Source organism: Suillus plorans (genome assembly GCF_016647745.1).
Source record: "Suillus plorans strain S12 chromosome Unknown HD556scaffold_69, whole genome shotgun sequence".
Classification (NCBI taxonomy): domain Eukaryota; kingdom Fungi; phylum Basidiomycota; class Agaricomycetes; order Boletales; family Suillaceae; genus Suillus; species Suillus plorans.
The window spans coordinates 1-260005 of NW_024537453.1; the positions used below are offsets into that span (position 1 = coordinate 1).

Consider the following 260005-nt stretch of genomic DNA (forward strand, 5'->3'; position numbering starts at 1 on the left):
GTCGATATGCAGTTTGTTCAGGAAGCTCGGTGTTGAACCCGTCAGTAGTACCGAACAATGAGATGGACTGGACGTAGTGCGAGAGTTGGTGCAATTTAGGAATATTGAAATGATCTCGAACTTCGAGTTCGCGCAGGATTTCTTTGTTGGCGTGAAATACCGAAAGGGCGCTCTCCAGATGATCAAGGGTGTCAACTGTGTGTATTCGAAGCTGCGCATAATAAGAAAAATCTAGAATAGCGCGTGCAACCACCAACACTCCACTGGTAAATATTAAAAAATGATTCTGTCAGTGCGAGCCTTGTTAAGCATGTTTGAAGCATACCTTGGTACTGCACCAGCAAGCAACCCTACAAAAACACGCTGCATCTGCTTGTGTTCTGTACCCGTCCATTGTTTCACCGTCGAGATTCCTTTTTGAAGTGCCGAAGACCGGATAATCCGGTATGGCTTTGAAGCGTGCGTCCATTTCAGCTTGACCAACGATATCAAGGCACCATTTAACCAAGTGATCTTTGAAGACCCTTGTGGAGTTGGTGTAGGAGGTCGGGTGTGAAGGCAAGGAAGATGTCTGTGTGTGGAAGGTCAGCCCAAAAAGGATGATAGACGGTGCGTAATCCATAGTCTTTGAATTCAGCTGGATGTTGACCATTTTGTCGCTTCTTCAATATCTCTTTTATCAATGGAGGGTCCCGCATCGGTGTACTCAGTGGATCACCTCTTTCATCCGCCGCAACCAGACATTTTGGGCAACGGTTCTCCTTGCAACATGCACCAGGCATTGTTCAGGGAAATCCGCCACATATGCTGCAAGGATCGGGTAAACTTGGCGGATCATCGAGTCAGCGCATACCATTTCAATGCCATTTTGTCCTGCAGCAATGAGCGGTTGCAGCAGGAGGGACATACAATGGTGGAAGAGCCGGTAACCAGCAAGGGAGCGTGTATCTGATGTAAAGCATTCGAGTTTTTCTGCAGGTAAGTACCCAATCAGGACTGTTGCTCGTGCTGACAGTTGTCGCCTTTTTTCTTTGGCAATGTTGCCGATTGAGAGGTATATAGGCCACGCAGATTTGTCACCTCGGAACTGTGACAAACATGTCTTGTCTGAAGCAAGAATGATAGGTGCTATGGTCGCTCCTTTCGGTAACTGTTTCTGGACGTTGTAGGTCAGTCTTTGCTTAACTTTTTGGATCGCATACTCACTTGCTTTTCCCCCCACCAATCTGCAGTCCACATGTCACCAATCACTCGGTTGAGTCCCGCAGAGTCTGTGTATGCTTGTGCAGGTGCGTACACCATGTGATCCTTGAATTGAGGATTTCCGATCAGGTCTTTGATGCACTCCACAGGATCACGCATCCAAAGCTCGACATCTTCATGCAATGGTTCACCCTTCTCGTCTGTTTGGTTTCCCCGGACACTGATCTTCTTGCAGCTCCAGGCAGCTCCATGCGGAAGTTCATCGACCTTCTGGAGGAACGATCGGTTGTTGTGGAAGGATGGTTGCATTCGGTTTCGTGTCTGTCACACCAGTAAGTCCAATTCTTTCAGCGGTCAATGTGTAACTTACTATCGGCAACTTTAGAAAATCATTGGTTCGGGTCTGGCCCAGACTTTTAACGAGCCACTCTGCGAGTCCCCATTCTTCCCTGGCGACTGAAATCAATCATTTTGCAGAGGAGATGAAGACAACAGGGTACGTACTCATCGCAAAAAGGTGCCCACTCGTCCTCACCCATGCTTTTTTTATACTTCCGATAGCTCTCAAAACCAGTTTCTCCCTCCCGCAGAGTCCGTCCACCATCAGGGCATTCCTTGAAATATCGCCCACTATTTGTTCTCACAGCATCTTCATCAGAAACCTCCTCGATGGTCACCCTCCGACTTTTCAGCGCTGGTGGGTTGCCTTGATCAGCATCGGAGGACTTGGAACGTGAGCGACGAAGCGGCAGGCCAAATGAGCTGCCAACATCATCGTAAGCAAAGTCCACTTGTGGGCCATCTTCATCATAGGTGGCCTCAGTTTCTTCGATCGTTAACTCCCATGCCCTTCTACATTCAGGGCGGCCAGTTATGTGTCTCTTGACACCACCCCTTGTAGGGAACTCCTTACCACAAAATACGCAGCACTGGGGCATGGTTGGTGAATGTTTCGAGTGAGTGTTTCGAGTGAGTGTTTCGATTCTGATTTGTAATGTACCTACTTAAAATAATTTTCATGCGCCCTGGCCTGGACTCAATCTAGGCACACTGAGAACGCAGTCAGTTATGGAGACTAGCTATCCATGTTGGTTTTGTTGATTGGGAGGACGATCGATGGGGTGCAGTGGACGGCTCTCCCAAGAACCCACCTGAACGCAATCCCAATGGTTTTGTTGATTGGAAGGACGATCCATGGGGTGCAGTGGACGGCTCTCCCAAGAACCCACCTGAACGCAATCGCTTATGGAGACTAGCTCCCAGCTCTCCCAAGAAACCACATGAACACAGTCGGTTATGGAGACTAGCTCCCGGCTCTTCCAAGAACCCACCTGAACGCAATCGCTTATGGAGACTAGCTCCGTTGTTTCACCAATATCGGTAGGCTCTCCTCATCACAAGGTTCAAGTTTATTTTCCTGGCACAACTCCATAGCATTTCTGACATGTGCCGTAAATTTTTACCAGATGACTGTACCTTCTAGTTGCCACGCTACACTAGTTTCAAAATACCATGGGCGGCCAGAAGCAATTCTAAAAGTTGCACCCTTCGCCTCCTCACAACGCTTCACTTCTGCATCCCAGCGCTCACTAACGAGTCTTCGCAAGCTCGCTTGTAAGAGGCTAGGAGTGCCAGTGCCTGGTACTAATTCTATTAGTTGCAATTTTTTGGCGTTCTCGCAGGCCTTCACTTCTGCCTCCCAGCGCTCCAAAATGAGCTTGCAAGTATATTTGGGAAACCAGATGGGGCCTGGAGTCTGACGAAATGGAGGGCGCGGGAACATGGGGCCTGTGTCAGGCTCTTCGAGCTTTGGCCTGCAGGCCACTGGTAAGTACATTGCGATAATTGGGAGGGGCAATGGGATAACTGACCTTTTGATCTCGAGTTCCCGTCTTTACGAGCAGCGTCTTTGTGACCGGCAGATGGTGACATTGTGCTGGAGGATTCGTCAGAGTGTGGTGAGTGTTTGAAGCAAGCTTTGTACCGTTTTTTTAACATTGAGGGTATCCATGACAGTGAAAAAATATTGTGACGGTACGCTCAAATCTTTTTATCCTTTCTTTCATTAAACACACAGCTTTTAGCCAAACGAGCCCTGGAATCAACGAACAATCAAGGTTCAATTGTGAGTTGTTTGTATGTTTTATGGTCTTATATATTTTGCTAACGCTAATCACACCTTGTGCTCTAGTGACCATGGCACCTCATACTAAGGCTGCCTCCAAGCAGCAAAAATTTAAGCCCACCTCGTCAATGCCTGCAGCACCGCTGAATGCGCGCACTACCTCGTCAATGCCTGCAGCACCACCGAGTGTGCGCACCGCAAGCGGTCGAGAGCGTTGACCAACTGAAAAAGAATCCTACCGTTGTAAGTACTACTAAAATATTGTATTTTACTCGCTCATGATCCTCTATAGTTTCTGAATCTCAACATATTACCCGTCGTCAAGAAGTCAAGGAACAGAAGTCGGAAAAGCAGAAGAAAAAGGCACTGAAGGCCGCCTATCAAGACCGTCCCGACAACTTTGAGCAAGAGCCTTCGGAGCTGCATAGCGACATCGACAGGCAAGAAGATATGATGGTCTGAGCTTTTTTCTTCTTTCCTAACTTAAACGAGCCACTGACCATACTTTATTCAGTTCTCCGATCACAGCATCAAGACAAAGTTGTCAAACACTAGTGCCCTGAAGTTCAGCGCAGGCAAAATTCCCCCGAGATGGCGCCACAGCAACACCAGCGCACACATAGTGCCTACTAATACTGACCGGAACACGAAAGGAAAAAAGGGTATGTGTTTTCTATCAATATTAGCCTGACTATCCTAATATCCCTCTGTTTGACTTTATCCAGCACCACGAAGCAACTTGAATGCGGCCAATGCCCATCTCAATGATGCTCCAGACGACACTCCTACCTTGGACGCTGATGACGATGACAGGTCTGAGTCAACCGACCTGGATGACGACAACGATGACGACAACACTGGTGAACCATTGCCAATAGCTCGGGGGACCAAGCGACAATTCAACATGTCCTTAGAAGATGTCCTGATAGTCCCGAAGGTCAAGAAAAACTCGGACGGTTCGCGTCAACGTGTCAAAGCCAGCGACTTTGACAACATCTCCAAAGAGATTCTCACAACGGCCTGCTCAATTTTTCGATGTCTGATTGTCACACGAGCCCCGTTTCCTGATTCTGTCGCCGTCGAGACAAATTTGGCCAAAGAGGCCTGGCACGAGGCATGCAAAATTAAAGATATTGATGTCAAAATAACACCTTTAGCAGTCAAAATGGTAAGCAATCTGTTCATACCACGCTCTGGGTCTGATTGATATGAAGCTCTTAAATCGCACATCACATGTGCGAGGTGAACTCAAAACCAAGATGCGCCTGCTGACTAGTTCTTTTTATGGTTTCCGGGCAAGTAATTCCATGCAGGTGATGCAACAGAACCGAGATCGGGCAGAGTCGTTGAAAGCCGATTCAGCCTTTATATTCAAGGTACGCAGATGACAATCTATATTACTGTGTGCTGACATTGGATAATAGGACTGGTCGTCAAAGAAGGGAGTCTACAAAACCGAATTGCTCCAAGAGGGCATCAACCTCATGTGGTTCTCAAATCGGAACGACGAGGGCCTCATCTACCATAAGTACTTCAATCCCTTTCCTGTTAGAGCTCTCGCACTCGTGCTTACAGCGGTGAGCTTATTTTGTATTCAAGTTCTTATGAGGGCACTAACAATGTCTTATTCATAGATCGAATGTTGTATCGACGAGTGGCTGCCAGGCATCAAAGAAGACATCAAGTTCACATCCGCTACATATGGAGCTGTCTACAATAATCATTTGGGCTCACTGCTGCGCTTTGATGAGCGCACTGCACCTTACAAACTTCTCGAGAGAATCTGTACCAATCTGCATGATGTAGGCCGGTATGTTTTGACTTACTATTACTCTAGTATTCTAACATTCATGCTTCGAAGTTTCATGCAGGTGTTGAATCACTCGGTCTGTCATCGGCTAGTACTACATCCCGGGTCCACACTGAGAACAAGGCCTTTGAAGACGCCATTCGAGAGTACCAGCTGGAGGAGCAGGATGACGCAGAGGCTCCGAGTCGTAGCCAGAGTGGTGCACCCTTGGCAGCACTTTCAAGATGTTCCCACATACCGTCAGACCCTATTATTATGTAGCAAATATATAGTCTAAGAGACCCCCTCCTCCAGGAGGCTTCGCCCTAGTTTTCCAAGGATGTGTGGCCATCCCTCGAGAGCATGTAACCAGAGCCTCATCACAGAGGGTAAGCGCAACCTCCTGGTATGTTCCCTGGAGAGCCTCAACATAGCAGCCTCTCCAGATGCTCACTGCCTGCCTCCCCATGTCAGCATCTCCAGATGTCAGCAAGTGTGATAGCGGATGTGTTCTGGAGCCTCTCCGTATCTGTATGTTATCCATACTTCCATACTTCCATATTCCAGTTTGAATGTTTTATTCCATTTCTGCACCCAATCCTCCGTGATCGTGATTGTCTTGAGGAGTCAAACGAGGCCTGATCACATACAAAACATTGCATTGGCTGATACTATGGTAGATACAAAGGACACGGTAGATACGTCAACGTTCGACAGCAAGCACGACAACCAAAAATGACGAAACAACTCAATATATACGCGGCCGAGGAAGTCACCTGAATGCAAAAAATGAGGCCTGCGAGCCTAAGGAGTTCGTCCTCAATCCTCCTGGTCCTTGGGGTACTCGTTAGGATACTCACGCCCATACCCATGCTGGTATCTGCCTTGTGGACCAAAATATGCACTGCTGGGAGGGTGCCAATAAGTCTCGACATAACCGTCGTATCCATCGTGAGAATTGTGGTAGGGAGCATCATGGTAATCACCGTGATACTGAGGCTGAGGACCATGGGGGGGCTGGGGGGCATGAGCCATACGGGAGTCATGGTAATATTCGGGCGGCGGGTAACGAGCAAAGCCTTGTCCATAGCGCGATGGCATTGGACCCCTTGGGCGTGGACCATACATCCCTGGTCTCATGTCTGCATCGTGCGCCCGCGTCATGGAGTGACTCTCGGCATTAAAGTCTCCGTCGGTAGGTGCAGCCGCCATCTCGGATTCGGTACGCCGCTCATGATGGGATCATGGCATCCCCATGACAGGCTCCCTGCGCCCAATGGGTTGGTCGTGAATTGTCGCAGGCTGCAGGGATGGAGGTTGCATGAGAGGCGACTTAGCTGCTGGCCCAAGAGATTCCCCGCCTGCAGGGATGGAGGTCGCACAACAGGCGACTTAGAAGCTGGTGCGAGAGATCCTGCACGCACGATGTTGTCCGGGAATAAGTCTACCGAAGCATGACGAGTTGGCGAGGGAGGCAAGGGACGTGTGGGGAGGCTGTTGGTAGCATCAGCATTGCTCGAGCGAGTCTCTGCTGCAGCTTTGTTGACGGCACTACCGTCAGGAGCATCGACGTCATTATCCACGATGGGATCGACTGCAGTCACAGGATGCTCTAAGGATCGTGTCAGTCAATGGAAATTGTAACAATGTAGTCAACAAATTCATACCTTGAGCTGACGAACCATTAAGCAGACGTTTAGCAGGTTTGGCTACAATATACATCAGTCGCCTTATAGAAGCAAATGCAAGAGGAACAAACATACCTCATACATCTCGAATATGTTCATCACCGGAGGACTCAGCAGTCCCCGACGGTGCTCTCCTCTCAGGCACCTTGGGTTTAGGCCTCACAGGTACCTTACCTTTCATCTTCTTTGCTGAGACTGCCTTCTCTGCAGGCGCAACAGACGGTGACCTCTTTTGGATGCTCGCGAGGCGCCTTCGGATTTCGCCTTCCGCTTCTTGGAGGAAACATCATCTTGGTAATCGGAGTCGAGAACCACTGATTCCTCCAGGTTTTCATCTAGGTCCTCTGAGCCAGACGGAGTATCACTAGATGCCAAGGAAATGACCTCCTTGTCGACCTTCTTCTGGCCCGTCGGGCACTTAACGACTTTGAATTCTCGGGAGGGGGGAGGCTGGGGCGGACAGGTGCAGACACGCTTGGTTCGTCATCGGACTCGTCAGCAAGAGATGTTGTGGAAGCAGGCAGTGCCGATGCTTTCTTTGATGTTTTGCCTTTGACTATGGAAGTAGCTGTGCTCTGCTTCAGGCGCAGAGCACCCAGGCGATCCGATTTGCCATTCACAAAAAGGCGACGTCCTGCAGTATGAACCGAATCTGCTGCAGGAGGCGCGCCCTCCACTACTGGGCACTCAGAAGTGAGGACTTTAGCTGTATAAAAAGATCATTTGTAAGCAGGCGAAGACTGAAATTGAATAAAAACATACCTCGCTTAGCTTCGGCAATTTTTTTGATGCTCATGGTCCCCGCCTTCAAGGCTGCGATGACAATGCCGGTCTCCTTCAGAGTCAGGTTTGCGATACCTTTATTACGGTGGTATGAAAACCACCTGGGAGGAGCATGTCCTCCGGATATCCTTTGATGATCATTGACATACGCGTGAGCTCCGATGGCAGTGTCTTCCACGGAAAAATCTTGTTGGACGTTAGTTTTCCGCCCAGTGCATCTGTCCCTCAGTGTCAGCGAACAAACGACAAATGAAATACACTCAAAATACCAATTTGACGATGCAACTCATCCTTGATCCACTTGATTCCATGCTTGGAAATGTCGAGAGATTCTGAAGGGGGGACTGAAGCCCCGCGTACGTTGGCATCGATCCCAATGCTGTCTTCATCAAAGGCCTCTTCGACGACACCGAGTGATGTCAGGTTACTAATGATTACATGAGAACTTCGTCACCAGGAACGTCGAGACAATACTTACTATACCTGGCTTTCAAGTGACCGATGATAGTATCTTCATCAGCCCTACAGCGCGATTTCCAAAACTAAAATTAAGATAGTGATTAGGTGACGTTTATGTGGCCTACAAATACTCACACCCTCAGCTCCAGGTGTCGTATGGGCTAGGCCCAGCGAGCCGTCTTGATTAACGACTTTTCCGCACGCTACAAAAGCAGCCTCAAAGCCATAGCGAGCTGCTGCAGAGTCCATCTGTCTACCCTCAGTAACACAATAGTAAAACATGACGGAATTATACTCACAAGGCCAGAGATCTTTGTGCCAAATTTGTGGAACTCTTGACCCCGCATAGCAACCGTCTGAGGAATACCCAGGAGCATCGCTGACTGTTCATGAAGCTCGAGGATGTTTTGCCACTTGTCCGGGAATGCTGCCTTGAAGAGTTCATAGCAATTACGGCGCACAGTGGCACCTTGAATCACCGCATTAGAATGACAGAACATCGGCCACAAGATGTAAAACTCACTTGGTGTGCCATGAATCTCGGGGGCCCTCCTGCCGAGCCTCGCAAGCTCGTCCTTGAGGTGGTCCTTGAAGTAACTACTGTAAGCGTTCCAATGGTTGACAGTACTGGTGGAGCGCGCATGGCTCTTGTTCCAAAGTATGACGATCTGATGAGTGGGGATGGCTGTTTTGCTACTTAGATCTTGAATCATACGTTCGAGTTCCACGAATCCCTCTCGGAGCACAGCATTCGCTGTCTGAAATCTTCGCCCCTTCACTGCAGGGACGACATCAGATGTATCGTCCATGGGGAAGTCGAAAGCATCATCCATGGGAAAGCCGTCAGTGTAAGGATGACCCTCCCATTCTGCAGGCCCTGTCGGAGTAGGAGGTGTGATGTAAGTCTGAGGCACAGCAGGTAGCAACGTCGATGAGCCGGCAATGTGGTTGTCATCTCCGCCATTTTCGAAGGAACCCAACATCATACCACTGAAGTCATATTGTTCCAGTGGTAGAAACGAGGGTTTTGTAAAGAAGTTGGGCTGTGGAGGCTGGCCACCATCTGGGCGAGCATTCTCAGATGAATTGATAAGAGGAGCCTCGTAAAACACATCTTGTATAGGAAGCTGCAAAGGCACCGAACGCTCTCGAAGAGCAGGCTGAGGAGGCACCGAACGCTCTCGAAGTGCAGGTGTTACGACTGGGATGAGTCGAGGTATCTCTGTCTGAGTAGACAATCGGCAAAATGCCAGATAGACGTGAGGTATGCTCTCGATTGAGAGATCAAGGGTTCTGGCTAAGGCGAGTGTCGATGACTCCCTTAGAATAGTGGTTCTTAGACAGTAAAGTTGGAGACTTTACTGAAGGACAATGTTCCAGGTAAAACCCAGTAGATTAAAGTAAGGAATACAACAGTAGGTAGGTAGGTTTATATACCAGTGTTCAAGCGGAGCTTGTAGATGCTTTATCAAGATAGAAGCAAGAAGAGGCGGACAGCCCGCTTGGCGAGATAAGAGATAGACATGATAAGAGATAAGCGTGATACGGACGGCCCGTTTAGAAGGAGACAGAGAAATGAGTATAGGGGTCTAAATGTTACTGTAACATTACCCCCTTACTAGGGTTGAAACCACCGGATTCAATCATCCTGGTTAGCATAGTAGATGGGATCGTCAGAATACTCTAAGTCGTCTTCTGGTCCAGCTCTCATGCGTTCCTCCGAATAGAGCATTTCTTCTTCTCTGCATAGTGCTGCGTATGCTTCATCGGCGTTATTCTCCCAGGTTGCGAGTACCTGGTAAAATCCTTCGTCTTTCCAGGTTAGAGAAGTAGGGGGTTTCTCCAGTATAATGCGGGCAATAAAATGAAAGGTGGCCTATGCCCGAGCGTCTTGCAGTATCTGCATACGCGGTTTTCATCGGGATTAGAAGAAGTCGCTCGTAGGGGTGATGGGCCTGGCTTAGGACTTAGTGCTTCATCTGCACTGGTGGCGCGTCTCTTTCCTTTATCTTTACCAGAGCGCCGAGCTCGTGTTCTTTTCCTGGTTACATCGGTTCGTCGCATAGGATGCCTAATGGCTACACTTCGTTGCTCTGCCTCCGCGATTAGCTCAGCAGGAGTGGCAGGTTGAGTTCTTCCCAGCGCTTGCATGGGTACGATTCCATCCGTGAAGGTATGCGTCGATAACGAGTTTGGAATGATAAGTGGGGGATGGATGTGGAGTGAGGCCAATGCGTTGGCCAAATCCTGTTCTTCATGATAGGATAAGAGTTGTTGGTTTGGATCGGCGGCGATGTCCTCGCGGGTAGCAGAGAACGCAGTATAAAGATGGGGGGGGTGTTCAATAGTTTCCACCGTAGGGGCAGGTACGGGGACCGCTTGGTGGTTTTCTTCTCTTAGGGAGGCTAACATGGCTTCCGTTGTCTGCGCGAGATTATTGACCGCAGCCAGTAACTCATTAGGAATGTGAGAAGAGGAAGTAGGAGCAGCGTCTTGGTATGAGGGAGGAGGGGCTCCTCTAGTGGAGCCCATAGGGGAAGGTGGGCGCGCAACCCCTGCGGTTTGTTCTGAGACGATGTGGATGACCGTTCTAATATCGTCTTTAACTTCTTCAGGAATAAGGCGCAGAGCAAAGTTGCGTATGCGCCTTTGCATATGCATGAGACTATGGCGGACTGTGTTGTCTTCAACGAGACGACAGACTCGTTCGATGATCTCAGTGGCTCTAATGATGTTGATGAGGAGGTTGATAGAGTGGGCGTTTCTTCCGAAGAGGACTTTGGTGAGCTCAATGGCATGCTGGGGACAGAGGAGTGCTGCCTCAATGAGGGTGAGGTCTTCAGCTTGGGTGATGTAGGCTTCGTATCGTTCGTCATTGGAGTCGAGGGCGGCGGTTTCGAAGGTGGAGTGGTATGGCAAAGTGTAGGTGGATGCGGGGAAGGGCATATTGGTTACTTGGGTTTCGTTTACAGGGGAATGGTTCGTTCAGTTTAGCTTGTGCCTCTTCTTATATGTTGTTAAAAGCTCTTTCGAACTCCGCAGGTTCTCCTCGGGTATCCATTCGTTGCTTCCGGAAGAGTAGCCTATCCATGATACGAGATAGCGTCTTCGTTTACCCGTGCCTTTATGGCTAAGAATAGCTTCTATTTCATATTCTTCTTCGCCATTGATAATGTCAGGTGGAGGTTCGGTGTAGTTCGGTCCGTGTATCTCCGTTTCGCGATAGGAAGATAGTTCAGAAGCATGGAACGTGGGGTGAACTTTCCACTGGTCTGGGAGTTTTAGAGTAAATGTGATGGGAGATAAGACTGCGGTGATAACGAATGGGCCGTATCGTTTGGGCGCAAGTTTCCTAGAAGGTAAAGATGTCAGGAGATTGGTGGCTGTAAGCCATACCTTATCTCCTATCTTCCATGGTCGGTATTTCCCATGGCGAGATCTTTCTGCCATTCGTTGCATGGCGATGTTATGACAAGCGAGTGCTTCTTCACGTATCTTCTGTAGGTTTCTGAGTCTTTCTTCTGCTGCTGGCGTGTCTGATACTGATAAGATGTGAGGGATCCCACGTGGTTCATAGCCCATCATGAGGAAGAACGGGGACGTGTTCCTGGCATCGTGTTTCCGATGATTGTGGACGAATTCGGCGATAGGAAGATGATTTGACCATTCTAACGGGTTATTCCTGCAATAGATCCGTAGATAGGTTTCCAGTTCTTGGTTAAGACGTTCTGTTTGTCCGTCTGTCTGGGGGTGATAGGCGGTTGATGCGGCGATCTGATATCCGAGAAGTCGGGCAAGTTCTCGAGAGAATTTCGAAATGAACTGCGGTCCTCTGTCTGAGATCACTTTTTCGTGGAGGCCGAATCTTTTGAACACGTTTTTGAGGAATAGTCTGGCCACTCCTTCGGAGGTGATGTTTTTATTGCAAGGTGAAATAATTACCCCCTTCGTAAGCCCATGGTCTACCACGATCATGATAGAGTCAAAACCGCCCGATACAGGTAGGTCGGTGATAAGGTCAACAGAGACTTGGGAGAAGGGGCGAGTGGCGATGGAGGGGATCGGTCGCAACGGCGGAGTAACCGGGTGCGTGTCAGCCTTCATTTGCTGACATAAGGCGCATCCGTCAACGTATTTGCGGATGTAAGTTCCCATGGCGGGCCACCAAAAATCCCGTTTAACGAGTTCTTCCGTCTTGAATCGTCCGGGATGTCCCGCAGTGGGATGATCATGGTGTTTAAATAACACGTCATGTCGTTGGGCTGCTGGCACGTAAGCTCTATTTTTATAAAAGAGGACGCCATTGGTGCACGTCCAGTCTGAGAGGGCGGATTTCATTGGGGGAAGGCATACTCCGTCCAATGCTTCCAGGGCTTTCTGGTAGACGGGATCGTTGGCGGAGTTGCGTGCAATACTTTCTGACAAATCATTGTCAATTAGTCGCACGAACATGGTATCAGGGAGGAGAATGCGATTTTCATTATCGTCTTTTCCAAGTGAATGGTCGGGGCGTCGAGAAAGGGCGTCAGGGGCGGCTAATTTGGTCCCTGCGACGTGATGCAGCTCTAACTGATAATTGGAAAGGGCGAGCTGCCAACGTGCCTGTCGTCGTGTCAGCTTTTGGGCGGAGCGGAAGTATAGGAGGTTCATATGATCCGTGAATACTATCACGGTGTGGGGGCTTCCTTCTAAATAGTGGCGCCATTCAGAGAGTGCTCTGATGACTGCCAGTAGTTCTCTGTCAAAGATTTCGTAGTTCCGTTCTGCGGGGTTGAGAGATTGGGATAGGTAACCGCATGGATGGTACATTCCATTTTCATCAGTCTGCAGCAGTACTGCTCCGGTTGCTGCCAACGATGCATCGGTAGCAATAGCGAATTGGCGAGTTGGATCTGGGTTTCTCAGTACTGGTTGCGATAAAAAGGCGTTTTTAAGGTGGTCAAAGGCGTTCTGACATTTGTTAGTCCAAACAAAAGGGTGGTCTTTCTTCGTGAGGTCGATAAGGGGTCGAGCGATATCCGAGTAGTGAGCAATGAACGTCCGGTAGAAATTGCAGAATCCTAGGAAAGACCGTGTGTCTTTTAGGTTCTCCGGGGTTGGCCAGTGTTTGATTCCGTCTACTTTGGCGGGTTCCATCCCTACTTCTCCTGGTCGGATCATCATTCCCAGATATTCCACTTCTCGTGCATCAAAGGTGCATTTTTCCGGTTTAACGAATAGTTTTTCTTTTCGAAGGATGTCGAGGATTTCGATGGTCCGTGCTTGGTGTTGCTGGAGATCCTTTGAGAAGATCAATAGGTCGTCCATGTATATGACTAGCCATCCTTGGTTTATCTGCTTCTGGCAGAGTTTGGTCATGAATGCTTGGAAAGTTGCGGGGGAATTCGTTAATCCAAAAAACATGACTGTTGGCTCGAACAGTCCTTCTTGAGTGGTAAACGCAGCTTTCCATCGATCTTCTGGGTGGATCCTTACGTTATTGTACCCTGATCTAATGTCGATCTTCGTGAAATACTTAGCGTCATATAGTTGTTCGATGAGGGATTTTGGCAAGGGGAGGGGATATTGATTTCGTACGGTCCAATCGTTGAGATACCGATAATCCTGACAAGGACGTAGTTCTCCGCTCTTTTTTCCTACGAAAAAGAATCCGCTGGCTTGAGGTGACTTGGAGGGGACAATAAAACCTTTTCTAGTGTTTTCTTCGATAAATGTTTTGACAGCTTCTCGTTCTTTTCCTGATAATGGATAGACTTTTGACGTTTTGGGTACAAATCCTGGTTTGAGGTCGATACGATGATCTACTCCGGGTCTTTCCGGCGGGAGTTTGTTAAGACCATCCTTGGCAAAGACGTCTTGATACTGATGGAGGAAGTGGGGGACGAGTTCTTCGAAAGTTTTCTTTTGCTTTTCTATTTCTCCTGCAACCGCGAATTCTTGGGCTTTATTACTTGTTTTTCCAAAGTTTTGTTCTCTTTTTGATGTTCCGTCTTGAACGAGTGGGGTATCGAAGGTCATATCTTTTATGATGCGTACGGTGGATCCATCAGTGGCATACTCGACAAGTACTTCGTCGTCGGCCAATTGATAGTCAAATGGGTCTGCGACTGGAGTTTTGAAGTTTTCTGACCAGACGTCGTCCTTTGTGTCATAGTTAGGTATTTCTTCATCAACTATCGGCTTCCGTAGTTTGGAATTTGTCCAAGTTCAGTTCGTTTCTTTTCTGACTTCTTTTCTTTTTCTGAAAAGCGGTGGGAGTGACTTCTTGCGTCTCTTTCTGTCGATGCTTTTTTCTATGGCGAGCGACCTCTTCGTTGATGGGAGTAATACGGTCTTGGCCTCCCAATCGATCTGAGGTTTTAGTGCAGCAAGCCAGGGAAATCCTAGGAGGATTTTGTCTTGTTTAGCTAACTTTGCCACATTGAACTTTCCGATCATAGTTCGTTGATCGATTTTGATCGTGAGTACGCAATAGCGAGAGATAAGTCCTCCTTGAGCGTCTGATCCATCGGCGGTGATAACAGGGAAGGGTCGTGAAAGTTTATGGGTTTTTATTTTGTGCCTTTTGCAGAAGGTATCGCTGATAAAGGTGCCGGATGCTCCGGAATCGATAACCATGGATGTTTCGACGGTTTGTACGCGTTTATCGGAAAAAATGGATGCAGGAATTCTTAATTCATTTCTGGTTCCGATAGAACGTATTAGTCGTACATGAGTGGGAGTTACTGACGTCGAGGCAGCGTCCCTTTCTAAAAATCCATTTCCACGAAGCGGCGTTCCACTTCAGTGAAATCGCTGTCTTCTTCTTCTTCGACTTCTTTGGCTTTTTCTTTCATAGTCTTCCTTCGGATCGGTGCTTTTCTTTTAGGAATTTCTTCTTCGTTCCTCTCCTTCTTTCTTCTGATAGGGGTCCTGGAGGAGGAAGCGCGACTTTCGACTTCGTCGTCGCTGCTACTTTCTTCTTCTTTGTTTCTTCGGATCTGTCCTCTTTCTCTAGGGTGGAAGGAGGCGTCGTTGGCACGGTGTCCTACTTGGTGACATTTGAAGCATCTTCCTTCTTTAAGGTGCTTCTTTAATTCTGCGTCTGAAAGACGGCTTATGCGGTCGACTTCCATGTCGTCGTTTCTTTTCGGAATGTAATGCCTATTTCCGAAGTTCTTCTTCTTCTGTTGCTGAGGTCTTTCTTTCTTTTTTATGGCTTTCCATCTTTGGAAGGCGTTATCGAGATTAATGCAGGAGTTGACGACAGTGTCGAAGTCATCAAGGGTTTCGCCTGTTTTATACAGGTTGTCTTGAAGCCCGTAGTCTAAGCCTTGTCGAAAGAATTCGATGAGGGGGGCTTGTTCGGTCATTCCTGCCCGGTGTGCGAGGAGTTTGTAATTGGAGATATAGGTATGGAGATCTCCTTTCATCTCCAATCCTCTTATCTTCGTCATGGCAGTTCCGGCGGGGTCCATGGGTTTAAAGGCTTCGTCGAAGTCCTTTTTGAATTTGATCCAGGTACCGTAGCCGATCATTTGTCCAGAGGTGTCTTTCCTCTTGGGGTCTAGGGCTGCTTCCATGAAGTCTTCTGCCCAGGCTGCTGCGTTTCCTTTCGTCATGTAGGATAACACAAGGATGATCTTCTTTTTATCATCAACGTAGACTTTGTCGTTAATGTCGAGGTATGCATGACATTTCATCATGAATCTCTTTGATTCTTCCCTGTCTCCATCGAATTCGGGAGGGGAACCGATCTTTAGTTCTATTTCTTTGTTCTGCGTCGTCATGGTGTTCAAAGGAGGAATGGTTGGTAGCGCTCCTAAGTTCAAGGCTCCGATTAAAGGAGTTAACGAAGTCGTGGTGTCGGTTTCGTTGCAGATGGCAACGGTTCAGGTGATAAAGACTTTAATCTTTTGTTACGACTGGGATGAGTCGAGCTATCTGTGTCTGAATAGACAATCGGCGAAATGCCAGATAGACGGAGGTATGCTCTCGATTGAGAGATCAAGGGTTCTGGCTAAGGCGAGTGTCGATGACTCCCTTAGAATAGTGGTTCTTAGACAGTAAAGTTGGAGACTTTACTGAAGGACGATGTTCCAGGTAAAACCCAGTAGATTAAAGTAAGGAATACAACAGTAGGTAAGTAGGTTTATATACCAGTGTTCAAGCGGAGCTTGTAGATGCTTTATCAAGATAGAAGCAAGAAGAGGCGGACAGCCCGCTTGGCGAGATAAGAGATAGACATGATAAGAGATAAGCGTGATACGGACGGCCCGTTTAGAAGGAGACAGAGAAATGAGTATAGGGGTCTAAATGTTACTGTAACACCTGGCTTCAGACGGCTTTGGCTTTGAAAAACTGCGGGCCAGGCCAAAGCCGTCAATGACGGCTTGGCTTTGGCCTGGCTCGGCCTGAGCCGCGGCCCGAGCACTGAAAACAGAAAAATGGTTCAGACAAGGATGACATACTATTTACACGAAGTCGCTGTCTGATTCTACGAGATCCTCATCTCCCTCCAGAAGAGCGTCCCAACCTTCATCCTCGGCATCACTCAGCTTCTCGGAGTCGTTAGTGTCTGACTCAATATCCAAGTCCTCGAGAGCTTCCTCAGTTGATGATGATGGTCCAGGCTCACGGAAGAGTACGTCGTGGCGGAGGGTGCATTTGACGCATTGAAGTGCCTCAACAATGTCACCCTTGAGACGGTTTCGGCGCTTGCTGATGGTGATACCGCCCTGTGAGAACGCGCACTCACTTGAAACTGACGATGCCATAATTGACAGGTACTGAAAATGATGAGTGTGCTATCTGCTAACACTGTGGCAAGTGAGTTGTGTCGAGCTTGAAAAGAATGTCTGCGACTCACTGTGATTCTTACCACATGAACATGCACACAATGTAAGTGATTGAAAAGCTAAAATGAGACAGAAGTCAGATTTTCGATCGACAATCGTCAAACAGTTTGAGCTTGGGCGCTGCAGGCACAGTTGACTAAGCCGCGGCCTGAGCCGGCGGCTTTGGCTTTTCATTAGCCCAGGCCAGGCCAAAGCCGTCACCAGGCCGTGACTTTGGCTCGGCTCGGCTTGGCCTATTCAGGCCCGGCTTGGCCTGGCCCACGGCCTGAAGCCGGGCCGTGCACATCACTAACCATGCCAGTGTACCCGCATTGAATACTGACGAGCTCACTTTGGGAAAAGGTATGGACGGTGTTATTGTGCTCTGCGTCGTTGCCGTGAGTTTTTTTAAATTTGAAACCATGTTTCTTTTCTGATTGTTTCCAGCTTGAACGTGCCCTCAAGTTTGTCGAAGACAGCATCATCAATGTCGATGAAGTTCTCGCGTCTATGGCCACTGGCAAGTTTTCTGTCAAGCTCCCGGCGAAACGCAACAAGGTAACGGGCAAGATGTCGAGCGGATGTTACAAATTTTCCTTCGCCAATTGGCACGACGAGACGGAAGCATACATGAAGTCGATCGGTAACAGGAACGAGGACTCTAAACTAATCATTATTTCGCGCGCACGAAGGTATATGAAGAAGTCTGCGAGGGGAGATGCCTCGGATGAAGATATGGAGGAGACTCAGAGCATTGACGAGCGCGCCCTCATTTGTAAAGTTTCTCTCTCCACTTAGCGTTATCATTGCTGACTTCTTTTTTTTAAATAGAATACTACCCTAGTACTATGGGCTTTGACACAACGTTTCTTTTCTTTCCCGCTGATGCCAATAACAGACTCGCACATTTTTCCTACCCGTTTTCTACCAGTACTATTACTAATACATTCAAGTTGCTTTGCCGCCTTATATTTCCTTACTTTTTTTCCTGTTTGTTTGCAATGCGCACTTTTTCTTCTGACTACCAGAGGGATAAGTAAGATTAAGACGAGAATCAGAGATTGACATGCCTGATTAAGTTGCCCGCTGATTTTTGCATATTTGTGCTTATTAAGTCATTTAAGTACAAAAAGTGAATCAGTGATTTTGCTGATGTGTTTAAAGAAGCGCGATTCAAACCTTGCTATAATTCGAGTAGGTGACGCATAGAACAGGTGAGTTTACACCCCCGCTTTCTTTCAATCTGACCGGTGGACCCTTATTTCCAAAATCACGCAGTAGTCCGAGCCAACACGACACATCCGCTAGCAAGATCGGCATCGTATAAAGAGTGACATATTTCAGAGTCTTTGTCTCATAACTCGGGTCTCTTATTTCTCCATTCCCTCATTTCGACGTTCACGAGTCTGACAACCTCCATGGCTTCTGCCGCAACTTGCACCGTCACTTCTTCTGACACCGAGCCCACAGAGTTTATTTTACCTGACTTCTTCAGCAATTGCCCTACCCCATGCGACTAAACCCTCACTGTGATCAGGTATCTCGCGCTTGTGCACAATGGCTTGCTAGCGAAGGCCATCTAGTAGAGCCCGATGTTACAAAATATACTACGATATTGCGCCCAGGTTACTTCGTTTCATCTTGTTACCCTGATGCGGATGCTTTCCATCTACAAGTCTGCGCGGACTTCCTGGGCTGGTCATGGAAATTGGATGACTGGCTCGAGATCGAAAGGTTGCTCCATGTCAATGATGCATGGAGAATGCGTGACTGTTGCACATCTGCGTACCGCGATCCTGTCAACTTCCAGACGGAAAGACCTAGTGGAAAGATGTGCAAATCGTATGTCTATTCTCGTGGCGCACACGTTCTAACCATATTACGGTTTTAAGATACTTCAGTCGCTTTAAGAAGACTGGCGGCCCTGGCTGCACAAAGCGCTTTATTCATACAATGGACTTATGGTTTATCTCCGCGGCCAAGGAGGCGGAGAACCGCGTCAAGGGACATATCAATGATGTTGAATCTTACATCGAATTTAGGCGCGACTTGAGCGGCTGCAAGCCTTGCTTTGCCCTTATCGAATTCGCCTGTCAGATTGATCTTCCCGACGAAGTAGTCTCGCATCCAGTCATCATGACGCTGGAGGAGGCTGCCAATGACTTCATTTCTTGGTCAAATGTAATACCTCATTCTGTCGTCGAAGTTGAGGCACTACTGATATCGCTGCTGACAGGATATTTTCTCCTATAACATAGAGCAAGCTCGCAATAGCACCCATAATTTAGTTGCTGTGCTCATCGTCAAACAAGGTCTCGACCTGCAAGGTGCTATTGACTACTCCGCCCAGCTATGCAATATCTCCCTCCAACGCTTCGAAGAAAACCGTGCTGTCCTCCCCTCATGGGGAGAAGAAGTCGACAAGGATGTGGCTAAGTACGTCGAAGGACTGCAGAACTGGATTACCGGTACGCTGCAGTGGTCCTTCGAGTCCGCCCGCTATTTCGGGAAGGATGCGCATATAATCAAGCAGAACAGAATTGTCAAGCTGGTTCCCAAGCGACCATTGTGAAATCCACAGCTATTGTTGTATGTAGGACCGTTTGACTTTGTGCCTGCGATGACTATCATTATAGAAAGTTACTTGTCTATGTCTTGCTTTGTGTGAAGCTGCTTTTTTTCCGCGGAACGCGCATCATGCTTCTCCTTTTTTCTTACTCAAAATGTTTTTGACTTCTGCTGTCGTGTGTATAATATTAAGCACTACTAGTCTGCCTAGTCAGACCAGAATGGAAGGAAGAGTCTTGCTTTCTATATAGAATTGTACACTCACGAATATGTACATATGTACCAATTTTTGTACAATTTTTGTGAATGATGCATTTAAGTTGGCGCGGTTCAGTGTCAGGTCTAGAAGAGCTCTGCAGGATTCTTCACATTGCTGAGATTTATGCACCGTAGAGCTTCGTACGTAAGAGAAGCGACCTGCTTCAAGGCTACAGTTTCGGATGTCAACGTTCCGTCTCAGAATCAGCAGGTGATCCAGGGCGCTGTTGAACGTTGATCATCGATGATGCCCCATCTGTGCATTTGCCACAGATTGTCGCTAAGACTGTGGCATCATAAATTCCAGTGACATCTTCGAGGAATGCATAGTGAGTGCTAGCCCCTATCTCAAAAGTTAACGTTCAACACCTATGCAGGGAATCACTAGAAAACACAACCAGTCTAGTTACCTGTGGCAGTGGCACGTGCACGTCCGATATAGGGTGGTCACCGTGTGCGTTCGGGCTTGGAGTCAAACCATTTCTTTTTACGACTATGATCACTGCATAATACTACTTGCTGCTCGACTTTAACAAGAAACAGAGTGCATTCAGCTATGGATATGCAGATGCCTCGTGAAGGGTTGAGCTATATAGTTCCACCAGGGGTAGCTACATTGATGCGGCTGTGACGCACCTTGACGTCATTTTTAGCCATGTCAAAACCTGTTAAAGGAGCCAAATCAGCTTCGTCTCTTACTCGCACGTCATGGAACCCATTTCATTCAGACTTAACGACCTTCCGACTGAGCTCGCCCTCATCATCTTCAAGCATGCGGCACAACCACCTTTTGCTCAATATGCGCCTTTCACCCGAGATCCATACTCATCCGCCCTTTCACTATGCCAGGTCTCCAAAATTGTCAGGCGCGCTGCGCTGCCTGAAATTTTGCACACAGTATTATTGTCGACAACTCGCGACCTACTCGCTTTCGTACGGGCTCTGCGTATGCAAAAAACATACATTGATCAACAACATGATCTAGCTTTTGATTACGCATCTTGCGTGGACAGGATGTCAATCGGACACTTTCAGGGGCCTCGTTCCTACTTTCCCCTTCCTATGCTCGAGCTTGAAGACGAGTTCGATATCAGTCTGCTCGCTCCAGTCATTCTCGGTGCATCGTCCCTCGCAATCAGCTTTAAGGATATAAATCTTCTTTCAAAATGCCTCAAACATGCGTGCAACTCCGATGTCGACTTAAATGTCGACCACAAAAATTCTTTGCTTCCTTGGAGCATGAGAAGTTTGACGTTATTGGGTAGTTTCTCTCCTTCATGGTGGCCCTTCATGGGATCTGTCCATGGATATGCTTTCCTCGCTTCCATCCAACACCTCACCCTACTCGAGTCCACATCCTTCCAAGACCAGCCCTTCCAGTGCAACTGTGTTAGCGAAGTTGAATTTAAAGACTCCTTGGGCCACATGCATCCTTTGTGCATCGCGCGCGTTCCTTTCAAAGGATTGCAAACACTCTCGTTGGCCATTCCGCATACCAACCCCCGGCCGGTCGCTCAATGTGCGCCCCAGGATGTATGGCTGAAGTTGGTCACGTTCCCTGCTTCCGTGCTACCAGAGCCTTGTAGTACGCAACAGGAAATAGAGCGGTTTATTAAGACTGGAGCCTCGAAGTCTACTCCATATGGATTTCTAACACATTTAACGTTGTTCCATCACCGCTTGCTAAATCTTTGAGGCCTCGGGTGTCAGACAGACTACGCAATGGGTTGTATTACGGTCCATAATTTGAACATAGTTGAAAGATAGTACCTGCTCCGGGGATCGGCGCGACTTATTCGTGTAGTCTTTGCCATTGCATAACGTTCAAGCTCAAGCTCAAGTTTGTCACGCTGCATAACAGCCTGCTGGCAGCTGGACTGAGTAGTAGTACTGAGCCTTCGCAATGTTCGCATCGTCCTCTGCCGAGGCCCGACCTGTAATTTATGTACCCTCCTCTTGTTGATTTCTGGTAAAAAAAAGGTTCACAAATGGGAGCAAAAAGGCAGTTTGGTTTGCAACAGAAAGAATTGCATTGAAGTCAAGGTGAGTGACAAAGTCATATTCAAGTTCGCAGGCTTCCTTCTGATGTGGCATTTACACTTGACAGTGATCGTGCAGCAGCAAGCAGAGACACCAAGTCTATCGTCCAGATCTCACGGTCCAACATTTATCGCTTTGGTGACCCAAACTTCGCAGCGCCGGTCTTCCGTGATGTTGAATGGACTATTGATGAGGGTGAGAGCTGGGCTGTGATAGTAGGGACTGGCTCGAAGCAAAAGACGGCCCTTTTGCAGGTGCGTCATACTGATATTCTGAAGTGTTTACATCGACAAATACACACCGCGCTTTAGACACTCCTTGGTCACCTACGCATAACTCCTCCGCCCTTACCTGGAGGACTACTTTCCGACCCTCCACGCGACCCACACAACTCTGTGGCCTTTGTGTCATTCGCGCATCGGCCGCGCGCAGCAGGTGGTGCCTTCTACGACTACACTTTTCGATACGGTGCAGTCAGAGAAGAAGACCGCATCACCCTTCGAGAAAGTACGTTCGGAGAGTACGACTTTCTGAACGTCCAGCCGAAAGGTGGAAAGGTGAAGACTCCCGTCGAAATTGCACAGAACGAAGTGAAGAAGGGCATCTTTGAGGACCTAACTTCGAGACTAGGTCTTTCCTCCCTGTTGGATCTACCTTTGATCGCTTTATCAAATGGCCAGACGCGTCGAGCATGCATCGTGAAGGCTATCTTGTCTGAACCAGAGCTCCTCGTACTCGACGAACCTTTAAGTGAGTGAGTGAACTTAAACATAACGAGCGTGAAGTATCATGGCTGTACTTTGTCCAGCCGGCCTTGATGTCAATACTCGCCCAATCTTGCTGAATGTCCTTCGGTCGCTGCACGAGTCTCGCAGTCCACGCATTATCATGGGTCTCAGGATCCAGGACCCTGTTCCTGACTGGATATCGCACATCGCTCTAGTGACGGGCGAAACTATCCTGACAGGTGTCAAAGATGAAATCATGTCCAAGCATGCGGAACATCACGCAAAGGAAGCTGAGCATAGAACGGCAAGCACCACTCCGTCATATCTGCAGTCTGGCCTTGATCATGGAAAGCCAGTAGTTGACATGAAGAATGTAAATTCTCATTTCGTTTGTTCTAGCTATACTATGGGCATGTCATCGTTTCCTCTTTTTTTCTCGTTGTACTTGGAGTTTTATGATGCATCGACGACGATGAACGATTTGAAATCACCATCTAATACTTGTACGTGAGGGTATTGTACCGGTACACCTGCCGTCCCGTACAGGGCGCCAAGATAACGCTTACAATCAATGTCGTGTACGATTCAGATGTTGTGCTACACCGCCACATGAAGCCAAGCCATTAATCAGCGCTGCGCTTGTTCTCCACAAGACGAAGCCTTCTTGCTTATCAACCACAACATCACACTTATCAGCCACCAACAATTTGAATCTTTGACCCAACACAGAACTTATTAAGCCATGGCATATCAAAATGTGCGTGCTTTTTGCGACTATGAATCTGAATCAAGCGTTGATGCTATAGGTGCTTTTTCTTATCTTATTGTAGTCACAGTATGGTGGATATGGAGGACCTGGGGGTTTTTCTTCAGGTATGGCCCAGGCAGGTCCTCCGCCTGGTGCTGATCCTCAGTGAGTGTCGTTCATTTTCATTCTTATCATCGGCATAGTCGTTGTCCCTATAAACATCGATTGCAAGCGCTTCATTTCCACCCCCTTTATCATTGGTGTTTTTTGACTGATGCGCATATGATACGAAAGGCTATGGACGTGGTTCGCTGCTGTTGATACGGACCGGTCGGGCGCAATCTCTGCTATTGAGCTTGGTGCGTCTGTTCCGAGAATCTGAGGAGCGTTTTTGTTAATCAATGATGACCTGTTCGGGATCGCGGGTGATTAGAGAGGGCGTTGATCAATGGAGATTGGACTCGTAAGTTTTCGCTTTTAGGTTTTTGGGTTGGGATAGGAGCTAATGGTGGTGTAGCGTTTGATTTGGATACTGTGAAGCTCTTGATGGGCATGTTTGTGGGTGTCTTCTTTGTTACCGTGCTGTTTGATCGATTGTTCATCGGTTGCAATAGGACGTCGATCGGAGCGGAACGATCGGGTTCAACGAAGTACGATTTCCCTATCTTATCTCATCTTCCCATCGATCTAAACGAGAGTAGTTCTGTGGACTCTGGAAATATATCAAGGTGCGTACACGTCCTCAGCTTTGCTCATACAGCTTACCAGAAAACGATCAACAGGACTGGCAGAACGTATTCCGCCACTTCGACAGAGACCGCTCCGGCACCATCGACCGCAATGAGCTCCGTGACGCCCTCAGTCGATTCGGGTACAATCTCAGCCCACCCCTGATCAAGCTTATCCAAGTCAAATACGGTATGTCTCCCATCCATTCTCCCATTCGAGTCATGCACCTGTCACGTTGCCGCATCTCCGCTGAAATCATGCTAATCCAAGATATCCAAGCTTCCACTGTTGCTAGCCACTATGGCCCCACTCCTGGCATCACGTTCGATCGCTTCGTTCGCGCTTGTGTGGTTATCAAGCAATTGAGCGGGGCATTCCAGAATCTGGATACTGATAATGATGGATGGGTGCAGATTAGTTATGATCAATTTATGCAGACTGTTCTGTCGTTGCCTTGATGTGGTTTTGGTGATGGAATCAGGAGAGGAGGGGAATGTGTACTTTTAATTTGTCGGTAACAGCAACGTTATGTATGTGAGATATATCTATCTTCTTGTAGTGGGCACTGGAGTCGGCAAGCCGTGGATAGTTGAGGGCCAGGCCCTCGGGCCGGCGAACACAGGACGCGTTTCCATCACGTGGCAAGATATGTACCATTACTAGTGAGCACGTGAGGAACGCGACACGTAAATTCACCTGAACGCGCTTTACTTCAAGTTTCGAAACTTCGTGTTCTCTCAACGTTGTTCTACACCTGTAATCACATTCCTGTAATCAGTATACAATGGTCCACAACTGCATTGACTGGAGCGTCATACCACTACGTTTCTTAACGATATCGTACGGAAATAAAAAGGTCGCGACGCGATGGGGTCCAGCATCCAAAGTTCGCGAGTTCAAAGTACGTGTCACGTTAGCCACTCTCGTGACTTTTATATCATGTCTGTAATCTCAGTCCCTCCAATCTTTTGCGCACCGTAAATTTGATATCCGAGACCACCCATCCTCATCCCTGCGCTTCCGAACGACCTGCAACCTTAGCACTACACGTTTCCAGGACGACTCGACGTTTGAGGTCGATACAGAGGCATGGGAAGAAGAGGGCTTGGTGGACCTTGTCTGTTGTCTGGAGGTGTACTTGGAGGAGGTTATGCCTGGTCCACAGTCCGGCGAAGAGGCCACGCAACCTGTGGAAGAGGAACATGAGGATACTCGGGTGCACGAGCAAGTTCGAGATCCTGACGAACGGGAAGGTGAAGAGGGAGAACACAGTGATATAGCAGACACCAATGATAATGTCGAGGAGGACGAAGCACAGGACGAGGACGAGGACGAGGGGGAGAAAGAGGAGCAGGAGCAGGAGAACAAAGAGGCGGATCAAGAAGAGAACGAAAAGACAGATGAGTTTGAGGAAAGTACAGTGCGGACTAGGCCATCTCGTCGCCGACGATGGTTCGTTGCGTCTGACGACGAAGATAGTTCAAAGGCGCTTGACCGTAACTCGAGGCTGACTGCAGATTTGCAGCAGACAGAGAAGGCTGCTGTTGTTAGTGACCCTCAGCACTCTGTTCCCAATGCTGAGAACCAGTTGATTACTGCTCGTGCACAAGACACGCCACATGTCCCTGGTGAGTTACTCCCATATGCTACACAGATATGTGTGACAACGAAATATATAGACACAGAACGGCCAATTAGGAAGGAAAAGGAAGTTCCTCCTGCGTATCGCGTACGGGTGTCGTCAGTCGCTGGAAGCTCACAAGAAGGCCCAGCCCTCTTCAGAGCACATAAACCACTAGGTAGTGCACATTCTTCTTTGTCGTCCGATATCTCACACAACAGCATTAGACCAACGTGTCAAGCAAGAGCCAAATTCGGCAGGGCGATTGGAGTCTCAGCCTCAAGCGACACAGGCGACACAGGAATGTACGTTGTTTGCAAAATCATCTATCGTGCTCATCAATCTACATAGCTGAACCAGCGCCTGAGCTCATACACACCAAACTCGTCGTCAGTATCCAGCACAAACCATCCGCGCAGCATGCACAATTCAGCGCGAAGCCCCAAACACGAATAGGTAAAGTTCTCGCCGGGGCATGCAAGAGCTTCCGCTTGGATGTCAATGTGTCAGTGCTTCCGACGTTTGCGTTGAGTGTTCCTCGCCTCATATTTTCACTCTGCAGAGCGCAACTCTATTTAGTGGTGGTGACGCAAAATGATGAGGGCTTGAAGGAGGAAGATCATTTCTTGTGTGATCGAAATGAGACAGTAGAAACCGCTATCGTGGGCGTGGAAGGGAGGGCAAATTTCATGATTCGCATGCCTGAAGATCCCGCAATGTAGGATGATATATATATATATATATATCACTTTGTAGCGGAAAGGGGAATTCTACGGGTGGCTTGCTTATTCCTCGATGGTGCCGAAGGATCTGGTAAACAATACCTTCTATCTCTGATGCGCTCGATTTTTCCGAAGAACTCTACAACTCTTGTCCTGCCCCATCATCTAATTTGAATCTTTTTAAACCATCTTGTACCGTCCAAGGTACCTCTTCCTCCCAGTGGCTGATAACCACTACTGCTTGGTCGGATCCCACACCGCCCTCGCAAAGATAGCGCCTCGCAGCACGGACCATATTTTCGTCCATACCACTCCAGACTTCGTCCAGCAAAACAAGTTGGGGGTGGCTCACAAGTGCCCGCATCAACAGAACGATACTCTGTTCGCCTGCTGAGAGGTCCACGAAATCGCGTTTCGAAAATACCTCGTTCGGTGCCAGCAGCTCGTCGCCAGTGGCGAAACTGCTGGTTTCTGTCTCCCAGGAAGTTGGACCAAGGCCGTTAAGGACCTCACGTACGCGTTTCACTCTCCATTGTCTGACTTCGTCGCTGAGTGCACCCTCTAGACCTATCCCGACGCCGTCCTTGCCACCAGGGACAAAACCACCATCGAATCCCGTGCCTACGACGTCAAACACACTGACGCCGGCGCGTCGCGGGTACGCATTCGCAAGCTCTGGTGAAACGACGCCGATGAGCGAACGTAAGAGTGGGGTAGGGATACGCTGCCGAGGTCGAGAGAACAACTCCAGATTCGAGTCGCCTCGCTGAGTGTAAGACTGGGGATGGTCCCCAGTCAAAAGCGAAAGAAGAGTAGTTTTCCCGGAACCTGTCGAAAGTGATCAGAATCATAAAGCATCAATTTCGTGCGAATGTTGACGCACCATTCGCGCCTTGAAGGTGCCAGCGCTGGCCTTCACGGATGGTCCAGTTTATGTTTTTGAGCACCTAGATCGATAGTATCATTGACATGGAAACAATGAAGAACAGTGTAATTACCTTGCGTGGGCCGTATGATACGTTTACGTTCTTCATGTCAACTACTGGCTTTCCATGATCAAGGCCGGACTGCAGATATGACTGAGTGGTGCTTGCCGTTCTATGCTCAGCTTCCTTTGCGTGATGTTCCGCATGCTTGGACATGATTTCATCTTTGACACCTGTCAGGATAGTTTCGCCCGTCACTAGAGCGATGTGCGAAATCCAATCAGGAACAGGGTCCTGGATCCTGAGACCCATGATGATGCGTGGACTGCGAGACTCGTGCAGCGACTGAAGGACATTCAGCAAGATTGGGCGAGTGTTGACATCAAGGCCGGCTGGACAAAGTACAGCCATGATACTTCACGCTCGTCATATTTAAGTTCAATCACTCACTTAAAGGTTCGTCGAGTACGAGGAGCTCTGGTTCAGACAAAATAGCCTTCACGATGCGTGCTCGACGCGTCTGGCCATTTGATAAAGCTATCAAAGGTAAATCCAGCAGGGAGGAAAGACCTAGTCTCGAAGTTAGGTCCTCAAAGATGCCCTTCTTCACTTCGTCCTGTGCAATTTCGACGGGAGTCTTCACCTTTCCACCTTTCGGCTGGACGTTCAGAAAGTCGTACTCTCCAAACATACTTTCTCGAAGGGTGATACGGTCTTCTTCTCTGACTGCACCGTATCGAGAAGTGTAGTCGTAGAAGGCACCACCTGCTGCACGGGGCCGATGCGCGAACGACACAAAAGCCACAGAGTTGTGTGGGTCGCGTGGAGGGTCCGAGAGGAAAGGAAATAGTCCTCCAGGTAAGGGCGGAGGAGGAGTTATGCGTAGATGACCTAGGAGTGTCTAAACCCCAATGTGAATTTGTACTTTAGACTATCAGTATGACGCACCTGCAAAAGGGCTGTCTTTTGCTTCGAGCCTGTGCCTATCACAGCCCAGCTCTCACCCTCATCAATAGTCCATTCAACATCACGGAAGACCGGCGCTGCAAAGTTTGGGTCACCAAAGCGATAAATGTTGGACCGTGAGATCTGGACGATAGACTTGGTGTCTCTGTTTGCTGCTGCACGATCACTGTAAAGTGTAAATGCCACATCAGAAGAAGGCCTGCGAATATGACTTTATCACTCACCTTGACTTCAATGCAATTCTTTCTGTTGCAAGCCAAACTGCCCTTTTACTCCCATTTGTGAACATTTCTCACCAGAAACCAACAAGAGAAGGGTACATAAATTGCAGGTCGGTAGAGGACGATGCGAAGGCTCAGTCCAGCAGGCTGTTATGCAGCGTGACAAACGTTATGCAATAGCAAAGACTACGCTTGGGTAAACCCGTGCTGGACCGTCAATTTCACCGTGATCAGCCTTCGTGTTGCTGGCAAGACAAGGAATAACTGCGGAGCAAGTACTATCGTCGTAAAAGTTTCAACTATGTTCAAATTATGTACCGCAATACAATCCATTGTGTGTATGTCTGTCTGACACCCGTGCCAGTGAGGCCTCAAAAATGTGTCAACCCGCGGTAAAGGAACAACTGTGACCGTGAAGGAACTTGAAATGGAATATATGAGTAAACCTTGCTCCAGTCTTGATAAACCGCTCTATTTCCTCTGGTGTACAAGGCTCCGGTAGCACGGAAGCAGGGAACGTGACCAACTTCACCCATACATCCTTGGGCGCACATTGAGCGACCGGCCGGGGATAGGTGTGCGGGATGATTTTGATGTGCGGAATCGCCAACGAGAATGTTTGCAATCCTTTGAAAGGAACGCGCGCGATGCACAAAGGATGCATGTAGCTTGAGCAGTCTTTAAATTTAACTTCACTAACACAGTTGCACTGGAAGGGCAGGCATTCTTGGAAGGATGTGGACTCGAGTAGGGTGAGGTGTTGAATGGAAGCGAGGAAAGCATATCCATGGACAGACTCCATGAAGGGCCACCATGGATCAAAGAAATGACCCAATAACGTCAAACTTCTCATGCTCCAAGGAAGCAAAGAATTTTTGTGGTCGACATTCAAGTCGACATCGGAGTTACACGCATGTTTGAGGCATTTTGAAAGAAGATTTAGATTGCTAAAGTTGATTGCGAGGGACGATGCACCGAGAATGACTGGAGCGAGCAGACTGATATCGATCTCGCCTTCAAGCTCGGGTATAGGAACGGAAAAGTAGGAATTAGGTGGGCTTCGCAAAGGCCCCCGAAAGTGTCCGATTGACATCATGTGCACGCAAGATGCGTAATCAAAAGATAGATCATGTTGTTGATCCATATATGTTTTCTGCATACGCAGAGCCCGTACGAAAGCGAGTAGGTCGCGAGTTGTCGACAGTAATACTGTGTGCAAAATTTCAGGCAGCGCAGCGCGCCTGACAATTTTGGAGACCTGGCATAGTGAAAGGGCGGATGAGTATGGGTCTCGGGTGAAAGGCGCATATTGAGCAAAAGGTGGTTGTGCCGCATGCTTGAAGATGATGAGGGCGAGCTCAGTTGGAAGGTCGTTAAATCTGAATGAAATGGGTTCCATGACGTGCGAGCAAGAGACGAAGCTGATTTGACCCCTTTAACTAGCTGATCAGGTTGTGACATTGCTAAAAATGACGTCAAGGCGCGTCACAGCCGCATCAATGTAGCTACCTGGTGCCTTCGCGAGGCATCCGTATATCCATGGCTGAATGCACTCTTTTTCTTGTTAAAGTCGCAAGTAGTATTATGCAGTGATCATAACCATAAAAAGAAAAGGTCTGACCAAGCCCGAACGCACACACCACCCTATATCGGACGTGCACGTCTATACAAATACCATACGCATAACTAGACTGGTTGTGTTTTCCAGTGATTCCCTGCATAGGTATTGAACTTTTGGAACTATCAGAAACGGATAACTTTTGAGATAGGGGGTAGCACTCACTATGCATTCCTCGAAGACGACACTGGAATTTATGATGCCCTCGTACACAATCTTAGCGACAATCTGTGGCAAATGCACAGATGGAGCATCATCAATAGCGCCCTGTATCACTTGCTGATTCCGAGACGGAACGTTGACATCTGAAACTGTAGCCTTGAAGCGGGTCGCTTCTCTGACGTACGAAGCTCTAAGGTGCATAAGTCTCAGTGATACGAAGAATCCTGCAGAGCTCTTTTAGACCGCACCTTGTTGACAATAGCTGCAGTAACTGTGCATCAATGGTGTCTAACTGTACACGAATTTCGTCTAGCGAAGAACAGCATGTCGTGCCGTTCGCGAATTGGATCGTTGGCTCGCCCCATGGTACAGTACGGTTGGCAGTGGAGGATGGTATAGAAGGGAGAGGGTTGAAATAACATTTTTCAGAAGGGTCTGAGGTCCGGGGAGACGCCACGACGAGAGCGATGATTTGAAGAGCAACAAGAAAACCTAACATCCTGGTTGAAGTGAATTGTTGGTTTCTTTGGAGTTTTATACTGACAACTACCCGCAGAAAATCAGATTGATGGACCTGTGACGTGTCAATCTTACCTATCACCCGTTCACGGTAGCTTGGTGAGTCGACGTGGCGTGTAGTTGTGGTTTGACTAGCGTTTATACCGAACACCCGTTCATAATGACGGCCAAAGGACGTTAAGCCCGATTAGGTTCAAATTCAAATTCAATAGATTCTGCATATTCAAACCTCAAATTCCCATCCGGCATCAAATAATGCGGCCGAGCTCTTGGTAACAACTGCCCACTCCGGCAAGAAAAGGAGCACCTCCTCCAATGACGGAATCTTGCCCCCAGTACGCCCCCCACCAACCGTAGCACTTTCATACTCTGCCCAACCACAGCTCACGCGTCCCGTAGCCTTCTCATCCTCGCTTCCAGCAAAATCAACGTCCACTTCAAACTCCTTCTCCCAATCCCGACTCCATAGTCGTATTTGTTCGAGCCCGTCTTCAGGTACCTCAGAGCCCCCTTGCAGACCTTTTCCGCCGTCACCAGAAAGATGGAATGTTTTCACGCGTTTACCTGAGAATTCGAGTGTGCAGCTTCGAGTATTCAATCCTTGTACTTTGATACGCGCGCTGTTCGATCCCGTACGCTTGATGGATGTCGTGACCCACTTCTCCAGGGAGGACGTAGGGCCCTGTCCATAATGCCGCTTGCTTCTACCCGGAGAAGGCACAAACGCATCCCCAACCTCCCATTTACACGTTTGCAGGCCGAGCTTGTCTGGTGCATTTGTACAATTGATGGGTTGATCAAATGCAGATGGGAATCGGGGGATGATCGCGGTCGACAGGAATTGACGAGGCCCAGTCAGTGCAGTAACCACGCGAGACGTGTCTAGGTCCACACTTTGAGCGAAATAGATCTTGAGCGGTGTTTCTTGCGAGAATGGGAATGCAAGGTAGGTGTAGAGTGTCGACAGGATGAAGATAATGAGAATGAGACCGTTCAGCCAGCGATGCATATTCATACTGAATGGTGCAAGGGGGAACACAATGAGTAACGATAGCATAGAGACCGCTGCATAAACTGCACGGCACGTCAGTTCACTAGACCAATGCAACACGAAATTTGTCAAGTACTCACCACCAGAAGGACTGGCTCCATCTATGAGCGTCTGATTCATCGCAAGGAGCAAAATGACCGCGATATGAGACACCAGGATAACGGGCAGGGGAACAACAACCAAGAGCTGGGCAATCCACCAGCCAATAGCGCCCTGCTCTTCACCTGTCGGCGTAGGTTGGCCATGCTGAGCGATGAGAGGTGTAATCTCTGTTGGCTCAGTTTCTTCAATGACGCCCACGTGGTGGTCGCCGTTCTCGGAGTCATGGTGACCGTTCTCGGCAGTGTCCACGGCATCGTAATGCACACCTCGCACCTGACGCCTTTGCCTTCCAATTTCTTCCTCGTCTTCGTATCCCCGAGCGCCAGCCATGCCTTCCACACACGCAAGTATGGCGCCAAGGAGAACCACCGCGTTCCAGGCAGTTATGAAATATGTTCCCCCAAGCGCGACGGCTGATGTTGTGTATACGAGCAGCACCCATGTCAGAACATACTGATGGAGAAGGATAGACAGCTTTTGCTGTTCTGGAGCAGGGACAACGCCATGCTTCGTCAGTGGGAAGGTGAGAGCGAGAACTGTTGTGAGATAAGCCAGTGACAACGCAGACGCGAACACAAGCCAAGGATGAGTGTGGATGACCTGACAATCGATAAGTGAGTGAGTGGGGAGAACGATGAAATAAACACTCACAAATGGATTCAGCTTCGCATATCCTACCACTAAAAGTATCTGGAAACCAACACCGAGCAACAAAGCAATCCAGAATTTGGACCAGACCCAGAAGCCTTTGAAAATATGTGTTATTTTCGCCGATGCACGCGCCACAAAGCTCTCGCGGTGTGTATCACCATTTGCAGTGCGATAGTATCCAGAACGAATACGAGACGTGACCCTGATGATATGCTCGAAGTAGACCAACATCAGGAGAATGACGGGTCCCACGGTAAGAAGGATGATGTTCACGATCTGCAAAGTTTGGAATGTGAACACGATCATAACGGTGCCAAAGACTGATAGTAGAAGAGTTAGAGATGCGGCCAGGTGAAATAGCAAGGAAAGAACTCACGGTCGAAATACACTGGCTCACTTCCTTGTCCAACGGACTCTGTCCTCGTTTTTCCCTTGACATCGTTTGCAAGCACGAGACTCGAGGACAGCGTTCCCTCCATCATTGCCCATAACGCGTTTTTGCTCTTGTCACTAGACATACCAGGGATAGAGTCGTACTTCGTATGATACCTGCTCCTCCCACGGTAGAAAGCAAAATCTAGCCCCTTGAGTCCGGCTTGCTCATAAACCGAGTAGTCTGTACCACTGCGGATAACACCACGCGAAAACGCATCGCCAGTGATGACATTTGCGTGGGGACGAGAAGTGCTCCAGGACGCTAGAGGAGCGCGAGAAGTCGCACGGAAAAGTAGTGGCCGTCTTCAAGATTTCAGTCAGCAAAGTAATACAGTACAATTGCATTAAACCGCACCCTCCTGCCGCAGCACCTTCAAGGTTCAAGAAGGTATCAGTATTATTGACCCACGGATGCTCCATGAAACTGGTAGTCAGATGAGTGAGTGCAAAGGAAAAGGTAAAATGATAGCGTACACGTGTGCTCCATTCAAGCCGTCTTCTTCGCCGTTATTGATGTTGAACACCACCGTCCGGCTAGGCCTGTTCTCCGCAAAGTACTTGACCATGCTCAACAGCGTCACCACGCCCATACCATCATCCGTCGCTCCAGGAGCGGTACTGACAGAGTCCCAGTGTGCACTGAGCAAAAGCCCACCCGACTCTTGATACTCCTCATCGCTCCCCTCGACCTTGACCAATACATTGTCAGACTCGTAATATACTGCGTAAGGGTTGGTGGAGAGGAGTCCTGAAGCCCAAGACGCATTTGAAGAAAGGTCAAAATCCACGGAGACATGGTCGTAGGAAGAAGCGATGTCCTTCACGCGGTTCAAGATGTAAGAACGAACTAGAACATTCGCATGCGAGTTGAAAGGATGCGGACGAGCGGCCGCCTGGAAGAGCTAAAGTGAACCAGTCGCATATCTATAAAGATAACGCACCTCGTGCAAGTCTCTGTATGCCTGCTGGAAATCTAAGCCTTGTGTATGCTTGGGCACAGAGGGGAGCCGGTCGGTTATTAGCAAGGTGCTGAAGACTGTCGCATAAATGACCGTTATGAAGATAGTAGTCGGAACTGTGCGAAACGCGAGCACAGCGGATAGCACGCTGAGGAACCCCATGTTTGTTTTGACTTGAACCTCGCTGAGCCAATGCACGACTTATAGGTTGCAAACCTGGTGCTCGACGTTCAACTTGAACTAGCGTCTATAGTATATGCAATGGCTTGCCGAATAACGACTCATGACCAGTAAATATCGATCAATAGTGATCACGAGAGTCGTATTTCAAATTTCAAATTATATATAGCAGCGCCTATGGTTGAATATAGGATGATCGATTGGGGAGGGTAAAAGTATGATAACAAAAGGTCACAGATTGTGTTCGGCATCAGTCCTGAGCGATTTTAAACTCCAAGAGCATCGTCCCTACAAGATCATAGATTTGGGTGAGCGCTAGACCAGCACTGGCCCTGTGAATAACAGGTCAAACATCGTCAACGTATCCAGGCATGGAAGGAACTTGCGCAATAATCTTGATTTCGTTCAAGGTTCGCTCTTTGCCATTGAAACAAAGCCACATGACCATGTCAAGGTGGTGTGGTGTGTGACTACCGAAGTTCAATAATGTATGTTCGGGTGCCTCATGATCCTGAGTGTATGATCATGGCACATGAGCCATCCAGCTAAACTCTGAACTCACCTTACTAAACTCGTTAGCCCCTACGCCAGGCTCTTCGAATGTGCGCAAGAGCACGCACTCATCTATCGCAGTATATTGATTCTAGAGCAAACGCTACTTTGAAAAGCAGTCGACTCACGAATCAACACCCGACTGTTTGGTCCCATTACTTTGCGAATATTATGGAGAATCACCATCGACTCATTGTCCGGCCAGTCGTGAATGATGCTCCTCATCTGTATCAGAGTAATGAGCAGCCCACATTGAATGGGAATAAACCAAGCACTTACATAGTAAACATCCTTTCCGACAACAGGTGACTCCTCTAAGAAATTCAATGGCACGAAATCTATGTGCCCGCCGAGCAGCGCCTCAGGAGCATTCTTCTCCCATGTCTGATCAAATATAAATATAACTTGTCCGTTGTGCGAGGACCTGATGTCCGGACTCACATTTCTTGACAGCTCTAAAGCTTCTGGGAGGTCCTGATTGGTGATTCTGAGATTAGGGAACATTTTCGCCAGAGGAATAGACATGGCTCCCGTTCCAGACCCAACATCCACCACAGAGGATACATTGTCCCAAGGGTAATCTTATGGCCTGCTTCAATCGTGCTGACAGTTGAAAAAATGGTGACTGCTCACAATGCAACACCGCAGAACAGCTCTGGATCTCAGAATAGCCCGCCATGCTTCTGTGAAATATCTGTGTATACGATTATGCGAGCCGTCAGCCAGTCGAGAGCGGATGAATATTGGATATCGAATCCTCACGCACATCGCGTGCCTCATCCTATACAATATAGTAAGACATGAAAGGCCAGCATGATGACTAAAACTCACGTCCATCTCCCAGAAGTTGTCGTCTTTGCCTTCCTTTCTGAGAGCAAATGCTCGAGGGGTTTTGTCAACCTCGCTCGATCTTCCAAACTCTTGGTCGATCATAGTCTCATAGAGAACCGCTGCATATTTTGCGAAATCTCGATGACGTTGTATATAAGCCGCGACGTTGGTTTTTGACTTGAGCACGAGGGAGAGTCGCGTGTTTGCGAATACGTCTCGCTTAACTGTGTGACATCCAAGGTTTCAGAGAGAATTATCAACCAAAGTATGATGTATATTGCCTTCTTTGAAACAACCCCTGAGGGCTAAAACTCGCAAGACGCGTGCGATCTTGGCCTTATCGAGGTCGACTGCATTAGCCAACGCATCCACACTAAGACCTTGCGGATGTTTGTCCAAAACGTCTGCAATACGTGATTGCAAAGCGACGTCTATGCACGCCCAATTGTAATTATTGACAAACTGGGAAGATGAGCAACAAGGGATGTAAGGTTATCTTTAACCGATACTTACATTATATGCCGTGTGTTGGGGGGGAGCTAGTATGGTGTTCAATTGTTCGCATGCACCCTCGAGTAGCCTGATTGCCTTTCTGAGGGCAAGTGTATCGGTCGCGAAGTCGAGGGGGTGGAGGGTGCCTGCGTCGATACCAGGGACTCCATGGCCAGTTTTGTTGTATTCTGCGATTGCTTGGTGTGCGGAGGAGTTGATGATGTCCAAGAGGACTTGAACCTTGACTTGATTTGGCTCTGTCATTTTTGGGAGTGCCAGTACTTGTGCGTATCTGTTCAGGTTTTATATTCCTCGACAAAATACATATAATCCAACTGGTTTCCCATGCCAGCAAAGACCTGTGTTGGAATTGAACGTTTGAAATCGATCTCGAATGTTGGATATACCATCTAGTTATGATGCAGCAGCAAATATTGACATACATCGTAGTCTGGGGCGGACGCCGGAGTGGGGTCGCGGCTGAATTTGAATTATATTTGGTCACCACCGTGATATCTATATAAAGCTCGACTTCTTTTACCGTTTATCAAATATACGCTCTTCCGTCTCTTAGCAAGCAGCTCCATGTTGATACTCATCAACGTCACTTGGCTTGACCTTTGCCCTGCCTGTGTCTCCTCAATGCTAACGCAGGTGTTCGGAAAGAAGAACCTTTCACTATGTGGGGCAGCTAGTATGGCGAGTACCTCCCATTTTGCCAACATCATGTCTTCTCTGCTGGTGAGATCTCGCATATCGAGGGTTCTTTCACTTGCCAGCAAAGACCTGTGATACAAGCAAAGAAGCATATTACCTAGTCATGACGCCCGTACCAATTTTGGGTACATAACTCCCACATGTACACGCAAGTTTCGGAGATTACTCTGAACAGAGGTGGCACGCATATTCAAGTTATTGTACCATAGAAGTCACTCAAATTCCTGCGATTCTCGTCCATCTCAACACAACATCTAGATTGTCACTTTGCTACTTTGCACTCAAAGTGCTTAACACAGCAACAAGCGCTGAGCCATGACATACCCCGGGCCTGAAGAATGAGTTAGTCTACCAGACCCTGCTCGCGTTTAGCTCATTTCATTTCATTGCAGTCGATGCTGAAGTGGCAAGTCAATATGGATTGCCGCTACGTAAGAGGGAGAGGCACTTGCCAAGGATCTCCAATCTTGCGAAGAGCGTGTTATCGGCGAATGACAACATATTCAAACTCTGCGGTGCTTCCGAGTCTTCTATCCTCGCATCCACTTACACGTCATCTCCAGGATGAAGGAGCCTTGCCTGAATTGCCACCATCTGAATCCTCAAGCAACTACATTGACTCCTTGTTCTTCAAGATGAGCAGCACGACCCATCGTTCTCCTGTAACTCACTGGGAATAACACACCAACATTCTTCATCTACCCTACCTAGTTCGAGAGAAGCTCAATTTCACCGCCTGCTTCCAAAGTCAATACTTGTCCATTATACCGTACACTACATGCTCGTGGTTTCGCGTCCGGCCATCCGCCCTTCACTTTCGCAACCGAGATGGTATGTTGTTACACTGCAGGAGTCAAGAGGACCCAGACAGCGCCAATCATTGCCTTCCGAGTCTACGGCTATGGGTGTTGTTACCTTTCAATCTGCCAAGCAGCTCGAGGCCATGGTCGACCAAGTCGAGTTCATCTTGGCATAACTCCTCATCCCGCTGACCACATGCACAAGATTAACTAGATGGTTGACACACTCAACTTACTGTAATTGCAGTTTAGACGTGACCGAGTGTACAGTAGATCATACTTTGGATTCAATTCTATAGATACCCACCGTGTAGTCTGATTTTGGAGTTGTTTAAGTGGATGACTGTGGTACTTATGATGTTCGTACTGGTTTCATGGACAAGGACGCTGATTTTACCAGAGATGCGGTTGCGCATGCGTCGCAGATTGTGTTGAAGTACAGTATACTTCCTCGTTGCGTACTGAGAGGGTGAACCGAAGGACGTCGTCTGTTAATGAAGAGTCTGAGTACGGTGCCGCAGCGCTTTGTATTTTAGCTGGTGTTTCAATACTATGTACAAGCCTCTCTGTCTCAGTGCGGCTGTATATTTGCAATTCGTTCCACTCGCGTCCGAGTCATTTGAAATTGTAGTACGTCGTAACTAATCACCCTCAAAAATTACCTCGGGCGCGTCAGTAGCAGCAGTACTTGCTGCGCGCTGATGCGGGACTGAGTACTGAACCCTGCATGATTTCATGTCATGGATCACTAGGAGGAGGTATGTCTCCTTCATATACAATCCTCGTCCAAATTGTTACTTTGTTACAAGATGCACTCAAAGTGCGCAACATATCTAAAACTGTAGCAACAAGCGCTGAGCCATGACATGTTCCTCTCATTGCCGCGTTCAGCTCATTCTATTGCAGTTGACGCTGAAGTAGCAAGTCAACGTGGGTCATTTTTCAATACGGCTGTCCTTACTCAAACGTGAAGTATAAATCTTTCGCTCTTTTCTTATGCGTGGATCCCTGTTTCATGCTGCACCAGATAAGAAACCCGTTTTCAGGCTTGGACGATCCCCCAAAGCGCGTGTTTCAAATCCTCGAGCGTCTACTACCTACAAATATGTCTGTTCGCTGGATACGGTCAACGCAATGCGATATCGCAAACAATAGAGAAGAAGGCACGGGATCGAACTGCCTCTGGACCTGCTGACAACACTGGGTAGAGTAGAAAGTGCATTAGTATACGGCGTCTCGATATCGCAGACAATTTTGAGGATAAGCACACGATGGGTATTGTTCAGCAGGGGTAGAAGCTTCGGATGGAACCACTAGGGAAGCTTTCAGTGATGATTGGCTGTAAGGACCGGCTCAGTCTTGATCAATCGCGATCAACACATCAGAGGACTAAGTTTCCTTTGTCGTTATCGTCTTCGTTGAATCATAGGAGGATCGGTTGGGGAGGGTAAAAGTACAATAACAGAAGATCGCAGATTGTGTTCGGCATCAGTCCTGAGCGATTCTAAACTCCAAGAGCATCGTCCCTACGAGATCATAGGTTTGGGTGAGCGCCAGACCTGCACTGGCCCTGCAAATCATAACAGATCAAACATCGTCGACGTATACAGGCATGGAAGGAACTTGCGCAATAGTCTTGAATTCGTTCAAGGTTCGCTCCTTGCCATTGAAAGCAAGCCACATGAGCAGGTCAAGCTGGTATGCTGTGTGACTACCGAAATTCAACAACGTATCGTCGGGTGCCTTATGATCCTGAATGTAGTATGATCATGGCACCTGAGCCATCCAGCTAAACTCTGAACTCACCTTACTAAACTCGTTAGCCCCTACGTCAGGCTCTTCGAAGTTGCGCAAGAGCACGCACTCATCTATCGCAGTATATTGATTCTGGAGCAAACACCACTTTGAAAAGCAGTTGACTCACGAATCAACACTCGGCTGTTTGGTCCCATTACTTTGCGAATATTATGGAGAATCACCATCGACTCATTGTCCGGCCAGTCGTGAATGATGTTCCTCAACTGTATCAGAGTATTGAGCAGCCCGCGTTGAATGAGAACAAACCAAGCACTTACATAGTAGACATCCTTTCCGACAACAGGCGACTCCTCCCAGAAATTCAATGGCACGAACTCTATGTGCCCGCCGAGCAGCGCCTCAGGAGCATTCTTCTCCCATGCCTGATCAAATATAAACATAACTTGTCCGTTGGGTGAGGACCTGATATCTGAACTCACATTTCTTGCCATCTCTAAAGCTCCTGGGAGGTCCTGATTGGTTATTCTGAGATGAGGGAACATTTTCGTCAGAGGAATAGACATGGCTCCCGTTCCAGATCCGACATCCACCACAGAGGATACATTGTCCCAAGGGTAATCTTATGGCCTGCTTCAATCGTGCTGACGGTTGAAAAAACGGTGATTGCTCACAATGCAACACCGCAGACGAGCACTGAATCTCAGAATAGCCCGCCATGCCTCTGTGAAATATCTGTGTATAAGATTATGCGAGCCGTCAGCCAGTCAAGAGCGGATGAATATTGAATACTGAATCCTCACGCACATCGAGTCTCTCGCCCTATACACTATGGTAAGCTATGAAAGGCCAGTATGATGACTAAAACTCACGTCCGTCTCCCAGAAACTGTTGTTGTTGCCTTCCTTTCTGACATTAGATGCTCGAGGGGGTTTTTCAACCTCGCCTGATTTTGCAAACTCTTTGTCCATCATAGTCCCATAGAGAGCCGCAACATGTTTTGGGAATTGACCTATATAAGCCGCGACGTTGTTTGTTGACTTGAGCATGAGGGAGAGTCGCGTGTTTGCGAATACGTCTCGCTTAACTGTATAACATCCAGGGCTTCAGAGAGAAGTATCAATCAAAGTATTATGTATATTACCTTCTTTGAAACAACCCTTGAGGGCTAAAACTCGCAAGACGCGTGCGATCTTGGCTTTACTGTGGTCGACTGCATTAGCCAACGCATCCACACTAAGACCTTGCGGGTGTTTGTCCAAGACGTCTGCAATACGTGATTGCAAGGCGACGTCTATGCACGCCCAATTGTAATTATTAATGAACTGGGAAGATGAGAAACGAGGCATGTAGGGTTATCTATAATCGATACTTACATTATGTGCCGTGTATTGGGGGGGAGCCAGTATGGTGTTCAATTGTTCGCATGCACCCTCGAGTAGCCTAATTGCCTTTCTGAGGGCAAGTGCATCCGTCGCGAAGTCGAGGGGATGGAGGGTGCCTGCGTCAATACCAGGGACTCCATGGCCAGTTTTCTTGTATTCCGCGATTGCTTGGTGTGCGGAGGAGTTGATGATGTCCAAGAGGACTTGAACCTTGGCTTCGTTCGGCTCCGTCATTTTTGGGAGTGCCAGTATTTGCGCGTATCCCCATCGAAGTCGTTTAGGTTTTATATTCGTCGACAAAATGCATACATATAATCCAACTGCTTTCACATGCCAGCGAAGACCTGTGTTGAACGTTTGAAATCGATCTCAAATGAGTACAAGTATACCCGGGCCTATGACGCGCGTGCAAACTACCATTTTGGGTACAAAACTCCCATAGCCACTGTACAGCGTACCACCAGCTGGAAGGATGCTTATTACTCTCAACATTTAAAACCAAAGCATGCGCGGCTAATATATATTCACATAACACTCACTTGCATAGTGAACACGGAAGTAGATACACAAGATGGATGACAAGCAAGTTACTATAAAATACACATCAATAAAAGTGTACAGACATTCCCCAGATATTAAGTTAGTTATGTAATATAATATGGAATCATTGTACGCAATACAGAGCTGCAGCAAAAACCATTGCTAACCATCTGACCCCACGCTATGCAAAGACCAAGCTCAAGCGTCAACCCCTCACGCCAGCAGCAGGAAAGACAGTCCCGACGATCTCCTTAAATGCCCGATCATCTTCGTACTTCTCCCTTGTCTCCTTAACAATCACCAGCAACACAGGCCTCATCCTGTGCGCCTTCATATCATCCACATCGCTATCAAAAGCTGACGATGTGCTGAGACAGTTGAACGCCTGGAGCACCAGGCTCTTGAAGCATGAAGGAGGGGTGGATCGCGGTGACACAGATGATGATGAAGATTGAGAGAGAGAGTAGGTGTTTGTAGAAGACGGCGAGCGCGAGAACATCCGCCTAACCACCATCTGTGGGCGAGATAGCATACGAGGGCCATGACGGGGATTGGGATCAGGCTGGATGATGGTGCGTGTGACAACGATGTCGACGGGGTCATATACGTCGTCAGGCGTAGAGGAAGTGGCGCGTGTAGTGCATGTGTCCGTAGGGGATGGGCACGACCCCTCCAAATCGAAACCTCCTCCCTCGACAAGACCAACTACAACCTCATGGTCCGACCGTACATCACCCACACTCGTTTGCTCGGTCCCGACGCAGAGGCCCAGCCCCAAATCTGAAGTGTGGGTTTTGAAAAGCGAGACCAGTCTCTGAAAAATGACACGGAGACAAGCAATAATGTTAAGAAACGCAGGACAATGAGACCAAAGGAAATACTAACCATGTTAGTGCGCCGCAGGGGGTCGAAACGTTGTGCATCCATGGGGTTGTGATCTGCGTGACCCATTTCTATGTTATATGGTAAGAGGATAAAAGTCCTGGAGCTATCTGAGGCAAGCTAAGATTTTAGAATGCAAATGAGGGGAGCGAGTGATGACCTTCTCATGTTCGGGAAAGAGGTATTTAAGCAAATACCTAGTGTACAAGCAATTGTGGACGATAAAGCGTGGAAGCAAAGCAGGCGCCACTCACTATGCCACTAAAGTTTTTGTTCGTTTGCTTGGACCACTATTTTCGTGCTGTGGAGCTCACCCACAGCTCTCGAAGTATTCATCCTCGAGTTTAAAAGTGTGATTCCTAGCAAAACGTGTCTTCCAGCCAGCAGCTACGCGTCAAAACTTAGCATTGAAAGATATGACTCAACAGGCCTGTGAGCACGCTCTTTATTGTACGGTCGTTGTGCTGACGCGATATTCGTAGATAGACCACGCACAATCAATGTACGAGCTCCGAAACGGCCGTCGTACGTGCAACTCAATGGGACAGAACCTGAGTTTGAGATACGGAGAGCGAGGAGGGTGGCGGTGTCAAGGGAGCAGGCGCGGTTGATTATGGTGAGTGTTAGGGATACTATAGTATTGTCGTGATGCGGTGCCCATTGTCATTGTGATGTGATGCAGGCGGCACCTATTAGAAAGGTAACAGGTTATGGTCATCATGCATCATGGTCAGGCGTGTCAGGATGCCACTGGCACAAAGAGATGACTTGCTCACCTGAGTAACGTTACATGATTGCAACCTGGGCGTCAATAACCGAAGAGTTCGACGATGCTCGTTATTAGCCACTAGTATTGGTAGCATTAGCATTATGTAGTGAATGTGCATTTTAGATTATGACTTACACTTTCGCCCTTCAAGACATGCTTGTCCCAGGTGATGGACTTGAAAGCTTCGGATTTGCAAGACATCTCTATTGATCCTTCTCAATATAGATGAGAAATATCACAAGGGATGTCTCAAACGCGCTGCATAAAAAAGCAGTCTAGTGCCTAGAGCAGAGCGTAACGTAGGATGAGATATCCTTCAAATTTGCTGATCCAGCTACCGGTCTTGGGAGCTCCGAGTCTGTCTGTGAGGAAAACATGTGCGAGTATTAATTTTGGAACCGTATCAACAAGCATCAACAACACCACCTTAGTCATCTGAGTCCGTCCTCACTACGTATAGTCAAGCTCTTCATCAAGAACGGAATTTAAGTGCCCCACTTTATCATTCCAATCCAGATGAAGAAAACCACTCCTACAAATTACCTTGGGCGCGTCTCCCAAGCCTCACTCCAGATAAAGCGAGCTGGCAACATCGCTGGCGCTAAGGAGTTTGTCGGAAAGGTGCTTGCCGAGATGGAGGAGGCAAAGATACAGGAAGCATTGAAGACTCTCGCATCACCATAAAATAGAACGAGGGTGGCTTACCATTTCTGGGCAACACATACCATAGATAATATAGGTATCAGCATCCAGCTGGCGAGATAGAGTCCGTCGCTATTTCTTATCCCTAAGATAGACCTTTATAACTGACTGGCAAGCAGTACTTTTTACATTATAATGATCATGGATTTTCAAACCTGATATCCTTTACTACAACTATCAGGATCAATGACAATCACTGAACACGCGCGCAGTTACATGCGCTACATGTCAACTTGCTCTTTGAATGCAATATCATTGTATCCATTGCAAGATTATACAGCGCTCTGATTGGGATCAGCATGGATCATTTATATGGACTCGCCTTCGGTCGGCTGCCGGCCCTCGAGGCCTCATTAACATTCTGTGTTCATGGAGTCACGAAGGCGTAGATGTCAAGTCTCAACACAGCATGACGCAGAAACGGATAGAGCCGAGAGAATAGTATGACGGCCCAGCGGCAGCCCCTATTTTGTCTCTCCTTTACGATGGCCACCATAGCCTTCAATGACAGCTCCGACGCACCTCCCTCGTATGATGTGTCCGTATCAAAAGATTCCATCCGGTCTAAACAATCGGTATTTTCATTCCTACAATTCAAGCGTAAAGCTTCTGTTCTATCTCTCATCCATCAAATTGTCTCTTCTCCTGGTTTCGGTGTTGCCTCTGTCGCCCCGATTATCAAATCCTGCGCTGCTGCTCTCCCAGCAGCAAAGTTCTCAAAGCTGCTCCAAAAACGCAATATCGAGAACCACACGGCGCTGTATTGGGCGATTGTAAACAACCGGCGAGAAGCCCTTCTGGAGTTTGTTAAATTCATTCCAAAATTCTCACGTGCTTGTTCTGCCGACTTGCGTCTTGCATGTATGGCAGCAAACGACCATGATTCATTTATGCTACTGCATTTGGGAGACAATGAGGTTGATTGTACGTGCATATACATCATGTCCTAAAAGTAACTCACTGTACTATTAGCCAAGGATAGGTCTTTGAGACGCATGTTGGGTTGTCCGCGAGATAACATTCAAGTCCGTGAAGGGGATACCCTGGGCGTGGACGGTAACGAAAACAACTTCTTTGTTCATTTTGTCTTCAGGATGTTCCAGAAGCGTCTGCGTACTGCACGGGAATTGGAAGTAGAATTTGTTGCCCAGGGTATGTAGTACACGATTTTTGTTTGTTCCTCGCACTGATACCAACACCTGATTCTCTCAAGGACGTATATGGGTGTTACGCTTTGGTATGCATACGCTGACAGGAGATTGGTTTGTTGAGTTTGGTATTTCTCGAGAGAGCTCAGCAGTGCGCCCAAATGCTGTACTTGACATTCAGGCCAACAAACCGTCACCTGGCTCCGATACCATGCAACCTCTACACCTCCATATGCGTACATCACACATTCTACTACCTGGGGGGTAGGTCTATCATTCCCACTCATTTAAAGGCATACTAAAGTTTACTCTTATTCATACATGGCTACTCTTCATTTGTCCTGGCTAATACACAGAGTATGTAAATGGTACATGGATGGGGTCGACACCACACCCAGAGTTTCCTGGCAATTGAGTGATTGGCCCATGCACGCGTAAGTATTATTCTTTAATCTAACCTTGGGCTAACTTGGACTACTTTGCTTTAGTAATACTGCTTATGTGGACTGCGATGGCACCCTAACTGCAGAGCTTACGATGACAATAAAGCCGCGCTACCCTTACTGAGGCTGATGCTGATAGTAGGGATACCCTCCAATAGATCGCGTGCTCCGGGAAAGTCAATACACATGGCGCGCGCACGTTCATTACATGACGCTAATAGGTACATCAATATGGACACTAATAAGATTTTGTGAAACGATGCCGTCCCATATAATGGGAATCCGTTTACCCACACATCCCCTCCGCCCCCAACTTCACGATGAGTGTTTCACCCACCACTCCTCAATCTTCTTCACAGGCTCTGCAGGGACCTTCAGATATGCCGAAGCACTGAAGGACGACGGGACTTTGCTACCGAGCATCAAAATACTTGCGTTTCATGTACTCCGCCTCGTCTTGATTACTTGTCCCCCCCTCGGTGTTCACTATTGGCTTTCCAAGAATGACGAGGAAGAGTGCGCCTTTGCCTTCCGATTTCTTCTTCGTCTTCATATCCCCGAGCGCCAGCCATGCCTTCCACACACGCAAGTATGGCGCCAAGGAGAACCACCGCGTTCCAGGCAGTTGTGAAATATGTTCCCCCAAGCGCGACGGCTGATGTCGTGTATACGAGCAGCACCCATGTCAGAACATACTGATGGAGAAGGATAGAAAGCTTTTGCTGTTCTGGAGCAGGGATGACGCCATGCTTCGTCAGTGGGAAGGGTGAGAGCGAGAACTGTTGTGAGATAAGCCAGCGATAATGTAGACACAAACACAAGCCAAGGATGATTGTGAATGACCTGACAATTGATGTGTGAGTGAGTGCGGAGAACAAGGAACTAAACACTCACGAATGGATTCAGCGTCGCATATCCTACCACTGAACGTATTTGGAAACCAACACCGAGCAACGAAGCAATCCAGAATTTGGACCAGACCCAAAAGCCTTTGAGGAAATGTGTTATTTTCGCCGATGCACGCGCCACAAAGCTCTCGCGGTGTGTATCACCATTTGCAGTGCGATAGTATCCAGAACGAATACGAGACGTGACCCTGATGATATGCTCGAAGTAGACCCACATCACTGGGAAAGGACTATGTGCGACGATATGTGAATTACCCGTTTAGTATTCGCTCCACCTCACGCGCACGCTGGAGCAAGCCGTACTTGACCTACGCACATTCGCATACCACTGTCAAGAGTGCGATATCGACGAGACATTCGAGCGTTGTTTGCGACAGAAGATTAGGAAAAGATGACGGTAGACATAGTGTACAGACACTTCTTGTTGTAATTCACAATACTGTACAAGACATCGTATATAAGAACTTGCCACAAAACGCGTCAAATGAATTGAGAGGATGACCTCGGGACCTAGACATTGTAGAGAGCCTGTAGCAGTACATCTTGAGTTCTGCCACATTCTGTCTGACAGTGCTGTTCTGCCTACTACATTAGCACTGTAGGTAGGGTCTTCCGTACCTGGGGTAGCATTATCTTACTGTCATCGTAAGCCCTGCAGTTAGGGTGCCATGACAGTCCACATAAGAACTATTGCTAAAGAAAAACAGTCCGAATCAGCATGAGTGCGACATCACGACGATGTAAATGAATGGCACCACAAGAGGGAAAGACTGAGAAAGAACGCTTACTCGTGCATCAGCCATTCATTCAATCGCCAGCCAACTCTGTCTATGATGTCCGAAAACAGGAGAGGGTAAAATAGACTGTATTAGCCGGAGCAAGGAAGTAAAGAGTAGCCATATAAGAATGATAGTAAACTTCAGCATGCGTTGACTTCAGACGAGTGGGATCAATAGACCTACTTGGCAGGTACAAGCTTGCACGATTCGCCCGAATAAAAGCATAGAGGTTGCAGGGTATCCGAGCCAGGTAGCGGTTTGTGGGCCTCAATCTCAAATATGGCATCTTGATGATACACTGGCGAGCTATCATTGGAAAGATGATACTCGAAAGACCAGTATTCTTTCTGTGTCATATCAAAGTGCAACACCCAAATACGTCCTTCAGGACATAGGGTGTTCGTATCAGCATGGACAACAAGCCAAAGTCACGGTCCACATACCCTGGGCAACGAATTCGACTTCAACTTTTCGTGCAATACGCAAACGTTTCTGGAACATCCTGCAGACGATATGAACATAGAAATGGTTTTTGCTGCGGTCCGCAGTGTCCCATTCATAGACTTGGATATCATCTCGTGGACAACCCAGCATGCGTCTCGAAGACTTATCCTTGGCTGATGATACGCAGTGAGTCGAATAACACACTTCCAGGACATTATGCACCTGCACTTACAATCGAAATTGTCCCCCAAATTCAGTAGCATAAACGAATCGTGGTCGCTCGCTGTCACGCACGCAAGACGCAAGTCGGCAGAGCAAGCACGTGAGAATTTGGGAATGAATTTAACCAACTCCAAAAGGGCTTCTCGCCGGTGGTTTACAATCGCCCAATACAGCGCCGTGTGGCTCTTGATATTGCGTTTTTGAAGTAGGTTGGAGAACTCTGCTGTTGGGAGAGCAGCGGCACAGGATTTGATAATCGACAAAACAGAGGAAACGTTGAGATCAGGAGAGGAAACAATTTCATGGATGCGAGATAGAACTAGAGCTTGGCGGCGTTTTTGCTTGGATTGTAGGAATGAAAATACTGATCGTTTACACCTAGTGGAATCTGTTGATACCGATGTATTAATCGCATCATACGAGGGAGGTGTGTCGGAGACGGGGGATGCACTGTTATCGAGGGCCATGGTGGTGGAGGGCAAAAGGAGAGTAAGGTTGAAAATAGGGGCTTGCCAGGCATTAATATTCGCACGAGGGCTGCTTATTGCGCCCACTTACCAGTGAGCCACGGTCAAAGACATTCAAAGTGTCGAGGAGGGAATCATCACTGGCCCTTATATTGCAAAATGTCTTACAGTGGGAGGGGCGACAATCCTGAGTCCTAACTATCAATATGCCACATGAAAGTTTTCACAAAGCGCAAATGTCGATGTTTCTTGCCGTCTCATTCTTAATGGTAGTACCTTCAGCAGAAAATCCGTGAGTTCGAGCTATAGTGTTGGAAAAACCACGCACCTGCGAGCTGCCTACTCCGACTTGTACAATCCCAGACTGCACTAGTATCCTGTAGACGGATAACATACTGACTTCCTGTCAATGGATGGACAGTGTCATCGTTGAGCAGGACTCAAATGAAATGAAGAAACTTACCAACTGTGAACGTGATTAGCGGGACTTGAGGTTGACAGAAAATGATTACTCTCACCAGACCGGGCATCGAAGTTATGGAGGTCATCTGCGCAGACGACAATAGTTGCACCAACAGCATGGATAGTATAATTGTTGAGCTATGTCACATGGCAGAAACGTTCATTCTCGAACACATGTTGTGCCTTACCTGAAGAAATGGATTATGGATATAATATAAGAATAATTTGATGATTATGCTTACTTTTGTGGCAGTGACCAGCCCACGCGTGCAGCATTCAATGTTAGGCGGTGGCGGGGATTGATATTGATTAATGATTGGCATGGCCGTTCGAAGTTCGAAGCATCGAGCGGAGTTTAAACACCGCTCGGAGGTGCCGATGTCCCAGGCCATTTTCCTGCGAGCGGCTATATTGGTGATGAAGACCTGGAGAAGCAGCGCTTCTACTACAGTCACTAATGAAAACCCTTCGTATCCGAAAGTTTGCCGGATGGCGAATACCGAACACAGTTGACCCAAGTACTGGACTTCTTTGCATCTGCCATGTTGCAGCGACCATCAGCAATATTACTTGGACGAGATACTCCCAACTTTCTCCATGCCAGATGATGATCTCTCCCTTATCGCCACCGCTTGCTATCAATTGCCCATCTTGTGATACCGCTAATGCCCGCACTTTGTGGCGATTCCCCTCCATCTTCTTCAATATAATGCCTGTCGTCAAGTCCCACAGACGAAGCGTCCTGTCGTACGAGCCGGCGATCTTTCGTTGTCCTTCAGGGGACATTACGACTGAGGTTATAGCGCTTTCATGATCTTCACTAAACTTTCGATTAGGGACGAGATCCGACATTTTACTGACGCCGTGTCGAACGTCGAGGTGGACTTCGCGGAGGGATTGTGGACACCGCCAAGTTGCTCATCGACTTCAAGTGGAATCATCCTATTGTGCATACTATGGGTAATAAATTCTGTCGTCGGTGATTTTCAAACACCTCAGATACTCTAGGCTATGCTGGGTACAAATCTTCAGGCATTGTGCCCGCTGTCATTCTAATCGTGTTTCTCGGTATTTTTGGCCTGTACACTGCCAAGTTGCTCATCGACTTCAAGTTGAATCATCCCAATGTGCATACTATGGGTAATAAATTCTGTCATCGGTGATTTTCAAACACCTGAGATACTCTAGGCGATGCTGGATACATTATGTTCGGACCTGTGGCTCGGGAAGTGCTTGCCTTCGGAACTGTTTCTTTCGTTGTGTTTGGTTTGGTGCGTCATCGAGTTAACTGGAATACTATGTCGCAATTGAATTATCACAAACAGGGCTCTGGACTACTTTCCAGCCAGCAGGCACTGTCAACGCTTTCGAATCAGCGCATGTGTAGTATGTATCTGGTCATCATTACTGGCACCGTTGCTTTCTTGATTTCACTACCACGGACACTGGATCGCTTGGCATGGATGGGTGTTCTTAGTGCAGCAGTCATTGCCGTAGCTGGTTTCATTGCAATGATTGGAGCAGGGGTGAACCCAGTTCCCGGACGATCTTTGACAGTAGCTGCCTCCAGTAACTTTTTCGATGCTTTCTTGGCTGTCACAAATCCTGTGGGTACCTTCTTATATCTTCGAGTAACTTAGCGTTGCTTATCTGCTCATTAGGTTTTTGCATATGCAGGTGCGGAATTTTGCGATGTTAATCAACATTCCTCACTACTTTACTAGGACACTTCATGTATGACTTTGGGCATGGTATTCCTGCCGAAACTGACCTATGACAGGTTCTTTATTTTGATATCTGAGATGCGCAAACCCGAGGACGCTATGAAGGTCAGAACGCTCCTGTACTCGATGTTGTGACTGAAGGCCATTTTCAGGCAGCATGGTGTCTACAGGACTTCGCTCCAGTATTCTATGTTGTTTTCAGCGGAGTCATGTATGTCTACATTGGAAACACAGTCCAGTCCCCGGTCCTCTTTTCTCTTCCTCCGGTATGGGCAAAGGCAGCGTTCGCCATTGCTCTCCCAAATTTCCTGTTGTCAGTGATGCCTTGCTGTTTGGTCTAGTCCTCACTAATTCTCTATTCCGGGTTATACACTTATACAGCTGCAAAGCTTGTGTTTGTTCGATATTTCGTCATTCAGAGCACGTCCATTCGCATACCTTACTCGGGTGGACGGTTTGGACTCTGCTGTGTTTTGCAGGCTCAGCGCTCAGCTATGGCTGCAATTCTCGCCATCGCAGTTCCGATATTTTCCTACCTAATCGGCATCACGGCAGCCCTCTTTGCCGCATGGTACACGTACGGTTTGGCCGGATGCTTCTGGTTGCATGACGCATATCATCTCGAGGGTGGCTTGGACGGGCTCAAACGACGACCAATCGGGACCACACTCGCAGTGTTGACTATTATTTCCGGCACTTTCATCTGTGTCGCTGGGACTTATGTGTCGATAAAGGTCAGTGTTCGTGTCTTCGCATCTGACATTCGTCTCACTGTCAGTGGTTGATAATAGCTCATCGCTGAAGCCTACGCCAATGGCCAAGTTGGGAGACCGTTCGTTTGCTAGAGGGGGTTTCGTTGTGGCGTAATGTGTAGTCCGTATCGAGTCCTTCAAATTTAACTTTTAGAGCTTTTCCTAGGACAGTTCAAATTATAGATGCGGGCTTGAGAATCTAGTCAGTGATATAACCAACTTGCATCGTCAATAGTCCATGATACACGCTCGATGCGTTCCAAATGCGCTGGTTGCCGAACTGATCTGGGACATTCATATCAGCTTCATAATGATAGGTGGCTATGGACACGGTGTTCGACTCAGACTGCGAAGAATGTCTTTGACGGTGGCTCGCTGGTAAGTAGGCGCAATAAGCGCACTGGTAAACCCTCGTGCGAATATTAAAAGCGTCAACCGTCCGTCTCTTTGCAGCCCCAGTCTGTGTAATTTTCAAAGTTCTCCCCTTATACTATTTGCGTGCTGCTACATAGTAAAGAACAACTATTCTAAGTGAACCGGTGACCGTCGACCATTCCCGTCCCATTGCTCGTCACCTACCCCATCAACGATTTCTTTCGCATCATCGCGCAACCACCTCCCAGGCTCAAACCGCGAAGGAGTTGATTTCGTGGAGTTGATGGAAAGACGAGAAAAGTGAGACACTCGACCGACCTTGAGTCGCTCATGCTTGGTATGAACAATGCTTGTAACCCTTAATCTCATCATGATCATTCAGTGAGTCTGCAGCGCCTGCGGTTCGAACAATACATTTTCTATAGTATCATAATGTTCAAATTTGACCTCAGATGCTCATCTTAGCTGTGAGCTGCCCAATGTTAGCGCGTATGGCCGGGTCAGCACCTCTTTGATATTGAAATTGTCAGCATGAGGACTGTCACTTTATCGACCCCGACTCTCTCTGGACGTTGAGTGAACAAAAAAGTGGGCGAAAAAGTGGGCTTTTGATCTGATCAAACTGCTCGTCTTGTAGCTAACACGCCTTTGATCTATCGCTGGCAGGTCCGACCCATGGTGCTCTCTTTACTCCAAACCAGATACCTTGTACACTCATTATGTCCTCCTTCCACTCAACATCGCCTCTATTTGTTTCTCAATCAGCGCATGTTTATCAGCCGCGATCGTGACCGCGATCGACAGCAATCTCAACAAGCTCTTGAATTCAGGCATTCTACCACGTCCCATGTCACTCGTATCCACGATCAGCGAGGATGGGGTGGAGAACCTGGCACCCTTCAGGTAAGACACACTTCCATAATCTAACATACTCTGCATGCTTACTACCTGGCTTGCATCCGCCAGTTGGTTCAACACAGTGAGCAATGCGACAAACAACGGGTCCCTTTAATGGTCTAATATCTTCGTCTCATAGGTCACGAACTACCCGCCTGTCATCTCATTCGCGATCAACCACGATGCTACGGGCAGCCTCAAAGACACGACCGCGAACCTAAAGAACGGCCAAGGCTTCGCCGTGAACATCATCAGCGAGGCTCCGCCAATTAGTTTACCGGAACAAGGCTATCATGATGAAGAGCTATAAGGATCGAGTTGATTAACTGCGAGGAACGGAAAACAAGCACTGGGGAGTCACTCCTTGTAGCAGTCCTGCCAGTGTGTACCATGTGCCATACGACTCAAATCAAGCTCAACACCACCTTTGGGTATCACTAATGCAGTCGGAGGAGTATAAAATGGATCTCGAGAAGCCGGTGGTACCCAGAATAAGAGCCGATGATTGGGTCCCATTATCCATCCATCTTCTCCTAGCACAAATGTGTAGGAGGTGCCCGTGAGTAGCTCAGCAGTGTCGCGCCGTGCATGAGTTGGATTTGATGAGAAGGAAATGAGGTGATCGTTTGCAGTGTTGGGTGTGGGGATAGCTGCTGTTGAATGTGGGATGCAACTGCCGTGCGAGGAGGCTGGCGAACAAATGCGAACTCGTTTATGCACCTAACGCAATGATGAGCAAGGTGTGCAACTTGTAACTGTCATCGACACAGAAAATAATCTCCGCCAGAGCCTCTAAACCAATTGGTCATGCTTTGCAGCGGCAGCCCCTATTTTGTCTCCTTTACGATGGCCACCTTAGCCTTCGATGACAGCTCCGACCCACCTCCCTCGTATGATCTGTCCGTGTCAGAAGATTCCATCCGGTCTAAACAATCAGTATTTTCATTCTTACAATCCAAGCAAAAACGCCGCCAAACTTCTGCTCTATCTCTGATCCGTGAAATTGTCTCTTCTCCTGGTTTTGCTGTTTCCTCTGTCGCCCCGAATATCAAATCCTGCACTGCTGCTCTCCCAGCAGCAGAGTTCTCAAAGCTGCTCCAAAAACCCAATATCGAGAACCACACAGCGCTGTATTGGGCGATTGTAAACAACCGGCGAGAAGCCCTTCTGGAGTTTGTTAAATTCATTCCCAAATTCTCACGTGCTTGTTCTGCCGACTTGCGTCTTGCATGTATGGCAGCGAACGACCATGATTCATTTATGCTACTGCATTTGGGAGACAATGAGGTTGATTGTACGTGCAGATACATACATGATGTCCTAAAAGTAACTCACTGCGTACTATTAGCCACGGATAGGTCTTCGAGACACATGTTGGGTTGTCCGCGAGATGACATTCAAGTCCATGGAGGGGATACCCTGAGCGTGGACAGTAACGAAAACACCTTCTCTGTTCATTTTGTCTTCAGGATGTTCCAGAAGCGTCTGCGTATTGCACGGAAATTGGAAGCAGAATTTGTTGCCCAGGGTATGTAGTACATGATTTATTTATTTTTGGTTTGTTCTTCGTACTGATACCAACACCTGATTCCCTCAAGGACGTATATGGGTGTTACGCTTTGATGTGGATATGCTGACAGGGGATTGGCTTGTTGAGTTTGGTATTTCTCGAGATAGCTCGGCAGTGCGCCCAAATGCTGTACTTGAAATTCAGGCCAACAAACCGTCACCTGGCTCCGATGCCATGCAACCTCTACGCCTCGATATGTGTGTATCGCACATTCTTGCACCTGGGGAGTAGGTCTATCATTCCCACTCATTTGAAGGCATACTAAAGTTTATACATGACTACTCTTTACTTGCTCTGGCTAATGCACAGAGTATATCAATATTACATGGATAAGACCGACACCAAACGCAAAGTTTCCTGGCAATTGAGTGATTGGCCCATGCACGCGTAAGTATTCTTCCTTAATCCAACCTCGGGCTAACTTGGACTACTTTGCTTTAGTAATACTGCTTATGTGGACTGCGATGGCACCCTAACTGCAGAGCTCATGATGACGATAAAGCGGCGCTACATTTACCGAGGCTGATGCTGATAAGTAGGGATGCCCTCCAATAGATCGCGAGGTGCTCCAGGAAAGTCAATACACATGGCGCGCGCGCATTCATTACATAACATGTCAATATGGACGCTAATAAGAATGTTTTGTGGAATGATGCCGTCCCATATAATGGGAATGCGTTTAGTATCCGCACATCCTCTCTGCCCCCAACTTCACGATGAGCGTTTCACTCACCACTTCTCATTCTTCTTCACAGGCTCCGCAGGGACCTCCAGATATGCGGAAGAATGGGAGAAACATGGAAAAATGGTTTGTGATGCGTCGAATGTTGCGGTTAGTGTTTGCTTGTGATCTCACTGTTATCGCCATGTATGAATCTTGTGATAGACTCGAGTGGAGTTTTGAAGGTTAGCGATGATTCATGCTGACTCGGCAGGCAACTAACGTTTCATTGCGCAGGTCCGAGTCACCTCTACTCGCTTCCATGTATGTTGCTGATTATAGCGAGTCCCAGCCTTTCCCTCGTTGTCTCCATTTTCTGTCTTATGGCCGGTGAGACCCTTGGTCTTTCTGCGTAGCCCACTGACAAATTGCACTCATGATCGCTGGCCTTCGAAAGAGACCAACAATTGACTTTAATCAGGATGTTAGGTTTTCTTGTTGCTCTTCGAATCATCGGTCTTGTCGTGGCGTCCTCCCGGACCTCATACCCTTCTTAAAAATGTTATTTCACCCCTCTCCCTTCTTTACCATCCTCCACTGGCAACCGTACCGTACCATGGGGCGAGCCAACAATCCAATTCGCAAACGGCACGACATGCTGTTCTTCGCTAGACGAAATTCGTGTACAGTTGGACATCGTTGATACACAGTTACTGCAGCTATTGTCAACGAGGTGCGGTCTAAAAGAGATTCTTCACATCACTGAGATTTATGCACCTTAGAGCTTCGTACGTTAGAGAAGCGACCCGCTCCAAGGCTACAGTTTCAGATGTCAACGTTCCGTCTCGGAATGAGCAGGTGATCCAGGGCGCTGTTGATAATGCTCCATCGGTGCATTTACCACAGATTGTCGCTAAGACTGTGTACGAGGGCATCATAAATTCCAGTGCCATCTTGGAGGAATGCATAGTGAGTGCTACCCCCTAGTCACTCACAAAAGTTATCCGTTTCTGATAGTTCAAAAAGCCTATGCAGGGAATCACCAACCAGTCTAGTTACGCGCATGGTAGTACTTGTATAGACGTGCACATCCAAGACAGGGTGCTGTGTGCGTTCGGGCTTAGTCGCGACCATTTCTTTTTATGACTACGATCACTGCCTAATACTACTTGCTGCTCGACTTTAACAAGAAACAGAGTACATTCAGCCGGATGCCTCGCGAAGGGTCACTAGGCGTAGCTACTTTGACGTGGCTGTGACGCACCTTGAGCCACATCAAAACCTCCTAATTAAAGCCTTGAGTCAAACCAGCTTCAAGGTCTCTTACTCGCGCATTATGGAACCTCCTACTCCCATTTCATTTAGATTTAACGACCTTCTAACCTCGCCCTCGTCGTCTTCAAGCATGCGGCACACCACCTTTCGCTCAATATGTGCCTTACACCCGAGACCCATACTCATCTGCCCTTTCACTATGCCAGGTCTCCAAAAATGTCAGGCGCGCTGTGCTGCCTGAACTTCTGCACACGGTATTATTGTCGACAGCTCGCCACCTACTCGCTTTCGTACGGGCTCTGCGTATGCAGAAAACATATATAGATCAACAACATGATCTAGCTTTTGATTACGCACCTTGCGTGCACAGGGTTGAGAGTTCAGGTTATGTTGTGCCTGCCACGCTGCACGTGTTGTTGACAACTGTTCGGCATGATAGACACTTCAATTTGTATGATTGTACTAAGCGTTGAGGCTGAATATCACCAACTAGCAGTATTGGACCTGGGAGAGTGTCTGTTAAAGAAGTGGACAATGTCAAAGTCGGTCAAATAGCGAAAATGGCACATTATGCATCATGGTTGCAACGTTGAAGGATACATACGAGTCGGAGATCGAGGGTGTTGTGGAAACAGTCTTCATCGCAGGTTGGATGCAGGAGCTCCACGGTTCGGATGCACTCCGGTTTGAGATGAATAGGGAACGAATGTTCCATCGGACATGTAGAGAGATCTATATATAGAGTCCCCCTGACTATTAACCATTCGATAAGGTATATGAATGATCTCGGAAAATACTCAACTCAGATATCAATGTATATATTAGTTTTATCGCCCGAAAGTTGCTCAAAGAGGTATACTCATCAGAGGGGAGTGCATACCGGCTATACTAGTAAGCGAGGACTTATTATGTAAGATCCATGCTTTGCTCCGGTCTTGCTCGTACCTTGCTGTACGGAGGCGAACAATTTCGGACTGGCAACAAGTTACTATTACTAGTACTTATCACCGAATTATTCACAGACTTCCGAAGTGGGCCTAATGGTAGCGAGACATTCCCTACCGGTGTTGGTTCAGATAATGAAGTCGAGCTCGTGACTCTCCTCTCATCTGATCCTTCAAGCTCAAGTTTCACTACAACCCCACTCTCGAGCTGATTGTCCTCACCTAGTATTAGATCATGTTGGCCCTCACCAACGTCACTGCGGTCGACCTATGCCTTGCTTGTGTCGGAGTATATCTGCTTAAGCAGGTCTTCGACAAGAAGAACCCTCCATATCCCCCTGGTCCTCCGGGGTGGCCTCTCATCGGGAATGTCCTGGACATGCCCCACATAAAGCCCTGGCTCACCTTCACAGAGTGGGGCAAGCAGTATGGTGAGTGTCTCTTGTTTCACACACTCTTGTATTTCAACGTCTTGTCGACAGGTGACATTTCGCATATCAAGGTCCTGGGTCAACACATCATAGTGCTGAACTCCGTCAAGACTGCGATGGACATGCTGGACAACAGGGGCACTGTTTACTCCGACCGTCCTGTCTTGCCTGTTGGTGGTGAACTCATTGGTTACAAAAATGTTATGCCTCTCCTCCCTTACGGCGACCGTTTACGCCGGTACCGCAAAAACTTCCACAGCGTCATTGGCACCCGCGCCGCTGTGGGCGTATACAGCCAGGTCGAGGAAGCCGAGACTCACCGATTCCTCAAGCATGTGTTCGCGAAACCCGATCAACTGCAGGCGCATGTTCGACAGTACGTATCATTTATCATTGCATCGACATGATCTTCATTTTTATAGCACTGCTGGCGCCGTGATCCTGCGCATCTCTCATGGGTACGAGGTGAAAGAGAACGACGATCCTTTCGTTGACCTTGCAGACCGCGTTATGGACCAGTGGTCGCGTGCCACCGCTCCTGGCGCTTTCATGGCTGATGTCGTGCCATTCTGTAAGCCATACTAGCATTCATATATCTGCTTCAAACGGTCTCACCATTTTAGTGGTCAAGGTCCCCGAATGGATGCCTGGTGCTGGCTTCAAGCGTCTGGCCCGCGAGTGGCACGATGACCTCGAAGAATTGATTTCTGCACCGCACAAGTTCGTCGTGGATCAGATGGTGACGATCATTTAAAATTCTGCGAGTGTGCGTTGAAGTTTGACTTTCACAGGCTGCTGGCACCGCCCCAGAGTCTTTCACCTCGAATCTGTTGAGAGGCGGTAGTTTGTCAGCGGAAGACGAGCACAGTGTGAAATGGTCTTCTGCAACCCTATACGCCGGCGCTTTTGACACTGTTGGTCCCTCGCTCTCTATTTCTGACAATCATCTTCTGAGAGCACCACACTTTCCCACCAGACTGTTTCTACTATCAATGCGTTCTTCCTAGCTATGACGCTATTCCCTGACGTGCAGAAGAAGGCTCAGGCTGAAATAGATGCTGTTATCGGTCCTGATCGTCTTCCCTCCTTCGCCGACCAAGACTCTCTACCCTACATCGGAGCGCTTGTTAAAGAGACCCTACGATGGCATTCTGTTATCCCTACCGGTTTGTGTATTTCATTGAACGCATTATTTAGTTGCCGAGCAGTATTTCAATGTCAGGTTTCCCCCACTGCGTCTCTGAGGACGATATCCATGACGGGTACTACATCCCAAAAGGTTCCATGGTCATGACTAACATCTGGTCAGTACATTCTTTTTCCCATATTCGATGTTTGAACAGAATATAATGGCAGGTTCATGCTGAATGACCCGAAGAACTACGCTAACCCTTCGCAATTCAATCCTGAACGCTTTTTAGGCAAGGAGCCTGAGACAGACCCACGCACGATCTGCTTCGGCTTTGGAAGACGGTAAGCATGCAGCAGGTTTTTGTGCCATGCTAACTTTCTGCTCTGCAGTATTTGTCCAGGTATGCCTGACTCCCGAACTGTATTCTGACGTTCAGTTGATTTTCGTTTACAGGTATTCACCTCGCTGAGGCCTCTGTCTGGATATCCGCTGCGATGTCACTAGCCGTGTTCGATATCTCGAAGGTCGTCGAGAACGGTATTGAGATCATCCCTGAGGTTGATCCATTGTCAGGCACAATCAGGTATGTTGCATATCTGATCACTTCCGGCGCTGATCCTATATATCCTTCTAGCCACCCTAAACCCTTCAAGTGTTCCATTAAACCTCGCTCTTCAAGAGCCGTCACGCTCATTGAGCAGGATGCTAACTATTAAGATGAATCGCAAATCAGAGGCAAGCGGAGATTTTCATACCTGAAATCTAGGTCCGTCATAGTTTGAACTTTGTATCATAGTGCAGGATCGACTTTGATGTCACATCGCGATACAATTGTACATATCTTCCTGTTCCATGTTGTTGACAGTGCATACTGAGTACTCTGGCAGACGCTTGTGGTCTACACCTCAGGCTTGACGCATGGTAGCCACACCCGAAGTTGTCCCATTTAGGGCTTGCTGCAAAGTGACGCGAATCCGAGTATGACATGGATGAAATGACGGTACTCCTACCTATCACCAATTTGCTACCGGCCGGTGATACTCTTTCCAGTTTTTGATTAGTCTATCACCTGCAGGCTTCCGCTTACTCGGAGGTTGATGATATCTTTGATCACGGACAAAATAACGAAGCCTACGCAGAGTTTGGGTGTACTGTCACATTATTGGCCAGCCAATTGATAGGACTACACAATCTCGTTCTGGTCCTCTGCTAGCATAACCACTTGGCTTGACCTTTGCCTTGCCCGTGTCGAAGTATATCTCCTCAGTGCTAACGCAGGTGTTCGGAAAGAAGAACCGGGCAAGAAGTATGGTGAATACCTCCCGTTTCGCCAACATAAAGTCTTCTCTGCTGGTGACATCTCGTATATCAAGGGTTCGGGTCAGCACATCATCGTCCTGAACTCTTTCAAGACTGCGATGGACATGCAGGATAAATGGCCCTGATCGTATTCCCTCTATCGAGGCTCTCTCTCCTACGCTGAGGCGCGCTTGCTAGGGAAACTCCATAATAGCACGCTGTTATCCCTACCAGTTCGTGTATCTCATTTAACGTATTCTTTAGTTGCCGAGAGGTGTATATCTCAACAACATGTTTCTCCCACCGTGGACGATACCCATGATGTACTAGGTTCCTTGACAATACGTAACGTTTGGTTGATATGACTGAGTGGTGCTTGCCATTCTATGCTCAGCTTCCCCTGCGTTTGCCTGATGTCCCGCATGCTTGGACATGATTTCATCTTTGACACCTTGTCAGGATAGTTTAGCCCACTACAGCGATGTGCGAAATACACTCAGGAACAGGGTCCTGGATCCAGATACCCATGATGCGTAGACAGTGAGACTCATGCAGTGACCGAAGGACATTCAGCAAGATTGGGCGAGTATTGATATCAAGGCTGGCTGGATAAAGTACAGCCATTAGACTTTACGCTCGTCGAATGTAAGTTCAATCACTCACTTAAAGGTTCGTCGAGTACGAGGAGCTCTGGTTCAGACAAAATAGCCTTCACGATGCGTGCTCGATGCGTCTGGTCATTTGATAAAGCTAACAAAGGTAAATCCAACAGGGAGGAAAGACCTAGTCTCGGAGTTAGGTCCTCACAGATGCCCTTCCTGTGCAATTTCAACGGGAGTCTTCACCTTTTCACCTTTTGGCTGGATATTCAGAAAGTCATACTCTCCAAACATAATTTCCCGAAGGGTGATACGGTGTTCTTTTCTGACTGCGCCGTATCGAGAAGTGTAGTCGTAGAAGGCACCGCCTGCTGCACGGGGCCGATGCGCGAATGATACAAAAGTCACACAGTTGTGTGGGTCGCGTGGAGGGTCTGAGAGGAAAGGAAATAGTCTTCCAGGTAAGGGCGGAGGAGTTATGCGTAGGTGACCTAGGAGTGTCTAAAGCGCAATCTGAATTTGTCGATGTAAACACTTTAGAATATCAGCATGACGCACCTGGTCTTTTGCTTCGAGCCTGGCATCACAACCCAGCTCTCACCCTCATCAATAGTCCCTTCAACATCCGTGGCGGAAGACCGGCGCTGAGAAGTTTGGGTCACCAAAGCGATAAATGTTGGAACGTGAAATCTGGATGATAGACTTGGTGTCTCTGTTTGCTGCTGCACGATCACTTTAAAGTGTAGATACGACATCAGAAGAAGGCCTGCGAATATAGTATGACCTGATCACTCACCTATAGGCTTGTTAGAAAGGCGGTTGCCAAGAATCTTTCATCTTGCAAAGAACGAGTTCTCGGTGAGTGACAACTTATTCGAATTCGGCGGTGCTTCTATTGATGTGAAAATTCTCGCATCTCCATATCAACTCCTTGTTCTCCAACATGAGCAGCACGACCCATAGTTCTCCTGTTACTCACTGGGAATAGCACGCTAATGCCCTTCATCTACCTTGGGAGACGTTTTCATTTTCCTTAATTTTGCCACCTACTACTTTCACAATCAATACTTGTCCATTATACCGTACATTCCAAGCTCGTGGATTCACGTCTGGCTACCCGTGCTTCACTTCCACAACCGAGATGGTGTCTTGTTGCACCTCAGAAGTCAAGAGGACCCAGACAGTGCCAAGCATCATTGCCTTCTCGAGGCCATGGGCAACCAAGTCGAGTTCGTCTCAACATACTCCTCATCTCGCTGACCGCATGCACAAGATTAACTAGATGGTTGACACGTAATTCATTCCTCGGTCTCGTATTGGATCATAGGCTATCATGATTGGCCCGAGAACGCTCATGAAGTAAAGGTTCGACATAGTGCGTAACTCATCGCCTCCTGAACGTCTCATTAAGCTCCAGCTGATGCTTGAGATGCTCATCGTTAGGTTTCTCAACGAATGCCGACAGAACTATAATCCACCAGGATCGGTTGGTCAGTCATTCACCGTCTCACTCCAAAAGTGCTTGCTCGTATGCCATAGCTCTCTTCAACCACAGTTGCCGTTTTTTTGCGACACTCCTCCTTTACGGAAGCAAGGGTTATTGGCTGAACGACTCCTGAAGCTATGGTCTGACTTCAGCCGTGGCAGCAAAACGGAACTTTCGACATATCTGCCGTGGCCGGTGTGAGTCTCGCGGACTGTAAACGTTTGGAGGGGGTATTGACATCTTATTGGTCTTGAGACCGACTTGCAAGTATCTATTGAAGCACGGATAGCGTGAGCATCATTTTGCGAGATCTAGAATAGTAGAAAGTTATATATATAGTCGTGAAATTTCAAATGTCAAATCCAGACTGATCATGATGTATTTCAAAATGTCGCGATCGGCGAGAACAGAGCTCAATTGCGAAATTCAAATGCTTATCGTTTAGCGCTTGCAACACAGCTTCGAGGCGCGTGGCGTCTGGTTTGATGTGGGCAGTGGGCACCGGGCACCTCTCTTACTTCACTTCCACTGCTAAGGATTTACAATGACTCGGAGGAAAAGCAACCCATCGATGAGAAATTCTACTCAAACATCTAGTCAAGCGACAGCTGCAGGAACGGTACGTGGCTTATGAGTGCACTCCACTCCAAACACTGACATCGACACATCCTTCGTCTAGCATCGACCCCGTAGCAAAATTGGTCGGTTTCTGAAGAAACTCAAGGAGGATGCGAAAAAGTTAACGGTGAGTCCAAGAGCATGCGCGATGGGCGTCCTGGAACACCACTAAGCTTGCAACAAGCGCTCCAACGATTCCCGCAGTCTTAGCCCTGCTCCCAGAAATGTCTGTCATGATGAACGTGCTTCGTCGACCCCAAATATCGTGGTGAGTTCTGATACTTTCCCTTTAGTCTATAGGCTCTCTCTAAATTTTGGCGGTCGCGCAGGTTCAGGCTACTTCATCTGATGTGGAGGCTGATACCGAATCAGCACTTCGGGGTGCACAACAGGGTGTAAATCGCATGCATCCACTTTCAGGCCCTGCGATAACTGCAGCGTCCGTTTTCGAAGGCGCACAAGACGATCTGGATGTTGCTGACAGTCTCCAGGAAACATATCTCGAACCCCTCAGGATATTCGACGATGTTATTGGGAAGATCGCAGATGTACGAACCCTCCTCCCGATCGGAACCGAACTAATCTAGTTCCATAGCTACATCCGTATGCAAAGATGGCACTGGGCGTGTTATCTTGGACAGCCAAAGTACGTTGTTCTTTTTTCTGTTCTTCCTCTCTCACCGCTCAGCAATCATTTGTGTAGGTTATTCTAGCTCAAGCGGATCGCGACGCAGCGGTACTCGAACTCCTCAAGAAGCTGTCTGAAGTTTACGACTTCATGACGCAAGACGGGAAGCTTGACCAAAAATTGTCTATGCGCGCCATCAGTATCCTTGGAAAGATTTCCAAGCAGATCCGTGAATGCGCCTATTTCATCAGCAATTATTCGGAGACATGCAACTTTTGTGAGTATCACTGGCTGCTGTGCTTTGTACCTTCTCAAGCTTCTACCATCATCACAGGGAAGAGACTCGGAAAGAACATTGTCTCAGAAACGACAGATAGGATTCAAAAGTACAACGACGCGTTAGATAGGCTCATGCAAGACTTCCGGGACCAGGTTTTACACGATGTAGCCATACACGTCCACGACATTGACATACAAGTCCACCATATAGGTAAGGATTCGGACGACCTTGCGACTTGACATATATTCACACCTTTGCAGGAGAAATACTGGACCTCAGCGGCATCACCTATGCGGAGGGCGCAGGACTAGATACCAGGAAAGAATGCCTCGAAGGGACGCGCACAGAGATCCTTTCCAACATCACGGATTGGGTCAACACCACTGGGGACGACGTTCCACGTGTGTTGTGGCTATCCGGCCCTGCAGGCAAGGGAAAATCGACCATCGCCCACACCATTGCTAAGTGGTTCAACGACGTGGGAGGGCTTGGTTCGTGTTACTGTTTTGACCGCCAGCGAGAAGCAGATCGTCGCCACGAAAAGATCTTTTCCACGATCGCACGCAACCTGGCTGACCGTGATCCGAAGCTAAGGCGGGAATTAGCAGATGCAGTTCAGGGTACAACTTCGCTCAAGACGACGACGGATATCATCCAGCAGTGGCAGAAACTTCTTATCGAACCACTGAGGAAGTCTTCTGGGTCGACCGGGGAACCCATCGTGATCGTAATCGATGCACTGGACGAGAGCGGTGGAGTAGAGACACGGGGAGACCTCCTCCGTATTCTAGCTGGCAAACATCAACATCCCGACGTTCCCAAAATCACAGACCTCCCAGACAACTTCCGCTTCATCGTTACCTCTCGTCCGCTTGGTGACATCGAAGACAAGTTTCGTGGCGTTCAGCATATTCGACAGATGTCCATGGATGATATTCCAGCAGCATTCACAGAGCGCGATATCCGTGCTTACGTATCCAGAGAGTTGGAAGAGCTAGATTTCCAGGACAGAGAGTTGGCAGTCCTGGCTGAGAAAGCTGATGGACTTTTCGAGTGGGCGCGTCTCGCCAGCGGATACATCAAAGACCCCCATCCTGGAATATCTCCGATTGATTGCTACAAAGCTGTGGTGTCACTCGATCCGGCCGAGAGAAGCGTACTGTTGCACGATATGTACCGCCTCATTTTAACAGATATCATGCATAGGGATACATCTACCAATGTCCAACATTCGCAAAGGCTACGTTCGACTACGCTGGCAAGATTTCGCTCAGTGATGGGACAAATACTGGGGACAGCTGAGCCCCTTTCTTTAGCCTCCCTGAACGTCATGAGACGCCATTTTCCAAAACAAGAAGATCATTTTGATGCGAAACTTATGGTAAAATGCATGGGCCCCCTCCTCAGCGGTACCACCAATCTAGATTCCCCTATCCGACCCCTTCATGCATCCTTCCGCGATTTCTTGACGGACGAACTATCCAGTGGCGAGTTTTTCATCGACCTGTCAAAGACGCAACACGACCTTGCATTCGCGTCACTCCGAGTGATGGAACATGGACTTCGCTTCAACATCTGTGATATAAAGTCGTCGTATCTACCTAATAGCGATGACCCCGGACTGCAAGACCGAGTTCAAGGTTGCATCCTTCCACATCTGTCATATTCCTCTCGATTTTGGACTTCGCACGTACGGGACACAGCCTTCGACGAGGAGCTCGCAAAAGAAGTAAGATCGTTCTTCGACAATGAACGGGTCTTTTTCTGGCTAGAGTCACTGGCCCTGATGGATGCGCTGAGCAGCGCAGTTCCCGCCCTTCCGCTTATTTCCCACTGGCTAAAGGTCAGTACATTGCTACGGAGGGCCAGATAAAGCGCTCACATGCAATTCCAGGACCATTCCGAGTTCAAAAACGTCTCATCGACTGCAATGGACGTTCAGAGGTTCATTCAGGTCTTCGGCGGCATCATTTTACACAGCACACCGCATCTATACGTATCAGCACTCCCATTCTCGCCTGCCAATTCTCTGCTATCGAGAAAGTTTTGTGCACGATTTCCGAACATTCTTCGTGTGGCATCCGGACGTGATATGAACTGGCCAGCTGTTCAGGCCGTTCTCAGGGGCCACACTGATGAAGTTCACTCGGTCTCTTTCTCGCCGGACGGCACTCGCATCGTCACTGGTTCTTGGGATCACACTGTTCGGCTGTGGGATGCAGGGACGGGGAAGCCAGTCGGTGAGCCCTTGCGGGGGCACACTGATTCAGTTTTGTCGGTCTCGTTCTCGCCGGACGGCACTCGCATCGTCACTGGTTCTTCGGATCACACTGTTCGGCTGTGGGATGCAGGGACGGGGAAGCCAGTCGGTGAGCCCTTGCGGGGGCACACTGATTCAGTTAACTCGGTCTCGTTCTCGCCGGACGGCACTCGCATCGTCACTGGTTCTTCGGATCACACTGTTCGGCTGTGGGATGCAGGGACGGGGAAGCCAGTCGGTGAGCCCTTGCGGGGGCACACTCATTCAGTAAACTCGGTCTCGTTCTCGCCGGACGGCACTCGCATCGTCACTGGTTCTTGGGATCACACTGTTCGGCTGTGGGATGCAGGGACGGGGAAGCCAGTCGGTGAGCCCTTGCGGGGGCACACTCATTCAGTAAACTCGGTCTCGTTCTCGCCGGACGGCACTCGCATCGTCACTGGTTCTTCGGATCACACTGTTCGGCTGTGGGATGCAGGGACGGGGAAGCCAGTCGGTGAGCCCTTGCGGGGGCACACTGATTCAGTTTGGTCGGTCTCGTTCTCGCCGGACGGCACTCGCATCGTCACTGGTTCTTCGGATCACACTGTTCGGCTGTGGGATGCAGGGACGGGGAAGCCAGTCGGTGAGCCCTTGCGGGGGCACACTGATTCAGTTTTGTCGGTCTCGTTCTCGCCGGACGGCACTCGCATCGTCACTGGTTCTTGGGATCACACTGTTCGGCTGTGGGATGCAGGGACGGGGAAGCCAGTCGGTGAGCCCTTGCGGGGGCACACTGATTCAGTTTGGTCGGTCTCGTTCTCGCCGGACGGCACTCGCATCGTCACTGGTTCTTGGGATCACACTGTTCGGCTGTGGGATGCAGGGACGGGGAAGCCAGTCGGTGAGCCCTTGCGGGGGCACACTGATTCAGTTTGGTCGGTCTCGTTCTCGCCGGACGGCACTCGCATCGTCACTGGTTCTTGGGATCACACTGTTCGGCTGTGGGATGCAGGGACGGGGAAGCCAGTCGGTGAGCCCTTGCGGGGGCACACTGATTCAGTTTGGTCGGTCTCGTTCTCGCCGGACGGCACTCGCATCGTCACTGGTTCAGAGGATCACACTGTTCGGCTGTGGGATGCAGGGACGGGGAAGCCAGTCGGTGAGCCCTTGCGGGGGCACACTGATTCAGTTTTGTCGGTCTCGTTCTCGCCGGACGGCACTCGCATCGTCACTGGTTCTTCGGATCACACTGTTCGGCTGTGGGATGCAGGGACGGGGAAGCCAGTCGGTGAGCCCTTGCGGGGGCACACTGATTCAGTTAACTCGGTCTCGTTCTCGCCGGACGGCACTCGCATCGTCACTGGTTCTTCGGATCACACTGTTCGGCTGTGGGATGCAGGGACGGGGAAGCCAGTCGGTGAGCCCTTGCGGGGGCACACTCATTCAGTAAACTCGGTCTCGTTCTCGCCGGACGGCACTCGCATCGTCACTGGTTCAGAGGATCACACTGTTCGGCTGTGGGATGCAGGGACGGGGAAGCCAGTCGGCGAGCCCTTGCGGGGGCACACCTCGTCAGTTTGGTCGGTCTCGTTCTCGCCGGACGGCACTCGCATCGTCTCTGGTTCACAGGATCCCACTGTTCGGCTGTGGGATGCAGGGAGCTCAAACAATTGGAACAATCATTTCATTCGTTTCTCGTCCAACTCTATTCACGCGCTATGCAACACCCATGAGCTAACGGAGGGAGCATCCTGTGACGACTACAGTTCGACCCCTTCAACCCCCTTTATCCTGAATCATGACAGTGGATGGGTTGTAGGGCCCAAAAATCGGCTCTTATTCTGGGTGCCCCCCGCTTCTCGAGATTTATTTTATTACAACCCTGCAACTACATTGGTGATACCCCGAGGAGGTCCTGAGCTTGATTTGAGCTGTATGGCACATGGACAGCACTGGCAAAAGTGTCGAGAGGAGTGAGTCTCCTCGAACCCCTTTGTATCCCTCGCACTAAAATCAACACCTGCAGGCCTTAGTAACGACGATTATTGCAGTGATGAATTCGTTATAGACATTTCGGATATGGTTTGGACGTGACCGAGCATACAGTGGATCGTACTTTGTATTTAATTCTATAACTACCCACCATGTAGTCTGATATTAGAGTTGTCCAAGCCGAGGAGCTGACTGGTACTTATGATGTCCGTACTAGTTTGTCATAACACATAACAATGGACAAGGACACTGATTTCACCAGAGATGCGGTTGCGCATGCCCCGTCGATTGTGTTGAAGTACAGTATACATTGGCGCTTGCTCGTTGCGTACTGAGAGGGTGAACCGAAGAACGTTGTTGCGGTCACATCTGTCATAATGAAATGAAGAGTCTGAGTATACTGCCGCAGCGCTTGGTATTTTAACTGGCCTCGCTGGCATTTCAGTGTGTTCGTGATCTTACGCAGACGTCATACTAGTAAACGATTCTTCACAAATGATACCTGCTGCAAATATGATGGCGACAGAAATTCTTGGTTGCTGTCCGTTGGGATACATAAGTGCCATCTGAGTCGGCAGATAAGTAGAATTATAAGCAATGGTAATAGATATCGTGAAGACATGACTGACAACTGCTCACTCCAAAAGAATACATATACCCAGCTACGATATTTCTAGGGTCCTGGCTTCTATCACGGTGTGAACGGAAGCCATGTCTTTGACTTGTACAATGGTATCATGATCGGAGGCAATCCTCCACCGCGCTGCCGCACTAGCAAAATCGACAAAGACTCAGGTCCTGGCCAATCTCCCAAGCTTCCCGTATCGTCTGCGAAGTTGGGTAACTCAAGGAGACGATTGTCCCACAGACGGGTAATGAAGAATGTCTGTTACGTGGGCCTTTCCCGCGAGAACTGGACCAGCCTTCATTCGCTGATGATAAGGAGGTGAGGTTTGCCTTGACTTCATACGTGCGGTGGGTCTCTTCGGCTGGACCACGCTGCCATCTGACTTCCGTGACAGGGAAGCCGATGCAAGTCTACGATACGCAGTGTGTACGTATCGGTGTCTTCAGAGGGCGTTGGTTCTGGATTGGAAGACAAATAATGAACATTGGTGCATGCGACTCCACTAGATACATCAGAAGGTACGTCTCATAAGGGCATATGCGAACAATAAGTCTTCCTTGCAAGAAAAGCACAGGCAACATGTTTCAAGAGCATCACGAACTCACCGTGCATCAAAACGATACCCTTCGAATCAGCCAACACTCTCAAAGTACTAAGCGGCGACATCTCGCCTTACACGTCTCCTCAAACAGCTGTATACGTCAATCAAGGTTTTAGTAGACCAAGCATTGTGTAGATAGCACGCACCGAACACCGCTCCAGGGCCCATTTAGCCTTCACCTTCTTTCTCTCTGTTCACCCGCAGCCTCAGGTTTGAGGACAGTCAAATTTCAGCGCAGCCCATGACTCGTCCGTCGAGTTTTCACCCCGGGTTTATTCTGGAAGAGCATAAATGCGGACGTATCTGTTGGCCCATCATGATGGTTCAGTGAATAATATAATAGTGACCAAGTGAGACTATAGAGCTCACATTACCCGGTGGATAGGAACATGGGAGTGGACTAAGATTTTTCCATATGCGCTCCAGATGCTCTTGCTATGTGGGCACGAATATAGAGGGACCGTTCCCCAGGGCGCTGCGAATGAAATGGGCTGCTAGTGGGCATGTCGTCATATAAAATACTATCAAGTGTTTATTGATTATTCCATCTGTCTTGTGGCTGTGTATTTGCGCGTGTCAAATTGTAGCGCTACTAGTGTCATAACTAATCTTCGGCGCGTCTCACGGTGTATGTTATGTGAGACGTGAGGGAGGCATGAATTGCAGGAAGATCCAGTGTGACGCTAGAGAATGTTCTTGTCATATTCTCGTTGGGTATGATGCAAGCCACATGGCACTTTTTCCTTGAGTTACGTCACCACTCAAGGAAAAAATGCCACGTTTTCTCGGTCATGTGACAGCGCGCGTCATTGTAGGACAATTCGCGACATGCTGTTCTTCGCTGGACGAAATTCGGGTACAGTTGGACACCACAGTTACTGCAGCTATTGTCAACGAGGTGCAGTCTATGCAGGATTCTTCACATCACTGAGATTTATGCACCTTAGAGCTCCGTACGTCAGAGAAGCGACCCGCTTCAAGGCTACAGTTTCAGATATCAACGTTCCGTCTCGGAATGAGCAGGTGATCCAGGGCGCTGTTGATAATGCTCCATCGGTGCACTTGCCACAGATTGTCGCTAAGACTGTACGAGGGCATCATAAATTCCAGTGTCATCTTCAAGGAATGCATAGTGAGTGCTACCCCCTATCTCAAAAGGTATCCGTTTCTGATAGTTCAAAAAGCCTATGCAGGGAATCACTGGAAAACACGACCAGTCTAGTTACGCGTATGGTACTTGTATAGACGTGCACATCCAAGACAGGGTGGTGTGTGCGTTCGGGCTTGGTCGCGACCATTTCTTTTTATGACTACGATCACTGCATAATTACTACTTACTGCTCGACTTTAACAAGAAACAGAGTGCATTCAGCCATGTATACACGGATGGGCCTCGCGAAGGATCCACCAGGCGTAGCTACTTTGACGCTGTAGCGGGGCGCTCTGGCAGGACAGGACGGGAGTGGCAGGGGTCCTGGCGCGGTGGCAGGAGTCCTGGCTCGTAGTCGGTAGTCCTCGCGTGTGTCGTAGTCTGTCCTCGATAGACAGAGCCGTAGCCTCCCGCCATAGAGGTCTGGCCTTGGTTCCCTTGCAGTCCGTGCCCGTTCCATCTGGTGATGAGAGTGGTCTTCGCTCCCCGTGCTTGACATCTGAGATCTGAGTCCTGGTTTTCGCATTTTCACATTTTTTTTGCTCCGGTCTACTTTTCGACTTCTCTTGGTTTCTGGTCCCCGAATTTCAAATTCATGTCTATAGAACCTGTCCCGCTCTTCTATGGTGACTATAGCGGCAATGAGGAACCGTCTACGTGGTTCACAGAATTCCAGCTCTCCCTTCCAACAACATGGACCGACACTCAGCGTGTCCGGCGCTTCTCTATGCAACTCGTGCCCGGACAAATGGCAGACCAGTGGTTCCAGTCACTCAACTCAGTCCAAACTGCCACATTTGCGGCACTCACGATAGCTTTTTTCAAACGGTGGCCACTTCTGAAACCGCCCAAGTTATCTCGTGCGCAGCAGAGAGAGCGCGTGGCTGCGCATGCACTGAAAGAGGGTGATATTGGAGCATTGGCGCCCAACGGCAACTTTGCGCATGTTGTATGGGCAACTGAGATCTCGCAACTTGCTTTGGGTATGGGAGATTTAAAAGGAGATTTGATTGAGGATGTGCTCGAGGGCATCCCCGACCTCCTCAAGGACCACCTAACATGCAGTTACTCAACATGGGACGAGTTCGTTGAAGATGTGCTACGAGTTCCCAGCATCAAGCTCCAGCGGAGTCGTGAGAAGTTGGAAGATAGGAATCGTCGAGACGCTGACATTGCGCAGTTGAAGGCATGGAGTTCGTCTGTACTGTTGCCATCCTATCTACCGTCTTCGCCAATCACCAACACTAACCTTCATACTGCCCCGCCCACTTGGGCAGATGATGTGTGCTACACAGTTGCTCAGACTCGACCTTCGCGCGATTTTTCGGCCCTTCGCACTTCCTGTCGCAACCCATGGTCCAGTCTTCAGTACCGGCGTCGTCGTTTGCGGACTCATGTTCAACTCCCTCACACAGTATTTGCAGTACTCCCACATCACTCACACTTGAGACGCTATCCAACATTCTTCGACAACTCGCCATATCATTTTTCCCACCATGCTACTAGTACACCACATTGTCCTACTTGCCGGTGTCAAAAACCTCTCCGTCTCGTTCAGCCGCCGCATTCTCGTCATTTTCGGACTGCGGCCACACATTCGTCGTTCGTGGTACAACCGCGGACGGTTGCATTTGGAGAGGGGGGAGGTGTACCAGGGTGGTGGTCTGGCGCAGGTTTCCGCACTCCCGCACGTTCGTCTTTCGTCTTGCAACCGCGGACGGTTGCATTTGGAGGGGTGGCATATGTAGCGGGGCGCTCTGGCAGGACAGGACGGGAGTGGCAGGGGTCCTGGCGCGGTGGCAGGAGTCCTGGCTCGTAGTCGGTAGTCCTCGCGTGTGTCGTAGTCTGTCCTCGATAGACAGAGCCGTAGCCTCCCGCCATAGAGGTCTGGCCTTGGTTCCCTTGCAGTCCGTGCCCGTTCCAACGCGGCTGTGACGCACATTGACGTCATTTTTAGCCACGTCAAAACCTCCTAATTAAAGGAGTCAAACCAGCTTCAAGGTCTCTTACTCGCGCATTATGGAACCTCCTACTCCCACTTCATTTAGATTTAACGACCTTCCAACTGAGCTCGCCCTCGTCATCTTCAAGCATGCGGCACAACCACCCTTTGCTCAATATGTGCCTTACACCCGAGACCCATACTCATCTGCCCTTTCACTATGCCAGGTCTCCAAAGATGTCAGGCGCGCTGTGCTGCCTGAACTTCTGCACACGGTATTATTGTCGACAGCTCGCCACCTACTCGCTTTCGTACGGGCTCTGCGTATGCAGAAAACATACATCGATCAACAACATGATCTAGCTTTTGATTACGCACCTTGCGTGCACAGGATGTCAATTGAAGAGTTTCGGGGGGCCGTGCACATCCCAGCTGCCGATACACCCCCTCCTATGCCAGAGCTTGAATGCGAGTTCGATATCGGGCTGCTAGCTCCAGTGATTCTCGGCGTATCGTCCCTCACAATCAAATTTGGGAGTCTAGGTCTTCTCACAAGGTGCCTCAAACATCTGTGTAACTCCGATGTCGACTTAGATGTCGACCACAAAAATTCTCTGTTTCCTTTGAGCATGAAAAGTTTGACGTTATTGGGTAGTTGCTGTTATCAATGGTCGCCCTTCGTGAAGTCTGTCCATGGATATGCTTTCCTCGCTTCCATCCAACACCTCACCGTACTCTTTTCCCCATCCTTCCAAAAATGCCTGCCCTTCCAGTGCAACTGTGTTGACAAAATTCAAATGGAAGATTCTTTACCCTGCATGCTGTCTTTGTGCATCGTGCGTGGTCCTTTCGAAGGACTGAAAACATTCTCGTTGGCCATTCCGCACATCAATCTCCCGCTGGTCGCTCAACGTGCGCCTGAGGATATATGGGTGAAGTTGCTCACGTTGCCTGCTTCCGCGCTACCGGACCCTTGTACACCAGAGGAAATAGAGCGACTGGAGCTAAATTTGCGCCAGATGTTACATTTCTGCCACGATTGTTCCTTTATCGCTTCTTGATGAAATTTTGGGGCCTCGGTGTCAGACAGACTACGCAATGGGTTGTATTACGGTACATAATTTGAACATAGCACTTACTTCGCAGTTATTCCTTGTCTTGTCAGCAACACGAAGTCTACTAGCTCTAAGCTGATCACGGTGAAATTGCGGTTCAACACGGGCGACTTATTCCCAATGCACGTAGTATAGTCCTTGCCATTGCATGACGTTTATATCTAAGTCACGCTCGACCTTGTGCATAATAACCTGCTGGACTGAGCTGAGCTTCGCATCGTCCTCTGCCGACCTTTAATTTATGTACCCTTCCCTTGTTGATTTCTGGTGAGAAATGGCAGTTTGGTTTGCAATCACAAAAAGGGAGAACGACCCGGATGCATGCATGAAAACGCCGATCATAAAACAAGCCTGTCGCGAAAGTACAACAATATGCATTTCACAGAGCAATCATGTGCATGAGGCTTTGAAGTATGCAATACAATAGTACATGACAATGATCGTAAGTGCTGATTGGATGTACAGGCGGTAAAACGAAAAATGATTCTGAAGTACGTCACGGTAGGTATGAAAAGTTGTCAGGGTATGGTACATATCGCCCAGGGAATGGTAGTACAAGGAATGGAACTTCACGTAAAAAATACAAATATGGAGACGGGACGACCCTGCGATTGTGTCCGCTCGATATGCTTACCAGGGCTTCTCGTCGACAGTACCCCACCCGCTGGTAGAGCTCTTGGGAGCCTTCACCGGGGCCCGCCCACCACGCCTGCTACTGGCAGTGGAGAACCCATCATCGTCAGGGTATCCAGCAGCGCTATGGGCATCCACCTCATCTGCCCATGAAGTGGAAGGCCTCTGCTTGACCCAGGCGTTGTTGGTGTTGGTGTTCGCCTGGGCTTTCTGCTGCGGTGGGAACTTCTGCTGCGATTGGAGCTTCTGCTGCGGCCTCCACTGAGACTGGGACTGAGCCTTGGGCTGAGACTTCCACTGCGACTGGGGCCTCTGCTGGGTCTGAAGTCTCGGCCTTTGCTGAGATTGGGGCGCGGGCTTCTGCTGAGGCTTGGGCTTGGGCTCCGAAGGGATAAGCCAAGGGTCAAAGCTAGCTTCAGATTGGCCCCAGCCGTCATTAGACGGCTCAGGCGCGCCATTGCCCGCAGGCTCTGCCTCTTCAGGCACATCTTCGCCCGCATTCCATGAGGCATTTGACGGATTTCCCCATCCATTCGCAGTTTCAGCTGCGACGGATTCCGCTTCATTGAGGCTCTCCCGGCGCTCCATGGCAGCGGCGGATACGATGGCCCTAGGAGCGCTTCGCCAATTGGACTTCACGGGCGCGCCACGACCTCGGAATGCATTATTAGGAGGTCCACCACGATCGGTGCCTCCACCACCACCTACCCTTCCCCCTCCTTCTCCCCCGCCTCTGCCATACTCCCTGCCTCTGCCTCTGCCTTTACCCTTCTTGTTGTTCGAACCTGTATCCTTCTGTGCTCTCTCCGCGTCGCGAACCTGCTTCGCGTACTCCCTGCATATTCCCTTCCTGCAGATGATTCCATGGGCGTTGCATATAATTGGCTTCTCCTGCTCCTTGTTATCGTTCAGCTCCATCCACTGCGCCTCGGCATCTGCAGGAGCATCGTCCCAAGTAGCCCCATCCGCAGTAGGCCAAACGTCAGTACTCGCGGGCTCATCCCACCTCCCGGGTGCGATCGAGTCCAGCTCAGCGAGATCGGGATCCATATCACCGTCATGGACTGACAACCCGTCCAGTGCTCGTTCCATACTGTCCGAGATTTGGACTTGAACCCTGTATGGACAGTCCTCAGGAGTAAGTACGATATCGGTGCTGGCATTGGAAGACCCTCCGTTAGAGCTCCAGCTAGCGATACTTGTGTTATCGCGATCGAGGCTAGGCGCCGTTGCAATGCGAGGAGCGCCCCATGCGTTGTGTACTGCCGGAATTCCAGGAGGATGAGTAGGGTAGGATGTTCCATCATCCCAAGCTTTCGGACCACTCAGACCGGGAGGGATGGTGGGGGATTGATTAGATATTGTTCTGGGTAAAGGAGAGGGTGCCCCGCTTGGAGGAGTATTCCTTCCAGATCCAGTGGGGGAGTCTGACCACCCGTTCGGTCCAAGTCCTGAGGACGCAGGAAGGCCGACCCCTTATCGTGAAACAAAGGAAGCGCTAAGCATCAATGGTGCTTCAGAATGAAAAAAAAGTTCACGACGTACAAACATCAGATGCTTTCACTGCGATAGGTCCGCCGCCAACTGCGGGCTGCTTCTTGAGCCCAGGGATGGGCGGAGAGGAAGCAGCGATAGCAGCCTTCCATGCGTTGCCAACTGGTGCTGTAAACTTCGGGGCGCCTTTGGTCCACCTCGCAATGGGAGCAGGAACCTGTTTGTCGGTGGTCCATTGTTCGGAACCGACGACTGTAGCAAGGGTATTGATAGATTAGACAGGAAATACGGCAGGAGGCAAAAGAACCGCAAGCTTACCTGGTGGAGGAGCCATCAGCGCCTCAGGGGGAGGGCGCTTTACGGCGCCCGGAAGGGGCCTACACATGGGATGATTGGTCTGATCCTCGATCGGCACTTCACAAAAATGGGTTTCAGGGTATGGGAAAGTGATTAAACTGGAAGGATGACATGGTCCGTCAGGTTACGCAGCTGCAGGTTATGGATGATGGGAACCTACTGATTGTTCGGCGACCACATTTTAAACCAAGCGTCTTCGACGTATATGCGCTTCCAGCCTGGGAGGGAAATCCGATATGGTATTAGTCACCTGATCCGTTCATAGAAGATTCCTCGATTATTACACAACCGATCAAGCTTATCGAGGAGGAATCTGCCGCCCGGCAAAAATCAAATGGATTGCTTGACTCACCATTCTTCTGGACTTGTCTTCCAGTGCTATAAGTGCAATAAAATACCTTCGAGACTTGATCCTGTTCTTGTTTGGACGACTTCTTCAGGAACTCCCTCCAGCGATGCTCGCCGAGTAAGCGATCGAGTTCTGGGCATTCGCGAGCTATTTCGATGATAACCATGTCGCGTGCCTGATTGATGGAGATGTCATACAGACGAAGGTCAGCCACATACACCGCAGAGACGATCCACACGACCACTTACACTGGGCTTGTGAAAAAACGCGTAAAAATACTTAGCATCGATGCAGCATGCTACCCAACGCGCAAAATCCTGTCTATCCTTGGGCAACTCCATGTTGCAATGACCGTCAAGGACGTAAGGATGAACGACAGTGAGGTAGCGAGGTTCATCGTCTCCAGGAGGAGGGGTGGGGATACGCTTTGGCATGGTGGAAAGACAGAGAAATGGTACGTTGGGAAATGCAGAGGATCGAGTTATTTAAACAAAAAAGGATGGGCATGCGGCTGACGTGCTGAATCTGCGTGCCAGTGGCGACTCTTAAGGATCCCCCTGGAAGAGTTCACCTGAAGGGGAACGAGTTGCTATGCCGTTCCAGCACAGTCCTGTATAAAGACAGATAAAAAGTTGGGGTCGTGGCACCGGCCCTGATGATAATAACAAAGATCGCGTTCCTATGTTCGCATTAGTTGTCAGATCTGGTTGATCCATGGATATAATGAACGTTCAAACCAAAGAGAGGTCGTTGAAAGCTTGAGCTCAACAAGACTTTTCGAGGTCGGCGGGTATGAAATATACAAAGAGTGCTTTATGAGATTGTAGACAGGAGTGGGTCCTTGAAGGTCCTCGAATATCCGATTATCATATCCTGCACCGTGAGAAAACAGCACCGCCTTCAAAATTCGAATGACGAGTTCCAAATCAATTCTCGAGGACCATAGCTATCGCATTGATCACCCGGAGGACACCAACCGCGTGGATACTACTAAAATTTATCGTTTACGTTCAAGCTATTCTTTCGAAGCGCTCGATTTCGCTTAAAGCTGGCGAGCGCAACTTAAGTAGATTTCAGTCAAGATCGATTCATACGTACAAGTACCCCAATTTAATATTTAAGGCTAGTGCGGGTGCGGGTGACCGTAGCGGAAGCAAAAACACATTTCGGGTTCGAGGTTGGCAGTGCCACAGTGATAACCGTAACCGTGACGAGGTGGCTGTGACAAAAACCTCATCACGTTTTAGCGCTAACGACATAGCCCATGACTAGCAGTAACATTGTTCCCTTCTTGCATTTGGGATGAAACAGGTGAAGCCCATTGCTCTCATTTCATCAAACTGAAACTCACCAATCGACGGACTTGCCTATCACCAGGAACCCAGGCAATCTTGCCAAGCCGAAGGTGTGTTATAGTTCCATGTTCTGTTTTCTCGTTTCAATTAATACATAATAAGCTTGTGCACTTCAAACATGCATTTCGGCAAACACGTACTCTCCGGAGAAATGCGACGCACATCTCAAAAGGCTCTATCAATGCTGCTCCAAGCTATATCAAGACCGTGCGGAGAGTGACGGCACAGAACGTCACAATGGTTCCGATCAAGAAAACATATCGACAGCGTGTCCAATGCAAAAGGTAGTTGAGCGCTGGCTAAAGAGTCATCCATGATCCACCATGATCAGCGCGGAAACATTCCTGCAATTTGAGTACGTGCCACAGACATCCACTTCACACAAGCTTTCAACCGACAGTAGGGCCCATGCCCATCGATGGCCTACCTGCAGATGAAGCGCTTTTGTCCGGTCGACCCTTGATTATGTTAGAAGCGTGTGAGGTCGACGTCTCGGGTGCTTCCTAGGTGTAGGGCATGAAGAACAGTTACGGTGGTTTTTATTGCACAGCTATATCGATATTGTTAGACGCTCGCACTAAATTTACCCCATGGACCACAGCCAGGGCTGCGGCTCAACTAGTAACCGTCACTTGCAGTGAGCGCCCGCCAAGCCCGGCATATAAGCGTGTGTCGGTATAATTTCACCGTCTGCTGGTTTAGCGGTTAATAAAGGCCCTTCTGGTACCCCATCGCATCGACTGAATTGCCTTCACTAACAAAACACTCAGTCCACTATGACATCTACTTCTACCCATTCGGATGCAAGCCCCACATTATCCACCGAAACTATCGCAGGAATCGTCATTGGAGTTGTAGGAGGCGTAGCTGTGGTCGCAGCTGCATGTTTCTATTTGCGGTGTTGGAGGAAAAGTAAAGGAAAATTTATGAAGCTTCGCAAGAGAGGGAGGGCAGTAGATCCAGAGGAAGAATTTGTGTCGGGAGGATCGAGCTTTGGGGTCCATGGACGGTACGGTCACGGGCAACAACCATCTGTATCTCTTGAGCCTCTCCTTCCATCTTCTCCTCCGCAGACATCACAGGATAGTATCCCAGCAATCTCAGCCCCACAAATACCACTAGACTGGTCATATCTCCCTCCCGTCCTACCCAACATACCAACAGATCCCAACTATTTCAGCCTCTACGACACCGACGACCCATTCGCCCGCATCCAAAGGGCAATACTCCCCACATCTCCAGTACATCCCATCCCCGCGTCTTCGCGCAGGGTGTCGCATGAGGTTCCGCTTGAACAGTACTCCAAGTACACAGCCAAGAACCCTGGGCCAAACACCCCGCTTTTCATCAATCGCACTCTCGCCCGTCACTCGGGTCCGGACTTTTTCTCAGGTCGGGAAAGTACCCCCTCGTTTTCGTCGGCAGATCCTCCCCAATCCACATCATCTCAAACCGGAAGTGAGACCGTTCATTCGTTCGCAGACGCACCTCCAACTCCACCCAAGCCGCGGATATCAATTCTCAGTCCACTAGCCGAATATACCACCCCGAAAGAACCGCGAGAGGAGGTACACCAGCTTCGGATAGCAGGCAGCGAAGTCGACGCTCACAGCCCTGAATCCATTTATTCACAAGAATCCGCACAGCATTCTTCCCATCCCCCAGAACCCCAGCTTCCATCCCAGGCATCAAGAAGGGGCAGAGCATCCCAGAGATATTCAAGGTCATTCAAGCTATCAGAGCTAAGCACTGTCATGGAAGGTTCGACATCAACAAGCGGGCCTCCCTCCCGTGACGTCTCAACAAACTCTGAAATGCAGAAAAAGCCATCCCTCACCTTCTCAGAACTCGAAAGATCATCTTCTGTCTCGGTCGCACTCTCTCACACCACACCCTCCACAGCCCCCGAACTCACTTCGTTCCCCCTCCTCTCCTCCAACGACGCATTCAGGAAGAGCGGTTATAGCTCATCGACAATATCTCCCTCGAGCAGCCGAGTGACGAGGTATCCTTCATTGGCACCTTCTATTTCGCCACCGTCCTTGTCTGGCTCGAATCCTCAAACTGATTCAGAGTGGCACCGTCCACCAGCGGGCCTTGAAGCGCTCAAAACGTTAGATCTCCCAAATCCACACGCACCAACGCTGGAGATCCCTAAAATACATCCGTTACCTCCCGTCCATCGACTTTTACCTGCAGCTAGCGGGAAAGCGCCATGCAAAGCTCGCTTGTGTGCGCATTCGCCAGGCTCCGTCCCAGAAGTTGAGCATAGACCGATTGTACAATGTGGTATTGCAAGTATCGATGTAACACTATAATTATAAGTACTGGTAGTAGGTGAATTGCTATATTAGAAAGGACACGAAGGACCTCTAGTAAACTATTCGTACATGCGTGGATACACGTAGTGATTGCATGGATAATGTCGGACTTTATGCGGGTCAGTAGATCTACAACAAATATGTGGTCCATCGAGAACACTCGTACAGGCTAGCTATACACGATAGTGAGTATAGCAAGCAGAAAATGTTATTGAAAAAATCCCTTGCTTTTCCAGTACTTCACCCACGCCCGCGCATGGCTCGGTCCAAGCCATTCGGATTCCCGTGTAGAAAGACGATGCATCGTGCTGCTCAGTGAGCAAGCCTTGTCCGTCACAAGCTGCAGGCCGTTACCTGCCTCCGCATCGCCAGAGATAGATTCAGCATTCTGTGGCTGCAAAAAACCTCGGAGGAAAGAGAGAATTTTGAGCGCCGGCTAAGACGGCAAAATCAGCTGATAATCTTCATCCACCAACGAAGATTCGACTTACGACCTCTTTAAAATCGCGTTCTTTTGCACCCTGGGCACGTCGCTCCAGTTTTTGCATCCACCCTGAATAGGGCTCCAGCGGCAACGCATTTTTTGTTTCTCCAGATTCCACAAGCCCATCTCTCACGCCCTCAAAGATGGTCCGCCATGGAACAGGCCTAGGATGGTTGATGTTGACAAGTGGGGCATGGGTCTCAGACAAGGCAACGTCAAGAACTGCTGCTGCAACGCGGTCTGCAGGTGTCCATGACACGACCTAAAAATCAAGGTTCGTAAACCAAACTAGCATCGTGCGAAAGAAGATTCACCCCTGGAAGGTCAAGAAGCGAACCGAGTGCTAAGCTTGACTTCACAAGAATGGGAACCCAATCAGTCGTCGCCCAAGCCCCAGTAGGTCCACCAGTAATCTGTCCTACTCGGAGTGTTGTAGCTTTCAAATCAGATCGCGCAATGATCTAGGGAGTGCTGAGTTACTGAATTTTACTCAGGTGATGAAGTGAACTACCTGTTCGGCGACGTGCTTTGATTCACCGTATCCAGAACCTATTGCCATAGAAGGATCACTGAGAAGTTTCTCCGGGACCGGACCCTGACTTGTATCCCAACTCAATGCGGATGCGATGGACGAAACGAATATGAACCGTAGAGAAGCGGCAAGGGGAGAAGCGAGTGCTAGATCGAGAAGCATCCGCGTACTCCGGATATTAGGCTCGAAAGAGGAAAGGGCCAAATTGAAGTCGACGCGCCACGCATTGTGAATGATCATGGTCACTGAACATCTGAGCTTCAGGAGTCATTTCAGCGATGAGCTAGCTGAGCAGAGGAGAGAGAACAAACCCGTTCGTAAGTAGGAGCTGTCAAACCCAATCTGTCCTGAGAGATGTCTCCCTCAAGATAATGAATCTTCCTCGACGAGGTAAGGAGTCGCGTATTCAACCCTCTCTCCTCGAATGCTTGGAGCTGACGCATGCTGCTGTATGTCCCCGGAGCCGCCGAAAATCGATTGAGAACATAGACTGTCGAGACCTCTGGCCGTCCGAGAATATCGGCAAGCATATAGGATCCCAGTGTCCCGGTGGATCCAGTAAGGAGCACAACATGCCTACCATCAAGCCTGGCTCGCTTTGCAGGTCTCTCCACTGAGCCAGAGTCAAGTTTCACGAATTCGGCAGAGTACTTTTCGATCATAGCCCCGATTGCATGAATGTGCGAGTCTCGCAAAGACTCGGAAGTCCCGTCCGCGCATGCAACAAGGGCGGCGACCTTCCGCGCTAGTGATTGAATAGTGGGGTTTTCAAAGATAATGTTTTGGGTGATGAGGGAGGAAATCCTTTGAATCCCTGGTTCAGAGGACTTCTTTAGGGCGCTGATGAGACGATTCCTAAGGTATGTGGCACTCAAGCTGGGGAGCAATTCAGCGAGAACGTCCACCAATTAAACAAAGCTCACACCTGTCAAAGCCTTGCGCAAATAGATCTACAGTTGGTTTTAGATCCGTCCTAACATTCGTGGCCTGTGATAACAGCCAGGAGGCTAACTCGCTCTCCGTCCATTGTGATGGTAAGGTGTTGTCGCCAACTTCATGACTAAGTTCGACGACGTTATAACTGATGATACAGAATGATTGAGTGAGTGCCGGGCCGATCAATGATATGCGGACACTGACAGTGCATCAATTTCTTGCTCGTATGCTTGGAGCGCCGCCTTTCTTTCGATAGTGCCTTTCATAGTCCGGGATACAGGCTTGTCGCGACGAGCGACGAGAATCATTTCCTTGAAGATACGACTGTAAGTTGGTGCAGATGCATTGGCGTCTTCTACATGTGGCCTTGAAAAATCTATCAGTCCAAGATCTTGAATCACAAAGAGAACTACACTCACCATACTCGGTTTCGAAACTGAGCAACTTGTTCCTCATTATCCACATCAATGAAATGATCCGCGGTAGGTTCGATCAGAACTCCAACTTGATTTCGCTCGCGTCCGAACATAACGGCGCCATTTACGTATGGACAACAACCGATGACTGTCTCCATCTGCGATGGGACAGTCTTTTCCCCGGAAGATAGAACTATGACATCATCTGCTCGACTAACGCTGAAGCTGCTTCAAGTTTGCAACGAAGTCACTTTAAATGAGAACGTACATTTTCCATAAGTGCTTCTGGGTTGGGTGTCTGACAAAAAGGTCGTTAGTGGCATAGCCCTGTACATCGGGGAGGTTCTCAATGCTCGGTTGGAGTTTGTCTGATCGCTGTAAAGACGCTAATCTAACGTCTAGTTTTGATTGTGCCTTTTTACATACCAAGATTTGACATTCGTATAAATCAAGGTCATGAGGAGCCCAGCGAATATTGACTGTATCGGAGAACTCAACCCACTGCCAGTATGGGTTGCCATTGACAACTGAGTCTCGAGGAGGAAGGATAGAGACCGGACCACACTCTGTCGCACCGTAAAGCTGTGCAAGCGGTATTCCAGCAGTGGTAAGAAAGTCTCCTTTCTTTTCTGAGAGAGGGCCGCCTCCATACACCTACGAAGTCGTGTGGTCAAATGCATGGAATAAATACTGGGGTATGACGTACAACGTATCCGACCTTTCGGAGCGTCTTTAGTGCTTCTTCCGAATCGGCCCATTGTTCGAGGTGATATGGGACGCAAAGAACGATATTGGTGCCGGTCTGTCTGATGCATTCAATCATGTTCTCCGATGTCGGAATGATAGGGAGTGTCCGCCTATCTCCCACGGAGGTAGGCGCGTATAGTGTTGCTGTAACACCGATAAGCATTGCATACAGCTGTGCGGCCACACCAAATATGTGAAAGGGGGGAAGGGCCATTACGCCAAGACGGACGGACGGATAGCTCCGATATTGCCATAACAGAGCTGCACCACGTCAGTTTGCTATCAAAGATCAGACTAAAATAGCCGCACGGGCGTTCATCCAACTAAGTTGACTCCTGTGGTTTTGAGCGATAGGTTTAGGAAAGCCGGTGCTTCCTGAAGAATGCATGTATAAAACGGTTTCGGTTATCCGTGTGATTGTAGGGCGCTTAGGGTATGGCACAAAGGAATGGACAAGGGATTCGTTGCCTAAATGAGGGTAAACTTCTGATATTGGAGGTATCTCGGTGATTGTCAGACTAGTGCCACTATTCCGCATAAGGCGCTGGACATCATCAAGGAGAGCGGCGTGATTTGGGGAGATGGAAGCTATACGACGGCAACTTGTTCGGAGAAGTAAATCCGCTATGGCCTGCGGTGGATTTCGAGGAGATATAGGAAATGGCTAGGCGAATTAAAATAAAACAGTGGTAAAGTCAAAAGGATGGTTACTCACCACGATCCCTGCAATCATGAGACCGGCTATCAAAGTTGTATAGAGAAGGGTGTCTGTGTGAACAACTATTGCGGTTACCTCGCCTTCAACTCCAGTTCGACTGGGTCGGAGTGCGTGGGCTATTCGATGAGTAGCTCTGCCGAACTCGCGGTAGGAAATGGAAGTTAGTGCGCCGGTTTGTGAGTCTGGAAAGATGTATATCGGCAGAGATGCATTCCTCTGCATGTGAAAGTCAATGATATCTGGAAAAAGGAGTGAGCCATCGAGAGGAGGACACTCTGGCTTAAGAGATGTGGTAGCCATGACTGTACCACGGAAATGTGGACAAGAAGTCAGAGGGGTGTTTGAAGTATATATAACCAGTTGGCCAGCTGGGTATCCTGATCGAGTGCAGTTACGAAGACAGTCTGACCGTCTGCATCAGGTGCAGGCACGTAATGACCTACGTGTTGGAAGGTTGGATGGTCAGAGTCTTCAAAATCCCGAGTCGGATTGCACAATTAAGTTGTTCCCATCACTGACCGCAATCATTTCTATCCAATAGGACTAGCTGCAAGAGGCCCACGACAAGAAAGCATGCAACCTGAATCAGCATTTGCACGATTCCTCCGTTTCGGAAATGAAAATAATTAAATAAATTCACTTCACGTGGTCACCATAGCGTCAGCTATCACGCGTCCACAACTTCAGCTGCTAGGCAATGTCAAGGTGAGCCGATTGATGGCATTTTTGCATTGAACAAAAGCTATCAACTTCAATGACAAGAATTCGAGTCTAAATCTTAATCCCTCGATTCCCCGCCTGTTCAAGGTGCCTCATGCTGTGCTGAAACTTATAAACGGTGCTGACAGGTGCTCGGATCTTGGATCTGCATGCCTGACGCAATCAGCGGTTGTGAATTCCGAGGATCCCGAAAGATGGCACAGTGTTTTTTCAAAGACCTTAATCCATTCACCAGCATCTTTCAGTCGTGGTTGATTGAGATTGACATCAATGAACGAAATGAAGAGCGACTCATGGAGTGACCATACAGAGACTCATCTATGAGGACCAAGCTGCAAATCATCAAGATTTACGATTCTCGACGAGAAATAACTCACGTTCATAATTCTTTGCTAGGCAGTCGCTCTCCCACCTGAGACCGCTGAAACACATCTTAGTCATGTCACATAAAAAGTTTTTTCTACCTTCCGCCGCTTCAATACCAGCACCTTGTCCGAGGCTCAGCGCAGGCAGACAAAAGAAGCAATACCCGTCTCGGCCTTGGCATCGTTCAAGCGGTAGATCTATGTATTTTTTTTTTGAAGCTATCAGCGAAGTCCGTCGGCATGATCGCATGCTCAAAAATGACACCGTCAGTATGATCCTCAAGGTGGTGCACGTTGCTTACAGTCATTCGGGTTCTGGCATAAAGCTCGTTTGATTCTTTGATCAGATTATGCAAACCAGTCTTCAGATTTCCTTCGCCTTCACGACGCAGTGGTAGTAGTTAAGCTCTCTAACTGACGACCGAAAGACTTGCTGAGGATGTACTAAACGGGGGAGGCGGAGCCTCGATAGCAACAAACAATGTCAAGAATGGCAGCAGCCTTACCTTCGACAACCTGGCTTGGGGCACCCCCTAGGAGATTAGGCGACATCCCAGCTCCCGACCCACACTCCCAGAAAAAATTAATTAACTCCTGCTGCATGCGGTGGCGTGAATTCGTTAAATGACGACCACGATCCGTGATATCTCAGGAGCCGTTCGGTTCATGACAATCTTGAAGCGAAGCAATGTTGAATCCGCTCTTGACGAGAATCTGAGCAGTCGTCGCGTCAAAAATGGCGCGTGTAGCCAATATACGTGACAAGAACATACTTTCTCTCTCCATACCGGGCGCAACTGGGATACCTCCTCGGGAAAGGCGCGTTTGACGTGTTCCCTGGCCTAACTCGACGCCATTCAGATTGAGGAAGCGATCAACGCCCAACGTAGATCGATGGATGGAGTCACGGAATCCTACTTAAGATTGAGCACCCGGGGAACGTGGAGTAGTACATAGTACATACTGGTGGAGGCTGGCAGGGGGCTGGGGTGCCAGTACTAATAGTCTTCGATTATGTAATCGGTGGCGACCACTGGCGCTGCGAAACTGTTGCCCCATTTAGATCAAAACTTTTTTGCGGGAGTCAATTGCAATTGTGGGCATCCTTGCAATTGGTTCTAGGCATGCATGATGCGCAGATGGGCCTAGCAGCTAGGGCCTGCCGGGTCGGGAGTCCGCCTTGGAGCTCGAGTGGCAACACGATCCGATCCGAACCATTGGCTGAATCCGGCCCGACGGCCCGCGCTGTGGTCGCTGTGCTCTCTTCGCAAAACATTCCGAGTCTCCATGGTCAGTTTGCGGTGGTCAGATGTGGTCTGGCATGGGCGCAGTTTTCCTTGACCTGACCCGTGATTTAGGTGGCCCATTGCAACTTTGCTCAAATAGCGACTTATGGCCACTCCACGTCACTATGTTGAGGCACAACAATACTCCATTTGTGCAGCAACAAGGTTCTACTATAATCTAGCTGCACTAATAAAGGTTGTAACAATCAAGAGCTTATTGGTGCATTAGATTCGACTTGATCACGGGAAGGCAGAACCGAGTCTTCGGAATCAGCCGCTCAGCTGCTCATCTTTCCGTCGAACCTTGTAAGGATCACCTCTTCGAGGGACCCGGGCCGCCATTTCCGAAAAACGACATGCACGATATAAGAGGACGATCGAATTGCATATGACGCAGGTTATCGTTTATTCTCACCTCACCGTATCTCCTGCAAACAATGTCTTTCGGAAAGGTTCTTGAGCTGAACACAGGTGCAACCATCCCCGAGATCGGTCTCGGCACCTGGCTCTCTAAACCAAATGAAGTCGAAAGTGCTGTGAGTCACAAGTCATTGTAGTGTCCTGTCTTGTCTTGCTCACTTTCCTATAGGTCGAGATTGCTGTTCGCAATGGTTATCGCCACCTTGATCTTGCTATGATCTACCGGAACCAGGACGAGGTCGGACGCGCGCTGAAGAAAGTCATACCATCCGTTGTGACTCGCGAGCAGCTTTTTATTACCTCGAAACTCTGGAACTGCTCGCATCAGCAAGGACCAGCCGAGGCTGAACTTGATGAGACACTGAAGCAGCTTGGACTCACCTATCTCGATCTCTATCGTGCGTCATCACCGAGCGTTCCTTCATTTTTATGAACTCATACATTTGTGACAGTTGTACACTGGCCTGTTGCATTCGAGCCTGGAAACGGTCTTACTCCCCCACATCCGACCAAGGAAGGAGAGGCACACTTGGACCTCAAGACCTCCCTTGTCGACACCTGGAGAACGATGATCAAGCTGAAGGAAACTGGCAAAGTAAGTCCACGGCATCGATTATAGTGCAGTCATTTGTATTTACTTTTCGACAGGTCAAAGCTATTGGTGTTTCCAACTTCACGATCGAACACATCAAAGGCTTGATTGACGCTACTGGCGTCGTTCCTGTGAGTATAATGGCCTAGTTCATCTTACCCATAATCATTCATGCAACTAAATATTTCTAGGCTGTTAACCAGATCGAGGCTCACCCTGTGCTTCCTCAAGATGACCTCGTTGCATACTGCAAGCAAGTTGGCGTCCACATCACCGCCTACAGCCCGCTAGGCAACAACTGTGGGTGTTCTGCTCACTTTCATATCACGAGAAGATCCTGACCTGAATATGCTTGGATTACAGTCGTTGGCAAACCTATGCATACCGAAAATGCTGTAGTGAAGCAAGTCGCCGAGAAACTCGGTGCAACCCCTGCCCAGGTTCTCATTGCCTGGGGTGCTTACCGGGGTTACTCTGTTATCCCAAAGTCTGTGCAGGAGGGTCAGTGGAAATAATGATGTAGATGTCAGATGATCTGACCGACTCTTGTAGGCCGAATCATCTCGAACTTCAAGCAGGTTGCACTCAGCGAGGAAGACTACAACAAGGTTACAGCAATTAAAGTGGGCAAGTCCGAACGGTGTGTTACCTCTTTCTGTGTTTGCTATTTTTGCTCAATTTAACTTTGCCTTAGTTTCAATATTCCTATTGGATTTAAACCGAAGTGGGACATCAACCTGTTTGATGAGGAACTGGAAAAGACTGCTACCAACAAGGTCAATATTGCATAGGCGTGTCGGGGAAGGAGGAGGAAAGAAGTCTGTATATTTGTTGCCAAGCATGCTGTAATTACTAGAGTTCCCATAATCTACATAAATACTGTCTGCGATACTGAAACATAAGCTTTCAGTATATATCACTGCCTTTTCCTTCAACAATTTCCGAGGAAACTCAGAACGGTCTGAAGTGGCTGTGTATGAAGGATTAAAAGATTACGTAACATATCCGCACGGTGTGCTGGGGGCAGAACTATTTGTGGGCGGCAGAAGTTCAGAACCGGTACTAGTACTTCTGCCACTTGGCAAACTGTGCGTACGACAATATATCACTAGGAAACACCATTGGGAGAGCATCAGCATGTCCACACATCCCACTGTGCCATATAAGGTGGAGAAACATCTTTCGCTGTGATCCCCAGTAGCTTGACATATTCTTCCAGCACAGTTCTACCATGCTCAGCTGTTCATCTTTGCCAACCTCCCTCGAGGGAGGCCCGGGCCGTCATTTCCGCCAAAACGCATGTGCGCAGGATAAGAAGTCGCATATGATGTAACGCTGTTTTTCGCTCTCACCTCACAGTATCTCCTGCGGACAATGTCTTTCGGAAAGGTTATTCAGCTGAATACGGGTGCAACTGCAACCATCCCCCAGATCGGTCTCGGCACCTACACAGATCAAAATAAAGTCGAAAGTGCTGTGAATCAAAGTCATCGTGATGTCCCATCTTGCCTTGCTAACGTCCCTATCTGGTTGCTGTACATAGGTCGAGATCGCTGTCCGCAATGGTTACCGTCACCTTGATCTTGCTATGGTCTACCAGAATCAGCACGAGGTCGGACGTGCGCTGAAGAAAGTTATACCATCCGTCGTTACTCGCGAACAGCTTTTTGTTACTTCGAAACTCTGGAACTGCTCGCACCAGCAAGGACCAGCCGAGGCAGAGCTTGACGAGACGCTGAAGCAGCTTGGACTCACCTACCTCGATCTCTATCGTGTGTCATCACCGAACGTTTTTCCTTCATGTTCATGAACTCATGTGTGTGACAGTTGTACACTGGCCTGTTGCATTCGAGCCTGGAAACGGTCTTAAGCCTGTACATCCGACTAAGGAAGGAGAGGCACACTTGGACCTTAAGACTTCCATAGTCGACACCTGGAAAACGATGATCAAGCTGAAGGAATCTGGCAAGGTAAGTCCACGGCATTGATGGTAGTGCAGTCATTGAGCCTTTGTATTTACTTTTCGATAGGTCAAATCTATTGGCGTTTCCAATTTCACGATCGAGCACATCCAAGGCTTGATTGACGCTACTGGCGTCGCCCCTGTGCGTATAATAACCTAGTTCATGTTACCCATAATCATTCATGCAACTAAATATATCTAGGCTGTTAACCAGATCGAGGCTCACCCTCTGCTTCCTCAAGATGACCTCGTTGCGTACTGCAAGCAGGTAGGCGTCCATATCACCGCTTACAGTCCGCTAGGCAACAACCGTGCGTGTTCTGCTCACTTTCATGCTACGAGAAGATGCTGACCTGCATATGTTTGAATTAAAGGCGTAGGCAAGCCGATGCTTACCGAACACGTTGTAGTGAAAGAAGTGGCTGAGAAACTCGGTGCAACCCCTGCCCAGGTTCTCGTTGCTTGGGGAGTTTACCGGGGCTACTCTGTTATCCCAAAGTCTGTGCAAGAGGGTCAGTGCAAATCATGCCGTGGACGTCAAACGATCTGACTGACTCTTGTAGGCCGAATTATCTCAAACTTCAAGCAAGTTGCACTCAGCGAGGGAGACTACAACAAGGTTACAGAAATTAAAGTGGGCGGGCCCGAGCGGTATGTCGCCTCTTTCCATATTTGCTATTTTGCTCACTTGAACTCACCTTAGTTTCAATATTCCTTTTCGTTATATACCCAAGTGGGACATCAATCTCTTTGATGAGGAACTTGAAAAGACTGCTACCTACCGGGTCAATATTGTATAGGCATTCAACGAGTGTTGGAGAAGGGGTAGGAAAGAGGCCAGTATATTTGTTGCCGAGCGTGCTCACCCAACCAATTTCATGATAATGCATGCGAGGACAGTGAGTCATGATCCACGGGGTCAATATACTCAAAGGAATCCTGAGCATGATATGGTATCAAAGCCGCAGTGTGGACTGCTGAGGATGAAGGCCTCGCGATGGAAACGCGATCATTACTGGCCAGCGGATATGAATGCACAGCAGCAAAGAGTGAAATTACAAAACACTGGAGCACATCCAGAAGCGGCTGAATATCATGATGAACGCTTGTATGCAGAGTTAAAATAGGAGCAGCAACGGGGATCCGAGCGCGAGACTAGCACTTACCCTTAGTCCCTGCTCCCAGGGGGAAGTGAGCCGAGAGCTAACGAAATCCCGCGCCGTCACTCAAGCTATCAAACAAGCTTCAGCTAGCTTGGTTTATAATATGACCCTATGACGAACTTATGAGAGCAAATTGCATTCTAGAGGCCCACCTAGAATACAAGGCAGCTTTTTGCCTAGATCCGGGCTACTGCGCAACTTGGGATCCAAGTCTGGTGGGTCGTAAAAATAAAGAGAATGGCTGCTGGGAGGAAAGCAACGGTGCCTGAAATCGGCTGGGCTCTGCGGGGAAATAATGAAATCAGTTCATTCCATATATACATACTCAAGTCGCAGGCCCTGCCTTCCCAGCATTTTAGGTTCACCTTTCAAATCCAACTCCTTCAAATCGCACTCTTGCCATCGTCGAGTGTTCCCTTCCCTTTGGTCCGTTTCGTTCAGCCATGAGTAGTGGCTCGCCTACCGCGTATCTTGTGTGGTCTGTACTAGCATGCTTGGTGAGCGCATGGTGCACTTCTCCAAATAGAGCACGCTTCTCATGCATGGGTCCATGCGTAGTTCTTCTGTTTCCTGATATTTCATCTTTGGAAATATGATAGATTCCAATGTCTCAAGTGGAGCGAAACCGGGAGACAGCCTGGCGCATTCAAACGGTTTATGTCGGTGTGTACCTGGTGTTAAAGTTATTCGGATACTTCTGACGTCGTAAAAAACTCTGTCAGTACACCTACATAGCAACCTTAACCTTCCTCGTGATGTTCAACGTAGCATACACATTCATAAAGTTCAAAGAAGGTTGTTTGCATTCCGCTTGCACAGCGAATGTTCCTCATCTTTTATTGTCTAGGTTTTATCATCACCCCAGACGGGACTAGTAAGTTCCCAGCATGTGTCATTTTCCCCGAGGCTCATTCCAGAATCCAGTCTATCCAAAACCCATCGAGTTATATTCAACTACTCACAAAAAGTGGATATTGCCTCTTCTGTTTTTGTTCAGCGCAGCCTGGGCTTGTGAGATGTAAGTGCTTCTCTTGCTGAGGTCATCGCACGGCTCATGTGATTGTGGCACATAGTATCACACACTGGGAAGGTAGGTCGTGGCTGAATCCGTACCCGAGATGTCATGTTCATTGCTCCCTCAGAATTGACATTCTGGCTCTTCATCCTTCATCAAGGCCCTAAGATACGGCTTTGGTTTGACAGCTGGGAGTTCCGAGTTTGGCTACTTGGTATTGTCTATTTGCATTTGCGATAAACTTCTTTTCCTGACGAATCGCTTTTTCTCCACAGGCACAGTCGTAGCGGGGCTAGGAATGCCCTTGACTACTCTTATTTCCCGTCGGGAGCTTGATACGGTAGAGATCTCTCACAGCTGATCTGGAGTGATCTTGATAGGCCTTCTTTACAGTGCCAGGCTTGGATTTTTCTGGTCGGATCGTCTGCCTCGACGACAACTACTATTTTGTTTCTGTATGTTCTTGCAAGGTTTCCAGCTTTCATCCGACGAGTGAAAGCGGATGGAGGAGAACCAAAAATTGTCTTACGCCTCGTAATGTTTTATCAGTTGAACGTGAGTACCCATATTGTGTCTCATCACAGTTATCCATCGTAACATTCACCGTGTCAAGTTCGGACGAGTTTTGTTTAGGTTCTTGTTTACCGTTCCGCTGTTCATCTTGGCACTGGATGGTGTACAAGGAAGTCATTCGATCAATGAAAGTCCGTGAGTAGAAGCTTTGTTTATCTACGTAGGTTGAATCTCACTATCTTCGAAGTTTCTGGTCAGGTGTGTACAGGTAACCATCCGCGGGGCATCGTACTTAATCCGCTACCAGATTTTTTGATTTTGTTGGGTGGAATCGGTTGTTTTGTCTCTTCGTTCATGACCCTTTTGGTAAGCTTCTCCCTGGATAATATATTCTCCCCATTCATATTGGCCAGATATTCTTCCCCCGATCACTCACCCAAGAGCTGGGTTATACGACCGCCCTCATACCGTCAACCGTAGTCGATAAAACACAGATAACGGTATCGACTGACATCAATTATGATGCAGATAACCAGCACATCTCTTCGCCCATGCATGTCCCCAAGGCCATTGTCCACCCACCTTCTGTACACTCGTCTGAGCCTTCTCAAAGTGAAGACACGACGCCCGAATACGAATTCGAAGATTCGGCTAACAACACCCGTCATTATTCTCATTCCCATGACGGACATATGCGAATAAGACAGACATGGGAGCAAACGCAGGATATCGAGACAGACGGACAGTACATGTTCGACCGACACTCCAGGTGCCTGGTGAGGCCACACTCGGACGGTATTGCGATGGGTTTGCACCCTTATGTACGTCAATGTTTCTTTTTTCAATCGAATTTTCTAATGCTTCTAATGTTGCCATAGGTTCGAACATTCCGGTCTCCGATTGGTGAGCTACCCTGACTGTCATTCATCGTGCCCACTCATCTCCCATACTAGATATTTGTGACCTCGAGGATGATGACCATTCACTTGTGCAATAAGGCGCAAAACCCCAAAATTACTTTCGCGAGTCGTTCCGTGTTCCGTGCTCGGCGCCCTATGAATTTACGGTATATGCCGTTCGTTATTTCTGTTCAGAACAAGCTGTTGACCGTCTTTCACAGCTTTGATCTATCACCGGTTCCCACATCTACCGCCACTTACCGCATGCCATCTAACGATTTAATGATACCTTACCTACCACACTCTATCTATATTCCACCTATACCCCTGACAGTTATCTTTGAAGTGAGATACGCAATCATGTAGTCATATCTTGTTGTACTATCAGTAGAATTAGGTGCTCACCGGCACCACTCAGCGCAAATCAGGGAAACAATTTTGTTACTTTATTTTAAGCGTGATATATTGTAATAATACACTGCCAGCGCAAGACCGTGTCATGATTATTCATGGGGTGAGCTTCCGTTGAAGAAGCTTCAAGCTCCATTCTGATGTACTCATCTCTGGCTTGGAAACCCGCTGTAATGGTTCAACAAGCTGTTCCTTCGCCTTCTCTTGCATTCTCGTAGCCCAAGAATCCACTGGTGTTGGCTCATCAGGCTTCTTCCAGATGTCCTCGATGGCCGCCCGCAGCTCACACTGCAGATGATCAAACTCTATTTGCAGAGCAACACCCTCTTCGCGGTGAGCTTTGGAAAGCTGGAGGAGATGTGGTAGCAGTTTTTTGATTTCTCCTGCAAGGGTCGTTAGCCGTGGTAAATATAACATAAATGCTCTTGAACCTTGAGTAGCGGCACATCTTTCTACCAGCTTTGCGACTGACTTGAGAATATACTCCTCCTCATCGACGGTTCCTTTTCTGCCAGAACCTAACTTACGCTCCATTTTGCGCTTCGTCTTGGAACTTCGCCTGGGAGTGATGATTAGATGTTAGTAAAAGGACCGTAATGACTGGAAGTCTCACTTTGAAGCTTTCGAAGTGGCTGAGGGTGCCACTGTGTATCGCGTAAAAGTAGTAGGTGCCATGGACACATCCGTCATAACGTCGACATTATGAAGAGTCGGATCATCAACATTATAGAAGGCGTCTACTCGCATTGTCATTTCGAAAGAAGCGGACACGTCATGGATTTGGTACGCACCTGGTTCTTCCACCTTCTTGATTCGGAGCTCCGTCAATCGAACTGCTTGTTTACGAAGTTGTTCCCGCATCTCGTTGATATCATCACCAATCTGTGTGCGGCAATCCAAGGCGCACGGGAGGAGTAGTTGATCTATGAGTTCGGGTTTGGCATGTAACGTGATCTTGCATGAATGTATCAGCCAACGCATTTGTTGCGATTGTTGGGAACTACACGTACTATCCTCCGTGCTTCGGCGAACTCATTACCCTGAGCAAGGGTATTTATTGCCTGCCGGACATCCTTGGCGTAATCGAGGGATACCCGTGCAGATTCACTGAAGCGCTTCTTTGAGAAGAGTTCATCTACTCTTTTAGTCGGTTTGGAACACGATTACCGGAGAACTAGTCAGCGTACCAGCGATGCGATATGCAATCTCCGTGATTTCATCGCCATCAAGCTGCTCTTTCAGACAGAGCTCAAAGAGTTCCTGCCATTGTAGTGCTCTTTCGTAAGATATCATAGCGCGTCTTGCATCTAATGCCTCCACGAAAACTGGTATAGAAAATCAATGTCGATTTCTGTCATTTTCCGCATTGACGCACCTGTGGCTGCTTGATGATATTCATGCCGATCAAAGAGCCAAGCGCCATAGATACCCAAAACATCCTGGAGGTACAGTCAATGTGGGTTTGGGATGTCCAATAAACACAAAGCTCGGCTACCATATACTTGTCTGTGCCTTGCCAAATTGCTAGAGCCTCGTCGTATAGTTGATATGTGTCCAGATAATCCAGAGCTTCCTGGAAGTACTCGGGACCTGGATCGACGTGTAAGTATGTAAGTCAAGTTCACATCCGTCAATACACCATACCAGCGAGACTCAAACTGCGGAGAGCCTTCGCGCGCCTCTTGAGGTGATCATCAATTTTGAAGTGCTGGTAATACTGTGGCAATGCCCTGAGCTCGCGAAGGAATGGGAGATACTCTCTCGGATCCTGAGAAGAGATGAGCTGCTTGATAAAAGTCATCACAATAAGAAACACCTTTTGTGCGTGTTGTGCGACCATGAGTACAAGAGAGAAGTCATACATGCCTAGCGCCGTATCAAATAGTCGATCTGCGTCAACAAGGAAAATGATGTATTTGACGGCCTCTTCGACCAAGCTTGGGTTCACGCCTGGATGAAACTAGTTAAGTTCGATGTCTCTGCGATACGATCGACAATTCATACCTCGCAAGTGAAGCAACAGCGCCAGGCCAGCTTCATGGTCTGGTGGTGACTTGACAACGTACGCAGTAAGGATGGAGTTGACATATTTCGTCAAATCCCTGTTTTCCAAATCTTGGCGCACAGAGTCGCAAACATTGGCGACGACCTCTGCAGGCAGTTGACTTCGCCTAAAAACTGGTTAGGCAAATGTTGGAGTAGTTCATGGGTTGCATTACCCTACACTTGTCAAAAACAAATTGATGTAGTCGACGTCTTCAATCTGCTCCACAAACGCTGGAATACCAGCCATGAAAACATCTTGATTGTGCTCGACAATGATGCTGAAGTCAATGCGATGTTTACGGCAAGCCATGAAAGCCTTTCGCCACAGTCCACTGGAGTAAGACGTAAGCAATCAATGTGCGAGGGTCAATGACGAAATACGCACGCGTCTAGATCGTTTTTGACGACCTCCATTACCATAGGTCGCGGGTTAATCGTCTCAAGATTCCCTCGTGGCATTTGAAGCACCAAGCTCATTGTACTTGGCACCGCTGTGACGATTCTTGAGCCTCTTTCAACACGTCGTTTTTGCCAAGCTTGCGACGCGAGTTCGCCCATTTTGGTTTCGTCGCCAGTGGGCGAGAGCATACCATTTCCTTGACTTGAAGTGAGGATTGCAACCACATTCTCTAGAGGCGCGAATTGCACGTCATGTGAGGTAGTAGTAAAAATCACGAATCCGGAAGCAATAGTAAATGAGTTCACATTGCTGGCCAGTAGTGCCGATTCTGCATTCGAAATTGCAGCATAGATCTTGCCCCCTGCAGACAACCCCACGAAAAGTTGGGCGTCGACGCGTTGGGAGGAGAGGCAGTGTTCTGTAAAAGAGCAAATTTGCGAATAAGATTCTTCTTCCCTGTGGACTACCAGGCCGTAATCAGCCATCAAACCTATTCACATCTTAGGGCAGACGTTGCACACCTTGGAAGATGGAGCCATCAGGGGCCTGCCAAGCAAGATTTCCAGGAACTTCATGGGGGATAAGACGGCCATTTTTCTGCTGTAGCGATATTGTCCTTGATCTTGTCGCCGAAATTGACTCCAACGATGAAACAACGTGCTCAAAGTCATGAATCACGATTCGGTCGTTCCCACTGCCGTCAGAGCCGAGTATCGCAACCGAGATAGTCCTATGTTCACCATCATCATCATTCTCGGAGGAGAAAAGAACTTGACGACAATAGCAGAGTTCTCGCGGCAGATTGGCTGACCAGATAAGATTTGGGTTCATAACTGCTCCACCGCCCGGCGTGATTCGCGTGCGCAACGCCCAAATCATTACGTGTCCTTCTTGCCATACTGCAGCGAGAAGGTCATGTGATTGCGAGAGCGATATATGAGGTGGTACCTGGGACAGGAACAGGCTACCGGATGATACATCAGTTGGCGTATTCGCTAGCAACTGATGTGATGACATGGGCGGAGGTACATTTTGCGTGCGGAATGGTGTAAGTAAAATTTTCTCTGTGGACCTCTCAATAAATGAAGGGACAAGGAACGTATATGAAAACTTACGACCATCAATGACCCCGACACAGCCAGTATCTTTTGCTCCAGCACATGTCTCCCATGTGTAATCTTGTTGTATGATTTGGACTGCCGATGATTTTTTTCAGTATGGCACGATACGAAAATATGTAAAAAGTGCATACGCGGTGATGTCAAAAGAAGTCGCGTGCTCACTTCAGGATGCCAATTGATAGACGTAAAGCGAGTCGATAATGGTGCCGATATCTCTTGTTTGAGATACCTGTGGATACTACCGTAAGAAAACGTTTTATGAAGGAGAAATCATTTTCACCAGTGATAGTTACCGATGGTCCATAATTGCACGACATCACCATCTACCCGTTCAATGTGAACAGCAAGCACGTTCGAGTCCGACGACCATGCGAGATGTTTGATACGGGAGTTCCGGTCGTCTCGCAAATTAAACCCCCCATGTGGTAAACCGTTACGCTCAAAGAAGACGACGCCATGTTTTCCGGTCCGCTGAGTGTCCAATGGTCCTGCGCGAATTTCTTTTTGTGTAGATGCAATTAGATTGCCACTTGGTCTCCAGGATAGGCTCGGTTCCAGACCGGCAATCATCTCTGCAGTAGATTGAAGTCGGGCTTCGTTTGAATAAACTCGTAAAACTCGTCCTTTGCTTGACTGAGGGGTTTGCCTGGCTAGAGAAGACACCACGAAATAAGCTCCGTCGCCGCGCCAACTGACCCGAGGGAGACCATCATCGCTAGGATCTTCTTGTATTTGAGTCGGAGACTGTGACGAGTCTTTGAGATGTGCTCTTCCTATAGAGCCATGGAATTGCGTTTCCTTTGCACCCCATCCAACGTTTATTGGAGCATCTGCAAATGCATACATAATCGGAAACATAACAAGCCACAAAGAACGGCGTACCTTCGCCAAAATCTTCAGTATGCAAAGGTGCCTCGGATAGGACATCGAATGTAGAGGTCATAAGAATAAGATTTTCGTCGCCTGAACATAACATCAGCAACGGTAAGTTAAGGCAGCCTCTGGAACTAGGAAACGCACCAGTGATCATCACAAGAAGTGTATCATCAGGACTCCATTCAACAGACAATATACCTGAATCAACACTTCCTACAATATCTGGACCGCTCTGCATCGATCAACACAGCTTAAGGAAATCGTGTATATGCGCCTCACAATGAGTTCCCCAGATTCATCCAATTGCCAGGTAACTGTATCCCCACTCCTTGTCACCAACACGAGCTGTGCAGATTCGCCTATAACTCGGAGAGACAGAACTTTCGGATCGATGGAGCTGAAGGAGCCACATAAAACAGGCGCATCCCATTCGCAGGGATCAACTGAAGTCCTCCATATGCGTACACCGAATTGCGCGTCCTCCGATGCAGCAAAAATTAATCCTCTGTCAACGTCAAACGCAGCGGCGACGATAGATTCCTGGGAACCGTTACTAGAGGCAGAGTCGGAGATTTGCTCATTGTGGGCCGGTTCTAAAGTTGAAACTTTGATGGCAGATGGCACTAGATTTCGCATCGTGGATGATCAGTTTGAGAGATAATTCGGATGTCAGAACTTCATTCAGGAACGAAGGGAACCCTAACCCTAAACTCGTTCTTCTGACCATCGATCACCCTCTGACCTCACCGCGATGGCGCCCCAAGCCGTTCGGAATGACAGCAAGCCCACGGCCAGTTCTTCGCCTCGCTCAGGTCCCAAACGTACCAAGCAAAAGCGTCACCATCTTCAAAATACAGAAGAGTCCCTGCCCGGTGTTCAAAAAATCAAATCTTCACTCCGCCAAACGCGACGACTTTTGGCAAAAGAAAACCTTGCAGCTGATGTCCGCGTGGAGACTGAGCGAAGGCTGAAAGCGCTCGAGGGCGACCTTGCTCGTGCTGAAACGGCAAGGAAGGAGCGAACGTATGCTATGAAATATCACAAAGTCAAATTCTTCGGTGAGTCCAAAATGATACGCTACTCTGTCAGCAGCTATAGTATCAGCGAAGAGCGCCAGAAATTGGTCCGTAGGATCAAGCAAGTCAAGCGCGATCTTACTCCGGCACAGGGAGAGGAGAGAGAAAAGTTAGAAGGCGAACTCGAAGGTCTGAGAGTGGACCTGAACTATACTCTGGTACGGGTCTCGAATCTCACGCAATGAATTTTGTCAAACGATGATGCTACAGCACTACCCGAAAACCAAAAAGTACATATCACTTTTTCCTCCAGAAAGACGGCAAATTGATATCGTCTCGACAACTTCTGACGACAACGACCAACGCATCACGGTCCGTGCTCTCATTCGAGACCAAATGCAGCGTGGCAAAATTAGCACACAACCCGAAAATGAACTCGAAGGTGGCAGACGACCAGTTACGTATACATCGGGTCATTCCCGAAACGGAGAAGGGTCTCGTAGAAAGGACGATCAAACTAGCCTGGTATCACATCGTACCACCGAAGATGATTTCTTTGGCGAGGATGGTGAGACAGAAGCCTCCGGCGCATCAGAAATGGAAGTCGAGTAGTAGAGTTTTTGTTTCACATGCCACCTTCTGATCTTAACGTTCTCAAGCAGTTGTCCGAGAATAGTGATTCAACTAATGCCTCTAAAATAATACAATGCATGCGATCTAAGTGAGACTTCTAAGAGCTTAATATTACATCATTGTCAATCAAGGACATTGTGCTTCATACATCGACAGACAGCTTGTTCAAAATCGCAGACAACATCGGATTTCCACCCAGTCTCTGAACTTCTGCTCTACCCTGGACTTCCAACTTTTTGAGCACAGCCAGAGTGTAGTCAAACGACTTGGTAGTGTCCCTGAGGTAATTGATGGTGTGATGCTTGAGGGTAGGAGTCTTGGGGCGCTTTTGCAGGACATCTAACAATGAAATCGAATTAGATGGATTCATAAGAAGGAATTGAAGAACCCACTCATGATTTGTCGGTTATCAGGCTGTTCCAGAATGCCGTGAACAATGGGGAAGGAGAATTTTCCTTCCGACAAATCTTCCGCGAAACCCTTGTTATCCGTGTACTATGGAGCGGATTCAGATTGTGCCATCGTGTCTCAGAATGCATGAAAGGCTAACCTGACTGCTCTGAAGGTTCATATAATCGTCACGTATTTGGAAATGAACCCCGATGAGGTCCGTCAAAGGGATGTAGTCACTGATTAGAATTTCAGTCAGTTTAGGAACATCAATGGGTTCTACGCAAGACTTACACATTTGTGTTCGTCGTAGCACATGCCATCATAAGTTTGACGGCAATCCTGAGGAGACCACCCGTTTCTGGCAAAGTTCTTCACAAAAGGAACCTGACACAAAGATGACAACCTACTAGCTCTAACCATGTCCACATATTCTTCTTCCGTGGGACAGCGCAGAGTGTCGCGCCAAAGGATGTCCATACCCTGCCCACGATGAAGCGACATGAGCTCACCTATACGTATTGTAACGTTAGAATTGTTGTAACAATGATGACACATAACTAACCGGTCACCACAAGGTCCAGGTCAGAGTTGGGAATGAGGCGGTCGGGGACATCAGTCTTCTCGGCTGGACAGTCCTCACCGAGCCCACTGTCTGAACTCGAGCTGGAAATGGGAGCGCGACGCCGAACAGCCGGCCTCAGAGCAGCCAGCTCCTGGTAGGCCAAGAAGTAGACGTAATTGGCAGTATTAATAGTCTGAGGAACACCATATATTTTGTGGGCGACTGAAAGAAGATCATGCTCAATAATGCCTTTCAGGGGGTAACGGCGACACAAGACCAACCTGGGATCCCACGTCTGAGCTGAGAGTCATCTTCGATATCGTCGATCCTGTAAACAGGGAATGAGTCGGCGCTAAAAGGAGTCCGACAAGGTGAAAAGACATACAAGAGACTGCCATTATGGAGGAGACCAACTACACGATTGATGACCGCAAGCTTGTCCTTTGGAACATTAAGCCAGTAGTTGAAACTTTCGATGAGCTTTCCCCGAATTTCTTTGCCCGGGTTAGCAGTGATGTAGTTGTATGGTTCGAGCAACGACTAGCATGGCGAAGTTAAGCTATGTAACCTCGAGGCCATAGACGCCACTCACAGATTCCTGAGCTTCAGTCCAAGAGCTTGATGATGTGCCCTGGAGGGTTGAGAGGAAGTTATCGTATTTGTTGACGGTGGCCATAATTACGGGCTATTGAAGATGGGATTTAGTTGGGATGATACGAAGCTGGACTCATTTTATATGAAGAGGGTAATATACACGATACTTATTCGGAGGCGACAAATCCAGCCGAAGTAGCTCAAACCCAAAACAGTAATAGTAGTCTTAGATAATGTTGGTCTTGCCGAATAGGACCAGCCCTGACCGCCATGGCTAACAGTTAACGTACGTTCCCTGTATCGCCTTGAGCGGAGATCTAAGAATCCTCAGATGGAAGTAATCTGAAGCAACGATGCAGCGTGAGATTAGGAACGTTTTGCCATCTCGCTGATAAGCATGCCCAATGCCCCACTGCCTCCAGATCTAGAGTACGCACTGCGCCTCCATGCATCATCGCAAAAGATATATAAAAAATGCACAACTCGGTCCGCTGTTTATACCGAGCGTCTTTGGCGAAGAACTTTCACAGCTGTGCCGGTCACGGTACTCTCGTACGATGATGACGAATGCATTTGGATCAGTCTTCAAGTCGAACCATTTGTACAGTTGAGGCGAGCTGAGGAAGCGAGCAGCGATAAGCTGGTTTAGAGTGTGGGACGTTCTTGTATGTCAAAGGAAAGTACAACCCGTAGTAATATATACAAACGAGCTCGGAGGAGACGTGGAGGCGAATTGTAAACGCGGATAAAGGATAGTAATACATATATAACATCTTAACAGTCCGAGTAATATAACGACGACGAAACAAACTCCAAAAAGTAACCCCATATCCATGTTCCTGCTCAGCAAATCTCTTAAAAATGCCCAACAAGTTTAATCCCCAAGCCCTAAAGGCACATCGGGGCGAGAGTTGTGGTCGGAGATCGCTGATTGCCAGCACAGCTCCTCATAACTTCGGACAGGTGAAAGAACTAGGTCCGGGTCAACATCTTCTAACCAAGCAGTGCTATAATTATAAGCACTCGGAATGATCCGGCGCAACTCGTCGTGGAAAAAGTCAAGTAAAAGCTCTTGTTGCGCTATGGCTTGCCGAACGTCTGGCGAACATGCGCAAGAGTAGGAATCTGGGAGGGGCGAAGAAGAAATTGGACTGTCGGTCCCAGGTAAGCGATACCAAGGACTGTCCCAAGCAATGTTAATGTATTGTGCCGCGGCTTCGCTGTCAGGAACCGTAGAGCTGGCAGCGGTGTCATCGCTGCCGTCCGAAAGGGATTTCATATGGTGGGCTAGCCAAGGACTTATATCAAAAGTCATCAGACCATCAAGGTCATCGCAGGATCCGTATTCGTCATCCTGGAGATCACAAGGACCCTGATGGCCGACAAAATTGAATGGATGCGCATAGATGCCGTCGGGCGATGAGGGCACTTTGGAGTCAATATTAGGTTTTTCGTCCTAACAAGTTTGGTTTGCGATAAGTAAGATGCGGCAAACTTCATTTCATTCGAGCGCTAACCGATTTGACCCCTGTAATCCAATATTGGATGTTCTTCATATCTTCATATATCGGCTTCGATCGCGATCCTGACTTGTCCTGAGGTGATATTTGCGACATAAAATGAGGGTGGTAGGAATCGAATTGACCAGCAACTCCAGGTCGAAAACTAGCTGAGGAATGATATGCCATGCGAAAAGTACAGTGTCCGAAAATACAGTGTTAGGAACGCAGCCGCGCGGGCATGAGTAATGGACTGCAACTCTTCAGGAGCTTTTTATGCCATCGCCGCTGATTGTATTGAAGCACACCAGACGTCCACAATAGCGAGTACCCGTTATGGGACTCCGGGGCGAGAACCTATATCGCACACGTGACGATGTGACAAAGGGTAAGACAATAGCTAATGTGGGGCCGGCAGTCCGTGAATAGAATAGCCCAAAGCTAATGGGAGTTTGCTGGATGAGCCGCATAATACTAGGCGCCAGAATTTGTTGTCTTGCGGTGATAAGAAATGGATCTAGTATCACTTTAAGATTGTATCCGGGCGTAAACAAGTGTCAGTTGAGCATGTGAGCAGGTGTACAACAAAAGAAGGTAGTTGACTTGCGTCAATCCTCGTTTGATGAACCAATCATATGGTCTCAATCACGATTGCAGTCATGACGACCACTCGTGCTGCCATCGTTTAAGCCGAAGTCTCCCCAGAATGATATCATGCCTTCCTTCAGCCATCTTTACGACCTCACCAATCGCGTTCGAACACTGCTCGTCAAACAACCTCAATTTTCTATTTCTCCTGAGTGTATGATCGGGTCTGGTGCCAGGTGCCGGGAGAGAATAAGGCTGGTATTGCGCAGACGTCCGAGGGAGTTGCGGTTTCCAAAAAGGCTTGTGGGAATAATACAACTTTTCGACCCACAAAACATGGTTTTGTCGTAGCCATTTCAGATTGCGAGTGATTTTATGGGCAAGTCCTCGTGATACCGCCGCGGTCGCGAGCAGCGAAAGCGTATGATCCACTGAGAATTTCGACACACCATTCAGAACTCGACATAATTAGAGATGGCACCAAGAATTAGATGAACCCACCCCGTTTGTGCCATGTATGTAGCCACTGGACAATATTCGTACGCTCAGATGAACAGACGTCGGGGTGCTGAAGCCTGTGGATTTTGGATGCAGCCTCGTCGAAGACAGGCCTCCACAACCGACGAACTTGTGTTTTCGACGGAGAGTGGTGCAGCACCACCGCGGAATTAGCTCGAAGAAAGAGCCGGTACAAGCTTCTGAATTCGGTTGGAAGAGTAGCGTTGGTATGCCTGAGAGTCATGGTTGGTTAGTATGTGTACTACTCTCAGCCTTGGCTCAAACAGTACATCAAACTTACATGCAGTGACTTAATACGGTAAGAGAGATAAGGCATCAAATTATGTAATATGCATCAATATTCAATGTGAATTTTGCGCTCAGTGCAATGATTGATTGGTTCGGCGCGGGGCCACCCCAGTGTTAGTACTCGCACACCTCATCAATAGCGAAGTAATAGGCCAGCATGCGTAGGATAGGACCGCCCACACCAAGCCCACACTCTTACTTCGGGAACACACTGCCCTGCAAACTCTAAACATTCAAAGTACTCTCAGAGTCTATCCAGCTCGCATTACGCACAAGACAGCTGGTGGTGAAACCAATCAAATCAGAGTACAACTCATTCGGCAACCCAGCGATGGAGTCGCTGCCTGCAAAGATACTATGGCAGATTACAGCGCAATACATTGCTCGTGACTGCGCTTTACTTCAAGAATCATGTTGCAGAGTGCTAGGCTATGTCACGGTAGTTGGTGAGTTTGCATTTCCTGCATTTGATTTGTTTACCTGCCAAAGGACCCAGCTGACACCACTCATATACTCCAGTCGGGTACCAGTGGTATGAAGGATGCCAACTATAACCAGTCACGCATTCTTTTTCATTGCATTCTAGCTTCCTTCAGATGAAACCATAGCTTATAGGACGTGGAACCAAGCTCACTTTCCGGATAGCGGCCTAAACAATTCGGACTCTTTCCAGATCCATCGGATTTATAGATGAGTCATTTCATGGCCGGTAGATTTTCACCATTACTTTGAGCTTCAGGGCCAGACCTTGCGTTGACGGCAGGCGCCCGTGACAGCGGAAGTGGCTAGTTTCGATCGTCCGTCAAGCTTTCAAGTACTAAGAGGTAGCTCACGCTTATTTGTTTGACACGTTTGAACCACTGGATTAGCTCCGAGGGCGTTCGCATCCACGACTGGTTGACGTTAACCCGCGGCAAGTCCGACTTGCGCGGTGGCGGCATAAATGCATAACTGCAATCTCACTCCTGCCCCTGATCTTCGGATCCGACTATGCTCCACGGAAATCAAGTCATTCTTCACGTCCTTGTCTTCCATAGTTTGCTGGTGATAAAGAGCATCAAGTTCAATCCCGTCCCGCTGGGCACCCAATCTGTGATTGTAAGAATGGTTTCGATGATATGTCGGTAAACAAGCATTGGCATCATGGAAGGCAGGTAAGATGGTCATAGAATTGATCTGTGTCTTGATCATTGCAAAGGTCGAAATTGAACCGACATTATTCCGATATCGCAACTTGACCGCGGCCAAGTTACCAACCACGATTCCTCGCACTTGTGAATCACGATGTCCGCGATTGCAATATGGCTATTATCATCACCATACACACATTAATCTGAGGTACATAGTTCCTCTAATCTATCGTGGAGAGGCAAGTTGGACTCACGTGCAAAGGCACAGGGAATGATGATATCAGCGAAGGCACTTACTAAACCAGAGTATCTTGGCCGCGGCCTTTGCAATGAATGGAGGATCGAAGCGAAGCGATATATGGGGATCTTTGAAAACAGGAACTTTGAATTCGGAAGGGCACCGCCATAATTGACGAGATGGACGATTGACAGCAAGCAGTGATGCATTAAAGATCTCATTGGCCGGCACGGAGAAATCGACAAATTTCTCATCCGGAGTGTTCCAGAAACGCTTGCGTGTTAACAAGTATGTGCGCGCAGGACTTGTTGCCAGGGGTATATGATCCATCTCTCTTGGCATGTCCCTCACACTGATGCGAACGTGCTAATTCCTGTAGGGCATATATGGGCGTTGCGAATGTTATGACACGTCGCGTATTGTCTCGCTGAGCACAGCCTTACAGTGTTGCTAGATCGTTCCTTGTCACAACTCGCAGATTCGCAAGCAGATCAACTAGATTTGCTGGCTGAAGACAGAAGTGGTCTTTTGGGTTTCCGTGGCCAAGTCGACATTACAAATGCGCAGGATTGGCGCAGGACTTCCTTATGTAGGCTCCCCACTGCTAAAGCTACTAGTATCTGCAAATAAATGGTGAGTATTCCGTTTTCTCTATCTCCTCCCCGCCGATAAGACGTTTAGCTTAAGTCCACTGCACGTTCAGTACTTAGTCCTTTGGAGACTGTGTCGGGTCCAATGCCACCGACTCAAAAGGCGAGCACACCATCTCGCTCACCGAAAAACAAATTGTTCGCTCGGCTCCAATCGACACTCGCCCCCTCAAATGATTGCGCCTATAGGTTGACCGTTCCCTAAGCAGTGTATGATTGTCCAGTTCGCTTCAATGGTGTATATTGCGATATTTCAAGCCATATTACTCACCACTCTTTAGATACCCATACCCACGTTTCCGACTGGATGCCCAAACCCCCTCCAGTGAGCCCACCGAGGAAGGTGTGCATGATGATAATAACAATATGGAGGATTGAAGCTTGCTGCAGGCACTGAGTACTGATCCCTCGTCGATGCGCTGCAGTTCTGCAACGTCAAATGCTCTCCTTTTTAAAACTTTCTTCCCAGTCTGAGTCGAACTCCGTGTCCATAGCCACCTATCATTATGAAGCTAGAATCACTGATATGAATGTCCCAGACAAAGTCCGGCAATCAGCGCATTTGGAGCGCATCGAGTATGTATCATGGACTATTGACGACGTTGGTCATATCACTGACTAGATTCTCAGGCCCACATCTACAATTGAACTATCCTAGGAAAAGCTCTAAAGTGAAATTTAAAGGACTCGACACGGATTACACATTACGCCACGATGAACACCTCTAGCAAACGAACGGTCTCCCAACTTGGCCATTGGCATAGGCTTCAGCGATGAGCTATCATCAATCACTGACAGTGAGACGAGTGTCAGATGCGAAGACACAAACACTGACCTTTATCGATACATAAGTCCCAGCGACACAGATGAAAGTGCCGGAAATAATAGTCAATACTGCGAGTGTAGTCCCGATCGGTCGTCGTTTGAGCCCGTCCATGCCACCCTCGAGATGATATGCGTCATGCAACCAGAAGAATCCGGCCAAACCGTACGTGTACCATGCGGCAAAGAGGGCTGCCGCGATGCCAATTAGGTAGGAAAATATCGGGACTGCGATGGCGAGAATCGCAGCCATAGCTGAGCCTGCAAAACACAGCAGAGTCCAAACCGTCCACCCGAGTAAGGTATGCGAATGGACGTGCTCTGAATGACGAAATATGCGAACAAACACCAGCTTTGTAGCTGTATGAGTGTATAGCCCGGAAGAGCTTCCAGAAAAAGAATTAGCGAGAACTAGACCAAACAACAACGAATCACTGACAACAGGAAATTTGGGAGAGCAATGGCAAACGCTGCCTTTGCCCATACCGGAGGAAGAGAAAAGAGGACCGGGGACTGGACTGTGTTTCCAATGTAGACATACATGACTACGCTGAAAACAACATAGAATACTGTAGCGAAGCCCTGTAGACACCATGCTGCCTGAAAATGGCCTTCAGTCACAACATCGAGTACAGGAGCGTTCTGACCTTTATAGCGTCCTCGGGTTTACGCATCTCAGATATCAAAATAAAGAACCTGTCATAGGTCAGTTTCAGCAGGAATACCATGCCCAAAGTCATACATGAAGTGTCCTAGTAAAGTAGTCAGGAATGTTGATTAGTAACATCACAAAATTCCGTACCTGCATATGCAAAAACCTAATGAGCAGATAAGTAACACTAAGTTACTCGAAGACATAAGAAAGTACCCACAGGATTTGTGACAGCCAAGAAAGCATCGAAAAAGTTACTGGAGGCAGCTACTGTCAAAGACCGTCCGGGAACTGGGTTCACCCCTGCTCCAATCATTGCAACGAAACCAGCTACGGCAATGACTGCTGCACTAAGAACACCCATCCATGCCAAGCGATCCAGTGTCCGTGGTAGTGAAATCAAGAAAGCAACGGTGCCAGTAATGATGACCAGATACATACTACACATGCCCTGATTCGAAAGCGTTGACAGCGCCTGCTGGCTGGAAAGTAGTCCAGAGCCCTGTTTGTGATGATTCAATTGCGACATATTCCAGTTAACTCGATGACGCACCGAACCAAACACAGCGAAAGAAACAGTTCCGAAGGCAAGCACTTCCCGAGCCACAGGTCCGAACATAATGTATCCAGCGTCGCCTAGAGTATCTCAGGTGTTTGAAAATCACCGATGACAGAATTTATTACCCATAGTATGCACATTAGGATGATTCAGCTTGAAGTCGATGAGCAACTTGGCGGTGTACAGGCCAAAAATACCGAGAAACACGATTAGAATGACAGCGGGCACAATGCCTGAAGATTTGTAAAAACGCTGCTCCTCATGGAATTCAGAGGACAGTAAGCTCACCAACGACTGCTAGTGCGCTTGGAAGAGACAGGATACCATTGCTGACGATTTCAGCTATCATAAGGAGGCTGACAGCCTACGTTCGATCAATATTTTACTGTGTGCAATCTTGCATAGACGCACCTGCCAGCTGAGTGTCTTGTATTGAATCTGATGGATACCATCTTCACCGAAAACATCTTTAGCACCTTTCGAATCTTGCTTCTCGGCGGTCATCGACGTGTTTTCGTCCACATAGGGTTGTCCATGCGCTTCATATGTCGGGTGGGACGCCATCTAATGGGTGTGATAAGGTCAGGCTACGAGAGCACTCACATCCTATAGATACTAATGCGGAGCCAACAGGATAAGGGGAAAAGGCGAACACCGCACTGCCCCATTTGCCCCGGCGTAGACGAAACCACCCGTCCCTACCTGTTGGACTATCTGTAATATTCACATCCGAGGAACGCCATATATTCGCCAACTCACTCACGCCGACGGCATCACCAAGCAACCTCCATCTCCTACATCATCACCTCCGAAAAGCCAGCCAAGTACTCATGCGTTGCACCAACAAGACGGGAAGGCTCAAGCCGATGAGATTCCGGTTGCAGATAGTTGACAGTTGCTACAGCCTGAGCAGGCTGAGGAAAAAGGAAATCTAGATTGCACTCGCAGCAGCGGTGTTGTGGTCCAGGGCAGAACTATTTTGAAGCAGTTATGCCCGTGGCAGAACTGGCAGAAATAAGAAAAAAGTTGATCGTGGCACTCCAAGCGTGCTATATTGATGTGAGACCATTAGATAGCGAGTTCAGGTCCTCGCATTCCTCTCTCACTACATTTACATAAATTTTGCAGTGCTTCAAGTTGTGCTTCGCGTTCGCACTGTTCGTCGGGAACGTATCAATCGGTAGCTAGCGAGCCTAGCATGTATCAAAGCACCTGCTATAGTACTTGTCAAGTCCAATGTAGCCAGGCTGTGTGCTACTAGCCATCATCATGATGTCAAGCCCCAAACATGCCCATTGCCAAAGCACCCGTGATACCACGACAAACTCTCCGCAACACCTCGGTACTATGTCAATCTCCAGACTTATCTATGCCGCGTCAAAATAGTTATGTCACAGCCTCATGTGACTCAGGTGCTGGGCGTCTTTTGGAACACGAGGCAGGTTAAGGCAGTGCGAAGCAACATCCAGTGATACCCGCGCCTCACAGCTCCCACAATCCCTCCGCGAAGTCCGACTGTCCACCTCAACGTTCGACACCATCAGTAAAATGTCGGATCTCGTTCCCAATCGAAAGTTTAGTGAAGATCATGAAGGCGCTATAACCGCAGTCGTAATGTCCCCTGAAGGACAACGAATGATTACCGGCTCGTACGACAGGACTCTTCGTCTATGGGACTTGAAGACAGGCGTTGTGTTGAAGAAGATGGAGGGGAATCGCCATGAAGTGCGGGCATTAGCGGTATCACGAGATGGGCAATTGATAGCAAGCGGTGGTGACAAGGGAGAGATCATTATCTGGCATGGAGAAACTGGGGAGTATCTCGTCCAAGTAATGATGGTCGACTCCTATACGATCTTCTCGCTGGACTTTTCTCCTGATGGGACAGTGCTGGCAAGTGGATCCATGGACTGGACGACGAAGTTTTGGAGCCAACATGGCAGATGCAAGGAAATCCAATTGAATCCAGTACTTGGGTCAAGTGCGTTCGCTATTCGCCATCCGGCAAACTTCTTGCCATTATGACAAATAGCAATCTCAAAATTTACAATTCGGACACGAAGGAATGTGTTACAGACATGGGGGTGACAAATATAGGAACAGCCTCGCGTGGACACCCGATGGCACACGCCTTCTTTTGACATGCTATCACCTTGGTCACCCAGCAATACAGGAGTGGGATACATCGACTTGGAAGCAGGTTGGTAATGACTGGACAGGCCACAGTCACCGTATTAAAGACATTGTCATTAATCCCGCTGGCACACTTGTCGCCACCGCATCTCTTGACGAGGATGTTCGTCTCTGGCGGCTCTCAGATAGACAAACCATTGCCGGGTTCCAGCACTCAGCCCCGACGATGTGTGTTACTTTCTCCATAGACGGCAAGCACATCCTCAGTGGAGGTGAAGACAAGATAATCTCAGAGTGGGCAGTACCTGATGACGCTAATTCAAAGGTATGTTTTCATCATTGACTCTAGTAGCGCGATTCGAGCATGCTTCTACAGGTCTTCATCACCACCATAGCCGCTCGTGCCATCTGCAGGAAACCGGCCTGGAGACAAGCTAAACAGTCTGGGACTTCGGCACCTCCGAGCGGAGTTTAAACTCCGCTCGATGTTTCAAACGGCCATGCCAATCAGTCCCGCCAACGCTCCAGCCGCTGCCGCCTAACATTTCACCGGAATACTCCATGTTCGTGCCCCGCCTCAACTCTTCCCGCCGTTCTCCTTGCTCGCCCATAATTTCGCATGAGGGATCATTACATAATGGTTCAGAATGGCCATGTTGCGTTGGTAGAGGAACTTGCAAACATACTATCAACCTAGGGATTCATACCAAATTCATACTATGCGCTTGTTAAAAATCCATCATCCAGTGTGATCCGTAACCGTTATAACATCACTGCCACAAAAGTAAGCATAATCGTCAAACTTATCCATACTTCTCAGACTTCTTCAGGTAACGCACAACACGTCTTGGAGAGAGCGAACATCTCTGTCGTGTGACGTGTCTGCAAATAAGCCAACAATTATATCGTCCATGTTGTTGGTGCAACTAATGTCGTCTGCGTAGATGATCTCCATGACTTCGATGCCCGGTCTATTGTCAGGGTGAGAGAATCATTCACTGTCAACCTCTGATCACGTTCACAGTTGGTAAGTCTCTTCATTTCATTTGAGTCCTGCTCAACAATGACAAGTACTGTTCATTCATTGACAGTGTGTCAGTATGTTATCCGTCTACAGGATCCCAGTGCAGTCTGGGACTGTACAACTCGGAGTAGGTAACTTCTGAAGCTGAGCAGGTGCGTGGGTTTTCCAACACTATAGCTATCACGGATCGAACTCATGTATTCAATGCTGAAGGTACTACCGTTAAGAATGAAACGGCAAGAAACATCGACATTTTTAAACAACGAAAGTTAATTCAGCGCTGAATCGGCAGATATCACAAAAACTATCTAACTAGGAGATTCTGCAAATCCGCGCTTTGTGGAAAATTTCATGTGGCATATGATAGTTAGGACTCAGGATCGTTGCCCCTCTGTAAGACATCTTGCAATATAAGGGCCAGTGATGATTCCCTCCTCACTTTGAATTGATGTCTTTGGCGGTGGCTCGCTGGTGGTAAGCCCTCGTGCGAATATTAATGCCTGGCAGGCCCCTATTTTTCTCCTTTTGCCCTCCACGATTCTCTACAATGTCTAGGTCCCGAGGTCATCCTCTCAATTCACTTGACGCGTTTTGTGGCAAGTCCTTATACTCGATGTATTGTACAGTATTGTGAATTACAATAAGAAGCGTCTGTGCACTATGTTTACCGTCATCTTTTCCTCATCTTCTGTTGCAAACAGCGAATGTGCGTAGGTCATGCTTAAGTACGGCGTGAGCAGGTGGAGTGAATTGCTTCCGCGGGATCAAACGTTCTAGGTCCACGGGATCAACAAGTGCTCCCAATTTCCAAATGCCTATGATCTCATCACACAAAACCGGGCCGCCGGTGACGACACTACCACCATCTCTGAGTGCGCGGACAATTAATGTCGGCCTCCGAACATTGTCCCGTTCGAGCGACAAAATACCGTATATCACGTTGGTAAAACATGAAATCCCACAGTTTGTTAGTCCTCTTTATCAACGATCTACCGTGACCTGTAAACGAGACAACCATGGCACCGCTCACGATCTTTGTCGCTTCATACGCTGACTCCATCTACACGTTGTCCTTTGATCCAGTACCGTCGACAGGATCTCCGACTCTTAATCTTCTGGCTCGAACAATCGTCGGCCACCGTCCGTCATGGATCGCATTTCATCCGTCCGATAAATCCCTCATATTTACAGGGCTCGAACAGGCAGATGGAGAGGTTGCCGTGATCAAGTATGGCAGGGGTGGAACCATCAAAGAAGGAGAAGTGGTGGCCAGGGCCAAGAGTGGTGGTGCAGACCCTTGCCACCTTCTTGTCGCAGAGGACGAGCTTATCATTGGAAATGTAAGTCTCCAAAACGTCGGCTCTACCTATCCTAATGTTCCCTTTCTTGCATCCGCGTCTGCATCTAGTACTCCTCGGGCACAATCGCGACCCTTCCGATATCAACATCCGCACCTTACATACTCTCACCACACCCATGGACGCTTTCGATGCCGTTTGAGCATGTAGGTCGGAACAAAACTCGTCAATCTTCATCTCACCCCCATCAAGTCATCTTCAATCCACTGAGCCAAACAGAGAAAGAGCTCCTTGTCCCGGATTTAGGTACAGATAAAGTCTGGAGACTCACCAAACGAAGCGATGGCAAGTGGTCCTTTCGCGGTCACATTGACTTTGAAGCAGGGGGTGGTCCACGACATGTCGCAGCTCGAGGTGTGTCACTAACTTCTACTCTTGAAACCTTGTTGATTGTTATAACAGGAAATACCCTTTACACGCTACTGGAGCTCACCTTAAAGCTTGCTGTGCATACTTTCCCTCCGCTTCCGGCGACCCCTACTCCTCTTACATCTCTGTTCACACTTTCTGCATTACCGATACCGGATACCATGTCGGCAGCGGAAATTCTGCTACCCGAACCCAACGCATCCTTCCCTGAAACATTCATCTACACATCGAACAGAAACGACCCTCATTCAGAGGGTGACACTATTGCAATCTTCTCTCTCGCCGCCGGAGAGGGTCAGCCAGAGCTTGTGAACGAAGTGCGTACGGGGCTAATTCATGTCCGGGGAATGGTGTTTGGAGGTGATGAAGATAAGTATCTGGTTGTAGGTGGTGTGGAAGGTGGCGGAGTGAAGGTATTTGAGAGGATTGATGGTGGCAAGGGACTCCAAGAAATCGCGAAGCTCGGTGAAGACGTCGTAGGACGTCCCACCGGCTTTTTGTGGTACTGAGAAGTCACGATGTGAACCGGTGGACATACATCTGCTCGCCAGCTGGAGTGTAGCATTTATGGGTGTCTGTCACATTAGGTCGAGGATACCAGTTGTATAGTATGCTTGCTTGTAGTGTCCGATCGAACCGGCTATCAGGGACTCGTACTATGATATGATTACAACATACAGGATACAGGTAGTACAGTACACTTTTTCATAACGCATGGCGTCGGGACCCTCCCAGGCTATGCATTATCACCCCTTATGCATTACCAAGTTGTGTGACATATGTGACACATTGTGATGCCATGTGACCTCCCTCAAGAGTGTGACAGCTGAGAGCGGTACAAAACATATCATTTTCTATTTACCGCCGAAGTACGAATCTATTGTTGTCTGCTTTGCTCCGTGAATGTCCTCTCTGCGCACACAAGCCCGAAATGCCCGCAGCCGTTTTGAGAGATCAAATGAGAGCTCGAGTTCACCAAATTGAAGGCAAGCATCTTCGAGTTGCTGGCACAGCGTGAATACTTGTGTGAAAGTGTACTCCGGCGTCGCGTTTTCATCTTCGTCGCCGTCCTCGCCATCTGAATCCACCTCCATGATATCCCCCCTTTTAATTGCCATTTGTCGTTGAACTTCCTCGACAATCTCGTTGTCCCCACATCAGGAAATTGCGCGATACCTATGCGGACCTATGTATCCTACGTAGATCGTCTATGTCGTTAGGTAAATACCCACTATGTAGCTACTTCATAGGCACACTTGTACACTGTGTGACCTATGTAGGCAGCGTATTTAGCGTACACACACCAAATACACAGGACTAGATAGGCCGGGTAGCGCTCGTATCACACATCCTCCCGCGCGATGCAAAATAGAATGACACGGGCACCAATATCATTGCATTCAAACACTGTAACTAGTTGCAGTAGCTAATACTCGTCGTCCGACTCAACACGCCCATCCCATTCTGCCGCTGCCGCTGCGAATTCGTCAGTTGAGAAGTTCTCTGATGTACCACCCACTCTAACTGCATCCTCGGGAACATTTGCATGGCGCCTGTGTCCGTCTATCAGCAGGAGTAACAAATATCAAGCTTGTTGGATCACATACCGAGCATGTTTCAGAAGCCTCTTGCAAATCTTGGGCAAAATGTCTGCATGTCTCGTACCCTCATCAAAGTCGACTAGCATTTTGTAGTAAGTCTCGAAGATGGCAGCATAGCGCTCTTTGTAGAAGCGTGATTCAATCTTGGTGCCGGTGGTCCACTCCACCACACAAGCCTCGATCTATGATAGCCAATTAGTCATGAGATCAAGCCTAGTCACCGAACACTCACCCCAGTAAGGACTGCCGCAATGATACCCAAACTCGCCCCACCAGTAGTAGTGTCCTTGAAGTAGCTTGACAGCGTGGCACCCAACGAGTTCTTCCTATCATAGCACCATTTGGTGATGCCCTTGAGGATGATGTCCGCTTCAAATAGACCTTTGCCTGCTTCGCGGTTCTGTTAGTTCATAGTCAGTTCACACCACCGAACACAAAGAATGTATGTGTATGGTCACCTTGCATGTGAAGAGCTTGCGATTTCCAAGGAGAGTGGATGTGAGCTCTGCATTGAATCTGATGGCCTCTGGAGTTTTGTCGTTTTTGAAACCAAACTCTGTCTCAACCAGTGCTCGCAGAGCAGTCTTGAGGTCACTGCGTAAATTAGAGCCACGTTCTGTGATCTATACATATCATTGGAGCGAGTCATAGCAATCAGAACAAAAAACTTACCAACTTATAAGCATCCTCATCATAATCAATCCGAACACCTTGAGAACGACAAGCTGCCGCCCATGCTTGGCCAGACCAGTCGCGTGCCTCTATATCATTAGGATAAATTGTTGTATTGGCGAGAATTGATTGATAATGTCCGACTGCAAGATGGATCGTTGATGCATAGAGTTTGTCGAAGTCAGCTGATCGCACACGCCCCCAAGTACCGCCCTCGCCCATCTTGACTTTTTTGACGAGTTGGAGTCCCTCAATGGTAGTGAGCGCAGGATGGCCTGCACGTTTGATTCCAGCTGTTGCAAGCAGGGGCTGTCTGGAAGGTGTAAGCGCATGGACACGAGGGTGCTGCAATGCAGGAGACTCAGACTCGGCACGACTGTACATCAACAACTCTCTGGTACTACTATGCCCTCGCCCTGAGTTCACCAGCCGTCTTGAAAGTGATTCGGATGGAGATGACATGTCAGCGTACTCCCCTGGCCACTCTGTATCATGCCCAACTCTCAGGTGGTCGGTTGGTGGCACATAGGGCTGTCCATTTTGCTGAGGTGTAGCCTAACACCATGTAATGTTAGGCTCGAAGCTTGATCAAAGTAGTAGCAAAGATAAAAATACTAACCAGCTGTGAATAAACATGGTCCTGAGACCCATGATCAGGCAAGAGTGTTGGATCAATCATGTCGTCAGATGGCCGCACATGTCTTAATAGTGCAGGGTCAATAACATTATCAGATGGCTGCACACGTCTCACTGGTGCTGAGGGAATGTGAGTGGTCCGCTGAGTGAGCCGCGGGGGTAGAGTCGGTGGTACCGGTGGTAGAGTGGGCATTGGCTTATGTGTCGCACTTGGCTGCACAGCTCTGAACGTGAACTACATGAGTGGGGACTATCTTTCAGGAAACACCATAAAACACCAATAGCAGAACACATACCACGTCTTGTTCAAGATCTGAATCTTCTTGTTCAGACTCTGGGTCCAAACGAGACTCCGAATCCAAAGGCTGAAATCCATTGATCTCTTCGAGTGCCTGCCTGTTTCTGAGGGCTTGATGGACATATCTATTGATTTTCCTTGCCTGCTTTTCATTTGAGGTGTCCTCTGCATGTTGATGGTGAGTAAGGATGCATGGCTGAGTCACTCCAATAGATGAAACATTACCTTGAGCTTGTTTCTTGGTGGTATTACGACGTACACGCATGTTGCGGGTATCACCAGCGTCATACTGCTCCGGTATGTTGAAGTTTTGCTGCAGATCAGTGGCTTGATTGTCGATATCACCACGATTGGTGGGGACAGGACCACCCTGCACTTTTTTCTTGTGGCCGCGGGAAGACATCAAAGTCAAGAAATGACTGTGATCACAAGAGAAAAAAACAGATCAGTTGGATAACCCATCCATGGGAGGATGCGGGACAGGTCCAAACCTTAACCTGACATGACAGAGAGAGACAAGTCGACCCCTGGTGTCCTCGGAAAGGAACGGGAACCTTTTCGGCGAGGATCGAAAGAGCCAACGATCAATATGATGTGCGGGGAAGAGCCAAGATCGAAAGAGCAAATGATAAAAATTTGACACAATTGTCAGTATTGGCCAGCTTCAGACCGAGAGGCACTTACTTCAACATGCCTACATGCAAAGATTGTGGCCAATGGGTCCTGACCACATCCGGACTTAACAAGCACATTACAAGGTCCCCAAGTTGTTGCACAAAGTGGCTTGAACGACTCCAAAATTTCAGTGTCAATGTATTTGATCTTGGTGGGGGGTTTGCAGAACCCCAGCAGGATGATAGCAGTGATGACGGTCTAGAAGACAACAATATGGCCAATGAATTCAATGATATTCCAGAGCAAGACTCCGAAAACTTACCTCCTCCTCCTCCTCCTCCTCCTCCTCCTCCTCCTCCTCCTCCTCCTCCTCCTCCTCCTCCTCCTCTTCGTCAACATCAAGTCCAAGTCGAGGTAGAAGAGCCTGAGGTACCTGGCAATGCATGTTGGATTGATTCCTACCCTGTGGAGGCTTCAGCAGGTGTGCCTTCAACGGATGAGGAGAATGTACCCACCAAGTTCCACAGGATCCAAGCTGAATTAGAAAACGGCGATGATGGGATGTGGGGACCATTTCAGGATGAAGATGAGTGGGAGCTTGGAAAGTGGCTGATACAGAATGTGGGGCAGACTCAGACCGACAAGTTTCTGAAACTGCCGATTGTAAGTGATGTTCATTGATGGTGTTTGCATGGCTCAAAGGAATTCCTTACCAAGATCAAGGACCGGACCGGACCCTCATATACATCCAACAAGTCCTTCTTGAAGAAGATTGATCGGCTTCCCACAAAAGGCCCTGACTGGCATTGTGACCTCATCAAGGTCGCGGGAGATGTGCTTGACGGGGATGGGGAAATGTTGACAACGGACTTGGAGCTATGGCGCCGCGATCCAGTGGAATGCATTCGCGAACTCATCGGAAATCCTGCCTTCAAGGATGTGATGGCCTTTGCACCCGAACGAGCCTACGAAGATCGTCAGGGCAAGGTTCATATATACGATGAGATGTGGACTTGTGATTGGTGGTGGGACATGCAGGTGAGTCTCAAATTATATTCGAAGCCAAGCTTACTACTAATCAACGACTATTCTACAGGGCAAACTACCACCAGGTACCACGATAGCACCTGTCATTCTCGCATCTGACAAGACAAGTCTGTCTCAGTTTCATGGAGACAAATCAGCATGGCCCGTCTATCTCACCATTGGCAACATTGAGAAGTCGACTTGTCGAAAACCGCGGATGCATGCCACTATCTTAGTCGGTTACTTGCCTGTTGCCAAGCTGGACTGCTTTAGCAAAGGCACTCGGTCAGTTGCAGGTTACCGACTGTTTCATGAGTGCATGCGCCGTCTGTTGGAACCCTTGATTGCTGCTGGACATGTGGGAGTTGACATGGTCTGTGCTGATGGCAGAGTGCGTCGAGTGCATCCTATCCTAGCGGCTTATGTTGCAGATCACCCTGAGCAGTGCCTTGTGGCATGCACAAAAGAGAGTTTTTGCCCCAAGTGCCATGTTCATCGTGACGATCGAGGCGAACCTCTTGACTCCCTTCTCCGTGACCCAGATCGGACGATGACTATACTAGAGCACAAGCGTTCTGGCCGGAGAGTAGCAGCTTATACTCGAGAAGGCCTACATCCTGTTTACCGTCCATTCTGGGCAGATCTTCCTCACACCAACATCTTCGCTAGTGTGACACCGGACATTTTACATCAACGCCATAAAGGAGTCTTCCATGACCATCTTCTCAAGTGGTGTACTGAGATTGCGGGGGAAGAGCAGATTGACGAACGATATCGCACAATGACCAACTACCCTGGCCTTCACTATTTCTCCAAAGGGATTTCACTCGTGTCTCAGTGGACAGGAACAGAGCACCGTGAAATGCAACGAGTCTTTCTTGTTGTCCTTGCAGGCACAGTACAGCCTTCGGTATTTCGTGCAGCGCGTGCAGTGCTTGATTTCATATTCTATGCTCAGTTTCATTCTCACACCTCTCAGACTCTAGACGTGCTCCAAAATGCGCTGGACGAGTTCCATGCACATAAGCACATTTTCAAGGATCTCGGAGTGCACAACGATTTCAATATTCCGAAGCTCCATTCAATGTTACATTATGTCGACTCAATAAAATCACGCGGTTCTGCAGATGGGTTCAACACTGAGTTCCCGGAACGTTTGCATATCGATTTTGCCAAAAATGCATACCGTGCAACCAACAAGCGAGACTATGTAGTGCAGATGACTAAATGGTTGATGAGGCAGGAGATGGTTGACCAGTTCTCCACTTACCTTGACTGGCGTTTGGAGAGATTCGAGGAGCCGCAAACTGGTGGAGACGAGGAAGATGAAGATAACGAGAATGATGCCCCGAATGATGAAGCTACAAGTATTCAGCCTGTGAACGATGACTCGCAACCCAATGACCAGGCCATCAGTGCACAGTCGCCAATACACATCCTATCGGCTCGTCCTTCGTTCAAGGCATTGACTATTGCTACAATCACGCACACATTCGGTGCTCTGAATTCCTTGCCAGCGCTGTCACAATATCTTCGCATTGCTGCTCCAAATGGACCTATTGTCAGTGAATGGGATTGTTTTGAGGGTTATCGGCGGCTTTCCATCCCATATATGAAGCTGCCCGCGATTCACATGTCAAAAGGTCTCGATCGCATTCGCGCATCTCCCCCCACTGCACAAGCAGGTCGTTCATCTGTGACTGTCAGAAAATTTGACACTGTGCTTGTACGTGTTGGGGGAGACAATGCGCACACTCAAGGGACTGCATTGGAAGGTCCGTAATCACTCATATACAAAATTTGGACTTACACTCACATGTACTAGGTCTTCAAATCGCGCAGCTTCGATTGATTTTTGAGATCCCGCGTCACCTGAGAGTGGTTGGACAACCGCATCGACTAGCCTATGTTGAATGGTTCCAACCTTTTCGTGCACGAGACGAATTATTTCACATGCATGCTGTTTCTCGTTCTTATGCTGGTCGTGTGCCCCGCTCGAGTGTAATCCCTGTGTCCGATATTGTTCACAGCTGTCACCTCATTCCGAAATTCGGTACTCAAGTGGACAAGAGTTGGGCTGCTGCGCATGTGTTGGACAGTTGTAAGACATTCTACCTTAATTCATGGATAGATATGTACACTTTTTACAAATTTCGCAACACGTCAATGTTAAACTAATTTGGTGATTCCGTGTGCCACAAGTTGCACTTCTAAGAGCTGTGCTTTCCGAGCCTCTTCGCAATGTCTCGCTTCTGCATCCCAACGCTCTGCAACAAGTCTACGCATGTAATTCTGTGAGACGGTGAGAGGGGCTGGCGTTTGGTGGTGAGGATGGACAGGTGTTGTTGGAACTAGAGAAGTCGAAGTTTCATGGTAGGGGGGTACAGGCGTGTGAGGAATCACGGTGGCAGCAGGGAAGTCGGTGAAATTGAGTGGAGGATGGCCTGGCGAGATGTTTCGCAGGAGGTTCTGGACTGCCTCCAAGGGAATCCGCCTGTTGAGTTCTCGTTTGGGCCTGCAAGAATGTGAGCAGGGGTACCGTGGTACTAAAACGACACACCTTTTGATAGGTGACTCTTAGACACGGTCCGGAGACTGGGAACGAACACTACGAAATTAAGGTCAGAAACTGGTGAGACGCAGCCAGCATGATGGCAGTCCTTACCGCTTGGCAGTGTTTGCCAGTGGTGAGTTCACTGCCAGCAGTGGGAAATTTTCTTGGTCCGAATACTTTGGCTTTTGAGTACTGAAAGCTGGTTTGTGAGTGTCATGGCACGGGCGCGTGAGGCTTACCTTGCGAAAACCATTGAACAGGTGGCGTGCACAAGAGCTCAGAGGATCGAGATTGAGATTGAGAAAAAAACAAAGGCACAGTGCATAATTTATCTTGTTGAATTATTTGGCTTTCATTGGTGTATATGAGGGCTACATGTCCTACGAGGTGTATATAGGATGGCACGGTCTATGTAGGTGGCTGTGGGTAGCACGTGCCTACATGTTTCCAGGTGGCACCTGGAAACTCGTAATCATGATCACTAACTTCCCTCTCTTCAACAGGGTCCAAAAGCTCTTCGATTGTGGGCAGCTCGCCAATAATTCGGTTACAAGACTTCAGGACCGCCAACTGAATCCATGAGTTCAATCTCGAGGGTTGTAACTTGGGTGGGTATCTTTGGACGTGCTGGAATTTATTGGACATGCGAGAGGAGAACAAAGACAAATTTTGACACCGCTATGCACTTTAGATAGTCTAAACTACATTAGTTTAGGTGCTGACAGTGACTGATGCTGACCCGAACACGGCCTCATAATGCATAAATCAGCCTGGAGGCTTATGCGTTTCGCATGCATATTGCCCGCGTCCCACAATGGGACCTATTGGACGCAGAACAATCTGATGTGTCCGAAGAATCCGAGAACGGGACAATCAGGAAGGAGCATAGTACGAGCGCATCCCAAATGAGCAGAACGAGCGACGCCTGACGTCGGCTCGTACGTTTCAATATATTGCTAAAATTTCATTCCTATTTCGTCCGCACATAAAGTGATTCGTATTTCGTAGGAACATCTCAGTCCGTTTTCAAGAGACTGAGATGTGAGTACATAGTTCTACCTAATGTTTACAAAACTAACAAGACCTAGATACTTTGTCGTTCTAGGTACATACAATGTTAGAGTCCGTTTTCAAGAGACTGAGATATACTTTGTTGTTCTAGCTTCGTCCTGACTCGTCCGCTCGCCTTAGAACTCAATAGGTTATGAGCCCTGACACGACCATGGACTCCGCGCTCCCCAGTACCAATTCCGCATTGTTTAACGTCCCCAAACTAGCTGAAGACGGCAGTAACTGGATTACCTATAAGGAGCGGATGCTCACTGCAATTGGTGCCCGAGGTTTGATGTGTTACGTTGACGGCCGTGCAATAAAACCTGTCCCATTCAAAGTTGATGCGAAGACACGCGCGGTCTCGAAGCCTGATGGCTCGATACCTACGCAAAAGGAGATGGATGAGCTGGACGCGAAGATCGATGAGTATTTTCAAAAGGACTCACTCGTGAAGCAGCAGATTTTCAGCACGATCACAGATCGGCTGTTACTGCAAGTGCAGAAGCTCGAGGGCGCTGCACAGATCTGGGAGGAGATCCGCGATATTCATGAAGGCAAGACCGAGCTGGTCCAGATTGACCTTTGTCGACGTCTGCAGGATCTTAGATGCGACGAGAGCACGGATGCTAAGGCTCACCTCAGTGAGCTCCTGCGCCTACGCGAGTCCCTAGCGGGGATGGGAGCTGATGTTGAGGACCGTGACTTTTACGCCATAATAATAGGCTCCCTTCCCAAATCATATAGACCCCTCCTGTCCTCCATAAATGCAGCCGCCAAGGTGACCCAGAAGCCAATCAGCCCCTATGAACTCATCAGTGTTGTCAGCGAGGAGTATGAGCATCGAATGCTTACCGAGCGACGTCCTGGAAGGAAGGGAGGCAACTCTGCCCTATCCGCAAGGACCACCAACAATAAGCCCCGCAGCTCGAACAACATGAATACAGCCTCTTCGGATATTACATGCTTTAATTGCGACCGTAAAGGCCACTACAAGCAAGATTGCTGGAGGCCAGGTGGTGAGAAGGAGGGGCAAGGCCCTAAGCAAATGCAGCGCAGAAGTGGCCGTGCCCCAAAAGAAGGAGCCAACGCAGCGAAGCAGAGTAGCGCCCAGGATGAGTATGCATTCGCAACGTCAGACTTAACTGCCATCGCGAAAGACCTTGACGTACCTGTTGATCGCCGGGGAGCCATCATGGACTCTGGCACTACCTCTCATTTTTGCCCTGACCGTGCAAAATTCACAAACTACGTCTCCATCCCACCGCAGGATATACATACTGCAGATGGGTCAGCAGTCAGCGCGATAGGTCGTGGTGACGTCAGCATCGACTTACCACTGGGAGATAGGCGCACCTCTGTTGTCCTTAAAAGTGCTCTTTATGCGCCGAAATTGGCCTTCACTCTCATATCCACCAACAGAATCACTGCAGCGGGATTAGCCATTCATTTCGAGGGGAAAATGTGCAAAATACTCTCACCTGGACCCAAGCGCAAGGTAATTGCAGAAATCCCGCAGTTGGAAGGTCTCTACACCGTTGTCAGTAACCGACAAGAGCGCGTTGTAGAGACTCATGCCTCTCATGGTATGATATGGCACTTTTCACTAGGGAGTTCATTGCACGAACTTGCAGCACCATTCTGTGTGCTATCTGCAGCTATCCCTATATGAGGTGCAGCTTTCCCGCGCACCATTCCCGTGCTTCGCGATGTATATACGCGCGCGCTTTCCCGCGCTTGAGCACCCTATAGCGCCAGCCATCCGGAAGCATCCATCCACTGTCCACCAAGTTCTCTAGTGTGTATGTTTCCATTTCTCTTATCTGTGTATTGTTCCACCTTTATTTTTATCATGGACCCTTACTTACATATAGCTTTACATATCTTACTCGGTAGCGCTTCGGCTCCGCGTGACAGCGCTTAGGCGCCGTATATCAGCGCCAGCATTACATACTATTAGGAACTGGGGAACTTTCGAACTTTGGACTCTACCTCCCACTTACCCACTTACTACCTAGCAGAATATAGTTGCAATCTATTCCTTGGCACCTCGCACTCACATCTCTTGTTATTCATCATATCACCACTTAAGCAAACTCACACTTACTCTCACTTGTTTCCGCTCACGCGCGCGCGCGCTTCCCGCGCCTCGCACGTACCTTCGCTTTCCCGCGCCTCGCGCGTACCTGCGCGCTTTCCTGCGCTTCGCATTGGCCGACCAGTAGCGCCTTCAGCGCCTACTACCAGATCCTTGCTGCACTCGCTTCCCCTTTAGGGTCGAACGCACTTGTCGTCTCAGGTATAGCAGACTAGGCAACGCACGACCTTACAACATTCACAGATACAGTCTGGAGCATTGTTTTGTTCCTCTCTGTATTGTTGTTTCTACAGCGTGAACATCGCCAAAGGAAAACTTAGCCTTTACGATGCGCACCGTATCCTAGGGCACATATCACAATCCGCGGTTAAGCTGATGCTGGAAAAATGCCTGATAAAAGGGCTGGACATTGACGCTACAATGCCCCAACGGTTTTGCGAGGTCTGCGTCAAGGCAAAAGCCACGTGTCAATCCTACCCTGCAGAGTCAAAAGACCGGGCAACCACTTACACGGGTCTGATACACACTGACCTGTGGGGGCCAGCGCAAACGACCAGTATAGCTAGATCTTCGTACTATATCAGTTTCACGGATGATTTTTCCCGTGAAACTAAGGTCAAATTCCTAAAGGCGAAGAGCGAGGCACTCACAGCATTCCAAGAGTACGAGGCTAATCTCGTTCGACAACATCCAGGAGCACGCATTCAAAAGGGCATTGAACGAGAGCTTACCGTTCATGACTCCCCCCAACAAAATGGCATTGCTGAACACCTTAATCGAACCCTTGTGTCTCTTGCACGCGCTATGATCCTTGGCCGGGACCTCCCAAAATACCTATGGGCAGAGGCAGTCAACTATGCAGTATGGTTGAAGAATCGCGCACCTTCTAGGGCCATTCCTGGCAACACTCCCTACGAGCTCGTCCACAATGATAAACCGGATCTCGCCAATGTGCACGAGTTCGGCGAGAAGGTGTTTGTCCACCAGGCGGATGTAGGGAAACTTGAGGCAAGGGCGGAAGAGGCAATTTTTGTTGGCGTGGACGGGGAGAGCAAGGGGTACCGCATATATTGGCCTGGAAAGCGTAAGATCTCGGTTGAGAGAAACATCAGTTTTGCGCCTCTCACCGTGGACGTTGCTGCTGACATAGCGGCCGAGGGGGAGCACACGGTATCCGGCCAAGCGACACCAGCAACAGCAACACCCCCATCCCCAACACCGAAAGCGCCAACCACACCTCCAAGAACCCTCAACCTCCTACCAGAACCTCCAGCAGCACCACGGACCACCAGAGTGCGCCCCCCTCCAGGCTACTATAGCGCCCTAAATGAGGGGGAGAGCGCTAACGTTGCAGTAGAAACCCTAAACTGGGGAGAGGAAGAACAGTCAGTACATGGGGACGAAGAGTACGTCACTCACCAGTATGCCATGGCAGCGGTGCAGCCTGAGCCCATGTTGCAGCAGGCGCTGAACGGCCCAGACAGTGCAGAATGGCAAGAGGCCATTGATTATGAAATCAGTCAGTTGGAGAAACTCAGCACTTGGGAAGTTACCGACTTACCATGTGACGTAAACGTCATACCATGTCATTATGTTCTGGCCACCAAGCACGGACCGAACGGCGAAAAGCTTAAACTCCGGGCGCGCCTCGTTGCAAATGGTCAACAGCAGCAATATGGACTCGACTACTTCGACATGTTTGCACCCACCTGCAACATGGCCACCATCAGGACCGTCTTAGCGATGGCTGCGCAGTGCGACTGGGAAATCCACCAGGTGGACATCAAGAGCACTTACCTCTACGCAAACATCCAAGAGGACATCTATATGCGAGCGCCGCCAGGGTACCTGGGAGAGGGAGAGAAGCGAAAAGTGTTGAAGCTCAAGAGGAGCTTGCCAGGATTGAAGCAAGCAGGTTTTGAGTGGGCTGAGGAACTTGCTGGTGTATTCTCTAAGATTGGGTTCACGCGTTCGAAGGTTGACCAGGCCGTTGATTTTAAGCACGATGCGCAGGAACATACCGTCATCACGGTTTCCGTGGACGACATGGCCGTCACCTCGAACCACCTCTCCCACATCCAACAATTCAAAATCCACCTCCAACAATTCTTCAAAATATCTGACCTTGGCGAGCTCAACTGGCTCTTAGGCTTAAAGGTCACGCGCGACCGTGTCGCACGGACCATCACTCTATCCCAAAAGGCTTACGTTAATACCATCCTAGAGCGCTTCAACCTATCCAATGCAAAGACTGCGCAAACGCCTATGGATGCCAGCAGCCTCCTGTTACAGTAACATTTAGCCCCTATACTCATTTTCCTTTTACTTCCAAACGGGCCGTCCGTACTACGCTTATCTCTTATCACTTCCAAACGGGCCGTCCGTACCACGCTTATCCCTCATCATGCCTATCTCTTATCTTGACCAAGCGGGCTGTCCGCCTCTTTTTGCTTCTATCTTGATAACGCATTTACAAGCTCCGCTTGAACACTGGTATATAAACTTACCTACCTACGGTTGTATTCTTTACTTTAATCTACTGGGTTTTACCTGGAACATTGTCCTTCAGCAAGGTCTCCAACCTTGCTGCCTAAGAACCACTATTCTAAGGGAGTCAGCGACACTCGCCTTAGCCAGAACACTTGATCTCTCAATCGAGAGCAGACTTACGTCTATCTGGCATCCTGCCGATTGTCTACTCAGACAGAGATAGCTCGACTCATCCCAGTCGTAACAAAAGATTAAAGTCTTTATAACCTGAACCGTTGCCATCTGCAACGAAACCGACACCACGACTTCGTTAACTCCTTTGATCGGAGCCTTGAACTTAGGAGCTCTACCAACCATTCCTCCTTTGAACACCATGACGACCCAGAACAAAGAAATAGAACTAAAGATCGGTTCCCCTCCCGAATTCGATGGAGACAGAGAAGAATCAAAGAGATTCATGATGAAATGTCACGCATACCTCGACATTAACGACAAAGTCTACGTTGATGATAAGAAGAAGATCATCCTCGTGTTATCCTACATGACGAAAGGAAACGCAGCAGCTTGGGCGGAAGACTTCATGGAAGCAGCCCTAGACCCCAAGAGAAAAGACACCACTGGACAAATGATCGGCTATGGAACCTGGGCCAAATTCAAAAAGGACTTCGACGAAGCCTTTAAACCCATGGACCCCGCCGGAACTGCCATGATGAAGATACGAGAATTAGAGATGAAAGGAGATCTCCACACCTACATCTCCAACTACAAACTCCTCGCACACCGAGCAGGAATGACCGAACAAGCCCCCCTCATCGAATTCTTTCGACAAGGCCTAGACTACGGGCTTCAGGACAACCTGCACCGGACAGGTGAAACTCTCGATAACTTCGACACCGTCGTTAACACCTGCATTAATCTCGATAACGCCTTCCAAAGATGGAAAGCCATCAGAAAGAAAGAAAGACCCCAGCAACAGAAGAAGAAGAACTTCGGAAATAGACACTACGTTCCCAAGAGGAGCGACAACATGGAAGTCGACCGCATAAGCCGTCTCTCGGACGCAGAATTAAAGAAGCACCTCAAAGAAGGAAGATGCTTCAAATGTCACCAAGTAGGACACCGTGCCAACGACACCTCCTTCCACCCCAGAGAAAGAGGACAGATCCGAAGAAACAAAGAGGAAGAAAGTAGCAGTGACGACGAAGTCGAAAGTCGCGCTTCCTCCTCCAGGACCCCCATCAGAAGAAAGAAGGAGAGGAACGAAGAAGAAACTCCAAAAAGGAAAGCACCAGTCCGAAGGAAAACTATGAAAGAAAAGGCCAAGGAAGCCGAAGAAGAGGAAGACAGCGACTTCACTGAAGTAGAACGTCGCTTCGTGGAGATGGATTTTTAGAAAGGGACACTGCCTCGACGTCAGTAACTCCCACTCATGTACGACTAATACGTTCTATCGGAACCAGAAATGAATTAAGAATTCCTGCATCCATTTTTTCCGATAAACGCGTACAAACCGTCGAAACATCCATGGTCATCGATTCCGGAGCATCCGGCACCTTTATCAGCGATACCTTCTGTAAAAAGCACAAGATAAGAACCCATAAACTCTCGCGACCCTTCCCTGTTATCACCGCCGATGGATCAGACGCTCAAGGAGGACTTATCTCTTGTTATTGCGTACTCACGATCAAAATCGATCAACGAACTATGATCGGGAAATTCAATGTGGCAAAGCTAGCCAAACAGGATAAAATCCTCCTAGGATTCCCCTGGCTTGCTGCGCTGAAACCCCAGATCGATTGGGAAGCCAAGACCGTATCGCTCCCACCAACGAAAAGATCACTCGCCATAGAAAAGAACATCGACAGAAGGAGACGTAAGAAATCACTCCCGCCGCTTTTCAGAAAAGAGAAAGAAGTCAGAAAAGAAACGACCCGAACTTGGACAAATTCCAAACTACGGAAGCCGGTACAGGTGAAGGTGGCAACTAAAGAAACCACCTCCCCCTATACCGCTTCTGTAGAAGAAATAGTTGATGAAGAAATACCCAACTATGACACGAAGGAAGACATCTGGTCAGAAAACTTCAAAACTCCAGTCGTTGACCCACTAGCTTATCAACTGGCCAATGACGAAGTGCTCGTCGAATATGCCACTGACGGATCCACCGTACGCATCATAGAAGATATAACTTTCGATACCCCACTCGTTCGAGACGGGACATCAAAAAGGGAACAAAACTACGGAAAGACGAGTAATAAAGCCCAAGAATTCGCGGTCGCAGGAGAAATAGAAAAACAGAAGAAAACTTTCGAAGAACTCGTCCCTCACTTCCTCCACCAGTATCAAGACGTCTTTGCCAAGGATGGTCTTAACAAACTCCCGCCGGAAAGACCTGGGGTAGATCATCGTATCGACCTCAAACCTGGATTCGTGCCCAAGACGTCAAAAGTCTATCCGTTATCAGGAAAAGAACGAGAAGCTGTCAAAACGTTTATCGAAGAAAACACCAGAAAAGGTTTTATTGTCCCCTCTAAGTCACCTCAAGCCAGCGGATTCTTTTTCGTAGGAAAGAAAAGCGGAGAACTGCGTCCCTGTCAAGATTATCGGTATCTCAACGATTGGACCATACGAAATCAATATCCCCTCCCCTTGCCAAAATCCCTCATTGAACAACTCTATGACGCCAAGTACTTCACGAAGATCGACATAAGATCGGGATACAATAACGTGAGGATCCACCCAGAAGATCGATGGAAAGCGGCGTTTACCACTCAAGAAGGGCTGTTCGAGCCAACAGTCATGTTTTTTGGATTAACAAATTCCCCCGCAACCTTTCAGGCGTTCATGACCAATCTCTGCCAGAAACAGATAAACCAAGGATGGTTAGTCATATACATGGACGATCTTCTGATCTTCTCGAAGGATCTTCAGCAGCACCAAGCACGAACCATCGAAATCCTCGACATCCTTCGAAAAGAGAAACTATTCGTTAAACCAGAAAAGTGTACCTTCGATGCACGAGAAGTAGAATATCTTGGAATGATGATCCGACCAGGAGAAGTAGGGATGGAACCCGCCAAAGTAGACGGGATTAAACATTGGCCAACCCCGGGAAACCTAAAAGACACACGGTCTTTCCTGGGATTCTGCAATTTCTACCGAACTTTCATCGCTCATTACTCGGATATCGCTCGACCCCTTATCGACCTCACGAAGAAAGACCACCCTTTCGTCTGGACTGACAAATGCCAGAACGCTTTTGACCACCTTAAAAACGCCTTTTTATCGCAACCAGTACTAAGAAACCCGGACCCGACTCGTCAGTTCGCAATTGCTACCGATGCGTCGTTAGCAGCAACCGGAGCAGTGTTACTGCAGACTGATGAAAATGGAATGTATCACCCATGCGGTTACCTATCCCAATCACTCAACCCCGCAGAACGAAACTATGAAATCTTTGACAGAGAACTGCTGGCAGTCATTCGAGCACTCTCGGAATGGCGCCACTATCTAGAAGGAAGCCCCCACACCGTGATAGTATTCACGGACCATATGAATCTCCTATACTTCCGCTCCGCCCAGAAGCTGACACGAAGACAGGCACGTTGGCAGCTCGTCCTTTCCAATTATCAGTTAGAATTGCATCATGTCGCGGGAACCAAGTTAGCCGCTCCTGATGCCCTGTCTCGACGCCCGGACCATTCTCTTGGAAAAGATGATAACGAAAATCGCGTTCTCCTCCCTGATACCATGTTCGTGCGACTAATTGACAATGATTTGTCAGAAAGTATTGCATGCAACTCCGCCGAAGACCCCGTGTACCAGAAAGCCCTAGACGCATTGGACGGAGTGTGCCTTCCCCCAATGAAATCCGCCCTCTCCGACTGGACGTGCATTAATGGCGTCCTCTTTTATAAAAATAGAGCTTACGTGCCAGCGGCCCAACGGCATGATGTGTTATTTAAACACCATGATCATCCCACAGCGGGGCATCCCGGCCGATTTAAGACGGAAGAACTCGTCAAACGAGATTTCTGGTGGCCAGCTATGGGAACTTACATCCGTAAATACGTCGACGGATGCGCTTTATGTCAGCAGATGAAGGCTGACACACACCCCGTTACCCCGCCATTGCGCCCGATCCCCTCCATCGCCACTCGCCCCTTCTCCCAAGTCTCTGTCGACCTTATCACCGACCTACCCGTATCGGGCGGTTTTGACTCTGTCATGATCGTGGTAGACCATGGGCTTACGAAGGGGGTAATTATTTCACCATGCAACAAAAACATCACCTCCGAAGGAGTAGCCAAACTATTTCTCAAAAACGTGTTCAAAAGATTCGGCCTCCACGAGAAAGTGATCTCAGATAGAGGACTGCAGTTCATTTCGAAATTCTCTCGTGAACTTGCCCGGCTCCTCGGATATCAGATTGCCGCATCAACCGCCTACCACCCTCAGACAGACGGACAAACAGAACGACTCAACCAGGAACTGGAAACCTACCTACGGATCTACTGTAGAAGCAATCCGTTGGAATGGTCCAATCATCTTCCTATCGCCGAATTCGTCCATAATCATCGGAAGCACGATGCCAGGAATACATCCCCGTTCTTCCTCATGATGGGTTACGAACCACGAGGAATCCCACACATCTTATCAGTATCAGATACGCCGGCAGCAGAAGAGAGACTTAGGAACCTCCAGAAGATACGAGAAGAAGCTCTTGCCTGCCATAACATCGCTATGCAACGAATGGCAGAAAGGTCTCGCCATGAAAAGTACCGACCATGGAAGACGGGAGATAAGGTATGGCTCTCGGCCACCAATCTCCTGACATCATTACCATCTAGGAAACTTGCGCCCAAGAGATACGGACCATTCCTTATCACCGCGGTCTTATCTCCCATCACGTTCACCCTGAAACTTCCAGAACAATGGAAGGTTCACCCCACGTTCCACGCTTCCGAACTATCCTCCTATCGCGAAACAGAGATACACGGGCCGAACTACGCCGAACCACCACCTGACGTTATCAATGGCGAAGAAGAATACGAAGTAGAAGCTATTCTTAGCCATAAGGGCACGGGTAAACGAAGACGCTATCTGGTATCATGGATAGGCTACTCCTCCGGAAGCAACGAATGGATACCCGAGGAAAACTTGCGGAGTTCGAAAGAACTCTTAAACACGTATAAGAAGAGACACAAGTTGAACTGAACGAGTCATTCTCTCTCCCACAAACAAATCCCAAGTAACATGACTCCACCCTTGACACCTTCCCCTACCGGATCGTCATCATCCTCGCATTCCCTCGGAAACTCATCGTACAAAAAGAACATCCTTAACCTAGACGACGACGCCATCGTCGAGACCACTCTGTTATCCCTTCCCCACGCAGTTGAGCTCGAGAAACAGCTCGCTGAAGCACCCGCGTCCGCTGCCGCCCCCGTCATATCCCAGATTCACATCATACGCGCCACCGCCGCCCTTGAACTCAGATTCAAAGAAATTGAAAACGATGCCCTCAGACTCGCCTGCCAGCACCTCCAGAGACAAATACGCAGCCTTGAGATTCAGCTGCTTCCTTCTGCTTTTAGCACTATCTGCAAGTCAGTTATACGGACTGTTGAAGAGCGAAACCAGACCGAAGTCGGTCGCCCACCAAGCCCTTTTACTAGCGCTCCCCCCAGCGACGTACCTGCTGCAGTTACGGCTGGAGAAGAGACTCGGCCTATTGCTCAACCGACACCAGTTGAAGAACCACTTCCCATCCCTGAACCCACCGTCGTCTTCAAACGAAAGACCCGTAGAGGGGCTACCGTGCACGGAGTGTCGAAGACTAAAGCTTCTAAGGGAAAGAAGCGTGAAGTCATTGACCTCACCGAAACCCCCGACGTCATCACTGTAAAACAACCCCAGTTTTCCCCCGACAATTTCGTCTGCCGCATCTGCAAGAAACTCGGGCACCGTCACAAGAACTGCCCCGAATATTACTGCCGCATATGCCAGGCCCAGAAACCCGGCCACTTCTCCATCTATTGCCCTTACGCTGCGAAGAAAGAACTGTTCCCATTGGTTTATACCGATGACGGCTTCTATGAAGCACTAGCGGCATGGGAGGCCAGGAAAGACGAAGAACTTCAGGAAGAAATAGAAAGGGCAAACCAGGATTACGCCACCAGGTATAATGAACCAGAGTTCTGCAACGCTGACGCGGATCCCATCCACTACGACTACATGGACGAATATTGCAACACCGAAGAATATTGAAGTCGGAGACTTCAACCGTAATAGGGGGGTAATGTTACAGTAACATTTAGCCCCTATACTCATTTTCCTTTTACTTCCAAACGGGCCGTCCGTACTACGCTTATCTCTTATCACTTCCAAACGGGCCGTCCGTACCACGCTTATCCCTCATCATGCCTATCTCTTATCTTGACCAAGCGGGCTGTCCGCCTCTTTTTGCTTCTATCTTGATAACGCATTTACAAGCTCCGCTTGAACACTGGTATATAAACTTACCTACCTACGGTTGTATTCTTTACTTTAATCTACTGGGTTTTACCTGGAACATTGTCCTTCAGCAAGGTCTCCAACCTTGCTGCCTAAGAACCACTATTCTAAGGGAGTCAGCGACACTCGCCTTAGCCAGAACACTTGATCTCTCAATCGAGAGCAGACTTACGTCTATCTGGCATCCTGCCGATTGTCTACTCAGACAGAGATAGCTCGACTCATCCCAGTCGTAACACCTCCTGTCCCCAGAACAATGTCCTTCGACTCACGCTGAGCTAGACGCCATGCGTGACGTGCCTTACCAGCACGCGATTGGTTCCCTCATGTACGCTGCCACCAGTACGCGACCAGACATAGCTTTTGCAGTCGCTACCCTCTCTCAGTTCATGCATAACCCCGGCAGACCACACTGGGAAGCGGCAAAGCATGTGATGCGTTACCTAAAAGGCACTGCCAACTACGAACTTACCCTTGGCTCCACAGATGGAGGCCTTGAGGCATTTGTAGACGCGGACTGGGCTTCCCAGCCTCATTGGCACTCAATGTCAGGTTACATTGTCTTACTCAACGGAGGCCCCGTTGCGTGGAGCTCATGCAAACAGGCCCTAATCGCGCTATCAACCGCGGAGGCAGAATATATAGCGTTAGCCACTGTTGCGCGGGAGCTACTGTACCTTCGGTACCTCACAGAGGAGTTATACAATGAGTCGCCCCTCCCCACTCCCGTTTACTGCGACAATCAGTCAGCCATTGTGCTTGCCTCAAACGGCAAGTTCCAATCACGTACGAAACACATCTCCATTCGCTATCACTTCATTTGTGCCCTTGTCCGCGACAACACCTTCCAGCTCACGTATTGCCCTACGGATGACAATGTCGCGGATGGCTTTACCAAAGCCCTCCCGCGCCCACGCCTTCAGAAGCTTCGACTCTTGATGAGCCTGGAATGCGCTCAAGGGGGAGTATTGGACGCAGAACAATCTGATGTGTCCGAAGAATCCGAGAACGGGACAATCAGGAAGGAGCATAGTACGAGTGCATCCCAAACGAGCAGAACGAGCGACGCCTGACGTCGGCTCGTACGTTTCAATATATTGCTAAAATTTCATTCCTATTTCGTCCGCACATAAAGTGATTCGTATTTCGTAGGAACATCTCAGTCCGTTTTCAAGAGACTGAGATGTGAGTACATAGTTCTACCTAATGTTTACAAAACTAACAAGACCTAGATACTTTGTCGTTCTAGGTACATACAATGTTAGAGTCCGTTTTCAAGAGACTGAGATATACTTTGTTGTTCTAGCTTCGTCCTGACTCGTCCGCTCGCCTTAGAACTCAATAGGACCCACCCAAAGGTGATGCATTATCAAAATTATGCATTATGGGGCCATGCATTATGAAAAAAAAGTGTACTGTACTCTCAATTGAAGGCTGCCAAGGTTTCGCTCTCTCACACTGAATCGCAGTTCTCAATTGCAGAACAGATCCTTTTGCTCATTGGTCAACCATATGTCCCATGTCAAAAGTCGTCGAGTTTCAAGAGGAAATGAAAAGAAATTGGTGCAAATATAGCGTACAAAAGTAATAAAGCAACGACCGAAGCTTGTATGTCATGTATTGCAAATTTGCTCAGCCATGATTGGTTCGTGGAATATAGCCTCCAGCATCTGAACATCGTGCTCAACCATGATTAACTGTCCGCCTTCTGCTCCATCAGGTCTCCAGAGATGCTTCCCTCGGTATGCATTCATTGGGTACCGGTAGTGATGTTCCGGCCCGGTGTAGAAACAACAATACCGAGAGGAACTAATGATGCTCCAGACTGTATCTGTAAATGTTGTAAGGTCACGCGTTGCCTAGTCTGCTATACCTGAGACGACAAGTGCGTTCGACCCTAAAGGGGAAGCAAGTGCAGCAAGGATCTGGTAGTAGGCGCTGAAGGCGCTACTGGTCGGCCAATGCGAAGCGCGGGAAGCATGCGCGCGTGAGCGGAAACAAGTGAGAGTAAGTGTGAGTTTGCTTAAGTGGTGATATGATGCAAGACAAGAGATGTGAGTGTGAGGTGCCAAGGAATAGATTGCCACTATACTCTGCTAGGTAGTAAGTGGGTAAGTGGGAGGTAGAGTGGAAAGTTGGAAAGTTGGTAATAGTATGTAATGCTGGCGCTTATATACGGCGCCTAAGTGCTGTCACATGGAGCCGAAGCACTACCGAGTAAGGTATGTAAAGCTATATGTAAGTAAGGGTCCAAAATAAAGGTGGAACGATACACAGATAAGAGAAATGGAAACATACGCACTAGAGAACTTGGTGGACAGTGGATGGATGCTTCCGGATGGCTGGCGCTATAGGGCGCTCAAGCGCGGGAAAGCGCGCGCGCGTATACATAGTAAAGCACGGGAAGTCGTGCGCGCATGCTGCACCTTGCGTGGGAAAGCTGCGCCTTGTAAGGGAATAGCTGTGGATAGCACACAGAGTGATGCTACAAGTTCATGCTATGTACTCCCTAGTGAATACTGCCATATCATGCAATGAGAGGCATGAGTCTCTACACCGGCTTGGCCCAAAAGCCGCAGCTTTGGCCTGGCTTCAGACGGCTCTGGCCTGAGCTGCGGCTTGAGTAGGGAATTTGCGATTCTGACAAAGTGAGCATGAGCAGGTCATTGTGAAACCAGGATTCAACCACATGACTCACCTGCAGATAAATTGCGGCAGTCGAGAGTGGCGGTGGAATTTCGGCGGCTTCTTTGTGACATGCGTTACCCGAAGAGATCGATGGAGGTGGAGGGAGATGCATGAGTAGAAAGGGAACACTGGATCCAAATGCACGGGTGAGGGTTGCGGTGGTGAATTTTGACTCTAAAGGAGGAGCGCTACTGTACCGAGTTCAGACATGCGTATGTTAGATTCGATACGCCTTCCATCTTGCAAACATAGTTTGGAGGCCAAATCACGCACGCACCTTGCAGGGACCATGTTCTCCAAAACCAAGACCATTTTCGGAGAGCTGTGTCCTCCAGTAGCTTGGGCTTGCAGGACGGGGAACGCGCTTGTAAGGATTAAAGTTAGCAGGGACATTCTGAGCCCACCTCATGCCGGTTGCCCAGTAAACACCAGGACCTGCACCATTCATGTTGGAGGTAGGTTTATACTGCCAAAAGCCAGCTTTCCAATGTGGGTGAGTGTTGGCGCCAGGCGGCATGGATGCTGGACCAGGAAAGTTTGGAGGAAGAGCAATGCCAGCTGGTGGGGGCCAGGTGCCTTGCCAACCCTGTGGCATAGAATGTTGCTGCATGAGTTGTGGATTGGGGTGCCAGTGTCTTCCTGATTGAGCCATGATGGTCCTTTGATAGATATGATAGTAAGTTCAGATTTTAGTTACAAGGACGAATGAGCGTACTAGATCTATACACACACTTGTGACAGACACTTGAATCAGAAAGCCAGAAGGGTATCGCAAAGAGGGAGTGATCTTGGCTGGTTTCTACAGCTTGATGTCAATAGTTGGTATAGTTAAGAGACGTGAAGCACGATGGAAGTGATTAAAAAGCTAAAACAAGACGAGATAGAAACCAGATTCTCAGTTGAGCTTGGGCGCCGCAAGGCTCAGGCACAGTTTCAAAAGCCGCAGCTTCGGCTTTTCATAATGTCAAGCCAGGCCAAAGCCATCACCAGGCCGTGACTTTGGCCCGGCTTGGCCTGGCCCACGGCCTGAAGCCGGGCCGTGCACATCACTAGGTACCGGATTTCGCCCTTCTTTCCCGACCAGTCGAAATCCACCAACTTTATTCCAGAGCTGCCGTCTTTCTTCACCAAGATCATCAGCAAAACCCTGATTTGGGTACAGCGCCACAGCCACACAGCGTGTCACAGGTCACAATTTTTTTTTGCAAAGGCTCTGCAGCATCACAGAAGTACTAATTCTATGTAAAAATAAATGTAATGTAGTCATAAATATATATACAACATGATGGTATACTAACAATTATGTTTTATTGAGAAATTGTGTAGTGTGCAGCACTGTGCAGCGCTGTGCATGGGGGGACCTTGCTGTGACACTGTGATGCTGTGCAGGGTTGTGCAGTGCTGTACATAGGGTTAGGGTTTTGCTGATGATGTTCGTGTCGCGAATGTTACCATGAACAAAACCATTGTCATGAAAATATTTGAGTTGCCGAGCAAGTTCGTCTTGATAAGAGTGATGAGCAGAACATTCCCACAGACAATGGTAATCGTTGTCAATCAACTCCATGACGACCATGTACCACCCACCGGACACATCAGCAAACTAAAACGGCCTGTACAGAGCTGTACAGTATCCCAGCTCCCTAGCTTGGTCCCTACTACCTAGCTTGCTACAGTGGCAGACTTTTCTGTCAATCTCTGTACAGATGCCCACAGACATGCCCAGTGAGCACCAAATAACCCTCAAATAGTCCTGGTTTCCTCTGTCCATGTCTGTACAGGCCCTCACAGATCACTCAAGGAACAGAAATTGTGCAGATAATGCTCCCTATACACCTTATTCACTCTGTACAATAAATAGCCGCAGATAATATATATTGATTCTTGGATGTGAAAACACAAAAACACGTAATACTAGTAGCGGATGCAACAGATCAAGAGAAACGGTATGGAGTACAACTAAGAGCAGCGGAGAACTGCAATTCAGGCACGGAATACAAAGAGTTAGTCCAGGACGACCTGGAGATCATCGTGTTTGGCCTCTGCTGCACCACCATTGAGCTTGATATTTTCAGCCCTGTATGAATGAAATCAGTTTAAAGTTTTCGGCACAAAAGTAACTCACCATCCAGCTTCAGCCCATTCTCGAAGTTGTTCTAACAATCTAGGGCCGTGATATTCGTCCTTGAGGGTATCTTTGATGATTTGGATCATTTTGCGGTAGATGGGAGAGTATTCCTTCGAGGAAAAATTGGGATAACATTTACTGTTCCTGTTCTTCTCGAGACCATCAAAAATGCAATGGAACTGTAGAGAAAAAAAATCAACATATGGGCATGACATCGGGGAGAGAACACATTACCACTGTGGCAACTAAGGCCAAACACGATATGGGTAATTGCATGCGGAACTTCTCTGGCTGCCTCCGCATGATCTGGTAAGGCCCTGTGTAAAAAAAGGCTATGCAGGTATCACGGAGAGCAGGATGGGCCAAATTCCTCGTTTTCCCCTGTTGATTTTGTTGTGAGTAAGGTTGCGATTAGTACAAGATCACTTACATTTTGGTCTACTCTGAACCATAAAAATGAGCCACCCTTGAGTAAATCTTTAGCGACCCTTTCGACCCAAGTCGCACGTTGTTGAGGAGGAATGGAAGGCGGAGGCAAAAGTGAGTATGATAACAGTGCGATGCTTATCGCGGTTTTCTTCAGATCTGATCACCAAGTCGACAGGTCGTCGTACAACTTCAGTACAAACGCGTCAGCGAGGCATCAGCATAGATGTAAATAATCCACGTACCAACCGTGTCATATTGTATTGCTGCTCCGGCCAAACCCCTGCACCAAGGTATCAAATGGATTAGTTTGGCAAAAAACAAGCACATACCAGCCTCGAATTGTCTACCGCTCTTATCCCATGCAACCAAAACTGAAACTAGAACCTCAGAGATGGTTCCCGGCATCCCCTTGACTAAAGGTGGGAAAGGGTTTTCCAGGGCATGCTGAGCACGACACTCTCCTTTAACCTCCTCGAGGAAACTTTTCCAGCGTGGCCCGTACCAAGCCAGTTGGTCAGGCCTCGGCCCACTTTCAGATCCCTTGGATCTCTTGGATCTCAACTGACTCCCAGCATTGGCCGACTCTGCCACTTGATTCAGCAGCTGGAGCGATTCAGGGTCGGGAAGGCAGGGCTGACTGTTTTTATCCTGATGGCGCTTCAACACATCATCGGGGAGGTTCGAAGTAGTAGTCTACAAAAAAAACCATGAGCTTGATCTAAAACAAATTTGCACCCTCACCTGAGGGCCCGATTGTTCCCTCTGCACTCTTGGCAAGGTACCCAGAGACTTAGAAGGCGAGAAACTGTGAGCATGATCTAAATGAGTAATGAAAATCATACCTGGTTGGTGTTGTTGAGATGCATCCGGGAAGTGTCGTCATCTTCATCACGTGAGTATTGGAAGTCGAAATCTGGCGTGAGAGGGCGAGCAATTCGAGTCTGAGTGGGTAGTTCTTCAGCCAAAAATCCTGTAGATGTAAGACTCAGTCAGTGAAGGTACTTTAGACGCGAAATTCTTACCCGGATGTCCTTTGTGCCATTGACGAGCCTCCCCCCAACCAAACTGCTGTGATTCGTTATTATCTCCTTTGTCTCTGTCTTCTTCGTCTTCTGCGTCATCAATGTCGTCTATATCGGTAGCACTACTGCTGGATTCACTGTCCTCCAGGTCGGATCCTACCAGTCCTGCACAAAGTGCTTGGCTAACATCATGCTCCTTGCGTAGGGCTGGGTCCAGGTTGTGCTCTGAAAAGGTAGCAGCAAGTGGACGCTGGGAACTGTGAGCATAATCAATGAGAGCGTTCTTATTACGTTTTTCGGTAACCTTCATTCCCATAGCGAGATATGAGTCGTTAGAGGCTTGAGGACTGGGTCCCACACCAGGCGTGGTGGTCAAAGCTGCAAATCCGAACCTCCCACCGCCTTTCTGCGATGAAAGACTGGGAACTAGAGTACTATGTAAGGCTGCTAACGAGTTCGACAGGGAATTGCGAACAGTAAGGGTTAGAAAAGAGACGTGTTAATAGTTAACACGAAAAGAGATGAGACTATGAGTGGAGACGAGGACTATCTTAGAGGCTCTTTCGAACGTTCTTGGAGCGGGGAAGTCACTGTGTGATTTTCTGTCGGTATGAGTGTACGTGGAGGGTTTATATACGTTTTCCAGTAGCTTACTATGCCGAAACGAGAGTGAAAAGCATATGGCGAGTCCAGAGATATCGGTGAAGGAACGGGAATCGTGGAATGAGAGCACAAGGTATAATAACGAAAGTGAGTGAAAGGAGATGTAAGGTGTAGAGATAAAGGAATGTATCCACGTAATTCAGATGCGAAGAGTTGCGCTCTTCGCATCAATGAATCACGTGGATGACGTCGACCGCGTGGTTCAAGCGTCATACTTTGAAGTATGGTCGGCGCGTAGAGGATGTGCAATCCTTACAACTAACATCGAGGTTTGTGGACTCAGGACTGTATGGTGGAGGCTGCACCTAAATGCGCAATCAGCACTATCTATAACAAAAGTTGTGTTGTACCTTTGGACGACTCTTCCGGCCTTTACGAGGCGGTTCTGGAGCCTGAGGATTCAGGGGATTGAGTGTGCTAAGAGATGTAGTGCCCTTAGGTTTCCGATTCTGGGACCGAGACTCTAAAACTACCCCGATCTTCTCCAGCTGGGCATTCCTACCCCCTGTCCCTGCATTAGGACGGCCAGAACGTCGAGGAGCAGTGTCTGTAGCATCAACTTCAGTGAGACCGAGAGACACGAGTGGCATGCTGGAAATTTTGGAGAGGTTTGTAGCACGATGCCTCTTCAGTGAAGTAGCCTTTGAAGTGTCAGAAGCTTTGCGCTTGGACCTTTTCTTCTTAGGACTGGCTACTGTACGAGGAGGCATGGTGCAATACAGAGAGCAGCAAGACAAAAAAAAAGTTGATCAGACTCACCATTATATACGCATCTCGGTAGAAGGATCCGAGCGGCCTTGAGAAAAATTATACTTCTCCAAGTACTACTATAAGCATGCGGCCGGTATTCGCCTCGATTGTATGCAGGACATATTGCTGATGGAGATAATCAAAGACCACGCCTCCATTAGTGAGATAATGTTCGCACCTTTGAGTCAATGCGCAGTTGTACTTGCTACGCGATTTATGAGTGGTGAGGTATGAAAGAAAGTTCAGACATCATACAAATACTATTTGAGTCAACATATTATGTAAACAAAACAACGAGTCCATCAGATGCAAGGCAAACAACATGTCAGTAGTAGTACGGGTGACAAAGAGTAATGAAAATTTTCGGGAAATACGTGATACATATCGCTAGTCAATGTAAGAGATAGTACCGCAAACACATTGATAAAAAAAAATACATTTGCTCAGATATCATCTGATTTCTTCCGCTTTAGCATTCCCGGGCCCACAGGCCGCAAAGATATTGAAGCAGCATGTTTCAAGTTGGGCGTACTATTGAGAACAGTGGCAGACTTCTTCAGCATTGTCAGAGTGGATTGAAGCTCCTCATCGTCGGGAAGTTGATTGAGATGAGAGTTGAGTACGTGAAGAATGGTGTCAAAGGTAACAGGGTGAACCATGTTATCCTTCAACGCTGCACACCAATCTTTTGCCAGGGGGACAAGAGGCTTGAAGTACGGGTGAAATTCATTTAGAAGACGTTCTTCATCCAATGGGTTCGCGAAGAAGGTAATCTTGAAGGCGGCGCACAATGCCAGGTCAAGGCTGGTCCAGCAATTGAGCAATGAATTAGCCATGCGCTCCTGACGGACCGCGCCATTGGGACCACTGAACTTGATACAAACCCAAGCGAATGTGAAAAAGAGAGATTCAAGGTCATCAGAGTAACCTTGGATCACATGAGAAAGAGGCAGCGCCAAAGAATCCGAGGAGGTTTTGGGAGTTTTGGGGGCTGGAGCTTTCTTCGATTTTGACTTGGGAGTTTTTGATAGCCTTTTGTTCTCGGCTTCTGCCTTCGCCTGTTGCTGCATGAGTGAAACTTGGCTGAGAAGCCTGCGTGACATGAAGGGGACCATGCCCTGGAAAGTGAATTAATATTTGAACTCGATATGAAGTGACGTACTTACTGTACCACCAATGGTATACTTATTATCTGCAGTAATACGTACTGCAAATTCCCAGTCAATAAGGAACCCCTTGCTAATATCTAAATCGTCCAGGATCATCGCATTATTTAGACTGCAATCGCGATGCAGAATCTTGCGCTCCTCCACCGCCGTTTTCTGGACTAGCAAAAGAGGGGACATCAATTCAGCACTCGTGTTCAACTGTGAGTCAACCAGACACTTACTGATCACAATATCCCTTAGCGCCCTCACCAACTCTTTTAGCGTTCGAAACATGTGGAGGGGGCGAGCACATGGTTTTAAGATAAGGCGGTGTAGAGACTCATGCCTCTCATTGTGTGATATGGCAGTTTTCACTAGGGAGTACACAGCACGAACTTGCAGCATCACTCTGTATGCTATCCGCAGCTATTCCCTTACGAGGCGCAGCTTTCCCGCGCACGACTTCCCACGCTTTACTATGTATACGCGCGCGCGCTTTCCCACGCTCGAGCGCCCTATAGCGCCAGCCTTCCGGAAGCATCCATCCACTGTCCACCAAGCTCTCTAGTGCGTGTATTTCCATTTCCCTTATTTTGCATATCATCCCACCTTTATTTATATCATGGACCCTTACTTACATACATATATCTTTACATACCTTACTCGGTAGCGATTCGGCTCCGCATGACAGCGCTTAGGTGCCATATAAGCGCCAACATAACCTTCCAACCAACAAACTTTACCTCCCACTTACCCACTTACTACCTAGCAGAACATAGTAGAAATCTATTCTTTGACACCTCGCGCTCGTATCTCTTGTCTAGTATCTAATCACCACTTAAGCAAACTCACTCTTACTCTCTCTCATTACCGCTCACGCGCGCATGCTTCCCGCGCCTTGCGCGCACCGCGCTTTCTCGCGCTTTGCATCAGCCAACCAGTAGTGCCTTCAGCACGCACTACTAGATCCTTGCTGCACTCGCTTCCCCTTTAGGGTCGAACGCACTTGTCGTCTCAAGTATAGCAGACTAGGCAACGCGCGACCTCACAACATTTACAGATACAGTCAGGAGCTTCATTTGTTCCTCTCAGTATTGTTGTTTCTACAGCGGACATGAGTACGACTTGTGCCCTGGGTACTCCAGTGTTCTCTTTTGCGATAACTTCGAGTGTTGTCGACCTCACCCTCGGATGTTGTGACGAGCCAATAATCTACCAGTTCTGGAACGCCAGGGACACCATGCATCAATTTCAGCATCTTGATCTCGTTCAGGATGACATCGTCCTGCTTGCCAAGAACCCAATGGTTCTTGACAATAAAGTCCTCTTCATCCAAACTGGCCAGATAGCAGATAGTTCCATGACCAACGAAGCCCCGACTTGCGAAGAGAATTCTCTTGATGATATATATGTTATCCCCTACACGGATCTTGCCGCAAGGTTCAGGTGAGTGCGCAGAATAAGGAAATTGGGAAGGATGGGGTGTGACGGAGCATATGCTCTCTGTCAAGTCCTGGGACATTTGGGACGCAAGGCCGAGAAGGGGGGCACTGGATACCATAGTAGGTTGCATGTGAAAGGGAGAGGGAGGGATTCTTTGTGTGCAAGTGGTTGAGTAGTTGTATCATTTAAGCTCACTTCGAGCGAGTCCTTGCTTGAGTGTTCCTCAAAGGCAGAGGCATCAGAGACTACAGACTCGAGGTGATCATCAGACTCTGATGGGCTCTCGGAAACAAGCGGTTCAGCGAAGGATTCAGAGGTGGAAGCAGCAGGGTCTGCTGAACTGCTATGTCGCGCAGGAATATTCTTGATTGGACGATAGACTTGGATGTCTGTGGAAAGGGGTGGCGAAACATGTTTCGTGAAGGAGACCGTTGAGTCGTACCCAACACATTCTAGACTGCCGAAATTGATGGCAGCGATAATATGAGAAAATAGATCTGGTTGCTGATAAATATCAAAGCGAGTAGATACAGTGCCACCAGAGTGATCGTACATGAGGACTCTGAGGTGGCGATATGCATCGGTGAATGATAAGATGAGCGCGAAGTGCCTCCAGGGTTGTTCACTCATCATGAGGTAGGCGTGGGTGTCTGCAGCCTTCCCAAGCCACATTGCAGGCTTGTAAGGACTGTGTGTCAGTTCGCCGGATACCCTGATGTTTCCCCATCTTGCTGTGATATCATCAGAGAGGACAAGATCAGGTTTACGCTTTATGTTGCTGCCAGGCAACACCTTGTGAGCACTGGCTGCGCTCCAAGTGCGAGTTGCATAGCACTCGTGTTCGAGCAGGGGCTGTGATGCTGATAAGCAGCCAGCAAGAGCGTTTATAAAGGATGTGACGATTTCTTCGTAAGTCACACTCCCTGCAGCCTCTGGGTCCGGACTCACTGGAGTGCCACTAGTACTACTCCCAGTATTTGAGTCCGACTCATCTCCAGGAGGGTTAACTGGAAGATCCCAGTTCCAAGTGCGAGTTGCAGTGTCGTACAGTGGCACTAGGGAATCTGGCGATAAGCCCTGGTATTGTGATCTGACATGTTCATTGGGATAAATTATCTTTCTAAGGGGAATTTCAAGGTCGGATACATCGGGGAGAGGGATTTTGAAAGGCTGGAAGATGTGGGACAGCAAGTGTCCTAGCGGTTGCGATGCCTCTGGTGGATCCTCGTGTGTAACCAAGCGATTGAGTTCGTCAGAGGTGATTTTGTTCTTGGCATGAACATCGCTGATGTTGGGGATGGACAATAGGGAAGAGAGTTTAATTCCGTTGTCAACTGTCCTGAAAAAGAAAGCCATTTTTTGGGCGTTTACACTAATTATGACAAGGGTGGGACCGCTGGAGAGCTTATCATGCACCGCATAGTGCCCAACAAAGCTCAGCGTTTCAGGTGAACTAATAATAAAATGACTTCTAACCAATAGTGATTAATGCTGAAAATAGCGTGAAGTGAAAAAACGATACAGCTATCTGCAAAAGCTAGTACATGGAAAGTGGGAGGAATGTGTTTTTATCCCAGTATTTATTAAGCCAGAATTCTGAAGAATGTTCCATACTGTTATATGGGGTGAGACAATGGTCCACGCTTGCACCAAAACGAGGTACAAGGTTGACAGGTGCCCTAAGCTGCGTGACTGGTACGATATCACCTACCCGAGTATCATTTGAGCGCATCGCTTGTTTGAGTACATGCAGTTGCATACTCAGCTCACGATCACTTCTACCTTGCGGAACGAAGTCAAAGTGATAAACATAGGCAAGGAAACAGTCCTTCCATGACCAATTTGTACCAGCCTTGCCAACAGGATGCATAATAAGCCTTATTTCACCAACAGTGTGCCCTGGTATTTGATAATGAAAATAGGAAGTATGGAAGAAGAGCAGAACGTACCACGAAGACCATCAATGGGCCATGCGCATTTCGCATCGTTGTTAATGATGACCGGATCATACCGGCTGCAGGTCCAGATGTCAGAAGGTGGTGAACAATTCAGGGTCTGGGCAAGCCGTATGATACTAACGTCATGAAAATCAGTATCCTGCAATCGAAACTTGAACCAGACTTGGAGCTTTTCGAATGAAAGTGGAGCAGTAGGTCTAGCTCTCCTAGCCCCCCCAATGGTGTGAACAAAATCCTGCCCATGCACAGCTTCACGACCGAGAAAGTCAGTGATGGCTGGTCGTAGGTCGGGAAGGCCAAATTTGAGAGCAGCGTCGTCAACAGAAATGTTTCTGATGGATGGGGCATAGGCGAGATGAAATGATGTGCGTCTGACAGAGAACGAGCGCAATGGCACAGGGACTGTCCCCACCTCTCTGTACTGGAGGAGCTTTGCAATTGCAAAGTGATTGGTGATGGGGCGTGAATGGCCAGGACATCCAATGGTTGCAAGAAGCTCTGCTGGGATGTCATGATTGTCGTCGACATCAAAATCAACGTCATCATTAACAGCATCACCATGATCTGTGTCAACCTGCTGCTTCGAGCCTGGCATGTTGTCCAGCAGATTCATGGCGAGTTCGAAGCGACGGCATTTGTCAGCGCGGTCCAGATGTCAACAGATCTGTGAATCATAGTCGTGGTTGTTGCTCGAGTGTGCGAGATCCTTGATTTTGGTGATGTGTGCATGTTCTGTAGTGTCAGCGGTCCATTGCATGATAACTCCACTGTTTCGGATACTCGGAACTATGCTCTGCATAAGCTCAATCTTCAGGATATATCAGTTATCAATGACTGCACTACACTGACCACGCCGAAATCCACCAGCTAAAATTGAGTCTTTGTTGGCGTGAAACACTTTGAGAGCTGCAGAAATGCGCTTGAGATCGACATCGTCAATACGAGGTGACTGCACGAGATAACGAAAGTCCATTAGAGCTCGAATGGCAGTGATCACGGCGCTAGGAACCACATCTGCACTAACTGCAATGATTGAGCGCTGGATGTCGCACTGAGCATGCCCTGTAACTTGTTTGAGCTTTGTAATGCCGCCGTGAAAATGGCGAAACCCTGTGACGGGCTGTAGCACAGAAAAGCGAAAGTCAAGTTCAGCGTCCCCCACTGCACAAACGAGCCACTTCACATCGTGGTCATAGAACTCTCGATGAATGTGATGGAGTGTCTCAGGAGTAAGGAAATGAGATGGTTCAGAAAGCACCCAATCCTCGAAGAATGGTTCAGATACGCCATTTAAGCGAAACCTCTGGGCTTCACGAAAGAATGCTTCGATATCGTTCGGATCAGCCCTTGTCCGGATGACACGCAGCTGGGCCAGTGTAGTTGATTTGGTCCGAGGGCTCATGGCGGAAAGAGTCTCCGAACTGCTTATACATGGCCATAGTGACCGGAGAGGTTTTCCCACCAACGCTAGCCAGCATCATGGCCTCCGGAGTATCAACAATGTAGCTTGCAAGCGGTGTGAAACAGTATCGACTGTGTCCAACAGGATCAGACAACATGACTCCTTCACGAGCAGCCTGCTTGAGAGGACGTAGCACGATATTCAAGCATTTGTGGATTAGGCGATCTTCGAGTACACCTTGCATACATTTTTTCTATAGATAAATTTCGGTACCAGGAGGAGGGCGGTAAGAACGAAAGTGTTAGATGATGATTTGAGCTGCGTGGACATGTGTATGTTAGCGAGGCTGATGAGGAGGGGATGTGCGACTCTGTCACCCATCATCATGGAGATATTGGTCTTGTCAGATGACAAAATTGTCCCAAGGAGTGTTGCACCTCTTGGCAGGGCTGACTGTTTGAAAAAAGTAAGTACAGCAATGCAGAAAGAAAGAAAAAACGCACCTGCATGTTCCATGCATCGTCAGCAGTCATCCATTCAGAGTACACGCGACACAATCGCTGCGCTGTAGTATACACCCTGCGAGGCGTAAAATCTATCCGATCGTGAAAGAAAGGGTGATTTAAAATACTCGCGATGCACTCCAGGGGATCACACCAATACAAAATGACAGGCGATTTTGTTGGATGTACTGTAGGGATGACTTGGGACAACCAGCGTGGTCCGCTGGGTAGTGTTTCGGCTCGACTACGTAGTTCCTTGGCTGACGAAAATGATAACGGAAGACTTTTTATCTTAACGGGATACTTGTCAGAACCGTGAATGCAACGAAAAAGTTTAAAACTGACCATCTCAAGTGAAAGAAAGCTGTCGATCTTTGCCAACCCTGAACATAGTAACCACGATGCAACCTCCCACTCTTTCCGGCCACTCAACGGATAATAATGATTTGTGACACGGTACACACTGTTCTCATCAGAATGAAACAGATCGAGGAATGTATAGCCCCTGCTGTATGTTTGAGGGGGTTCGGGATACCAGTCTATGAAGCCTGAGTCGGTTAGCTCGTTGACCTGACTATCACCCTCACCACTATCACCTTGAAATTCCTCATCCCAACTTGGATGTCCAAATACAGGCCCATCAAGCTCGGGGTCAACGTCTAAGTTCAAGTCGGGAATATTTGGTTCATGGTCCATATCCATGGAGGTGGCACGAACGGATGCAGAACATAAGTTTATGAGATCCTCTAGCCAACTGTTACAGCCAGAGCGGGGCTGGCTCATGTGTCGAGCAACAGCGCTATGATCTTGGAAGTTGCTTTTGCCGCACGACGGACACTGGTATGACATAGATAGATTGGATGTAAGCCAAATCATGAGAACGTTAAGTTTCATTTTCGGAATCACTGCAGTATTACTAACACATTTTCTATGCGCCATGTCGAACAGCAAACCAGTCCATCTTAATATAAGTAATATCTCATCAACTTCACACCATCCCGTTCATTGTTATGCAGGCATTAACCCTCTGTGTCCATCCGGTGCTATTTCTGACTTGTATGAAGTAGTGGATGCTATCGGGTCAATGGTAAGTTGTTTGCTATGTACGAGACAATGCTCTTTAACATTTTATAGACAATCCATGATATCGATGATCTTGAAGCGAACCTCATCATGGACCTCGCAAGGGCCAAACGAGACGTTTTCAATGCAGAGAAGAAGCTTGCTGACTGCTTGCTCCGTGAACACAAAGTCATGGCCAGTCTCTCGAAGCATAAATCCGACATTTCACAGCAAAAACTCGCCAAGGCGGATGTAGGAATAGGCCACATGCGGATTGTGTTCAAAAAACATGGTCTTTCTCATCATGGACGCATGCCAAGTGATTTTCAAGGTAAGTTCCTACAACTGTCACACTGGTACTAGCGCTAACGTCAAATAATAAATATAGAATCGCTTGGATGTCATCACATCAAGGTCCAGTTGGATTGATGACTCGGAGACAAGACTTTCTGAATGCCCACCCTATCGCGTCTATTTACCATTATACCACGCATGTAGTATATAAATATTCAAATGTATTGCGCAATAGATGTTGTCTTATTGTAATATAATGATTGTGTTTGAATTTAAACGTTCAAAATGAACAAGGTCTTTGAAAAATGATGAATTCTGGACTTAGCTGCCTCTGAGATTTCAAGTTTGGACTTAGGAAAAATTTCGAAACACATTGTACTAATTGAATCATCAAAGTACTACAAGTACTACATTAATAGTATACAAATTGAATTGTGCTGCACAGTCCTGTAGGCCATGTAGAACTGTGAGCGGCTGGATGCTTTGTGGTTTGAGTGTGCTGGGACCCTGGCGGAACTGTAGAGTCTGTCGCTAGCTGCACAGGAACACGAATTTTGTGCTTCCTGTGGGAAAAGTTGTGGTTTGCTGATGCAGGTGATCAAAGCCGTACAGCGCTGGAGCGAAGTCCCTCGAAGCACACAGCTTATGTGCATCAATCGAGTAGCAACGGACAAACTTGATGCAGACCTTCTTCTCATCTGTCGTCTGGGCAGCAAAGATCAGCTTTGTATCATCCATTTGGCAGATGTATCTGAAACGAAGCATCGACAATGTCTCAATGCAGGTGTAAGAATGCTGGAATGGAAATGCGATAAAACGATTGAGGTTTTGATCAAGAGTTGGTGAACTAGCATTTGAATCCATGGTCTTGTAGTATTCATTCAGGGACCGAAGAGCTTTTCTGAATGCACCAATATGGCGTGCAATGAACGTACACATTTTGGTGTCGGTGTGATGATACAGGAGGGGCAAAGCAGCTGAAAGCACCTGATAGTAGGACACTCTATCCACACAGCACCTGAGAAATCAATGTGGGGCCCTGTGAGTAGTGATCAGTGCATCACCACTTGCACAACACTTGGGAACTTACCAAAGAGAGTAATCAGGATGCAGGGAAATCTACTATGCTTCATCCTCACTAAAGGCTGGGTGGACCGTATGTAATATGAAATGGCCTGCATGTGGGGTTTGGAATGTGTAGCCCCTAGCTCATTATTGGCTTCAAGGATTGCATAATGAAAGCCCCTGTACTGAATATCACTGTCGGTCTTGTATTTCGTATGTTCAATTTTCGAGGGAATAAGGTCAATATGATGGTTCTGCAGAATTTCCCGGAACTTGGAAACTCATTTTTCTTCATCATCAAAGAAGTTCCACATGGCTTCTGACAAACCCATGACCAGGTCATTATCTTCTTTTGTCGGCTCATGACTTTCACAGTCGTTGATGAACTGGCCAAATATTGGATGGAGTAGAGTGGTAGGTATGGTGGAAGCAGCTAAATGGCGCCACTTCCGACCAATAGTACACAGATCATTTTCCTGTGACATCTTATTGAATACAGAAGGAATTCCCTGACTGGAAGGACAGCCTAATGATGCCTTATGGCTCTCGGACGTAGTCATGGTACGATCACAGGAGTAAAAAGATGACTAATGTGACAAATTATGTCACATGTAGGGAACAGCGTTTAGGATTACTGAATGACCAGTAAAATCTGAAACGGACAATATTTGTAATTGTAGCACAGAACAGACATAACTTGTTCCTAGGTCTCAATACTAGTGTGTTCAGAACTGCAGCCTATCTACCTCAATGGTTTGGTCTTAGGTGATGACCTCAATCATATCTTCTCAGTCGATATTCCATGCATGCACCGTCATCAGTGAATTCATGAGTCCTTGATTTTGTAGCCGTGGGAAGTATAAGATGATATCATTATGCTACGGCTGAATATACCTATGTATACAGCAATAAATATTAGTTATCAGTACATAGCCATGAATCTCTGAAAATTCATTTTACCACGAGGAGTTTGCGACAAGATTACAACATTGCGCCGTTGCAGCAATCAATATCCAATAGCATAGTTAAGTTATATTTGTTGACTCATACCATATCCCTTCATTTATGTTTTAAACTACCAAGTGATATAAGACTTTATCGTGGAAAGAACTGTTAGCACTTGTAACCTAATTTATATTCTTATGAGAGTTTCAACCAGCGAGGTATGATAGTGTAATTAGGTACCGTTTGTTGAGCAACATCATATTACCTCATTTATGTTTGACTTACAAAACTATATAGATTGGTTCAAATATTGCGTGAATTACAATGTCATCCAAGATCATGCACGTGACTATCACCTTAGCCTCAAATTTTACCTTAGAATTTTCGGACAACCTCAAATCATGTGACCAGCGCAAGTGGTTGAAATTGATTTGTCATTGTTTGCGCAGGACGGAAATTTTCACGCAAGTTCCTTTCAATCCTTCTTTCACCGCTACTACCACCACCTCTCGACTCAGCCTCTTCGTTCCTCCCATTCGTGGTGATCCCTCCCTGGCCTTTTCCTTGTGGACCTCCTTGGCCGTTCGTGGTGGTTCCTCCCTGGCCTTTCCTCGTGGTTCCTTCCTGGCTGTTCGTGGTGGCCCTTCCTTTCCTCGTGGTTCCTTCCTGGCCGTTCATGGTGGTCCGTCCTTTCCTCATGGTTCCTTCCTCTGGCCGTTCATGGTGGTCCTTCCCTTTCCTCATGGTTCCTTCCTCTGGCCATTCATGGTGGTCCTTCCCTTTCCTTTCCTTGTGGCTCCTTCCTTGTTGGCCTTTTCTCGTGGTTCCTTGCTGGCCTTGGTCCCTCCTTTCATTCATCTCTCCGCTATCTTTCCCTGTTTTCTTTTTGTCTTGTAGCTACATATGTAGTATTTAAATATAAATAAAATTAATTTGCTTCACAAAATGAGTGCTGAGGATGATAATAATTTGGTGCTGGTGACAAAATGGCAGGTTGTTGCAGGCAATCTGTCATGCTGGCGCTTTCGGTAGTTCTGTCTAACTTACTCCAGGTAGTATCATTCTGACAGATATCATGTAAATTTTGCAATTAGATAAAGCATTGTAAAGCTTTATATTTTCATGTCAATTATTTGATGCTTCGGAGTTGTGAACCTCCCTTTCGTTATGGCATTTCATAAAATTTTATACGATAATCAGGGACACGTCTTTCCTCTATAAGGCCAAACATAACAATGTGATTGTCGATAGCAAAATTATGCTAGTTCTTGTGATTATGTACTATATATTGTTATTTATTGCTATCTACTTTCCTCACGGGTTCACTGATGGTCCAGTCACAGTTGGTGACCTCAAAAAATTGATCAAGAAAGAGAAGAGGCCTGAATTTGACATTTTTGCGGCTGACTCTCTCCAACTGTGGAATGTGAGTAATCTAGTAATATCATGATCAGATGCTGTTGATCTGATACTTGGGAAGGTCGAAAAACTCTCTGTGGACAGTCGTGACCTCGAGAGCAATATGCTAAGGTTCATTGGGCACCAACTACCACTATTACCCCTTTCCAAATTGTCTGAAGTTTTCTCTACTAGTCTACTTGACGAAAGATGCTTGCATTTTGTTGTCCAGCGGCCACCTGCTGGTGTGTTATCTTTCCTCAAGGTTGTTACTGAAATAATGACTGCCTTCTAGGCAGCTCTTAGTAGGTCCTTAATGGATATATGACTTTCAAGTTTCATGAATAAGGGCAATGACTCAGAGTGGGTACGACGAAACAAGAGTGTAGTCGAGGAGAATTGACCTTGCAAAATGTGATAGGAAGGAAGAAATATGACTCGGAGTCATGAAAAGATTTAGACACTGTAGATATTGTCTCCTACGTACGTTTTCGTGCCTCAAACTTATGCAGAACATGAAACCATGGTTCAATGGAACATAGTCTATGAGTGATTGCGAACACGGGTGTTCCTTTCTTCAACCCCTGGCTTTGTAACACCCTCCCCAGACCCCCGATTCTGAACCTTGGCAACCTGCAACTCGTACCAGCGCCTGCGAACAGCTTCGAAGTTGTGCGCAGTGGTGCGTAGATCCGTAGCCACCGTGCTCAGATTTGCCCAGTTAATAAGTAAGCGGTTGAAATATTGACGGGATCGATCCATTAATTGTACTTCACTAAGCCTGACAGCGATTGTGCTAGGCAAGCGTGGCAACGTCGCAATCGCAGGGAGGTCACCAGATGTGTTGAGAAATATCCGTTTAGAGAAGGCGGGTGGGGTAAGCATAGGGGATAGCGCATCCTCTATTGCTCGCAAGTTGACGCTGGCGAGCTCGGGAGGTAAGCCAAGGGAAGCAAAATCGTGATTGGCATAAGTACGATAAAGGACATCGTCCTCAGGATGTGGAGAAGGGACTTGCGCCTCAGCATCCATATAGGAGTGGGCGGGTGGCATCTCAGTAACTTTATCAATAAACCCATCTACGTTAATTACATCTTCGACATGGTATTTCTGACAATCGCACCTTCATCAAAGAACTGAGCAGCACTACCAGCTTCACTAGATTCCTTGATAATCATATCAACTTGCGTCGCAGGTGGTGGAGAAAGAAAGAGAGGACTCACCCGTGTTTCAGTAGTAGCGATAGGAGACGGGCTGATAGGAAAAGGAGAAGGGCTGTTCCCAAAATGCGGTCGAGAGAAAGGAGGTGCAGGAGGGTGCAAATCGTTGGCTTGCTTCGCCCTCGTTAACTTAGGCCCAGGCAAAGGACGACGTGGACCACTAGTAGGTGGGATATAGCCAGAACCAGAGTGGGAGAAAGCAGGAGGAGCAGAATCAGAGGACGTGGCAGGCCCCTGCGATGAAGCATTGGTATCAGGTGGCTCATAGAACGAACAAGGATTCATGCGATAAACTGCAGAGTAAGACAAGGGTGACATTGGTGAATGAACTATGACTGCAATTACGACCTACCAAGATTCTTTGTGCGCTCCCCATGGCTCCAGTTGCATTTGCTGTGGTCAATGACACACCGTGCACAGCAATCCAGCAGTGTCGCACCTCGTACCACCGTTAGGCAAGGCTTAGTCCGTTGTGCTACTCGACATGGTTTGCACTTAAAGCGGACCTGAAAGCATAGGATTGTAGCATATTCATCAGCAAACGCAGAGCGATAAGTCAATAACATACTTTTCGAGGTTCACAAAGCCTGTACCTCTCCATGAGAGCACGGATCGACTGGCCTTTGCGGACCGATCGCTTAGATGGAGAATCCATTCGAACACGTTTAGTAGGGCGCTCACATGGCACATGAGACTGGAAGCAAAAGGGTGACATAAAAATTCACTTGCAAGAGACAAAGATGGATCAGAACGAACCTTTTCTCTACTAGCCGCAGCAGGGAGAGTAGTAGCTTGCAATAGTTGTTGTAATTTCGCAGCCGAACGTGTCAGACGACGAGGAGGGTCTCCAACAGCAAGGATCGAAGGCGCAAGATGAATATCAGGAGGGTTTTCTACAGCCTCATCGTATTTCTCGTCCTCAATGTATTCCTCATCACGATCACGATCACGATCACGATCATCTTCATCGCTCTCTAGTACCTCGTCTTCTCCGTCATCACCTGCCCAATATTGGCTTGATTCCTGTGGTTTGTCGATACTATTGCAAGTAGAGGAGATGCAGTGATCGTTCGTTCTGTTGATGGCCAATGTCGCAGCTCGTCTTTTGCCTGTACTTGTCGCATGCGGCGAATTTGCAAATTCCAACAGCGACTGTTTTGGGGCAGGAAGAACTTCGTCCTCATTTTCCTCGTCTTCGATGGAAGACAATGGAGGAGCTACCCTAGCGATCAGTGTTCTCGGCATCCAAGACTCGCCCCACCGAAGCCATTCGATAATTTGTCTATTATCGACTCGATCATGGAAGAGGCTGATGAGAGACTGCACGGTTGTCAACGGCAAGAGGTGCTGTCGCCTTGCACGAAGGCGATCCTTGGAAAAAGTGAGCAGTCAACAATGAACACCCAAGCAGGCGAGGCACAACAGAGCTTACCAGGAGTTCGACGGTCATCATTCCCCACTTTTCGACATCGGCGAGGTTAGCTGTAGGATCAGGTGCTGATTCTCTGAGTACGCGAACAGCGGCTGCAATGTGTTGGATCTCCTTGGTTTCGTTAGTAGACATGGTGACTTGATAGGAAGAAAAGTGAATGATTTTGCGAGTGAGAGGCTAAGAACAAGGGTTGGGCTGGGGGTTTGCGGTCCACGCCCTAGCGTGGGAGCCTCAGTCCCTGACCTGAAGATTGGACTTCGCGTTGCATGTACGGCTGTTTGCTGTATACCAAGGTGATTGTGAAGAACAAGCTCAAAGCCTGTTTCGTATAGTAACACTCAAATTAGTCACACTCATTGATTTTCGCAGATGAGCATTGTTTGACGCAGACCTTGCACATTCAGATCAGGCTCGAGTTCAACAACGTCCAGTGCCAGGCCGACTCTTTACTCCGGAAGTCCGCATGACCTGACCTTGCTGAAATGACGAAGCTATGGCCGGGAAAGGTCCTCGAATCTGAAGAAGTTCGCGTTGGCCCCCAAGGCTTACACTCACGTGCGCAAGTATATTAGCAACATTACCTCTCTGCCGGTTGATAAGCCCAAGATGCACTGACCTCATGAAAGGTCTCAGTCCAGAGGGGCTTCGTTGCATGATTCGCAACGGCCTTCGGCAGCACCAAAAAATGCGAACCAGCAATGCTAAGAGCCTTGGTGAAAGAGGCGAATATCGCAGTTGAAAATGAGGCTGACCATGAGAAGGAGCGTGTCGTATTTGAACTTTTTGGTTTGTGCAGCGGGGTAGGCTGCTGCCACGTATGCACAGAGGCTCAAACAGTGTATGACCCTGGGAATGACTTCTTTGGGAGTGTTCCCTGGGACGAAGTCTATGAGTATTGCTTTGAAGAACGGGCCGTCTCAGTGAGTGGAGGATACTGGGCCTGGGTGGGATGGGAGAGGGAAGCCTGCAAAGAGATGCCGGGGGTGTTGGCTGTTAAGATTCTGCGGTGCGCTGCCATAGTGGAGGAGCTACATCTAAATCGTTAACGTTGTGAAACTGGAGTCTCAATATTTGTTCGCTGAGGAATAGTTAGACTTCATGACATAAACAATATTGCAGTAACTTGGTGTACTCACTGTTCCGAAAATGTGAGAAGCCCAATTCAAACAACAGCCCGATGTAGTACGTGCCCGACAAAGAGACGAGTCGCTGCAATGAAGATTCAAACAAAGAGAAATTCAAACATATTCAAGTAAGTCATATCATGTGTTCAATAATCGGGATTCGGCTGCCGGCTCTCGTTTCTGCGTCACTGCACCTTTCCGTTTTCAGTCTTCAAGATGAATAAGTTGGGCGTCTATGCAGTACTCGCACCTGTGCACACCCACAGTCCCTCGATAGGTCTGACTAGGGTATATTGTTCGGTACTCTATCCCAGTCCGGGCGCCTCGGCCATACTCAACACCATCAACCTCCGGTAAAATGTCTCAGCTCATCCCAACCACCACACCTCTTCGAACGTATAAAGATCATACAGATGCTATACGCGCTGTAGCAGTTTTCCCGGATGGCCGACGTATGGTCACAGGTTCATATGACAAGACGGTTTGTCTGTGGGACTTGAGAACAGGTGCTATGTTGAAGAAGATGGAGGGACATCGTGATAGGGTGGCGACATTGGCGGTATCACGACATGGGCGATTAATAGCAAGTGGTGATCGGAAAGGAACATTCATCATTTGGCACGGGGAAACTGGCGAACTTCTTACACAATTCACACAAGCTCATTCTAATCGGATCTACACATTGGAATTTTCTCCCGATGGAACAGTACTGGCCAGTGGTTCAGAAGACACCACGACCAAGCTATGGTGCAAGATGACATGGCAGCTACAAGGAAACCCAATAGAGTGTAGAAGTTGCGTCCGCCGCGTTCAGTATTCACCGTCCGGCGAGTTTCTTGCGATTGCAACATACAACGACATTCAAATTTATACGTCAAATACGAGGGAACGTGTAGCACACTTCAAGGGCCAGATTTCATACAACTTTTCACTCCTGTGGACGCCTGATGGCACACGCCTTCTCACAGCAGGAGATGCAAATGATCCGACCATATGGGAGTGGGATACAATAACTTGGAAGCAGGTCGGTGATCCTTGGACGGGACACATATCGGGCATTTCCTCCATTGCCATCCATCCCTCGGGCACACTCGTCGCTTCTGTATCCTATGGCGGGCGTGTTCGTCTCTGGCGACTCTCAGATCGACGAGTCATTGCCATCTTCCAGCTTGGGTACTCATGATGGGTAGGATGCATCATTTTCTCCGTGGACGGCAAGCACATCCTCAGTGGAGCTTCCGACAAGATGATCTCAGCGTGGGCAGTACCCAACGATGCTTGGCCTGAATCAAAGGTATTTTAATGTTAATTTCCTACGCCTTCCCCATCTCATATCGCATATCATTGGATTGCAAGGCTCAAGTCTCTGCAAACCGTAGTATGGCAAACTTGGAAAAATCACTGTGGGAGGAAGTGCTTCTTGACGCGCAAAAGGTATGATGACATCTGTTCAAGCAGTTTCCTGGCCAACGCTCACTTCGACCATACATAGGTAATTGATCTGAACCCTTTGTCGCACGTTGGATACCGGTTGAAACATACTGCGCTTCATGGCGCACAACGCTATGATGAAGCTATCGAGGCCCTCACAACGATGCTTGCCAAATTGGACAATGCTCACGATATGCAGATACGAAGTAAGCTCTAGTAAGTAACATACTGTTTAGATGCTCAACTTTTCTCAGAGCTGCGCGAGCAGTATGTCAGTCCCTCTAAAGCAGATAGTATGATTCAAAAGGTCATAAATGATCAGCTTGACACCGCCCCGCTTCGTCTGCTTGACACCACTACTGGGCTTCTATGTGATCGAGAAACGCAGATAAGCGCTTTCAAAACGACCACAGAGTACAAGCAACTTTTCTTATCGATTATGAAGCATGCGGACCTCTCAAGGGAGATCATCGCAGATGTAGTGGCCAAATACTTTGGTTGCGTCATGTTATCGCATAGATGGGAAGGAAAGGAACCGCTACTGCAAGACATCAAGGACAAGGTCGTGTACCAGTTGGAGGCGACCGGTGGTCTTAGGAAGTTGCAGTTGTTCTGCAAGAAAGCTCGCGAGGCAGGGTTTCACTGGGCGTGGGTTGATTCGTGTTGTATCGACCAGAACAATAATGTCGAGCTCCAAAAATCGCTCAACTCCATGTTCGCCTGGTATTATCACGCAGCGCTCACGATCGTCTACCTCTCTGATGTTCCGCCTTCGTCCAAGTCTGGCGCACTGGCAAAGAGTGCTTGGAACACTCGAGGATGGACTGTCCCGGAATTCCTGGCTCCCAGAGTCATTCTCTTCTACCGACAGGATTGGACTTTATATCTCGACAACGACTCCCACAACCACAAGGAGTCTGTCGAGATCATGCATGAGTTGGAGGATGCGACGGGCGTAGATGCACGCGCCCTCATTGCCTTCCAACCGGGGATGAGAGATGCCCGAGAGAAACTCAAATGGGCATCTACGCGTATCACTACTGTAGGAGAAGACATTGCATACTCACTGTTTGGTATCTTCAGCATCCAGCTGCCTATCCTTTATGGGGAGAATAAGGAAAATGCGCTCGGGCGGCTCCTGCAGGAGATCGTGGCTCGATCGGGCGACATTACAGCCCTCGACTGGGTCGGACAACCATCCACGTTCAACAGTTGTCTTCCAGCCAACATTTCATCATACGCAGCTCCTCCATGTGCCCTCCCATCTTTATCTGAAGACGAGATTCAGATGGCCATCTCCTCCCTGCGTCATCCTGTGACTGTGGAATTGGCTTTAAGTTTTTATGACCGGCTTGACAATATGAGCGCTGCTCGTTTCGCGAACTGCAGACTGCACCTGCCTTGCATAGTGCACCGTGTCATAGAAGTCAGACGGAGGCAGGATCTAGCCCAGGAAACTCCTTTTACGTACGGAGTGAAGGCGGATGGGCTTTGTGACCTATTGATCACCACCCAAGAGGCGCTGGTTCAATTCTCTTGGACAAGGCCCACTCGACAGACATTCTTGCTTGTCCGTCCATGGGATCGTCGTCTTCTCGAGCTGCCTGACTTTGCAGAGCAGCCTGCCTTCGATAACGACGTGGAAGATATGTCCGATCCCGGGACTCCGTTAGATCATTCGCATCGTTCTGCTAGACAAGAGCGGATTGATTCGGAGCGTCACTCACGAGCATTACGATTGATCGTTCGCCTTGGGCAGCCATTCGGTGCATTTTTGCTCGCACAGCAGCGCGGTGGAGAATATAAGAGGATCGCGTCAGATCGTGATATCATTGCACAAGTCAAAGGCGTTGCTTCTGTTCACAATGTACCGGATATTAGGACCCTAGAAATATTGTAGCTATACGTATTCTATTTCAAAGTATAGAGATCCCGCCGGATGTAACTTCAACTTAACGATCTATATCCATCACAGAGACACTACTAGTAGTAGTCCTTGACCGGGGGTCCCGCCACACCATAGAATGGGTTTGGCCAAGAAGCAACGTCATATTCAACCTTGGGTTCAGGCATAAGACTCGCCCGCATAACGGTCTTTCTCGCGAGAGAAGTTAACGGCTGCTTGATTCCAGTGATGATGCAGTTGCTCAGAATTCCGCTTTTTTTGCTTTTCGGTATATTTTGCAAAACCTATCATCTTGCTCGTTGATGAGCTTCTTAAGCGTTTATTTGTCGCACTTGTTTTCTTTGCATTTACTATCACCTACGTACGGTACGGCATCTTGGCCATGAATCTGGATTTTGAATTTGAGTGGGAGCAGGGCTGTGTGTTCTGATGGTCGTGGCGCAGAACTTATAATCAAATGCCCGATTAGATCTGTTGCTACGGGGCATGTTGAATGACATTGACAGTACTAGGGTGACCACGCTCAGGCTGCTTCTCCCAAACACATGAGCCACTCACCTTTCACCCTCTCTGCCTCGTGCCCCAACCCTTGTCGACACCCAAGGCAATGAAATGGCCTTCAAAAGCAAAAGCGTCAAGCGTTTCAGCGTTCGCGGTTTCCTCGCAGCGATCCTGCACCCATTCATGACATCCCCAACCGACGCCCCTGGGGTGTTCACCTTGGGCGATAGCTACAACAACGTAGGAGATTGGCACACGCTGCTCTTGAACAACGAGCTTTCTTCGCAGTGCGAGCTCGAACGCTTGGTCTGCTGCAAATGCACCACCAGCGTCGAACATGAATTCTTGCTCCTCCATTTCCGCCATCCGACGCAACACCACGCTGTCGCTATCCTAGTGTTGGACAGGACATTTCGTCCGGATTCTACAGAGAATAATAATCGCAATGGCTCGTCGAGATCGGTTGGCATTGGCCAATCAACCGTAGTCTCCCCCTCCGTATCTGCAACCCCCGCCCACGATTCCATCTTCACCACCCCCAACAACGGCTCTGCAATCGAATCATACCTCACTAACCGATATGGCCAGCACAAGTACCTTTGTCACCTCGACTTTTCCGCTCCTGCTCGTCCTTCGGCGATGCAAGTATCCGTGCTGTTGTGCGTGCTCCGCAAGCATTCTCCAACTTATCATCTGTGGCAATACCAGTGTTACTGGTATGCCTACACTGTTTGGGAGGCGCTCAAGACGCTTTTTCCTGGGTGCCGGGAGACAACGCTGAGCGAGGGGCGCTCTCGCTTTTGTGGGCAGGAGGTTAGGAAGGCGGAGAGTGTTGAGGCAGTATGTGAGCTGTATCGCGCCGAGTGGGCGCGTTTTGAGAATGCGACGGAGGAGAGGAGGAGGGCGAAGGAGGAGGAGGTGCACCGGGTGAGTGTTCTTTTTTGGGATTGGTTGGGCTGTTTACTTATTTGTTTTTACAGTTGAGGATGGAAGGTTTGGTGGAGGGACGGGCTCAACGTCAAGCAGAGGTTGACGAAGAGAGGAGGCAAAAAGAGGAAGAGAGGAGGCAAAGAGTGGAAGAGAGGAGGCAACGAGAGGAAGCGGAGAGGAAAGTAAACGAGGCAGAGAGGAGAGCAGACGAAGAGAGGAGGCAAAGGGAGGAAGCGGAGAGGGAGTATGAGGCTGAACTGAACCGAATGCGAGCAAGAATGGCCGAGCTCGAGCGCCGTGCAGTGTGATACTGGTGTAACAATTGCTCTCATTTCCTCGTCATCGACATCCTCCTCACTAATAGATCCAGTTGCAATGTACATTACTATTAGAACATATCAGAATTGACCTTCCTGTCTCAGACTCTCGATTGGCATGTAACTTTGACTCTGGACGAAAGTGTTTACTACCGGTAACGCAGATCCTTCCGCTCTCAAGTCAAAGGATACATCAAGGATGCATTGCAGTTGCATTCGTGAACGAGCTGCCGATTGTGGAGCACGCGGCTAGACTTTACAGATCTGACTCGAAGGGAAACCAATGCCATGATTTGTATCGTATTGGCCTGTAGTACGGGGCCCGTCGATCGTACTGACCAGTAATATCCTAGCAGTAAACAAAACCACGCTTGAACGTTGAGCAAGAGCATCATCTCTCGGATAGTGCAATTTCACATCGTGGCTGATCCTTTCATGTCGCCTCAAAGAATATTTTTTATTCTTTACAACGATTTAAATGAGCCCGACCAGCTGCTGAATGCACTCGATAGCCAGAATTTTCTTCAAGGTATAAACATTGGATGTATTCGACACGAGAGCTCCGAGCGATCAACTTGTGCCTAAGTAGATATGGCATATCAATGCAGCGACTGATTGGTGGATATGGTCAATGGAAACGAGTGGATCTGCGAATCTGATGGGCAAGTGATACGTACTATAAAAAATCACGTATCGGATGGGGCTGAGATTAATGGGCGCCGCAGAGGTGGCTGCACTACTGATGGACGAGCTCGAGGTTGGACTGGGGGATACTCTGCGGGAGGAGAGTAAAAAACGGGCTCACGGACGCGATGCTTCAACAGCGCGGGCGAAGGTGACTTGTCCTCTTCCGGATCCTCGGATATAGGGACTGAGACGCCATCTCTTACGGACACGCCCTGGCCTAACGCACTTAGACGTCTCGAGTGAGAAGTAGCTATTGGAGATGCAACATGAGTGGGAGCGGGAGACTGCGATCGTGGCGAAGGAGCGGCGGATGAATTTGGGTGAAAACGAGGTTTCGTAGGTTTAGAAATTCGGGGAGCCGATAATGATACTGCAGAGACGAGATTTTCAGAGTTTGGATCGTGCCACGGGCCCTGACTAACATGGAACCTTTCTCCCGTATCTTCTTGGTGAGGGCGCGTGTGTCCACACCACAAATGGTGGGGATATTGTTTTCTTTCAACCAAGCTCCAGATATCGCCTTGAAGAAATGAGTACGAGAATCAGTGTCGACTGAAGAGAATATACATACCAAACATTTCCGTGTTTGTCAGCGGACCCATGAGCAGAGCAAGGGCGGCATAGCCCTCAATTGGGGATATCAGCAGAGGATGGAGACGCGAGGAAAGGTGATGCAAACTGGTATGAGGAGTTCAACGAAGAGGAACGAGGGCGGATGAGTACTAGTACTTCTTGCTACTCCCGAACCATTGGCGTCCGTGCCAGCTTCCAAGCCGCACTGTATGTATCGCCTCCGGTTCGGAGCTGAACAAGTCATACATTCGTACATGTACATGCGACGTATCCAACAGCATATGGAAAGTGGCTGTTTGTTCACCAGTAGTCCTTGACCGGGGGTCCAATTTGCGCAAGAACTATGAGTGAGTTTATGGCGCAACTGCAGGGCTGGAAGCTGAAGTACATAGTCCTTTTCCCCTTCAGACCCGACCATGGGGCTCTGGTATGGCCATAGGGATAATGTGTTATTACTATGTCTTTGAATTTTAGACGCTTCACTGGTGATCAGAAGATGTGAACTGACATTGCCAGACAATGACCGTCATCTACTCCTACAGAGGCCCCAAATCGGCAACGGCTTCGATAAAAGAGTGAACAAGGTTGGACAGTCGACTTGGCATCACAAGAGGAATCTTCGTGATGCCAAGTCAACTATCCAACTGGCTCGCAGTGAGGCCTGTAACTTAGTCGCGGTATGATGTCAACTCATTGTTTAGGCTTGTTTACCTCGTCTCTAACCCGCTTTGTGTTGCTTTGCTTCAGCCTTCCTTTGACGGCGATGGCTGCTGGATTTACTGAGGGGACAACTATTGTGTTTTGTGGATTTCGTGGCTCGTCAGGTACCTGCATAGTCCACTGGCTGTGTATGGATGACATGGGCAGTATAAATGTGCAGAACCTCGTTAGGCTCATTAGTCCTATTAACAGAAATCAATGGTGAGCATCCCTCTCTGTTCCTCTCTCATCTTCGCCGACAAGTTATCTAGCCTAAATCTATCGCACCCCCGCACGTGAGCTTGCACCTTCCTCCTGACTTCTCATCCTTTGGAGACGCTTGCGTCGAGTCGGATGCCACCAATAATGCCACCGACGCAAAAGGCGACCATACACTCACTACGTTCAGCGATACATCCCTTACCGAAGATCAAATACCTGGTCCGGCTACAAACAAGATCAGTCGCCTTAACCGTTTGCGTTTGAAGGTCAAGCGCCCGTCATTTTCCAAGAATCGGTCGAGCGTCCAGTATAGTCCAAAGGTGCACATCGCTTTTGCATGGTAAGTTGTACTCTTACTGACGGTTTTTGACAGAGTCCGGCTGGGAGAATCTTTCGCTCATCGGAGTCCTCACTAGCTCCTTCTCCTTCATCCCAATCATCTCTTATCGATGCTCTGAAGAACTCCCTGCGATCAGACAAGCAGCGCGCTGCTCAACGTTCACAACCAGATGCTATTATCGAGGTGGAAATCAGAGCTTGTGCAGCTGACTCACGAGAGTCTATCTCCAGTAGTTCGGGTGTTTCATGCGACTACAAACCGGGGCAGTCGGTGATCGTAAAGGATGTTCCTTCCGTTGCCAATGCAGCCACTGGATGGAGGAAACTGCCACCTAGATTGCCAATTCCGAAGTGGGACGTCGATGATTGAGTCCCCCTCCTGCAGAATACTTATCAGTTGTATTATAAGCATGCTGTGTCACTTGTTAATAAGTACCCGACTCCAAAATGCAATGAAAGGTCCAGGGATGAGTACCATTCTTAACAAGAGGGGTCTCATATCCTTGTTCAGACAAACACGAGGCCAGCTGCCACGAAGCCAAAAACTTCCATGTTGTTGGAAAACTGTATAGCTATCAAAAATTATAAAGTTGTCGCAGTCGGTTCGAGGTTCGGGGACTGACAGAATTTATGAATTATTGCGAACATCACCGAACCATTGTTGTATTCCGAAACAAATATATTTCATGAGTAACGGGCTTCTCAGTCAGAGATCTGGTACTGTACAGTTGTATATGAAGTACCAACTCGAATTAGGTTTCAGCGGATGCTCCCACGAATCAGCAATTTCATCCAGTTACTTTGTAGCACATCGTGCAGTGGGACAATCATGAATTCGTGCTCAGCGCTAGATATGAAATTGACAAGGAATCAAAGAATTAAACAGTACACTCGATATTGCAGCAATAAAACTATCGTTACGTGGAGCTAGAAGGCTCGATGTTAGCAACTGCGAGGACGAATGGTAAATACTAAGAACTCACGCATCTCGGCAACTCGACCAGTGTGTCCCATGCGCCATGCAACTCAAATCAAGCTCGACACCTCCTCTTGGGATCACCAATGAAGTCAAAGGAGTATAAAATGCATGTCGGGAAGCGGGAGGTACCCAGAAAAGGAGCCGACGATCGGAGCCCATCACCCATCCATCAACCTGCAGCAGGAAAGGGGTCGAATTATAATTAAGGTGAAGGGTACGTTCGGGCCAGTCAGGGTTGGGCAGGGCGTGTTTCAGGCTGGATGAGAAGCAAATGAGGTGATCATTACAAGCGCCGGTTGGCATGATATAGCTTTCTTCGGTGAGAGGTATGGCGTTTCGATGCAGCGAGAATGCGGAGGGATCTGGCTCTGTAGATTCGGGGGATGACTGCAGTTTCACGACACTCCAAAAACGGACAGTCTTATCGAAAGAACCAGACGCGATGCAAGTACCGTCAGGTGAGAACGAGACTGAGTGAACCCAACTAGTATGCCCCTCCAATGGCTCACCCAATGGCTGTCCCGTCGCTACATCCCACAGCCGCACAATCTTATCGTGCGAACCAGACGCGATGCGAGTACTATCCGGTGAGAACGAGACTGAGCAGACCGCTCCAGTGTGCTCCTCCAAGGGCTCACCCAGTGGCCGTCCCGTCAATGCATCCCACAGCCGCACAGTGTTATCCTGCGAACCAGACGCGATGCGAGTGCCATCCGGTGAGAACAAGACTGACAAAACCCAATCAGTGTGCCCCTCCAATGGCTCACCGAATGACTGTCCTGTCACTACGTCCCACAGCCGCACAGTCTTATCGAAAGAACCGGACGCGATGCGAGTACCATCAGGTGAGAACGAGACTGAGTGAACCCAACCAGTGTGCCCCTCCAAAGGATCACCCACTGGCTGTCCTGTCACTGCATCCCACAGCCGCACAGTGTTATCCGATGAACCAGACGTGATGCGAGTACCATCCGGTGAGAATGAGACTGAACAGACCGCTCCAGTGTGCCCCTGCAAGGGCTCACCCAATGGCCGTCTCGTCGCTGCATCCCACAACCGCACAGTATTATCCTCCGAACCAGACGCGATGCGAGTGCCATCCGGTGAGAACGAGACTGACAAAACCCGATCAGTGTGCCCCTCCAAGGGCTCACCCAATGACTGTCCCGTCCGTACATCCCACAGCCGCACAGTCTTATCGAAAGAACCGGACGCGATGCGAGTGCCATCCGGTGAGAATGAGACTGACCAAATCACTCCAGTGTGCCCCTTCAATGGCTCACCCAATGGCTGTCCCACATCCCACAGCCGCACAGTATTATCTTCCGAACCAGACACGATGTGAGTCCCATCCGGTGAGAACGAGATTGTGTGAACCCAACTAGTGTGCCCCTCCAAAGGATCGCCCAATGGCTGTCCCGTCGTCGCATCCCACAACCGCACAGTGTGATCCGATGAACCAGACGCGATGCGAGCACCATCTGGTGAGAACGAGACTGAACAAACCGCTCCAGTGTGCTCCTCCAAGGGCGCACCAAACGGCTGTCCCGTCGCTGTATCCCACAGACGCACGGTGTTATCCTCCGAACCAGACGCGATGTGAGTACCATCCGGTGAGAACGAGACTGAAAAAACCGTTCCAGTGTGCCCCTGCAATGGCTCGCCCAATGGCTTTCTTGTCACTGCATCCCACAGCCGCACAGTATTATCGTGCGAACCAGACGCGATGCGAGCACCATCTGGTGAGAACGAGACTGAACAAACCGCTCCAGTGTGCTCCTCCAAGGGCTCACCCAGTGGCCGTCCCGTCAATGCATCCCACAGCCGCACAGTGTCATCCTGCGAACCAGACGCGATGCGAGTACTATCCGGTGAGAACGAGACTGAAAAAATTGCTCCAGTGTGCCCCTGCAAGGGCTCACCCAATGGCTGTCCCGTCGCCGCATCCCACAACCGCACAGTGTTATCATCCGAACCAGACGCGATGCGAGTACCATCCGGTGAGAATGAGACTGACAAAACACAATCAGTGTGCCCCTCCAAGGGCTTACCCAATGGCTGTCCCGTCCATGCATCCCACAGCCGCACAGTCTTATCGTGCGAACCAGACACGATGCGAGTACCATCCGGTGAGAGCGCGAGTGAGGAAACCGCTCCAGAGTGCCCACTGATTACGGTCTGGGCAACCATCCAGTTCAAATCACGGCCAAATGCCAGATGAAGGTTGTTCGGAAACCTTGCAGTAAAATTCGTAGCCATAGTGGAGTTGCTGGGTGAGAATGGCAGCGCTGATAAATACAAATGCGGCGTGCTGTGCAAAATCATGCCGCCAAACACTTGAATGAATCTTTGTACATCCATCGTGGTGGACTGTAAATCTTTGTATTCAAAATGGCCCTGTTTGTATTGATGAGTTGTTCGTCCGACATTGCCTCATATATGTGCTCACCTTCAGCCACTTGGCAACGAGTGGAAGCACAATAATAGCACCTCTGATTGCATTGAGAAGTCCGAGTGCTTCAATCCAAAATAGCAGTCTCTCGTCGTCGAAGAATGATCTAATTGCCTTTGCAAGCTCATCGTCGAAGTCCGTTTTTTGAACATGTGTAGCCCAATATCGACAGGAATAGGAGAGATGTAAGGGAATGGATGTTTTGATTCGTTGAGGCAGTCCGATATCTTCGCAATTAGGGAGGTATGATGACTCTAAATCACACATATTGAAGCGGAGGCCATGTTCCATCACTCGAAGTGACGCCAACGCTAAGTCGTGGTGTTGCATCTTCGTCACCTCGACGAAAAAGTCCCTGCTGAATGATTTGTCTGTGAGAAACTCTCGGAAGGATGCGTGAAGGGGTCTGATTGGGATACATGAGTCCGTTGTGCCACTGAGGAGAGATCCCATACGTCGTACGATGTCCAGTTTGTGATGTGTATTGCGGTTTGGAAAACAGTCCCGCATGGCGTTGAGGGAATCGAACGGGAGGGGTTCAGCCGTGCTGAGTATTTGTCCCATCACGGAATGAAATTCCGCTAGTGCTTCCTGGTACTCGACATCGCTATACTCATGTCGTGGCCAGATTTCTGCCAAAATAAGCCGATACATATCATACAGTTTGTCCGTCCATTTCCCAGGATCGCGGTTCACAACAGTTTCAAAGCGAGACCTTGGGCTTACACCGGGAAGATCTTTCATAATGTATTCACATGCAAGACGTGCCCACTCGAAAAGTCCGTCGGCTTTCGCAGCGAGATCTGTAAACTCTTTGTTCCCAAAACGCGGCAGCCTTTGTAGCTTGTCAGATACAAATATAGATATGTCGCGTTCCGCCACTGCTGCTGGAATCTTGTCCATGGATAACTGTAGAATATGCTGAGCGCCGTGAAATGCATCTTCGATATCATGAAGTGGGCGAGAGGTAACGAGAATCCGAAAGTTGGATGGGAGTTCTGTGATCTTTGGAAGGCCTTTGTTCTGAAGTGTGCCAGCAAGTATGCGGAGAAGGTCTTGTCGCGTCTCTACTGCGCCGCTCTCGTCCAGCGCCTCGATCACGATCAAGACAGGTCCCACGCTCGACCTAGAGAATTTCTTCAGTGGTTCCACGAGGAGCTTCTCCCACTGCTGGAGAATATCTCTGGAGTTCTTGAGTGATGTGGAATTTTTGACCGCACCCGCCAAAGATCGTTTCATCTCTGGATCCCGATCAGCTAGGTCACGAGCGATGGTGGAGAAAACTTTTTCGTGGTGTTTCTCGGCTTCTTGGGCCTTGTCGAAGCAGAAACATGAACCAAGCACTCCCATATCGTTGGACCACTTGGCAATCGTGTGAGCGATAGTCGATTTGCCCGTGCCTGCGGGCCCAGATAGCCACAGCACACGTTCAGCAGCATCTCCACTGCTGTTGATCCAATCCGTAATCTGGCAGAGAATCTCCGTCCGCGTCAGTGGTAGGCACTGTTTACTGGTATTCAGCCCTACGCCCTTTGCATAAGCTATATCCCCGAGATCCAGGGTATCGCCTGAAAGGGTGTGAGTGAATGTAAAGACAAAAGCGTGTCAGAATTCTTACTCGTATGTTGGACAAAGACGGCCACATCTCGATCAACTTGGTCCCGGAATTTTTGCATGAGTCCGTCCAAAGTGTCGCTGTAGTTCTTAATGATGACATCGGTTTCCGAGAAAATGGTTTTCCCAAGTCTCTTTCCTATGATGATAGCATAAGATTCCATGTACGAAGTGCGATAGCTTGGCGACTCACGAAAGCTCTTTGTCCCAGAGTAGTCCCTGATGAAACGAGCACACTCAAGAATCTGCTGAACGATCTTTCCAACGATATCGCGCATCGATTCAATTTTTCGAAGAGTGTCATCTTGAGTCATAAAGCGGTAAACTTCAGCCAACTTCTCCAGAAGGCGACGGACTGATTGATCACGATTTGCTTGAGCGATGATAGTCTACATGGAATTATGACTCCTGAGCAAGAGACAGAACTCCGGGAGAAACCGAACGTACTTTGGACGCAGCAGACAGCACACCCAACACCATTTTTGCGTACGGATGTACCTACACAACTTGATTAGTTCGCTTCCCATGGACGAGAATGACACATACATCCGTAATCTTCTCAAGGACAGCGTCGATAATCTTTAGGGGTTGGAGATATGTTGTCTCAAAATCATCCATAGTGGTGAGACCTACTGAGGCATTGCTGGTTGCAGATGCCACAGAAATTGTGTGTCCCCCGAGTAATCTCATGCTTTCCATACCCTTACGGGCACCCTGAAGTTCGGCATCAACTAATTGGGGATCAGGACCTTCCTCCATACCAGAAGGAGCAGTCTCAACCTGTGCAACCGCCGAGATTTAAAAAAGGAAAAGTAAATCATCAGATTGAAATACCTGTATAGTGGGTACTGAAGCGCCTTCAAGTTCGACGTTCTGGGCCACAATGGTGTGGTTGCTTTTTCGCTTGAATGGTTTCTGCACGAACTCAGTCATTCAGGACAATCAGCATTCACATCTACGCACAGGAAGTTTTTTTGCTAAGCCATTTTTCAACTTCCGCAGGGACTGACAGACCCCTCTAAGAGGTTCGGCGCTCTGGACGAAAAATACATGAGGGCTGCCAGCCATGAATTACAAAAAAACACGTACCTGGCTTGCACCAACATTTGCTTGGCTGGATCTTTTGGCTTCTGGAGGAGGATCGGGCCTATGGTCTGCACTCATCGCGAGTGGTCGTAGATTTGAATTGAGTCAGTGTGAGAGAAACGATGGAGTACACTGTGAAAAAGGAATGGACGTTTGATCCTTTCGCAGGATCCGAGTCGAAGCACAGCCAACACGTCACGGTTAACTTGAAGTGCTGATCCTTCAGCCCAAATTCAACCACGCAATTCCTGTCAGTTCGGCCAGTTATTATGTGCGGGTCACAGCGCAAGATAATAATGGAGCATCGAGAGAACCCGGTCTACTCCAGAGTCGAATTGTACAACAGTACTTTCCGATAAATATTAGGCCTTCCATCATCAAAGTTGGCTGGGCCCGGAGCCTACATTCTTATTTGGTGGCATTCAAAGTGTCGTTCCAGCTGTTCTAACTTCAAGCATACGACGAGACCGGTGTATGGGATGAGACGAATATCATAGTAGAACTGCGAGGGCTGCAGTACAAGTTTGCGCCGTGTGTGACTAGTGACCGTGACGTTCATCCGATCAATGCATCACGTGGTGCCAAACTGTGTCACCGCCCAGCTGCAGGCTGCCACCACCACCGTACGTTGTATCTGCACTCTTGCACGCCACCATGTCTTGACTTTGTCTCATACCCCAACACTTTTCGTGTCAGTCTCTATCTCGACATTTATTATTTATTTAGTTGAGAGTAATTCAAATTCAATGTGTTTTGTAGGATTTTCGTATTGATCTGCCGAGGCCTACACAGTCACGGTGGCCTGCGCACGTCTCACCAGCTTTATCTGACGATTCTGACCCATCATGTGGTATTTACTCGCAGTCCCCTGTGAGTCCTAGTGGAGACTCAGATACATCAGTGGCCTCAGATGCTCAAAAGGTGTGTCATACAACTTTGAGTTATTGCTGCCCTTGCTATCAACAGACATCGAAGGCTCATGCACATGACGGGAGGCCCACAACAACCGCGTCATTGATGTTTGTTTACGCGTCTCAACTGCCAAGCTTTCGCTGTTACCCCTTTGACTGGATAATGTCTAATTTGCATGCGCTGTGGAGAGGGGACAACCATTGTGGTCTGTGGCCTTGGTGACTAGTCGGCACATGCACAGGTCAATGCTTGTGGACGGACGATATGGTCAGTATAAATGTACAGAACATCGTCAGGCTCCTCACTGCTAACCCGTCTGTAATTCAATGGTGGGCATCGATCTTTCCTAGTATTCTCTCTTCGCTGACCAGTTGTTTAGCCTAAATATACCATATTCCCGCACATGAGCCTGCGCTTTGGCCTCTATGAGGACGAACGCGTCGAGAATAACACTGACCCGGAAGACGAGCACACACTCACCGCTTACGGTGATCTCTCCCTCAGCCCAGAAGAAAAGCTTGGCTTTCCTCCAAACGATCTTCGTCGCCGTAATCAATTGCGTTTGAAGGCGAGACGTAAGAGTCCTCAGTACAGTCCACCGGTGCGCATCGTGTTTGCATAGTTAGTTGTACTCTTATTGACGGTTATACGACAGATTCTGGACGAGAAATTCTGGGACCCACTGACGTTTTCACAAATTTTGACTCCTTTAACGCCTGCCGAGTTTTTCAATAGATTTAGACATTCTGTACGACGTGCTTTTCAGCTTGCACAAGCAGAAGCTGCTGGGGCCGACGCCCGATCTCGTGCAGCTGGCCCAGGAGAGTCGACCTTTAGTGACTCGAATGCTTCATATGATTCCGAACTGGTGCAGTCGGTGGCAGTAAAGGATTTTCCTTCTGTTTCTGAAACTTATGATCTGATCGAGGAATGGAGGAAACTGCCTCTGAGACCTGGAATTCCGAAATGGGATATCGGTGATTGAACGTAGTTGTATTAAGCATGTATGTGTTACATCGACAGAAAATTCAATACAAGGGTGTATTATGCGTGTGCTAAAGAGGTCTCGCAGATGCGGTGAGGAGAAAAGGGAAAAAATTGGAAAGACTTGTTGATGCGCATGCGTATGTATACTACATAAGATGAAGTGGGAAATGATGTGTGAACAGAAAGCACAACCAGAAACAAAATCACCTCGAAATCGTAGATTCAATTCGATATCAAATGTCGGAGGGGGAAAAAGCAACCGCCCGCCAAATCCCCAACACACAAAAGCTTAATCCAGAGGGACCAAAAAACTCGCCAGCGCCCAGCCCACTTCTCCTCTGACTTTCGCATCTCTGCCTCCTCCCTCAGCATCAACAAGCTCCCGAACTAGTAGCAAGCAATCCTCCCCGTCATCCACATATAACGGTAGATCTGGATGGGTGCTGGGGTGCCCATACTCTCTGAGCACATCAAACGTATCTCCAGATCGCAACTCGAAGAACGGTAAACCCCGATACGATACTCCAGCAGGTGGAATACACATGTGTATTGCAGCGCATTGGTAGAGCGCGCGTAGCCCTTGCAAGTCCGTGGTGCGGCGAGTGGGGGTATGCGGTGATTGAGTTCGAGTTGGGGTGGGCGGCATTTGGTATGCAGGCAGCGCACTATCTGTGGTATAATAACTTGGTGCCAGTGAGCTCGGAGCTCCGAGGCTCTTGACAGAACTTGATCGCGTCCTGTGGTGTGATGGCCGGAATGTATCTGTGATCTTACTTTTTAGGCTTGGTCGTCTCTGCTGGACACGCCCCCGGTCTCTGTCGTTGTCTTCCTGCTCTTCATCGAACGTAGCGAACGACGACGGGCTTGGTGGGGGATCAAGTCCAAAGGGTATGTTGCTAATTATCGGCCCAGGCAGACTCTTCATTCGTGTGGGCTTGAGGCGCGGTGGCGAGACGCCACTGCGAGACTGCGATGGCAGTTGTAGGGCAGAGGGCATAGGTGGTACATCCTCGACCATCCTCCAGGTATTCGCACCAGGACTAAGGTTACTCTTGTATGACTTGCCCGACTTCCCAGATTTACCAGAACGCAGTGACTCATCGGAAAGTTTGCGGACAATAGGACCGGTGGGGATATTGTTCGTACTCCCACTGCGCCGTCGACCAGTGATATCGTAAGAATTGGGGTGCGAGTGTGACGCACGCGACGCTGGATTGAACGAGGAAGACGATGATTGTGAGCTGCGGTGGTCATAAGAGTTCTGAGAACTGCGAGGCTCGTAAGAACCTTGCGAGTTACGGATGTCGTAGGAATTCTGTGAGCTGTGAGGGTCATTTGATCGGTAGTGTGTGTCGTATGATCCAGAACCAGACGAATGGCGCGCATCATACTCCTTCTCTCGCGCATACTTCGCTTCATCCCTCCTAGACCGACCATCATATGACTCCTTGGGCGCATATCGGGCATCATACGACCCCTGGTGCTGATGCTGCCTTGGACGCGTAGGTGATACTTGCGAATCGAGGGGGCCAATCATAGCAGCAAAGTTTGTTGGTTTTGCACCTTGCTGTGGTGGAGTACGATGTTGCACTTGCTGCGGTACTTGGTACTGTGGAATCACAGGACGCAGCCGCTCCATCTTTCTAGGCGGATTGACAATCGCCAATGACCCAAGCACGCCCAACACATCACCCCATCGCTCACGCCAGACACGAACTGTCTCGCCTCCACCCGCTGGTCGGTCCGCATGCTCCATATTGTCTCTCGTTGCTCCCGCACCTCCAGCCTCAAGACCCTCCCCCTCCACCTGCAGCGCATCCCACAACTCTCCCCACCGCTCCATTACAACTCTCCAAAATGCATCCATCGCCCTGGCTAAGTCAAGCACCACCCCATCAATTCCACGCTCCAGCAGCTTTACATACACAGGCAACTCCAGTGCAAGCTGCCCCCGCAACGCAACGTAGCTCTGGCTTGCCTGTAGCAGCGCCTCTGGCGGGCGGTTCTTGCGCGTGATTGGGAGATGCAGTAAGTGCATATGTAGCGGCTGCAGAGTGTGCAGTGCACTGAGAAGCTTGAGTGGCGCAACCGATGTGCCTTTAAGAGATTGGAGAGAGGGAAGGATGTGCGCATGGAGTTCGTGCTCAAGTTCTTGTACGAGATCAACTAGTCCGGTACAGAGCGAGAGGAAGGCATCGAAGGCTTCACTTTGGCCGGTTCCCAAGGTGTCTGATGAAGAAGGGGGAGTGCTATTCAGACTGGAATTGTTCTGGGACAGTTCAGGGCTGACGGTGACGCCAATGACGCCTGAAAATGCCCATCCCCACTTGACGAGCGCTCCAAACAGCGTATGGAGAGTCCGGGCATAGCCGAATGCGTCCCGAGCGAGATGGGAGAGCGTAGTGATGTGCGACTTGAGCCTGCTTTCGAGGGCTACAAGGAGGGCAGCTTCGGCATTTTCGGAGTCGGGTTCTATTTCTGAAACGTGAATGGAGCCTTTTTGTTTCGAGGGTGACTTGGCGGATGAGGCAGGGGGCTTTGGAGTGCGTAGAGAACGCATGCGCGAGACGGAGGCGTTTACCACGCCAACCTTGGGTATGCCGATGGATCCTACACCACCTGCTCCAGGGCCGTCTTTGGCGTGTCCAGATCCGAGGACCTCTCTGACGACTTCTACCCGCCTTCGTCCCTCGTTCACAGCACGAGCTACTTCTTCCACCTTCTGCTTCGCCTCTCTCAGTTTATCGAGCCCTTCAGTTCCCTCCCTCAGTTTCCCAAAGGCCTCACCTATGCTCTCTGAAGTTACAATAACGAGCGGCTCCGGAGTAGCACTGATCACGGCGCCCAGTAGTAACCCGTACTTCAGCAACCGCTGAACCGGCTTTATTAACAAACTCGGTAGGTCCCAAGCATGCGTGTGTGCCTCAACGAGTTCTTTGCTCTCCTTGAGCCACCGCGAGAATTGAGGCGTGAGCTGCGGTGGTGTATTGAGGGCGTCGAGGTGTGCGAGTGCGCGAGGGTGTGCGGTGATGTACGTCGTGTATGGGGGCGCAAAGAGGGGCACCTGAGTGACGTTAAGCATCAGTGTGAAGTCGCACCTAATATCGAGAGATTAAACTCACCACCTCCAGGAAGATTTCGCCTACGCCCTTGCCTCCTTCTTCGATGGCTATCTCGAGCTTTGACACGAGCATGTCAGAAAGGACAGCGAGTTCAGAAATGTTGCGGAAAATAATACGTGTATCAGCGACAGATAGTGGAGGCTCGCCCACCGGGCGTAAACTTGGAAGCTGTGTTGGAACCTTAGAATCAGTCAGAGGACCTACTGAATGAGCATTTAGTGAATTGGATGACCATAGAGAGTCATGGAAGGACCTATTTGGGTAAATGTAGGTACATTCAATTGAATAGAAGGCACGTTGAGCTGTATTGTCGGTGGGCAAAGGCTCGAAACGGATACGTCGGAAGTGGAGATGGTGCTAACTGTGCGTGAAGACAAGGATGAGCATGTACCTGAGCTCGACTTGGTGGATTCGGAACTTGAGCTAGACCCAGGGTTTGAAATTTCTGAACCCGAGACTGGGCGTGTGCATGAGAAACCGAATGACGGAGGGTGACCTGGGATGGATTAGAATACTTTTCAAAGGGCTTAAAAAGTCGAAGGACTCACCAGACGCCAACCTCATATACACATCCCTGATGAGTGCTAAATCACTTGCATAGGCACGTTCAGAGGTCAGAAGTTCGAGCAGAGCATGTTGGCGTTTCGTGATGGCTGGTGCGGGTATAGGGGGGGCTGCGGTCGAATCTTCCTCTGAGCGTTGTTGACTTGACATCGCACTCCGATCCTCTGACAGCTCAAGGCGGTTATCAGTTCGTAGTCTTGATTTGATAGGTAGGGAGAGGGGTAGAGTGGAAGGAGGGAGGGGGAGCTCCTTGTCTTTAGGGAAACGAGTGGATTGTATAAGAGTATGAGCCGATTCCATGGTAGGAGTATGGCCGGCGTTAGGTGTATCAGCACCGACGGAATCGGTATAAGCAGCGACGGGTCCGGTATAGCTGGTGTATAAGGCAGTAGCGAGGGTATCACTAACGAGGTGTTCTGCTTCCCTTTCTCTATCGAATTCGTCCTCGAATTCGTCAACAACTCCAAGAACGGAGTTGAGATCAGGTGTGGAGCCGAGAGCCTCCAAGAGTTGTGATAGAGATGAAAAGCTAGGAGTGCGAAGGACGGGAACCATCTCTGACTCTGGCGCTAAATGGAGGGTTGGCAACATCTTTGGCAGCTGTTGGCGCGTGGCAGGAGGCGCTGCGATAGGATGTGATGATCCAAGGTTTAATCCAAACGTTGGTTCTAGCTGTGATTGCTGTAGATCTAGACCTTCTTGTTCTCTTGATCGTCGTCTAGCTTCTTCCGCTATCATGGAATTACGACCAGGTCGAAGTGCTGATCTTGGTGGTGGTACAAGTAGCGTAGTACTAGGCTCCTCTGGCAGACGGTGTGATGGTCGTGGTTTCGATGTCTGTTGTAACTGCTGGTTATTAATGGATGCGTGCTCGTTGCGTCCGCTAGCCTCGAGGTTCCCAAAATCTAAATGCTCCGTCTCTGAGCTTGCAATGTCCGTCATTCTAATTTAGTTGCCAGCCAGCCTTGAGGCAGTCGTAGATCCGTTTAAACGTCAACTTATTACTTAGCCACGCTAAGTATGGGCCTGGGCTGTCGAGTTGCCTGTTACACTCGTGTTCGCAACCTGTCCACTGCGTTTATACCATCAACATTAGCATCGACCTCCATGTTGACCATCACGATCAGCGAGGGCGCTTGGGCGCTTGACTTGCCTATCTTGGTCTGCCTTCTTCGTGTGTCCTTCGTGTGGTTCCCTTGCCGATAATGTCACTATCTTCCGAAGTGCCAGAACGTGGTTAAGGAGAAAGTCAGTAATTTCGACTTCTCTGTCGCTCCCTTTATTCAATTGCCAGCTCACCATTTGAAACTAGGCTTCGCGACGAGCCAAATTTGCTGGACTCCACAAGTTGTAACCGCCCAACAGGTTCACATCGTTGACCAGCCCGTCGCCATAAGTTTCAAACCCCGGCTATGCGTGCTGGCCGTTCTACGCTTGACACCGCCTGGTACTACGTGCAGGGACGTCCGCACACGGGATACCAGAATCAAGTTTAGTCTGCCTGCTCTTGCCTGCTTCTTCCAAGATCACCGTGGCAATGTGTTCAAGTCTTCCGAAACTTACACTGACATCGATCACGCGCACAATTGCCGTGGGCTATACTATTAATATGCACCTCGTTGCTCTGGGCGGTTCACCTATGGATGTGTAGATTCAAAACCTGACCTAACGGAACGCCCCGGGCTGGCCATTTTCGCCTTCGACGATGACACTAACCTCCTCGAACTTTGAAGCACTCTGATCGACACCCCTCGCCACCCACACAAGAGTACTCGAGAACACAGATAGCCCAGCTGTGGTATGTAATTTTGCAGTTTTTCTTTCTAATACAACTTTTGATGAGCACATCTTGACGCGTCTTGCTGCCCAACTGCAAGTCCGTAGCGGCCGCTCCCTCCCACATACAGACATCTTTGACTGGCTTGTCCAGCAACTCCTTACCATTTGTCAGTCAACAACATTCTATTTCTTGTCACCAGCCTGCGCGCAAATGGTCTGGACTGTTGCTCTATACGTTTTCGGCCTTGAATTCCTCACACCTCAGATGATGGTGTTTGGCGCCTCAAATATTTGTGAACACTCAGCATATCAATGCATGTGTGTGACAATGGCTTTTCTGCAGCAGGTTGATGGCAACTGTGTAGAAATCTGTTTCGTCACTCACTATTGTCCTGTCAGTACATATGCACTGCATATCTGTGCTACTTCGGTAACCCACTTGCTGCGCGCCTATACTTGTCTGTGCGCGTTTTCTTTGGACTCGTTCCCACTCGTCCATGTGCATTTCCGTTTATTCAAACTTGTTTGCATCAGCCGGTACTCATTTTTTTTGGTTCATACTTGCTGCTACTTGTTGCAGATTATCTACAGTCTTTGGGATACTACTCAGGTCTAAACATACACGTATTCGAGATGTACTTCCATCAATCCAACTCTTCCAGCCATTAGTATCTCTGCGATCCCTCTTCTCTCTCTCCCTTGAATCAATTTAATTTTCGGGTGAACCACACACCTTTAAATTGATCGCCTTGCTATCGGAGCTGTTCAAATGAAGGCGTCGTAAGCGTGTACATTGTAGGTGAAGACCAGGACTGCATCCACTCATGGTCACACTCTCCGTGATGTTATTGAAGTACGTAGACATGAATCTTTGAATACATGTGTTGTACCCTGTTTCGGGGTACGGGAAAAGCTCATCATTCAACTTGTTGGTGATGAGGGTATGAGGAACGAACTGCATAAGCGCGCGGCACTATGGTATGAAAATTCACATCACACTTAGCACAAGGACGTTTGTATCCAGCTACGCTTTCTTGAGATCTCCGCTTATGCGAATGATGAGGAAGATGTGCTTATGATGAATGACTTACTTTGCCATATCGACTCTTGAGGTCCTCCGAAACATGTGGAGCCGCTTTGTTGGGCTACTGCGTAACGAAGCAGCTCCAGTTCGCATCGTTAGGTTGCGAATCGGAGTGCACTGTTGCTCCTGAATCCTGCATTCGAGGGTCTTGGATATTGTATTACGAACAAGAGGTAAGGTGGCGTACCTGTCTCTACAGGCACCCCATTCACCTCAATTTGACGAGCAGTTTTCATGGACCATTGCGTGATGAAGGGGTTCGCATCGTGAAGATGTAAGTCATTCAACTCACCTGTATCTACAGGGACCCCATTTTCTTGTGGTAAAATTGCATCAGCCATAACATAGAAATATGTGTCACACTGATGAGGCTTGTTCTAAGTTCCATGCGGAGACTGGCTGAATTCGATGGAAGGCATTAAACAAGTTTCTAGTAGAGGTCTGCCTAGCTTATCTCCAGCCTGGCAGCATACTGCAAGGGTATGAGGACTCACATGGGCCACGGCTGCTGGTAAGATGTTCGTTGAGCTTGACATCCTCGAGTACATATACACTGGTTAATCTGGGGTTAAGCATCCAGTATACGGCGAGACAGCTTTTGTCACAACTCGATTGATCAATTATGTTTAAGCCATGGCTAGAAGTAGCTGCCCACTGAAATGCGTGAACACGAGGAGCCCATATGTCAGCGGCGTGTTCTATCTGAGTAAAAATAAAATTCCTACCTTGGACTCAAACCCCTTAGTCCCGCTTCGAGTACCCTCCCGGAGTACAATTCCAGGCGTGAGTGAAAGAAGTTTGTTCGTTACGAATGGACCCTTCGACGATTGCGCAGAAAAGGCTGCGAATGTTTTGCCGTTCGATCCGGCGTTTACCGTCCACGCTCGTAGAATACAAGAATCCAACTCCTGTCAGGAGTAAAAGACGTTTGTTATCTATAAGATCCGGGTATCCCTGGACGATTGGGCAGAAGGCGCTATCGCTAAGCGTTCTATCTTTTGATTCGATGATTACGGCCATCTGCTAGAGCTTAGCACAGTCGAATACGAGATGCATACCATGGGCAAAACGACTTGATAACAATTTTGACGTTATATGTATGTATTACTTGTCGGAACGATTTCGGGTCCATGTCCACGAGGGACAGAACAATGTTTTACAATGCCAGCACACGGAGCCGATTGTCGGATACTTGCGATCAACAGGGGGAGCGTTTAGCAGAGTGAGTCGAGTAATTTGAGTGGGAAAAGCTGGCCACGAAATGCGAGGTCTTCGGATCGCAAAATATCAAAAGAAAAAGTCATTCCCACCTAAAAAGAAGAGGATCATCAGCAGTAAGACACGAGGCTGGTTACTATGCATGTGATTGTGGTCATCCGCGGATGCGCAAGCGTGGAGTATTTTTGTGGATGCAAGTGATCAAACAGTATAAATTGAACTTTCCCTGAAGCTAATCTGAAAGGAAAAGGGTTCCGGGGTTCCACGGAGTCACGGACGCCTGATGATTAAGTTGCAAACCCTGATATTTTTCACGCAGTAGGAGCGCCGCTGGACAAATAAATCTGAGTTCTTTTGGAATATATCATGTGTGTCAGACCTATCAAAGCTTACCTGGCAGACCGTTGTACCCAAAACTGTTTACCTCACCATGATAATCCCTCGGATGTCATGTACATCAGATGTCGCATCATGCGAAGCTTAGAACCGCACACGCGGATATACGGCAAGGCAGCCACATATGCGATGCTGTGTGGCTGACTTCTTGATTAGCGGAACAACCCGTGGTTTTAGGTGCGCAATTTTCAAGAGAAAAATATAACGGGTACCTTTGAGAATCGAACCCAGGGGACAAGGAGGTGGTCGTGTACTTGCCTAGACCATAGATCCATACCAATGGTTAAGGTCTTCAGGTAGAATGGGATTTAAAACTGGAGTACAACAAGAAGATCAACGACCAGTTGGTGCTCCAATCTGGCAGCTGACTGCATTGGGATCAAACACATACATATGGGTCACGATGTCACCTTGTCGCTTTGGTGCTAGTCAGTGCTGAGACAAACGGGGAATACCGACGGGAGCGGCGCCTCATGCCGCTGAACTAGTAACAGCATCCCGTGCCCTTGTGTTTCTCTTGGTGCCATACAAAGGAAAAAATTCAAATCGGCCGTTCCCGGTGCCTACCGATAGAGAAGCACTCGGAGAGAAGATCTTGACAGGGTTAAAACAGATGTCATTGGTGGATACTAGCCATGAGATATGATCCAGGGGGCGACGATTGTTCCGGGACCTGTGTCAGTCAATCCCAACTTGAAAGCTGCATAGGTGGATAGTGCAGATAAGATCATATGTGCATGTGACACTGTCTGTCACGGTGATAGGTCGGAGGCCCTCGCTTTGGGATGCACCAACTTTCCGAAAGAATCCTACATAGTAGCAAGAGTTAATGTTTTTCATGGTGGCGTTTCATTGTGAAAAGTCTAACAAGCAAGAATACTTAAAATATTAGTGTCTTCTCTTCTAGTTGATGTAGGCTACTTACACTTCAAAGCACCTGAAGTACATTAATGACAATGATACGTGACACCGAAGCGATCTAGGTCGGAGGTTGAAATCAACTTTCTATTGCGCGTGGTTCGAAAAATCAACGGAAGAACATTGTCCGACGCAGTACGTGACAGCACTAGCCAGCTCGCCGGAATATTCGCTTTCGCTGTGTCTGGTGATTTGGGGATATTTCCTGCTGAAATCCCATAATACATCTTCAGCTCAGTTTCCCTCAGTCCACACTGCACAATATTTGGTGGGTATGGGACTAGCCTAGGCCACGGCCGGGCCGCCGCATCAGAGAACTAGTGAGAAAGTTATATTGTCTTACATACTACTTATTACACGACAATATATGTGCGCAGAGAATGTCCTTCCAGCATCGACGGAAAAACGTCATATTCCCAATCGGTTCGGAAACAGCCGACAGGGTCCTTCGGTGAATGGGTTTAGGGTTTTGGTGTACCCCAAGGCCACGAGATCTGGGGTCCGAAGCTTCCTACCCCCCGCTAGCCACAGCCCGACCGTAAGCTACCTTCCTGGTGAGTCACAGTTACCGTATGCAGCTGGCCGGTCATCGGACGGTTGCAGTCGTTCTCTCCCACTGGGTATATAATAGGTTTAGTAAACGTCACCGGTGCGGTTTGGGTAACGGTAGCCCCCTAACGAGAACTTTCGCAGATTCGAAACCACTGCCATCCCCACCATCCTATCATTCCTCTTCCCCTAGCTAACAGACCCTTATACTAGGAAACCGTTACCTGCAGCAGGCGCTAAGGGCATGGTCTGCCTCGCGAGGCTCTGCTAGATGCGTTGTCTTTGGCTTCACTTGTCCAAGCCGGTCGCTATTATTTTCATCGCTAAAAACAATATATTACGTCGTCAATGCCCCCGGGACACGATCAACGTAACACATAAGGACTTCTCGGTTCTCTGATAAGTAGTGAGTACTTAGCAAACTAGTCAGGAATCAAAACCATCATATCTGGAGCAGCCGTTCAGACTCCTTCTGCGCTGGGTCCCTTGTGCAGACGACCCGATAATCCTTTGGCGCGCAAAGGAATTGAGCACCCCCCCCTTCTTGGCAATACACACTGTCGCTTGTTGACTCTCTTCGATGAAATAAACGGCACGCTCTAAGTTCTGTATCGATGACTCATGGCTACAACGCTGATGCAGAGTATCTGCCACGACGTGTACTCGGGGAACAGTGATGTTTTCAATAATTCATTACGCTTCTCATGTAGAATCTTGGCGTTCTCTGTTGTACGTAATCCGGAGAACATGCATTTCTAGTATTTCAAAAGTTGAAGAGTATACGAACAGTTTCAAGAGGTGGCCTTGAAGCCTCGAGTCCATCGGTATTTTGCCTCGTAGAAATGCGGATATCAGAGCTCGCCCAGTGGAACGTCGGGCACATGATATTTGCCTAAATATGTAGCGCTAACACGCAGCCAGGCCTGCTTGTTTATGATGTTGTAAATCTAACCCGTCAATATATACAGTAGATAGTACTATTCTTTCATTTGGTTTAACTTTCGCTCGCTTCCTTCAACATAGTTGTAATATTATCAGAAATCCCGCCTATGATACATTCGCTACGCTTTTTCATCTGTTTTCCCCATTCTTTTTACACTCGACTGGGGTATATTATAGTCTATAGTATCTATGGTTCTTACTGACATCGTACAGGACTTGCAAAGTCCTCGTCTATTTAGACGCATACCAACAAATGTTTAGTTGGGCTCACACACCCGCATACCCTGCATCAACGCCTTGTCTCGTGCCCTCAAACAGCTGCCAGACCAGCTTTTACAGCTTCGCAACCTCCCCCTGCAACTTGCAAGTGGACTGTTAATAAACAAGTTTCGATACAGCAATTAAACCTTACGTACTGTCGAATCAGGTCAGCCTAAAATAACAATAAACGTGAAAAAATAGTTAGGCTCAGTCTCCGGGACCCTCGAATTGTGAGACATGGCTCGCAGATAACTGGTCTGCGTCAAAACAAAAAAAGCAACCTTGTAGCTGGTATAAAAGAGGTATCAAACTGTCGCACCATATGCGGTGAACTACCTTTCAGAACGGAGCCATCACACCAACAATATCCATCGCACATCGAGTCAGGTTCTAGACTCCCCATAATACAATTGTCGAGATACGAAGCTTGACCCATGTGACGATTAGGGCATCGGTGGTGACTAGAGACCGTGTAGACACGTATGGCGATTGATTCCCCTCACGAGTTGACGTAAACTTGAAGTTGGGTATTCCGGCTAGGTGTTCTGGAGACCTCTAGCTGTAGGAAAATACGCTTCGCTTGAACATATTCACGGCGGCCAGCTCGTTACGACATATCTCCAGCGCTGGCGCGATTTGTTCTGCCACTGCGTGACAAACGTATTTTTGATGTGGATCTCGCAATAGTAGGGAGGTGATAGCCGCAATGCACTAGGGCTTGATCGGTGTTTCCATAGTCCTAGTCATTTCCGAACTGACAAGCAGTTTTCTCATCACACACCATCCAGAAGTAGCACGGGTAGACGTATTTGTCGTGGGCAATGCTCTAAGCTGCATCAAGGTACTAGCTCAACTTGGCGGCCCACCAGAAGACGTTCGAGTTTCGGAGTTGAATGGGGCGTCTTGGCGACCTATTCGAGTATCGGGTATCACCATCACCCAGTCTCCGCAAAAAGAGGGGCACCGGTGTCCCATCTGACGAGAGGTAACATCATTTTGAGATGAAAAAAAAACACGGATGAACTGATGGGACGATATTTCGAGGGTGTTTGACGTTGTTCATTTCAACGCTTGTCGGAACGACCATGAACCCACGTCCACCGAGGAACAGCGCAGTCCAAAAAAAAATTGATCCACGCCAGACCCGCCAAGTAGTTGTTTGAGCCTAACGATAAGCAGGGGGCGTTTAAAACAGAACGCTTGAAGCCGTGTAATTTGTCCAGGAAGCGCCAAGACTCGAGTTAACTAGCCCATCTGTCCCAAGCTGTCACCTACTAGTGATCGAAGGGGTCTAATGAGTGAACTAGCAGTGGACAAGAGGTTAAAAACTCTACCGTGTGTTTGTTTTCCCCCGCGGATTAATACGTATAGTCTCATTGACGAAAGTGGTGGAAAAAAAAGAACAATACCGGTAATTAATAAACCAGGCGGAAGGGGTTCAGAGCTCCGGCGTTTCGCTAACACCTGATTATTGCGTGTCTCTCCGCCGCATAACCCTGAAATTGGTATCACGCGGCAGGTCCTAGGGTTTTTCAACTTCAACAAGAATATTCTCCCAGAGTTCGTAGCGGGCTCCCAGACTAAAAGTCAGCACGATGCAATCATGATATATGATTTTGAAATTACCACACTGAGAAGCACTATGTCCCATGGACAAAAATCAAGGCTTACTCAGACCGCGCCCACCGTCGAACTGCTTTGACTTGTCCATAGAACCGGATGTAGATCAGCGTGGCATGTCCTGCCTTCGAAACTCAGAAGCGCATATACAAACGGATATATTTATAACATATCACGGCAAGACAACGGCATACCGATGGGCACCACCAGCCAGTGTTTTCTTGAACGTTTGCTAGCTTCCGATTGGTCAAGTTGAATTTGCAGGTGAAAATGCAAAGTTCGAAAACTGAAACCGGAAAGACAAGGAGATTGGAGTTGGCCTGCTCAATCTGGATCATACACTGAAAATACATGGTCAATGGTCAGAGTCCTCAGTTGGTTCCCATAAATACAAAAACGTTAACTGTGGCAATAACAAGCGCAATGCGATAAGCAATTCGAGGACTAGAATACGATAAAAATAACAGTCTGTCAGCGCTAGCCCTCGCATAATATGTCCAAAACAACAATGTCCGAGTAACGTCAAAGAAAGCCGGCGGCCGACTACATTCAGATTACCTTGGCATGCTCAACGGCGCCTCCATAGAATGCTTGACTGCGCAGAAACTCGGCACCGTAATGCCAAGGGTTCCTGATGCGCCGTTTTTTGACAGCCAACGGCTAAGCGAGTGACGTGGTGGCGGAAGTCGTGGTGACGGAAGTGGACGTGGTGGTGACGGAAGTGGACGTGGTGGTGATGGAAATGGACGTGGTGGTGACGGGAGTGGGCGCAATGACGGGAGTGGTTGCGGTGACGGGAGTGGCACCACCTGTGAGAGGACAAAGTGCCGCGGGCATGGGTGAACTAACAGCATCCCATGCATTTGGGTAGGTGCAACCCTGTACTTGCGTTGGCGCTAAACCTGTATCTCCCGCATCGAACCAGCCGTTCCCAGCGTTGACAGATGGAGAAGGACTCGGAGAGAGGGTGGGAGGCGGAAGAGTTGGAACTGCACTAGTGGACGTGTAGGTGGGGAGGAGGGATTGGATTGCTCCAGCTGGAAGACCGTTGATAGGTGTTGGTGGATACTGGCCATAAGATGTGACCGAAGCCGCAACAATGGTGCCAGCTCCAGGACCTCCTGTCTGATAGGGTAGATAAACCCCATCAAACTGTGGCCCAGTTACTCCCAACGCTGCGCAGGTGCCTATGGCAGTACGGGGATCAGTAGGGATCCATCCATACTGGAGACCCAACTGGTAAGACCACAGGGGAGACTGGACACTATTGGTCGTAGATGAGTTTCCGACCTACAAGAGTTACCAATGAGGCTCGTGTTGACTAGCATAGATTCAAACCAACCTTCCAGGTCCAGAAAAACCAGTTCTGCAAAGCGTCCATACTAGCCAGCGTGAATTCATTAAGACCGGCTATCATGCTGCTGTTCCATTGCGAAGCGTCTAAGAAGAGAGAACACGACGTTCCATAGCTTTCAGTATTCCCGACACCCGTGAGGTACAGTCCACAATCATTATAGCCATCGCTAAATTCGCCCGCGATGGTTACACCGAATGCGGTCTGACTTTGGTAAAAGTGAGAATGCTGTCGTGCGGTGAGGGACATGCATACCTTGTATTAATGCCAGGACCCCACGCACTACACGCCTGCTGTGGCCAAATGCCTCCAGCGCTTAAGCCAGTACCAATCGCGATGGGTGCCCAATCAGACTGAGAGTCGAATGCAAAGTAAGGATGGGTGTCAAGTATGATTCGATCGGAACCTTGTAAAAAATCTGCCCAAGCTGCCGTCCCTAAGAATCCGTCATGAATGGCGATGTAAGGCCCGTGCCCCTCTCCGTAACCGGTGATATTGCGGATCATGTCATGCGCAAGGAGATAACTTAAAACGACAACCGGTTATCAGGACACACTAGAGCGTATGCAAGTATATCAAGACGTACAATGATATGATTTGGTCTGTCCCAATGGTGGAGACCAGGGCCTCGTTGACAATGCTAAACATAGGGACGACATCAACCCACTCAGGCTGGGATATGAATTCAGTAATGATCCTTATGTAATCAAGCGCACGCTGGGCGTTGGCAACTCCCATGACTCCATTCAGAAAGTTGATAGAACCGGATTTGCCAGAGTGATTATATCCTGCATACCAAGTTTGAGTTTGCACAATATGAGTAACGATGCACACCCTGCCACGCACCGTTCTGAGATCCAGGGATGGTATGCAGATCGAGATTCACTCTAATCCCGTATTTCCTTGCCCATTGAAGGACTCGCAGGATGTAGCTAACGTCACCGCAATCAGAATGATAAGAAAACGTTCATATAATGTTTCAGAAGTGCAGAACTCACGGCCAACACACTTTCTCGAGGAAGGGCTCGAAGTCCCATTTCTCAACTGCCCAGAAAGGAATAGGCAAACGTATCCAATTCAGTCCAGCTCCAGCAATTTCCGCAATATCCTGCTCGGTCTACGAGCGTTATTCGGGGTCAAAGAAGGCAAGCGAAATGAACTTACAATAAAGGTATTGTAGTGGGTCTCTAATTGTTGCAGTCCGCCGCTGGCTGTATCGGCCGCCATAAGCGTGCTCAGGGTCCACTCGTCAACTGAACCCGGATACTTCTGGTAAAGGGCAGGTGTAATGAAGGGTTCTAAGACAAAAAGTCCGCCAAGATTGACACTGTACACGATCCGTGTTCAACATGTGTCTCAAACACGTGACCAAATGACACTGACCCATAAACCTTGTCTACTCCCCAAGTCCAGCTAGAGTTGAGCGGAGGGGTCCAAGAGTTGGGATAAGCGCCATTGTTGAAAGGGTCGTTTGGGTTGTCCACCCCTGCAAAGAATCAGTAGGGTCAAAACGTCTGGTCAGGAAGTAATAGACAAGTAGATGATAACGCTAGGCAGCCCTCTGACATTTACGTTAGCAGAACATGGACCCTTTAACTGTACCCGAGACATAGTTCTCAGATCTACTGATAGCACTGAGAAGGGCACACCGCAGTTCACTGCCAGCGACTCATCCGGAACCACAGCTGCAAGCCATAAATGAATTATAGAACTTACAGATGCCTCCAAAGGGATTCAGGTAAGTGAATTTTGTGCCATCAGCTGTTGTGATAACGGAGCCGTTCCCCCCGGTCGTAGTTGTTCCAGGCGGAGGGGGATTGCCGTTGCCGTTACCTGACCCACCGGCAGAAGTTCCAACGGTACTGTAATTGTGATGTTTGATAACAACAAAGTATACTGGGAGAACGACAGCGAGGATGACAATAGTAACGGCGGCGAAAGCGATGAGCCAAAATAGAGGCCGCCTAAGGATAGATCGTTTTCTCAACGCAGGTTCTTCTCTCGATTCTTGGGTATAAGCTATGGCATCGTGTTTTTCGTTCTCTGGCACCAATGGAGAGACGTTATCTGGTGTATCAGCATACGAATCACGCGGGCTGACGGCAGTCTCTGAGTTTGGCGACAGATAAGAGGCTCTAGGAGGTTCTAGGGATTGACTAAGGTCCAAAGGAATGTTGAGCGCCGTCACGAATGGATCTGCAAGACTGTCGGGCCTTGAAGACGACATTGTAGATGGATAGTAGCAGAGAACGAGAAAGAGACAGGTCTGGACGTCCAAGACTTCAAGCAATATCCCACGCAGGGGCGCACCATGGCCGAAACCTACAGTACTCGTGACAGGGAAGCCACGTTAGAATTTTTATAATAGACGAGACTAGGCGTGGCTGCTTGGCGTTGATGATCTGATCCGTTTCCGGCGCGGTGAGGCATACGGTTAGAGCCAGTCGGTCGCTGCGAGCGGTGCGCTTTTCTATCCACAGGAATTCATTCAAGTTCGTCGATGCGAAGAACACATCGCACGTATAAACTGAGAAGATGTTTCACAGGTCATTGTCACATTTTCTCACCAGTTCTGACGTCGGTTCAGCTTGTCACGTGGGTGAGTGCCTGTGCGAGGAATATTTGGGGGTGTACGCGCGCTGCGCGCATGGTTCATGGGCGGTTTGTACAAAGTTGATACGCCCCTGGAAGGGCATCCTGGGGTAGAAGGTGAGGCAAAGGTTCGATCACTGTTGTCAGCACAGCGCAACGCTTAGCGATGACTTCAGAAATTCTAGAAATGAGAGATAAAATCTTTTCTGGAATATTACGTAATTACATATGGTAGTTATATCGCCAGACTCCTGCAAGTCAGACCATATAACCGTTTCTTTTACTTATATTATGAATGTATAGAGAGTCGCAGACCTATAAAAAATCACTCGGTGGATTATCTCGATCCGACGAAGTCGGATATGATTCTGGGTTCGCCGAATAATATTGTAGAGTTTGGGACAAACTTGGTACAAACAACCTCTATATATTGATTATTACGACTTTTCATGAAAGTCTTCTTCGCGAAAACCAAATGAAAAACCCGTCGAAGCTTTAGATAACTTGAGCAGCTCTTCTAGGCTTGGTCAAGGGCCTGGGGCGAAAGATGTTACAAGTTCCGATACCTGGCAGCAAGAAGCACACCGCAACTATGCTGGCAAAGCATGAATAATTAACTGTGGCCGAATTTCATGACAATGAGCTCCCAGTGATGATATATTTTCGGTTTCTGTACTCCGGCAACAGGCCATCACAACAAACCGGAAAGAAGAGAAGAAAAACGTCTGCTAGATCCGTGATTTGAATTTTGCCGCATGTACGGGTATGATCAGTTGTAGAGAAATGACAAGGAGTTGCACATATGAGGCTGAGCGCTGAGCTCCTGAGTCCAGGCTGTCTCAGAAGCGGTAGTCAAATTAATCTCTTCCGATGAGTCATTGTGGGCGCAAGGTACCTACTAGTAGTACAATGTACTCCTGACCCTGTTCTATCTACTCGTTTAAACGCCTCATGTTCTCGCGCAATAGACTAACCTACACGAACCTGTGGCCGATGCATATGCGGACACTTGCCTATTCCTATTCCTATTTTTTTTTCTTTTTCAGTTTGTCGGGATGACGAGAATTTGTTTGTCCTTGTGACTTTGATCAAAGTTAAACCCAAGTTGGGGAAATGAAAGGAATTTCCCGAGTACGGGGAGTTTGCATCGCCGGAAGATCAAGGTGATCTGATGAGGCTTGTCAGCGTGAGTGGCAACCTCAAAGCGCCATATTTCTACTTCTGGGAGGGCGCTACCCACTGAAATATCCCTAGTGATACTAGCACTTACCATCGAAATTTAATTATTGGGCATGGCAGTGAGTTTTGGTGTCTTTTTACGCATGAATGACACACGCACAATACAGTGTTGCTCGGTAAATGCATCTGTTCTTGGTTCAATAATGCTCCGATATTGGGGGCACTAGTTTCCTGTGCGGCACTGCCCAAAGTTTATCCGGATGCCACAAACCAATACGGGTAGTACGCATTCAATACCCACCAAGAAATCATGGGCAAGATCTATGATCATCTATCCCGGCGTGCACCCGACCAAAGCTGTAATTATACAACTGTGCCGTCCGGGAAACTTTACACCCATGTTTGCCGTATGGGCCACCCCCGCCACCCCCTTATATTAACCCGCCTCTCTTTAATGTGTCCTAGTACTTTGACGCACGATCACATCACCCTCAATGTTGCATTATCATCATGCACCCATCATCCATGCCTCGCCCGATGGCTACCCAGTCCACGCTCATTCCGCACATTCTGATCGCTCCTCATCGCCATCCACTGGCAGCACCACAAGTTCGTCATGTGCCTCCGGTTCTCCACGGCTAATGTCGCCGATTCAAAGTACGGAAAACATTTTTCGGACGATCTTGAATGTCAGAAAAGGTTGGAAGACTCTGAAGGGCAATACCGAGCCTGTATGGCCACCTTATCTCGAAGCCACGATGCTGGAAGGTGCGGATCACATATGATGATCACAGCTTTAGCTCACATGATTCCTCCAGGTCTTCATCAATATAAACCCGTCGACTCGCGGGAAACTCAAATTTTAGGACGATTCCCTATGCGCAATCGCTTCATCTCGGAGTACATTTACCACAAAACGGGAAAGTACAGATCATCCAAACAAATAGGCAGTCGACTACAGCAATTTAGGGACACATCCGAGGGACGGGAATGTGAGTATCCGTCCCGTACGAGCTGTTTGTGCGTTCATTGAGACGGCATCATTAATTATTCTTCTATTTTGGTTATTTTTGGCAGTGATCGATTCCCTCACCCGATCTTATCTCAGTACGCGGAGTGAAGTCGGCTCGCCACGGAGGTTTTCTCCTCATAACCATGTTTTTGAGGGTGAATCCATGCCTCCGCTCGACTATATATCTCTCGACTCTTCAGGAAGCGAAACCTCATCCGCCTCCTCATCTTACGGTTCCTCTGCAGAATACATTGACACTGCAATGCCATCCTCTAAACGAAACAACCTTCCTGACAACCGTACTCCAGTGTACATTGACATCTTGCCAGAGGCTAGCTCATTCTCGAGCTCATCCTCCTCACGTTCACGCGTACCATCTTCTTCATACAAGTCCTTTCATGGTGCAGCTGCATCCCAACCCTCCCCGAATGCACCACGTTGCATGAGGGACATCGATCCCACCGTAACCTTCGTCTCACCCTCTACTGTCATCGGCAAGTCATCCTATATAGTGTTATTGGATGGCGCACCCATACACAGCGAGGACACGAAACTCGAATGTGTCGGACCATATTTCGCTGGTTCTTCCGGTGACGGCCCGTTGCTCTACAGCACGGCTCTGGTTCCCAAGTATTGGGATACCTTGTGCAAGTCTCCAGGTACGTCATACCCGAACTTAACATGAAACAGGGATTTAATTTCTCGCCCGAAGACCCCACCGTATACACCATTATTCAGGATGTGTACCGTTCTCCTGACTCAGCAACTTCCTCAAGGAACTCGGGTCGCCCACGCCCTGTCCTCATATTTTCTGCTATATACCACTTCCGATACCCGGCATCTACACGCGCGCCTCCACCTTCCATCCCACCGCACTTGTCATATCAACCCAATTCTGCATCTTTCTCGCACAACCACAACACTCATCCTTATCCCAACATGACCAACCCCATCCGCCCGCCCCCATTCCAAAACTCCTCCATGTCTCCGAGTTTCTCGGACCCAGGGATGTTCCAATCATATGACTACAGCACGCAATACCGGCTGGATGAGCCATTCAGACTGGACGTTAACATGGATAACTTTTCCCTCGATGACTTCGTGGTCAACATTAATGACTCACCCGACGCGGCATCAAATGACATGATGGCTCAGTCGTCATCATCAAGCTTCCCGAAGGACATCCGGAATTATGTGAGCACACTTACCCAATTAGGATGTCCGCTACTCACATTTTTTTTCCATCAGATCATGTAAAACTATTGTACATATAATCGTAATATCAGCACGTACTGTATGCTCGATATTCATCATAATGGGTCCTCTGATCGGCCCAGATGCTTCCAGACTGGACTCTCGTTCGTGTAGGTTGGTATTCATTCGACTGAGATTAAAGGACGCGATATTTGCGTTCTGTTGGCTTCCGATACGGGCAATTCATGCCGCGCTTCTTGTGATGCTAGTCATCTGATGTGAAGTAGTAGGTCCGTTATTATGACAGATATGTATAACTACGCCGACGCAGGGATCTCCAAATTCAATTACTCGAAGCTCCCTCGTTGCTCTTCTGATTGATATTGCAATCTGTCGGGTGCATTGCATACACATTGCAACCCCATTTAATCACTTCATGGAAAAGTTTACCCAAGAAAGATCACAACTATCTGATGATGACCGATAGCCCATGATTCTAGACTAGTGCATATCTGCGAGGCGCAAGGCAAATATGCTCGGCGGAAAACAAAGCTACAACGAAGCATCCTGACCCGCCAATTTCGACAACGTCTAAAAATGCGAATTCTAAGAGGATTGATCAAATGAACTTTGAGCTCCACAGCGCTTCTCCCTGTCTCGCTTCATCGCTCCCTGCGCCATGGATCTTCGTGTTTACTGGAATTATCGAAGAAGTGGAGTGATGGGCGTAAACAAACCGTCTTTATTGAATATACTAGAACTCAAACTCACCGCTCTTTAACAGCGAGATTATTTGTATTCTCGCCGCAAACTCTCTTGTCATCAGGGTGACGTCGGTCAACTGATTGATGCCCCTGGTGATTCCTCGTCCAACTTGGTCCTTCCGAGGACCGCTTTTTGCTTCGGTAGACGCGCTGCTTATCTTGCCGTGTGCATCACTGAGAGCGTCAACCCACGTGCGCATGGCCATAGCTCCGGCCATTCCGTCCCACTTGCTCATCTCGAGGATCATGTTCGTGATGCCAGCGACAATAACTGCCACTTCATGCTCTATGTTTCGTGCTGCATCTAATCCCACTTTCATATCAGGGAAGTGCTCGTGGATTCTGGCGATTATAGGCTGATAGGCGACGCCATCACCGGCTTGTCTACCCACAGTACCCCCAATGAGCCAGGGCTTTGCCTGATCAACGGCACTATAGATATCTGCACGAAGTGATGGGGACATGGACTTTTTGGCATCTCCCTTGGCCCCGCCGGCGTTTGCTGCTGCTGCTGCGAAGGTGCTAGAAAGGCTGCTGAACATGATAAAGTTACGATGTTGGTTGATGCGCTGCGAATGTTCTGCTATTCTTGTGATAGCCTTTGTTACAGGACTTGCGGGGGACTGATTGAAAGGCGTGCGTATACTATCTCGCGCCTGATGCCGAGGGAAATTCAAGTATGTAAACGAAGATGCTGTAGGCCTGGACACATGGGAAACACGAGGTGACGGAGGACCGAAGTAAGAGTCCCATGATGGCGATCAAAAGAGGAAGGCGGATGATTAAATATTGCAGACGTCCATTTTTGGACATTTCTTTCAAGGGACGAGTCTGCGATTGGATGCGCGGCCTACTTGAAAAGTCCATCCTCATTCCTGTATGATCTCTTGACGTTAAATGTTAATTGTGATCAGGGGCACCTAAGCTTGGAAAATGAAATGACTGCGGACGTATCCCTGAGCTGCGTGCCAAGATAAGGGTGTTATGACGGCGCACTTACGGTGGACACGGGTATGAGAAGTAGCCCAACCGTGCATCCTCGTGTATCGATAAGTATTTGTATGTCTGGAAATCGATGTTATCAGTTACCGTGGTTATATATTTGTTTACGCACGTTAATGGGGTCACCTGTATCATTGACAAGTCATTGATTGTTAATGGTTAATGGTTGGACGTAATTTGCGGAGAAACGACCCATGATGGCATCATGATGACTTGTGGTGACCCATATAGAGCACATCGTAATGGGTTAACAGGCCTATGTCTGGATGGGCTTCTGCAAGTTAGGTAAAGCTCAATGCCATGCCAAAGGTCGCTAGCAGTACTAAGTACTTGCCAAAGTTACGTTCCTGCTCGACGCTGAATTTAATTGGGAGGCCAGATATAGGTACATGTAGTACGATAGTGCTTGGTGATGAGCTTGCGGGAATATTGCCTCTGGCACTTTGCTCCTTCTCGATTCTCATCGAAGCAGGCGCCTGCAAGTCGTTCAGTTGCGGGAGTTGGCTGCCAAGAAACATTCGCGGAGTTCAAACTCGCGACAACCACAAATAGATGGCAACAAACGCGTCGCGAATTCGGATGTAATCACGTTACCGCGCGTACAGTACTTATAATAATTGTCGAAGGACCCACCGTGTTCTGAAACTTCATATCTTTCTAATCTGTCATGTCCCAAGCGATACCAAACATTCCTGACGAAGATGCTTTCATGAAGAACTTGCTTTCAGGTCTTGACTCAACACGCCAACCAGAACGCCTACCGAAGCTCAAACGAACAGCTTCTTGCTCTTCCATTGCTCCACAAACGCCTTCTAAACATACGGCCAGCCGTCCTGGCTCTCACAGCAATAATGTCGACATTTCTATGCTTCTCGATGGCGCAGAAAACTGGGACTGGGATGATATGGAAGCAGACTTTCTTACACCAAAGAAATCTAACAGTGGGAAGACGCCAATGAAGGTGAGTTTTTACTCGAATGTACTCATTGTTCTGACTCTGTGGAAGAAAACGTCAGGTCACGGGCCACCTTCTACCAAGCGTTCTCCTATTGCAAAGAGGTCCTTGTCTGCCACTGCTCTGGATGTAAACGCGCTTCTTGAAGGCGCCGAAAATTGGGATTGGGCAGACATGGAGGATGACTTTATTACTCCGAAGAAGCCTAAGGTGAAGTCCGGGGTGAGTTCAGCATTGTACTGATTACAGTACTCCTATTGAAGCTTCACAGACGGTAGCAATGCCTGCAAAGCTGCACGCCAAAGAGACGTGCACTCGATGTATGGTTGATGACGTTCGAGTTGACGAGTCGGCAAAGATTCAAAAGGTTTGGAAACCCAAAGCTGCATGTATTACACTATGTCATGAGAGTGTATTACAGGTTCTTTCTGTGCGTGTCCAGTCAAGTAGAGATTCCCGAACAGTCATTCTCTGCGACGACTGGGTAGACGCAGATATTCGCAAAGGTAAACTACCCTTATATCCTTTGCTTCTATACTAACGTGGCCCAGGAAATATCATCAACGTCCTTGGCGACTTTGATTCCTTTGGAATAATTAAGATAACGTCTAAAATCAATTTTTTGATTAATCATCCAGACATCTTAATCACAGCTACTGCGCTTTCTAATGCGCCACAGTGCAGGCGAAAACCGCTTCTCTCCGCGCTCGTCCGTTCGAGCTTAGATGTCACCCCAGCGCTTATATGGGGTAACATGGTTCACGAGGTTATGCAAATATGCATGGCTGAACAACGATGGGACGACCGTTTTATTGAAGAACACACTAAGGAGATCATCAGTAAGAACCTTGCGGAGCTTGTCAAGATCAACGTGAGCGTCGACGAGGCAAAACGTGAAGTCAAGGCCCGTTCAAGAGGTCTTCGAATGTTCTCTGAACGCTACATTGCCGAGACGCCAAAGGTGATCATTGCTAGTAACTGTGCATACTCGACCACTGAGATTGATGTTATAGGCTGATGCAGTTCTTACCAACACCCGCGCGGCTGCGAATCAAAGCTCCCTTCTTGCTATATCCCAATTACATGATGTGGAAGAAGACATTTGGTCTCCAACCTATGGACTTAAAGGCAAGCTCGATGCTACCGTCCAGGCGGTCATTGCTGAGAGCACGATTGACAAGCGTGTTAAGAATGCATCCTTGTTGAGCACACACACGATGCCATTTGAGATCAAGACTGGTAGGGCTGTAGCAGGGATGGAGCATCGCGCTCAGACCATGCTTTACACCCTCCTGATAGCAGAACGGTACGGTGTCGATGTTCCGAGTGGGTTACTGTACTACACCCAGAGTGAGGAGGTCGTCCGTGTCCCGCAAAGCCGCAACGAGCTTCGAGCACTGATAGGCGCAAGGAACGAAATGGCATCATATATGATGCGCAGGAATACGCATGGTAAGGAAAAGGACCTCGAAGAGCCTTTTCTTCCTCCTACGATTGACGACGAAAGAATCTGTAAGAAGTGTTATGCGCTAGATACTTGTATGCTATTTCGCAAGGTTTTATTTTCATCTTGCTCCATGAATTCTGCTAATTTCGTGGCTACAGGCTGTTGAGAACGTAGTTGATACGTCTTCACCAATTGCAGACGTGTACGACCTCAAAACCTCACATTTGAAGCCCACCCATCTTGCGTTTTTTAAACAATGGGAGGAGCTCATTTCGCTCGAGGAACAGGACGCCACCCGGTTCAGAAAAGAGCTATGGTGCATGGCCGCTCAAGAACGCGAGGACAAAGGCAGATGTTTCAACTCGATGGTCATAGATGCATCTTTCCAGCCAGGAAAAGTTCCAAAGAGTGGCAAGATTCACCAGTACACTTATTGCTTTGTTCGAGCTTCTGCTGTTCACCGCGCTTCGTTCTTGAATGGGCACATGAGCCGTGGAGATGCTATCACAATTTCCGTTGAACCTGATCTTCTTGCTCTTGCAAAAGGGTTCATTGTGGAGCTCACGCCAGAAACCGTGGTCGTGGGTGTAGATCACGAGTTGAGTGTGGACAAGATACAAGCCAGATTGGAGATGCTTCGAGGAGCAAGGACAGCTGTACTCTTCCGAGTTGACAAGGACGAGCTATCAGGCGGCATGGCGCGGATTAGGGATAATTTAGCCCAACTATTCTATGTGGAGGGAGATGTCAGGCGTCTAGAGCTTGTCGTGGATCTACGGCGCCCTCTATTCGATGACGAGGAGACCATCGTTGACAACCTGCAACATATTCCGGAGTATGTCCGCACAAGCTCAGGTATGAACCCTGGTCAACTTGCTGCGATGAAACGAGCCTTGAGCGCACGCGATTACGCGCTTATCCTCGGTATGCCTGGTACGGGCAAGACAACCATAATTGCTGCACTAATCCGAACTATCGTGGCCATGGGGAAGACAGTCCTTTTGACGTCATACACTCACTCGGCTGTGGACACGATATTGCTTAAGCTACAGGATGCAGACTTCGGCATATTAAGGATTGGCAATGTAGATAAGGTATGTCTCGGTGAAACCACTTCGTGGACCAGCTCATACTGAATGTTTAGGTGCATTCTGGCGCTCGGAGATTTACGCTTGCTGAGCGTAGGTTGCCTACAACGGTCGAGGAATTAGAGAACCAGATCATTGCACCACCAGTTGTTGCTACCACATGCTTGACAATTGATCAGTACGTTTTTTTGTTGATGTCTTTGCTTGTGCTCATTTCTCGTCTCCTACCAGTGCCCTCTTTTCTCGCAGGACATTCGATTTTTGCATTGTCGACGAAGCTTCTCAGATCACCCTGCCCACATGTCTGGGTCCCCTTCGGTTTGCCGAGAAATTCATTTTGGTTGGAGATCATTTTCAGCTTCCCCCACTAGTGAGTTTCTTTTGTCGTATATCATGGTCTCCCCTTTATGTATATCCAGGTTCGCAATCCTGCTGCACGAAAAGGTGGTTTGGAAACGTCTCTGTTCCGTCGTCTCTCTGAAGCGCACCCGCACGCGGTGATCGATCTCACATATCAATATCGCATGAACGAAGACATTATGGAGTTGTCGAACAAGCTCATATACGGAGATCGTCTGCGATGTGGATCAGAGGAAGTGGCCAAGAGCACGCTCGTTCTTCCTAAAGGGTGCATGACTGATACACTGGATCTGGGAGCATGCCTGTGCGAGGATTCTTGCTGGTTGCGGCATCTATTATCAGAAAGGTCGGTTCGTACCATGTGGTGCGACAAGTTGACTTATCATATTTCCCACTAGCTCTAAAGTTGTATTTGTTGACACAGACCGCTTGCCTGCGCGTGATTCGAGAGTTGGGGACCTCGTCCAAAATGATGTCGAGGCCAAGCTTGTGTACCAGATTACTGAAGCGTTCTTAAGAGCGGGAGTCCAGGAGGACCAGATTGGAATTATGTCTCTTTATCGTCAGCAGATAAAGCTTCTGTCACATATTCTTCAAGACAGGAAGGATATAGAAATCCTCACAGCCGACAGAAGTCAAGGACGTGATAAGGACTGTATTATTATCTCCATGGTCCGATCTAACGACCAGGGGCAGGTATGTTCTATCGGTTGCAGCTATACAATTGCAGCCCGCACTAACGCTCCTTGCGCAGATTGGAGACTTGCTCAAGGACTGGCGACGAGTCAACGTATCGTTCACACGTGCACGGTCAAAGTTGATCATTATTGGCTCACGAAAGACCTTGAACTCGACTGAGCTTTTGTCGGTGTTCTTGACGCTTATGGACGAGCGGGGCTGGATGTTGACGCTGCCTGCCGATGCGGATGTGAAGCACCCGGCGTTACAGAGCGAACGGTGTGGTATTCGCAGTCCTGCGAAGCGAAGCAAGGAGAATGAATCGGTGGCTAGTGTCAATGAACCGCTCTCGAAGAAATTGAAAACTCCGAAAGTTGAAGATGGGATCCTCAAGGGCCGGCCCATCTTGCAAGATGTCGTCAATGGCGGTAGGTGATCACATCCTGAGCAAATATCGTGCCATACCTTATGCCGTATATATGTATTGTCTTGTTATTCACGCCTGCATCGGACATTTATCCTACACCCGACCTGGGTATATACCATGTAGAATCACAGCTTGAATTTGGTCAACATTGCAGTATTTGCACAGTCCGGTAGAATAAAGCACCAATAAGAGACCTACTTACTAGGCCAAGTGCAAGAATCATTTTCAAATTTCACCCCTTGTTTATGTAATTCTGTCCAACCCTGGCCCCTGCGCCTCAGGCTGGGCGAGTCACAAAAAGAAAAGTATCTCACGCCAAAATTCAAAGTATTAATGTCCGGTCCAACGGTGCTAGAGTCTAAACTGGCCGAAAAAAACTGGACCGAATTGATAGCAAAGGAGACCCACTTCAATAAGGCATCGTTAACAAAACATAGATAAATAGATATAGGCATCCGTGCATGCAGTCGGCCTTTCACAGAAGCTTTGAAATTCGAAGTAGATAAGAGTGAGAGGTTAACTGGTTGCGGCCGCAATGCGAACCGTGCGGAACTCGTCGAGCCTGGCCTGACAGTCCAAAAAGAGCTAGAACTGACTCACTGCTATGCCACAATGCAAACATTGCCAAATAGAGCCACGCAACTGTTTAAGTAGGTGGTCGTCATCCTCACAACTGTTCTCATTCCGCCCGTCATGTCTTATCGTCTGGCAACTTGGTCATTACTAGCGGCGGCGTTGGCCCCAGCGGCGCTCGCAACCCCACTTTCTACCAATCCTTACAACATTCCCAGTCGGCCGCAACTCAAGGTTGCGCCGTTAATTGCCTCTGACCATCCATATGGAACCGTTAACAACTCGTATATAGTCGTTCTCCGTGATGACCTTCCTCAGGCTGTCGTACAGAACCACTACAACTTCCTCCAGATGGCTCATGCCTCTGACTCGCTCCTTGGTGACGGGCTTGCGGAGGGGGTCCGTCACTTTTACGACGGACACATCAAAGGTTACGGTGGAGAGTTCACTGAGAACGTCATCGAACAGGTACGGCGGATGCCTGAGGTCTCCTTCGTAGAGAAGGACCAAATCGTCCATACCATGGATATCAATACCCAGAAGGGATCGCCTTGGGTAAGTTTATTCTGCTGAATGCCATAACTTCCAGTGAAATTGACTCCACATGTAAGGGTCTGGCCCGTATCAGCCACCGTAACAAACTCGGCTTCAGTACTTTCACGAAGTATCTCTATGACTCGGAAGGTGGTGACGGTGTCGACGTCTATGTTGTTGACACCGGTATCAGTGTCGCTCACTCCGAATTCGAGGGTCGTGCTTCCTGGGGCAAGACCATCCCGACCAATGATGTTGATGAAGACGGCAATGGCCATGGTACCCATTGCGCTGGAACCATTGCTTCCCGCAAGTATGGTGTCGCCAAGAAGGCAAACGTCATTGCTGTCAAGGTGCTGGGTTCCAATGGCAGTGGCACTATGAGCGATGTTGTCGCGGGAGTTGCATGGGCAGCTCAGTCAGCTGCAAAGAAGTTCGCAGCTGCTCGCGCAGAGTTTGCCGCCACTGGTAAGACCAAGCATAAAGGTTCGGTCGCAAACATGAGTCTTGGTGGCGGAAAGTCTCCCTCTCTTGATCTTGCTGTCAACCGCGCTGTTGACGCTGGCCTGCATTTCGCCGTTGCTGCTGGTATATTCCGCGAGTTAGTTGTTAAGATCATATCTGACCATAGTATCAGGTAACGACAACAAGGACGCTTGCAAGTACTCACCCGCAGCAGCTGAGAATGCCGTCACAGTCGGTGCCTCTACGCTTGGCGATGAGCGCGCATACTTCTCCAACCACGGCGAGTGTGTGGATATCTTCGCTCCTGGTATGTGTCTCTATCTATTGAGCCATTGGCTCCTAATGAACATTTTGCACAGGTCTTAACATCCTATCCACGTACATTGGTAGCAAAGATGCTATTGCTACCCTCTCTGGTACCTCGATGGCTTCTCCTCATACTGCTGGCCTGCTTGCATACCTTTTGTCAATTTACCCCTCTGCCACCTTCGACCCTCTATTGAGCTCGACGTTACCTCCTGCGCTCAACCTCGAGCACCCCTATTCCTCATTCTACTCTCTATGCCATGCCGCTCTCCCGCGCTGGATGACCGAATTCATGCCATCACCGCAGTTGTTTATCAACGCGCCCGTCCCTGGTGGTCCAGTCTTGATCTCCCCCTTGGAGCTCAAGACAGCTCTTCGCAAGCTCGCATCATCGAATATGCTTACTGATCTGCCCCCGAAGACAGTGAACTTGCTCATCTTCAACAATGCTACCGCTTAAGCATGATTTATAGGATATAACTAGCGCGTAATTCGCTCTCTTATTGCATGATTGGCGCAGCCTTACTTGTAGCTGCAGTTGTATTATATATCTAAATCATCATTCATTTATCATGGACGAGCATTTAGAGTTGGAGATCTGTTGAATGATTTTGCGTGTTGGCTCCGGTAAATAATAATATTGGTGGGTGAGTACTTATAACGACGAATCAGCATTGCATGTCATGGCCGACCTGCGCTCTCGCAAAGCAAATATGGCTTGTTTGGCGTTCATTTGAATGTACGTTGAGTAATGAGTGGTTGCCTACACACTTTCCGCGTTCCAAGTTGGATGATGATTTGCAGCGTCATCTGGTGATTCCTGAACACGTATTCATACAAAGCTAAATATGAAGTACAAAGGACACGACACGAATAATTATCATTTGGTGGTAAGAATTGCTTCCATACAAATCCTGAGGCCTGAATTTCTGTGATTCGCAACTTACTTGTTTTGGATCTCCGCGATTGCCTCGATCTCTGGCTTCAGACTCGCCCAAAGGCTATCGACAGTGTGTACTGGCTTCCACCCAATCAATTTAGATCGGTCTGCCCGAGCACGAGAGTTCGATCCAAGACCTGGGCCCTGTGAATTGTTGGTTCATCAGTAATCCATAGATAAGGGAGACCGAAGACCTACCCCGAAATACTTCTGCAACTCATCCTCTGTGAAGACCGTAGGCTCAGCACTTTTGCCGAGCTTTACCTCAAACAACAACTCCGCGATGACTTCAGAGATCCTGCCCACGCGATGCTCTCCATTTTCGCCAAAATAGAAACCCTCACGGCCGTGACCTGCTTCGCCTGGCCCTCTGATCGCAGCATCGAAGATGGTGATGTACAAACTCGCTGTGTCGCTGATGTGGACATTAGGCCACAGATTCAACCCTTTCCCGACGACTCCGCCCTGTTTTCTGTCAATGCTGGCTTTGATGAGATTAGGTATTTGTTTAGAGTATGGATTCTGAATGCCGAGTTTGACCAATGATGTATTCGCGATTCCGTAAATCGTCGAAGGCAAAACTATATATGTCCGCACGTAACCTGTATCGAGCATTCATTTATGAAACATAAGCAAGTAAGGTAAGGATCGAGATTACCTTTTTCATCAGCAGCGACGACTTCGATGTCGACTTCACGATGAGGTTGCGTCTTGGGTAGTGTCTCGATCAATGGGATGTCAAGATCGGAATAGACTTTATCAGTGGCATAATCCCCTGCGGCATTGTCTGCAAGAACGCCGGTTCCAGACTGACGAAGTTTAACACGCTTTGCAGGTGAAAGGAACAAGGAAAATACACACGGTGTGGATGAGAATAGGGACTTTGCCAGTTTCGTCGTGTCTCTTTTTCAACCCTAACAGGATTGCTTTGGCTGCCTGAAGGTCATCGGAGTCGGCCTACATACTAGGGGTAATTAGTTATATGTTCAACTCGGCAGTTTAGACTCGAAACAAACACAAGCAAAGACTACATCAGACTTCCTGGCATATTCTGTCAACTTTTCAAGATCTTGGTTCGAGCCGACGACAGCTACGACTCCAAGGCTGTTGAGCGGCACGACCTTTTCGGGGGAGCGAGTGAGAACAATGATCCGAAATGATTTCACACTAGGGTGGGACAACAATGCGGACAAAACAGTTCCGCCAATGTAACCTCCAGTTGACAGTCAGCGCCGAGCTAGATTATGGTCGAGGAGGACTCACCGGTAACACCTGTTATGAAAATGTGCGTCTTCTCGGATGTGGACATGACGGTTCAGCTCTAGGCTGGTGAGTTGGGCCAGACCCAACTTCCTGATATTTATAGGTCGTGAACTGTATGATATGGCGTCATGGTTCACCATGAAGACTTATTCACCCCAGTGTCCTAGCCGCTAGGGCCTGCACGCTGAGGCAGCAGGCTAGCATCACGGTAGGCTTACTACTAGTACCTGGGCTCTTTGCGCGTATAACTCGCGCAGTGCTCCACATTTCTGCGTGGTAATTGACAACTTGGTACAGCATCCCACACCTTACCAGTGGGTGCTTGAACCAGATATTGGCTCACAACAACGCTGGCATGGCTAAATAAACTTCATTACTAGCCATGCTCGCGTTGTTGAGAGATATCGGCCTAGGATGGAAGTTAGCCAGCACTTTCAACACCGTCATGCTGTCACACACATGATAAATCACTGTCACATCTCTCCAGTCAACCAACTACTTCATGTAGGTCCGACAAGAAGCTTCCAGAGTCCAAAAGCTTTTCCGACAGTCCTCACCTTGTTCCATTGATCAGCTGGTGTAGTGTTACAGTTGCAGTGCAATGCGCATCCAAAAAACCTGAGCGCTCACTGGCTCAGCAGGACTAAGCCTGAGATTCAAGATCTGGGCGCAAGTTGGTGCAAGATATCAAGATTTTGCAAGATTGTCAGCTGTACGAGCGTCAAAAGCGCTGTGGGCTTTTACGTACATATATAACACAGCCTTCCAACAGTCCAAGTTGACGTTGATATCTCCAATGTCAAGTCTTTCGAACCGTTCAACGGCATCCTTGTAAAGTTGTCCGTCCAGCAAAAACCTGCCCATTCCGTTCCACCACAGCTGCTTCCAGTCTTCCTCACATCTCTTTTTCTTCATGCAAGTTACTGCAAGCACCATGGGTGGGGCTTCGCATGCGATGATCCGACGGTGTACATCGAGGCGTTGGACTGGCGCGGCTGGCAACCAACACTATACTGTACCTCTATGCGTGGAGGTAACTGTAATGCGCCTTGGTTGCATTTCTGATTCATACCCCACCATAACGTGTTAGAGGAAGTCAGCCACCCCACAGTATCCGTTGACACCACTGGCTGCTAACTTTCCAACTGCGGCGGTACACCGCCCATGGGCCATAATCCACGCTGCACGGTTGCCTCTATACAAAGAGGTATAGTTCCGGTGTTCAAGGCTGCTAACCAAGCTCAGATGCCTACCAATGAAGCGGCTCAGCCTTTAAAAAGAGTTTCAAGATTGGCCGCAGCACTTCAACCCCCACATCTTAGTACTCCATGACGCAGACACTTGTCCTGTACGATACCCTCTCCAACCTACCAGGCAATAACTGGTCACCCAACCCCGCAAAGCCGAGGTCAGTAATTTATGCTCTGTATGCCACTTTGATATCTGATCAAAGTCTACTACGCCTCAGGTTCATTTTGAGCTACAAGGGCCTTCCATTCGTGACTGTCTGGGTCGAATACTCAGACATATCGATCGCTATGAAGGCCATCGGTGCAAAGCCAAACAAACGTTCAGACGGCACGGATGTTTACCCCGTCCCCGTCCTCAGCGACCCTAACACCGGTGCCCTCATCACTGACTCCCTCGAAATTGCCTCCTACCTCGAAAAGACATATCCCGAGAAGGGCATTTTCCCCAACAACTCAGAATCCTTGATACGCGAGTTCGACTCCGCCCATTTCAGACTCATTATACCTGCTGTAAAGTCTATCTTCGCACGCTCCACAGAAATATCGAGTCCCATCAGTGCGAAGTTCTTCATCGGAGTTCGTTCGATAGACGTCCCGCTGCCTTGGGATGCGACTTACGGTGAAGACTGGGCCCTACTAGAGAAGGGGTACAATACTGCGTATGAATGGTACCAGGGAAGTGGTTCATGGGCGACACTTTTTTCGTTTGCGGACATCATCGTGGCTTGTCATTTGCTGTGGTTCAAACGAGTTTTGAAGGAGGATGAGTGGGTCAGGATTGGTTCTTGGAATGGAGGGAAATGGGCCCAACTTGCGGATGTTGAGAAGGAGTGCAAATTGGCGTAGAAGATTGCGCATACTATAGCATTTATTTCAGAGACATTTCAAACAATGCCAATAGGTTCCTCCAACAGGTCAACCCAGGTCACTGTCATAATCACGAAGTGTGCACCACATGTCTGGCTTAGGTCAATGTTATATGGGCCCTGGCCCCCTCTAGGTCAAGCCCAAGCCGACCTATCAGACTCGTGACAAAATCGCAGCGGGGACAGTACTTCATGTCGTGAGAACCTTGTTTGGCGAATCGTTGGCGAACACGTTCGATTGCAGGTTCGATGCTCTTGACCACGGGTAGACTTGAGTCCCCATTGTGAGCGGCGCTTTTTCAGGAGGCTGAGTCTAATTCATTTGAGTATCAGATGCTCTCGACTGTACTACCTGCGAATATCAGGTCGTCCTTGCTGGGATCCGGTGCGAACGCAGGCTTCGATATGCAGTCAAACTAGCGGTAGAATAAAACTAGGGTATACAATATACATCAAATAAAATAAAACAAAGTGCAATACTCGACGATCGGACATCAAAAATCTTGGCATAGCGGTAAATCGAACCGTAACCAAAAATCCACCAAGGGACACGACACGAATAATTATCATTTGGTGGTAAGAATTGCTTCCATACAAATCCTGAGGCCTGAATTTCTGTGATTCGCAACTTACTTGTTTTGGATCTCCGCGATTGCCTCGATCTCTGGCTTGAGACTCGCCCAAAGGCTATCGACAGTGTGTACTGGCTTCCACCCAATCAATTTAGATCGGTCTGCCCGAGCACGAGAGTTCGATCCAAGACCTGGGCCCTGTGAATTGTTGGTTCATCAGTAATCCATAGATAAGGGAGACCAAAGACCTACCCCGAAATACTTCTGCAGCTCATCCTTTGTGAAGACTGTAGGCTCAGCACTTTTGGCCAGCTTTACCTCAAACAACAACTCCGCGATGACTTCAGAGATCCTGCCCACACGATGCTCTCCATTTTCGCCAAAATAGAAACCCTCACGGCCGTGACCTGCTTCGCCTGGCCCTCTGATCGCAGCATCGAAAATGGTGATGTACAAACTCGCTATGTCGCTGATGTGAACATTAGGCCACAGATTCAACCCTTTCCCGACGACTCCGCCCTGTTTTCTGTCAATACCGGCTTTGATGAGACTAGGGATTTGTATAGAGTACGGATTCTGAATGCCGAGTTTGACCAATGATGTATTCGCAATTCCATAAATTGTCGAAGGCAAAACGATATATGTCCGCACGTAACCTGTATCGAGTATTCATTTATAAAACATAAGCAAGTAAGGTAAGAATCGAGATTACCTTTGTCATCAGCAGCGACGACTTCGATGTCGACTTCACGATGAGGTTGCGTCTTGGGTAGTGTCTCGATCAATGGGATGTCAAGATCGGAATAGACTTTATCAGTGGCGTAATCTCCTGCTGCATTGTCTGCAAGAACGCCGGTTCCAGACTGATGAAGTTTAACACGCATTGCAGGTGAAAGGAACAAGGAAAATACACACGGTGTGGATGAGAATAGAGACCTTGCCAGTTTCGTCGTGTCTCTTTTTCAATCCCAACAGGATTGCTTTGGCTGCCTGGAGGTCATCAGAGTCAGCCTACATAGGGGTAATTAGCTATAAGTTCAACTCGGCAATTTAGACTCAAAACGGACGCAAGCAAAGACTACATCAGACTTCCTGGCATATTCTGTCAGCTTTTCAAGATCCTGGTTCGAGCCGACGACAGCTACGACTCCAAGGCTATTGAGCGGCACGACCTTTTCGGGGGAGCGAGTGAGAACAGTGATCTGAAATGATTTCGCCCTAGGGTGGGACAACAATGCGGACAAAACAGATCCGCCGATGTAACCTCCAGTTGACAGTCAGTGTCGAGTCAAATTATGGTCGAGGACTCCTCACCGGTAACACCTGTTATGAAAATGTGCGTCTTCTCGGATGTGGACATGACGGTTGAGCTCTAAGTTGGTGAGTTGGGTCAGACTCAACTTCCTGATATTTATGGTCGTGAACTGTATGATATGGCGTCATGATTACACCATGAAGCTTAAGAAGACTTAGTCACCCTAGTATCCTAGCCGCTAAGGCCTGCATGGGCAGCAGGCTAGCGTCACGGTAGCCTTAGTAGTAGTAAGGCTTACTAGTACCTGGGCTCTTTGCGCGTATAGGTCGTCCAGTGCTCTACATTTCTGCGTGGTAATTGACAGCTTAAACTTGGTACAGCATCCCACACCGTGCTTGAATCAGAGCCATGCCCGAGAGATATCGGCCTATCATAGTTAGTCATCGTCCGCACTTTCAACACCGTCATGCTGTCACACACATGATAAATCACTGTCACATCAAAACCTTCTTTCCAGTTCGAAGTTTCACCAACTACTTCATGTAGATTCGACAAGAAACTTCCAGAGTCCAAAATATTTTGTGACAGTCCTCACCTCGTTCCATTGATCCGCTGATGTAGTGTTACGGTTGCAGCGACTACCCTGGAACCCGCGAACGACGATACCTTGGATAAAATGATTAAGATGATGCACTTTTTATATGATCAAGGCGCCAAAAATGTCCAAACTTCGGCCGGGCAAGGATGCTCCTTGTGGATTTGTTATCGGACGAACCATGGTAAATTACAAAGTCGTGGCGTTCGATTGTGGATAGTTATGCGCGTGGTCCGAGTACTGACGCCATTGCTTAACGGTTCCAGTGATGGGTGTTTATTTTATGATGTAGTTGCTCAGAATTCCCGGAAGCTTTTTTTTGCTTTTCGGTATATTTTGCAAAACTTATCATCTTGCTCGTTGATGAGCTTCTTAAGCATTTTCATTTGTTTATTTGTCGCACTTGTTTTCTTTGCATTTACTATCACCTACGTACGGTACGGTATCTTGGCCATTTTGAATTTGAGTGGGAGCAGGGCTGTGTGTTCTGATGGTCGTGGCGCAGAACTTGCCTGCCTGGTACATAGTCATATGCCCGATAAGATCTGTTGCTATGGGGCAACATTGACAGTACTAGGGTGACCACGCTCAGGCTGCTTCTCCCAAACACATGAGCCACTCACCTTTCACCCTCTCTGCCTCGTGTCCTAACCCTATTCGACACCCAAGGCAATGAAATGGCCTTCAAAAGCAAAAGCGTCAAGCGTTTCAGCGTTCGCGGTTTCCTCGCAGCGATCCTGCACCCATTCATGACATCCCCGACCGACGCCCCTGGGGTGTTCACCTTGGGCGATAGCTACAACAACGTAGGAGATTGGCACACGCTGCTCTTGAACAACGAGCTTTCTTCGCAGTGCGAGCTCGAACGCTTGGTCTGCTGCAAATGCACCACCAGCGTCGAACATGAATTCTTGCTCCTCCATTTCCGCCATCCGACGCAACACCACGCTGTCGCTATCCTAGTGTTGGACAGGACATCGCGTTCGGATTCTACAGAGAATAATAATGGCAATGGCTCGTCGAGATCGATTGGCATTGGCCAATCAACCGTAGTCTCCCCCTCGGTATCTGCAACCCCCGCCCACGATTCCATCTTCACCACCCCCAACAACGGCTCCGCAATCGAATCATACCTCACTAACCGATATGGCCAGCACAAGTACCTTTGTCACCTCGACTTTCCCGCTTCCGCTCGTCCTTCGGCGATGCAAGTATCCGTGCTGTTGTGCGTGCTCCGCAAGCATTCTCCAACTTATCATCTGTGGCAATACCAGTGTTACTGGTATGCCTACACTGTTTGGGAGGCCCTCAAGAGGCTTTTTCCTGGGTGCCGGGAGACGACACAGAGCGAGGGGCGCTCTCGCTTTTGCGGGCAGGAGGTTAGGAAGGCGGAGAGTGTTGAGGCGGTGTGTGAGCTGTATCGCGCCGAGTGGGCGCGTTTTGAGAATGCGGCGGAGGAGAGGAGGAGGGCGAAGGAGGAGGAGGTGCACCGGGTGAGTGTTCTTTTTTGGGATTGGTTGGGCTGTTTACTTATTTGTTTTTACAGTTGAGGATGGAAGGTTTGGTGGAGGGACGGGCTCAACGTCAAGCAGAGGTTGACGAAGAGAGGAGGCAAAAAGAGGAAGAGAGGAGGCAACGAGAGGAAGCGGAGAGGAGAGCAGACGAAGAGCGGAGGCAAAGGGAGAAAGCGGAGAGGGAGTATGAGGCTGAACTGAACCGAATGCGAGCAAGAATGGCCGAGCTCGAGCGCCGTGCAGTGTGATACTGGTGTAACAATTGCTCTCATTTCCTCGTCATCGACATCCTCCTCACTAATAGATCCAGTTGCAATGTACATTACTATTAGAACATATCAGAATTGACCTTCCTGTCTCAGACTCCCGATCGGCATGTAACTTTGACTCTGGACGAAAGTGTTTACTACCGGTAACGCAGATCCTTCCGCTTTCAAGTTAAAGGATACATCAAGGATGAATATTGCAGTTGCATTTGTGAACGAGCTGCCGATTGTGGAGCACGCGGCTAGACTTCACAGATCTGACTCGGAGGGAAACCAATGCCATGATTTGTATCGTATTGGCCTGTAGTACGGGGCTCGTCAGTCGTACTGACCAGTAATAGTAAACAAAACCACGCTTGAACGTTGAGCAGGAGCATCATCTCTCGGATAGTGCAATTTCACATCGTGGCCGATCCTTTCATGTCGCCTCAAAGAATATTTTTAATCCTGTAATGCGATCATTTTTACAACGATTTAAATGAGCCCGACCAGCTGCTGAATGCACTCGATAGCCAGAATTTTCTTCAAGGTATAAACATTGGATGTATTCGACACGAGAGCTCCGAGCGATCAACTTGTGCCTAGTTAGATGGGGTGGCGCTTACAGGGGCGCGCCCATGACACCAATAAGATATCACAATGGTGGGTATCATGATGCTCCCGACTACGACTCTTGGGATGGTTATGATGAATACATCGAGAGCTATCGGCACCCTCCAAGCAGGCCATATTTTGGTTCAGGAGGGAGATATCAGCATGGGTACACAGTAGGTCATACCTCGAGCGTTTCTTGCGCCCACATACTTGCTGAATAATGACATAGATCAGCGAGGCTGTAGCATTTTTCCGATCAGACGATCCTGTGCTTTTCCCGCCCGGCGAGTTCAAGCATGACATCGAGGACGCTAACTGAGGCACATATGTCAATCACGAACCGTCCGTAAGGAAAATTTGTCCGGTAGCGTACTTACGTTGCCATCGACAGTCGTAGCGGGTGACAGGAAGCATACGTGGGTTCTTCAATAGAAGTGAGAGCCGAAGCTGGATGGGAGTGGAAAGGCCGCAGCGTTGATTCTAGTGAAAACTGAGGAGTTGAGGTATCGACTGCATGAATGTAGTTGTGATGAAATACTGGTGATTGGGAGGCTGGTAGATTGGTGAGAATGTCTGCATGACTGAAGGACGGCACATATACGTGAATGAGTTACTAAACGCGCCCGTTGCTGGTTCAATGCTCTATGCGGCGAGCCATATGATTCTGTCCAGTAGAGGTGGCACCGTACGTCTGTAAATGCTGCTCGAAATTGGGATCAACTCGTCAATGGGCACCTTGCACTGGATCCCTGTCAAAATCAGAGATCAAATACGGGGTACCGAGAACTATAAAACCATGACATAACGCGTACTTAGTTGCCCGTCAAAATGCAGACCGCTGACCCTACTCATGATTGAAAGTGGTGCTGCGGTTGGCTTCTCGCAGGTGGGATGACAATGATGACTACTACTTTGGACGTGTCGAGTGGAAGTTTGGTTATATTCAAGAACAAGTAATAACGCATCCTGCAGACGCGTCACAGATTCTGAGTCACAGAAAAATATGCGGCGGCCTTTCACACGTGATTCTGGCTTTTACTCTTCACCTCAACCACGATGTCGATTGCACACGGAATCAAACGACTAGGCGTCCTCGGTGCAGGCCAAATGGGCACCGGCATTGCCTTCGTATCCGCCCTCCACGCCAAAGTCCCAGTCCTCCTCCACGACAAATCCGCACACCAAATATCCAAAGGCCTCTCCCTGATAGACAAGCTCCTTGCCAAAGACGTGTCTAAAGGCCGTCTCCAAGCGTCCGACGCAGCAGATGCGCGCGCACGTATCCAAACAGCGGATTCCGTCGAAGCCATGCGCGATGTAGACATGGTCGTAGAAGCCGTATCCGAGAACCTAGACCTCAAACGCGCTATATTCCGCGAGTTTGCGGCGAAGATCCGTCCGGATGCGATCTTGGCTACGAACACATCTTCGATTAGTATTACGAAGATTGCAGGGGCTGTTATTCCCGAGGGGGAACCTGCAGCGGGCGAAGTAGCGAAGGCTGTGTCTGGGAGGGTGGTTGGTGAGTGTTTGGGATGGTGTATAGTAGTGATCAATTGACGGCAGGTATTCTAAGGTCTGCATTTTTTCAACCCTGTACCTGTTATGGTGATGCAGTCGTTTACTGTGCTTTGAGTGGCGTGTTGATGCCATGTATGAATATCAGAAACTCGTGGAGCTCATATCTGCAGTGCAAACGTCGCAAGACACGCTAAACCGCTCACGCGCATTCGCTGAAGCGTGCGGCAAAGGTATTTGTTCTTTCGGGATGCATTGTACTTCGTTGTTCACGCACCGTCAAGAGGTCGCTACATCGCAGGACGTGCCTGGGTTCGTGTCGAACGCATTGCTTATGCCATTTATCAATGAGGTGAATACTTCTGTCTGTTGTTTGTGCGTCGTATATTTAATTTTAAGTCAGGCGATCATGTGCTTAGAGAAGGTGATCATCGGACACTAATCGTTCATTTTGAGTTTTACTGACGCATGTGTCGTGTATCCAGGGCGTTGCGACTCGTGATGACATCGACAAGACGTTCAGGTTAGGCATGGCACATCCTATGGGGCCGTTACAACTTGGTGAGTTACTGTAGCGAGATGCGCTGTATCTTTCTGATGGTCACGCACGGTTTTCCACAGCTGATTTGTAAGTGCAACTATCATCTTTTGTTTGTTTTGCATCGCTCATCGGAAGATAGTATCGGTCTTGATACCTGCCTCTCTATTCAGCAGACGCTCTACAAGGGTACCTCGGATTCTAAGTATCGCCCTTCGGTCTTGCTTGAGCGTATGGTGGATGCTCAGTATCTTGGAAAGAAGAGCGGTCGAGGATTTTATGAGTACAACAACTGATAATTCTCTCCTACTTGTATCTACGTGCAAAGAACACTAATTTTCCCGGAATAGCCCCTGTGGCAGGTCATGTGAGATACTTACCAAACCGAAGTCTATTCAAGTAATCTATTCTTGTGTATACCATCAACAACATCGTCTAGGATCTCACAAATGCCTCCTAAATCCCTTATCGATCTCTCGCATCCTCTCACGCCCCAAACGACTATCTACCCCGGAGATCCACCCTTCGCGATGCACAGCGTGTGCAACATCCCAACCGATGGATACACCGTACATGCTGTCTCGCTCGGAACGCACACAGGAACACACGTTGATGCCCCGTTCCACTTTTTCGCTCAAGGCCAGAAGTTGCATGAGCTCTCTCTTGAGCGATTCGTCGGGCGTGCTGTGGTCGTCGATGTGAGGCACCTAGCGTGTGCGAGAGGGCGCATTGAGTGGAGGGACGTGCGAGAGAGCTTCGATCGGACTCGCGGCACGATTGCTTCCCTTGGGCCGCGGTCAGAAGGGAAGATCGATATGGTGCTGTTCTGGACGGGGTGGGATGGATGGTGGAGCGAGCAGAAGTACTTTGACCATCCATATTTCGGGAGAGATGTCGCAGAGGAGCTTGTGGAGATGGGTGTGCGGCTTGTGGGTGTTGATACGCTAAGCCCTGATGAGACTGTTCTGGTGCAGGATGGAGGGAAGGAGAAGGAGGATGCTTTTGCGATGCATGAGGTGCTTTTGGGTCGTGGATGTTTGATTTGCGAGAATTTGACGAATTTGGGGGAGCTTGTGGGTAGGAATTCTGAAGAAGGGGAGGAGGTATGGGTGAGTCTTGCGCCTCTGAGTTTACACGGAGCAGATGGAGCTCCTGTACGGGCGTTCGGGTGGACGGAGAAACCTAGGTAGACGGTGTATATTCTTGTCAGATATGTGGATCTGGTGACCAACCGCGCACCTCCGCTTACCCCATCTAATGTTCTAATTTTGTTTCGCAACATGATGAAGATATAAAATCACACGGACGCAGGCGGCCAGCAGGTCGTAGTGCTGTCTGGTCATTCACGATTATAGCTGACATCGTATGTAAGGAAGTATCCTTTAGTCGCAAATTAGTCATATCCAAATGATAGGATTCCGTACATAATTGAGATAGCTGGCTCCCACAGTTCGTGTGGTACAACCGCGATGATGATCGACCTCACCCACACGCTGACGACATCAACAGAAGCCCCGATGTCGATATGGCCGGGGCACCCAACACTGGAGATGAAAAAAGTTGCCAAAATCCCGGAACAGAATGCCAACGTGACGCTTATTTCACTTGGGTCTCATACAGGGACTCATATTGATGCGCCCAACCATTTCATTGCGGACGGATTGACAGTGGACAAGTACGACTTGACCAAACTTGTGGGTCGTGCGCTGGTCATCGACGTGAGGGGGAAGAAGCCACGTGAGATGATTACCTGGGAGGACATGCAGAAATGGGAGGGGCAGATGCACGAAGGGGTGATCGTGCTCATATGCACTGGGTGGTCGCAATACTGGGGCAAGGAGAATTATGAAGAACACCCGTTCATGGATTTGGATGCGGCGAAGAAGCTTATGGAGACCGGAGTGAGAGTAATTGGATGCGATACGCTGAGCCCTGACAGCATATGCTCACCCGAGTGCGAAGTGCACATAGAGATACTTGGCGCGGGAGGGATGATTGCAGAGAATTTACGGGGGATAGAACAAGTGCTGGCATTGAAGGACCCAATTGTGAGCCTGCTGCCACTTAAGTTAGATAGTTGTGATGGCTCGCCAATACGAGCGGTAGCTTGGTCTGCAGGAGGTGAGTACTTTAGTTAATTAGTTATTGAAGACGTTACTTATTAGATTGTCAGATATTCTGGGGTGAGAAAGTATTAGTCCGTAGATGCGGGGTTTCGGAAGCAATATAACCATTAATGATTTTACAAGTTGGATAAAAAAGCCGATAATCATTCCTCCAACTGCCAAGGTCACTTCTGAGACTCGCGCTCATCTTTCCTGTTACGCCCTTTGCCGGATGCTCGTTAGTTCTTTTGTTCGTGTGATTCTTTTATTTTCAATCTCTTCTGCTAACTTTCATCAAGGTTAATTGAGGCTTCCTTTGTAGCTTCAATTTCATGCAGACGTTCATCAACCACGAGCAAGGCACAGGAGTTTGGGAGGTTTTGCCTTCTACCTGCTGGGAGATCAGGTATGGATCTGTCAACTGGTCCTTTGACACACAATACTGTCGTGTCCCCATTAAACCTGTATCCCATCCAAAGCCACCCCATTATCATGGTTCCCTACTCAGGACTTCACGTCCAAGACGGCGTTATACAATTCTTTGCAAAGCTAAACCATTCGGACCTTCTCAAGATCCGACAACCCTACCCCATAACTCTGCGAACGAATGGCCACTCTCCGAGTCACTGAATCACAAATTTGTTGGCGTTCAAGTCGCAGAAGACGTCTTGAGAGCGTACGAACTGGATTCCGGATTCACTCATTCTATCATGCCTGATATCACCTTGGACGAATTGTATACTAGTTGGACTAAGTTGTCCGTTGACGTCGACGAAGAGGAGGTCGAGTTTGCGAGGTCTGAGTGGGCCACTCGTGTTCAGGATCTAGTCGGGGATATACATCTGTCCCGGGCTATATCCGCCTCCGACATTGACGGTGCGTCTGAGATTTACACTTTTCTTGCAAATCATTTTCATGCCTTCTCCTCAGGTGGCCGTCCTCAGTCCCCGCTCTCCTCGCTGGAATACGATTCAGAGCCATCTACCGATTCTGATGTACTCCCTTCCACGCCCACACAAAGGAGTGCATTCTCCGATGTTGAGGTACATCAGCCCTCCCCGGTGTTAGATGGCCGTGGTCTTTCCCCACCCAAGGCTCTCAATGGGTCGGCAAGAGCTTTCACCCCAAAATCAGGCCCGCCACCCAAATTTTTAGCACCCCCCTCACCAGACTCAAGCTTACGCTCAAGCTCGTCCCCTACCCCAGTCAACTTTGTATTCCCAGCTATCAACGGTAACTACCAGTACCTTCCTCCAGGCCTGAAAAGGGATGACCAAGGGTTCTACACCTCAATCACCCCACCTGGCTCACCATCTCATGCCCGTCTTGATTCTTCTCGGCCTTCCTCGCGGCTGTCATCTACGCGTCTCCCGCAGTTCTTGTCCGATGTGCAGTCACGCAAGGCCTCCAAGACCAGAGTCATCGTTGACCAGATGAGATCCACTCCTGTTGCCACCAAGAAAGGCAGGCCTCGCAATCACTCCAAATCTTCATCCGACAGCTCGCCAGGACCTTCTACACCTCACATTGACGCGGGAGACAGAAAGAGTACCGGCTCTGCGCAAGGCAGAGGCCGCGACCACTCTGATCCAAATCTACCCTTCAGCCCCGATAATCCCATCACGCCAGGCAGAAATGGGTGGATGGAGCTCCCATCGCCTACTTTCAGCATTAAAGCAGTGATCCCCAGCAGCGCTGCACGTCTGTCGTTCCCTGTACCATCCTCATTTTCAGATGCGCCCTTCCTCACACAACCCCCCGCGCCTTCTGGAACCTTCTATCACCTCCCACGCGCGCCGGGTTATCCATACTCGTACGTCCCAGCCAGCGCTCCACCACCACTGCCACCACCAACCTCGTGGGTTCCTATCACTGGTCCCACTTACCCAAGCAGCATGCATGCACGACCCGTCGTGTGGTGATGCTGCCTATGTAGAAGCACCTTTTTTGACATTCGTCATTCATCATAATTACTATATGTAGCACCACTCCCTCTCTTGTTGTCTGTTTTGGAGGTGGTATGACGGACCTTGGGGACTGTCTGCTGTAACTGACTGTTCTGTTCTTGTCACATTGTGCTTTATGTATGTGTCCTGTGCGTGTTTCGTTCGTTATTTTGGTTTTTGGTTTATGGTTACAAAGTGGTACATGTTGTATGCAAACAAGGAGTTACCATTAATAAGATCAATTGAGGTAGCAATGAATAGATGGCATTTGTCAATGGGAGGTGAGGTGGGTGTTGAATCCTTCGGAATCGACAGACAAATTCGTACCAGGAACCCCAGCGTGGAGGACTTTGCAGGTTAGTCACGGTGCTTTGTGAAAAGTTCCAAGTGGTATACAATCAAGACTCAGTACTCAGGATTGTCGGCCTCCCACTGTAAGACATTGACATATAGGCCAGCAATGATCCCCTTCTTGACCCTCGAGCTCTGAATCCTTAGACACTGTCTGAGACAGAGTATTAGTTCTCTGGCAAGTACTATCTGCTGAGCGAGTGCTCTAGCAAACGGGTGTGAATATTGAAATATTAATGCTTGGCAGGTTGTTGGCAGGCCCCAATTTGTTCTCTGACTACGTAGGAAATAGGGGGAATCCCCCCTTCCCTAATTAAGTGGGTACGTGTCACGTGAGACGCAATGTCCCGCTGCGCTCTGCCTCAGGCTGCTACCTGCTACTTCTGCTAGTACCCCTACAACTTTTCATGGCGTCCGTCATCCCGGTGATTTTCATACTCGTCATAGTCCTAGGACTAATGGCTTGTGGTTTCCTCTTCGTCCCAAAGGGACCAAATCAAACGTATCCCTTCTTCGCTTTGTCACAATCCGAACCACACTAATACTTACCCTCGAATGCAGGACAATTCGTACGGCCATCATGCTTACGTTTGCATCATGCTATCTTATGTGGATGGTCACATATATGGCTCAGCTACATCCTCTCATCAGTAAGTCATGACACTCGTTGCTGCGGTTCTATTGGCTAACGCACGAACTTCAGCGCCATATCGTTCAACAAAGGCCGGAGAGAGTTTATGATGGTCACACGCCGTCTGAGCAGGAAATAGACGTACACCGCTGTCGCTATGATAGAATTTGCATTAACGAAAGAGCACCTCAAAGTCCGCTATTCCAGATCAGTGAGTTCTCCGCCGCGTGTACCTTCTACCTTCGAAGATACATCACGGGCACTTCGTTACTAGTAGACCTTCGTATGATGCGATTTATACGTCCGTTTCAACAGATTTCATCCGGTGCAAATGATCGGCCTTTTCATTCCTACAATCCAAGCAGAAACGCCGCCGTGCCCCAGCTTTATCTTGTATCATGAAAATTTCCGCTCTCCCTATTTTACTCTTTCTTCTATCAAGGGGAATTTTTGACTCCTGCACTGCTACTCTCACAGCTAACCGCTTTCAAAAACCCAATATTGAGGATCACACGACGCTGTATTGGGCGATCGTAAACAACCAGCGAGACACCACAGAATTCATTTCCAAATTCTCACCGAAGCACAGAGTATGAGTATGGAAGGAAAAAATAACGTGTCTCAATCAAGAGAAGAACTTTGAATCTTCGTTCGTGAGCATGAATGCGAAGTTCTTTCCTCGCATCTCCGACTTTTCGTTTTTCGCATAGGGCGGATGACCTCAGATATGTAACCAGTCAACGAGGGCTAGATGATATTGGCATCAGTACCAGTGTCGATTCTTGTGTAAAAAGCTGCTCGACGGTAGACAAGTCGCATGCACTGCAGGCGGTCGTGTTGATAGCGAGGATGTAACAGAAACTTGAAGCTTGAGCCTTGGCATCAAAAAATACACGAGATGAGATGATGAAGGAATATGAAATCACCAGGAATATATCAACTCCAAGTCAGGTAGTTCCCACTCTGACATCATCTCCGCTGAGGAGGTGCCTGCCAAGAAGGTGACACCACCCCCACTGTGAGTGATGGAAGATGGTACTGTCTCGTGGATCTGAGAGCCGCCAGAGACAGACACCGTTGTGATCCTTCAGATGCGGACGCGACAAGTGTGCGACGGTATGGGTATGGCACCTCCAGAGATCGCCGACCTGCATCCAGGCCGATAGATCCCACTCACATATGGTGGGATCCTTTCAATCGCCTTGAGGCGTATGCCACCGGGCGTCATCCAGTGTGACCCTTGGAAGCCTGCGACACGTTCCCTGATGCTACGTTTTCGTGTTCCATAGCTTACCCGTTCTATCTGATGAAGCAGTGACCAGTACTGTTCCACTGGGAGAAAGTCCGGCATGAGGATCCATTCAGGATGGACTGCGCAAATGGTTGTTTGGTGGAGAGGTTCCCCTGTTTCTCGATCCCAGGCGATGAGCGCTTGAGCTCTCTGCTCCAACCACCGCTTGCTGTGAATTGCCCATCTCGTGACGCCCAACCTCTTCAACTGACAACATGACACCAGTTCAAGTAGACGAAATGTCTTGTAGGCTCACGAACTGGTAACCATGCGTCGTCTGTCCTGCTACATCATATATCACAATCCGTATGATTTCCAAACGTTCAAAGAGGTGTGGTTGTTGTTGAATGAGCTGCAACATCGTGATTTCACCGGAGGTTGGTGGTGATTAAATTGAACACGGCCTGGGATTTTCTGGAGGGATTGTTGGGGTCTTACTGCTGCAGCTGCGGTGCGTGTGGGGTGTTTTGATGCTGCTTCCTGCTGCATGTGGGCAAAGTTACGCCGTCATAAGCTTATCAAATTGACAATTGACGCTCGTGGTTATACACCTGACTTTCCAGAATTTAGAAGTTGTAACGAACTTGCACGCACCATATTAGACTTGTGTATGACTGCCTACAGTATCCTCGGAGGCGACCATGGTTATCCTATTTAAGTTACTAAAATCATGTAAGCATTGATAATTGAGTTTGTTCGCTTCGGCCCGTTGGGGTCACACATAAAATTTGAAATGGAGCGGCTGTTGGAATGACACGGTGACCCGCAGTCACGATTGTTCACCATTCAGAAAATATAGCGGCTCAGCGCTCAGCAATGATGCGGCATAGTGGAGGTAACACCACGGAACCCGTCTCACGGTTTCACTCTTTGTCAACAACCACTTCCGTCTCATCCTTGCCAGGCATGGTTCACGGAGAAGAACGAACACCCCTCGTAAATCAAAGCGACGTTGAGGCGGGTCATATGACTCGCGTCCAGTACGGCTCTTCTTCTATGATAACTTCTGCTTCTGGTGAGTACTTGTGAGCGTTTCATAGGCCCACTATTAACTAATAGAAGAAAGTACAGGTGTCAAGTTGCCAGCGGATACCAGCAAGCGGAACTCGATGTTTAAGAAACGAGTTCGATATTATGTTCCGTCCACCGCATGGATACCTGACTATTCGATTTCCCTGTGAGTACACACGGGAACTTTGATTACACGAGCTCATATTCGCCAGCTTGGGTGGCGATCTTCTAGCCGGTGTCACTCTTGCGGCTATGCTCATTCCCCAATCTGTCAGTTATGGAACTTCACTTGCGAAGCTAAGTCCTACAACTGGTTTGGTGCGCTCCTTCATGTCTCTTCGATCCAATATTCATTTTTTTTTTCTAGTTCGCTGCTGCCCTACCGCCGATCATGTACAGTCTTTTGGGAACGTCAAGACAACTCAATGTTGCTCCAGAGGCTGCGCTTTCACTCCTCGTAGGACAAGCAGTTTCCGATTATCGTCGTGGGGATCATCATGTTCGTCCTGAAGACGCCGATGCCGTCGGTATCGCAGTTTCCACTGCCATCACTTTCCAGGTAAGTAATGATAATCTCAATTGGGGCTGGAACATTGGCTCAAAAAGACATCCATATCATAAATCATAACTTTGTAGGTTGGCCTATTTGCATCAATGCTTGGATTCTTTCGGCTGGGCTTCCTAGATGTTGTCCTCAGTCGTGCGCTCCTCCGAGGATTCGTGACTGCAGTTGCAGTTGTCATTGCGGTGTGCGTACAACTGTTAAACAAAGATGACCCACGAAGTGCTCAAGTTGTATCACAGAGAACAATTAATACCTATGTTTGGCCTCGCTGTCCTAGAGAAACAGATGAATCCCGCGTCAACCTTGGACAAGATAATTTTTCTTCTAGAATTTTCATGGAGTGATTTCCACGAACCGACGACGCTGGTCAGCTTCGGGGCGTTGTTCGTGCTCATATTCATGAGAACTTTCAAAGGTTACTTCAGACGAACTTGGTGGATCGAACGGCTCCCTGAAGTCCTGCTCGTTGTTGTGCTCTCTACAAGTATGCCCCTCGTCTTCTTGTTTTTGGCCCTCTCTGACTGGTTTGTATAGTTATCTCAGGCTATCTGCGTTGGGACAAAAAAGGTGTCGATATCCTCGGCATAATACCTATCAAAACTGGCGGTGATTTCTTTAGCTTTCCGCTGAAACAATCAATAGGCTACATCAGAGGAACGACTTCGACGGCAGTGTATGTGGATAGTTTCCTTCACGAATGCCTTTATTAACATCAATCAGTTTGATAACCATCATGGGTTTTTTGGATAGTACTGTTGCAGCGAAGCAGAATGCCGATCGCTTTGGCTACTCTATCAGTCCGAACCGTGAACTCGTTGCACTTGGGGCTGCAAACCTTTTTGGATCTTTCGTTCCTGGCACATTGCCAGCATTTGGTTCAATCGTGAGGTCGAAGATTAATGGCGACGTTGGTGCGCGTACGCAATTGGCCTCCCTCGTTACTGCTGGCATAACACTGGGGGCGACATTCTTCCTTCTCCCGTATTTATACTACTTACCGAGATGTGTCTTGGCATCGATGTACGTACCTTTCATCTCCGCTTAGTCTGTGGCGCTGACTTGTCTTCTAGCATCTGCCTCTTTGTGATATCACTGTTCAGCGAGGTCCCCCATGACCTAATGTATTATTGGAGGTGTGATAGGTTGTCTTGTATAATCTTAGGGTGCTGATGACTGGCATTAAGGATCAGAGCCTGGACGGACCTTGCAATGATGTTTCTCACTTTCTCGCTATCTGTCATCTGGAATATCGAGATTGGCATCATTGTCAGTCTCATCATCTCTTTGCTACTTGTTATCAAGCGTTCCTCGCACACACGAATGATTATACTGGTATGTCATTACCTATAACATATTCAGGGTGCTCAGACAGTGTTGCAGGGACGCATTCCTGGCACTGATCAATGGGGACCCATTACTGACAATCCGGGCGCTGAAGATGTTCCTGGCATATTGATCATCCGTATCAGAGAGAGCTTGGATTTCGGTACTTTCTATCATCTTATTGAATGCAGATGAAGCTCAATACGTGTTAAAGCTAACACGGCACAGTTGAAAGAGCGTCTTCGTAGACTGGAATTGTATGGCCAAGAAAGAACTCACCCTTCAGAAGAGCCAAGGAGACAAGCCGCAAGCACACTGGTATTCCACATGGCAGACGTCGAAACATGTGATGCCTCTGCAGTGCAGATCTTCCATGAGCTGTTGGAGACGTATCAGGTGAGAGCTTACGTGACTTTGAAACAGAACCAGCTTTATCTCATTCCATTAGAATCGTGGCGTCGAGCTCTTTGTAACTCACCTCCGTTCTGGTCCTCGACAAATGTTCGAACGCGCAGGTATTGTGGAGCTCCTAGGCTCCGAGGCATTCTTTGCCACCTTGGGAGATGCTATGACCAGCATTGGGCAGCGATGAAGGGTCCAAATTGCAATTTGCATGTGGTTGTTTGACGAAGACTTACGACTTTGACGACCTGATTTTGACGAAGGCATCGGGCACATAGAATATGGCGGCGCTTGGGAGTAGATAGTATATACATATGTATTTAATACGCTTATGTGGCTTCTGGGTTGCGATGTTGAAACTCGAGAAGTGAAGTCAGCACCTATTATGACATCCTTCGATCGGCTTACCGTGCCGCTCACGTTCAGAAATGGCCGCTGACATTGACCGTTGTCTTATCCACGACCTCTTGGCACGTCTGTGGTAGGTAGGCCCATCAAGCATCCATGCGTCCATCATATGTCATATCAAGATCTGATGCGTTTCAGAAAGAGAACGTACTATAGTGATCACGTACGTCGCTAGCTTCCTTAGGTTTGTACCTAATAGGACTGATATTTTTATAGCTCGGTTGACTATAAAACTAATCATGAAGTTGTTCTACCGAGTTTAGCGCCGTCCTTCGTCTTGTTGTTGTTTTTTTGCTCCTACAGCCAATGCGTTCTTTCCTTTTACCAGTCCTTTCATTAACACTCGGCCTCGCCGCTAGTGCGATTGCCGACCCCACACTCTCTCCGTGGCAGCTTCACGAACAGCGTTCTCATATACCCGCAGGATGGACCCGAACACGAAAACTGGATTCCTCTGTGTCGGTCCCCTTACGATTTGCACTTTCTCAGTCAAACATGGAGAACCTTGAAGCACTTCTCTACGAGGTGTCACTTCCTGCTTCATCCAATTATGGCAAGCACTGGTCTCCAAGTCAGATTGCTGCCAAATTTGCCCCAAGTGCCGAATCCATAGAGACCGTTCGCTCATGGTTGATCGGAAGCGGTGTAGAGCCCCACCGCATAACACTCTCTCCCACCAAGGGGTGGCTCGAAGTGGCTTCTACCGTCGAAGAGGCTGAAAATCTTTTGCTTGCCGACTATCATGTGTACGACCACGAAACCGGCACAAGACATATCGGTTAGTATTGTGGTCATAGTGCTTATTGAGCTTATTTTAATTTTGGCCACAGCCTGTGACAGTTACCATCTGCCGGAGCATGTGATCCCGCACGTTGACTTTGTGACTCCCACCATACATTTTGATGCCAAGATCCCGCGGAAGCGTGAAAATCAATATACCAGAGTCCCTATTGGCCAACCTGGTCAAGGCAGCACTCCCAAGACGTCTGGTCAAATTGGAACCATTTTTGATCAACTTGAGGATTGTGACAAGCAGATCACGCCAATTTGCTTGAGGGCTCTCTATGGACTTTGGTATCAGCCAGTTGCCGGGAAGCAAAACAGCTATGGAATCGGTACGTCTGCATCCGTCGTGCGACTGTGCTAGGGACTCACCGACCACAAAGTGGAATACACCCCACAGTCTTATTTGCAGTCTGATCTGGACTTGTTCGCGAAGAATTTCTCAACCGGTCTTGAAGGTGTTTCCCCTACACTGGTCTCGATTGATGGAGGTACCGTTACAACTTATCATTCGCAGCGGGCGACTGACTAAGTTGGTCGTGTTAGGCGTCATCGAGAGTTCTAGCCCTTCTTTTGATTACAATGGGGAATCCGACCTCGATCTGGAGTACGCCATGACCTTGGTAACAAAAGGACAAGACATCACTCTTTATCAAGTTGGAGATTCGGTTGAAGGTATGGAGACGACCAGTAGGTTCAACATATAACGCTGATTGCATCGATATTTAGGTGCTTCTTTCAATACATTCCTTGATGCACTGGACGGAACATACTGCAAGTACGACGGCGGTGATGATGCCACCCAGGATCCCGCTTATCCTGACACCGCTAGTGGCGGATACACAGGTGAGTTTTCGAACTTGACTATATTCTAATCATATTCAGCTGCATGATACAGGTAATGAGGAGTGCGGAACTGTCAAGCCTGCAAACGTCATTTCCACATCCTACGGGTACAATGAGGCTGACCTCTCTCCCGCCTATGCTATTCGCCAATGTAATGAGTACGCGAAGCTTGGCCTCATGGGCGTCACTTTCCTCTTTAGTTCGGGAGACACGGGTGTTGCAGGCAACGGGGATTACTGTTTAAATCCTGACGGTAAAATTGCATATTATCCAATATCATCAAATCCTTGACTTATTTTATTTCAGGTTCTCAATCCCCAGATGGTAAAATCTTCAATCCTGGCTTCCCTGCTTCATGCCCATATGTCACTGCGGTCGGTGCCACCCAAGTTAGCCCTGGCCAGTCTGTATGGGAGCCCGAAAATGCGTGCGAGCAAGTCATTTACTCTGGCGGTGGATTCAGCAACTACTTCAGCATGCCCTTGTATCAGAAGGCAGCGGTCGAAGGGTATCTAGCAGCTGAGCCGATCTCGTACCCAAAGGATATCTACAATTCTACTGGGGTATGTCTCTTCATAGTTTCAGTTTAGTCAAGGGCAAGGTCGACCATTCTTACAGTCCCGTGCATATCCCGATCTCGCTGCCAACGGAGCAAACTACGTCATTGCTGTCGACGGTTCTTTCTCGCTCGTGTACGGAACGTCCGCGGCTTCGCCTGTCGTGGGCTCTATCTTGACCATGGTGAACGATGCTCGTATCTCGCAGGGTAAACCACCTCTTGGATTCATCAACCCCTCTGTGCGTCGTGCATCACTCTTCTAATTTCCACTTGTCGCTGATATCGTTTCAAGATCTACTCCGCTGATTTCGTTGGCGGCTTTAAGGATGTCACCAATGGAACGAATCCAGGGTGTGGTACTCTGGGATTCAATACAACTAAAGGTTGGGATCCCGTTTCTGGCCTCGGGACCCCTTACTTCCCCTCTCTGCTTTCCAAGTGGCTGTCTCTTTAAGTTTTTTCTGAGCAGAGGACTATATTCGGACAATACTCACCCTCCCTTTTTTGCAATACTTACATTTAATAAAGTATATTACGCAAGTTCACGATCAGCACTTGAGATAAAAATGAAGTTTTTGGTCTGCCTATTTAACCCTTATATTGGATGCGACGCAGTGCTCTCTGTCTGAGATAGGCCTGTACGACTAATTGTTCGATCCTGGTTAAGTAGTAAATTCAGTGCGTGCATTGATGGAGAGGGCCAGTAAGTCACCTCTGTTTCACCATCATAGCCGTTCCTTGCCTCAGTATGCCCTTGAACAACTGCGCACCGAGACCACGGTATAAGGCGAAGAATCCGCCAGCGGTATATATTCCTTGGAGTGATGACCGTATTGACGGGCCCTGTGACGAATTGTTGGTTGAATTAGATCTACGAGAAGCTTGTACGACAGTCTTTGCTAGTAGCAGCGGGTATAACATAATGACAGCTTCGTGAATCGCGTATCAACACTTATCGAACAACAGCAATGGAGAGGTGTGACTCACCTATGGAATTTGCAAGCGCGCCCCCTACGAAGGAATGGCCTGGGGGTGGGGAGGCGCGTTCTCTCCCCTTCAGCATTACACGTCTATACTGCTGGAACAGATAGAGCGTAACTGCGGGATTGAGCGAGAGCACAAAATTGGATGAGAACCCTATGGTTATTGTCGTAAGTTCTGACGGTCGACTGAGTGCTTCTCGAAAGCCAAACCTTTCCAGAATCCCCGTAAGCCCTCTTCCCGAAGTATTTGTTTACAAACTGCCGTGAACCGTGACGTTCCTCCTTGTGGTGAAGAATCATTGCTCACACGAGCGGTTTGCAAGCGCACCGTAACGAGATTGAGAGGTGTCGTGATGGATCTGCTAGCAATGCCTGATAGGTAACCAATTGCAAGCTCCTGTGGGAGAGATAACATGGCTGCTTTTGATTTTCCGTTTCCGCGAACAACGAGTGCTCGCAGGAAGGAATACAGGTAGTAATACAGAAAGCTGATTCAATATTCAATGATGAACAACATCTTAAGACGCAGAATGCAGAAGCTACTCACCTTGAAAGTAGGGTAGCACTGGTGTCTGCCCCAATGCCGTCGTATAACGATGATAGCCCATAGGTATGGATTTGTTTGCGTATGGATATGCCCTTCTCCGTGGCCTGTATACGGGTGGTGATGAGATCGAGTGGGTACGTCAGCGCATTGGCGCTCGCTGCTCCTAGTGAGCCTGATGCTGCCTGAACGAAGGGTGGTAAAACGCTTGTCATGATAACGTCCAGGGTCAAATTTGGGATGTTGGTCTGAGGTCAAGATAGAACCTGAACCTCGCTAGCGCTTTCGAAGCATTAAAGCGTTACTTAAAAGTAGTAATCACATGGGCAGGGAGTGGGAAAATTTGGATTTGCAGAGGTGTCCTTGCAATATTGTTGCTACATTTCAAACCAATATTAATCTGGGTGCCAGGTGGTGAACCGACCGTGACGCAACTTGGTCTCGTTAATATTGCATCAAACCTTCTCGTTCACCAAGGAAAGAGATCGGCTAACTGTGAAATGTATGCCGATCAATCCAATTATGTAAGCAGTAATACTTCCTCGCTCCCGTTCCACACAGCCACACGAATATGTGCTACATAGAACTGCTGCAAGGTGCGTCACACTTGCAACTCAACAGCATTTGCTAGAGGACAGCCCCAGCAGATATGAAAATTCTCTCTCGATATAGACGCTGACACTGTCAATTCCAGGCGCGTCAATTTCACCTGGCCCTTCCCTAAATAGGACAACATCAACTACATCAATACCACCACAAGTCCACAACGCAATCATACTCCGCGACCACCTTTCGCCACATTGGCTGATCAGATAAATGGGACCCACTTCATTCTTCTTTCTAACAACCACCACCTTTCCCACTTTACCACCTGTGAGCATTAACACCCAGTTGCGTTGCTCGAGTCAACTTTAACTGCCATGTCCCCTGGCGAAGCACAACCCGACCAGCCAAACTTGGCATCTACTCCGCCACGCGCTAATCAATCATCTCATGTTTCTAACCTCAAATCCACCCCACTCAGCCGTGGGGCTTCCGCTGCCAGTGACCACATTGGCCTGATCGGCGCCAAGTGAGTTTTTTTTCCTGTCATATTTGATTGCCACCTGAAGTTCATGCAAGGATCAATCAAATCCGCCCATGGATTGAGCGGGACATTGAGAAAACTAAGACATGCAATGTCGACGTGATGCTAGGAGACCTCCTGCAGCGTGCTTCTAACGATCCGGAGACTCCACAGCCCGATCTACTGGACGAGTGTCTCGACGCCGTTCTACAGGTTTGCAATGGGAAATTTTCCACTAAGGAAAAAACCCCTGGTCAGATATTTCGTTCTTCTGATATCGCGCAAAGTCTTAGGGATTAGTGGGTGCTCTTTCACTGTTTGGGGGAATGTCGCGCTCATAATGATCGCAAGCTCGTTGCCGATGATTGAAACCAAGTCCTACGCGCCTTTCATCAAGGCGACGAATACCGCGCTTGCCTGTCTTGAAGAGATATCCGTTGAGGCAATGCGTGTTGCTTCGAGCGACCTGGAAATGATCTGTCAGCGCAATGATATGCCTATATACCAAAAGCACCAGACTGAGAAATCGAAACGGATGCCCGACGTCTTCATCCTTCCTTCGAAAAGCTCGAAGGAGGCATCCTCAGATGCAGCAAACCCACCCTGGGACCACAGGGTCCAGAATGCAGCAAAAAAACCGAAAGGGGGGCGAATTTTTTGGAAAGATGTGCTCGCTTCGATCGAATTCAAGAGAACCCCAAATTTTGCGCTGGAGGGGCCCCCGGCTTCGTATAAAGTAGAAAACTATACACCTACCTATCCAGAATATCGGAAGGTGCCCGTGCGGGAGGCGTCTGCCGGCCCCGCGACTGGAGTGTCAGATCTGCAGACCCAAGCCGAACAACCTGCACCCGACCTTCCACGTAAGCCATGCATTAGCTATTTAGGGCTCAAACTAAATCAGCACAGCCCCGCGCCGTTCGAACTGTGACAATGTAGTTAAGAACACCAACGGAAGCTCCAAGCGCAAGGCTGAGGATGATGAGGAATCCGCCGCCAAGCGAGCCAAGACCACCAACACGGACACGGACCGCCCGCTAGACGTGACTGTCCAGACAGCACTCTACGCTGCTGAAATGTTTGCAGCAAATATTGCAGTAACTCACCTCCTCAATCTGATCATCGTCGGTGTGTTTTGTTTCGTTCGTCCAATGCTTGCGTTCTTACGTTTGCTTCTGTAGATAACATCGTCTGGATCTGGTATTATGATCGACAGGGGATTATTCAAAGCTCGGGCATCAACTTCATGAAGGATCTCCCCCGATTCATGGTGCTGTTATACGCGTTACAACGTTTCAACCTTGGCGACTGGGGTCGGAACACGCAATTCGAGGAAGTTGTGGAGGAGGGTGTGCACAAAACCACACTTGATGGCGTGGTTGTGAAGGATGGCGTGCACAAAGCCGACCTTGGTGGCGTGGATCTCGTGATTCACACCAGCTCCAAAGAGAGAGTGACTCACTACGGGTTAAAAGGACGCGCAACCAACGTGTTCCCTGTCACTAGCGAAAAGCTCTCCGCAGAATTTCCAGATATCAAGAAAGATAGGATGGTGGCCAAAATTTTTTGGGCAGAAGAAGACCGCATTAGCGAGCCAGAAATCTTGAAAAAGGTTGACGAGATTGCCGCAAAGGAATCGGACGTCGAGGGCCATGTTCCTCAGCTGCTTTGGTACTGCAGGTTCCCCAATCCGACCCGCGCAGTACGAGAAGCGCTTGGGATTCCAGAAGCGAAGAAGGGTAGCCGCGTGCTCTACATTCTCGTGTTCCGCAAGCTCGACTCCATCACGGCGCTCTATGGCATAGAATTGTTTGATGTTTGGCGGCAATGTATCTTATGTATGTGGCTCGTCGCATTTTATGAGACTCTCCGCTGAAATAGCGTGTTCAGGCCACATTGCTCTCTGGAAGGGAGAAGTCTATCATTTGGATGTCAGCCCTGGCAACCTGATGTGCTACAAAAAAGACGGACGCTGGATCGGGGTCTTAAATGACTACGATCTATCGTCGTTAAAGATTAACGCGGGTCCTATGGGCAATGAGCGCACAGGCACAGTGCCGTTCATGGCACTTGATCTCCTCACCCCTGAAGGTCAACGAGGCGAAGTCGCACACTTGTATCGTCATGATCTGGAGTCATTCGTGTGGGTTCTCGTGTGGGTTTGTCTTCGCTACGAGAATGGAGTTCTGCTCGCCTCGTCATCTCGCCTCCTCGATGAATGGGCAACTGTAGACCCTGTGACATGTGGCGAGAAGAAGAGAACGTTTCTGGATCGTTTTGTGCATTTCGAGCGGGACTGGATGGATCCCCAGATTTGGAAGTTGGTGGAGGACTCTTTGGAAGTGCTCGAAGACGATAAACATCGTCAAGTGAAGAACAAAATTGTCCAGGCACGTAAAGCAAGGAAAGGCATACGCACGGATGCCGAGGAAGAGAAAGAAGAGAAAAAGACAGGCGAATATGATTTATTCCACGCGCTCACGGCTACCGAGACCTGGGAGAGGACCTTGAAGAGGCTGTGCGCTTACCTTCCTGAATCATAACCGTTGTTCAGTAGTTTGACCAATACAATCACGCAGTGACCAGTCTGGGCATGATCATTGACGTCTGATACTCCCTACTAAGTCATGGAAGGCATGGACTTGAATTAGAATGGGTTTAGAATGGGTTACTTGGTGATTATTAGTTAGGTTAGTTCTCCTCTTCTCCTCTCGTCTTGCTCGTTATGTAAGCAGTACTTATGTAACTTCCTCGCTCCCGTTCCACACAGCCACCCGAATACCGTCACACTTGCAACTCAACAACATTTGCTAGAGGACAGCCCCAGCAGATATGATCTCTCTCGATGTCGACGCTGATACTATCAATTCTCTTGACTTCCAGTTACACTACGGCGACTCCCTCGGTACAGGGTCGCGGCCGCACAACGTTGCCAGACAATAAATTCTCGGCATGTCAAGTGAAGACGAAGTAAAAGCGGCGCTTCTCACTCAACCTATACTGGCCGCTCTGGAAGAGGTTTAAATGTTCAATATGGACATAATTGTCTTTGATCCGACTACTCTGAAAGGGTGCTACACATATATAGCACTCAAAGTGTGCACGGCTGACCCGCAGCACGTAATGATATTAACTGCTTAAAGCCACGCGGAGGTTAGGAATGCTTCCTGCCTCAGAGTCGCTACTGCCTCTGCATCCGATTCACGATCAGCCCGCCACGCCCTCACTTCTACTGCTCTTGCTATTTCCTGCAAGGCAGTCGCACAACCTCGGTGTGCGGGAGGAAATGCACTGAGTAGGGCACGATGAGTGAGAATCGTCTCCAGGTATTCGCCTCCCGTGGTCCGGAATTGTGATGACGTGGGGTAGGGGTAAGGGAATGGAGAGAGCACGTGGGATTCGGGGGCGAGTGAAGCGAGGATGGATTGGAGGAAGTGGCATGCGGGAAGTGGAGAGCGGGGAACTATGATAGAGGAGGTGGGTAGGTGGTTGGTGCTGTCTGTGGTTGTGGCTGTGGTTGTGATTGGGAGGTCGCAGGAGCTGGACTTTGAACTTGATGATTCCGCGTCGGACTAGATGAGTCGTAAGTTCGATGATGAGAATTGCAAAGATTTGAGTTGCACTCACATGGTACGCTGGATCCTCTGTGTTTGCAGCGTCCTCGCCTGCCCTTTGCAAGGCATAGGGGACAGCAGGATGTGTTGGATCGTTTTCGGGAGCCTTTCTCCATTACGGAGTCAAACTTATGTGTGACGGGGAGGGGATTATGCTTACCTTGGTCTTGCCTTTAGACAAGGTCAGTGTTTGTAGAAGCTCACAGAGATCAAACTCGGCGCCGTATACCTATAATATAACGAGCGTCAGAACTTGCTTGAGAACTGATTCGGCGTCAATGTTATCTCACTGGAATTCCGTGGCTATGCAATTCATCGTAGTCCGTCACGATCACGGGACCGACTGGAGAGTCCATGTCGATGTCCATCATAATCTAGCAGTTATACAATAAACACGAGCGTAGATGCAGGGAGTGCACGAAGAAATCGGTGCTGGGTGTAGGGAACAGATGAGTTGATAGAATGAATCGCTCGTGTGGTTGCCGATAGCTATATGTAGCCGTTCTCCGAGGGCATGCGGAACCGGCTACCCTGCCTCGTGTATCAGGGAAGGATCAGAAGGACTTCCGTTATTGGTTAGCTTTCTAAATGTGGGGACACAACGCGGTATAGGGCAAGAGATCTAAGCCAGAACCCTCATAGCCACTGGCGAAGATGCAAGCGAGAGTTGCGTCTAAGAGTAACCGAGGCGCACTGTGCTGGCCATGACATGTCTGACAGGGCGCAAGACAAATTACAGACAATGCAATAAATTGATTTGGTGCGTAATCGTACACATCTATAGCCAGCTGAAATTCCGCAGATGCCAAAACAGGCAGACAGTGCCGAAGAGGACGCCAGGTACACTCTGAATCACTGCTATATCCGCACCACTGCCAGATATTTCCGTACGTATGCTGGGATGATAGGCACGTTGCGCTGGCAAAGATTATTATCATGGTCCGGATCTATGGTCACCGGTAAACGTTCGTCAGCATCCCGTCAAGACACAGTGCATGTAGTAAAAATGAACATGATTCAGAGAGAAGATTATCAATCTTGCTGGTAAAGCAAGAAATTGGATCATACACGAGCGTCCAAACGACCTCGTGTCAAATGATAAGTGTATACAATTAATTCATCAGACACAGTGGAAGAATGTGAAAACACTGAACGGAAGCACTTACGGACGTCGAGTCAAAAAAAAAAGTTGCCTGAGACTCGGAAAGGCCAATTGCAAGTATATCCATCAAATTCATAAGATGTGACAGCGAGAAATTTTGGTCATGTTGAAAAGTGAACACAGATGAATACCCATGCGGGCCAGTCGAAGTTGTTAGTACGAAACCAAGCTTCTGAGAAGTCTACCACAAGCGCAGCACTGTAGGGAAATTTGCTTACGTGGCTGCAAGCTAATTGGCTGAATTTCACCGAGCAGACTCCCTATATCCATTGCAACCTACCTCTTACTACGTCAAACACTTAACATTAGTAAAGACTGCGCCCTTATGAGATGATTGAATTGTCGATCAAACTTTGAACGTTCGAACGCTGGACCACAAAAGAGAGTTTCGAGTTAGGTTCAGTGATTTACGTTGGCAAGTCTGGCAGCGATACTTACAGGGAATTCCGGAGTCACGACATCATAGCAAGCGATGCAAAGGTCCGAGAAATGAGTGAATTTTCATAACTATGGAGACCCAGTCCCATATGGTAAACTACACAGCAGTCATATTGCAAACGAGAAGAAAAAATGTGGCAAGAGTCTAAAGAAAAAAATGCGATGCAGTCCAAATACCAATCAAACAAGAAACCCACCCCCCGCTGAAGCACGTAGTGAAGATATTTTTCAACCTCTCCGACCCTACTAAACCCGCGCTTACAAGGGAAGGCGCTGCTTCTCGCTCATGGAAGCAGACTGAGCGACGACGTTCTATTATGAACAAGAAAGAGGAAACAACAGTTTGTCAGCACGATTCAGAAAGGCACAATACCAGGACCAACGGTGGAAAGCGTTCCGTAATTTTGGTACTGGCTCTGAGGTAGTAGGTGCGGCTGACTTACCTCATCGTCAGCAAGGCGAATGCGAGTGTTCTGAGCCCTGGTACGGGCGCTCTTGATGAATTTGGAGAGGATGAACATGCCGAGGAGGAAGACAGCAGCCAGGACGGCAAAGACAGTGCTGGAAATCGCGTTCTTGGTGCCAATGTGGAGCCACTCATCCTCAAAACCTGCGCTGCAAGCAGCAGCCCATTGCTTCTGGCTAGTAATGGCGTAGTTCTGGAACAGTGGTATTGAGACGAGCAAATTCAAAAAGTAGCGCAGGTGCCTACCTCGATCCTGTAGATGAATTCCGTTGCAGCAATGTCAGACCTGTGGCCGAAAGCATGGTAGGTCTCGAAGCCGCCGCTGGTGCCGTTCTTGAACTTGATCCTGATGAAGTCGCGGTCTTCAGGGGCAGGTCCGCGACGGAGCTCGAAGGCAAGAGCAGAAGCATAGTTCGCTGTAGTCCCCGCGTTAATCGGCTGAATGCATTGAAGTGAGATCATACGCACGAATAGCGGCAATCTCAGGGTTCTCTTTGGTCATCTCAAGCATGTGGAATAGAGAGATGAAAGGGTGGTAGGAAGTCTCAATGAGGAGGAACTGTAGAGGGTCGCCGTTGAATGCAATCCTTGTGAGGGAGTTCAAGACCGTGTGGAGGATTGTGCGGCCAGCCACTGAACAACAACAAGATTAGTAGTGGACAGTGTACGTGAATCGAAATCGGCTTACAGTTACCAATACCACCGACATCCTTGTCCGAGAAGATGGCGTTCTCGTGGAAGTCAGCATAACCACGAGCCTGCTCAACTAACGTGGGGGGAAGGCGGTGAGCGTATGTCTTGTTGTGGGAGAGCTCAGTCGACATGTAGTCGTGAATCTAGAAGAAGTTCAGCCCGACATCAGCAATCTAAGTTAGATGACCACACACATTCCACTAAATCATAAAGGTAATCAGCATATGTATCAAAGAATGAGAGGCGTAACCTACAGCATTTTCAAGAGTAGTAGCGCGGCCGAAAACGTAATCCCTGACAGAACCGAAGAAAGGAGCAGCAGCCTTTGCGGTCTCCCGGAACTCAGAAGATGAGTAGACATCAGCGATGTGTTGCTCGAAAGCCTACAGGTCATGGTGAGATTGTGGTTCCCCAGGTCCGGATTGTATTGCTTACCGGACAGTCGGTCCATGGCTCAAGGGACTTGTCGTTACCAGGCTCGACAGTCTCAATGGGAACGTACTGATAACCGCCAAGAGGAGCAACGACAGTGGTCTCGTTGGCAAGAACAATCTTGTTGGCAAGGTTGGGAGGGAAAAGACCCTGAAGGAGGGCGATAGCAGAGTCAAAGACCACGGGACCCTCACCGCCAGCCTTGGCATGGACGTGGACCTCATGGGTGTCCACGAGGTCGGTTTTCATGTCCGCGATGTATGAAGGAGAAGACGAGGACATGTAAGTGGAACGGAGGAATGATCCGAGCTGGTGAGACTCGGCCTGTAGTGAGGCTGCATTAGCTAGGGAAGTTTTTGGCCGTACACCAGTGACTTACAGCACCAAGGGCAGTGCTTTCGGTGTAGGAGCTCTCATAGGTGTTGGGGTCCTGGTAGTACTCTGTGCGGTCACCATTACGGGCGATGACAAGAACACCAAGAACGTCAGTCATGTTGGTATTGGGAGTAGGTAGTCGGTGAGGTGGAGGAGCTGGAGAGGAGTACTATTCTGTTGTGACAGTTGGAATCCTCGTCTTTAAATCATGGCAGAAGCCAGCCCCTGCGCTTGTATGCCTTGCACTTGCTTAAGCGACGAGTCTTAGATCACATTAGGTTAGCAAGGAGAAGGCCTGGCTAACGCAAGGAGGGGACAGCACGGAGCCAATGCATAGAAGCTCACGGAGAGCATGGCCATTCTGTAAATTGAACAGTACATGCGTATACTTGCTTCCTAACGGCAGGGCCTGAGTAGGCAAGCTTAAAACTCGAAAAAGTTCTCCCGTGCGGATAAAGAGGTCCCCGTCTTGTGAATATCATGCCAAGATCGTGGCCTCAACGTAGAAATTGTGTTTTTGGGGGGCAATAGCCAGGTGAGAACAATGGATAGATCAGCCATACGAGTGGTTGAAATTGATAGGGCGCGGCCAAATGAAGCTCCGTTTACTATTTGGGGTCAAGACTTGATGCATGCCGGAGAGCCTGATCCAGCCTCACCAGCACCACGAGTCGATTGAGCCCCCTTAAGACCACGGAGAGCCTTAATCGTTCACGTTAAGATAAATCTCCACGCATTCGTATCAGAAATCATGAAGGGCTTACCCAGTTCCAAAGCACAGATTCAATGCAGTACAAAGAAGAGTCCGTAGTAGGCAGCCATAGAAGGGTTTACACAGCAGAACTGAGGCAAAGATCGTTAATGAGCTAAGCCTTGACCGGCCGAACCTACAAGGTAGATGCCAATAACCGGAGAAGTCGTGAACCTATGCTAGCTGGCAACCCCCAGAAATGAAAAGCATGCTGCCCACGATTAGATAACTGGAATCATTGTAGGCATGCACCTAGACACGCGCAACATTAATATCAGTTTTACGTGCGAAAGACAATAAAGTCTGCACCTATTAGCGACTAATCAACATATGGCAGCCTCATGGTTTCGCATGCTGGGCACTCACGGAGATAGTCCAACTATTCAAGACACGTTTTGTTGCTCACACCCATAAGAAAATGCAGAGTCAAACATGCAAATTACATACGAAGGTGATCGTGATGTGAGGAGTTAGCGTGCATGAAAAGTCCGACGTTGCAATATTCAATATTCAATAATGGAAGTCGTAATGTAAGTTGCGTAATGCGCCTTCAAGTTGTACTTGTATCGCCCCATGCGGCCCTGCATGTGGCTATTCGGAACACCGCAATACAAGACAATGGCGAAGACGCACTAGTACCCCAAGTCCCGGCACCGTTAGCGTCATCGCAAGGCGAACTTGCTTCCCCACACTGCAAGCACCGCGCGCGACGACGGACATCACTATAATTTGGGCGACGACCTGACCACACTAATTACATCATGATTGGTCTACTGTCAATATCATACGCCTTTCAGCTCAAGCGCCGGTCGCAGTCGAAAAGTAAGGCAGAGCGTCTCACTTCCGAGTTGCCGATCAGTATGGTCCTCTCGAAAAATGGTAGAAGTTTCGGTAAGACCACTGTGGCTGTATCGCTTCGTTTCATTCCTATTGTGAGCGTATAATCGAGCGATCACAGCTGGAATTGTATGAGATACTGACATGGTATTCCTGATATGAAAGATGGAAGTGCTAATGTTCTGCGGCGCAGTCTGCGCAGGCAGACCCATCACACCGTCTATGCATGTTGACTGCGTGTTTGGATTAATGTTCAATGAAACATCTGGCAACCACTATAGTACTGACCTCCTTTCATATTGCTGGTTAGGGTTCTTGGCTTACACACCATCTAACCTTCTGCAAGAGCAGAGTACGCGTTGGGTGCCAGTGTGGCAAGTCTGATCAGTGTAGGTATGACGGAAAGATCTGGCTAGAGATATAAAAAGTCGAGTCTTTACCATCGGAGTTGAAGACAAGCAGGCCATGAACACTTTAATGAGTTGGCCAATGGCAGGCAAATATTTGAGCGGAACTGGGTTGAGTGATATTCAAGTCGTATAGCCCGAAGAACAGATGGTAAAGAGGCCAAGTAAAAAGTTTCAGCATGTCCGCATCCTACTGTCCGTCGTCCTACCATGATCTCGTCAACAGATTTCGGTGGAATAACTTTGGTCGACAGCCTTCTAGGGCAAACGCTGCATCGATCCCATGAAGTGATATGGATTCAGGACCTATGGCACAAGATTATCATTGATGTTCCGAGTCTGAGGTGCGATTGGTGGTGCCCATATAAAATTGGCTTCTAATCAGCAGCTACATCGATGTTGATGCCAGGCTGGGCACTGGTGTGCACGTCTGCATGACGTCGACGAATTGGCTTTCCATTAACCCGGCCTTCTGATGATTATGGTGCCACTGCAGGCCACTGCCATAGCGAAGAGAATCTGGGATGTTCTACACTTGTGAATAAGATCGTTTGGGAGTTGGTTGTCGCGACCTTGGATGCAAAGTGTTTGCAGGACTAGTACTGAGTGCTGAGTCTCGTAGCATCCAGATTGTTGTCGACATTTGTTCATTCTGCCGTATTCTGCCGCATGAGGCTTAGCTGTCGGACAGAACCGGTTTGGCAGAACCGGCTGCGACTCGGACTTGTAGCCACAACTTCATAGCGCTCGCCGCTAGACTCAGATTTCGTCGTCAACTTGAACAGTATTAATGATCACGAGTCCCATCCTTGGATCTATTGTTTGGAAAAAAAGTTTCCGGCTTTACAATACCCCCATACGAGCCTGATGCTAGCGCTTGCCAAGGGATCCCGGATGGCGTCCAATGCGAAAATTCCCTCATTTTCCAAATTTACCTTCTGTGTTTGTAGGACAGCAACCATGTCAGGGCCAAGGCTTTGCATTGGCGTGAAAGCCCATGGTCCATGGTTGTAATGTAAACTCGATCGTTCTGGATTGCAAACAAAACTTGCCACGGGAGGCCACAGGGTGGATTGGGAAGGCTCGGAGCTGCACACGGCAAAGGTGTTGTCATCGTGGTTGTTGATGCGTTCTTGTCGAGTCAGCTGGGCTCCCACCAGTACGTCAGCTGCAATATTGAGTGCAGATTCTTCGTCGTCCATTACTTTTTGCAATGCTTGATACTGATATAAGATATATATCATCGATTCATCCATGAATGCGTTGACCTACGGTTTGGTTTTTCGCATAGAACATTCATCTAATTCAATGTTTTTCCTTGTTGCTCCGCCTATATACGGGAAGTCTCCCGTTATAATGGGGACGTTAATCTTCTAATGGGCATGGCCTTTTAACAGCCTCACATTCAACGTAGCCCGCCGCAGCAGTCTTTCGATATCTTGTACTCAAAGCACTTCGAAGGCGCCAACCAAACTTGTAATGTTCCGGCGACATTGTAACGGCCCCTTGGTTTTTTGTTCCAAACATGCCACTCAAATATGTCAGATTGGTAGGCCATGTCTTCTAGAATGCGACCTTCAATTTACCCTGTTGGCTGGTAGACGTGTTGGCCATGGCCAGTCCTGTGCTCGCATTGTTATTGTGGCGCCGGTGATCTCCCGGATCCCAACCTTGGCTTTCTGACCAGAAAGCTCATGAACCAAATGATCACGTAAAAAACCAAGGCAGCATGAGCACTCACAAAACCCAAACACCTCAAGACGGCGCTTAACGTCCTCGCGCTTACCTGGACGAGGAGTTTTGTCACAAACGCATATACGCTCACATGGCACGTACTAGTACTGTCCCCGAGCGGACAGGAGGCTATATATACTTGGTAAATAAATAAGGGTAAACGGTCTCTGCATCACGTCGAGCTTGAATTATATCATTATCAATTTGCTATCAAATATTGATTCCGTGTATACCCCGGTGCCTTAACATCGGAGGCCATCTTCCAGTTCGAACTTCCATGGACTGAAGTTAGCGGGAGCAGAGCCGCACCCCGGCAACTTCCACGGACCGTCTGAGGCAGTCCGGGGATAACAATATCGATATTATCGACTGAAAAGCGCAGACACGATGAATTCAGGGCTCAGCGCTCAGGGTCAACCATTTTCAAGTTAAAAGTTCTGGAGACTGGGATCCCTGCAGCAGTGCAAGTGATACTAATAATACAATGTGAACACCGGCCTATCCCCTTGCTCCGTGTTCTAGCTTCGTCGAAGGTCCGATGGGAAGTTTTTCTTTCCTTTGGAACTTCCCTAGGCTAGGGATCAAACTGCGGCCCTGGTGCTCTCATAAGACATCTCCAGGACCTGGCTTTACGACTTGAGCATGTTCCATGCTAAGCTATCTATTTTTGACTGCCAGAGACAAAATGCGTTGGTTTTGAATTCGATGGGTGGGTTTAGACATATATATTATACGTCATTGCTACGTTGACATTTAGCCTGATATTTTAGTTTTTTCAGTATACGGTTTTACCGATTCTTCGCAGATTAATCAAAAGTAAGTGGGCAATGACGATGTCAGTCTGGGCTGGAGATCCATGATATTAAATGATCGACGCCTCTTAAGTGATTGCCAACTGAAATTTTCACTGAGTCGTTTTTTTCTCCACATAGGAAGGGGCGGGGACAACCGCGATCGTCGATCGTGACTACTACCCCAAGTTGTTACTAATTTCCTACCGATTGCTCGCCGCGAACTTGGCGGAGGCGAGTACTATCCAACGCTGGGTTGGTAATAATAGACTTATTTACAAGGAACGGTCCTTTTTAGGTACGACCTCTCAAAAGCCCACATGATACTTCTTCAAGCACACTTCAACTAGATCAAGCTCGAGCAATGAGCACATGCGTAGTGCCAATTAGTTGTCCACCGCCACAAATTAGAAAAAAACCCTTGAGTCTCATCCACTTTGATCAATCGAATTGAAGAAATATCTAGCTGATCATAGTTGTGCTGTAATGACCCGACTCCCATGATCAAAAGGCTCGGACACGTCCTTTCCCTTGCCGAGGCTTATCACAAGACTAAACCCATAATAACCAGACTCATCAGCGTCTTTTATCTCTTTGCTTTCTCCCACTCACAGTACTCACCTACAATCACCCACAAAAATCCGCTACCTCTAATTTGACTGATTTGCATTAAGCGTAGTATCACAACTTCAAATTCAGTTGTTTCTCCGCCATCTTTCAATCGATCGAGGGACCTAGATCCTAGTTTCCAGTTTTCGCCGTTTATTACTAGCTAACCCTTTTTTTATTTCAATTTATGTCCGTTGAGGATGAAATCCCATGTAGGACAAGACCTTCTCAGCTATGGAACCCCAGCGTCCCTTCTGATCTCCATCCGACTCTTAGTAGCCGGAGTAACTATGCTAAACTCTGCCCGTCAAGAACATGTGTTCCATGGCGGTGATACTACCATTTCCCCCTTTATCCAACATACACCTATCCGTGGACAATCGCCACAGCATCCACTTTGACGTTGGCTAGGTCTGGTCGGAGATATTTTCTAGAATGACATGTTCAAATTATTCGGTTGGCTGGTCGCATTGATCGTGGCCGTTGAACTTTTGCCCGCTTTTAAGGCCTCTGTCGCAGGCACACCTGGTTCACCTTCCCTTCTTCTTGTCCTACCTATCTATCTTTGCATCCCCTCATCGCTCTTCTACAGGACAAGCGCATCGTATTAAACAGCTACCTGACCGCTTCTCTACCACGATGCCTCCCCCTTTTTACCAATCTCCGACTTCCCAAATGCCTGGTATCAGTGGGTCTTACCCATCATCTCTGCATATACTCATTGCTCTTCTACAGGACAAACACACTATATTCAGCAGCCTTATGAGCAATACTCTACCAGAATGTCCCCCCGTTACTACCCACCGTCGACTGCCCCAATACCCGGTATCACATCTCGTCATTTCTCACCCACAGGACAAGCACGCCATATTCAGCAGCCTTCTGAGCAATACTCTACCGTAATGTCTCCCCCTTACCAATCGTCGACTGCCCCGATACCCCGTATCACATATCGTCATTTCTCACCCACAGGACAAGCACGCCATGTTCAGCAGCCTTCTGAGCAACACCAATACCCTACCATAATGTCCCCCCCTTGCCCATCGATGAATGCCTCAATTCGTGGTATCAGTGGTTCCTACTTATTTATATTTGCATCTCCTCATTGCTATTCCACAGGACAAGAACGCCAGAATATTCAGCAAATAACCGAGCAACACTATGCCACAATGACTATTTCGCCTCTCCCCGCCGTCAACATGGTAGTACTTTTCAAGTTATCCTTCTACATCACACTGATCATTCTCAAAGGCGTCTCACTCGATGTCACAGAGCTCGACAACATCCCCCGATGACGAGCTCATAGTATCTAGACGTCTATATCACCACCATCCGAATACAACGCCAATCCTTGATTCACGGTTAGTCTACTACTACTTCCTTTATAACAGACATCTCACACCGCGATTAGTTTCCCCGGTCAGACTGATTTTCCTGGCTCATCAACATCGGCCAAGAGTTTCGCTTCCCCAGGCAGGACGCTCATTGCTAACTCACCAAATCACAACACCACAAACCAATACACAGGTTACGGCGTCACTTTCCACAACCCCCCAAGCTTCCATAGTTCCTACCGCAATACGGTAACAAAGAACAATATCCCGCCATCCAGCTCACTGCCAACGTACGTCCATCGCCATTATCTACCGAGTAACCATCTTGCTCACAAGTACCCCCATATACAGGCCTCACTTACCGCAAAATGTCCCTCCCAATACAGGTTTTGCGTCTTCCAGCTCCTACCCTGAATCATTCGCCCATGATTTTGGGACACAACATAGCTCACAACTAGCTGGTCTTCCATATCAGCCAGCCCCGCATATGGCACCTTCACCATCCATTCACTCACAAGAATCCTCGTCCACCACATTTCATTGCGATTGGCTTGACAAAAACAATAAGCTCTGCGTATTTGAAGGGTCGCTGGTTGATTTAAAGAAGCATGTCACAAGCAAACATCTGTTAGGTGCTCAAAACGCGTCAAATAGATGCCACTGGCAAGGTTGCGAGTATCAAAAACGCGCAGATCCAACCGTCCACGACATGCGGCGCGATAGTACGTGGCGCCATGTCCGGGAGAAACATCTAAAGATGAAGAGGAAGAAGAAGATCTAATCTTTTTGCGTTCGTATTGTGCACTTTTCAGTCTCCTTTCTCCTTCGGCACCGAGGGCAGGCCTCAAGTTGCGTATAGAGTTGTGTATTGTTGCACTTGTTAGTATCGCTATCGTTCCATTCTTTCTGTTATCATGTAACGAAATGAGTACGGTCGCAAGTTCATTCTTTGGTATACTTGGACGTAATACGATTGTATTTTATTTTTAGTCGGTTGTCAAGAGCCTTGTTTCTGGAGGTTGATGAGCCTACCCTCGGAAAGTTACAACGACAAGCCTCGCCTGAAAGCTATCGCGAGTAAAAAGAATGTCCGTCTGGTGTTGGAATAAATGCGCGTTCTCTTTGATGTCAGAACCGAGGGATTGGTGTCCTGAACCCTTCATGAACGTCACAGGCGTGAAATGATCACCACTACAACTGATCTTACGTTGTTCAAGCATCCTTGGATTCGAAGACGATGGCCAGTTGCTCGGATAATTGTGGACATCGGCTGTGCATGTGAATGCTTCCGAAACTTCTCTCAAAACGTCTTTGAGAATTTCTGTCCAAGGCACTCCGCCGATAGCCATGAAATTTAGGTGCCAGCCAAGGAGTTTGCCGTTCAGTGTCCTAAAAACCACCGGAATGGGCTGGCTGTCATTCCAAGCTGTGTCGTTTAACGGCAGGCCAGGCCAAAAGTCATTTGTGGCGAGTCTGCAGGTCGCTAAGAATCCCGTGAAACGGGTTCTAATAATAAATTCAGACTGAGATTCATATCTAGCAGATGGGCTGGCATGCAGCACGTAAAGTGTGGTGGAATAGAAAAAAATCAAGCCCCCAATTGGTCCACGGAACGACAATCCTAGTGAGGATGCTGCGAGGGAATCGCAAATAAGAATATGTGCAAGATCTCGCACGGGGAAACATACCAATAGATGACCATCAGTCTGAGGTGCGGCAGTGTAACATGAAGCAGCGAAGCCAGACGGCCAAACAACATAATGGTCTGGTGTATATGTGCCCGACGGAGGAAGCTGCAACATAGCAAAATATGAACAGTAATGGAATTAACTTGATATGTTGCAACTCACCTTCTGGCTCGTCTCCGAATAATTTGTTTTCTTCATGGTCTGGTGTATGACGTCGGGATAATCAGACCACAAGATTTGGGTGAAGCGTCCTGCAAGAAATCCTTATATACCATCATGCTAGATTGATTAACGCTGGAAACCGTTGTAGGACATCTCACATGCAGGGATAGAAACCTTGCAGCCTGACCGATGTATTGCACTTTCTCACCGTCTCCAACAAGACTTAGTATGTGGAACCTTACTTGCTGTAGGTGGTCGATGGTGCTTAGCCGTCAGTGGCCGGTCATTGGACGTTCCTAGGATTATTTCTATGCTACTTTGGAGATAAGCATGGTGACCACATCGGATAGAGGGAGCTGCGTACTTAGGGTCCAGACTTCGAAATGGCCAAAATCAACGATCAGACTAGAGCCAACACAGCAACCGTGATAGGAGCCATGCTGCATGTGTCACCCAACCAGGTTAACGTCAACAATATCTCGTCATGGTTTGTTCCACTTAGCCCGGAACAAGAAGCGGCGTATTCGAACATCATGGATATCGACACCATATCACCATCTCCTAGCGTTGGGAGAATGCATCCTTAAGCTTGATCATTGGCTCATCAGTCATCATGAGCAAATCTGACACCTGATTATATTTAGCGAACTACAGGTGACAACTAGAACAACAAGTTGAGTGTTCCAGACAGGAAAGAAATGTACTGTACCACCTTCAAATTAATTACGCACAGTTGTACTATTCAATCTAGGGTCCATCAGTAATGCTCGACAAAGCGCCTTGGACTCACTCACATAAATCAGTATTTAACTGCATCTTCATCGTCTGCGTGCATGCCTGATTCCTCCTAGTACCAACGTCTACCTCCATTTCTTCCGTCTTTGATTCGCGTTCCTCCGTTTTTTCTTCTGTCTTAGAGTCACGCTCCCCCGCCTTCGATTCAGAAGGTTTAGACTCCTCAGAGGTCATTTCTTCGTCCTTGTTGATTTGAATTTTTTTTTCGTCTGCCTCGATTTCGTCTGTGTTTTCCTTCTTCCTTCTTCCTTCTTCCTTCTTCCTTCTTCCTTCTTGCGTCCTCATCAGCAATACGTAGTCGGAGCTCCTTAATTTTGTCGATACCGGCAGTACGCTCCCCGCGGAAGGTGGACCATTCGGATCCGGCTGCTTCCTTGACCTAGGTTACCGTAGCTTATACTGCAAGATAAGGTCGCTGGCTCTCGAAAGATGAAGGGTATTAACGTGAAACGCACGATTGAATCTTTGAGTTGAAGTTCTTCTTCGGTAAGTGATACCTGTATATGGGGTACCTGTGAGCAAGATGGCTACTCATAGATAATGATGATGGCAGATGATCGTGACATGGGGAATTAGCAACTTTGCGTGCATGAAAAGTCCGACGTTGCAATATTCAATAATGGAAGTCGCAATATATGTAAGTTGCGTAATGCGCCGAAGTTCAAGTTGCGCTTGTACTACCACCCCATGCGCATTGCGGCCCTCCCTCAGGCCGTGGCTATTCGAGACATCGCGATACAGCACGATGGCGAAGACGCACTGGTACCCAAGTCCCACTGTTGGCGCCAAACTAATACTTCCCCACATGACGACGGACATGACTATGATTTGGGTGACGGCCCGACCAACATTAATTATATTGGTCTACTGCTCAACATCATACGCCTTTCAGCTCAAGCACAGGTGGCAGTCGAAAAGCAAGGTCCGTCATGCACGCGTTAGGCCCAATTGCAACTACAACCTCATGAGGCCTTGCACTGCCTCTACGCTCCAAAAGCTCACGCCGACTTTGCGCCGGGGCCTTCCTGCCACTTCTTGCTTTAGGAAGATGGGAAACACGAGTCCTGAACGGAGCAATTACATCAAACCCAGACCTCAACCACCGCTCGGTAAGCATATTTCCTTGTTATTCTCATTGAAGTTGAAGTTCACCCTCGCGTGTACCCATTCTGTGCTGTTCTGCCACATACACGTCACTGAGACAGACGCTGTAACCTCGACTGGGGTCTTCGCATCGATGCTTCTGGTCGAGCGCAATTCCTTGGGGCAGCGCTTCATATATCACCCTTTAGCTTCTTCATCCTCATGCCGCTATTTCCCTCGTGTCTGCCACCCCTTGACAGTGTTTTGTCCTTTACATGATGAGATTTTAATCGTAAACCAGGTTGAATTCACATGTCTCTGGTTTGCTGGATGAGATGGGAATGCAATATAAAATTATGACTACCAATGAGAGGAACATGTATGTGGATATTGATATATAGTAGGGCAGTATCTATGAGGTGGAGCTGTAAGCAGAAGGAGAAATAATATGGGATGCAGTGGAAATCACTGAAAAAAGAATGTGAAGGCCGCGTCGATAGTCGTAATAGCATTGATGGGAAGAGACAACGAGGGGATGCCGACTGCGAGCGCGATGGGGACGGTCACGTACTGCCTGATCTTGATGCGTTGTTCCAAAAAAAAAAGAAATCAACCGGCAGCGACGACGTGGCTATGTAGGCTGCAGGTCCCAGACAGGAGAGTGGGATTGGTCAATGGTGTCAAGGGTTATGGGCAAGATACAAATAGATGACGCCGTTCACGGGCCCTGGGGTTATAAATAGATGCCGTGCGCAAAGACTGCGAGCTCGATGAGTAGGACAACGAAGTCAGCCAAAAGTAGGACAATGAAGACGATGATACCTAAAAGATTCGTAACTTTCTCCAATACAGTTTGCGGTATCCAACCTTCACTAAATAACGTCAGTTGAATGGACCATACTTTCTGAAGGATAGAGCGCAAGACAACACATGACGTAAGGAGACATAAGAAAGTTTTACTTCCAAGGAAAAGAAAATGAAGGGGACATGTCTTCATGTTTTTTTAAAGCTTGTCCAAGTTTAACGAGGGATACCGAAACAGACATCACGTCTAAGCCATTGTTGGTGTTCGCGAGTATGAGGATGATGACGGTGGTATTGGCGCAGGCTCGTGTTTTTGAATGCATAGCGATGATGACGCCGATAGATATGAGTGGTTAAGGCCGGAAATATCGGTGTTGAATAACTCAGTGACAGCGTGTCTGGCGTTGTCGGTAGGAAAACGTATAATGAATTTGGTGGAGGGAAGGCGGGCGAGCTTTGGCAAAAGACAATTGTGGTCGTATGAAGGCGTGGGTGCCAAAACCGCACCTTCAATCACCGAAGAAGAAGCGAGTAACGAGCTACGGACGAGTGGAGTTTGGTGCGGTGGAGGGTGTATGCACTGATAAAATTCTTGACTTAGATAAGCGCAGGTGGCAGATACCTGGACAAGCAAAAATGGTAGTGAATGACCCAAGTTGTAAATTGAGTCAAGGTTTAGGTGACGACTTTCGTGTAAATGAATCGTCGTTGCTGTTGACATTGCTGAGCCCCAAAAAGTTGTCCTGGAAGTTCGTGGTGAAGAGGTCTTTGTTCCGGACCACTCCGAGTCGGAGCCACTCAAGTTGACAAAGTTTTCGACTCTTCGAGGTCTTGTCATTATGTCATTACGTCACGCGTACTTTGTCGTTTGAAGTATAGCTACTACGGAATAGACTCGTGACCAGTCTGTCTAATGAGGCAAGCCGTCGATTAGACAGACTGGTAAATCTGGGTTTGAATTTGGATAGTGCGCGGGTTCGTCAGGTAACGTGACAGATAAGTTCTTTTTGGGACAGTAGCTAAGTTCATGTACTTTGTTCGATCATACATTATCATGACGTTCTGTCGCTCGTCGACGAGTTGTCGTCTCTGAAAACGACCAGTACTCTTTTCGGCTGCTGCAGTGCAGCATTTTATTTGAATTCAAGCTCTATTTATGATCCATACTCTATTGAACTGAATCAGCCTCTTCGAAACACTCTGCTGTTCGGACTTTCTCCTCCAAGTCGAAGAAAAGATGACCGAAAGATGGCCCAACAATGAAGGGGATGAAAATGAACAATTGCTCTGGCGAAACAATTAAATGGTTGAACTTCCCAGTACGAATTGACTGTTGATTGAAAACATGAGTTAAAGTATCCCCTTACACAGCGAAATCAACAGCTTTTCATGTTGGGTGTACCTGCCATAGTGATGCATCATTTGGAGTGTCCTCGTTGATAGATATTGTAGATATGCCATATTTCAGACACTCTTTCACCTGGTGAGCTCTTTGTCGCACTCAGTACCTAAAAAGCCAAATTTTGGTCTGACCTGGGTAATCTGGAGGCGTTTCAGCGGCGAAATCGTCATACTGATGGTGTCAGGACGGAGGATAATTGGCAGGATGAGACACAGTGTCTTCCCACAGCCTGTACCTGCTGTTATTACACTGTCGCGGCCGTTGAGTGTTGCAAGAGCAGCCTCCAGTTGAAACTCTCGTGGCACGATCAAAGTTGCTGTAAGGATGTACACAAGCAAGCAAGCACGAAGTGCATCTGTTCTGTCTGTGTTACTGAGTGATTGAATGTAGTCGGTAGGAAGCCGTTCTCCTATCAGCGAGCGAGCGAAGGAATCTAGACCATCTAATGATGCTTGTCGCACTGCTTGAATGACAGCATTCACATCCATTGAAGTTGTAGCGCAGATACATGCATTTGACGCGACGCGTTGCGTCAAATTTCAAAATTTCAAACAATAATTTTAGTATTCACGTCAAAATTTTCAGTTTTCCCATTGGCTACAGATCACGTTACCTGACGAACCCGCGCACTATCCAAATTCAAACCCAGATTTACCAGTCTGTCTAATCGACGGCTTGCCTCATTAGACCGACTGGTCACGAGTCTAACTACGGAAGGGCAACAGTCTCTCGAGGGCACTTGGTGGTCTGCGCTGGATACTCCTGGAAAAATATGAATGATTTACCAATGATCGACACTTCTACATTAATCTCTCTTCGAGAACGTTATCAGCCGATCAATCGACCAATTCAATCTTCAACTCTAGGTCAGAAATGGCCACTGTTGGTCGTTTTTTTCTCCGCATAAGAAACGATACAAAGCAGACTGAAGGTATAACACGGCGCAGCTATTTTGCTCGCCGCGAAGAGGACCGCTACTAGTAGTATAAGCGCTGGGTTGGTAATTAACTTATTCGCGGAACATGGTCATGCGTTTGCCACGCTGCCAATGCTCCACAAAGTTACGTTTTTTTTTCAAATGCGCCTTTGGCCTCCATGAGGAGCCCTGCATGTGCGTGATGCTAATATCTGATTAGGTACTTGTCTCACAAATACAAGGAACTACGTCCTTCATCCGTTCTTTCAGTAAGTAATTAGCTGACCTAGCCCATATGGACTCCAAACGTTCACGTACAGTTCCTGCTCCCATGATCACGACATTCGGAAATCTCCTTTCGCATGCCCTTATCGTACGGCAGGCACATACTAATAAACCAGAGCTCGGTGCTCAGCGTCTTTTATTTATCTCATTACTTTTCTCCCACTTATCCGCTGCCTCTGTTCGCCATGTTGGTCTCGTTTGCATCAGGCGTCATTATGATGCTGCATTCATTGACTGCATATGTTCCTTGACACAGCATTTCATCCCTGAGGGAATACTGCTATTATTTGCTCTTCTCTTGTCAGCTGGATTCACGTCCCAGACTCTTACCTTCGAAAAGCGTGTTCCAATGTTCGGGTGTCGTCGGATCCATTACCATCTTTAGATCCCCTAATCCTTGGATCGTGTTTTTTTTGATGGTGGCTTGGCCGGTTATATCTTCTAGAACAGAACTTTCGATTTATCTACCCTGTTGGCTGGTGGTCGGTGGCTGGTGGTCGGGTTGGCCTTAGGCCACGATGGCAAGGCCTTTGCCCGTACCCCAACTCGGAGAATTGGCTGTTGCTGTGTGGTCATCATAGGGCATTTATTAGTTCAGAGCGCACCCTTTTCACTTCCCCCCTTCTCTTTCTTTTCCTTATAACGCTCCAGACAATACTCTGTTACACTGTTCATTACACCTTCGTTGAAACCCCTCATACTGAAATGGTGGGAGTCCTAAGAATATTCTTCCCCGTCACACTGATCTTTCTCAACGGCGTCTTCCTCCACACTACAGAACTCGTTGTCTCCCCTTGACGATGAGCTCGCGGTATCTGACAGTTTGTATCATCGCGATCACCTGAATACAATGTCAAGCTTTAAGTTAGTCTACTTTTTCCTCCGTATGAAAGAGATCTCACAGCATAACTAGTCGTCCCGCTTGGACTTTCCCCCCCTCTGATTCCTCAACATCGGCCAACCCCAGGGCAACTGTTACCTCACCGAATAGCGGTGCCGGTTTTGGCTCCGCCGCCAATATGAATATGATGAACTATCCCTTCAACCCATTCATCCACCCCGGTTATACGAATGGTTACCCGGAATCGGACATCTCCTACCACAGGGAGGAAGTTACTACCACCCATACCATAATGGACAATATAGCTCCGTCGCAAAACATTTCAACTACCAATTTCATACCGGCGACATACGGGCCTCAACACAGCTTGGCCTATAGCGGTCCTGTCCACAACCCCGCAATATATCCTGGTACCCAGCACCATAACACCGCACAGGGGGGTGTCGATTTTTGGTATTCTGGTATTCCGGTTACAGATGCAAATTACTCGCCATCCTATCCACAACAAATGTATGCCCTTCGTCATCATCTATGAGTAGTTACTTTGCTTACAAGTACCCCATATACAGGCAGTGTCCAGATGGCTATACTACTTATCCGTCCCAATACGCCTCGCCTAATTCAGATGCATCCTCTAGCTCCCACCAAGAGTCGTCCTCCTACTACCCCCGTGAAGTGTCCCACCCTGATCCATCCACCTATCATCATGAAGCGTATCAAGCACAACGCGAGCCGCAACCTTCAACTTCAGCTGCAATGTCATATCCCAATATAAGTCATGGAGGCAACATAAGTCATCCTTCATATCGTCAACCAACCATCCAACCACGTGAAGATCTGCCTCACCGTAATTCACGTTCTCGCCAGAACTCTCAGCGTCGTAGCAGATCTCATACCCACGGAACTCACCATTCACCGTCCGATATATTCTCTTGTGACTGGCTTGTCGGAGAAAACAAGACTTGTGGATTTGAAGGGCCGTTGGACAAATTCAAAACGCATTTCAGGAGCAGCCATCTTGCAGGAGCTCAAAATGCGCCAAATGTATGTCGTTGGCAAGGTTGCAAATACCGGAAACGCGACAATGCAACCAAGCAGGACATGCGGCGCGACAGTGCGTGGCGTCACGTTCGAGAGACCCATCTCAGGATCAAGAGGAACTGAGCTTTTCATATTCGTCACGGGATTACGCATTTTCTTCAATGTTCTTCATTTTCCCCTTCGTGCAGACCACAGAGCGCAGGGCGCAAATCACATACGGGCTCGTCAGTTGTTGTGACACTTGCTATCATCACTATGATCTATCATTCGCTCTTTTCTACTACGTCATAACGTCAAATTCACATTTCGCGCCACTTCGTTCAATGTAACGCGAGTGGTTATACCCATTTTTTATATCTAATATGTCAACGAATCTCGTCCGAGGTTAGAATAATGTGTCGTTTCCGGGATCATAATGGATGTTTCGATGTCCTGAACTCTTCGTGAACGTCAAATGTGGGGAATAATTACCGCTACGACTGACCTGGCATCATCCTCAACCGACCTCCAATTGCATATCATTGGGTCCGAAAATGATGGCTGGTCGCTCACAGGATATATTGCAAGTACCTGCTCTCATTCGCCGTGAACGCTTCCAAGATTTCTCAAGGAATGTTCTCCGGCTGGCCATGGCCATGGCATTTCCATCGGCGAACAGCAAAGGAATTTGCCGCCCAGGGTCTTCAAAACCACCGGCATGGTATGTCATGGCTGGTTGTCATCGTAAGTGAAACAAGCTGTATCACTTAACGGCAGGCCAGGCCAATAATCATTCGTGGCGAAATCATCGGAAACTCCAGATTGGCTGAAGAATCCTGTGAAACGGTCACGAGGATGATTTAAAACTGCGATTATCGACCCAGGGGATCTGAGGGCTGGTATGTGGCACGTAATGCACGGGAGTGGTAAAGGTTGGCGTAGTCCCAGATTGGTCCACAGACCAACGGTCCTGGGGCTGATGCGCCAACAGATACGCAGGTAAGGTGACGGTCATGACCTCGCACAAGGCAACATACCGGGTGGCAGTGCAGCACGGGGCGGCCAAACAACCAAACGGTCTGGCGCGTAGAGGAAGCTACCAATCTTGGCTGCGGAATGAGCAAGACAGAAAGAATTATTAACTTCACATGGACTTACCTTTTAGTTGGTCTCTAAACAAGATGGTGGCGTTTTTCTTATCACTTTAACGTGCGGGGCCAGATGGATCACAATACTTAGTGAAGCATCCTTACTTAAATACGTCAGAATAAATACAGCTCTTAATTAACGCTGGAGATTGTTGGAGGAGCGTCTCACGTTCAGAGGAAGAATGTTGTGGCCTGCCAATCGGTATATGCACCTTGTCACCGCCTGCAACAACACCTATCATGTGTGATTACACTTGCTGTAGGCGTTAATAATATCCGACCACCGGTGGCAGGTCACTGTGCAATCCTAATATATCTGTCATGCTGTTTTGGGAGTGAGTATAGCGACCGCCACAACAGATAGGAATAAACCATGATGAGATAATGTTGGCCTTGGCTTGGTAGGGTGATAATCATGCAGCATGGTTCCTGCCACGGTTGCTGTGTCGATTCCAGTTTTTGGCCGTCCCGGACCCTGAACCCTAAGTACGTAGCTACCTCTTGGCCCGAGACAGATATCAACAACTTTGAACTTGATGGATATAGACACCATAACACCATCTCCTAGCATTGGGAAAATGCATCCCTAGCCATTGGCTCATCGGTTATCATGAGCAATTCTGACACCTGATTATATTGACCGAACTACAGGTGACAACTAGAACAACAAGTTGAGCGCACAAGAGTGTCCTAGAACAGAAAAAATATACTGTACCACCTTCAAATGATTACGCACAGTTGTACTATTCGATCTAGGGTCCATCATCAATGCCCAACAAATTTTATAACTTTCGACTTACTCACCTAAATCAGTATTCAACTGCATCTTCATCGTCTGCGCGCATGCCTGATTCCTCCTTAGTACCAACATCTACCTCCATTTCTTCCGTCTTTGATTCGCGTTCCTCGGATTTTGCCTCCGTCTTTGAGTCACGCTCCTCCGTCTTCGATTCAGAAGTCTTAGGCTCCTCAGAGGTCATTTCCTCGTCCTTGTTGATTTGATTTTTTTCGTCTGCCTCGATTTCATCTTTCTTTTCCTTCTTCTTTCTTGCGTCCTCATCGGCAACACGTAGTCGAAGCTCCTTAATTTCGTCGATACCGGCAGTACGCTCCCCGCGGAAGGTGGACCATTCGGATTCGGCTGCTTCCTTGACCTAGGTAGCATATATTAGTACCGGATTCATGTATGCAATGGCGAAAGTAGATATCATGCCATCTACCGCAGTGCATTTACGGATACTAAGCTCACCTTGAATTTACGTTTTTCTAAAAATGCTTCCTGGGCTGCTGTGAGTATCGCAGGCAAATAAAAGAGGGGCGGAGGGTGCGATCGTGTGGGCAAAGCTAGAAGAGTTATTGATGATGGCTGGTCTTCCATAGAATCAATGGACTGGGTGTCGTCAGATGTACATAGGAAGTGAGAATAGAGTGGTAAATGCGTTCTTCGTAGCTTATACTAAAAGATAAGGTCGTTGGCTCTCGAAAGATGAAGGATATTAACGTGAAACGCACGATTGAATCTTTGAGTTGAAGTTCTTCTTCCTTTCGATTTGCGAGGTTCCTGTCCTTCTTGGCTTCTTCAGAGCGTCGAACTGAGTCAGTCTCCTTGCGAAGCTTAGCTTGCAACCGCTGGTCTATCATCTGGCGCTTTTTAGCCTGAAAAGAAACATATACGTCATTCCAATGAGTAAAACGCGTGTACAGGTTATGCTTACTGCTTCACTAGCATTCCTTTCCTTGTCCTCAATCTTCGCCTTGTTTAGCGTTCCAAGAACAATACCAAACATGCTCTTGCCTCGCTTGCGCTCGCCGACACCAAGGTCAATGCGAGGCCGCTTTCTTGCAGGCTGAGAGTCTGGTTCTTGTTCTGCGTCCATCTGGTCTCGGGTGTCAGTATCAAGTTTCGCGTCGGTTGCTGGTTTCCTATATATCATTATTGAAGGCTAAATGAGTGAGATATAGCACACAACTCACAATTTTGTCGACATTGTCTGATGGTAGCGGGTGAACAATACTCTCATTCAGTGACGGGAATCGGGTTGATTATGTCACATTTAATTCAAGAAAGGAAGTGTGACACGTGGCTCACGAGTCACGACTACATTCATCGCTGCCAACGACTCCGACGTGACCAAAGATGCCGCCTAAACCTGTCCCAACCAAGGCAGGCCAGACGTCTTCCAAGACTCCCTCAAGACAGCGTCGTCCACAAAAGCAGCAGCCTGCTCCACTAGCGGACAGACTAAAACGTCTGTTTACTTCCCTCTGCGCTCAAGTTGATGGTGGGCACTTCACAAATGCGATTCGTACATGCAATAAGAGTCAGTGATGCAGTTTCAAAAAATTTATGATCCGATATTGACGAAATATAAAGTCCTGCGTCTAGATCCAGGCGATCGCGATGCACTACGGACGAAGCTCTTCCTGCTACTTCAAACCGAGCAGTATGACACCGCCCTTATACTTATCGCTGAAATAAATGAACAGTGTTTATTTGAGCGGTCATACGCATTATATCGTCTTCAGCGAGAAGAAGATTCTGTCCAGTTGCTAAAGGAAATAAAGAGCATTGGGAAAGAGGCAGAGCAGAGAGGCGCGATGCACTTGGAGGCTCAGTTGGTAAGCATCTGGTCGTGTCTTTTCAGTATCAGGGTGTAAGTAATTCATCTGCCAGAGCTATCGCCAAGGATCGTACCAGTCATCCCTGGACATCTACAACGAACTTCTCGAAACAGCTGATCCTGTACGTTGCGCGCTTTGCAGGTAGTTGACAACTCACTCACGTATATGTACCGCCCTTAGTCTTCAGATGAACATGCAGACATTCTCACCAATCTACCAGCCTCCCAATCGCATCAGGATTTCATCACAACTACATTTATGCAAGCTATGTCTCAACTCCCCAGCTCTATCGCCTCAACGTTAGAATCTGCGCCACCACCTGTTCTCTCCCAACCAGCTTCGATTCTCGCTCCTGTGGAAGAACCTACGAAAAAGCCGGAGGCTGTTGAAACCCAAAAGAAATTGCGGACAAAACGTGTGCCGAAGGGGATCATACCAGGCGTGTCGCCCCCACCGGATCCAGAAAGATGGTTGAAGAAGTCTGAACGAACTAGCTATACACAAGGGAAAAAACGGAGGGGTGCAGGAGGTGGTGCAACCCAGGGTGCGGCTGTTGGCGCTGAAAGTGGCACTGTTTCTACCGCCGCCTCGCACGGAGGGAAGACTGGTGGGAAAGGCAAGGGAGGGAAGAAAAAATAGTGGACCGGCACGGTATCTGACATGTGCAGCCTATTCCGATACTCCTAATAATCCTGTATTTCAGATTACGAGCGAGCTATAACTCTCACTTCCATGACATATGAGATTCTGCGGGTGGATGGATGGAAAACTTGTCTTGTTGCGAGGGGCATCGGAGTGCTGCTTCGACGGGGGGAAACCGCTCGTCCTCCCGGCCATGACATGGGTGTGGACAAGAGAACTGATTGACATTGAAATACCCGGAGCTGATCCCCCCCACAAGAGGAAAACAAACCTGTAGTCGGAAAGGGAGCTATTGGCACCGTATACCTTTTACCTTTTTGCACTTTTTTCATGTACGGGCACTCTGACGAGATGGATTACGTAGAACAATCGCCGTAGGTTCAGACTTGAACATTTGAAGCTTGAACTATCGCATGTAACTTTGCTATCCTTGCTTCAACTTGGACCCCAAAATCCACAGATGCCACTCAGTAAAGTGGATCTTCGCAGAGCTGGCGAGTAGAGGATGTCCTGCGTTTATGCACTGACTTGCAGGATGTGACTTCACGCTTTCATGTTTCTACGGTCGATGGGTATTGGTGGGTGGGAGAGATGTTTGGGGGTTCTTTCAATTCCTTGAGGAGAGCGTCGTGAGACTACTTAAGACCAGGCAGATGATGATATAAAAAAATTGAAACGAGTAGTCGAGTCAATACCGCGCGAGAACCTAGCTAGCTAGTGCAATGTATCGATCCAATCAAATATGAAATTGCCGGGTGTTGGCCTTCGAATCTCACATTATATGTATTAAAGGTAATGTACTCATCTCACTAAGTAATTTCAGGAGTCGCTTGCTAATATCTATACTATTTGTAGCCCCAGTAAGAATGCCTAAGGTCCTGGAGTCGGTGATGAAGTCGCGAGTGCAGGGACAGAGGTGACAACTACGCTGGCACCAGCACTCGCGGTGGGAGGACAAAGGGCAGTGGGCATTGCAACACTGATGGCATCCCATGCATCAGGGTATGTACATCCAGCGACTTCTGTGGCAGCCAGACTAGTATCAGATGAATCAAACCATCCGTTCCCAATGATGACCGAACTCGGAGGACTTGGAGTAAAGGTAGGCGGTGGCAGCGTCGGGATGGCGCTTGTCGACGTATAAGTAGGAAGAAAAGATTGTGTAGCTCCCGCGCTAAGCCCACTGATGGATTTGGGTGGATACTGGCCATACGAAGATACTAGGACGGGATTGATTGTCCCAGCACCAGGCCCACCGGTCTGATAGGGCTCATAAACACCATCGAACTGTTGAGCGGTAACGCCTAGTGCAGCGCAAGTCCCAATAGCCATGCGAGGGTCAGTGGGCATCCATCCTTGTTGCAATCCTAGCTGGTACGACCAGAGTGGAGCCGCAATTGTATTATTAGATGACGGCCCAATCTAGATAATAATTTCGAAACACACTCAATTCTTCTGTTCGATGAAAAGGTCGAAATTTACGATGCTTACCTTCCAGGTCCAGAAAAACCAGTCCTGAAGGGCGTCCATGCTCGCTAATGCCAATTGCTGGAGCCCAGCCTTCATGGTATCATTCCACTGCGATGAGTCTAAATAGAGAGAGCATGACGGCGCCACATCTTGTGCGTTCCCCACCCCATTGAGGTACAGTCCGCAATCATTGAAGCCATTACTGAATTCGCCGGCGAAGGTGACACCAAACCCTGTTTGACTGCCAGACACGTATTAGCTTGATAATAAGTCACAATCTCAGCGATTACCTAGCATTCATCTCAGTCCCCCACCTCGAGCAAGCTAGGGCTGGCCAAATTCCACCAGCATCCACACCAGTTCCTGTCGCTATCGGCGCGGGGTTGGAATTACCGCTGAAAGCGAAATAAGGGTGAGTGTCCAAGATGATCCGATCCGATCCCTCCAAGAACCCTGCCCAAGTCGAGAGACCTTGGAAGCCATCATGGATTGCAATATACGGCCCATTCCCTTCCCCATAACCCGTAATGTTGCGAATCATATCGTGGGCTTGCATGTAGCTGACATATCATTTGAGGACTACAAACAGAATATAACGTGGCAAGAACTTACAAAGATGTCATCTGATCCATGCCGATGACAGCAACCCTAGCTTCATTCATGATGCCAAAGACCGGTACAACGTTCCTCCACTCAGGTTGGGAAATGAATTCAGCAATAATCCTTATGTAACCAAGAGCGCGCTGAGCGTTTGCAACACCCATAACTCCGTTGAGAAAGTTGATCTTCCCAAACTTGCCGGAGTGGTTGAAACCTAAGCAGTAGGTTAGATTACCCAACAGCGATTTCGGAGACACAGCATACCATTCTGAGAGCCGGGAATTGTGTGAAGATCAAGATTGACTCGAAGGCCATACTTCCGTGCCCATTGAAGAACTCGTAAGATATACCTGAACAAAATTACAGCATCACACGTTAGTGCGTGAATTGGGATGCTCACACCATCACTTACGGCCAGCAAACCTGCTCTAGGAAAGGCTCAAAATCCCACTTTTCGATGGCCCAAAAGGGTATGGGCAAACGTATCCAATTCAAGCCAGCGCCGGCAATTTCTGCGATGTCCTGTTCGGTCTGCGATGATCGATTTGATTAACGTCTCATACGACATGGTGATGAGCTTACGATGAACGTGTTGTAATGATCCTCAATCTGGCTTAATCCGCCATTGGAGGTGTCTGCGGCCATGAGTGTGCTTAGTGACCATTCATCGATGGCTTCTGGATATCTCTCGAATAAAGCGGGCGAAATGAACGGCTCAAGAACGAAGAGGCCGCCGATATTTACGCTAGGAACTCGCAAATGTGAGACTCTCATAGAAAATTACACCGTGCCAATTAGGCTTACCCGTAAACTTTATTTGTGCCCCAGACCCAACTTTCATTCAGCGGTGGCGTCCATGAGTTAGGACGTGCACCGTCGTTAAACGGATCATTGGGATCATCTATCCCTGTGAGCATTGTATCAGCAGCTTGAACGGGAGAATAAAGCAAGCGATATCATATGAAATGTTTCAGAAATTCCTGTCATGCAAGCACAAATCTACTTACAATATCCTCCGAATGGATTAATGTACGTGAAAGTCGATCCGTCCGAGGTTGTGACCGTAGAACCATTTGCCCCGTAAGTTGGGCCGGCGTGAGAACCAACGGACGAAGGGTTTGAAGAACTTGTTCCTTTGGTTATGTCCGACTCATGATGCTGGTGTTTGATTACAACAAAGTAGACTGGTACCACCACCGCAACTGCTACTAGAACAGTGGAGAGAAACAATAGAACGGGGCGTACATATGCAGCACCCTTCTTCGAATGGGGCGAGGATTTGATTTCCTCTCCATAAGGACCTGAGTGTTGAGATGGTAATAGTGGAGAAGAATTGTATGAAGTGTAGATGAAGGACTCGCAGGGAGTTGCTGTCTCGGAAGTTGAAATCCCAGGAGGGTGATTAGTACTACTGTTCAAAAGAGTGTCAGGAGTAGCCAAAGAGACCTCTGCCAAGCTGTCAGGTCTCGATGACATCTCAATTTCAATAATGTAGTAAAGACTAAGGAGGGGACGAAAGCACGCCGAAACTCGAAGCTTGTCAACATAAATGCATTTTTTTGTTCGGTCCCATGGCTGTCAAATAGAAGTTGGTTAGACATAATGGTTACTCAATCAAGAAAATTAAAATACTAGTACACAACCTAACCGGAGGGACTAAGTGTTAATTACATAAAGCCCAGGCTGAATCGAATCCCCGGGACCCGACACTACTGACCAGGGGAACAATGCATCTGGTAGTGCTAGCCTGTCTTTCAACACCACTTAGGCTCGCACAACATCAAGTTGTACGACTCGCGAGCTTTTGTTTGATTGCGAGACAAACAAGAACGGACCGTTGTTGAGATCTCGAGACTTGGATGGTGGTTCCTTAGTCAAAGAATGGTACTACTCCCAGTGTGTACCTCAGAAGTTGAAAGAATCATTCAATCGCAGCCTTCTAAGTTCTGATCGATATCTGATCGTTTATTGAATGCTTACCTAATTGGTAGTGTTTAGTACTTGGTCTGAGTCGAGTCACTGAGTCAAAGACTCAACACATCTTGTGACAAACACCACATCCTGATATACACGAGCTCTGGCGTTGCGAACGGGACAGGCACAACATGTGCACTTTCTTATAGCGGCAGGTACGATTCACTGGTGGTGAAGTTGCCTTACACCGAGAGAATATGAGCGAGCGAGTGACGACGGATGGACTACCGTATTTCTTTCAAATTTTCTTTTGCTGATACACGTGCTCTGATATACCGTTTTCAGCTCTTGCTTTCCTATATACCCTGGTGGCTTTGATTATGCAGCTACCTTGTGCTGCTGGCTGCACGGCGTACTTTACTTGCTACATTTTTGTGACACTTAGCCTTCATATCCAGCGGCTCAGCTATCTCATTTTCCATTCGACCAGCTGTAGCCTATGGCAATACGTCGCCTGTCTTCTCAACGACACACTCAGTCATCCTCCACCATGTCAGCTCAATTGAAATCTGAATCGTATATCAAGATCATTTCCGTCATGCACTTGATGTCGACTTCAGCAGCTTGTAAATATAAATATCGTTTACACCACGTACACTGGATTCTACCAACTAACTATGACAACGTTTCAACTTTAGACTGGCTCCCTTTGTCACCTCGCCTCCATTCTACTCCCGGTTTGTTCTACCACTCATTCCGGTCATCCTTACGCTAAATCTAAAACAAAGCACTTGGTATGAAGTCGTGGCGTGCAGTGGCTTGGTACTGAATCATATATTAGGCGATGAGCTTGCCGATGTTGTTCTGAAGCACTACGGTGCTATTGATTACGACTGGAGTATCAAGAGTACTTCTACTATTTCGTGAGTAATTCGCACATCCAGAAAGTGCGACAGAACTAATGTTTTGGACCAAAAAGGCGAACATCTCATACTGTACATCCGACCTCCACGCTGGGAGTAGGCAACGTTCGTCAATGAAGTTATTGTTTGTTAGTGATGCCTGGTCTATACCCGGCTTTTGTAAGTAGCGTAGGTTCAGCACGGACGAGCAAGATACTTGTCGTTTTACTCAAGTCATCCCGACCATTCCAGATGACGTGTATCATACTACAGGGTTCCGGGAAGCTGCATGTTCCGTAGCATCCCACGACACCTGTTTGGAGGTTTCAAAGGTACTTGCGGCTGTAGGCATATGTGACCGACTTACAGGCACTGAAACTTGTGCGTTGAGCTCATTGCTTTTCCACAATCAAGTGTGTGAACGCAGTTCACCTTCATTTTATCAGTTGCGAGTGTTGTCATACATTATAAAGGATATTTGTAAATAGGTTCGGTTAAATGTATGGTTTTGTTGACCCTAAGGCCTTTGAAACTAAAGTTGAGGGTGATTGTAAAAATAATTCATTCAAAATGATGATGATACAATGCACAAAAATGCACTCAAGGTATGGTATTGTAGCCCCTTTATTCATGATTGTCTTACTAAATATATAGAAAGATTAATATATATGTTGTGTCTTATATGATGTCCGCCCATGCCACCGTTGTCTATGCGGAAGTGGGTATATAATAAGGTGTAAAGTGTATAGTACGTACATACATACTGATATATGACCTTATACATCCATTCATATCCACACATGTACACCTTATTGTATACCCACTTCCGCATAGACAACGGTGGCATGGGCGGACATCATATAAGACACAACATATATATTAATCTTTCTATATATTTAGTAAGACAGTCACATATGTCCGCCCACACAACCGTGGCGAGGGCGGAAATAACAAAGAATAGATTAGAATATGTATATATTACATAATAAAATGAATTAAACAAAATATCACGTGACATCGTAGTCTGATCATCGCGGACATGAAACAATTGAGACATGAGGCGAAGGCGAAGGTCGGAGGGAGTAGGAACATAAGGGCGTAGGGCAAAGGGAGCCGGATAACGATAGGAATCCATCTAAGAGACATACCACCACCTACGATACGCACATTCAAGAACTTTATCTGTATAAATGCCCAAAAGAACGAAAGGAGGAGGCAGCAAGACTGCCAATGCAGAGGTAAGTCAAATATGCGCAAGAAGAGAAGCAGAACTTACCTAAATTTAACACGAAAACGTCTATCAGGACGGAGAAACGACGAATCTCCACCTCGACAATAGACCCTTAGTCCCGCTGGTACTTGACAATGACGTTGCCAAGCTGACGCAGAAGTTGGATACGCAGGTCGGCAAATGCAAAGCGGGAGTTGCATGGATCAACATACTCGCGCTCAGCAAGAGATTGAAGTTTGGGACCTATCTATCTGCTTCTACATCTCCACCCCTGTAAGCGTCACCCCGTCACCCTCTCCGCAAAAGGAAGTCCATCACGTAAGTGGCTGTCCGTCACCCTCCCTTTTTCTTCCCATCTGCCATTTTTTTCCCTTTGCGCTGTCAGCGTCCCCCCTTCTTTTTCCCATGAGGTGTGGTAAGTGGCTGTCCATCACACTTCTTTTTTTTCCCATCCGCCATTATTTTCCCTTGGCACTGTCAGCTCCAGCTTTTCTTTGTCCCATGCATTGTTTTTCCTTTTCTGGGCGCGGTCCTGTCCGCTTTCAGGCGTCACCTTCCTGTCTTTATGGTTTCAGGCGTCACCTTTTCCCGTCACCTTCTTCCATTTAGGGTCTCAGGCGTCACCTTTCACGTCACCTTCTTCCATTTAGGGTCTCAGGCGTCACCTTTCGCGTCACCTTCTTCCATTTAGGGTCTCAGGCGTCACCTTCTTCCATTTAGGGCTTCAGGCGTCACCTTCGTCTGTTTAGGCGTACAGGCATCACCTTCTTCCATTTAGGGTTTTAAGCGTCACCTTTTCCCATCACCTTCCTCCATTTAGGGTTTCAGGCGTCACCCTCTTCCATTTAGGGCTTCAGGCGTCACCTTCGTCTCCCTTTCATTCTCCTTGTCCCATATCCATTCCTAGTGCAATTCAACATCCACAATTTTTTGTATTTAGATAGGGAGAATGTCCAGGAGAAAACATTTATGCAATGCTGAAATCAAATCTCATTTCTGGAACAGACAAGCAAGCTGAACTTGAAGTTTTAGACGACGAACATCAAATTTTGCTCCGTCTGAAGAAAAAACAGTGTTAACAAACATTATTCCATGGAATCAACCTATACACGCCCTTTAGAATAGTACTTCACTCATTATCCAAAGAGAAATCACTACAGCTTCTATGAGCATCAGGGAAGAGCCTGTCCCAAAAAACAATCAATGTTGCAGGTGACATTAAAGCTTTGTCCAGAATGTCCAGCACAAATGACGAACTTTGTCCCACATCGGATGCATCTTATGGTGTATTTATTACCCTTCATATGTCTTAAAAATCCATCATTATTCTCATGTGCGTCCGTTGCAAGACACAGATTACATATGTTGCATGAAATAGAATGATGTCGTTTTGGAATGTCCATCACGCATGACACAGGGACCGCTGGGTGTCGAACAAGATATGTCTGGAACCTTTGAGTATGTTCATAGACACATTTAACTCTGAAATTGTGTGATGTCCATCACTGCATTGTCATCGAGCTTACATTTTGTGCCCCAGTGCTGGATAACCCAAGGTTTTTTGTTGACCACTTACCAGAACGAGCTCACATGCGCCGTTGATGTCTAATCCAGTGCTTTTCCCCCTGACCTCAACGCTCTTAGGTTTCAGCACGTCATCGCTTCCACCCTCGGTCATGCGCATCACATGTGGATACCCTTAGTATTTCGCCTCATGCACTCCAATACCCATGAGACATCGTTCTGAGCTTGCTCTTTCCACTGGATTCTAAAACGACTCTCTTAAGGTCAAGCGATGAAGATGTAGTGCTCCACGCGCGTCCCTCGGCATTCATAGATGTTTTGTATACCAAGGGCTAACATGTACGTCATCTTTGTCCTCCTTGAACATTAAAACCCCATCTCATATCACGCTATAGATGAACGCATCATCAAGAGCAAAACGGATTAACATTATGCCATTAAAACGTGGGAATCCTAGGGCAAGCACCGCATGCCCTCCCAATAGCAACACCACACAACTCTTTAGTGGTGCGGCTCAAGCCCGATACACCACTGATACAAATTCGCACACAAATCCTCATGCAATGTTCAAAGAACACTGGATGATGGACTCGCCTCTGGCTGTTTTTCTCTCCAGAGTATACCTGTATTGTATACTGTCCGTGTTCTTGTTCTGTCCGAAGAAGATCCCTCCCATTTCATCCCTCCAGTACATACAATAGAAATCACTTTACATATAACGGTTGATTCTAATTTTTGACCCATGAAAGCTGACCTTTTCCTTCCCCATGTGAGCCACTAGAAACAATGTTTGCATATCATATTGGTGAATTTGGCATTTTGGATGATGTGGACATATAAATGTCCGTCACAGATCTCATGTAAAGCAGGCCCAGATGTTAGTGAAATGGAGATGCCTTCACTAGTTGTCCACCAGTGTTCGTCCATTTTCGGTGGTCAAGCAAATAGCTCATCAATGCATGCACGCAAAAAGTAATGTTTTGACTGATGGATTGATTCACATCGTAGATACAATGCCTGCCATTTAGTTTTATGCAAATCTAAATGTTGAGTCCAGTGGAGAGTTACGGTGCATGAGAGTCTGTTGTCCCAGGTGTTCACCCACTCATCTGACCGTCCATCACACTATGTCACACCCAGCCGCCATGCCGTTTTCATACTCCGGTCGACGAATGGGTCAACGATGCATGCTTGTAGTGATTTAGACTTCAAATT

General features: G+C 48.4%; 84 protein-coding genes across 84 annotated transcripts; 47 read left to right on the top strand and 37 right to left on the bottom strand.

The window, feature by feature from the left end:
* Positions 1–51: 51 nt before the first annotated feature.
* Positions 52–2141, bottom strand: HD556DRAFT_1312068 (uncharacterized protein; the record flags this gene model as incomplete). The annotated part of the gene is made up of 6 exons (XM_041300617.1): positions 52–211; positions 326–571; positions 719–1087; positions 1207–1524; positions 1574–1652; positions 1708–2141. Coding segments are annotated over 6 exons (1606 nt in total), but the record flags the coding sequence as incomplete, so codon positions are not given.
* Positions 2142–2662: 521 nt separating this feature from the next.
* Positions 2663–3201, bottom strand: HD556DRAFT_1312069 (uncharacterized protein; the record flags this gene model as incomplete). The annotated part of the gene is made up of 2 exons (XM_041300618.1): positions 2663–3027; positions 3075–3201. 2 exons carry the CDS (start codon positions 3199–3201, stop codon positions 2663–2665), a joined length of 492 nt encoding a protein of 163 aa, XP_041155550.1.
* Positions 3202–4253: 1052 nt separating this feature from the next.
* On the top strand, positions 4254–5112 carry HD556DRAFT_1222585 (uncharacterized protein; the record flags this gene model as incomplete). The annotated part of the gene is made up of 4 exons (XM_041296835.1): positions 4254–4496; positions 4543–4704; positions 4753–4905; positions 4963–5112. Coding segments are annotated over 4 exons (708 nt in total), but the record flags the coding sequence as incomplete, so codon positions are not given.
* Positions 5113–6359: 1247 nt separating this feature from the next.
* HD556DRAFT_1447895 (uncharacterized protein) lies at positions 6360–9572 on the bottom strand (the record flags this gene model as incomplete). Its single annotated transcript, XM_041307358.1, has 13 exons — positions 6360–6478; positions 6538–6729; positions 6785–6826; positions 7027–7207; positions 7267–7511; positions 7568–7663; positions 7738–7806; positions 7858–8015; positions 8072–8130; positions 8183–8296; positions 8347–8516; positions 8571–9273; positions 9543–9572. The coding sequence occupies 13 exons, from the start codon at positions 9570–9572 to the stop codon at positions 6360–6362; spliced, it is 2178 nt and encodes a 725-aa protein (XP_041155552.1).
* Positions 9573–18278: 8706 nt separating this feature from the next.
* HD556DRAFT_861169 (isoprenoid synthase domain-containing protein) lies at positions 18279–19479 on the top strand. The gene is made up of 3 exons (XM_041311859.1): positions 18279–18705; positions 18756–19044; positions 19100–19479. Exons 1-3 carry the CDS (start codon positions 18374–18376, stop codon positions 19433–19435), a joined length of 957 nt encoding a protein of 318 aa, XP_041155553.1. The 5' UTR covers positions 18279–18373; the 3' UTR covers positions 19436–19479.
* A 507-nt stretch (positions 19480–19986) lies between these two features.
* HD556DRAFT_861880 (uncharacterized protein) lies at positions 19987–21507 on the top strand. The gene is made up of 3 exons (XM_041311862.1): positions 19987–20018; positions 20067–20296; positions 20343–21507. The coding sequence occupies exon 3, from the start codon at positions 20398–20400 to the stop codon at positions 21382–21384; it is 987 nt and encodes a 328-aa protein (XP_041155554.1). The 5' UTR covers positions 19987–20018; positions 20067–20296; positions 20343–20397; the 3' UTR covers positions 21385–21507.
* Positions 21508–21821: 314 nt separating this feature from the next.
* On the top strand, positions 21822–22836 carry HD556DRAFT_1210694 (P-loop containing nucleoside triphosphate hydrolase protein; the record flags this gene model as incomplete). The annotated part of the gene is made up of 3 exons (XM_041296562.1): positions 21822–21983; positions 22041–22479; positions 22538–22836. Coding segments are annotated over 3 exons (900 nt in total), but the record flags the coding sequence as incomplete, so codon positions are not given.
* Positions 22837–22931: 95 nt separating this feature from the next.
* On the top strand, positions 22932–24613 carry HD556DRAFT_861193 (uncharacterized protein). The gene is made up of 10 exons (XM_041311860.1): positions 22932–23035; positions 23089–23214; positions 23288–23370; positions 23500–23564; positions 23639–23668; positions 23723–23763; positions 23820–23855; positions 23907–23933; positions 23988–24123; positions 24214–24613. The coding sequence occupies exons 2-10, from the start codon at positions 23200–23202 to the stop codon at positions 24390–24392; spliced, it is 612 nt and encodes a 203-aa protein (XP_041155556.1). The 5' UTR covers positions 22932–23035; positions 23089–23199; the 3' UTR covers positions 24393–24613.
* Position 24614: 1 nt separating this feature from the next.
* On the top strand, positions 24615–26347 carry HD556DRAFT_861826 (uncharacterized protein). Its single transcript, XM_041311861.1, has 7 exons — positions 24615–24835; positions 24890–25349; positions 25467–25562; positions 25614–25733; positions 25783–25860; positions 25916–26060; positions 26118–26347. Exons 1-7 carry the CDS (start codon positions 24719–24721, stop codon positions 26275–26277), a joined length of 1176 nt encoding a protein of 391 aa, XP_041155557.1. The 5' UTR covers positions 24615–24718; the 3' UTR covers positions 26278–26347.
* Positions 26348–26416: 69 nt separating this feature from the next.
* On the bottom strand, positions 26417–28458 carry HD556DRAFT_1521098 (P-loop containing nucleoside triphosphate hydrolase protein; the record flags this gene model as incomplete). Its single annotated transcript, XM_041309166.1, has 6 exons — positions 26417–27105; positions 27161–27224; positions 27276–27595; positions 27654–28104; positions 28152–28335; positions 28394–28458. 6 exons carry the CDS (start codon positions 28456–28458, stop codon positions 26417–26419), a joined length of 1773 nt encoding a protein of 590 aa, XP_041155558.1.
* A 677-nt stretch (positions 28459–29135) lies between these two features.
* Positions 29136–29780, bottom strand: HD556DRAFT_1207879 (uncharacterized protein; the record flags this gene model as incomplete). The annotated part of the gene is made up of 1 exon (XM_041296505.1): positions 29136–29780. A coding segment is annotated over one exon (645 nt), but the record flags the coding sequence as incomplete, so codon positions are not given.
* Positions 29781–29839: 59 nt separating this feature from the next.
* HD556DRAFT_1403861 (uncharacterized protein) lies at positions 29840–30869 on the bottom strand. The gene is made up of 3 exons (XM_041303898.1): positions 30419–30869; positions 30174–30360; positions 29840–30121 (listed from the first exon to the last, which is right to left on the bottom strand). The coding sequence occupies exons 1-3, from the start codon at positions 30667–30669 to the stop codon at positions 30077–30079; spliced, it is 483 nt and encodes a 160-aa protein (XP_041155560.1). The 5' UTR covers positions 30670–30869; the 3' UTR covers positions 29840–30076.
* On the bottom strand, positions 30870–34178 carry HD556DRAFT_1403864 (uncharacterized protein). Its single transcript, XM_041303899.1, has 7 exons — positions 33870–34178; positions 33403–33821; positions 33284–33352; positions 32870–33231; positions 32494–32813; positions 31821–32442; positions 30870–31763 (listed from the first exon to the last, which is right to left on the bottom strand). The coding sequence occupies exons 1-7, from the start codon at positions 34047–34049 to the stop codon at positions 30913–30915; spliced, it is 2823 nt and encodes a 940-aa protein (XP_041155561.1). The 5' UTR covers positions 34050–34178; the 3' UTR covers positions 30870–30912.
* Positions 34179–34182: 4 nt separating this feature from the next.
* HD556DRAFT_861934 (S-adenosyl-L-methionine-dependent methyltransferase) lies at positions 34183–36400 on the bottom strand. Its single transcript, XM_041311863.1, has 11 exons — positions 35964–36400; positions 35732–35912; positions 35451–35674; positions 35386–35400; positions 35253–35313; positions 35061–35200; positions 34899–35003; positions 34748–34844; positions 34630–34691; positions 34454–34578; positions 34183–34399 (listed from the first exon to the last, which is right to left on the bottom strand). Exons 1-11 carry the CDS (start codon positions 36204–36206, stop codon positions 34318–34320), a joined length of 1335 nt encoding a protein of 444 aa, XP_041155562.1. The 5' UTR covers positions 36207–36400; the 3' UTR covers positions 34183–34317.
* Positions 36401–38834: 2434 nt separating this feature from the next.
* On the bottom strand, positions 38835–41244 carry HD556DRAFT_862105 (S-adenosyl-L-methionine-dependent methyltransferase). The gene is made up of 12 exons (XM_041311864.1): positions 41139–41244; positions 41017–41074; positions 40591–40943; positions 40359–40539; positions 40087–40301; positions 40022–40036; positions 39889–39949; positions 39535–39836; positions 39384–39480; positions 39266–39327; positions 39087–39211; positions 38835–39029 (listed from the first exon to the last, which is right to left on the bottom strand). Exons 1-12 carry the CDS (start codon positions 41142–41144, stop codon positions 38948–38950), a joined length of 1557 nt encoding a protein of 518 aa, XP_041155563.1. The 5' UTR covers positions 41145–41244; the 3' UTR covers positions 38835–38947.
* Positions 40882–42204, bottom strand: HD556DRAFT_1403895 (uncharacterized protein). Its single transcript, XM_041303900.1, has 5 exons — positions 42182–42204; positions 42025–42127; positions 41139–41953; positions 41017–41074; positions 40882–40943 (listed from the first exon to the last, which is right to left on the bottom strand). Exons 1-3 carry the CDS (start codon positions 42187–42189, stop codon positions 41345–41347), a joined length of 720 nt encoding a protein of 239 aa, XP_041155564.1. The 5' UTR covers positions 42190–42204; the 3' UTR covers positions 40882–40943; positions 41017–41074; positions 41139–41344.
* Positions 42205–43977: 1773 nt separating this feature from the next.
* Positions 43978–44908, top strand: HD556DRAFT_1447910 (uncharacterized protein; the record flags this gene model as incomplete). The annotated part of the gene is made up of 3 exons (XM_041307359.1): positions 43978–44416; positions 44465–44644; positions 44706–44908. The coding sequence occupies 3 exons, from the start codon at positions 43978–43980 to the stop codon at positions 44906–44908; spliced, it is 822 nt and encodes a 273-aa protein (XP_041155565.1).
* Positions 44909–47175: 2267 nt separating this feature from the next.
* HD556DRAFT_1245257 (uncharacterized protein) lies at positions 47176–47903 on the bottom strand (the record flags this gene model as incomplete). Its single annotated transcript, XM_041298520.1, has 2 exons — positions 47176–47387; positions 47447–47903. The coding sequence occupies 2 exons, from the start codon at positions 47901–47903 to the stop codon at positions 47176–47178; spliced, it is 669 nt and encodes a 222-aa protein (XP_041155566.1).
* Positions 47904–49429: 1526 nt separating this feature from the next.
* HD556DRAFT_1529974 (transmembrane amino acid transporter protein-domain-containing protein) lies at positions 49430–50934 on the top strand (the record flags this gene model as incomplete). The annotated part of the gene is made up of 8 exons (XM_041309440.1): positions 49430–49636; positions 49691–49972; positions 50027–50042; positions 50090–50099; positions 50146–50194; positions 50242–50419; positions 50471–50823; positions 50881–50934. Exons 1-8 carry the CDS (start codon positions 49571–49573, stop codon positions 50932–50934), a joined length of 1008 nt encoding a protein of 335 aa, XP_041155567.1. The 5' UTR covers positions 49430–49570.
* Positions 50935–51699: 765 nt separating this feature from the next.
* Positions 51700–52655, top strand: HD556DRAFT_862388 (uncharacterized protein). Its single transcript, XM_041311866.1, has 6 exons — positions 51700–51816; positions 51883–51937; positions 51996–52119; positions 52183–52195; positions 52253–52494; positions 52560–52655. Exons 2-5 carry the CDS (start codon positions 51892–51894, stop codon positions 52421–52423), a joined length of 354 nt encoding a protein of 117 aa, XP_041155568.1. The 5' UTR covers positions 51700–51816; positions 51883–51891; the 3' UTR covers positions 52424–52494; positions 52560–52655.
* On the top strand, positions 52476–53949 carry HD556DRAFT_862260 (uncharacterized protein). The gene is made up of 5 exons (XM_041311865.1): positions 52476–52672; positions 52724–52853; positions 52901–53407; positions 53462–53641; positions 53712–53949. Exons 3-5 carry the CDS (start codon positions 52921–52923, stop codon positions 53912–53914), a joined length of 870 nt encoding a protein of 289 aa, XP_041155569.1. The 5' UTR covers positions 52476–52672; positions 52724–52853; positions 52901–52920; the 3' UTR covers positions 53915–53949.
* On the bottom strand, positions 52480–52728 carry HD556DRAFT_1221684 (uncharacterized protein; the record flags this gene model as incomplete). The annotated part of the gene is made up of 1 exon (XM_041296815.1): positions 52480–52728. A coding segment is annotated over one exon (249 nt), but the record flags the coding sequence as incomplete, so codon positions are not given.
* Positions 53950–54727: 778 nt separating the features above from the next.
* HD556DRAFT_1403921 (uncharacterized protein) lies at positions 54728–55613 on the top strand (the record flags this gene model as incomplete). Its single annotated transcript, XM_041303901.1, has 5 exons — positions 54728–54734; positions 54834–54868; positions 54971–55077; positions 55127–55317; positions 55362–55613. 5 exons carry the CDS (start codon positions 54728–54730, stop codon positions 55397–55399), a joined length of 378 nt encoding a protein of 125 aa, XP_041155571.1. The 3' UTR covers positions 55400–55613.
* Positions 55614–56541: 928 nt separating this feature from the next.
* HD556DRAFT_1276275 (cytochrome P450) lies at positions 56542–59318 on the top strand. The gene is made up of 12 exons (XM_041299235.1): positions 56542–56994; positions 57046–57370; positions 57417–57565; positions 57618–57733; positions 57786–57908; positions 57971–58160; positions 58217–58298; positions 58351–58467; positions 58516–58526; positions 58580–58709; positions 58761–59126; positions 59177–59318. Exons 1-11 carry the CDS (start codon positions 56799–56801, stop codon positions 58840–58842), a joined length of 1521 nt encoding a protein of 506 aa, XP_041155572.1. The 5' UTR covers positions 56542–56798; the 3' UTR covers positions 58843–59126; positions 59177–59318.
* A 572-nt stretch (positions 59319–59890) lies between these two features.
* Positions 59891–60779, bottom strand: HD556DRAFT_1447916 (uncharacterized protein; the record flags this gene model as incomplete). The annotated part of the gene is made up of 4 exons (XM_041307360.1): positions 59891–60030; positions 60089–60239; positions 60271–60525; positions 60579–60779. 4 exons carry the CDS (start codon positions 60777–60779, stop codon positions 59891–59893), a joined length of 747 nt encoding a protein of 248 aa, XP_041155573.1.
* A 6191-nt stretch (positions 60780–66970) lies between these two features.
* Positions 66971–67255, top strand: HD556DRAFT_1245348 (uncharacterized protein; the record flags this gene model as incomplete). Its single annotated transcript, XM_041298525.1, has 1 exon — positions 66971–67255. A coding segment is annotated over one exon (285 nt), but the record flags the coding sequence as incomplete, so codon positions are not given.
* Positions 67256–70182: 2927 nt separating this feature from the next.
* Positions 70183–71572, top strand: HD556DRAFT_1403981 (uncharacterized protein). Its single transcript, XM_041303902.1, has one exon. The coding sequence runs from the start codon at positions 70245–70247 to the stop codon at positions 71466–71468; it is 1224 nt and encodes a 407-aa protein (XP_041155575.1). The 5' UTR covers positions 70183–70244; the 3' UTR covers positions 71469–71572.
* Positions 71509–72780, top strand: HD556DRAFT_1403983 (uncharacterized protein). Its single transcript, XM_041303903.1, has one exon. It carries the CDS (start codon positions 71669–71671, stop codon positions 72650–72652), a length of 984 nt encoding a protein of 327 aa, XP_041155576.1. The 5' UTR covers positions 71509–71668; the 3' UTR covers positions 72653–72780.
* Positions 72781–73262: 482 nt separating this feature from the next.
* HD556DRAFT_863198 (uncharacterized protein) lies at positions 73263–76280 on the bottom strand. Its single transcript, XM_041311867.1, has 8 exons — positions 76277–76280; positions 75788–76218; positions 75543–75714; positions 75351–75408; positions 75152–75288; positions 74885–75085; positions 73680–74814; positions 73263–73624 (listed from the first exon to the last, which is right to left on the bottom strand). The coding sequence occupies exons 2-8, from the start codon at positions 75971–75973 to the stop codon at positions 73393–73395; spliced, it is 2121 nt and encodes a 706-aa protein (XP_041155577.1). The 5' UTR covers positions 75974–76218; positions 76277–76280; the 3' UTR covers positions 73263–73392.
* A 715-nt stretch (positions 76281–76995) lies between these two features.
* On the top strand, positions 76996–77211 carry HD556DRAFT_1245318 (uncharacterized protein; the record flags this gene model as incomplete). The annotated part of the gene is made up of 1 exon (XM_041298524.1): positions 76996–77211. A coding segment is annotated over one exon (216 nt), but the record flags the coding sequence as incomplete, so codon positions are not given.
* Positions 77212–77670: 459 nt separating this feature from the next.
* HD556DRAFT_1447921 (uncharacterized protein) lies at positions 77671–79212 on the top strand (the record flags this gene model as incomplete). The annotated part of the gene is made up of 1 exon (XM_041307361.1): positions 77671–79212. The coding sequence occupies one exon, from the start codon at positions 77671–77673 to the stop codon at positions 79210–79212; it is 1542 nt and encodes a 513-aa protein (XP_041155579.1).
* Positions 79213–79317: 105 nt separating this feature from the next.
* Positions 79318–83616, bottom strand: HD556DRAFT_863211 (putative aminoadipate reductase). Its single transcript, XM_041311868.1, has 12 exons — positions 83046–83616; positions 82640–82994; positions 82290–82591; positions 81852–82237; positions 81587–81802; positions 81372–81533; positions 81157–81312; positions 80543–81107; positions 80211–80489; positions 80014–80160; positions 79707–79961; positions 79318–79651 (listed from the first exon to the last, which is right to left on the bottom strand). The coding sequence occupies exons 1-12, from the start codon at positions 83346–83348 to the stop codon at positions 79424–79426; spliced, it is 3354 nt and encodes a 1117-aa protein (XP_041155580.1). The 5' UTR covers positions 83349–83616; the 3' UTR covers positions 79318–79423.
* A 2240-nt stretch (positions 83617–85856) lies between these two features.
* Positions 85857–87222, top strand: HD556DRAFT_1245269 (NADP-dependent oxidoreductase domain-containing protein; the record flags this gene model as incomplete). The annotated part of the gene is made up of 8 exons (XM_041298521.1): positions 85857–85955; positions 86009–86237; positions 86292–86434; positions 86488–86562; positions 86623–86731; positions 86795–86932; positions 86984–87071; positions 87126–87222. The coding sequence occupies 8 exons, from the start codon at positions 85857–85859 to the stop codon at positions 87220–87222; spliced, it is 978 nt and encodes a 325-aa protein (XP_041155581.1).
* A 138-nt stretch (positions 87223–87360) lies between these two features.
* On the top strand, positions 87361–89481 carry HD556DRAFT_1404007 (NADP-dependent oxidoreductase domain-containing protein). The gene is made up of 9 exons (XM_041303904.1): positions 87361–87598; positions 87651–87907; positions 87975–88203; positions 88259–88401; positions 88462–88536; positions 88597–88705; positions 88769–88906; positions 88958–89045; positions 89098–89481. The coding sequence occupies exons 2-9, from the start codon at positions 87806–87808 to the stop codon at positions 89192–89194; spliced, it is 981 nt and encodes a 326-aa protein (XP_041155582.1). The 5' UTR covers positions 87361–87598; positions 87651–87805; the 3' UTR covers positions 89195–89481.
* A 419-nt stretch (positions 89482–89900) lies between these two features.
* HD556DRAFT_1404014 (uncharacterized protein) lies at positions 89901–92433 on the top strand. The gene is made up of 15 exons (XM_041303905.1): positions 89901–90054; positions 90116–90220; positions 90280–90352; positions 90405–90431; positions 90482–90575; positions 90631–90647; positions 90700–90786; positions 90848–90912; positions 90966–91127; positions 91186–91280; positions 91333–91343; positions 91393–91451; positions 91499–91906; positions 91964–91988; positions 92039–92433. Exons 1-15 carry the CDS (start codon positions 90001–90003, stop codon positions 92080–92082), a joined length of 1326 nt encoding a protein of 441 aa, XP_041155583.1. The 5' UTR covers positions 89901–90000; the 3' UTR covers positions 92083–92433.
* On the bottom strand, positions 92410–97517 carry HD556DRAFT_1404021 (pol II transcription elongation factor). Its single transcript, XM_041303906.1, has 20 exons — positions 97118–97517; positions 96983–97070; positions 96845–96925; positions 96243–96792; positions 96094–96191; positions 95957–96037; positions 95363–95905; positions 94827–95304; positions 94615–94773; positions 94400–94566; positions 94212–94345; positions 94040–94163; positions 93891–93985; positions 93771–93834; positions 93583–93720; positions 93406–93530; positions 93187–93349; positions 93009–93132; positions 92827–92954; positions 92410–92778 (listed from the first exon to the last, which is right to left on the bottom strand). Exons 1-20 carry the CDS (start codon positions 97472–97474, stop codon positions 92492–92494), a joined length of 3984 nt encoding a protein of 1327 aa, XP_041155584.1. The 5' UTR covers positions 97475–97517; the 3' UTR covers positions 92410–92491.
* HD556DRAFT_1404026 (uncharacterized protein) lies at positions 97518–98548 on the top strand. The gene is made up of 3 exons (XM_041303907.1): positions 97518–97896; positions 97948–98072; positions 98125–98548. The coding sequence occupies exons 1-3, from the start codon at positions 97590–97592 to the stop codon at positions 98464–98466; spliced, it is 774 nt and encodes a 257-aa protein (XP_041155585.1). The 5' UTR covers positions 97518–97589; the 3' UTR covers positions 98467–98548.
* Positions 98549–100234, bottom strand: HD556DRAFT_1404029 (isoprenoid synthase domain-containing protein). Its single transcript, XM_041303908.1, has 9 exons — positions 100035–100234; positions 99828–99982; positions 99724–99770; positions 99443–99664; positions 99288–99389; positions 99172–99238; positions 99038–99116; positions 98880–98982; positions 98549–98826 (listed from the first exon to the last, which is right to left on the bottom strand). The coding sequence occupies exons 1-9, from the start codon at positions 100116–100118 to the stop codon at positions 98630–98632; spliced, it is 1056 nt and encodes a 351-aa protein (XP_041155586.1). The 5' UTR covers positions 100119–100234; the 3' UTR covers positions 98549–98629.
* A 563-nt stretch (positions 100235–100797) lies between these two features.
* HD556DRAFT_863439 (uncharacterized protein) lies at positions 100798–101958 on the bottom strand. The gene is made up of 2 exons (XM_041311871.1): positions 101554–101958; positions 100798–101492 (listed from the first exon to the last, which is right to left on the bottom strand). The coding sequence occupies exons 1-2, from the start codon at positions 101722–101724 to the stop codon at positions 100911–100913; spliced, it is 753 nt and encodes a 250-aa protein (XP_041155587.1). The 5' UTR covers positions 101725–101958; the 3' UTR covers positions 100798–100910.
* Positions 101959–102956, bottom strand: HD556DRAFT_863438 (uncharacterized protein). The gene is made up of 2 exons (XM_041311870.1): positions 102625–102956; positions 101959–102554 (listed from the first exon to the last, which is right to left on the bottom strand). Exons 1-2 carry the CDS (start codon positions 102863–102865, stop codon positions 102193–102195), a joined length of 603 nt encoding a protein of 200 aa, XP_041155588.1. The 5' UTR covers positions 102866–102956; the 3' UTR covers positions 101959–102192.
* Positions 102957–105672: 2716 nt separating this feature from the next.
* HD556DRAFT_1497314 (transmembrane amino acid transporter protein-domain-containing protein) lies at positions 105673–108027 on the bottom strand (the record flags this gene model as incomplete). The annotated part of the gene is made up of 11 exons (XM_041308907.1): positions 107393–108027; positions 107270–107345; positions 107107–107214; positions 106976–107058; positions 106643–106924; positions 106573–106588; positions 106513–106522; positions 106418–106466; positions 106210–106370; positions 105784–106156; positions 105673–105726 (listed from the first exon to the last, which is right to left on the bottom strand). The coding sequence occupies exons 1-11, from the start codon at positions 107543–107545 to the stop codon at positions 105673–105675; spliced, it is 1365 nt and encodes a 454-aa protein (XP_041155589.1). The 5' UTR covers positions 107546–108027.
* A 2841-nt stretch (positions 108028–110868) lies between these two features.
* HD556DRAFT_1404049 (Lactonase, 7-bladed beta-propeller-domain-containing protein) lies at positions 110869–112642 on the top strand. The gene is made up of 3 exons (XM_041303909.1): positions 110869–111478; positions 111547–111850; positions 111899–112642. The coding sequence occupies exons 1-3, from the start codon at positions 111155–111157 to the stop codon at positions 112372–112374; spliced, it is 1104 nt and encodes a 367-aa protein (XP_041155590.1). The 5' UTR covers positions 110869–111154; the 3' UTR covers positions 112375–112642.
* Positions 112643–113291: 649 nt separating this feature from the next.
* Positions 113292–115475, bottom strand: HD556DRAFT_1312101 (uncharacterized protein; the record flags this gene model as incomplete). Its single annotated transcript, XM_041300619.1, has 8 exons — positions 113292–113418; positions 113473–113648; positions 113699–113866; positions 113925–114089; positions 114139–114693; positions 114758–115009; positions 115071–115237; positions 115298–115475. 8 exons carry the CDS (start codon positions 115473–115475, stop codon positions 113292–113294), a joined length of 1788 nt encoding a protein of 595 aa, XP_041155591.1.
* Positions 115476–115762: 287 nt separating this feature from the next.
* HD556DRAFT_1245365 (uncharacterized protein) lies at positions 115763–118891 on the top strand (the record flags this gene model as incomplete). Its single annotated transcript, XM_041298526.1, has 4 exons — positions 115763–116350; positions 116405–116725; positions 116784–118488; positions 118539–118891. 4 exons carry the CDS (start codon positions 115763–115765, stop codon positions 118889–118891), a joined length of 2967 nt encoding a protein of 988 aa, XP_041155592.1.
* Positions 118892–136113: 17222 nt separating this feature from the next.
* Positions 136114–139061, bottom strand: HD556DRAFT_1447943 (uncharacterized protein; the record flags this gene model as incomplete). Its single annotated transcript, XM_041307362.1, has 12 exons — positions 136114–136186; positions 136235–136416; positions 136472–136618; positions 136668–136800; positions 136831–136853; positions 136909–136946; positions 136996–137359; positions 137408–137455; positions 137509–137636; positions 137689–138135; positions 138608–138656; positions 138702–139061. 12 exons carry the CDS (start codon positions 139059–139061, stop codon positions 136114–136116), a joined length of 1992 nt encoding a protein of 663 aa, XP_041155593.1.
* A 4168-nt stretch (positions 139062–143229) lies between these two features.
* Positions 143230–146404, bottom strand: HD556DRAFT_1434047 (uncharacterized protein; the record flags this gene model as incomplete). The annotated part of the gene is made up of 8 exons (XM_041305288.1): positions 143230–143591; positions 143642–144238; positions 144311–144458; positions 144486–145016; positions 145195–145305; positions 145326–145505; positions 145556–145846; positions 145901–146404. The coding sequence occupies 8 exons, from the start codon at positions 146402–146404 to the stop codon at positions 143230–143232; spliced, it is 2724 nt and encodes a 907-aa protein (XP_041155594.1).
* Positions 146405–146492: 88 nt separating this feature from the next.
* Positions 146493–147046, top strand: HD556DRAFT_1447947 (uncharacterized protein; the record flags this gene model as incomplete). Its single annotated transcript, XM_041307363.1, has 4 exons — positions 146493–146526; positions 146572–146642; positions 146690–146948; positions 147006–147046. The coding sequence occupies 4 exons, from the start codon at positions 146493–146495 to the stop codon at positions 147044–147046; spliced, it is 405 nt and encodes a 134-aa protein (XP_041155595.1).
* A 2330-nt stretch (positions 147047–149376) lies between these two features.
* HD556DRAFT_1404053 (uncharacterized protein) lies at positions 149377–149867 on the top strand. The gene has a single exon (XM_041303910.1). It carries the CDS (start codon positions 149619–149621, stop codon positions 149835–149837), a length of 219 nt encoding a protein of 72 aa, XP_041155596.1. The 5' UTR covers positions 149377–149618; the 3' UTR covers positions 149838–149867.
* A 794-nt stretch (positions 149868–150661) lies between these two features.
* Positions 150662–152993, bottom strand: HD556DRAFT_1404057 (uncharacterized protein). Its single transcript, XM_041303911.1, has 6 exons — positions 152296–152993; positions 152108–152233; positions 151892–152045; positions 151543–151832; positions 151443–151485; positions 150662–151380 (listed from the first exon to the last, which is right to left on the bottom strand). The coding sequence occupies exons 1-6, from the start codon at positions 152782–152784 to the stop codon at positions 150863–150865; spliced, it is 1620 nt and encodes a 539-aa protein (XP_041155597.1). The 5' UTR covers positions 152785–152993; the 3' UTR covers positions 150662–150862.
* A 2022-nt stretch (positions 152994–155015) lies between these two features.
* HD556DRAFT_1538722 (uncharacterized protein) lies at positions 155016–157778 on the top strand. The gene is made up of 4 exons (XM_041309698.1): positions 155016–155389; positions 155452–155529; positions 155588–155732; positions 155781–157778. Exons 1-4 carry the CDS (start codon positions 155342–155344, stop codon positions 157424–157426), a joined length of 1917 nt encoding a protein of 638 aa, XP_041155598.1. The 5' UTR covers positions 155016–155341; the 3' UTR covers positions 157427–157778.
* HD556DRAFT_1404066 (uncharacterized protein) lies at positions 157661–159245 on the top strand. Its single transcript, XM_041303912.1, has 4 exons — positions 157661–157753; positions 157825–158860; positions 158914–158978; positions 159021–159245. The coding sequence occupies exons 2-4, from the start codon at positions 158045–158047 to the stop codon at positions 159169–159171; spliced, it is 1032 nt and encodes a 343-aa protein (XP_041155599.1). The 5' UTR covers positions 157661–157753; positions 157825–158044; the 3' UTR covers positions 159172–159245.
* Positions 159246–159647: 402 nt separating this feature from the next.
* On the bottom strand, positions 159648–160604 carry HD556DRAFT_864871 (uncharacterized protein). Its single transcript, XM_041311872.1, has 2 exons — positions 160439–160604; positions 159648–160387 (listed from the first exon to the last, which is right to left on the bottom strand). The coding sequence occupies exons 1-2, from the start codon at positions 160467–160469 to the stop codon at positions 159867–159869; spliced, it is 552 nt and encodes a 183-aa protein (XP_041155600.1). The 5' UTR covers positions 160470–160604; the 3' UTR covers positions 159648–159866.
* A 558-nt stretch (positions 160605–161162) lies between these two features.
* Positions 161163–162386, top strand: HD556DRAFT_1404072 (uncharacterized protein). Its single transcript, XM_041303913.1, has 3 exons — positions 161163–161361; positions 161412–161681; positions 161735–162386. The coding sequence occupies exons 1-3, from the start codon at positions 161359–161361 to the stop codon at positions 162068–162070; spliced, it is 609 nt and encodes a 202-aa protein (XP_041155601.1). The 5' UTR covers positions 161163–161358; the 3' UTR covers positions 162071–162386.
* Positions 162387–162563: 177 nt separating this feature from the next.
* Positions 162564–163160, bottom strand: HD556DRAFT_1404074 (uncharacterized protein). The gene is made up of 2 exons (XM_041303914.1): positions 162684–163160; positions 162564–162627 (listed from the first exon to the last, which is right to left on the bottom strand). The coding sequence occupies exons 1-2, from the start codon at positions 162980–162982 to the stop codon at positions 162618–162620; spliced, it is 309 nt and encodes a 102-aa protein (XP_041155602.1). The 5' UTR covers positions 162983–163160; the 3' UTR covers positions 162564–162617.
* Positions 163161–170019: 6859 nt separating this feature from the next.
* On the bottom strand, positions 170020–173566 carry HD556DRAFT_1245291 (uncharacterized protein; the record flags this gene model as incomplete). Its single annotated transcript, XM_041298523.1, has 9 exons — positions 170020–171017; positions 171357–171491; positions 171525–171937; positions 172007–172226; positions 172287–172491; positions 172543–172794; positions 172853–173012; positions 173228–173297; positions 173368–173566. 9 exons carry the CDS (start codon positions 173564–173566, stop codon positions 170020–170022), a joined length of 2652 nt encoding a protein of 883 aa, XP_041155603.1.
* A 1952-nt stretch (positions 173567–175518) lies between these two features.
* Positions 175519–176111, top strand: HD556DRAFT_1404087 (uncharacterized protein). Its single transcript, XM_041303915.1, has 2 exons — positions 175519–175541; positions 175595–176111. The coding sequence occupies exons 1-2, from the start codon at positions 175524–175526 to the stop codon at positions 175862–175864; spliced, it is 288 nt and encodes a 95-aa protein (XP_041155604.1). The 5' UTR covers positions 175519–175523; the 3' UTR covers positions 175865–176111.
* A 6448-nt stretch (positions 176112–182559) lies between these two features.
* Positions 182560–185764, bottom strand: HD556DRAFT_1497348 (glycoside hydrolase family 5 protein; the record flags this gene model as incomplete). The annotated part of the gene is made up of 10 exons (XM_041308908.1): positions 182560–183473; positions 183526–183745; positions 183793–184062; positions 184124–184325; positions 184384–184469; positions 184536–184654; positions 184702–184864; positions 184921–185023; positions 185187–185222; positions 185254–185764. 10 exons carry the CDS (start codon positions 185762–185764, stop codon positions 182844–182846), a joined length of 2340 nt encoding a protein of 779 aa, XP_041155605.1. The 3' UTR covers positions 182560–182843.
* A 2160-nt stretch (positions 185765–187924) lies between these two features.
* On the top strand, positions 187925–189872 carry HD556DRAFT_1538729 (uncharacterized protein; the record flags this gene model as incomplete). Its single annotated transcript, XM_041309699.1, has 6 exons — positions 187925–187965; positions 188003–188076; positions 188127–188300; positions 188386–188979; positions 189033–189514; positions 189569–189872. The coding sequence occupies 6 exons, from the start codon at positions 187925–187927 to the stop codon at positions 189575–189577; spliced, it is 1374 nt and encodes a 457-aa protein (XP_041155606.1). The 3' UTR covers positions 189578–189872.
* Positions 189873–190030: 158 nt separating this feature from the next.
* HD556DRAFT_865294 (uncharacterized protein) lies at positions 190031–191100 on the bottom strand. The gene is made up of 2 exons (XM_041311873.1): positions 190286–191100; positions 190031–190210 (listed from the first exon to the last, which is right to left on the bottom strand). The coding sequence occupies exons 1-2, from the start codon at positions 190818–190820 to the stop codon at positions 190134–190136; spliced, it is 612 nt and encodes a 203-aa protein (XP_041155607.1). The 5' UTR covers positions 190821–191100; the 3' UTR covers positions 190031–190133.
* A 1135-nt stretch (positions 191101–192235) lies between these two features.
* Positions 192236–196244, top strand: HD556DRAFT_1245236 (DNA replication factor Dna2-domain-containing protein; the record flags this gene model as incomplete). The annotated part of the gene is made up of 10 exons (XM_041298519.1): positions 192236–192461; positions 192514–192583; positions 192647–192741; positions 192787–193196; positions 193249–193791; positions 193841–194776; positions 194827–194952; positions 195190–195476; positions 195529–195826; positions 195885–196244. 10 exons carry the CDS (start codon positions 192236–192238, stop codon positions 196242–196244), a joined length of 3351 nt encoding a protein of 1116 aa, XP_041155608.1.
* Positions 196245–196908: 664 nt separating this feature from the next.
* HD556DRAFT_1404111 (peptidase S8/S53 domain-containing protein) lies at positions 196909–199003 on the top strand. Its single transcript, XM_041303916.1, has 5 exons — positions 196909–197363; positions 197420–197930; positions 197980–198114; positions 198167–198600; positions 198652–199003. The coding sequence occupies exons 1-4, from the start codon at positions 196929–196931 to the stop codon at positions 198571–198573; spliced, it is 1488 nt and encodes a 495-aa protein (XP_041155609.1). The 5' UTR covers positions 196909–196928; the 3' UTR covers positions 198574–198600; positions 198652–199003.
* On the bottom strand, positions 198970–200624 carry HD556DRAFT_1404116 (uncharacterized protein). Its single transcript, XM_041303917.1, has 7 exons — positions 200535–200624; positions 200317–200428; positions 200070–200266; positions 199915–200010; positions 199712–199862; positions 199252–199655; positions 198970–199197 (listed from the first exon to the last, which is right to left on the bottom strand). Exons 2-7 carry the CDS (start codon positions 200360–200362, stop codon positions 199057–199059), a joined length of 1035 nt encoding a protein of 344 aa, XP_041155610.1. The 5' UTR covers positions 200363–200428; positions 200535–200624; the 3' UTR covers positions 198970–199056.
* An 813-nt stretch (positions 200625–201437) lies between these two features.
* HD556DRAFT_1298003 (uncharacterized protein) lies at positions 201438–202637 on the top strand. Its single transcript, XM_041299447.1, has 2 exons — positions 201438–201724; positions 201785–202637. Exons 1-2 carry the CDS (start codon positions 201645–201647, stop codon positions 202410–202412), a joined length of 708 nt encoding a protein of 235 aa, XP_041155611.1. The 5' UTR covers positions 201438–201644; the 3' UTR covers positions 202413–202637.
* Positions 202638–202877: 240 nt separating this feature from the next.
* On the bottom strand, positions 202878–204708 carry HD556DRAFT_1404131 (uncharacterized protein). Its single transcript, XM_041303918.1, has 7 exons — positions 204482–204708; positions 204319–204428; positions 204072–204268; positions 203920–204015; positions 203717–203867; positions 203257–203660; positions 202878–203202 (listed from the first exon to the last, which is right to left on the bottom strand). The coding sequence occupies exons 2-7, from the start codon at positions 204362–204364 to the stop codon at positions 203062–203064; spliced, it is 1035 nt and encodes a 344-aa protein (XP_041155612.1). The 5' UTR covers positions 204365–204428; positions 204482–204708; the 3' UTR covers positions 202878–203061.
* An 823-nt stretch (positions 204709–205531) lies between these two features.
* On the top strand, positions 205532–206616 carry HD556DRAFT_1447965 (uncharacterized protein; the record flags this gene model as incomplete). Its single annotated transcript, XM_041307364.1, has 2 exons — positions 205532–206347; positions 206401–206616. The coding sequence occupies 2 exons, from the start codon at positions 205532–205534 to the stop codon at positions 206614–206616; spliced, it is 1032 nt and encodes a 343-aa protein (XP_041155613.1).
* Positions 206617–207273: 657 nt separating this feature from the next.
* HD556DRAFT_1447966 (uncharacterized protein) lies at positions 207274–207547 on the top strand (the record flags this gene model as incomplete). The annotated part of the gene is made up of 2 exons (XM_041307365.1): positions 207274–207401; positions 207463–207547. The coding sequence occupies 2 exons, from the start codon at positions 207274–207276 to the stop codon at positions 207545–207547; spliced, it is 213 nt and encodes a 70-aa protein (XP_041155614.1).
* A 658-nt stretch (positions 207548–208205) lies between these two features.
* On the top strand, positions 208206–209749 carry HD556DRAFT_865599 (3-hydroxyacyl-CoA dehydrogenase). The gene is made up of 8 exons (XM_041311874.1): positions 208206–208750; positions 208805–208836; positions 208895–208979; positions 209031–209098; positions 209150–209170; positions 209232–209307; positions 209368–209374; positions 209427–209749. Exons 1-8 carry the CDS (start codon positions 208285–208287, stop codon positions 209578–209580), a joined length of 909 nt encoding a protein of 302 aa, XP_041155615.1. The 5' UTR covers positions 208206–208284; the 3' UTR covers positions 209581–209749.
* Positions 209261–210613, top strand: HD556DRAFT_865713 (putative cyclase). Its single transcript, XM_041311877.1, has one exon. The coding sequence runs from the start codon at positions 209734–209736 to the stop codon at positions 210472–210474; it is 741 nt and encodes a 246-aa protein (XP_041155616.1). The 5' UTR covers positions 209261–209733; the 3' UTR covers positions 210475–210613.
* On the top strand, positions 210527–211486 carry HD556DRAFT_865735 (putative cyclase). The gene has a single exon (XM_041311878.1). The coding sequence runs from the start codon at positions 210754–210756 to the stop codon at positions 211420–211422; it is 669 nt and encodes a 222-aa protein (XP_041155617.1). The 5' UTR covers positions 210527–210753; the 3' UTR covers positions 211423–211486.
* Positions 211487–211539: 53 nt separating this feature from the next.
* HD556DRAFT_1404154 (uncharacterized protein) lies at positions 211540–213616 on the top strand. The gene is made up of 3 exons (XM_041303919.1): positions 211540–211639; positions 211689–212265; positions 212320–213616. Exons 2-3 carry the CDS (start codon positions 211722–211724, stop codon positions 213309–213311), a joined length of 1536 nt encoding a protein of 511 aa, XP_041155618.1. The 5' UTR covers positions 211540–211639; positions 211689–211721; the 3' UTR covers positions 213312–213616.
* A 477-nt stretch (positions 213617–214093) lies between these two features.
* On the top strand, positions 214094–214347 carry HD556DRAFT_1245221 (ATPase, V0 complex, subunit E1/e2; the record flags this gene model as incomplete). Its single annotated transcript, XM_041298518.1, has 2 exons — positions 214094–214188; positions 214248–214347. The coding sequence occupies 2 exons, from the start codon at positions 214094–214096 to the stop codon at positions 214345–214347; spliced, it is 195 nt and encodes a 64-aa protein (XP_041155619.1).
* Positions 214348–216344: 1997 nt separating this feature from the next.
* On the top strand, positions 216345–219315 carry HD556DRAFT_1404167 (sulfate transporter family-domain-containing protein). Its single transcript, XM_041303920.1, has 13 exons — positions 216345–216623; positions 216680–216785; positions 216832–216937; positions 216987–217178; positions 217256–217368; positions 217424–217668; positions 217719–217857; positions 217905–218204; positions 218255–218317; positions 218369–218516; positions 218565–218670; positions 218722–218903; positions 218956–219315. Exons 1-13 carry the CDS (start codon positions 216425–216427, stop codon positions 219097–219099), a joined length of 2043 nt encoding a protein of 680 aa, XP_041155620.1. The 5' UTR covers positions 216345–216424; the 3' UTR covers positions 219100–219315.
* On the top strand, positions 219316–222070 carry HD556DRAFT_1404171 (peptidase S8/S53 domain-containing protein). Its single transcript, XM_041303921.1, has 10 exons — positions 219316–219480; positions 219534–220095; positions 220148–220432; positions 220484–220591; positions 220647–220775; positions 220830–220946; positions 220999–221199; positions 221253–221509; positions 221565–221744; positions 221798–222070. Exons 2-10 carry the CDS (start codon positions 219624–219626, stop codon positions 221957–221959), a joined length of 1911 nt encoding a protein of 636 aa, XP_041155621.1. The 5' UTR covers positions 219316–219480; positions 219534–219623; the 3' UTR covers positions 221960–222070.
* Positions 222071–223500, bottom strand: HD556DRAFT_1276365 (mitochondrial carrier domain-containing protein). Its single transcript, XM_041299236.1, has 5 exons — positions 223036–223500; positions 222699–222976; positions 222493–222642; positions 222218–222434; positions 222071–222163 (listed from the first exon to the last, which is right to left on the bottom strand). The coding sequence occupies exons 1-5, from the start codon at positions 223245–223247 to the stop codon at positions 222094–222096; spliced, it is 927 nt and encodes a 308-aa protein (XP_041155622.1). The 5' UTR covers positions 223248–223500; the 3' UTR covers positions 222071–222093.
* Positions 223501–223631: 131 nt separating this feature from the next.
* On the top strand, positions 223632–226785 carry HD556DRAFT_1404177 (uncharacterized protein). The gene is made up of 6 exons (XM_041303922.1): positions 223632–224104; positions 224155–224397; positions 224450–224961; positions 225008–225226; positions 225280–225936; positions 225989–226785. Exons 1-6 carry the CDS (start codon positions 223953–223955, stop codon positions 226639–226641), a joined length of 2436 nt encoding a protein of 811 aa, XP_041155623.1. The 5' UTR covers positions 223632–223952; the 3' UTR covers positions 226642–226785.
* Positions 226786–227235: 450 nt separating this feature from the next.
* On the bottom strand, positions 227236–228080 carry HD556DRAFT_1312130 (uncharacterized protein; the record flags this gene model as incomplete). The annotated part of the gene is made up of 4 exons (XM_041300620.1): positions 227236–227670; positions 227726–227818; positions 227873–227941; positions 228003–228080. 4 exons carry the CDS (start codon positions 228078–228080, stop codon positions 227236–227238), a joined length of 675 nt encoding a protein of 224 aa, XP_041155624.1.
* Positions 228081–229318: 1238 nt separating this feature from the next.
* Positions 229319–231723, bottom strand: HD556DRAFT_1404195 (histidine phosphatase superfamily). Its single transcript, XM_041303923.1, has 8 exons — positions 231283–231723; positions 230907–231227; positions 230726–230854; positions 230666–230671; positions 230467–230614; positions 230247–230411; positions 230025–230194; positions 229319–229971 (listed from the first exon to the last, which is right to left on the bottom strand). The coding sequence occupies exons 1-8, from the start codon at positions 231394–231396 to the stop codon at positions 229669–229671; spliced, it is 1356 nt and encodes a 451-aa protein (XP_041155625.1). The 5' UTR covers positions 231397–231723; the 3' UTR covers positions 229319–229668.
* Positions 231724–237382: 5659 nt separating this feature from the next.
* Positions 237383–238770, top strand: HD556DRAFT_1404211 (uncharacterized protein). The gene is made up of 5 exons (XM_041303924.1): positions 237383–237472; positions 237527–237609; positions 237659–237768; positions 237819–238031; positions 238093–238770. The coding sequence occupies exons 1-5, from the start codon at positions 237433–237435 to the stop codon at positions 238520–238522; spliced, it is 876 nt and encodes a 291-aa protein (XP_041155626.1). The 5' UTR covers positions 237383–237432; the 3' UTR covers positions 238523–238770.
* A 2035-nt stretch (positions 238771–240805) lies between these two features.
* HD556DRAFT_866278 (uncharacterized protein) lies at positions 240806–241893 on the top strand. Its single transcript, XM_041311879.1, has one exon. The coding sequence runs from the start codon at positions 240940–240942 to the stop codon at positions 241801–241803; it is 864 nt and encodes a 287-aa protein (XP_041155627.1). The 5' UTR covers positions 240806–240939; the 3' UTR covers positions 241804–241893.
* A 358-nt stretch (positions 241894–242251) lies between these two features.
* HD556DRAFT_866304 (uncharacterized protein) lies at positions 242252–243171 on the bottom strand. The gene has a single exon (XM_041311880.1). The coding sequence runs from the start codon at positions 243109–243111 to the stop codon at positions 242521–242523; it is 591 nt and encodes a 196-aa protein (XP_041155628.1). The 5' UTR covers positions 243112–243171; the 3' UTR covers positions 242252–242520.
* A 2555-nt stretch (positions 243172–245726) lies between these two features.
* Positions 245727–247170, top strand: HD556DRAFT_1497393 (uncharacterized protein; the record flags this gene model as incomplete). The annotated part of the gene is made up of 3 exons (XM_041308909.1): positions 245727–245740; positions 245790–246227; positions 246287–247170. The coding sequence occupies 3 exons, from the start codon at positions 245727–245729 to the stop codon at positions 246879–246881; spliced, it is 1047 nt and encodes a 348-aa protein (XP_041155629.1). The 3' UTR covers positions 246882–247170.
* A 1447-nt stretch (positions 247171–248617) lies between these two features.
* HD556DRAFT_1404236 (uncharacterized protein) lies at positions 248618–249902 on the bottom strand. Its single transcript, XM_041303925.1, has 5 exons — positions 249860–249902; positions 249601–249808; positions 249398–249541; positions 249135–249341; positions 248618–249039 (listed from the first exon to the last, which is right to left on the bottom strand). The coding sequence occupies exons 1-5, from the start codon at positions 249871–249873 to the stop codon at positions 248695–248697; spliced, it is 918 nt and encodes a 305-aa protein (XP_041155630.1). The 5' UTR covers positions 249874–249902; the 3' UTR covers positions 248618–248694.
* A 71-nt stretch (positions 249903–249973) lies between these two features.
* Positions 249974–251179, top strand: HD556DRAFT_866454 (uncharacterized protein). The gene is made up of 4 exons (XM_041311881.1): positions 249974–250206; positions 250260–250504; positions 250560–250628; positions 250688–251179. Exons 1-4 carry the CDS (start codon positions 250023–250025, stop codon positions 251144–251146), a joined length of 957 nt encoding a protein of 318 aa, XP_041155631.1. The 5' UTR covers positions 249974–250022; the 3' UTR covers positions 251147–251179.
* Positions 251180–252019: 840 nt separating this feature from the next.
* Positions 252020–254695, bottom strand: HD556DRAFT_1245289 (glycoside hydrolase family 5 protein; the record flags this gene model as incomplete). The annotated part of the gene is made up of 9 exons (XM_041298522.1): positions 252020–252571; positions 252641–252860; positions 252910–253179; positions 253232–253433; positions 253484–253569; positions 253632–253750; positions 253802–253964; positions 254024–254126; positions 254227–254695. The coding sequence occupies 9 exons, from the start codon at positions 254693–254695 to the stop codon at positions 252020–252022; spliced, it is 2184 nt and encodes a 727-aa protein (XP_041155632.1).
* Between the last annotated feature and the right edge of the window lie 5310 nt (positions 254696–260005).

Coding starts and splice junctions, on each gene's coding strand:
- HD556DRAFT_861169 (XM_041311859.1), top strand. CDS start 18,374: ATGCGACTAAACCCTCACTGTGATCAGGTATCTCGCGCTTGTGCACAA. Junction 18,706..18,755: donor AGTGGAAAGATGTGCAAATC/GTATGTCTATTC, acceptor TACGGTTTTAAG/ATACTTCAGTCGCTTTAAGA. Junction 19,045..19,099: donor ACTTCATTTCTTGGTCAAAT/GTAATACCTCAT, acceptor CGCTGCTGACAG/GATATTTTCTCCTATAACAT.
- HD556DRAFT_1403864 (XM_041303899.1), bottom strand. CDS start 34,049: ATGGGGTTCCTCAGCGTGCTATCCGCTGTGCTCGCGTTTCGCACAGTT. Junction 33,822..33,869: donor CATACAGAGACTTGCACGAG/GTGCGTTATCTT, acceptor TAGCTCTTCCAG/GCGGCCGCTCGTCCGCATCC. Junction 33,353..33,402: donor GGCTTGAATGGAGCACACGT/GTACGCTATCAT, acceptor TCTGACTACCAG/TTTCATGGAGCATCCGTGGG.
- HD556DRAFT_1404111 (XM_041303916.1), top strand. CDS start 196,929: ATGTCTTATCGTCTGGCAACTTGGTCATTACTAGCGGCGGCGTTGGCC. Junction 197,364..197,419: donor CCCAGAAGGGATCGCCTTGG/GTAAGTTTATTC, acceptor TCCACATGTAAG/GGTCTGGCCCGTATCAGCCA. Junction 197,931..197,979: donor GCATTTCGCCGTTGCTGCTG/GTATATTCCGCG, acceptor CCATAGTATCAG/GTAACGACAACAAGGACGCT.
- HD556DRAFT_865294 (XM_041311873.1), bottom strand. CDS start 190,820: ATGTTCAGCAGCCTTTCTAGCACCTTCGCAGCAGCAGCAGCAAACGCC. Junction 190,211..190,285: donor AATCTCGCTGTTAAAGAGCG/GTGAGTTTGAGT, acceptor CGATAATTCCAG/TAAACACGAAGATCCATGGC.
- HD556DRAFT_1404021 (XM_041303906.1), bottom strand. CDS start 97,474: ATGCGAAATCTAGTGCCATCTGCCATCAAAGTTTCAACTTTAGAACCG. Junction 94,567..94,614: donor TTGTTTTTGACAAGTGTAGG/GTAATGCAACCC, acceptor ACCAGTTTTTAG/GCGAAGTCAACTGCCTGCAG. Junction 94,164..94,211: donor TCGCACAACACGCACAAAAG/GTGTTTCTTATT, acceptor ATCTCTTCTCAG/GATCCGAGAGAGTATCTCCC.
- HD556DRAFT_1404211 (XM_041303924.1), top strand. CDS start 237,433: ATGTCCCCCCCTTGCCCATCGATGAATGCCTCAATTCGTG. Junction 237,473..237,526: donor GATGAATGCCTCAATTCGTG/GTATCAGTGGTT, acceptor GCTATTCCACAG/GACAAGAACGCCAGAATATT. Junction 237,769..237,818: donor ACGCCAATCCTTGATTCACG/GTTAGTCTACTA, acceptor CACCGCGATTAG/TTTCCCCGGTCAGACTGATT.
- HD556DRAFT_863198 (XM_041311867.1), bottom strand. CDS start 75,973: ATGCCAAAGCGTATCCCCACCCCTCCTCCTGGAGACGATGAACCTCGC. Junction 75,715..75,787: donor CGTTTTTTCACAAGCCCAGT/GTAAGTGGTCGT, acceptor TCCATCAATCAG/GCACGCGACATGGTTATCAT. Junction 74,815..74,884: donor AGTGAAAGCATCTGATGTTT/GTACGTCGTGAA, acceptor TTTCACGATAAG/GGGTCGGCCTTCCTGCGTCC.
- HD556DRAFT_1404029 (XM_041303908.1), bottom strand. CDS start 100,118: ATGGCCACCGTCAACAAATACGATAACTTCCTCTCAACCCTCCAGGGC. Junction 99,665..99,723: donor GCTCAGACGTGGGATCCCAG/GTTGGTCTTGTG, acceptor ATCTTCTTTCAG/TCGCCCACAAAATATATGGT. Junction 98,983..99,037: donor TGAACCTTCAGAGCAGTCAG/GTTAGCCTTTCA, acceptor TCCGCTCCATAG/TACACGGATAACAAGGGTTT.
- HD556DRAFT_862388 (XM_041311866.1), top strand. CDS start 51,892: ATGGTGCTCTCTTTACTCCAAACCAGATACCTTGTACACTCATTAT. Junction 51,938..51,995: donor ATACCTTGTACACTCATTAT/GTCCTCCTTCCA, acceptor CATGTTTATCAG/CCGCGATCGTGACCGCGATC.
- HD556DRAFT_861934 (XM_041311863.1), bottom strand. CDS start 36,206: ATGACAGAGCCAAATCAAGTCAAGGTTCAAGTCCTCTTGGACATCATC. Junction 35,201..35,252: donor CTGTTCTGCGGTGTTGCATT/GTGAGCAGTCAC, acceptor GCAGGCCATAAG/ATTACCCTTGGGACAATGTA. Junction 35,004..35,060: donor CTTTAGAGCTGTCAAGAAAT/GTGAGTCCGGAC, acceptor ATATTTGATCAG/ACATGGGAGAAGAATGCTCC.
- HD556DRAFT_1298003 (XM_041299447.1), top strand. CDS start 201,645: ATGACGCAGACACTTGTCCTGTACGATACCCTCTCCAACCTACCAGGC. Junction 201,725..201,784: donor CCCAACCCCGCAAAGCCGAG/GTCAGTAATTTA, acceptor ACTACGCCTCAG/GTTCATTTTGAGCTACAAGG.
- HD556DRAFT_864871 (XM_041311872.1), bottom strand. CDS start 160,469: ATGGGTCCGCTGACAAACACGGAAATGTTTG. Junction 160,388..160,438: donor GACAAACACGGAAATGTTTG/GTATGTATATTC, acceptor CATTTCTTCAAG/GCGATATCTGGAGCTTGGTT.
- HD556DRAFT_1404131 (XM_041303918.1), bottom strand. CDS start 204,364: ATGTCCACATCCGAGAAGACGCACATTTTCATAACAGGTGTTACCG. Junction 204,016..204,071: donor CTGATGTAGTCTTTGCTTGC/GTCCGTTTTGAG, acceptor ACCCCTATGTAG/GCTGACTCTGATGACCTCCA. Junction 203,868..203,919: donor TCTCTATTCTCATCCACACC/GTGTGTATTTTC, acceptor AAACTTCATCAG/TCTGGAACCGGCGTTCTTGC.
- HD556DRAFT_866304 (XM_041311880.1), bottom strand. CDS start 243,111: ATGACAAGACCTCGAAGAGTCGAAAACTTTGTCAACTTGAGTGGCTCC.
- HD556DRAFT_1404026 (XM_041303907.1), top strand. CDS start 97,590: ATGGCGCCCCAAGCCGTTCGGAATGACAGCAAGCCCACGGCCAGTTCT. Junction 97,897..97,947: donor TCACAAAGTCAAATTCTTCG/GTGAGTCCAAAA, acceptor GTATCAGCGAAG/AGCGCCAGAAATTGGTCCGT. Junction 98,073..98,124: donor TGGACCTGAACTATACTCTG/GTACGGGTCTCG, acceptor ATGATGCTACAG/CACTACCCGAAAACCAAAAA.
- HD556DRAFT_865735 (XM_041311878.1), top strand. CDS start 210,754: ATGATGATCGACCTCACCCACACGCTGACGACATCAACAGAAGCCCCG.
- HD556DRAFT_866454 (XM_041311881.1), top strand. CDS start 250,023: ATGCCGCCTAAACCTGTCCCAACCAAGGCAGGCCAGACGTCTTCCAAG. Junction 250,505..250,559: donor TGCACTTGGAGGCTCAGTTG/GTAAGCATCTGG, acceptor TTCATCTGCCAG/AGCTATCGCCAAGGATCGTA. Junction 250,629..250,687: donor TTCTCGAAACAGCTGATCCT/GTACGTTGCGCG, acceptor TACCGCCCTTAG/TCTTCAGATGAACATGCAGA.
- HD556DRAFT_1403983 (XM_041303903.1), top strand. CDS start 71,669: ATGGAACCTCCTACTCCCACTTCATTTAGATTTAACGACCTTCCAACT.
- HD556DRAFT_1404014 (XM_041303905.1), top strand. CDS start 90,001: ATGAGTAGTGGCTCGCCTACCGCGTATCTTGTGTGGTCTGTACTAGCA. Junction 90,913..90,965: donor CCCGTCGGGAGCTTGATACG/GTAGAGATCTCT, acceptor CCTTCTTTACAG/TGCCAGGCTTGGATTTTTCT. Junction 91,452..91,498: donor CTTCGTTCATGACCCTTTTG/GTAAGCTTCTCC, acceptor CATATTGGCCAG/ATATTCTTCCCCCGATCACT.
- HD556DRAFT_863439 (XM_041311871.1), bottom strand. CDS start 101,724: ATGGCATATCATTCCTCAGCTAGTTTTCGACCTGGAGTTGCTGGTCAA. Junction 101,493..101,553: donor GGATTACAGGGGTCAAATCG/GTTAGCGCTCGA, acceptor CAAACTTGTTAG/GACGAAAAACCTAATATTGA.
- HD556DRAFT_1404007 (XM_041303904.1), top strand. CDS start 87,806: ATGTCTTTCGGAAAGGTTATTCAGCTGAATACGGGTGCAACTGCAACC. Junction 88,402..88,461: donor AGCTGAAGGAATCTGGCAAG/GTAAGTCCACGG, acceptor ACTTTTCGATAG/GTCAAATCTATTGGCGTTTC. Junction 89,046..89,097: donor AAAGTGGGCGGGCCCGAGCG/GTATGTCGCCTC, acceptor AACTCACCTTAG/TTTCAATATTCCTTTTCGTT.
- HD556DRAFT_1538722 (XM_041309698.1), top strand. CDS start 155,342: ATGATCTCAGCGTGGGCAGTACCCAACGATGCTTGGCCTGAATCAAAG. Junction 155,390..155,451: donor ATGCTTGGCCTGAATCAAAG/GTATTTTAATGT, acceptor TTGGATTGCAAG/GCTCAAGTCTCTGCAAACCG. Junction 155,530..155,587: donor TGCTTCTTGACGCGCAAAAG/GTATGATGACAT, acceptor GACCATACATAG/GTAATTGATCTGAACCCTTT.
- HD556DRAFT_862260 (XM_041311865.1), top strand. CDS start 52,921: ATGCTTTGCAGCGGCAGCCCCTATTTTGTCTCCTTTACGATGGCCACC. Junction 53,408..53,461: donor GGGAGACAATGAGGTTGATT/GTACGTGCAGAT, acceptor GCGTACTATTAG/CCACGGATAGGTCTTCGAGA. Junction 53,642..53,711: donor AGCAGAATTTGTTGCCCAGG/GTATGTAGTACA, acceptor GATTCCCTCAAG/GACGTATATGGGTGTTACGC.
- HD556DRAFT_1404167 (XM_041303920.1), top strand. CDS start 216,425: ATGATGCGGCATAGTGGAGGTAACACCACGGAACCCGTCTCACGGTTT. Junction 217,858..217,904: donor GGAACGACTTCGACGGCAGT/GTATGTGGATAG, acceptor AACATCAATCAG/TTTGATAACCATCATGGGTT. Junction 218,318..218,368: donor GACCTAATGTATTATTGGAG/GTGTGATAGGTT, acceptor ACTGGCATTAAG/GATCAGAGCCTGGACGGACC.
- HD556DRAFT_862105 (XM_041311864.1), bottom strand. Junction 40,944..41,016: donor GGAGTTTTGTACCCAAAATG/GTAGTTTGCACG, acceptor CGTTCAACACAG/GTCTTCGCTGGCATGTGAAA. Junction 40,302..40,358: donor CAAGGGTTGTTTCAAAGAAG/GTAATATACATA, acceptor GATGTTATACAG/TTAAGCGAGACGTATTCGCA.
- HD556DRAFT_1404195 (XM_041303923.1), bottom strand. CDS start 231,396: ATGACTGACGTTCTTGGTGTTCTTGTCATCGCCCGTAATGGTGACCGC. Junction 231,228..231,282: donor AAAGCACTGCCCTTGGTGCT/GTAAGTCACTGG, acceptor GCCTCACTACAG/GCCGAGTCTCACCAGCTCGG. Junction 230,195..230,246: donor CCCTGAGATTGCCGCTATTC/GTGCGTATGATC, acceptor CGGGGACTACAG/CGAACTATGCTTCTGCTCTT.
- HD556DRAFT_1403981 (XM_041303902.1), top strand. CDS start 70,245: ATGTCTATAGAACCTGTCCCGCTCTTCTATGGTGACTATAGCGGCAAT.
- HD556DRAFT_1404072 (XM_041303913.1), top strand. Junction 161,682..161,734: donor GCGTCCAGTATAGTCCAAAG/GTGCACATCGCT, acceptor GGTTTTTGACAG/AGTCCGGCTGGGAGAATCTT.
- HD556DRAFT_1404057 (XM_041303911.1), bottom strand. CDS start 152,784: ATGCCGAGAACACTGATCGCTAGGGTAGCTCCTCCATTGTCTTCCATC. Junction 152,046..152,107: donor GGCTTTGTGAACCTCGAAAA/GTATGTTATTGA, acceptor CTATGCTTTCAG/GTCCGCTTTAAGTGCAAACC. Junction 151,381..151,442: donor TGCTCAGTTCTTTGATGAAG/GTGCGATTGTCA, acceptor TTATTGATAAAG/TTACTGAGATGCCACCCGCC.
- HD556DRAFT_1403861 (XM_041303898.1), bottom strand. CDS start 30,669: ATGTTAGGTTTTCTTGTTGCTCTTCAAATCATCGCTCTCGTCGTGGCG. Junction 30,361..30,418: donor CTGCAGCTATTGTCAACAAG/GTGCGGTCTAAA, acceptor TATGCACCTTAG/AGCTTCGTACGTCAGAGAAG. Junction 30,122..30,173: donor TCGTCTTCGAGGAATGCATA/GTGAGTGCTACC, acceptor TAGTTCCAAAAG/TTCAATACCTATGCAGGGAA.
- HD556DRAFT_1404049 (XM_041303909.1), top strand. CDS start 111,155: ATGGCACCGCTCACGATCTTTGTCGCTTCATACGCTGACTCCATCTAC. Junction 111,479..111,546: donor ACGAGCTTATCATTGGAAAT/GTAAGTCTCCAA, acceptor GTCTGCATCTAG/TACTCCTCGGGCACAATCGC. Junction 111,851..111,898: donor ACGACATGTCGCAGCTCGAG/GTGTGTCACTAA, acceptor TTGTTATAACAG/GAAATACCCTTTACACGCTA.
- HD556DRAFT_863211 (XM_041311868.1), bottom strand. CDS start 83,348: ATGGCTACCACATCTCTTAAGCCAGAGTGTCCTCCTCTCGATGGCTCA. Junction 82,238..82,289: donor TCCGAAAGGTCGGATACGTT/GTACGTCATACC, acceptor ACGACTTCGTAG/GTGTATGGAGGCGGCCCTCT. Junction 81,803..81,851: donor CAGAAGCACTTATGGAAAAT/GTACGTTCTCAT, acceptor AAGCAGCTTCAG/CGTTAGTCGAGCAGATGATG.
- HD556DRAFT_1404074 (XM_041303914.1), bottom strand. CDS start 162,982: ATGCCAACCGGCGCTTGTAATGATCACCTCATTTGCTTCTCATCCAGC.
- HD556DRAFT_865713 (XM_041311877.1), top strand. CDS start 209,734: ATGCCTCCTAAATCCCTTATCGATCTCTCGCATCCTCTCACGCCCCAA.
- HD556DRAFT_866278 (XM_041311879.1), top strand. CDS start 240,940: ATGATCGTGACATGGGGAATTAGCAACTTTGCGTGCATGAAAAGTCCG.
- HD556DRAFT_861880 (XM_041311862.1), top strand. CDS start 20,398: ATGGAACCCATTTCATTCAGACTTAACGACCTTCCGACTGAGCTCGCC.
- HD556DRAFT_1276365 (XM_041299236.1), bottom strand. CDS start 223,247: ATGACAAGCGTTTTACCACCCTTCGTTCAGGCAGCATCAGGCTCACTA. Junction 222,977..223,035: donor AGTGCTACCCTACTTTCAAG/GTGAGTAGCTTC, acceptor ATATTGAATCAG/CTTTCTGTATTACTACCTGT. Junction 222,435..222,492: donor CGCGCTTGCAAATTCCATAG/GTGAGTCACACC, acceptor CGATTCACGAAG/CTGTCATTATGTTATACCCG.
- HD556DRAFT_1276275 (XM_041299235.1), top strand. CDS start 56,799: ATGTTGGCCCTCACCAACGTCACTGCGGTCGACCTATGCCTTGCTTGT. Junction 57,566..57,617: donor GGCTGATGTCGTGCCATTCT/GTAAGCCATACT, acceptor TCACCATTTTAG/TGGTCAAGGTCCCCGAATGG. Junction 58,710..58,760: donor CCATTGTCAGGCACAATCAG/GTATGTTGCATA, acceptor ATATCCTTCTAG/CCACCCTAAACCCTTCAAGT.
- HD556DRAFT_863438 (XM_041311870.1), bottom strand. CDS start 102,865: ATGACTCTCAGGCATACCAACGCTACTCTTCCAACCGAATTCAGAAGC. Junction 102,555..102,624: donor ACATACATGGCACAAACGGG/GTGGGTTCATCT, acceptor CGAAATTCTCAG/TGGATCATACGCTTTCGCTG.
- HD556DRAFT_1404066 (XM_041303912.1), top strand. CDS start 158,045: ATGGCCTTCAAAAGCAAAAGCGTCAAGCGTTTCAGCGTTCGCGGTTTC. Junction 158,861..158,913: donor AGGAGGAGGAGGTGCACCGG/GTGAGTGTTCTT, acceptor TTGTTTTTACAG/TTGAGGATGGAAGGTTTGGT. Junction 158,979..159,020: donor GAGGTTGACGAAGAGAGGAG/GCAAAAAGAGGA, acceptor GGAAGAGAGGAG/GCAACGAGAGGAAGCGGAGA.
- HD556DRAFT_1404154 (XM_041303919.1), top strand. CDS start 211,722: ATGCAGACGTTCATCAACCACGAGCAAGGCACAGGAGTTTGGGAGGTT. Junction 212,266..212,319: donor ATCCGCCTCCGACATTGACG/GTGCGTCTGAGA, acceptor CCTTCTCCTCAG/GTGGCCGTCCTCAGTCCCCG.
- HD556DRAFT_865599 (XM_041311874.1), top strand. CDS start 208,285: ATGTCGATTGCACACGGAATCAAACGACTAGGCGTCCTCGGTGCAGGC. Junction 208,837..208,894: donor TCAACCCTGTACCTGTTATG/GTGATGCAGTCG, acceptor TATGAATATCAG/AAACTCGTGGAGCTCATATC. Junction 208,980..209,030: donor CGCTGAAGCGTGCGGCAAAG/GTATTTGTTCTT, acceptor CGCACCGTCAAG/AGGTCGCTACATCGCAGGAC.
- HD556DRAFT_1403895 (XM_041303900.1), bottom strand. Junction 41,954..42,024: donor CCCTGCGGCGCACTAACATG/GTTAGTATTTCC, acceptor GTCATTTTTCAG/AGACTGGTCTCGCTTTTCAA.
- HD556DRAFT_1404053 (XM_041303910.1), top strand. CDS start 149,619: ATGGTTCCTTCCTCTGGCCGTTCATGGTGGTCCTTCCCTTTCCTCATG.
- HD556DRAFT_861193 (XM_041311860.1), top strand. Junction 23,856..23,906: donor GAACGATCGGGTTCAACGAA/GTACGATTTCCC, acceptor AAACGAGAGTAG/TTCTGTGGACTCTGGAAATA. Junction 23,934..23,987: donor GACTCTGGAAATATATCAAG/GTGCGTACACGT, acceptor AACGATCAACAG/GACTGGCAGAACGTATTCCG.
- HD556DRAFT_1404116 (XM_041303917.1), bottom strand. CDS start 200,362: ATGTCCACATCCGAGAAGACGCACATTTTCATAACAGGTGTTACCG. Junction 200,267..200,316: donor TTTCATAACAGGTGTTACCG/GTGAGTCCTCCT, acceptor TGTCAACTGGAG/GTTACATTGGCGGAACTGTT. Junction 199,198..199,251: donor AGTTGCAGAAGTATTTCGGG/GTAGGTCTTCGG, acceptor AACAATTCACAG/GGCCCAGGTCTTGGATCGAA.
- HD556DRAFT_1404236 (XM_041303925.1), bottom strand. Junction 249,342..249,397: donor TTCAACTCAAAGATTCAATC/GTGCGTTTCACG, acceptor CTTATCTTTTAG/TATAAGCTACGAAGAACGCA. Junction 249,040..249,134: donor TAGAAAAACGTAAATTCAAG/GTGAGCTTAGTA, acceptor TATGCTACCTAG/GTCAAGGAAGCAGCCGAATC.
- HD556DRAFT_1404177 (XM_041303922.1), top strand. CDS start 223,953: ATGTCCCCTGGCGAAGCACAACCCGACCAGCCAAACTTGGCATCTACT. Junction 224,962..225,007: donor ACCTGCACCCGACCTTCCAC/GTAAGCCATGCA, acceptor AAATCAGCACAG/CCCCGCGCCGTTCGAACTGT. Junction 225,937..225,988: donor TTGGCGGCAATGTATCTTAT/GTATGTGGCTCG, acceptor TAGCGTGTTCAG/GCCACATTGCTCTCTGGAAG.
- HD556DRAFT_861826 (XM_041311861.1), top strand. CDS start 24,719: ATGGTCCACAACTGCATTGACTGGAGCGTCATACCACTACGTTTCTTA. Junction 25,734..25,782: donor CAGAGCACATAAACCACTAG/GTAGTGCACATT, acceptor CAACAGCATTAG/ACCAACGTGTCAAGCAAGAG. Junction 25,861..25,915: donor GACACAGGCGACACAGGAAT/GTACGTTGTTTG, acceptor TAGCTGAACCAG/CGCCTGAGCTCATACACACC.
- HD556DRAFT_1404171 (XM_041303921.1), top strand. CDS start 219,624: ATGCGTTCTTTCCTTTTACCAGTCCTTTCATTAACACTCGGCCTCGCC. Junction 220,592..220,646: donor ACTGGTCTCGATTGATGGAG/GTACCGTTACAA, acceptor TGGTCGTGTTAG/GCGTCATCGAGAGTTCTAGC. Junction 220,947..220,998: donor CGCTAGTGGCGGATACACAG/GTGAGTTTTCGA, acceptor TGCATGATACAG/GTAATGAGGAGTGCGGAACT.